The sequence below is a fragment of the Aethalodelphis obliquidens genome, unplaced genomic scaffold (assembly GCF_003676395.1).
Source record: "Aethalodelphis obliquidens isolate GAN/ISIS:26980383/991018 unplaced genomic scaffold, ASM367639v1 scaffold90, whole genome shotgun sequence".
NCBI classification, from domain to species: domain Eukaryota; kingdom Metazoa; phylum Chordata; class Mammalia; order Artiodactyla; family Delphinidae; genus Aethalodelphis; species Aethalodelphis obliquidens.
The window spans coordinates 2364865-2642958 of NW_020838034.1; the positions used below are offsets into that span (position 1 = coordinate 2364865).

At 50.4% G+C, this 278094-nt stretch overlaps 12 protein-coding genes, 1 long non-coding RNA gene and 1 pseudogene across 31 annotated transcripts; 9 read left to right on the plus strand and 5 right to left on the minus strand.

The window, feature by feature from the left end:
* The first annotated feature begins 8577 nt into the window (after positions 1-8577).
* Positions 8578-26959, plus strand: LMNA (lamin A/C). The gene is made up of 12 exons (XM_027095400.1): positions 8578-9206; positions 20647-20803; positions 22126-22251; positions 22512-22682; positions 22885-23010; positions 23566-23786; positions 23880-24102; positions 24533-24640; positions 24749-24868; positions 25298-25387; positions 26189-26458; positions 26735-26959. Exons 1-12 carry the CDS (start codon positions 8851-8853, stop codon positions 26759-26761), a joined length of 1995 nt encoding a protein of 664 aa, XP_026951201.1. The 5' UTR covers positions 8578-8850; the 3' UTR covers positions 26762-26959.
* A 12087-nt stretch (positions 26960-39046) lies between these two features.
* Positions 39047-59225, plus strand: SEMA4A (semaphorin 4A). Of its 5 annotated transcripts, none has more exons than XM_027095416.1 (15): positions 39047-39176; positions 41327-41497; positions 43672-43832; positions 45640-45702; positions 45963-46061; positions 46293-46398; positions 47209-47325; positions 47704-47828; positions 47990-48162; positions 49205-49355; positions 54709-54889; positions 56766-56884; positions 56994-57151; positions 57417-57517; positions 57910-59225. In XM_027095416.1, the coding sequence occupies exons 2-15, from the start codon at positions 41356-41358 to the stop codon at positions 58500-58502; spliced, it is 2289 nt and encodes a 762-aa protein (XP_026951217.1). In that variant the 5' UTR covers positions 39047-39176; positions 41327-41355; the 3' UTR covers positions 58503-59225. The 5 variants fall into 5 exon arrangements, with proteins under 5 accessions (XP_026951217.1, XP_026951221.1, XP_026951218.1 ...); XM_027095420.1 differs by having other exon boundaries at positions 39056-39414; XM_027095417.1 differs by lacking the exon at positions 39047-39176 and adding an exon at positions 39986-40536.
* Positions 59226-60577: 1352 nt separating this feature from the next.
* Positions 60578-61877, plus strand: LOC113614105 (60S ribosomal protein L23a pseudogene; annotated as a pseudogene).
* A 7600-nt stretch (positions 61878-69477) lies between these two features.
* On the plus strand, positions 69478-88021 carry SLC25A44 (solute carrier family 25 member 44). Its single transcript, XM_027095343.1, has 4 exons — positions 69478-69616; positions 74959-75596; positions 81752-81879; positions 85394-88021. The coding sequence occupies exons 2-4, from the start codon at positions 74972-74974 to the stop codon at positions 85583-85585; spliced, it is 945 nt and encodes a 314-aa protein (XP_026951144.1). The 5' UTR covers positions 69478-69616; positions 74959-74971; the 3' UTR covers positions 85586-88021.
* Positions 88022-88150: 129 nt separating this feature from the next.
* Positions 88151-111821, plus strand: PMF1 (polyamine modulated factor 1). Of its 3 annotated transcripts, XM_027095345.1 has the most exons (7): positions 88151-88412; positions 94986-95003; positions 101749-101837; positions 104435-104439; positions 108275-108375; positions 109586-109781; positions 111305-111815. In XM_027095345.1, exons 1-7 carry the CDS (start codon positions 88252-88254, stop codon positions 111356-111358), a joined length of 624 nt encoding a protein of 207 aa, XP_026951146.1. In that variant the 5' UTR covers positions 88151-88251; the 3' UTR covers positions 111359-111815. The 3 variants fall into 3 exon arrangements, with proteins under 3 accessions (XP_026951146.1, XP_026951145.1, XP_026951147.1); XM_027095344.1 differs by lacking the exons at positions 94986-95003; positions 101749-101837; positions 104435-104439 and adding an exon at positions 107417-107522 and having other exon boundaries at positions 111305-111821; XM_027095346.1 differs by lacking the exons at positions 94986-95003; positions 101749-101837; positions 104435-104439 and adding an exon at positions 107417-107522 and having other exon boundaries at positions 109647-109781; positions 111305-111344.
* A 1647-nt stretch (positions 111822-113468) lies between these two features.
* On the plus strand, positions 113469-114574 carry BGLAP (bone gamma-carboxyglutamate protein). Its single transcript, XM_027095347.1, is given in 5 exon segments — positions 113469-113585; positions 113819-113857; positions 114062-114131; positions 114285-114402; positions 114404-114574. Coding segments are annotated over 5 exon segments (447 nt in total). The 5' UTR covers positions 113469-113521; the 3' UTR covers positions 114560-114574.
* Positions 114575-114654: 80 nt separating this feature from the next.
* Positions 114655-120589, minus strand: PAQR6 (progestin and adipoQ receptor family member 6). Of its 3 annotated transcripts, none has more exons than XM_027095341.1 (8): positions 119547-120589; positions 118022-118097; positions 117448-117575; positions 117110-117315; positions 116858-116984; positions 116367-116463; positions 116010-116160; positions 114655-115673 (listed from the first exon to the last, which is right to left on the minus strand). In XM_027095341.1, exons 2-8 carry the CDS (start codon positions 118070-118072, stop codon positions 115399-115401), a joined length of 1035 nt encoding a protein of 344 aa, XP_026951142.1. In that variant the 5' UTR covers positions 118073-118097; positions 119547-120589; the 3' UTR covers positions 114655-115398. The 3 variants fall into 3 exon arrangements, with proteins under 3 accessions (XP_026951142.1, XP_026951141.1, XP_026951143.1); XM_027095340.1 differs by lacking the exon at positions 119547-120589 and adding an exon at positions 118479-119530 and having other exon boundaries at positions 114681-115673; XM_027095342.1 differs by lacking the exons at positions 116858-116984; positions 117110-117315; positions 119547-120589 and adding an exon at positions 118479-119531 and having other exon boundaries at positions 114686-115673.
* A 115-nt stretch (positions 120590-120704) lies between these two features.
* Positions 120705-150306, minus strand: SMG5 (SMG5 nonsense mediated mRNA decay factor). Of its 4 annotated transcripts, none has more exons than XM_027095334.1 (22): positions 150182-150306; positions 144318-144416; positions 143670-143793; positions 143147-143303; positions 141173-141262; positions 140130-140219; positions 139341-139419; positions 135684-135809; positions 135510-135578; positions 134840-135048; positions 134002-134139; positions 133237-133836; positions 131338-131513; positions 130117-130192; positions 129235-129410; positions 128075-128233; positions 124904-124963; positions 124343-124502; positions 123830-123920; positions 122910-122984; positions 122340-122478; positions 120705-122158 (listed from the first exon to the last, which is right to left on the minus strand). In XM_027095334.1, exons 3-22 carry the CDS (start codon positions 143766-143768, stop codon positions 122075-122077), a joined length of 2853 nt encoding a protein of 950 aa, XP_026951135.1. In that variant the 5' UTR covers positions 143769-143793; positions 144318-144416; positions 150182-150306; the 3' UTR covers positions 120705-122074. The 4 variants fall into 4 exon arrangements, with proteins under 4 accessions (XP_026951135.1, XP_026951134.1, XP_026951133.1 ...); XM_027095333.1 differs by lacking the exon at positions 150182-150306 and adding an exon at positions 148486-148586; XM_027095332.1 differs by lacking the exon at positions 150182-150306 and adding an exon at positions 148363-148580.
* A 6-nt stretch (positions 150307-150312) lies between these two features.
* TMEM79 (transmembrane protein 79) lies at positions 150313-156010 on the plus strand. Its single transcript, XM_027095336.1, has 4 exons — positions 150313-150424; positions 151218-152020; positions 152301-152514; positions 154944-156010. Exons 2-4 carry the CDS (start codon positions 151261-151263, stop codon positions 155155-155157), a joined length of 1188 nt encoding a protein of 395 aa, XP_026951137.1. The 5' UTR covers positions 150313-150424; positions 151218-151260; the 3' UTR covers positions 155158-156010.
* Positions 156011-156263: 253 nt separating this feature from the next.
* On the minus strand, positions 156264-159263 carry GLMP (glycosylated lysosomal membrane protein). Of its 2 annotated transcripts, none has more exons than XM_027095339.1 (6): positions 159130-159263; positions 158359-158616; positions 157957-158157; positions 157614-157832; positions 156884-157140; positions 156264-156492 (listed from the first exon to the last, which is right to left on the minus strand). In XM_027095339.1, coding segments are annotated over exons 1-6 (1014 nt in total). In that variant the 5' UTR covers positions 159208-159263; the 3' UTR covers positions 156264-156491. The 2 variants fall into 2 exon arrangements, with proteins under 2 accessions (XP_026951140.1, XP_026951139.1); XM_027095338.1 differs by having other exon boundaries at positions 156264-156769.
* Positions 159264-166521: 7258 nt separating this feature from the next.
* On the minus strand, positions 166522-181543 carry CCT3 (chaperonin containing TCP1 subunit 3). The gene is made up of 14 exons (XM_027095193.1): positions 181303-181543; positions 179370-179431; positions 178602-178652; positions 178450-178512; positions 177660-177756; positions 175255-175372; positions 172887-173073; positions 171829-171978; positions 170930-171062; positions 170684-170765; positions 169006-169186; positions 167994-168239; positions 167588-167719; positions 166522-166852 (listed from the first exon to the last, which is right to left on the minus strand). Exons 1-14 carry the CDS (start codon positions 181331-181333, stop codon positions 166748-166750), a joined length of 1638 nt encoding a protein of 545 aa, XP_026950994.1. The 5' UTR covers positions 181334-181543; the 3' UTR covers positions 166522-166747.
* A 249-nt stretch (positions 181544-181792) lies between these two features.
* On the plus strand, positions 181793-205657 carry TSACC (TSSK6 activating cochaperone). Of its 5 annotated transcripts, none has more exons than XR_003430425.1 (8): positions 181793-182035; positions 186264-186386; positions 187324-187365; positions 192017-192068; positions 193874-193970; positions 199324-199504; positions 200530-200562; positions 204320-205657. XR_003430425.1 is itself a non-coding variant. In XM_027095197.1 (5 exons), exons 1-5 carry the CDS (start codon positions 182568-182570, stop codon positions 193956-193958), a joined length of 387 nt encoding a protein of 128 aa, XP_026950998.1. In that variant the 5' UTR covers positions 182043-182567; the 3' UTR covers positions 193959-196790. The 5 variants fall into 5 exon arrangements, 1 of the variants encoding a protein (XP_026950998.1); XR_003430424.1 differs by lacking the exon at positions 200530-200562 and adding an exon at positions 204037-204213; XR_003430423.1 differs by lacking the exon at positions 200530-200562 and adding an exon at positions 202049-202098 and having other exon boundaries at positions 181806-182035.
* An 827-nt stretch (positions 205658-206484) lies between these two features.
* RHBG (Rh family B glycoprotein) lies at positions 206485-230221 on the plus strand. Of its 3 annotated transcripts, XM_027095196.1 has the most exons (10): positions 209074-209343; positions 214370-214556; positions 215054-215204; positions 215327-215474; positions 217537-217703; positions 218006-218143; positions 218227-218360; positions 218921-219042; positions 220047-220120; positions 220306-220706. In XM_027095196.1, the coding sequence occupies exons 1-10, from the start codon at positions 209157-209159 to the stop codon at positions 220372-220374; spliced, it is 1377 nt and encodes a 458-aa protein (XP_026950997.1). In that variant the 5' UTR covers positions 209074-209156; the 3' UTR covers positions 220375-220706. The 3 variants fall into 3 exon arrangements, with proteins under 3 accessions (XP_026950995.1, XP_026950996.1, XP_026950997.1); XM_027095194.1 differs by lacking the exons at positions 220047-220120; positions 220306-220706 and adding an exon at positions 225548-230221 and having other exon boundaries at positions 206485-209343; positions 215003-215204; XM_027095195.1 differs by lacking the exons at positions 220047-220120; positions 220306-220706 and adding an exon at positions 225548-230221 and having other exon boundaries at positions 206487-209343.
* Positions 230222-236305: 6084 nt separating this feature from the next.
* LOC113613990 (uncharacterized) lies at positions 236306-237668 on the minus strand. The gene is made up of 2 exons (XR_003430426.1): positions 237366-237668; positions 236306-236633 (listed from the first exon to the last, which is right to left on the minus strand). It is a non-coding gene; the product is annotated as an uncharacterized LOC113613990 (long non-coding RNA).
* Between the last annotated feature and the right edge of the window lie 40426 nt (positions 237669-278094).

Genomic DNA, 278094 nt, shown 5'->3' on the forward strand with positions numbered 1-278094 from the left:
CCTGGGCTCCAAGAACCTCCTCTCTGCTGTGGCAGCTTCCTCTTTGTGTCATTCCCTCCCATTTCTGCACCCCGATTTCCAGAGGGCCTGTGGCCGAGGGTGAGAACCCACTGACCCCCAGGGAGAAGCTCTGCAGAGCAAAGACCTCACCCTGAGGAGGTGGGTAAAGAAGAGAACCCCTCTTGTGTGCTGGGCCCTGGGCACATCTTCTGCCCTGGGAAGGGGTGTCAGGATGTCCATTTTGCATATGGAAACCGAGGCTCAGCCAGGGAAATGGATGGGAACCTTAAGGGAACCAAGGAAATGGATGGTGGGGAGGTCATCTCAATCCCTTCTTGCAGGCCCGGAGCCCTTTTGCCCTCCCCCAAAGCTCCCATCCGCTGCTTCAGGGGTCCTGGCCTAGCTGTCCGTCTCCCCTGCCCCTCCCAGCTTCTGACTAATACTTCCTGGCGGCAGTTGTATGTCCTGCCCCCACTGTGCCCATGCCAGCGACAGCCCATGTCACATGGGCCACATCTGGCTCCATTTGAGTACACCCTCCCCTCCTTTGTCCCTCCCCCTCCTCTGCCCAGGCACCAGATCAGGAAGGACCCCTGAGAACCTCTCTTCTCTGGATCCATTAGCCCTCCTTGCCTGCCCTTTCACAGCCTCTAAGGGAATCACTCCTTCCCCTCCTTTCAGCCTCCTCATCCTCTCTTCCAGCCTCCACCCCCTGGACATCTTGACTCCATCCTTCAGCATCCCCTCCCTCACTGTATCCTGACTGCTTGGACCACCTCCTTCTCCAGCCCCCATGGAACAATAGATTGGGAAGGGGAATTTTGCAAGGTTCGAGCCCCCAGAGCTGTCCTAGGGCGAGGGGAAGGCGGGCAGCCCAGGGATTAAGTTGCCCTTTGTCCTGTTACCAGCGTAGGGCTGGGGCGGGGGGGGACATTGGTAGAGGTGACTCCAACATATGTGTGCATGGAGGGATATAGCCGAGCCTGCGTGGAATGGGTGGAGGGCTGAGGGGAACTGTATGGCTCACCCTCTCTAAGTTGTCTTTTGTGAGGGACGGGAGGAGCCTGGAAGGCCCTCTAGCTACTGGCTTCCCTCCTCCTTCCTCCCTGCTTAGCAACTGTTGCTGGGTAAATATTTGCCCCACCAGGATCTGTGGCTGGAGAGCTGGCGTCAGCCTGGGCAGCTGCCCCTCTCCTCAGTTCCTGGGCCTCCCCTCTGCCCAGCTCTCCATTCCTCCTGGGCCCCCTGACCTGGACTCCAGATGTGATCTCCCCCACACCTCAAAGCTCAGTTCTCCCTCCCTCACGGTAGACTTCTTCCCCAACCTTCTTCCTCTGCCCACTCTTATCTCTCCCCCATCCCCACTTACCCTCTGTGCTCAGATCTCTCTGGTCCATCCTCCACTGCTGGTCCACTAAAGTGAGGCCCCACCTCTGAGCCAGACAAGTCCCTTGCCTCTACCCCACCACACTGGCTATCGCATCTGGTACATCGCTGGTGTTCACTGAGCCCCAGAACCTAACCTCCTCTGCTCTAACAAAAAATATGCCCCCACCCCTAAACCTTATCTGAGCTCCCCGAAGCTCCAGGCAGAGGGAGGAGAGGGAATGCGGGATGTTTTGATGGACACCCTGTCCGTCCTCCATTCCCAGGCCAGGCAGCTCCGCTTCAGGAAGCTAGCGCCATTTTCACCTCCTCTGGGGGTGGCATGGAGGGAATCCTGGCCAAGAGGAAACAGATGCCCCCTTGGCCCCTCCCTGGGCAGCCTGAGAGCACACCAGCCTCAGCCCATGCATCCTGTCCCTACCAGCCAGTCCCCTGCTGCCCATCCCTGCTGCAGTGGTTTCCCCATCACCTATCACTGTGATGAAGAGCCCCTCAGGGGTCGATGGCCAAAGTGAGGTGGGCTCTCAGGGTGCCCTGTGAGCTTTGGATTTACTGGACAAAGAGGGCAAATGGGGTGCTACTCTGGGGCAGACCTGTGGGTGGCTTAGGGTTAGTGGGAAGGGGGAATCTGGGAAGTTGGACCAAAGCAGGTCTAGAAATGAGGGGGGTTGGTCTGCATGATGTCCTAACTCCTCCCAGCTCTGAAGTTCTGGCTTCTAGGCAATGAATGATGAAGCACTGGCCCAAGGCAGTCCCTCTCCATCCCATGGGCCTCCCTCCAGGAGCTCCTGATCTTGGCAGAGATGCTGCCCATCCACCTGCCCCACCTGGCAGTCCCAGCCACTTCTCCAGGAAGCGCCCTTTGCTCCGTCCGCCCATCAGGAAATCCCTTGCAGATTAACCACCATTCTCCTTTTGAGAGTTCACTTTCCCAGTTGACCCCCCGGCGTGGACCCTCAGTTGCAGGCCAGGGAGCCTCCCCGGCCTTTCCGGGACCCTCAGAGGAGTCTGCCCATGTTTGCACGTGGTCATATTTCTGTGTAAAATCTGTAAAAGATATTCTCATATTTTAAAAATAAAGCCTCCTCACAAAAATTGGATAAACACTTAGGGAGACCGATTGTCTGGTTTGCCAGGAATTGTCCCGGTTTGAGCACCGCAAGTCCCTTGTCCCTTGTCTTAGGAAACTCCTCAGTGCTCTGCAAACAGGGCGGGTGGCCACTCCAGTTTCAGGCCCCACATTTGTTAACGTTTGGTCCCTACGTGGATGAGGGGAGGGGGACGGGGAATCCTTTTCTACCTCACTTTCTGCAAGTGTACAGGGCTTGCGGACCCTTTTCTCCAGCCCCAGTCCTGGAGTTGTGGAGCTTCTGTTTGTCTCCTTGGCAACAGGGAGAGGAAACCCCCATTTAGGAGACCCGGGAGGCCCCAGCAACCATACACACACACACAGAGACACACAGACTCACAGGCAGCCGCCCACACGCAGTCGCCTGCGTCAGCACTAGCCGTCAGCACTGCCCGCCTCCAGGCCGGGGCGGGGCGGGGAGGGAAGAACAACCCAGTCGGAGCCCGAGTCACACTACCGCCCCAACTGATCTGCCGCACCACATGGCTCCACCCATGTCTCCGGTGCCCCGCCCCTTCTCACTCCAACCTCCCCTCCCCCACCCTCACCAGGTGGGGAGGGGCCATAGCTGGGGGATGGAGAGGAGAGAGGAGGATATCACTGCAGAATTCCTCTTTGCGCCCTAATCTGGTGTGTACTGTGGCAGTATTGTGTACTGTGGTGTGTACTGTGACAGTTCCGGAAACCTGAGGCTCACAAGGTGGGGCGGCTCTCTTGGCCCAGTTGGGAGGGGGATGGGGTTTGGAATGTTGGGCAGGACCTCTCCAGCAGACTCTCCGGATTTTGCTGTTGGATTGGTCTCCTCGGGGCCTGGGCTGAAGAGAGGTGGGATGTAGTCAACCTGGAGGCAGACACCTGAGGTTTGGGGCCTGCTTCTGACACCTGTCTGCTGTGTGGCCTTGAGCAAATCAGTTAACCTGCCCAAGCCTCAACCTTGGGGGTAATGGTGTTTGCTTTCTGCATCTCTAAGAGGTTGGCGAGGGTTAGTGTTACGGTAGTAATCTTAATTGTGAAAGGATCACACCTGGGAGACCTGCCCAGCCAGGTATGAGGTGTAAAGGGTTAGTTCTCTGTCCATTATCCTGCAGCCCCTTCTGGCCAGGCCGGAACCCTGAAGGAAAAGAACCGCGCTCTGGCTCAGCAGCCAGCACCCCTACGTCACAGTGATGTTCATGCTGGTCTCTTGAGGTGGATTAGCCCCTCAGATAGGTCCGGGGTGCGGTCCTGTCTCCTGTGATAGCATGCGTTGGGGTCAGAGTGCTATTTCGGGGGTTCTGAGTGACCTTGGGCACATCTTTCCTCCTCTGGCCTTAGAAGCCACTTGTAAAGAGAGGGGCTTATTCCCCAGAGCCCCGGGGACCTCTTGGGAGAGGCGCAAGGGATCATCAGGCAGGAGTCCCCAAATCTCCCTACTAGAGAGGCTCTGCCTCTGTCATTTAGTATCTTGGGCTTTTGGGGTGAGATTTCATTCGAATGAGGGGTTCTCTGTCTTTCCAAACGGCTGTCAAACACATGCTCCCCTTCTAAGGGCCTTCCTGGCTGAACTAAGCTAAGCTAATTGCCCTGAACCTGCATCATTCCATCTAGCTGAGTCTGGGTAGGAAGAAGGCAGTCTAGTCAGCTGGGCTACCTTAGGTCAATTAGTCAACCTCTCGGAGCTTTGGGGTTTTGGTATATATTGATAAAATGCAGATAATAATACCTCCCTCATAAGGCTAAGGTGAAGATTAAGTGGGATCACCCACACACAGCCCCTAGCCCAGTGCCTGGTGCATGGCAGCCACTTAAAGAACAGGCAAGTCCTTCCACTCTCAAGGTTATAATAATCACCTGTGCACAAGTGGCTCAGCAGTTCAACAGGTGTTTAGTACCAGAGCCTGTGATCAAAGAATGAATAAGACAGGGACCCTCCCTCAAGAACTCACTATAAAGGGATCCTCAAACCATGGCCTTGACTCTCCAAATCAGCCCCCACTCCCTAGACCCTCCTCCAAAGGGTTACCTCTTCCCTCCCCTATGGGGGAATATAACTGTCTCCCCAGTGGCCTAGGACCCATCTGAATCCTCCTCTCTCTCACTCCTACCTGTCCAGGATTATAACCTGGTGGGTAAGTGCTTGGCTTTCAGAGTCAGGTCCACCTGTATTACAATCCCAGTTCTGCTACTTACCATATGACCTTAGATAAGTGGTTCTCAACTGGAGGTGATTTTGCCCCACAAGGGACATCGGCACTATCTGAAGACTTAAAAAAAAAAAATTATTTATTTATTTGGCTGTGCCGGGTCGTAGTTGCGGCACGCGGGCTCTTTTAGTTGCGGCATGCAGGACCTAGTTCCTTGATCAGGGATCGAACCTGGGCCACCTGCATTGGAAGTGTGGAGTCTTAACCACTGTACCTCCAGGGAAGTCCCCCTCTCTCCTTCTTGACCCCAGGCTTATCAAGCAGCAAAAATCCTCTCTCGCAGGCCCCATCCCTGAACCAGGCGGCTGCCTCCATCTCCCCCTTCTCTGGTCCTGGTCCTGACTTTCCTCCCACACTTTCCTGCCTCACCTCTAGTGTCTCCCTGCTCAGCTCAGCTGTGCACCCTCCTCAGCTCTTTCCCGCTTCAGCACCTCTACACAGACTTCCTCCCTGCACCAGTCCACCCCTACTCCTCCCACAGTCCTGCCAAAGTGGCATAAGATAGTGAAGTCCTAGACCTGGCTGCCTCATCCAAGTTCTGAGCTCGGCCTATTACTGTTTAGTTTTGGGAAAGTCAGCCTCAGCTGTGAAACAGGGAAATAATCTCCAGCCCATAAGGTGGTTTTGTGGAACAAAATTGAGAATGTATGTGAAAACACGCAACTATAAAGAGCGTCAAAGTGTAAGTTACCCAGTGTGTTGAGCATTATCCCACTTTATATTTTATTTTCATAGCACTTAACCACCTTCTAACAAACTATAATTTTGTCTTTTATTTATGGACCATCTCCCCCCACTAGGATGTCAGCTCCATGAGGGTAGGGATTTTTGTCTGTTTTATTCACCGCTGTCTCCCAGTGTCTAGCTCAGTGCCTGGCACACAGTAGGTGTTCAATAAATGTTTGTTGGATGAGTGAATTCACTATCTATGTATAAGGCACTTCTGTAAAGCCCGAAATCTACCTCCTCCAAGGAGCCTCCCTTTAAATGCATGTTACTTAATCATTGCAGCATCCCCATGCTGCAATGGGGAAACTGAGGCTGAAAGAAAAGAAATAACTTGCCCAAAGTCAGTCACCTGAAAAAGTGGCAGGACCAGATGCATTTATTCATTTAAGAAACACTGAACACCTCCTGTATGCCAGGCTCTGGGCCAAATGTTAGGGACACAGATGGCCAAGATTTGGTCCCTCCTGTCCCTCACAGCACTTTTGGGAGGCAGGGTCAGAGGAAGGCCCAGGATGCTATGGGACCAGAGGAGGGTCCCCCTCCAAGGCCATGGGTCTTCAAGACAAGTGCCCCTCCACTGCCCAAACCACCCCTTGGACTCAACAACCACATTCTGATATCACTTATTAACGTTCCAGCTCCCAGCTTCTGGGATCCATTTGGAATTCGTTATCCAGTTGAGGGTTCTATGCTGCTCTTTAACCACTTGTGCTTGGTTTTGCCTTTCCCTCTGTTTTCCCTACAAGTGGGCAACTCCCTTGAGAGCAAACGTAGTAGCTCAACCCCCATGTCTCTGGTAGCCACACTACCCATGTTACAGGTGAGGGAACCGAGGCCCAGAGAATTCAGTAGCAGACCTGTCATCACATAGCAAGTGGGAGATAAGATTGGAACCTGGTCTCCACCCAGTCACAACTCCCCCCAGCCCTCACCCCCAGCAGGCTCCGCTCCTCTGGACCCGGCCTTCCCTGCTTTCTCCTGCTTCTTCTGGGACTGGTGGTCTACACCTGGCAGCAAGAGAGCAGATGATGACATTTGGGATTCAGAGTTAGGAATGAATATTCAAGATAAAGTCCCTTCGAAGTTCACGTTTAGGATTGAGGCCATTGTGGTGGTGGTAAGGTGGGGGGACCCTTTGGAAAGGACCTAGAGTGAAATTTAGGGTTAGTTCCCCCCCTTCTTTCTCCTGCCTCTTTTCTCCAAAGATGGGGAGGTCTGGGCTAGGAAGGGTTAAGTGTGGTTTTGCTTCCCCAGCCAGGAGGGGAAGCCAGGCCAGGCAGGGACTGGGGGTGGGGGGTGGGGCGGGGGGACGCTCAGTGGAGTGGGGGCTAAGGCAGTGGGAACAGCCAGTGTCCCGCACGTTTCATTGGCACACCCACCCCGCCTCTGCTTTTGGTTTGGAGAGTACAAGAGGGAGAAACAGAACAAGGCTTTTTGTTTTGTCTGGGAAGCTGAAGGTGAGTGCCATGCCCTGGGGGAGAGGGCTGCAAGGAGGGGAAGCCATGTCCTGAGTCCCCCAACTGGGTGCATCCTGGATACTCGCCACACTGCCAGTCACCCGCCTAGAGATGGGAACCTAAGCATCCCCTTCCCGGTTCCTCTCCCTGAATACTCTAGAGTCCCTGCCTTAATCCAGCCCCTTGTCCCTCTGAAGCCAGCTCCAGAACCCAGAACAGAGGACCTGTCCAGCTCTGCTTCTCTTGTGCATCCTGATATCCTGGAGCTGTAGGAGTCAGCAACATAATTTAATTTCCCCCGTTGCTCATCAGAGAATAAGCTGTGGAGGCCACAGGGGCAGGGCAGGAAAGCACATGGGTTCTGGAGCTTCAGCCACCGCCACCTCTTAGGATGAGATGGTTGGTGGGGCCAGGGCCAGGATAAGGGGAGGGGAGTAGAAGGCTGATTAAAGGGGTCTTTGGGGAGTCCTGGGGAATGGAAGTCCCAGAGCCTGGGGTGGGGAAGCCTGGGGACTTGGGTGATCCTGTTTTGTGAGAAGGCCTGGCCCCTCCCCAGAGCCAGTGGCAAAGCAGACCTGGCCAGAGAGGAGTGTAGAGATAAGTGCAGTGCTGGCCCTGCAGCCAGCAAGGTTGTGGGAGTCTTTGCTGTCCCTACCTCCCACCACCCCTTCTCTGGCTGAAACCGGGATAGAGACCCAACATTGGCTGTCCAGCCCCCAGCCCTGCTCCCCCTTTCAGGCCCCTCTGGGAACCACAAAAATCTGGGACCTGGTGTCCTGGCAATGTGATGAATGCATGCACAGCTCTGGTATCTGTTTTAAATTATCCATTAAAATAAGTACAGTCCTGGAAAAAAAAATAAGTACAGTCCTGGAGTTGGTGGGGTAGGGTGAGGAGTAGAAAGGGACTGAAGGGGGAGGAACCCAAGGCAGGCTTTTTTTCCAATTGCTTGAATCCAAAGGAAAGGGGCAGGAGATGGGCAGTGCCTGGGTCCAATTCTTGGCCTTCTCTGGGGCCTGTGGCTTGTTCCTTGGGTCTAAGACCCAATGGTTGGTTTTGAAGGCAGATTAAATTGGGGCAGAAGATAGGAAAAGAGCGACTCCAAACTCCTGGTCCCCACCCCAAGTTTGAGGGTGTAAAAGGCACTCAGGATCCAGAACTTTGCTGCAGCCCTCCCTCCAACCACGCCAGGGAACCCAGGCATTCTTCCCCACCTCACCCTGGCATCCTGAGATGCAACTTTGAATGGACTGCCCACATGTAGGGGGGCGGGCGGGGTAGGGGTGACTCACTATCACTATGGGGAGGAAAGGGGGAGCCAGTGGTGGAAGAAGAGTGAGTCACCCTGATGGGCACCAGCCTTAGCCCTCCCCCTACTTTATCTGCCTGCCTGGCACCCTCCCTTGCTTTACACCCACTTTCCCTCTGTCCCCCGCCCTTTGCCCACCCACCCTCACCCCTTGGCTCTGCCCTCTACCCCCGAAGGCCTGAGGCAGTGGTGGCAAGCTTGCAGCTTGGAGCGCTGAGCAGGCAGGGACCTAGACGCGAGCTTCAGCTAAGCCTCGGGCACGCAGGGGGTGCGCGAGAGAGGGTGGAGCCCTACTCCGCCACCACCGCCGGGTGGTCCTCTCCCCTCCTCACCCCTCCCGCCCCCTCAACCCCCCGTGGGTATGCGACGGCCCCTTTAAGAGCAGTGGCCCCTCCTCCAATTCCCTAGACCTATTAGAGCCTTTGCTCGGGCGCCGGTGACTCAGAGTGTTCGCGGGAGCGCCGCATCCATACCGGCCAACCCAGATCCCGAGGTCCGACAGCGCCCGGCCCAGATCCCCACGCCTGCCAGGAGCCAGACGAGAGCCAGCCAGCCGGCCGGCGAGCTCCCACCCCGAGCAGTCTCTGTCCTTCGGCCCGAGCCGCTTGCCCTTACCGGGACGTCTGCCCCGCGGGCAGCGTTGCCACCCTGCCGGCCATGGAGACCCCGTCCCAGCGGCGCGCCACCCGCGGTGGGGCGCAGGGCAGCTCCACCCCGCTGTCGCCCACCCGCATCACCCGGCTGCAGGAGAAGGAGGACCTGCAGGAGCTCAATGACCGCTTGGCGGTCTACATCGACCGTGTGCGCTCGCTGGAGACGGAGAACGCAGGTCTGCGCCTTCGCATCACCGAGTCCGAGGAGGTGGTCAGCCGCGAGGTGTCCGGCATCAAGGCCGCCTACGAGGCAGAGCTCGGGGATGCCCGCAAGACCCTCGACTCGGTGGCCAAGGAGCGCGCCCGCCTGCAGCTGGAGCTGAGCAAAGTGCGCGAGGAGTTCAAGGACCTCAAGGCACGGTGAGTGCGCCCAGGTGGCGGCGTGGGGCCGGGAGAGGCGCAGAGAGGGCGAGCGGACTGTCGCCCTTGCCGAGCTCCAGACGGCTGATAACTTTGCGTTATAGTCTCCTCCCTCACCGGAACCGCCCCCAGCGGGTGACTGGCAGTGCCAAGGGAAATTGTCAAGACAGGACAGAGAAGGGAGGGGTCTCTGGGAGAGGGTGGAATATATAAGGTAACGGCGCGGGCAGCAGGGCCAAGTAGGGGCTGGTGGCAGGTCCACATTCTGTCAGGGTGGGATTTGCCAGTCATTTGGGGCCTGGGGGAGAGTCTTGGGCAAAGCGGAACTGGCTCCGCCAGGTTTAAGAAATCTGGGCACCCAGGACACTTTGGAGTGGGTGAAAGGCTCCTGTTAGAACTTTCTTGGCAGGCTTGGCACTGTGCCAACTTTGCCCAGCCTGGCTCTGAACACATGACACCCACTAAGACAGGGTTCCCAAGCTGGCAGATGTCCAGTGGTGCTGGAGAGAGGCCACCAAAGCAGGGTGACCCCCTTTTTCCCCTGCAGGGGCATGGTGATGGCCCCCTCAGCACGACCCTTACCCGGGTTCTCTCTAAGAGTTGGGAAGCTCTCCTTCACTCCCTACCTGTCTGAGACCTTCCCTGGACTCTGACAGGCCCACCAAAGAGCTCCAGGAGAGCGGCTTCCCCACAGCTTTCACAGCCCTTGGCCTGCTTGGCCCAGGAATGCAAGGGAGGGAGGGAGACAGAGGGCAGAGGCTCCCAGCTCAGGAAGTTGTGCTATGCCCAGGTCTGCCTCCCCCCTTCCCCACCTTCCCCCATCCCACCCTCACCCTCTGCCTGTAGTCTTCGAGGGTTGGGGGCTTGTCGCTCCCTGCCTCCCTCCTTGGGGTGAGCCGCTTTCATTTTCCCAGCCAAGCTGAGCAGCCTTTGCTCTGGCCCAGTCCTCTCAGCCGCTGACTTTTTGTTGTTGTTCTTTGCCTTGTTCAACTACCAGAATATAGTGACATTTTTGAAATTCAGCCGTTGGAAGCTTCAGGCCACTCCTACCTTACCCATCCCTGCCCCATTCTACCGCACCCTACTTGGCTCCTCCCTCTTTTCTAAAAAGGCCTTTGGAGCTGGGAAGTTTAGGCCATCTTCAGCTCCCCAAGAATTTGTTTTCTACGAAGACCTCAGCCAAAGAGCACTAAAGGTGCTTGGAGGTCCCTGGTTGGGGTGGGGTATGGTTTGACTTTCCTTCTTTCCCTTGGCATCATCTTCTCCAGACTCACGCTCTTCTCAGAACCTCTGTGTATTCTGTGCTCTTTATACCCCTTCGTGAGCCCCTAGCCCCAGGCATGGTGGGTGTGGCAGAGCCATCATCCCCTTCTGAAGATTAGATGGAAATTGAAATTGTGTGGAGAGGCAGGGTGACTTGCCTGCCGCCCCCCACTCTGGCTGTGGCTTGTGGGGATCTCAGTTCTCCGGCCAGACCAGGGATCGAACCCGGGCCATGGCAGTGAAAGCCCAGAATCCTAACCACAAGGCCACCAGGGAACTCAGGGTGACTTTATTTCTGTTGAAAGGGATCACTCCTGTCACTGTCCACTAGCGATAGGAGTAACTTAGTTAGCAGGACAGACAGGAGGCAAGCTAAGGGGAGTCCCAGAGAATTAGTGTTCTAAACTAGTCCACGCAACTACCAAACTACTACCTTGCAGATCCCTGTGAAGGGCATTGTTAGCAGATCTTTTTCTGGGGAAGGCATTGATCAGGGAACAGAACAAGTGGAGTCTATGGTCTCTCGCTAACCCAGCCACGCCAGTCTGCCTCCTCTGCCTCCTGGTGCAGCTGTCGGGCCTGGGACACCAGGCGGGTGTGCGCGCATGTGGGGCAGGGCCGGGGGTGGTGTGTGTGCCTGTCATATTTAGCCACCTGCCTCTCCTCTCCCCCACTCATCCTGGCTGGGGAGGCTGGACTTCCGGAAAAGGGGGGGCGGGTTTGCACACCTGGATCCTAGGCTGATGAGAGGCAGGGTGGAGACAAAGAGGGCTCAGGTTGGGGTTTCTGTCCTGTTCTATGTCCCCCGTGGGAGGAGCAACGATTTGTTGCTCCCTTTTGCGTCTGCCGTGCTCAGGGTGAGGTGTGGAGTAGAATGAAGAATTTGGGAGAGGAAGAAAGGCATTGTCCTAACTCCTCCCACTAAAGCCTAGGGAGAAGGTGTTGCCTGGTTTAATGTTTAGTTAGAGCTCAGAGTTCAGGGCCAGGCTTTGGGTTGGGATGCAGAGCTGTCTGTAAGATCTCGTGGGGATTCCTGGCCCAGCCTGGGTACCTTGACCACACCCAGGGGTTTGGGGCACCCTCTCATCAGGCTGGGTTACAGGCTGCAAGCAGAAACACTACCCCCACCCACAAACACATACACACATCCTCTCAATTCTGGAGCCCCAGGGATTTGGACACCTAAGTGCGGGAAGAATGAGGAGGTTAAAAGATCAGGAAAGGCCTGCCTGGGGTCCAGGCTTGGAACTAGGCCCCACCCCAAGCAGGACAGCTGGGTGGATGACTCAGATGCTGCCCCCCTCTCTCCCACCCTTGTGGCTTTACAAAAGGCAGCAAGAGACAGGGTGGAGACAGCAGATGTCTTAAAGGGAGGGATGGGGGCCCGAATGTCTGCATCTTCTGCTCCCCGCTCCCCACTGCATCCTGGGATCCTTTTCTACCTCCTTCCTAAGGTTCTGGTGGTGATCTGAAACCGGGACTCCTGACAGGCAGTATGCACAAGTAGTTCTAGAGTTGAGGTCTAGAGTTATGGGCTTGGGCTGCGGGATGGTGCCAGGGTCTGTGTCTTCCCGTGCGGAACTGGTGGAGGAAGGCTGAGTCAGAAGTGGGGAGATCCCAGCCCCACAAAGCAGAAGCGTCTCTTCCTCCCCAGACAAGGCCTGGGTGCTCAACGACTTCCTGAATTGCCCACCTTTTGTGGCCCTGGTTGGGATAGGCAGGGACCTGCCAGGCCCAGGTTCATCCAAGCTCTCATCAGGATAAGAAAAGCAAAAGCCAGAGAGGTGTAGAGGCTTGTGCCATGTCACACAGCAGGGGAGTGACAGGTCAGGACTTGAGCACAGGCCTTCTGCTTCTTAGTTATGTGCTCGTACCATTAAACCGTACTTCTCTAGCTTAGGGGACAGGCTGGAGGATCTGGAAGGCGGGTTGGAATGACTGAGGTGCACTCCTGCAGTCTGGAGATTCTGCTCTGGGACCAGTGTTGTCTTCATGTTCTGCTGTTCCGCAGGGCCTGTTAACACTTGATCAATAGCCTTTGCCACATCCCATACCTGGAAAGACCCAGGACCCTGCCAGGCCATGGATCATGGGACAGAGCTCAGGGAGGCTGGTGATTCCTGTCTTGAGACTGTCTTGGGACTTGTCATGGGAATTGTCTGTCTACCTGGATCTGCAGGAGGCCGTGCCCTTTGGCAGATACATAAGGATAACAGGGATGGAGGCCTTTCGAGGGTACCTGGGCCCCAGTCCTCACCTGAGGGAGCTCCTGGTGTCATCTCTTCCCCCACCCCACACCCTGAAGTCCACATTCTTATTCAAACGGAAAGAAGAAGGTACAGCTAACCCTGGGGGCTGAGCAGTAAGTACTTAAGGAGCCCAAGAGAAACAAGAAAGACAGTAATTCCTGCCAGGGCCCCTGATTGCCTTCCCACGATTGATGCCCCCCGGCCGGCACATCCCCTGGCCTCCAGGAATCTGAGACTTACTCTTGCATGGGATGTGCCCATTGTCCCCACTCCCAGTCCCACCCCCAGTGATTCAGTAGCTCAGTGTCAGGGCTGAAGGCAGGGACAGCTGTGGGGACAACTGGTAGGAGATGCCTTTACCTACCAACTGTGCCCTCTGCTCCCCTCCCTTGCCTCCCTCCTCCTCAGCCCCTGACTACCTCTAGCAGCTGCAGCAGGCAAGACCAGGTCTGGCTCAGAGGCCCAGGGCAGTTCATTCCATTCTCACCTCCCTGAGCCCCACCCTGTGTACAGAAGATGACACAGGCCAAGCTCGAATATTCTTGGAGACAGCAGGAAAGAGGTTCTTTGGGGAAGGTTGCAGCATCTCCTACTGCTTAACAAGAGGCAAGGTGGTCCACCAACAAAATGACAGGTAGCAGGAGGTAGCGGAAACAGCCCTGGCCCTTGGTGTCCTTAGTTCTAGGCTTGGCCCTGCTGCTAAATTGCTGTGTGACCTTGAGCAAATCACCCCCCATCTCTGGATTTCCCTAGCTATAAAAGAAAGGGGTTAGGGCAGAAGGTCTCCAGAGATCCCTCTGGTTCCAGAGTCGTACAATGACCCACAAAGTGAGAAAACAGTCCTCTAAAATACCACGCTATAAGTATGAAAATCGAATATAATTAATAACCAATGCTATTCACAATAGAAATATTTCCCACAAGCTTGGAATTAAAAGTACTAACACCCTCCTCTCTTTCTCAGAGAAAGTTTGTGAGAAACGGTTAACTGTTATGGCATCATATCCTTGGCTTATGCTTTGTTTTTACTGCTAGTAGGAAAGGACACTACGTTTTTAATGCGTCTCCCTTCAGGACATGTCATGTAGGCTGTATCATGCAGGAGAGGGAGAGTCCCATGGATCTGTGTTGGGGAAGAAGGGAGGCTCTGGGGCAGGCAGGACTGTTACCTTAGTGCTGGCCAGGATTAGACAGCATGAACCCGGAATAAGAGGGAGGTGCAGGGGTGACCTTGAACTGCCCCCCTTCTCTCCTTCCTGCACCCGCAACCTGAGGCTGGGCTGTGAGGAGGTCTTGGCCCTTAACAATCTCTCAAGGAAGGGGACAGTTTGGGAAGGAGGCGGGGCAGGGTGGGGGGACAGGAGCTCCCCCTGCCCGTTTGTGGGAGAGGAAGCTTGAATCCTGCCTGTCGAAACCAGGAATAATTCTGGCTGGAATCCCAGGCCCAGCAGACGAGCTGAGTCACGGTAGAGGGCAGAGTAGAGAGTGGACGGGAGACCCTGAACTTGTCCAGTCAGAGAAGAAAAGGCAGAGGGATGGCCTTTTATTGAAAACTACGATGGGTGTTCTTGTTGAGTGGCAGCAAGAGGGATGAGGGCCTGAATCACATGAGGGACAGATGGAGGGGAGCAGAACACAGGAGTCCCTTTAGGGACTGGCTCAGGGGAGTTAGAGACCCTTAATTTCAAGGGTCTCAGACCTGGGCAGTTGAGAGGGGGCTGTTTGGGATTGCCAAGGCACCCCCTTCCTTCTCCTGAAGCTCCAACGCTGCCACCCTCTGCTGGCTGGGAGAGAGCATTGCATCTTCCCAGGCTGGAGTTGGAATGCAGTGGTACCAGAACTCCTCGGCCCTCCTCCCACTACCTCTCTCCATCTTGGGGTGCGGCTCCCACCCCCTTCCCGCTGTTGTCAGGGTTAATAACCATGAGCCACCAGTCGGAGGGTTAATACGTCCTAAGAAGGGACAGCTAAGTCACCTTCTTGCAGGGATCCCCTAAATGTCCCACCTTACGGCCAGTGGCCTCCCTCCCTCCCACCCCCAGGACATCCTACCTCTTCCCAGGCCTTCCGTCTCCCTTCCATGCCCCCACTTCTTTTGGTCTGTTCCCAGGCCTCAGCCCTGCATTTTTATGACAACACAGGAATAATTTCTGGAGAAACAGGCCAGGAAGAAGGAAAGTGGAGTTTGGCATGGGACCTGGAGGGAGCAGTTGGTCAGGAAGCCCGCTGCCTGTTGTCCAGGACCCCAGCACCCTGGCCTCTGGCCGCAGGCCTCTCCTGCCTCTGCACAATGCCACGTTGATACACCCAGCAGCTGTGACTCAGGCCTGGCCCCCTGCCAGTCCCAGCGCCTCTGCTGGAGTTGCGTCTGAACGTGTCAACAGGCCTCCTGTCCCCCTCTCAGCACCAGTTCCCCCATCCCAACCCTCCCTCTGCTTGGAATTAGACCTGTCTTTGTCTGGGGCGAAGACAGCTGGGAGCCTGGTGGCTCTGGAAGGGGATCTGAGGACCCTCAGACCCCGAGCATATGTGGCAGGTGTCACGCCCAAGGGAGGCGTGTGGAAGCAGAGCCGTGCCTGCTGTGGGTGCATGTGCCTGTGTGGGGAGGCCCATGCACCCACATACTGGGGGTCGACCTCTACCATGTGCTTTCCAGGTGCAAGACATTCAGAACTTCACAGGGTGGCGTTTGGGGGAGGCTCAAGGGGCTTCTAAGTCCCTGGAACACCTGCCCCTCTCAGTTCCTCTCTTCAAGGTCTCCTTTCCAGAAAGGGCTGGTACCTTGAATGCCAGAGTGGGGAACCAGATGTCCCAGCCTATCCACGTCCTACCCATACCTGAAAGTGATGGCAGACCCACAGACCAGCCAAGAACCCAAGCAGTGGTTACTTTTGGGGGTGGGGGACCGTCAAACTTCATGGCTCCACACACAGCTGTGGGAGTAGCTGATGTTTGAGGGCTGTTTCACTAAGTCTCTGTATCATCACTCTCAGACTGGGGTGGCTCCCAGCAATTGAGCAGAAGTCGAAGTGTCTTCCAGGCTCTCTCCCTGGGTGTCTCTGTCTACTTTCTGCGCCCTCTGTGTGTGTCATGCCATTTTCTGTGTCTGTCTCCATCTGTTGTGAGTGTCCTCAGGTGACTGGGTGGGCAGGGTTTTAGGGTCTGAGGCTGCTCTTCTCCAGGCCTCGGTTTCCCCATCTGTAAAAGGGCAGGAGTTGGTCCAGGAAGAGGTTCCCCTAGAAGCCTTGAGCTCCTCCTAGTCTCAGGGCATTTGGGGACATACAGAAAAAGCCCGGAGACACACTTATTACTGGAAAGAGAATAAACCAGCAGATAAAACAACAGCTGAACGCACTTGGAAGAGGAGAGAGGGCTGGGACTGGATCTGGAGGCGCTGGGCTGAGGCGGGGCTCAAACAGAGGTGGGGGCGTGGATTTGGATAGGTGGAGGGAGGGAAGGATACATTTCAGTGGGGGGAGTTGCTGGAACAAAAGGAGGAACGTGCGGCCGGCTTGGGGTGGCCGTTGGAGACGCCCCATCACCTGGCAGGGAGTCAGCCTGGGCAGAGGTCTAGACCCCTGGGAAGAGAGGGGAGAACTCTCGCCAAGCCAGGAGGGCTGGGACTCACTGCTCTGCCCCCAGCCCTGCTCTGCCCCCAGCCCTGCTCTGCCCTGCCCAGCCACAGGGGTCTCCCTTTCCTGTGAGGCAGGAGACGCTCGGGGGCTCAGGGCCCTTTGTGCGCCTGCCTCCCCTCCCCCTCCTCCCGTCTCTGACCCGCGGCGATGGGGAACACGGAGGGCCGGTGAGGCTGGGGCGGGGCCAGTGAGTGGACAGGGGCGGGTCTGAGGGAGCCCGGCTGGGCTGGTCCGGCTCCTCCACCGCCCCCTTGGCCACCTGCCCCTCCCACTTCTTATTTTTAGCCCCAGTCCGTTGTCGTTGCTCCCCTTGTCTCTTCCTCAGCTCAGCGGAGGAAATGGGGGCCTCTCCCTCGGGGCCTAGCAAGTTGCTCCCGGCAAGCGGGCCCAAACAGGCCTGCGGCCGGCCCTGGCTTCCATATCTGGCATCTGAGCTGGGCTGAGGAGGGTGACTCAGCGGGCGGGTCAGCGCCTGGCCCAGTGCCCACCTCAGCCCCTTTCCCGTGCTGCGTGCCTTTCTTCCCCTCCCCCGCCCCCCCAGGCAGCCCCCAGAGTCCTGGCCTGCAGTGGCCCTGGAGCCTGGCTTCCCTATCCCACCAGCCAGCCTCAGCGTAACAGAGCCCCAGCCTGGGGCCACACGCGCCAGCTCCCAGGTCTCATTTCTACCTTATTCTTTTCCTCTCTGCTCCCCTGCCCTCCCCCACCCCACTCGTCCCTCCTTCTGCGATCAGATATGCCAGACGTGGGAAGAGTTAGAAACAGGATGCCCAGCCCTTCTTGCCTCATGAATGCCCGCTGGGATGGAGCCACTCCTGTGTGGGAGGAGCCTGGCGGATGGGAGGGAGAAGCCGGCAACCCACTGGCATGGCACCGGGCCTGGGGCAGGACGTGGGTAAAGCCAGGGTCTCCCCTGTGAGCACCAGAGGATTTCCCGACCCCTGCCAGAGTATTGTGTGCTTGAGGATGAGTCACCTGTGGAGCCCCTGGTTCCCACCCTTCCAGCTCCCCTTGCCTGCCTCACCCTGTCCTCCCTGCCAGCCCAGTCGTCCCTGCCCTAGCTGTGGGGCAGCAGTCAGCATGTGCCCGGCTTTCCCACCGCCAACCCCCAGTGGACTCAGGCACGGGCAGCAGCACCACTCTGGGGCTGAACGCCTGGCCAGTGTCTGCTTGGGGTCCCTGCTAGGGCTGAAGACCCCAGCTAGGGAAGAAATGGCATTTGGACCTGGTGGTCAGGCAAGACTGGGGAGGAGGTTGGAGAGGCACTGGTTTCCGTACTGCCACCCGCAGCGGTCTCTTGGGGAGTGCTTGTGGCTCCCTGGCCACAGAGCTCCTGAGGTCTGAGTCATGAGCCCATGGGTGACAGCGGCTGCTTCCCCACAGAGGGGAGCTCCCCAAACACGGCTGAGAAAACCACAAAGGCTCTTCCTTGCTTGCCTCTCTTTGCTTGGGGTTTCCCTCACCTGCAGGGTGTGCCTTAGTCCTTTCATCGCATGTCTTTTAAGCGCTAATCAAAGCCTCCAGGAGGGGAAGGAAAATCGCCCCCTTAATTTCTCTGGAGGCCATTAGAGCACGGGAGGTGGAGCAGTACATCAGTGATTTCCAGCTCTGCTCCCGACTTGCTGTAGGACCCTGGAGGGACCCTGGACGTAGCTCTCTGTGCCTGTTTCCTCACTCACGCAGTATTAGCACCTATCTCAGTAGGGAAGCTGTGGAGATTAAGTGAGTTAATATTATAATATTTAGAGCAGTGTCTTGTATGCAATTAGGTGTGTTTGCTGTCATTATATGATTATTAGTATTAGTCTGAGTATCAGTATTAATATTAGTATTACTACTACCCCACCTTTGGGAGCAGAAGGAACTGAAGAGGTTATACTGAAGGACAAAATCCTGCAGTTGTCAGGCTGTGTGAGCCCCCGAGGACAGGGACCGTGCAGCTCCGTTGTTTTCCTCTGTCAGTGCTGCGTTGCACTGCCACAGGAAAGGTATTTCCAAGGAGAACTTCTGCAGTTCCTCTCCTGGTGTCTGAGGAGGCCAGGGAGGCGGGACTAGGGAAGAGACACCCTTGAGATGCCTTCCGAAAGCATCACGGTGCTCCTTCCTGCTTCTCCCAGCTCGGGCTGGCTGGATCTGGGAGCCCTCTTTCTCCTGCTGGCTTCTCTGCTCTCTCTAGACCTGTGGCTTAGGGGGAGGGGGACGGGGAGGGGAGGGGGAGGAGGGAGGGGAGGGGGAGGAGGGAGGAGTCCTGATCAGCAGCCAGAATTGACTGTGACCGCCCGCCCCCCCAGCCCAGTCCCTATAGCTGCTTGCCGTGCTTGACACTGGGTCACTCACCTTCCTCCTCTGTGCCTCAGTTTCCTCATCTGTACAAGGAGGGGGTTAAGCTGAACGTATGCTCAGCTCCTTCTAGTTCTCTAAATTCTGAGAGCCTCCCAGGATGGCCAGCTGCAGCCGTTAGCCTGCAGGGTAGAGAGGCCTCTTGGCTGGGAAGTCCCTGCCAACCTTGGAGTCAGCCCAAGGGGATCGGAATCTATGTCTGCTGCGTCGCTTCGCTTTACCAGCGGTTTTTCTTCTTTTTCCCTCCTCGCCCTGCAGCTGCCTCAGCTTCGGAAAAGTTCTGAAGTCATGGAAAGTTGGGGCTATGCTCCCAGCCAGGGGCTGGGCCGGATGGCAGCCAAAACCTGAGCTGGGTTTTGACTTTATTTTTAGCTTTTCTGGCTGAGACGGAGGAGGGGAGACATCCTCCAGATCTGGAAGGGCCTCTTTTCACAGGAGACAGACACTGTTGCATTAAACAGCTTGTTCTGAGATGTGGCCAGAGGCCTGGACAGAGCAAGCGTGCAGGCTGGGGGTGCTTCCCCCAGGTCTTCGGGTCCTTCCCTTGCCTGTCTGGGTGTTGCTCTGTCCCCCCTCCCAGTGGAGCCCAGTTGGAGGGGAGGTGGCTCCTGTTTGAAATCTAAGCTGGTGGCAGGAGAACACCGTCTCAGTCTCGGGCCCTCCCTCCAGAGCTGCCTCCAGTCTAGGCTTCTCCATCCTGCTTCACAGTGAATTGTTGGGTCTGCTGGAGCTGAGGGCTTTGGTGGCAGGAGAAAAATGTTGGCAGGGCCACTTTTCTCCTTTCCAGGATAGAATTTTTTTCCCCCTGCCCACGTTTGGTTTTCCTTTTTTCCATCTGCCATGGTGGGTTCATGCTTGAAGTCTGATGAGTTGCAGATGGCAACTGGGCCCTGGCCCCTTGTCTCTTCCCTTCCACTCCCTGGGTCTAGTGGTTTCTCTCACCACGCATTGCTGAAGGGATCATTACAACTGAAAAGTTCTTGGGTTCCCCAGAGGTCTTTAAGAAAATAGGATCCCTCTATTTCTCTAGGTCACTCTCCAGCAAAAGTCATCCGCGGCCCAGAAAGGGAAGGGAGGTGGCAGAGGCAACCCCTGTTTGGTTGGTTCTAGCTAAAGCTTTACCCAGTTTGAGGAGTGGGGAGGTTCAAGGCTGGAACCCAGGTGGACCTGGAGGCCTGGGGGTCACATCTGGAGCCAGATGCTGAGGCCTGTGGTCGATGTGTCGGGCTCAGCATTCTCAGGCTCTGATGAGGCCCAGAGGGTGGGAGGCTGGAACCCCTGTGCTCTGCCCAGATCAGGGGACCCAGACTGGGTCCGAGAAAGGGAAGGGTCAGTACCATGCCTGGCTGTCCTCGTCCCAGGTCTCCCTGAGCTTTAACCAGGCTTTCCCTCCCAGCAGTTCCCGGTGTGTAAAAGGGACTAGGGGAGGTGACAGACACCTTTAGGTCTCAAACTGATAAGTGTTAGGGACGCACAGACCCGAGGCCTAGGAGCCTGGCTGTCTGGGTACCCGCAGGGAAGGAGGCTTGGCTGAATGGAAGGTGGGTGGAGTCGGGGGAGAAGGTTAAGGCCCTCTGTGGGAAGGGGCAGGAGACAAAGGTGGCTCTGTCTCTTTGGGAAGGAATGGGAGGGGAGAGAGGGAAAAGCATTCATCTCACGGGATCGAGCTTTGCCCTTGGCCCCAGGCACGTTCCTGAGTACTGAGTCATGGGAAGGGTGGAGAAGCAGGAAGGGGGTTTTGGGGACCTTGGGGGAAGTGGGAGTCCAGCCCCAGAGGCAGGCAGATGCAAACGAGCCAAAGTCAAGGATGCCCTCCCCTGGCAGTCTGAGGGATAGCAGAGCCAGGCCCCACAGCTGACCTCCCAGAACCTGACTTCTCTCTCTCCCTGGGGGACCTGGCTCTCTCTAGGAACACAGACTCCTCCTCTTAAACCCACTCTTCCCTGGCTTCTTTAGCAATACCAAGAAGGAGGGAGACTTGATGGCTGCCCAGGCCCGGCTCAAGGACCTGGAGGCTCTGCTCAACTCCAAGGAGGCCGCACTGAGCACTGCTCTCAGTGAGAAACGCACGCTGGAGGGAGAGCTGCATGACCTGCGGGGGCAAGTGGCCAAGGTGAGGCCCGCCCGTGATGCCGCCTGACACCTCTCCCCCTTCCCCTGCCAAATGCACACTCACTCTTCCACCCCAGGCCCCCTCAGGAGGTGCCCAGTCTGACCTGTCACGTGGCATCAGAGCCATTCCTGTGTCCTACCCTCGTTGCACCCATCCAGACCATATTGCATCCTCCTTTGCTGCCCATGGTGTCTAGCACGGTGAATTTAAAAGAATCCACAAGCCATTTCCATTTAACTTTGCAATGAATTGTGCCTGGCCCTGGATCCCTCCCGGTGTGACCCTGCTAGAGAGAGCCATGACCTCTCTGGGAGGCAGGAGAGGATGTAGCCTGTCCGCAGAGCCCTGATCGGGAGCTGATGGTCGATCACGTATGGATGCATTTCTCAGTGCTCAGCATGTATACGATGGTCTTTACTTTCAAAACACTTTGCTATGTATTCTAGCCTCTAATCTCTCATGTTACAAGCTAAGGAACAGAATCAAAGAAGCTGGCTTGTTCCCAATCTCACAGCCACATCTGCTCAGAGCAGGACCAGGACTAGAGACAGTCACCAAGCTTCTGTCCTGGGCTGTCTTCCCTCCCAGGCCCTGCCGCCACGGTACACCGTGGAGAGACCAGGAGAAGCCAGCATGTTGACAAAAAAACCAAGGCTGGGCCATTCTCCTCCCAGGTCCTGCCCCCAGCCCTTCCCAGCTTCACTTCCCAGCTTGGGCTTTCTAAGATGAAGATCTAAGACAGGTGCACCCCTACTTGAGCTTCAGAGGATTGTTTCGTGGCAGATAAGGGCGCGTCTCTCCATGATCAAACCCCTGCCTTCCAGTCTGGCCGCCTCTGCTGTCACTCTACCCGCTGAGCCCTGTCCTTCAGGCTTCAGCAGTACTGACTGGAGATCCTGAAGTGAAGATCCTTCTTCCCTCTGTGCCTTTGCACTTGGTTCCTGTCTGCCCCACTCACCTGTCCTTCAGATCTCAGCCTCTTGGAGGCCTTCCCGGAAGCCCCCTCTACCACCCCAGGCACACTTCGGTTCCTTCCCTCATATTCCTTCTGTATTCTGGACATACTTCCTTTATAGCAATTGCTATGTTGTGCCAGAGAAAGGAGGCACTGTCTTTTTTTTTCTTAGCACAGTACCTACCCAGAGTCATTACTGTGAGGGAATAAATATATTATTACCAATATGGGTATCCAAGGCTCTCACTCCCCTAGACCTGTTTCTGCACATATAAAGGGATGTGCTGGATGCAGCCCACTTCTCAGCTTCCTTCCAGCTCTGATGTCCTATGATCCCTCTCCCTGACCTCTGCCCCCTTCCTCTCAGCTCGAGGCAGCCCTGAGTGAGGCCAAGAAGCAACTTCAGGATGAGATGCTGCGGCGGGTCGATGCTGAGAACAGGCTGCAGACCCTGAAGGAGGAGCTGGACTTCCAGAAGAACATCTACAGCGAGGTGGGAACTGTGCCCTGCAGACCGGAGGACCAGGGCTGGGTGGTGACAGACGTCAGAGCTGGGGCTGGGGGATCAGCTGTGTGCAGAGCTCCCTGCCTGATTCCCTTGTACTAGTGGATGGGGAGTTGGGGGTTGGCCAGCCCCCAGGTTAAAGTGGGGCTTTACAGTGACTCCATTCAGGGTTAGGGCTGGGCCGGGAACTTGGGTTTCATCCTTGAAGGACTAGTTCTGATTTTGGTTTCTGGGTCCAACCCTTCCAGGAGCTTCGTGAGACCAAGCGCCGCCATGAGACGCGACTGGTGGAGATTGATAATGGGAAGCAGCGTGAGTTTGAGAGCCGGCTGGCGGATGCCCTGCAGGAGCTGCGGGCCCAGCACGAGGACCAGGTGGAACAGTACAAGAAGGAACTGGAGAAGACCTATTCTGCCAAGGTGCTCATTATCCCGTGGCTCCCTTGCTGCCTCTGCCCCCAGCAGCCCTCCACCCGCCCACCCTGAGATGTCCTGTGGGAGATCGGGAGGACGGTGTCAGGAGCTCAGGGTACCCGGCCCCTGACGCTGCAGCAGTGATGCCCTTCTCAGGTCCCTCCTGCCTTTGGTCGCTGCAGCCCTAACCCTGTGTCCTCCCCTCCAGCTGGATAATGCCAGGCAGTCAGCCGAGAGAAACAGCAACCTGATGGGGGCTGCCCACGAGGAGCTGCAGCAGTCCCGCGTCCGCATCGACAGCCTCTCCGCCCAGCTCAGCCAGCTCCAGAAGCAGGTGATGCCCCCACCCCGCCCCTCCCCCATCAGCCAATAGTCTGGGCAGGATGTCAGGATGTCAAGTGGAAGTCCTGAGGAGGGGAGGGTAGTGGACAGAACATGCCCCCAGGACCACAGGCTGAGTAAGAAGCCTAGGATTTGGAGTCAGATGACCAGTTTGCTGTTCCAGGACTACCTCTTATCTCGCCTGTAAGACCTTGCTTCTCAGAGCCTTGGTTTTCCCATTTGAATATGGAGATCATTCTTATCCTCCCTAACTCATAGATCTGCCAGGAGACCCAGTGTGAGGTGTTAAAAGCATCAATATTCTTCTAGCTGGCTGTGCCACTTGTGGCAGAGGAAATAGGTTCTAGCCTCAGATTAAGAGATTTCAGTTGGATATTGAGAAGGCCTCCCCAGTCGGCACCAGCCAGCCGAGGCCACATTAGAGCCATAAAAGGCTCTGATGGGAGCCTGGAGATCCTGGGGAGGATAACTGGGTGTCCCCTGCCCCTTGCATCTCCATACTTGGGGCCCTTGGGAGCTCATCAGACCCCTGCCCCCCGTCACCCAGCTGGCAGCCAAGGAAGCAAAGCTGAGGGACCTGGAGGACTCGCTGGCCCGTGAGCGGGACACCAGCCGGCGGCTGCTGGCAGACAAGGAGCGGGAGATGGCGGAAATGCGGGCAAGGATGCAACAGCAGCTGGACGAGTACCAGGAGCTGCTGGACATCAAGCTGGCCCTGGACATGGAGATCCACGCCTACCGCAAGCTCCTGGAGGGCGAGGAGGAGAGGTGGGCTGTGCGGGAGTTGGGGAGGTGCTAGCGGCCGCCTCCGGCCTGCCACCGGCCTTGACTAGGCCCCCCACCCTGTCTCCCCCTCCGCAGGCTACGCCTGTCCCCCAGCCCCACCTCGCAGCGCAGCCGCGGCCGGGCCTCCTCCCACTCGTCCCAGACACAGAGTGGGGGCAGCATCACCAAAAAGCGCAAGCTGGAGTCCACGGAGAGCCGCAGCAGCTTCTCCCAGCACGCTCGCACCAGCGGGCGCGTGGCCGTGGAGGAGGTGGATGAGGAGGGCAAGTTCGTACGCCTGCGCAACAAGTCAAATGAGGTAGTCCCCCAGGTTGGGTCTAAGAGAATGCATCCGGGTTAGGGAGAAAACCTGGAAAGTGAAGGGATGGAGTTTGTGGGGAGGGCTGTTCCTCCCATCAGAGGCAGACCAGGGCAGTGTGGATATCTCCTCCACACTCTGGTTCCAGTCCTGGCTCCGGGACTCATCGGTGGCAGTGAGACCTTCGGCAATTTATTTAACCTCTCAGAGCATCGGTTTCCTCATCTGTAAAATGGGCATAATAATAGTCCCTAACCCTTTGAATTCTTGGGAAAATGAAAGTACTGAGTGTGTTTGGCACAGCATAAGAGCCCATAGATGTGGCTATTATTTATCCTTGAGGGGGAAGGCAGCGAGGGGCAGAATAGAGTGAGATAGACCCAAGAGCCTGAACGAGCCTCCCCCAACCTTCCCCTTCTCTCCCCGGCAGGACCAGTCCATGGGCAACTGGCAGATCAAGCGCCAGAATGGAGATGATCCCCTACTGACCTACCGCTTCCCGCCAAAGTTCACTCTGAAGGCTGGTCAGGTGGTGACGGTGAGTGGCAGGGTGTTTGGGACTCTGGGGTGGCCTCGGGTGGGGATGGGTTGGCCTGAGGATGGGAGTGCTGGAGTGAGCACCCTTCTCTAATTCTCCCTCCCCCAGATCTGGGCTGCAGGAGCTGGGGCCACCCATAGCCCCCCTACCGACTTGGTGTGGAAGGCACAGAACACCTGGGGCTGTGGAAACAGCCTGCGTACGGCTCTCATCAACTCCACTGGGGAAGTGAGTATGCCGCAGGCTGGCCTCTTACTGGACAAAGTTCCCCTGACGGCCAAAGTAGGAGCCAGCTGCCCCCAACCCAAAGGGGCCAATTCAGGGCCACTTCCTCCCAGCTCTCCTGTGCAGTCCCAGGCCCCAAACTCTCTAACCAGTGTACAGACCCAAAGCTGCCTCCCCCAGCAGCAGGAGGGGTGGAGGTTAGACAGTGAGGATTGTTAAGGCAGACCATGCTCCTACCCAGAGAGTTTGACAGTGTCACCCTGGGGTAGAAACAATTTCCTTAGCTCCAGTACCACAGAGGACAGAGTAAGCAGCAGGTTGGACAAAGGGCAGGCCACTCGAAGGTTCTTAGGTGGTCACTGGGTTGGGTATGCTGCACACTCCTCCCCTGGCCCTGAGCCCTGACCCCTGGGGCTCTCGTATCCCCGGCAGGAGGTGGCCATGCGCAAGCTGGTGCGCTCAGTGACTATGGTTGAGGATGACGAGGATGAGGATGGAGATGACCTGCTCCATCACCACCACGTGAGTGGCAGCCGCCGCTGAGGCCAAGCCCACGCTGGGGCACCCAGCCAGGCCTAGGGACAGCCTCTCCCTGGCCTTCCCGTGCCCCAAAAATCTTTTCATTAAAGAATGTTTTGGAACTTCACTTGCTGCCCTGGCTTTTCTTCTCTCTCCTCCCTATACCTTGAACAGGGAACCCAGGTGTCTGGGTTCCCTACTCTGGTAAGGAAGGGAGTGGAACTTTCTGATGCCATGGAGTCTTCCCATGGGAGCAGTGGACAAGGGTCTGGATTTGTCTCCTGGGACAGGGATGGGAGGACAGATGTGGGGCACCCAGCCCTGCCTCTCTCCCCCAATTTCTGTTGCATGCATCTCCTTTCTTGTCTCCTCCCCATTCCTGTCACCTGCATGGCCTCTCATCTCCCCCATTTTTCCTGGGAGAACGGTCTCTCTCACCCACGCCGCTTCCCAATTAATTTTGCATGCCTGCTGCTCTACAAGCTTGCTCACTCTCTCTCCTTTCCCTCTTAAGCTCAGAGTAGCTAGGACAGAGTCAAAGCCACAACTCCCATTCCCTGTCTTCTGTCCCCAAGTCTTCATGACCCTGCCCCCTTTCGTGTCCTCCCTTCCCAGCCCCGGCCCCCTAAGCCCTATCGCTCGCCCACCGTTAGGTTAGGTTAGGTTAGGTTAGGTTACTTGAGCGCAGAACCCCACCTTCCCACCTGGTAACTGGGAACCTGCAGGAGCGCGGAGCCTGGGTGTTGGGCCTGAGCAGTCAGTCTCAGACTCGCCGTCAGGCCTGAGCCTTGTCTCCCTCCTCAGGGCTCCCACGGCAGCAGCTCGGGGGACCCCGCCGAGTACAACCTGCGCTCGCGCACCGTGCTGTGCGGGACGTGCGGGCAGCCTGCAGACAAGGCGTCTGCCAGCAGCTCAGGAGCCCAGGTGGGCGGATCCATCTCCTCTGGCTCCTCCGCCTCCAGTGTCACAGTCACTCGCAGCTACCGCGGTGTGGGGGGCAGTGGGGGTGGCAGCTTCGGGGACAGCCTGGTCACCCGCTCCTACCTCCTGGGCAACTCCAGACTCCGAACCCAGGTGAGTTGTCCCTCTGCCTCTACACCCCCACAGGCAGCGGGGCCCTGGTCCCTGAGGGTTAGGGTGGCCCTGTGGGGGGAGAGCCTTCTCTTCCGCAGCCCGGGGGAGTGGGAGCCTCCTCCCCGAAGCCCAAGATCCTAGATGGTCGCTCCCGCATCCTGCCCCTCCTGTCTGAGCCCCAGATTGGAGGGCAGGGGTGGGGCGGGGGGTAAGGGGAGGGAGGGTATGGGCCAGGTGCTGCGGCTCACACGTCTCCCCTTCTTTCTTCTCTCTTAGAGCCCCCAGAACTGCAGCATCATGTAATCTGGGACCTGCCAGGCAGGGATGGGGGCGGAGGCCTCCTGCTTCCTCCTCACCTCGTGCCCACCCCTGCCCTGCCCCTCCTGGGAAGGGGCTTGAAGCCAAAGAAAAATACCCCTTTGTTTTTTCTTCTATGTTTTTGTTTTTTTCTAAGAGAAGTTATTTTCTACAGTGGTTTTATACTGAAGGAAAAACATAAGCCCCCCCAAAAAGCGCATCTATCTCAATCCCCCCCTTTTTTCCCCTGCTTCTGGGGAACTCCATATCTGCCTTAAAACCAAAGAGGGAGCCAAGGGAAAGGGATGCTTTTTACAGAGCCTAGTTTCTGCTTTTCTGCCCTGCCTTCTGCCCCCATCCTGGGGACCCTGTGACATGGTGCCTGAGAGGCAGGTGTGGAGTCTTCTCCGCCAGGCCCCTGGGCCATCCCCCATCGTTCCACTACACCTGGCTGAGGCTCCTCCGCCTGCCCCGCCCCCAGTTCCCCCCTGTCCCCAGCCCCGGGATGACTTGATTCTCCCAGGTACCAGCTGCGCTTGCTTTTTCTGTATGTTATTTAGACAAGAGATGGGAATGAGGTGGGAGGTAGAAGGAGGGTGAAGAAAGGTTAGAATGAGCCTGCCGTCACCCAGCTTCAGAGCCAGGGGTGGGCTGTGCCCAGTCACTGGAGATCGAGGTCAGGTGGGTGTAGGGGAGGAGGGAGAGGGAGGCTGACTAGAATGGGGGAGAGCCTGCTGGGGCCCCACCACAGAGGAGGAAGATGAGGAAGGGTGGAGGGTGTGTGGCAGTGGATTTTGGCAAACACTAAGGAGCCCCTTGCCTCCCATTTCCCATCTGCACCCCTTCTCTCCTCCCCAAATCAATACACGAGTTGTTTCTACCCCTGGCTGCTGTGGTGTCTGTCTTTGTTGGTGGGTGTCACTGTGTGTTCTGAGGGGCAGACAGACAGACAGACAGACACACACACACAAATGTCGCTCAGTCACCGCATCCTCACGCCTCCCAGCCTTGCCCCTGCTCTAAGGGAGATGCGACAAGGCCCTCAGAGCTTCAGATGCACATCTGGGCACCCAGCGGTGGCTGATGGGGAGAGGCTCTGACCTGAGCATTGCCCACCCAGTGCAGGGCTCTCTCTCCATAAGTCCCTCAGAGAAGCAGAGCCTGAAGGAGAGCATTTCCTTCCAAGCTTTCTTCAAGCAGCCAGCACTTAGCGAGCACCTTCTTCGTGCTGCACCCTGAACTCAGCGTGAATACTGAGACATGATGATATGGACCCAGTCTGAGGGTGGTGACATCTCAGGACCTGGGGCAAGGACAGATGGGGAGGAGGGAATAGAAGCCAGTGAGAGCAGCAGGAAAGGGGCAGGACTGACTTTGCAAACAAGCAGTTAATGTCCCTCTGCGCCACACTCCATGCTCAGCTCAGGGACAGGGAAATGGACAAGACAGTGTGTTCAGTGTCCTCAGGGACCTTACATTCCACTGGGAGCCAGAAAACGTGGACTGCTGTGGACAAAGGGACGTGTCAGGCGGAGTAGGAGCCTCAGAGAGGGAGCCTATCATCTGGGGGAATGAGGAGCCCAGACTGAGGGAAAGGGCCCCAACCAGGGAAAATGAGTTATAGGAACCAAACTTTCTCTGGCCCTTTATAAATTCCAAAGCATCTCTGCGCTATTTCATTGGACCCTCATACTGTCTTGACAGGTGGATATTGTCCCCTTTGCCCCTGGAAATGGGGACTCAGAGTTAACTCGACAAGACCACACAGCTAGTAGATGGCAGAGAACCCAGGGTCCTGGCTGTAGACCCCTACTTCTGTGACACTATGCTCCCCCTCTGAAAAGAAAATAGTGATGATAAAATATAAGTTTGTATTCCCTGGGACAGAGGAGTTGAGCCTGCAGTCAAAAGTCAGTGAGAAGGGGCTTCCCTGGTGGCGCAGTGGTTGAGAATCTGCCTGCCAATGTAGGAGACACGGGTTCAAGCCCTGGTCTGGGACGATCCCACATGCTGCGGAGCAATGAAGCCCATGCGCCACAACTACTGAGCTTGCACTCTAGAGCCCGTGTGCCACAACTACTGAAGCCCACGCGCCTAGAGCCCGTGCTCCACAGCAAGAGAAGCCACCGCAATGAGAAGCCCATGCACCGCAAGGAAGAGTAGCCCCTTCCCCGCTCGATGCAACTAAAGAAAGCCCGTGTGCAGCAACAAAGACCCAACGCAGCCAAAAAAAAAAAGTCAGTGAGAAAAAGAGCATGTCTGGGTTTGTGGGAAAACGAATTGGAGAAAGCAAAATGAATGAGAGGAGAAAAGCCTCTTAAGTCCGCTGGAAAGTTCTGGTTCCCCATGGGCTGAAACCAGGTGTCTCTGGGAAAGGGATGCTGAGAGGATGGGGCGTGGGCTTGAGGAAGTGGTCCCTTTCTGAGGTGGGCAGCTTCGAAGAAGGAAACCCTTTCTCAGTCCCAGGCGAAAGCCTCAGGGGTCCCAAGTGGGTATGGGGTCTTGGGCATCATTGGAGTCCTGTGTCTGTTCTTTTTTATTTATTTATTTATTTATTTTTGCGGTACGCGGGCCTCTCACTGCTGTGGCCTCTCCCGTTGCGGAGCACAGGCTCCGGACGCGCAGGCTCAGCGGCCATGGCTCACGGGCCCAGCCGCTCCGCGTTATGTGGGATCTTCCCGGACCGGGGCACGAACCTGCAGAACCTTCCCGGACCGGGGAACCTGTTCCCTGCATCGGCAGGCAGACTCTCAACCACTGCGCCACCACGGAAGCCCCTGTGTCTCTAATAAATGAGGACTTCCTGGGATGGACACGTGGGGGCGCCAGAGCCCCACCCACGCCGTTGGTTCCCCCCCAGCCCAGCAGGACCCCGATGGATGGCGCGGGCTCTGAACATAGAAGGCTACGTGCGCACTGTGGGCTGGGAAGCACCAGGACCAGCCGGCAAGGTCCCGGCTCTTGAGGAGGGCAGAGCGATAAGGCAAGTCCGGAAAAGCTGCGGCAAGCCGACCATGCAGTCGAATTGGTAGCTACGACTCAGCCCAGCGGGTGCGTCGCACACGTGGTTACTTCACATGACACTCAGCGGACCACAAATGACTATTAAGAATTTTGTTGCTGTTAATAACATGTAACACATACTCTGTAGTAAAACGGAAAACACGGGTAATTACAAAGAAGAAAAAAGAAGTCATCCCTTTCAATCACCCAGAGGCAACCCCGGGTGGATTTCCTTCGAGATTTTTTTTTCCTGAACATATATTTATTGATAGTTTACATAGTTAAGGTCTCACCGTGGTTTAAACTTTGATTCTGCTATTCTCAGTTAACATGCATAAGCACTTTCCAAAGTTATTTCAAAATAACATTGACTTGGGACTTCCCTGGTGGCGCAATGGTTAAGAATCCGCCTGCCAATGCAGGACACATGGGTTCAAGCCCTGGTCGGGGAAGATCCCGCATGCCGCGGAGCAACTAAACCCATGCCCCACAGCTACTGAGCCTGCGCTTTAGAGCCCAAGAGCCACAACTACTGAGCCCTCGTGCCACAACTACTGAAGCCCGCACACCTAGAGCCCATGCTCTGCAGCAAGAGAAGCCACTGCGAGAAGCCACTGCAAGGAGAAGCCTGTGCACTGCAACGAAGAGTAGCCCCTGCTCGCCATAGCTAGAGAAAGCCTGCATGCAGCAACGAAGACCCAACACAGCCAAAAATAAATAAATAAGTAAATTTGTTAAAAATAATAATAATAACATTGACTCTTTTCCTATCATGTAAGTAATACTTGGCCATTACAGAGAGGGTAGAACAAGAGAAAGAAAAATATTATAATCATCTGTGCTGCCACTACTCAGGGGTAAACACTATGAACACTATGGGGGAAGGCCTTCAAGCATTTTGTTTTCAATTTTCAAATATATACATATATTTACAATTTTCTCCTGGCTCTTGTAAATAATGTGTCCTGGAACAGACATCTTTGCACACATCTCTGGGCATTTCCAAGAAGTAAATTCCAAGAAGGGGACTAGCTGAGACAAAGGTATATACATATTATAAAGGCCGTTGATAATATTGTCAAGTGTCATCCAGAGAAACTGGGTCATTACCATTCTCACCTGCAGCAGAGCCCACTTTTTCCCAAACTCTTCCCAACACCAGGATTTTTGTCAGTTTTAATCTTGTTAGGAAAACAATTATAGTTCATTAGTGTTTCAAATTGCATTTCTTTGAAGAGAAGTTGAAACCTCTTTTCCATCCACATATATTGGTTTTTTGCATTTCTTCTGGTGTGAATAACATGTTTCTATCCCTTTTGCTCATCTTTCTATTGGCAAGATTATCTTTTTCATATTGGTTCTTAAGATAAGGGAGAAATGGGGCTTCTCTGGTGGCGTAGTGGTTGAGAGTCCGCCTGCCGATGCAGGGGACACGGGTTCGTGCCTCGGTCCGGGAAGATCCCACGTGCTGCGGAGCGGCTGGGCACGTGAGCCACGTGAGCCACGGCCGCTGAGCCTGCGCATCCGGAGCCTGTGCTCCGCAACAGGAGGGGCCACAACAGTGAAAGGCCCACGTACTGCAAAAAAAAAAAAAAAAGGGAGAAAGCATTTCCTCTCAATTTTATCTATCTATAGCTATTAAGTCATATGTTTTGCAAATATATTGTGTTTTGCAGCCATTTTTAATGCTGAATGAATATACAACACTTCATTTAACCACCCTCTCTGGACATTTAGATTAATTCTCAATTTTATGATTGTAAATAATGCTGCAGTGAATGTCTTGTCTTTAAAGATTTCAGGTAGTTTCTTCGGATGGAATTCTGATGACTCCCCTGCTGACTGGTCTTTAAATTCATGACCACGCACCCCTGGGACTCCCTCCCCTGCTACTCCTGTCCCTAGCCCACTCATCCCTTTTCTCCAGATGGCTATTTCATACCTGTCCTTTCTCTTCAGACTTCCCCTCTTCACTCTCAGCTGCTGATCTGCTTCCTCCTTCATTCCCAAAAGACTGCTTTTGCAAGGTCCCCATGACCTGCACATTGCTAACCCAGCTGCCACTTCTCAGTCTTCATCTCCCTTGACGTTGTTTGTCACTGCAGCTGACATTGCTGAATCTTCCTCTTCTCCCCGACCTCTGATGGATGGAGTGACCCAGGGCTCAATTCTTCTCTCCTCTGTCTACACTTAGGCCCTGAGAGACTTCCTCCAGGTGCATGGCTTTAAATACCATCCATATATTGGTGACTCTCAAGTTTATACCTTTAGCTCATTCCTTTGCCCTGAACTCCAGACCTGAATACCCACTTGACAGTCTAATGGCTCTCAAAGTTAACATGTCCAGAACCGATATGCTGATTTCTACACCTCCACTCCACTCTAATCTGCTCTGTCTATAATCTTCTCCACTTCAGCCAATGACCACTCTTCTTTCCGGTTGCTCAGGCCAAACACCCTGGAGTTTGTCTTTAACTCCTCTTGTCCTCTCATACCCCACATTCAGTCCATTAGTAAATCTTGCCAACTCCATCTTTAAGATATATCTGGAATCCAGTTCATTCTCACCACCACTACCATCTCTTGTCTGGGTTATGGCATTAGTTTCCTGCCCTTGCTCCATACACTTTATTCTCCACAGAGCAGCGGAGTGGTCCTTTAATTGTTGGGTCACTCCTCTGCTCAGAACCCTCCAGAGCCTTCCCAAAGCACTCAGTGTAAAAGCCAAAGTCCTCTAAATGGCATGCAAAGCCAGGCATGACGACCCTTCCAGCTCGTCTCTCAAGGCTCTCCCTCGTGCTTACTCTACTTAAGCTGCAGTGACTGCCCATGTAATTCCTAGAACACACCAAGCACACGACTGCCTCAGGACATTTGCACTAGTGGTTCCCTCTGCCTGGACCCCTTTTCCCATCAAATATCTGCTTGCTTGTTCCCTCACTTTCTTCAGGTCTCTATTCAAATGTCACCACCTAATAAAGCCTTCCCGGACCAAATTTAATAAAATAGCATCCTCCTCCTCATTCTGAGCCACCTTCCCTGGTTTGTTTTTCTCCAGAGCACTTATCGTCACTGGACATATTTTGTTTGTATATTTGTTCATTTTCTGTCTTCCATATTGGAATACATACACCTGAGAATAGGTGTTTTTGTCTTTTTGAATCCCCAGTACATGGTGCAGTGTCTGACAATATAGTAGGTGATTTATAAGTATTTGTAAATGCATAGACTCAGAAATAGACTCAGTGGGAGCACGTTTGCAGAACCTGAGACCTTTAGCCAAATTACTTCCAAAACAATAGGGGGCAGACTGTTAGTATTCCCGTTTTAAGTGAGGCAGCTGAGACCCAGAGAGAAGAGAGGTTTACCTGAAGTCACCCAGCTCACTCCAGGACTCCTGATTCCCAGAAAACACTGTGGCAACTCAGAATAGTGTGGGAGGACCCAGGAGGGCTTTACAGAGGAAGGGGTCCTTTTGTGGGGAGGGCATGGAACATTTCTACCAGGTAGAAATGAGGAGAAATACCATCCCAGGTAGGGCATAGAGTCTAAACTGAAAGTTGAGGAAAGGCAGGGTCCAAGTGGACTGGGCGGAGCCTTCCCAGGCTGAAGGGATGAGAGGAGGTCTAGAACACCAGTCAGGGAGTTTGAAATTAATTCCACAGGCACTGGGGAGCCAGGGGGGATTTTTGAGCAGAGCAGTGATGTGAGAACTGAGATTTTCTGCTGGCTCACTGCTGTCTTTCAGTTTCCACTTCTCTTTCCCTCTACTTATATGTCTCTCTCAGCTGCCCCCTGCCCCTCCAGGGCCAGAGGTAACTGGTTAAGTCATTTTCCTTTTCTATGTCACCACCCTGACGGCTGATCAGGGAGTAGGAGGGGGAGGGGCTGAGCCAGGACCCTTTGTCTCTTAGCCTCCCCAGCACCTCAGTGACCCCTACCCAGGGAGGGGCGGAGGAAACAAGACTTAGAAGGTAGTTGAGAGGGGAAGGTGCCTCCTGCCCTCCCCCACCCTAAATTGACTCTGAGGTGCTGGCCTCCCCTCCCCCTCTGGGGCCAGGCCTCGGTCCCTTACAATCCTTGGGCTGATTCTCCGTGCTTAGTACCAGTCAGTGCCAGCTGGCAGCTCTCACCGGAGACTGAGGTGGCACGAATATGGGGAAGGGGGGAGGAAGTGGGCAAGGGCCCAAGGGGAATAGGGGCCAGGATTCGAAGAGGTGGTAGTCATAAGCTGGGTGGCCAAAATGGGGGTCGTATGGGAGGAAGAAAGGGCTAGACTGAGGAGTCTGGGGGTTTCCAGGGGAATAGAGGATGTGTCAGGCCCCTTACTCTGGCCCTCCTGTCCCTGGCAAACCTAATCCTCTCCCCACCACCTACTTTCCTCTACATCTACCCCCTTAAGCTGCCCCTAGCTAATTCTCCTTGGTCCCTTTAAGAGCTGCCTGGGAACTGGGGCACTGGAGGGGGCTGGCAGGGCCCCCACCCCTCCCCCTGCCCTGCCTGCCTCTGCTCCGCCCCCTGCCCGGTACAGACTCTGCTGGAAGTCTTGGACGCCTGGGTTAGGGTCTCCACTGCTGGGCTGGGGGTAAGGCTTCAAAGTGGTGGGGAAGGGGGACCGTGGTCCCTGGGGTGGGATGGGGTGGCGTGGGATGTCAGTTTCCTAGCCCTATGGACACGGAATATCTGTGTGCCAACTTCAATGGATAATGTAGGGGGCCCTCTGAGTGGTCCTCCGGCCTCGGACTGGGGGAAGGGTAGCCCCAGGTATCTTGAGGGACAGAGCCTAGGGGGCAGGATGCCTGGGTATCCTCACCCTTCACTCCCCCATCTTATTTTCCTGGGACCCTCATTTGCTAACCTCCATCCAGCCATTTCCTGCTCTTCCTGAAATTAAAGACATAGGGCCCTGACGCCGCCTTCCCACAGATGGGGAAACTGAGGCTAAGCAAACCAGAGTAAATGGAATTATGTGTGCCTCAGCAGGAGAAATGGAGATTAGGCTGTAGAAAGGTTCTCCTTTCTCTACCCGAGTGAACTAGACACAGGGGACTTGGGAGTCCAGCGTACCCCAGCAAACTTCTAACTACAGCCACAGTCCCCACCGGAGACTAAGCCCTGCTCCCTCGTCAAGACAACTTAGCTCCTGCCTGCAAGTTTTGATTTCCATATGTCAAAGCCGGGAGAGGTTCCCCGAAGCCCAGCTGTGTAACCTGGAACGAAGTGGAGCTGGGGGCGGGGGCTGTAGGCCCCCCCTACTTTACTCCCTTTTCAGAAATGGAAATGTAGTCCCTTCCAGTTCTGCCACAGAGACTGTGAGCAATTCCCCTAAAAGGGAAAGAGATGGGGGCCAAGGACACCGCCGGGTGTAAAGTCGTTCTGCAGTCCAACCTGCCCTAGCCCAGTTTCCTCTAATCCCTGCCACCTTGATTCCAAATCATTTCTTCCCCTCCTGCCGTGTGTCCCAGTCCTGGGGAAGAAGAGCCTGTAGGCCCCCTCTGAGTTCCCAAGGGCCTCGGGCTGAGGGCACACAGGATGGCACGTCAGGAAGTGGGGGAAAGTGGTAGCAGCTCTGCTCAGTCCACTTCTGCTTTCACCACAGACGCTTCTTGCCCTGCCCCGGACAGATATGCTCACCCATCACCCCAACCCAGACCTAATCTAAAGGGGAACCAGGTTTGGCCTGTGAAACTCTCTGCCCTGGGCCGGCACCAGCACACTCACTTCCTTCTTCCTAAAAATACTCAGTCTAGAGATAAGCCAAGCTGCTTCCAGGTAGGCTGGAAAGCCATCCTTTTACCTATGTGAATCAGAGAGGGCAAGTGCCCTGCCTATGATCACACAGCAAGTTATAGGTATGCAGGCCTGGGATCCAGGGCTCTATTTTTGTTTTAATTTTTAAAAATTTTATTTATTTATTTATGCGGTACACGGGCCTCTCACTGTTGTGGCCTCTCCCGTTGCGGAGCACAGGCTCCGGAAGCGCAGGTTCAGAGGCCATGGCTCATGGGCCCAGCCGCTCCGTGGCAGGTGGGATCTTCCCGGACCGGGCACGAACCCACGTCCCCTGCATCGGCAGGCGGACTCTCAACCACTGCGCCACCAGGGAAGCCCCGGATTCAGGGCTCTTGCTCCCCAGTCCCATGGTACCTTTTCTCACAGTCTTCCCACAGGCGGAGAGAGGCCAACCTGGAAGAGGCTTTTTGTTTTCCATTTCTTTTTTCCTTTTTGTTTTTTTTTGGCCACAGGGCATGTGGGATCTTAGTTCCCCTGCCAGGGATCGAGTCCACACCCCCTGCAGTGGAAGCATGGAGTCTTAACCACTAGACCACCAGGGAAGTCCCCTGGAAGGGGCTTTTTCAACTCCTCATTTTACCAGTGAAGAAGTTGAGGCCAAGGGGGAACAGGAGGGAACTCTGGTAAACAGTGGCTCAGGATCAGGCCTGGAAAAGGACACCAGGCCCAGCTCCCAAAGCTTCCACCCAGACCCCTGCTTGCCTCACGGATGGGAAAGGATCCAGCTCAGGCTTGTCTCTTTTTAGCCCTATCTCATCTGGACCTCTGGAAAGTCCTTTCTGAAGTCTTCCCTCAATCCCTCCTCTTATAGCACAAACTTTCTCCTAATAGGTCTCAGGGGGTTAGCCAAAGAAGACTTCTGGCATCTTCTTGGTAAAGTGGCTTAGTAAGAAATGGCAGAACCTGAACCTGGCAATGGAGCCCTTGCCATGCAAGCCAGGATAATATTAATAGAAGAGGGCTTCTTGGGCTTCTTGACAGAGACCCTGTCTCTTGGCTTCTTTGCATAGATATTTGTGGGTTCATTTGCATCCTCATTGGCAAACTCAAAAATTTGCCTGGGGTCAGGCAGACCAGCATCCAGGTGTGACCCCCTTACTTATATACAGTTCCCGAGAGAATGGGGAAAACACAGAGAAACCGACCATAAAGGAGAAATGGCCCCACCTGACCCCCTGAACCCAGCTGGGGAACATCTGCACTGGGGTGCCTGCCTGACGGTGGGCAAGGGAGCTGAGCAAGGACCCCCAGGGGTTAGTGTGCCCCCTCCTGCCTCCCCCCACATCCGGAGCCCTGCCTCCTCCACACATGTGGATCCAGGAGCCGCAGAAGGTGGGGCGCAGGGGGACACTGGGAAGGAGGAGGAAGAATATGGGGAGATTCTAGTCCCTCCCACTTAGAGATGCAGTTGCCATGGTGACTGAGGACGAGTGAGGCGGGATGGGATTGGGGATGGGGGGTGGGGGTGTGGCAGGGCCGAAGGCACTGGGAGACAGGAAGCCTGGCATTCCAGGGGGAGGGAAACACGGAGGCCGCTCCAAGCTCCAGGTAAGGGAGCGGGAGAGCTGACAGTTCAGAAAGGAGGGGGCGGGCCATTGTCTGGCGCTCGCTCTGCCCTGAGGAGGGGACAGAGAGAGGGGGTCGGGCCATTGTGTTCAGGACTCAGCTCAGTCTTCCAGCACTAGTCAGACGGAAGGAGGAAACCTAGCAGGCACTGGGTAAGGGGTTAGGGGGGACTGGGCTGGGTGGGCGGCAAGAAGGCTGGGAGACTGGGGATGGGAAGAGGTGGGGGGGATGCTGGGGGAGTAGAGGTTTGACGATATCGCTAGTGCCTTAGACACAGTAGGCACTTAATAATTATAAGTTGATTTGACTTGCTTGTGATTGTAACAAGAGGGTAACGAAGGGCAGGGCAGGTGGGGCTAAGAAGGAGAGCCAGGAAGCTGATGTTCCCTAGGACTGTGCCCTTCTGGGGCTGTCCCTGAAGCCAGAAGGGAGAGGTGGGGGGGGGGGAAACTGGACCAGCTGGGTCATTGGCAAAGCCAGGAGTGGCTTCTCTCCTGGCTTCAGGAGCCCCTCCCTCAGTGAGGTATCCATGCTCGCTCAGGGTGCAGAAGAGACGGAGTCCCTGGGGTGAGCATGGGGTAAGTGTGGGAGTGACATCCCCATCTCCCTTCCCACCTCCATCCCCACATCTACATCTCTATCCTGGGCTGAAAGCTGGCCAGAAAGGGGCTACTATTTGATGTGGTCTAGGGGCCGTGGGGGAGGAGTCCCCACTGGGGGGGTCAGGGTTGAACTCAGCATTGTTGTCATGGGGGTCCCCAGGCTGGGCCCCAGGGCTGGGAGAGAAAGGAGTTGGGAAGCTCCCACAGTGGAGCTATGAAATGGCACGGCCCCTACAGCCTGGTCCTTGAACTTCTGACCCCTTCCTACCACCACCCCACCTGAACTGCTGCCTGACTCCAACCTCAGCCAGGACACTTCGCCTCCCTGGCCTTGGTTTCCTGGTTTGTACAGTGAGGGGGTGGGACCCTGTCAGCTCTGAGCATTCTTGATATTTTGGGCAGGACCTGCTACATCATTTGCAGGGCCCAGTGCGAAATGAAAGTGTGGAGCTCCTGGAACAAGATCAAGACTTTCAAGACGGCAGCAGCTGGGCATTAGACCGAGCGTGGGGACCTGTGTGACTGCGCAGGTCACATGCCCAGGAAGCCAGCCCTGGCTGTGGGCTCTGCAGGCTGCAGCAAGGGAGATGGCAGTGTAACTTGGGATCTGACTCCTGAGGCTCTGGTGCAAGACAAGCAGTGGTAGCGGCAGGGTGCCCTTCCTCCCCACCAGGCTCCTCCAGGGAGCTAGACCAGAAAGCCCTTGTGGAGACAGGGGGTGGGACCTGTACCTGATGGCCTTTCTTCAGAGAGGTTTCTGTTTCCTCTTGAGTCAGGAATCACCCTAGAGGCACTGTTTCTTAGCCCATAGGAGCTAGAACTTGCCACCCCCCACCCTACACACTTGCCTTCTCCATGCAAGTGGCTCAGAGCTGAGTTTCCCCGACTAGGGCAGGAGTAGGACTCCTGAGAGACAGTGTAGCTAAGGGAGTCACTCTGGTATGAGGCAGATATGAGTTTAACTTGGCTTCTGGCTGTGTAACCTCCTTTGCCTCACTTTCTGTCATCTTTAAAATGGGATTATGGTGGTACCTAGCTAAAATTGTTGGGTAGACCAAAGCCTGATAATGCAGACTTCATATTCACTGGAGAGGCTGGCGAAAGGGAGACTTGTTGCCAGAAGGAGAATTCCTGGGTCTCTGGAGAAGGAGGAACTCGGCTCAGGGCATTGAATCTAACACTTCCAGAGAGGTGGGAATAGGGCAAGGACTGGGAGGGTGGGGCTGGAACCTCCTTCCCCAAGCCCCACCCACCCTATCAGAGCTCCTCCCAGAGACCCAGAAAAGACGATCTGTTCAAGCAGAGAGGTCCCAGAGCAGGTTAGGCTCTGAGGTGGGGTCTGGGTGGGAGTTTCCCTTGATTCTGAGAGTCTACAAAATGTTCTCTGGGTGGCTTAGACCATGGCTTCTCCCAAGGATCTGGCAACAAGACTCCATGAGAGTCTGGGGAAGTCTTAGGTAAGTCTTGATAGAAACAGTTGTCAGGAGGGGTTGGGCTGAGGCCAGCCCTCAGGGAAATGGAGGGAAAATGGGAGCAGAGGGAAAGGAAAGAAGGCTGAGCAGACTGATAAGGAATTCTTCTAAGGAGGAGCCTAGGCTGTCCCATCACCCTGTAGGCTTTGCTGTGGCAAGAGGGACGGAAGTTACCCTACAGGAAGGACTTCCTGACCATGAGGAATGTGCATTTAAGGAGGAGGTGGGTTATTTATCGGAGTCGGATTAGCCCTGGGGTGTCTGTGCTCTTTAACCAGCAGTCAGCGGGGCTCAGGCGGAGTGGGCAGGAAACTACCCACTTTATAGGTCGTGAAGCCCTTGGTGCTAGATGCCTCATTAACCCTGGATTATGAGGTTCCCCCTGGAGCCTTCAGGGAGGGGGTGAGCAGCCATCATCAGGCGTTCGGGTGCCCCAGAAGTATGTTCAAGCTCAGATGGGAAATTTTCTGGGTTTCCCGCTGGCCTGATGCTGCCATGAGAGTGTTGGAGATAAGACTACAGAAGGAATTTCCACAGCAAAGCCATGGATAAGAGCTTAATGCAATGGTTTTATTTATTTATTAGATTTTTTAAAGCCATTTTAAAAAATTGAAGTATAGTTCATTTACAGTGTTGTATTAGTTTCAAGTGTACAGCAAAGTGATAGTTGTACATATATATATTCTTTTTCAGATTCTTTTCCATTATAGGTTATTACAAGATAATGAGTATAGTTCCCTATGCTATACAGTAGGTCCCTGTTGTTTGCAATTGTTTTATTTTTTAAAGACTATGGCCCAGTTGGAAGTGGGAGGTTTGAAAGTTTAGATCACTGCAGGGACTTCCCAGTAGGTAAGAGTAGAGAGACCGCACCTTGTGGGTAAGTGGAAAGAGGAATATGAAAGACTGTGTCATGTCTCCTAGCTGGGAAGTCTTGAGCAAGAGGAGAAACCACTGCTAGTCTGGTTAGACTGGATGTGATGAGATAGAGGGACAGGGGAATGGCTGAAATGACCCAGAAACTTTCTGGCCGTTTAAACTTTCTGGATAGATGAGGTGAAAGACAGAGGTGTGCCTCCTTTTAGTCCCCTCCCAATCCACCAACTTCCGCCCAAGCCAGGGATCTGTCACAACTCGAGGTGGAAATTCTGGTTTCCCTTGCCCAGAGCTCCCAGTGCTGGCTTTGCCGCTATGGGTACCTGGAGCACCACACGCCTGGCCCAGCCAGGCTGAGCCTCCCGTCCCCTGCCTCTGGGGCCTGGGAACCCCCCTTCTTTCTTCTCTTGGATGGCACCCACGCCCAAGAGTCTGGACATCTAGGTTCTGCACTGTGTCTGGCTCAAGGGTGAGATGAGATGGGTGGCTGGGGGTTGGCAGTCCCAGGGGAGGATTATGCAGAGGCCCAGGGAGATAGACAGCAGCAGCACAAGGACCAGGGAGAGAGGGGGCAGCTGCAGAGGCTGGGAGACAGCCAGCCAGTCCCTGCCCGAGGCCACTTTCCGCACGATGCTGGTAGCCAGCCCTCCAGGCTGGACTCCCATCTCCTCCCTGCAAGAAGAGGCTTGTAGGCCTGAGAGTCAGCGACCTAAGCCCAGTTGGGGAGAGATCAGAACAGGCTGATTCAGACCTGGTCTGCTTGTTTGGGTCATCAGAGGGTAGGGCTGTGTACGAGGCCCTGGGTATCAACAGATCTGAAAGTGCCAGGAGAGTCACGTCTGAAGAATCTATACTGTGAGTGCAGGAATCTGCTCCCCAGAAAGTTCCCTGCCCAGGACCAGGCATTGGTTTGGGCTCTGGGCTATAGGAGGAGGGAAGGCAAAGAGGAAACAGCAAGAAAGACTTCCCTGAGAGTAAGGTGAGAAAAGGCAAAGTGGCGTTATTGGTGCAAAGAGATCAGAAGGGCGGGATGGGGAACAGCTGGCCTCCTACCCAGAGGGGAGAGTGAGGCGGGATAAGGCCTGTGGGATGATGGAAGTGAGACTCTCTAAGGGCACTCTGGAGAGGAAACTGGCCCGTCTCTCTAGCATCCCCCCCCACAATACACACTTCTGCTGCCTGGGGCTATCTGATTGGTTCCCAGGGAGGATGTGGTAACGACTGCTCACCCAGAGAGTGGCGGGTGCCTGTTTCCCCAGAGCCGTCTGGTGACAGCCTCTGGCTGAGCATGGCCCTTCCAGCCCTGGGCCTGGACTCCTGGAGCCTCCTGGGCCTTTTCCTGTTCCAGCTGCTTCTGCTGCTCCTGCCACCACCGACGACTGCACGGGGTGACGGGCAGGGGCCCACACCCAGGGTCCAATACTACGCAGGTAAGTGTCTGATGATCAGGAAGTGTGGGGATGGCAACACCGGGCTGACTGAGACAGAAGTGAATGATGAAACTCACCTGGGGCAGAGACTGAGGAAAGGGAAGTGAGGGGACCGGGGGGCCAGGGGGCCAGGGGCGTTGTGCCTTCTTGTTCTCCAGAGTTGGCGACTTTTCTTTCCCTCCTTAAATGTCACTGGTATCGAACTGGTCACCTCAAACCCGTAACTGCTTTCATGCCCTCAAGTGCCCCAAAGCCAAGGCCCCTGCCAGAAGAGCATCTGTGGGCCTGGTGACCCAGGACACACCAGGACACACAACTGCACAGATGATGCTGGACCACGTCAGGCCCAGTACTGTGGACACCAAGAATACAAGAACTCAGTGTGGCCTGACTGGGATACGGACCCTGGGACCCTTTAGGCACAGCTTGGCTGGTTTCTTACTGAGGCTGTGGTGACTGCTGGTCTTGCACCTCCAGGGAAAAGATTCAGGAAGGAACACGGGCTCTGGAGGAGTTGTAGGGGCAGACTCCTGGGCACAGCTGTGTCTTTAGCGTCTTTCTGGGGCAACGCGGTAAAGGAAATGCATGTTGCCCGTTGATGGAGGGACCTCTGTGTTGGGCGCTGGGATTACAACATAAACAGGGCTCAGCCCCTGCCCTCAAAGTGCTGATGGTCCCAAGGGGGAGGCAGATGAACCGACAACCACACTTTGGGGCAGTCAGTTCAGTAACAGAGGGGTGTATACAGTTCTGGGGAGGCCTGCCTCTCCAGCACCTTGCCACACGTTTCCCCAGCTCCTCCTCTTGGTTGGTCCTAACAGTCTCTGAGCCTCCGAAGGTAACAGTTAGCTAGTCAGTCCTCTAACTAATGCAAAAGTACAAATGTGCTCATGAGAGAGGATTTCAGAAGCTCCTCCCCGCTTGCTGATACGCCAGGGGACCAGGCACACACGCCCCACCTCTGCCACACCACGGTGATGGGGAGACCTCAGGGAACTTCCCACAGCCAGCTGGAATCCCATGCCCAGGTGACATCTAGGCGCTTGCAGGAAACTTTGGAGAAAAACATTTCCTTTCTGTTCAGCCTATGGCAGTGATTCTTGTGGTGGAAATTTCCTGCAATAGAGGCGGGGAGGAAAGTGGGGCTGGTGAGTGGGTCCCCTACAACCCACAGCTACTTTGACACATAGTCTTATCTACATCTAGCTTTCCTGTCTGTGGCCGCCAACACCTTCCTGTCGTCTCTCTGCCTTCTGCTCTCCCCACGGGTGAGGACCAACGTGTCCTCCCCCACCGCAGCCCCCAGGCCTGGAAGAGCATCCACTGTGCCTCACTTTATTTCCTGTCCCTTTGTCTGTCTCTTGGGTACGGGCCACCCTCCCCCAGCTCCAGTCTGTCATTACCCTGTCTCTGGCTGCCTTTCCTCTCTACTATGAGCTCAACACACAAAGCTCCTATGGCTGCCAGCAGGGTGGGACGAAGCGGGGAGCTGCTGATGAAGAGTGGGTCCAGTTGCCAAGGTCTGGGGAACACACTCTGCCAGCCCTTTTCTTCCCCTGATTTTATTTCAGAAATCAGCTGCTTGCCCACTGACTTATTTTTTTTTAACTTTTTTTTTTTCTTTTTTTTTTTTGCGGTACGCAGGCCTCTCACTGTTGTGGCCTCTCCTGTTGCGGAGCACATGCTCCGGATGCGCAGGCTCAGCGGCCATGGCTCACGGGCCCAGCCGCTCCGCGGCATGTGGGATCTTCCCGGACCAGGGCATGAACCCGTGTCCCCTGCATCGGCAGGCGGACTCTCAACCACTGCATCACCAGAGAAGCCCTAAACATTTTTTTAAAATTAATTAATTAATTAATTTTTTGGCTGTGTTGGGTCTTCGTCTCTGTGCGAGGGCTTTCTCTAGTTGCGGCAAGCGGGGGCCACTCTTCATCGCGGTGCGTGGGCCTCTCACTATCGCGGCCTCTCTTGTTGTGGAGCACAGGCTCCAGATGCGCAGGCTCAGTAGTTGTGGCTCACGGGCCTAGTTGCTCCGTGGCATGTGGGATCTTCCCAGACCAGGGCTCAAACCCGTGTCCCCTGCATTGGCAGGCAGATTCTCAACCACTGCGCCACCAGGGAAGCCCTGACCACTGACTTCTCATCACTGTCTCCTTCTCCCCACCTCTCAACAGGGGATGGACGCAGAGCTCTTAGCTTCTTCCACCAGAAGGGCCTCCAGGATTTTGACGCTCTGCTCCTGAGTGGTGATGGAGACACTCTCTATGTGGGGGCTCGAGAGGCCATTCTGGCTTTGAATATCCAGGATCCAGGGGTACCAAGGCTGAAGAACATGGTGAGAGGCCAGGGGAAGGGCGTGGGCTGGGAGTGAGGAGGGGACCGACAGCTGCCCTGCGCTTGGGCTGCTTACGCATGAATAACCACCCGATTTGCTGTTACCTATAATCAGCAACAATCAGCAATTCTTTTTTTTGTTAATATTTATTTATTTTATTCTTTGGCTGCATTGGGTCTTTGTTACAGCGTGCGGGCTTCTCTCTAGTTGTGGCCCGCGGGCTCCAGAGCGCGTGGGCTCTGTAGTTGCAGCACGCAGGCTCTCTGGTTGTGGCTCGCGTGCTTAGTAGTTGTGGTGTGCAGGCTTAGTTGCCCTGCGGCATGTGGGATCTTAGTTCCCTGACCAGGGATTGAACCTGAGTCCCTGCATTGGAAGGCGGATTCTTAACCACTGGACCACCAGGAAAGTCCCCAACAATCAGCAATTCTTCGTCTAAACATATATATATGATTGGTATAACAGACAAGAAACACTATAGTGGCCTCACTATTCATTGGTACCATGAATACTGGTTGAATACTATTAATTACTAAAATGGCTGATATGGAAATCATTGACATATGAGAGAAACATTGACTCAAACTGTATCAATAATATGATATCCACCCACCGGTAGAAATCACTGAAGCTTCTGTGTTAAATTACAGCCACCCTACTCATGGGAACAACGTGAGGGAGAAAGGGAGAGGGAAGGATAAAAGGGAGGGAGGGAGCTAGCAATTACTGAGCATCTCCACAGTTTGTTTTTCTCAATGTGTGGTCTGTGGGCCACCTGCACATATGGGATGCCAATTAAAAATACAGATCCTTGGGCTTCCCTGGTGGCGCAGTGGTTGAGGGTCCACCTGCCGATGCAGGGGACACAGGTTCATGCCCAGGTCCGGGAAGATCCCACATGCCGCGGAGCGGCTAGGCCCATGAGCCATGGCCGCTGAGCTTGCGCGTCCGGAGCCTGTGCTCTGCAACGGGAGAGGCCACAACTGAGAGAGGCCCGCGTACCACCAAAAACAAAAACAAAACAAAACAAAACAAATACAGATTCTGGGCTTCCCTTGTGGCACAGTGGTTAAGAATCTGCCTGCCAATGCAGGAGACACGGGTTTGAGCCCTGGTCCGGGAAGATCCCACATGCCGCGGAGCAACTAAGCCTGTGCGCCACAACTACTGAGCCTGCGGTCTAGAGCCTGCGAGCCACAACTACTGAAGCCCGTGCGCCTAGAGCCCGTGCTCCGCAACGAGAGAAGCCACCGCAATGAGAAGCCTGTGCACCGCAAGGAAGAGTAGCCCCCACTCACCACAACTAGAAAAAGCCCGCATGCAGCAACGAAGACCCAACACAGCCAAAAATAATAAATAAATATAATTTTTTAAAAATACAGATTCTCTGAGGTGTGAGGAACTGACATTTTTAACAATTTCCTCAGGAAATGTGGTGGTTTTTTTTGCCAACCTTTGCTTTTATACCATGCATGGCATTAGGCGCTTTACATATGCTACGTAGTTGTGCCCTCCAGAAGCCTGTGCAGTTGACCAAGATCACTCAACCAGTAAGTGGCTGAGTCTAGATTCAGACTCAGGTCTGATTCCATAGGCCATGCTCTACCATGGAGCTGTGTCCTAATGAATAACAGTATCATCAGAGTAATAGCCAGGGTCAGAAAGTGAGGTTATTATAGCCCACTAGCGTGTAACTAACCACTATGCCTGTTGTTGATTTCACATCAGAGCCAAGGGGGGGATGGTAGGTCAGAGCTAGAGCTGAAGACCTCATTCCCTTTATCTCCTCTTTCCCAATGCCCCACTTCAGATACCCTGGCCAGCCAGTGACCGAAAAAAGAGTGAATGTGCCTTTAAGAAGAAGAGCAATGAGGTAAGTAGAGGTGGAGATACTGGGGCTCTGGTAGAGAACCCTGGTGTCCCTAGACCATCACTGGATGATCTCAGGTTGGGCAGGCAGCAGAGGATGCTTGTTTGCATGATAATTGCCTGCATCATGTTCTATAAAGACAGATGGGGACTGCCTCAGCATTGCCCAGCCCTTCTCCCTGCTAGAGAGTGAAGGAGCAGCCTCTGGGGGCCCAGGAGTTTGGGGCAAGTGCCCTGGAGGCCTGAATTCTCTATCTCCCCCAGACACAGTGTTTCAACTTTATTCGTGTCCTGGTCTCCTTCAATGCCACCCATCTCTACGCCTGTGGCACCTTCGCCTTCAGCCCTGCTTGTACCTTCATTGTGAGTTATCTGGCACCAGCTCTCAGGCCCCAAGCATCCCTCCTCACGTCTACTCCCAGCTCATCCTCTGCAGCTCTGGAAAACTCTGGTTTTCCAGACGCAGGACCCTTGTGAGCTTCCTGGCCCCACACCAATTTTCCTCTACATCCCCTCCCCTCCCTCCCTCACGCCCCTCCTTTCCCAGACATGAGACTCTGGCGTTCTGGCCCCCCAGCCACTCCCCCTCTCTAGGAACTCCAAGATTCCAACCTGTTGCCCATCTCGGAGGACAAGGTTGTAGAGGGGAAAGGCCAAAGCCCCTTCGACCCCGCCCATAAGCACACGGCTGTCCTGGCAGGTGAGTATGAGGTTCCCTGGTCCATCCCAGCAACTGCTTTCCCTGGTCACTCTGTGACATATGGAATCTGACAATTTCCTGAAAAGCAGGGGACAGAGGGAGGAGAAGCCAGGAGCCTCAGAACACAAAATCAGAGGGAGAATCAGGTACCCCAAACATCAGCTCCTGCTGAAACTGCCACAAAGGAGGTGGAGCGAAATGGATATGGAGAGAGGCACAGAGGTGGGAGGGTCCAGGAAGGGTCGCAGGCAGGGAAGAGGTCTGAGATTCAGTCATTTGTTCAACAAGTATGCTCTGTATGAATGCCCCCTCTGGTGTGCCAGGCATTGTGCTAGGAACTGTAGGGATTACAAAGAAGAAATCATGGTGCTGTGCCCTCCCAGACACAAACCATTACAGACTTCCCACCCTGGCTTCCTGAAGGCGGTGGACTTTGACTGAGTGGGACCTTGAAAGATAGGTAGATGGGCAGGGAAGGTGTTCCATGAAGAAAAGGGTAGGACTTAAGGTACGGAAACAAAACGAAGCCGTCTTCGGGCAACAATGAGTGATTCTAACTGGCAAGTGGTTTAGCTGGGCATGGGAGGGAGGAGCCAGGGAAAAGTGCCAAAACACTGAAGGCCATAAGGTTGGCCATTCCCTGTGGGCAGAAGGACCTAAGAATGGTGCTCAGTGTGGGGCTGTGAGCTGGGCTTTGGGATTCCATAGGAAGGTGTAGAACACATGAAGGAGGCCAGAGACTGATGTGAATGCTGACAGGTCTGAGGAGGGCAGGGGCACCCTCCAACTGATGAGGTCTCCCCACACTAGATGGGATGCTCTATTCCGGCACCATGAACAACTTCCTGGGCAGTGAGCCCATCCTGATGCGCACACTGGGATCCCAGCCTGTCCTCAAGACGGACAATTTCCTCCGCTGGCTGCAACGTAAGGACCTGAGCCCCACCCAGCACAGGTTTGGCCCCCTTCCCCAAGTCCCGGAGACCTGGCACTGTGAACTGCTGTTAATTCACTCAACTCTCGTTTGTTGAGGTATAACAGTGTGCAAGGCAGTACTGTTAGGCATTGGCGGTACTGCAGGGAAGAAGACAAAACTCCCGTCCTCTTGAAACTTTCATCTTACATAAATAATTAAAGAAGTACCAGTCGCTCCCCGCCCCCACCCCCCACCCATGGCTACGTCTCGACCAGCTGTGGGACCCGAGAGGTCATGTCTCCTGTCCTCCAGAGCCAAGAGTTTTCACAAAGGGGAAGCAAGGGCATCCAGGTGCTCCATCTCTTAGCCCATTTGCCCCGCCCCTGCAGCGGACGCCTCCTTCGTGGCAGCCATCCCTTCGACCCACGTTGTCTACTTCTTCTTCGAGGAGACAGCCAGCGAGTTTGAGTTCTTCGAGAAGCTCCACACATCCCGGGTGGCCAGAGTCTGCAAGGTCTGCAACCTGGGCGGGAGGCGGGGCTGGCTGTGGAGAAGCCAATGGGGAGATGGCAGAGGCGGGGCTGAGCACGTAGTGACCAATGGGAGTGAGGGGCGGGGAAGAGGGTGAGGTCACGTGGGGCAGGGGTCGTCCCCTGACTCCTCTGGTGCCCCTAGAACGACGTGGGCGGCGAAAAGCTGCTGCAGAAGAAGTGGACCACCTTCTTGAAGGCCCAGCTACTCTGCGCCCAGCCGGGGCAGCTGCCCTTCAACATCATCCGTCACGCTGTCCTGCTGGCAGACAATTCCTCCACCGATCCCTATGTCTACGCTGTCTTCACCTCTCAGTGGTGAGCAGCCAGGCGGGAACGTGGCGGCTGGAAGCGGGATTACGGGTCAGCACCCTTGTTGCCCTGGCCCGCCAGGGAGGGTAGGAACCGATGTGAGTCGAGCACATACTCCACACTTCACATACGAAGGCATTTGATCGTCACCATCTCCCAGGAATTTGACTCATGCCCTTAATGTAGATGGGAAAAATAAAGCTCAGAAAGGTTCTTATTAGTTTATATCCTGCCTGGTTCCAAAAAGGATAGGAGGCAGCTTACAAAAGGCAAACATTAAAATAAAATAAAATCCATGAGGAAATGGAAATAAAAGGAGAATAAGAGAACCCAGGGATCCAGTCAGCACATTACACATGTGCTTTACAAATGTGCAGTCCTGGGATGTCGGCACAAATTTAGCTCTGAGCTTCCTAATGGTCAGAGCAAAGAGTGAAACACCACCAGCGACATAAGATAAAAATACAGTCATTGCTTGGAGGCTGAGAAAGTTTAACTTACTTGCTGTGGTCTGGGATCTGCTGACTATATGTCAGGTATCAAAGATATCTGTTGTAAGCAGGGTCTGGTATCTATGGCATCCAGAACTGAGAATATGGTGTATGTCACAGGTTAAAGAGAACAGGAGAGACCTTTTGTCTCCACAGACCAAGGCTGAAGGAATAAAAACAGTTGTAGTTAGGCTCTGGTTGGTTATCTGAGGACCAGGAATACATGGGATCCCCAAGGAGGAACACTTCATCTGGAGCCTGTTGGGCAGCTGGTTATACTGCTCCTCCCATAGGGGCCCAGTCTGGGCAGGCCAGGCAGGAGACACCCCAGGGCATGAGCCCCATTTAATTCCCATTAAAGATAATCACACCTCAGATCCTAAGATGGGCTAGAGTCTGGGGCTCTCCTAGCCCTTATCACCACAGCTGGGGGCTGACCCAGCCCTTCATCCTCCTGCCCTTCTGGGGTTTCTCACCAAGGTGGGCCAGGGTTGGAAGGGGAGCTTCCTGGTATAGCAGAGGAGGTTACAGACAATGTCCTCTCTGGCTTTCTCCAGGCAGGTTGGTGGGACCAGGAGCTCTGCTGTCTGTGCTTTCTCACTCAAGGACATCAAGCATGTCTTTGAGGGGAAGTATAAGGAATTGAACAAAGAGACTTCACGTTGGACTACTTACGGGTTCTCTGATATCAGTCCTCGGCCAGGCAGCGTGAGTACTACCCATCCCACTGAGCAAACCCTGCCTCCCCAGATACATAATATGCATGTCAAAGTACCTATCACGGCATAATAAATGCCCAATAAATGCTAGTGTTCCCCGCACCCCCAGGTCCTGTCTGCTCAGATAGTCACCCATTCTGGCTGCCCACATTCCACATGTGTCCAACCCCATCCTAAACACAGAGCAGCACCTCTTCACCCCAGCTGAGTGCACCCCAAATACCTGGGTGTATCACTAAGGAAACAAGGGAGCACGGGCTGTGCCAAGGACTGTCTTGGGCATCTTCACCTGCATTTCTTATTTAACTTTTGTTTTTTGATCAGAGTGTATATGTACAGCATTTAAACAATCACATAGATTTACATGGTTAGTTACAAAAAACAGCCCTGTTTCCTATCCTCAGCACTTTTTCCTCTCTAGAGACAACCACCTTCAACTCTTTTAGCTGATTCTTTTGATATTTATCTCTAAATCTGGAAATACTTTTCTTGCTTCTTTTTGATGTTTCAGTGTCAGGCAGTGTCTATTGAATTCCCATTCTGGATGGTGAGGATTTAACCATGTCCCCCACCCGCACTCAGCGATGTGCTAGAACTGGCTTGCAGCAACTAGCAAGAAGCCTTTGTGCATCTCTTTACAAATCCGAGTTCAGTGACAATACATTGATAGCTTGAAATCAGCCATGGGGGGAATAATACATCATGGAAATCAGCAAACACTTCAAATCAGAGGTCCCCCCACTCGTCGTTCCCCAGAGCTGCCTTATCAACACACCACTACACCCACCCATCATCTCCCAACATTGTTTTATAGTAATTTTGGTTAAATCAATATTTGTATTATGATTCATTATTCACAACTGAGCCAGGTAGTAAGACATGATTATTTTTCCTTTTTATATAATTTAAAATTTTTCCCTGGGGTTAGTAATTATCTTGATTATTATTATTTTTTTTTTGCTTTGTTTTCTAAGCTCTTATCTTTAATTCAACCCCAAACTATTCCTCAGTTATCTGAATCTCTTTTAAAAACAGATCCAAAAAAAAAAAAAAAAAAAGATCCATTATGTATTCTAAGAGTTTCATCTTCCTGGAGATCCTTCCTATCTGCTGTAGTCTGTACTACATCTACATCTTAACTACATCCGGGACACAGCTGCCATCCTGGAATCTCCCTTCCTCATCATTCTGGGCATTCCCTTTGCCTCTTCCTTGTGACAATCTGGTGTTTCTTGCATCCCACAACTTCCTCTCTTTTCTTTTTTTTCACTATCTCATTTTAGTGGAGATTCCCGGAAAGGGATACATGACAGGTAAATTTTTTGAGACCTTGAATGTCTGAATATGTCTTTATTCTACATTCACGTTTGATAGTTTGCCTAGGTGTATCTAATTCGAGACTAGAAATGATTTTCCTTCCAAACTTTGAAGGCTTCTTCTATTATCTTCTAGCTTCCAATGCTGCTGTTGAGAAGTCTAAAGCTATTCTGATCCCCAACTCTTTGAATGTCACCTGTTTTTCTTTTTCTCACTAGAATCTTGTAGTACCTTTTTTGTGTCGCTGGTTGTTTTGAAATTTCATGATTGTGCCTTGATGATATCTGTTTATTCATTGTCTGGACATTCAATTTGCCCCTTAAGCCTGGAATTTTAGTTCCTTCAGTTCTAAGAAGTTTTCTTGAACTATTTCCTCCTGTTCCCTTTTCATTCAACAAATATTTTTTGAGGCCACCTGGCACTGTTCTAGGCACTGGGGATATAGCAGTGAACAAAATAGACAAAAGTCTCTTTCCTCATGGAGCTGACATTCTAATGTCAGAACGTTTTTTCACTTCTTTCTGGACCTCCTGGACTAGTCCTCTACCTTTTAAAATCCTTTAAAAGATTTTTTCCATGTCTTTGGTTTTGTTCTACTGTCTGAGAGAGTATCTCAATTTTATCTTCTGGTCCTTCTATCAGATTTTTAATTTCTGCTATCAGATATTTAATTTACTAGATTTTTTGAGCTTTGAATATGTCTTTTATAAACATGTTCCATTATAGAGAATTTTAAATATATAAAAAGTGAACAGAATAGTGTAATGGACCTCCGTACACCCATCAGCCAGCTTCAACTCATAGCCAATCAAACTGTTTCATCTATACCCCACCCACTTCTCCTCTTATTATTTTGAAGCAAATTCTGGTCATTGTATCATTTCATCTGTATTAGTTTCCTATGGCTGCCATAACAAATTACCACAAACATGGTGGTGTGAAACAACAGAAGTTTATTCTTTCACAGTTCTGAAGGCCAGGTGTTTGAAATCAAAGTGTCGTCAGGGTTGGTTCCTTCTGGAGGCTCTGAGGGAGAATCTATTCTATGCCTCGCTCTGAGCTCTGATTGGCTGCTGGAAACCTTTGGTGTTCCTTGGCTTGTAGGCACATCACTCCAATCTCTGCCTCTGTCATCACTTTGCCTTATCTCTGTATGCCTTATCTCTCCACTTCTCTTATACAGACACTTGTCATTGGATTTAGAGCCCATTGTAATCCAGAATGAGTCATCTTTTTTAAAAAAATATTTTATTTATTTATTTGGCTGCGTTGGGTCTTAGTTGCTGCATGCAGGATCTTTCATCGCGTTGCAAGGGCTTCTCTCTAGTTGTGGCATGCGGGTTTTCTCTTCTCTAGTTGTAGTGCACAGGCCCCAGGGTGTGTGGGCTCTGTAGTTGTGGCACGTGGGCTTAGCTGCCCCGCGGCATGTGGGAACCTAGTTCCCTGACCAGGGATCAAAGCCACGTCCCTTGCATTAGAAGGCGGATTCTTTACCACTGGACCACTAGGAAAGTCCCCAGAATGAGTCATCTTGAGATTTTTAATTATGTATACAAAGACCCTTTCTGCAAATAAAGTCACACTCACAGGTTTTAGATGGACATGGCTTTTGGGGGGCTACCATTCATCCCATTACCTCATCCATAAATATTTTAGTATGTATCTTCAAAGGATAAGGGCTTTGAAAACAACAACAACATAGCCGTAGTACCATTATCACACCAAAATATTAATAATAGTTCCTTAATCTAATATGCATTTAGTGTTCAAATTTCTAATAGTCTCACAGATATCATAAGGGTTTTTAAAAACTATGGTTTCTTTATTGGAATCAAAATCCAAATAAGAACTGTAAATTTGGATTGGTTGTTCTTTTCAGTCTCTTTTAGTCTGTATGTTCCCTTTCCAACTTCTTTTTTTCTCTTGCAATTTATTTGTTATGTAGAATTTTCTACATAACAAATAACAGTCTGGATCTTGATTTTGCATCTTGTGATGGAGTTTAAGTATTTTCTGTAAATTGGTTGGTGTTTGGATCTAGAGATGTAATCAGATTAAAGTTTGATTTTCGGGAACAAAACTACCTCATAGTGGTAGTGTGGTCTTCTTTCAGGAAGTATGTAACCTCTGGCCACACTCTTTGAAATAACAACTCCTCTTTTGTAGCATTATGTTCTTGTTTCATGGGTATACTATCTTCATACTTCTCTCTCTTAAGATAGTAATGATATTTTGCTCTGGTTTTCTTTTCTCTGAACCATTTCTGTTTCTTCTTAGGTTTTTGTTTGTTCATTTTTTCCATTTCCTTGTTTTGATCTCTTTCATGTTCATGGTTTCACTCACATATCTGGTAATCCTTGGCTATCTACTCATATTTAAGAGGGAGGGGACCATGAAGCTGTTTGGAAACTCTGCACCCTGGGCATGACTTGGCAACTTGAGCTCCGTGATAGCTCCACTGAGGATGGTCTGGCTGGACTGCTTTGTTGGGGACCTTCAATGTCAATATCTTTAAGTCTTTCCTCTTGGACCTCTAGTCAGTTTTCCTGGAGTAGATTCTTCCAGTCTTCTGCCTGGAGGGAAATGGTCTGGCTCCTGGTGTCTGGGAGCCATGGGGAAAGAGGGCTGGGTGTGGGGGAAGAGTCTCAGCAGGTACTGTGTCTACTTGGATTTAATCCCCTGCTTTCATGGGGGTGTCACCCATCTCTGCTGTACTCCATTCAGAGTCCCTCTGTCTTACCCTCTCCAGAGAATAAACCTCCAGTTTGGGGCTAGGGTATGGAAGGGTCAGTCACTCAGTGGCATGGAGCTGGGAGGAAATCTGCCTACTTCTTAAAGAGACTTTCAAATAATCTTCTTTATTCAGCCCCTCCTTTGCCCCATTTCCAGAGGTGACTGGGGCCACTAATCCATGAATTTCAGGAATTCTGCCTTATAAATCAGATAGTTTGGGGTTATCCCTGGGCTGGCTTAAGAAGATTCTTTTATCCTGCTAAATCTTTTCCTATTTGTTCATTTGCTTTCCAACTTCCAAAATGTGGCTGCCTTTGCCTCCTCTCCTGTTCTCCCCATCCCTGTAGGTTTGTGTCTTTAAAAAAAAAAAAATCCCTTTCGGAGGAAGTGAGAGTAAGTGCCTATGCTCATTCTGGCATCAAAATGAAATACAAATGTTATTACATCACTTTACAGATGAGGAAGTTGCAACTCATAGAGGTGGGGTAACTTGTCTGAGGACATATCTTGTAGGTGACAGAGCTGGGGCTGGTGTTAAGACAGTGCTCTTGGAAACGGAGGACAAGAATCGTGACCAAAGATCAGGACACAGGTGTCCCAAAGCCACAGTATGCTGGTGTTGGCAGGGCCTTTCGAGAACAGCTGGTCCAACCCCCTCATTTTATGAGTAAGAAAAAGAAGGCCCAGAATGGAGAAGGGATTCTCCCAGAGTCACGCATCAAATTCATGCCACACCATGATGAGAAACACTCCCTGTTCACCACCCCTTTCTGTGACATCATTCATTCAATTACTGACTCAGCGAACATTTATTGGGCACCAACTGTGTGCCAGGTCCCGTGTTAAGCCTGGACTTAACAGACATGAGTTCAAGGTGGTCCTTGTCTGCAAGGGACCCTCACTCTACTTCCTGCTGGTGGCCAGGCATCCTTGGTGAAGGTGATGATGGAGGAAAATAATGACAGCTAATGTTTATGAAATACTTACTTTATGCCAACCACTGTTCTAATTACTTTTCATGTGTTGGTGCATTGCATCCTCACAGCAAGCCTGTGATGTATTGGTAATAGGCCCATTACACTGTTAAGAAACCTCAGACACACTCAGTTCAGAGGCTGGAATTCAAAGCCAGGCAGTTCCCGAGTCCAGCTTTAATCCCCATCCTGAAATGAGGACTGCCAAGAGGAAAGGAGGCAAAGGATATTAGCCAAGGGGGGAGGGAGGGAGGGAAGAGGCAATGGGTGAGTTGAAGGAAGAAGAAAGCTGACCTGATCTGCCTCCTTCCCCTTCAGTGCTTGGAGGGCCCCTCCTCTGATAAAGCCTTGACCTTCATGAAGGACCATTTCCTGATGGATGAGCCGGTGGTGGGGACACCCCTGCTGGTGAAGTCTGGTGTGGAGTACACACGGCTTGCAGTGGAGACAGCCCAGGGCATCGATGGGAATAGCCATCTGGTCATGTACCTGGGCACCAGTGAGTAAAGGGCTGAAGGCCCTCAGGGGACCAGAGCAGGGACTGCAACTCGGGCTGAGGAGGGAAACCTTTGAGTTCATTGACTCAGGCATTCATTCAACAAATGTTTTCTGAGCACCTACTTTGTGCCTGGCACCCTGCTAGGCTCTGAAAATACAGTGGGAGAACAAAACAGTCCTGTCCCTACCTTCTCTGAGCTTTCAGTCTGGTGGGGGAGAGAAACGTGGAGGGCTTTGGTGGCCTTAGCAAGAACTGTTTATCTTATGGGGAAGACATGCTAGAGAGGTGAAGAGTGAGGGAGGATAGAGGGGGAGCTGGAAACAGCGAGAGTAGAGATCACAGATCATGCTTCAGGAAGCTTGGCTGTGAAGGGGAAGAGGGGAAGGGGAGGTAACTGGAGGAGGGCGTGGGATCCAGCCAGCAATCTTTTTAAAGATGGGAAAGATCGTCAGGATCCGGTAGAGAGGGAGATGGCGAAGAGATGGGCAGGTGAGGGGCTAAATGGCAGGTTAAGTTGCAGAGGCAGCAGGAAGCCTGGTTCTAGAACCAGGGGGAGGGACTGGTCGTGAGTAGGGGAGGTACAGACTCTGCTGGGATGGGAGTGAAGGAGTAGAAGGGGGGATAAAACAGGAAGGGGGAATGTATAGACTTGTGGGGGAAATGGGCAAGACATAGAGGGAGCTCTTTTGTGAAGGCTTTTGTGTTTTCTACGAAGTAGGAGGACACAGGGTCATGAGGGAGGGGCGGGGTGGGGGGAGATTGAGGGGTAGAAAAGGTGGGAGGTTTGAGGAGAGAGGAAAAGATTCAAATATTCATCGTAGAAAGAAGGAGAGTGACTTCACTAGTGGCACAGTGGTTAACAATCCGCCTGCCAATGCAGGGGACACGGGTTCGATCCCTGGTCCGGGAAGATCCCACGTGCCACGGAGCACCTAAGCCCGTGCACCACAGCTACTGAGCTTGCACTCTAGAGCCTGTGAGCCACAACTACTGAGCCCGTGCTCCTAGAGCCCGCGCTCTGCAACAAGAGAAGCCACCACAATGAGAAGCCCGCACACCACAATGAAGAGTAGCCCCTGCTCGCTGCAACTAGAGAAAGCCTGCGCGCAGCAATGAAGACCCAACGCAGCCAAAAATAAATAAATTTATTTAAAAAAAAGAGAGAGAGAAAAAAGGAGAGACAGTCTGCGGGGGAGATGGGGAAGATTGCCAAGCATATATTATATTGAGGGCCTGGCTGAGGTGGATGACCTTGAGCTTTAGTGGAAGAAACCCATCAGGTTCATTCATTCTTTTAGGACATCAGCTGTGCCTATATTGGGTATACAATAGAGAACAAAACAGACAAAAATCTAGCTCCTTTTTGGAGTGCGTGGGGACAGACAATAAACATACTGAAGAGTCAATTACTGGGTACATTATGAGATTAGAAAATAAATGGAGCAGTGTGTGGTCAGGAATGCCAGTTGGGGTAGTAGTAATTTTTAAAAGGGTGTTCAGGGTAGAACTCACTGAAGTGCCTTTGAGTAGAGACACTTGATGGCGGTGAGGGAGGCTGGTGATGTGATTTTCTACAGAAGTGCTCAGCAGTCCATTTCCCCACGTCCATGGAGAAAGGGGACGGTTGGGTTCCTCCAGGCATGGAGTTTTATCAGGCAGTTGCAAAGGAAGGGCCGAGAGGCAAGGGATTTCCAGCCATTTACAAGCAAGCTCATCTCCGTGGCATAGAGGGAAACGGTCTGACAGATCTGTGTCCAGTGCACACTTCAGAAGGAACTTTCTGACAGCTGGGGAAGCCATCTGGAGTCAGAGAGGGAGCACGAGAGGGGTGTGTAGATGGGGTCAGACAATTTCAGCTCTCTCTGTCTCTTCACAGGCACAGGGTCCCTCCACAAGGCTGTGGTGAGTGGGGACAACAACGCTTATCTGGTGGAGGAGATCCAGCTGTTCCCTGACCCTGAGCCTGTTCGCAACCTGCAGCTGGCCCCCACCCAGGTGGGAAGGGGCCTGACCCTCAGATGGCCTTCTAGTGGGGCAGACCTTGGGTGCTGGGTTCTTCCTAGGTGTGGCGAGGACACCCTGACACTCTCCATCTTTCTTCCAGGGCGCAGTGTTTGCAGGCTTCTCAGGAGGCATCTGGAGGGTTCCCCGAGCCAACTGTAGTGTCTACGACAGCTGTGTGGACTGTGTCCTTGCCCGGGACCCTCACTGTGCTTGGGACCCAGAGTCCCAAATCTGCGGCCTCCTGCCCACCCCCATCCCGTGAGTGCCAGTTACCCAGCTTATGGTCTTCCTCTTTCCAGGTGCTACTAACACATTCCCTGCAAGATTCCCCCGGCCTGTGGGGGGCTCCTTCAGGGATGGAGTTGCATCAGGCAGTCCACTCTGGGCTTCTCTTCCCCTCCTCTCTGTTCTACCTAGTTTCCCAGACCCACCTTCTTCCCCCCTGCACTTCGCTCTCTTGCTCCCTCCTCCTCCCACTCTTGGCTGTTTCAAGGGATAATTTTTGCTTTCCCTGCCTTCTCAGGAAGTCCTGGAAGCAGGACATGGAGCGTGGGAACCCAGAGTGGGCATGTGCCAATGGCCCCATGGGCAGGAGCGGAAGGCCTCGGAGCCGCCCCCAAATCAGTGAGTGTGGGACCAGGGGAGGCACAAAGGCTCGGGAGGACTTCTGGGAGGGGATGGGCATTTCTGCCTCAGTTTCTCCCCCAGCACCTGCCTGGCTTGAGACCTGAATACCCAGAGTTGGAATGGATTGGGATGTAGGCTGTAGGGAGGAGGGATAGGAATTCTAAGCTGGGATTCAGGGTTGGGGTCGAAGTTGCTTCTGGTGTCAGAGTTGCAGTCAGATGGACTGGGGAGGTTAGTATGGGGCCCAGACTGGAGATAGGAAAGGGGTCAGAGTTGAGTTTAGGAGTTGAAATAGAAGTTGGAGGTGGGAGTTGGGGCCCACATGTCGAGTAGAGACTCCCTCCTGCCTGCTCTCTCCTTAACCTTTGGCCCCTTTCCCTTACCTACAGTTAAAGAAGTCCTGGCTGTCCCCAACTCTATCCTGGAGCTCCCCTGCCCCCACCTCTCAGCTCTGGCCTCTTACCACTGGAGTCACGGCACAGCAGCGATCCCGGACATCTCTTCCACAGTCTACCATGGCTCCCTCTTGCTGCTACTGCGAGATGGGGTGGGGGGTCTCTATCAGTGCTGGGCCACTGAGAATGACTTCTCATACCCTGTGGTCTCCTACTGGGTGGACAGTCAGGACCAACCCCTGGCCCTGGATCCTGAACTGGCGGGCATTCCCCGGGAACGCATGGAGGCCTCGCTGACCACAGTCGGTGGTGGGGCTGCCCTGGCTGCCCCGCGGTCCTACTGGCCCCACTTCCTCACCGTCACTGTACTCCTTGCCTTAGTGCTTTCAGGAGCCCTCATCCTCCTCCTCGCCTCCCCTTTGGGGGCACTCCGAGCCCGGGGCAAGGTCCAAGGCTGTGGGACCCTGCCCCTTGGGGAGAAGGCCCCATTGAGCAGGGAGCAGTGCCTCCAATCCCCCAAGGAATTCAGGACCTCTGCCAGTGATGTGGACGCTGACAGCAACCTCCAGGGCACTGAGGTGGCTTAAACTCTGGGTACAAGCTGGAGCTGTCGGGTAGGGCAGGGCGCCTGGCCGTGCTGGCTGGGGGTACCGGGAGCAGTGCAGCCCTGACTAGGGTGGGAGTAGCACAAAAGACCACCTTCCTCCCACAAGAGGACCTTCTCTGCCATTCTGTGCCACCGATAGCACTCAGTGTGGCTGGGCATAGCGGTCTGACTCCCCTATGGGACTCCCTTCTGCCAAGCACGTGGCCTCTCTAATGGGGGCTGCCCCAGACCTGGACCGAGGCTATGATAGGAGGACCTAGAGAGGATCCTTCAGTTCTGGCCATTCCGGGATTTTCCAGAAACATACTGCTACAGGAGACCCTAAAACACCAAACACCTAAGCAACTGTAAGATGGCACACCACACCTGGAGACTCCACTCTAAAAGCAGCTGTCACCTTGGACACCAACACTCCCCTCTCCCAAGGCTCTCCAGGACTCTGCAGGGAGCTGCTCCCTTCCTGCTCCCCTTATCAACTCAAACAGGGAGGCCTTTCCTGAAGTCTCACCTCCTTCCGTCTTGCTTCAGTTGGGGCAGATTTAACCCCTTCTGGCCTGGCTAGAGCACAGGGGTAATCTGAGCCTTGTTCACTCCTTTTCCCTGTCTGACCCCTGGACCCCTTTCCTTTCCCCTCTCCTTTGTTTTGGGATTCGAAAACGACTTGTCACAGACAGTTTATTTTTTATTAAAAAGACAAAGCTTATGACTGGTGCTGTTTTTGTCGGAGCAGAGCGCTCCAGCCGAGGACCGCGGGAGGTAAGGGGAGCAAGCAGTCCGAGGACATTAGTAGGTTTGTAGGGTGATTGTTCTCTCCAGCTCCAAACGACCTTTTTTGCCCTGCCAGCTGCTTCCCAGCCCCCAGCCAGCCCCACAGCCCTTTCTTCCACTCCAGGCACTGCTAGAGAGTGCCTGCAACTCTGCCTTTGGGGCCAACACACGTCTGTGTGTCTGCCGGCCAGGCAGCACCTCATCCATCACGGACTCCGTGCTGCAGTCCCACAGTTGCTGTCCCCAGCTGTCCCACACTTCTCTTGACTCCTCCTCAGCCCCCCTTTCCCACTGCAAGCTGTTGGTTTCAACTCTTGGTGGATTGAATTTATAGCAAGACTGTGCAGTCACCCCCATCCTGGCCACATCCTTCCCAATATCTGACAAACACTCTGTCCACGCCCCCTTATCACCTTCCCCCTCTCCCTCCTGTCACGAAGGCACATGTCCCTCCTCCAACGAAGGCTAACAAGTGCATTTGCCCCTTCCGCTGTGCCAAGACCCCCTGCATCGCCCTCCCCACTTTATTACTCCCTCATCATTAACCTCCCTTCTTCCACCCACAAGTGTGCTCTCTGTACCGAAAAAGAAAACAAAGCAATAATCCTTCCCACAGCTCCACCCTTCCAGTCTAGCCCCTCCACCCTCACTAACTCTTGCCTGTTACCACCAATCACCAGGCAGGGTCCATTCTTGCTGCCCCCCACCCCACCCCACCCCCAGTGTCGCCCTCACCCTCTTTAATGCCCTGTGGTCTGTCTGGCTTTTCCCCCACCTCTCTGCTCAGATGACTCTCCACGATTTCCCAGAAGCCCCCCCACTGGCCTTGACCTCTGTGCAGTCTTTACACCTTGGCCACACTATTCTTCTTACAACTCTCTTCTACTATGGCTTTTTCTTCAAAAAAAAAAAATTTTTTTTTAAATTTTCAATTGTGGTAAAAAGCACAAGGTGATATAACATTTGTCTCCTTAACCGTACAGTTTAAGCATACAGTTCAGTATGTTAACGATATTCACATCGCTGTATAACAGATCTCTAGAACTTTTTCATCTTGCGAACCTGAAAGTTGATGTCCATCAAACACCATTCCTCCTCCTCCCAACCCCTGGCAACCTTCTGTCTATTAGTCTGACTACTTTAGGTGCCTCATATAATCATATAGTATTTGGCCTTTTGTGACTGGCTCATTTCACTCACCATACTGTCCTCAAGGTTCATCCATGTTGCTGTATATGACAGGATTTTCTTCCTTTTTTGAGGCTGATTAATATTCCATTGTATCTATAGACTACAATTTCTTTATCCATTTGTCTGCTGATGGACATATGGGTGGTTTTCACTTCTTCACCATTGTGAATAATGCTGCAATGAACATGGGCGTGCAAATATCTCAAGATCCTGTCTGCTAGGTCTCCTTTACTGGCGTTATTTGGCTTCTCTTGGTATTTCTCCCCTTCTGGTTCCTTTTCGTCCTCCCATTACCCAATGCACTTTTACCCTGAGGCCTGGCTTTCACTGTTCCAAGCACCCTTTCCAGACCTTCTCTCTTGTGGCTCCCCATGACCTCTAGGCCAACGGCTGTGGGGTAGTGGAAAGGGAATGAGGCCAGGGTTGAGCTCCTGGGGCCTTCGTCTGCTGTTAATAGACTTGGACAGCTCTTCCTGTCTGCACCTCAATTTCTTCACCTCTCAGGGGGAAAGGATGCACAGGAAACTTCCTGCTTTAAGCATTATGGATCCCTCACTGTCAAATACATAGCTCCAGAGCTGAACTTTCTCCTGTCCTCCAGCCAGTTCAAGGACAAGCCTGCTGGACATCTTTATCCAGGTGACCCAAAGGCTCCCAGAACACCTTTTCTCTGTTTCCCTTCTCAGCCTCCCACCAGCATCACTCTGGAATGTACTCTTTCCTCATCTCCCTCTAAGGTATAATTTAGAGGTTATTTCCTCCATGCCATCTTCCCAGCCTGCCCCAGTCCTGGCTGATTAGTCTTCTCTAAGATTTCCCCAGCACTCACTGTCTACACCATTCATGAGGTACTTAGACCCAACCATAAGAATGTAAAACACAGCTTTTCACGAAGATGGTGCTGAAGGCGAAGAAGGAAGCCCCTGCCCCTCCCAAAGCCGAAGCCAAAGCAAAGTCTTTAAAGGCCAAGAAAGCAGTGTTGAAAGGCGTCCACAGCCACAAAAAAAGAATGTCTGACGTAATCTACCTTCCAACGGCCCAAAACACTGAGGCTCCGGAGGCATTCCAAATACCCTCGGAAGAGCGCATTTCAGAGAAACAAGCTTGACCATTACGCCATCGTCAAGCACCTAGTCAGCCATGAAGAAGAGTGAAGACAACAACACATTGGTGTTCAATACGGATGCCAAAGCCAACAAATACCAGATTAAACAGGCTGTGAAGAAGCTCTATGACATTGACGTGACCAAGGTCAACACCCTGATCAGGCCTGATGGCGAGAAAGAGGCATATGCTCGACTGGCTCCTGACTATGATGCTTTGGATGTTGCCAACAAAATTGGGATCATCTAAGCTGAGTCCAGCTGGCTAATTCTAAATATAAAAGTTGTCAGTATATATAAAAGAAAGAATATAAAACACAGAAGGGGATGACACATGCAGCTACCCCTGCTGGACTCTCAACACCCCGGGGGCAGGAGGTATCTCAACCCCATCTCCACAGCCTAAAGCGTGAGGTACTATGCTCTAGTGAGAGGAGGCACCTGGGAAATGCTTACTGTTTATGAGAGCAAAACCTTTTCAGTCTCATCCTACCTGACTTCTCTGCAGCCTTTGACCCTGGTGACAATTCCTTCTTGTAACACTTATGCTTTGGTCTCTGGCTGCAGTGCTCTTGCTTACCTTCCTAGCTCTCTAACCACTGCTCCTCAGGTCTTTTAAGCACTTCTCTTTTCTTATTTCCCTTGAAAATTCCCCTTGGACAATATCTTCTGTGCCTATTGCTTCCACTCTCACCTCTCAACCAAGGATGCCCATTTATTCATTCAGCAAACATGCACAAAGTACTTGCTATGGTTCAGAATCTGGCCTAGGGACTTCCCCGGCAGTCCAGTGCTTCCACTGCACGGGGCTCAGGTTTGATCCCTGGTCAGAGAACTAAGATCCTGCTTGCCAGCGCAGCATGCCCACCCCCGCCCCGACCAAAAATAAAAAAGAATCTGGCCTAGACAGCTGGGGAGAAACCTGAATCAGACCTGCTTCCTACCCTCACAATCTGGCAGTAGGGACAGACTAGCAACAGTCAGAGCCCAGGGTGGGGTGGGGAAGAGCTATCGTGGGGGACAGAGTACTGCAAGCTCAGGCTTCCTGTCTCCCCCTCTAGCGACTGGTTACAGCCACCTGGATACACCACAAACATCTCTGATGCAACGTGTCCCCATCTGAATTTATCAACCCTTTCAAACCTACTTGCCCTCCCTTGTTCCCCATGCTAGTTAACCTCACTGCGATGGAGAAGCTTGGGACCTCTTCTCTCTCACCCCTCCACATTTAGTGGGCCACCAGTCTCATCTCCTCTTCCTCCTCTCTCTCCCTGGAATTCCTCAGCACCTCTCCATTCCCACAGGCCCAGATCACTGACCATGACGACCAGAGCTGACCCCTGACCAGCCTCTACCACCTTCTCCTGCTCCCATCCTGCATTCCACTCTCTGATAAAGGGTAGTTTACTTAAAAAAAAAAAAAAAAGGGTTTCCCTAGTGGCGCAGTGGTTGAGTCCACCTGCCGATGCAGGGGACACGGGTTCGTGCCCCGGTCTGGGAGGATCCCACATTCCGCGGAGCGGCTGGGCCCATGAGCCATGGCCACTGGGCCTGCGCGTCCGGAGCCTGTGCTCCTCGGCGGGAGAGGCCATAGCGGTGAGAGGCCCGCGTACAGCCAAAAAAAAAAAAGAAAGAAAGAAAACCTGCCTAAAACTCTAAATGGCTTTTCATTAAATCTAGAATTAAAAAAATGAAAACCCCTTGGTATGGCATGGCTTGCCTCCAGCTCCTCCATCCACATCTAGGCACTACTTGTAAATCCTGAGGCCCTCTATACAGCTTTCTGGAAAGCTTTATTGAGTGCCTAGCACTATTCCAGGCCTTGGTGACACAGAGATGAATAGACATGCTGCGTAGAGGAACCAACAGTGAGGTTCTTTGGGCATGCTGTGTCTCCCTTCTAGAACAGCATCTTATCTGTGTGTTCTTCTCTACCCTCCCATGCAGAGTTAGTGACCTACGCACACTTCATTATAACCGTTTTCATACAGTGCTGCTTTTTCGTTGTGTTTCTGTGAGCCTGACATATGGTAAACACTCTCTCAGTGCTGAAATCCATTCATGTATTCAACAAATATTTACTGAACACCTACTATGTGACAGGCACTGTTGGGTGCTGAGGGCAGATCAGTGAACAAAACAGACACTATTCTTGCCATCACGGAGCCTACATTCTAGTGTAGGAGAGAGATAAATAAGTAAAATAAATAGGGTACTTTATAAACAACTTTTTTTTTGTTTTTTTTGCTGTGCGGCTTGCAGGATCTTCCCCAACTGGGCCACAGCTGTGAAAGCCCAGAATCCTAACCACTAGGCCACCAGGGAACTTCTGATAGGGTACTTTATTTTATTTTTTTTTAATATTTATTTATTTGGCTGCATCGGATCTTAGTTGCAGCATGTGGGATCTTTGTGGTGGCATGTGGGCTCTTCATTGCAGCACACAGTCTCTCCAGTTGTGGCACAGCTGGCTCAGTAGTTGCAGCATGTGGGCTTAGTTGCCCCACGGCATGTGGGATCTTAGTTTTCCGACCAGGGATCGAACCCACGTCCCCTGCATTGGAAGGTGGATTCTTAACCATTGGACCACCAGGGAAGTCCCCCGATAGAGTACTTTAAATGGAGATGTGCTATGGAGAAAAAAATTTGAGTTGGAGAAAGAAGGTTGAGAGTGGAAGGAGTGTCTACAAGTTTAAATAGGGGATTCAGAGTAGGTCTCATTGATAAGATGATGTTTGAACAATGAAACAATGAAGTAAGTGAAAGTAGGAGCTATGTGGATGCCTGCAGAAAGAGCTTCTAGGCAGGAGCAACAGCCAATGCAAAGGCCTTGAGGCAGGAATGAGATGAAATGAGAAAGATGCTGTGTGTGCATGGGGGAAGATTGTAGGGCCCTGTAGGCCACTGTAGAGACTTTGGCTTTTACTGTGACTAAATGGGGGAACCACTGGAGGATTTTGAACAGAGGAGGGACATGATCTGACTTAAAGCTTAAAAGTATCACTCTGGCTGCTTTATTGTGATTGGTACATAGCAGAAGCAAGGGTGGAAGCAAAGAAACCAGTGAGGAAGCTACTGGAATAATCCAGGTGACAGATGATGGGGGCTCTGATTAGGGTGTTAGTATGTTGGTGATGGGAAGTGGTCAAGCTCTGAACATTTAAAAAAATTTTTTTAATTGAAGTATAGTTGATTTACAATGTGTTAATTTCTACTGTACAGCAAAGTGATTCAGTTACACATATACATACATTCTTTTTCATAGTCTTTTCCATTATGGTTTATCACAAGATGTTGAATATAGTTCCCTGTGCTATACAGTAGGACCTTGTTGTTTATCCATTCTATATACAATAGTTTGCATCTACTAATCCCAAACTCCCACTCCATCCTCTCCCCACCCCACCCCCAGCAACCACAAGGCTGTTCTCTATGTCTGTGAGTCTGTTTCTTTTTTGTAGATACATTCATTTGTGACATATTTTAGATTCCACATATAAGTAATATCATGTGGTATTTGTCTTTCTCTGTCTGCCTTGGTTCACTTAGTATGATAATCTCTAGCTGCATCTATGTTGCTGCAAATGGCATTATTTTGTTCGTTTTTTATGGCTGAGTAATATTCCATTGTATATATGTACCACTTCTTCTTTATCCATTCATCTGTCTATGGACATTTAGGTTGGCTAATTATAAATAGTGCAATGAACATTGGGGTGAATGTATCTTTTCGAATTATAGTTTCCTCCAGATATATGCCCAGAAATAGGATTACAGGATCATATGTCAACTTTATTTTTAGTTTTTTGAGGAACGTCCATACTGTTTCCTATAGTGGCTGCACCAATTTACATTCCCACCAGCAGTGTAGCAGGGCTCCCTTTTCTCCACACCCTCTCCAGCATTTGTTATTTGTGGACTTTTTAATGATAGCCATTCTGAATGGTGTGAGGTGGTACCTCACTGTAGTTTTGATTTGCATTTCTCTAGTAATTAGTGATGTTGAGCATCTTTTCATATGCCTATTGGCCATCTGTATGTCTTTTTTTGTAGAAATGTCTATTTAGGTCTTCTGCCCATTTTTTGACTGGATATTTTTTTAAATTAATTAATTAATTTTGGCTGCATTGGGTCTTCGTTGCCGCACGTAGGCTTTCTCTAGTTGTGGCAAGCGGGGGCTACTCTTCGCTGCAGTGCGCGGGCTTCTCATTGTGGTGGCTTCTCTTGTTGCAGAGCACGGGCTCTAGGTGCGCAGACTTCAGTAGTTGTGGCTCGCGGGCTGTAGAGCACAGGCTCAGTAGCTGTGGTGCATGGGCTTAGTTACTCCATGGCATGTGGGATGTTCCCAGACTGGATAGAACCCATGTCCCCTGCATTGGCAGGCGGATTCTTAACCACTGCGCCACCAGGGAAGTCCAGGTTGTTTGTTTTTTTGTTATTGAGTTGTGTGAGCTGTTTGTATATTTTAGAAGGTAAGTCCTTGTCGGTTGCATCGTTTTCAAATATTTTCTCCCAGTCTGTAAGTTTGGACATATTTTTAAGATAAAGCCAATGGTATTTGATGATGGATTGCATGTGATATACGAGAAAAAGAGAACCTTTAAGGATGGCTCCAGGAACTATACTCAATATCTTGTAACAACCTATAATGGAAAAGAATCTGAAAAAGAATATATGTATATATAGTTATCTGAATCACTTTGCTGTACACCTGAAACTAACACAACATTGTAAATTAACGATACTTCAACTTAAAAAATTGGTTAAAATTTTTTTTAAATAAATAAAATAAATAAAAAAGAAAAGGATGGCTCCAAGATTTTCAGTCTGGGCAGCCAAAAGGATGGCGTTGCCAATGAATTGAGATGAATAAGAGAGCAGGTAGGTCAGATTTCAGGGACAAACAAGAGTTCCATTTCTGACATGCTAAGTATCAGTCAGGATTCTTCAGAGAAGAGAAACAGAACCATTAGGATATATATATATATAAAAAATATATATTATTTATATATATAATGTATATTTTTCATGGCTGAGTAATATTCCATTGTATGTATGTACCACATCTTCTTTATCCATTCTTCTGTTGATGGATATTTAGGTTGCTTCCATGTCTTGGCTATTGTAAATAGTGCTGTTATGAATATTGGCGTTGATGCTGCCGTCTTTATTTATTTATTTATTTTTGTCTTCATTGGGTCTTCTTTGCTGCACGCAGGCTTTCTCTAGTTGTGGCGAGTGGGGGCTACTCTTGGTTACACCGCACAGGCTTCTCATTGCGGTGGCTTCTCTCGCTGTGGAGCACGGGTTCTAGGCGTGCGGGCTTCAGTAGTTGTGGCACGTGGGCTCAGTAGTTGTGGCTCGGAGGCTCTAGAGCGTAGACTCAGTAGTTGTGGCGCACGGGCTTAGTTGCTCCGCGGCATGTGAGATTTTCTCAGGCTAGGGCTCAAACCCGTGTCCCCTGCATTGGCAGGCGGATTCTTAACCACTGCGCCACCAGGGAAGCCCTTTTTATTATTTTTTACCATTTAAAAATTGAAGTATAGTTACTTTACAATGTTGTGTTAGTTTCAGGCGTACAGCAAAGTGATTCATATATATATATATATTCTTTTTCAGATTCTTTTCCATTGTAGGTTATTATAGGATAATTGAATATAGTTCCCTGTGCTATTCAGTAGGTCCTTGTTGTTTATCTATTTTCTACATAGCAGTGTTAATCCCAAACTCCTAATTTATCTCTCCCCCCACCCTGGCCATGCTGAAGTCTTTTTTTTTTAATTAATTAATTTATTTATTTACTGGCTGTGTTGTGTCTTCGTTGCTGCAAGACGGCTTTCTCTAGTTGTGGTGAGCAGGGGCTACTCTTCGTTGCGGTGCGCAGGCTTCTCATTGTCGTGGCTTCTCTTGTTGCAGAGCAGGGGCTCTAGGCACGCAGGCTTCAGTAGTTGTGGCATGTGGGCTCAGTAGTTGAGGCTTATGGGCTCTAGAGTGCAGACTCAGTAGTTGTGGCGCACGGGCTTAGTTGCTCTGCAGCATGTGGGATGTTCCCAGACCAGGGTTCGAACACGTGTCTCCTGCATTGGCAGGCGGATTCTTAACCACTGCGCCACCAGGGAAGCCCCATGCTGAGGTCTTGATGCAGAATTTCTTCCCAGAGAAACCTTAGTGTTGCTCCAAAGGCCTTTCAACTAACTGGATGAGGCCCACCCACATTATCAAGGTAATCTTTACCTAAAGTCAGCTGATTGTGGATGTTAACCACACCTACAAAATACCTTCACAGCAACACCTATTAGTGAATAACTAGTTACTTACTATAGCCCTAGCTAGATTGACATAAAACTAACTTTCACACTAAGCTTGAAATGTCCATTAGATATTTTGAGGCAATTGTCAGTACAAATCTGTTGTTCAGGAGGGACCTTTCCTAGAGGTATCAAATTCTTTAATTGTAGTAAAATCACATAACATAAAATTTACTATTAGTGATATTTAGCCATTCACAGTGCTGTACAATCATCACCACTATCTAGGTCCAGAACACTTTCATCACTCCAAACGGACACTCTGTACTAATTAAGCAGTCACTCCCCACTCTTCCTCCCCCCAGTCCTTGGCAACCACTAATCCACTTACCTGCTTTTTGTCTGTATAGATTTGTCTGTTCTGCATATTTCATCTAAATGGAATTACACAATATGTGACTGTTGTGTTTGGCTTATTTCACTTAGCATAATGGTTTCAAAATTTATCCACATCATAGTATGTATCCATATTTCATTCCTTTTTTTGTTTTTTTTAATTCACTGTGTAATATCCCATTGTATGGGTATACCACCATTTGTTTCTATGTTTTGGCTATAGTGAAGAGGACTGCTGCTGTGAACATTTGTGTACAAGTTTTCGTTTGAACACTTGTTTTCAACTCTTTTGGGTATATATTCAGAGCGAAACTGCTTGGTCATATAGTAATTTTGCTTAACATATTGAGGAACAACCAAACTGTTCCCACAGCAGCTGCACCATTGTACATTCCCACCAGCAATGTCTGAGGGTTCCAATTTTTCCACATCCTTGCTAACACTTGTTACTTTCTAGGTTCTTGTTTGCTTGCTTGCTTGCTTTAATTTTAGCCATCCTCGTGGGTGTGAAGTGGGATCTCATGGTTTTGATTTGTTTTTCCCTAATGATATTGAACATCTTTTCATGTGCTTTTTGGTCATTTTTTTGAAGGAACATCTATTCAAGTCCTTTGCCCATTTAAAAAAATTGGATTGTTTGTCTTTTTGTTGTTGAGTTGTAGAAATATCTATTTTGAAATGAATCTCCACCCCCAGCCTCCCAGTCCCTTATTTAAAAGGCTCTGCCTCTTCTTTTAAATCCATGCATAAGCAAATAGTTTTAGAGCTGGAAGAGACCACTCCACCTCCAGGATGTTCCCTATTCCTGCAGTTTTTTGAGTTCCCAAACCTTAAAATTGGTTGTCTAAACTTAGTCCTTCCTGCTGCACACTGGCCTCTGTTTTGGCTCTGTAGATGAGAAAAATTACACAAAAATTTACAGATTAGATTTGAATTTAAGGATTCCAATAGATCGGAAACACAAGGTGACCCATTTAGAACAAGATCTTCAAGAAGCGCCGGGTGACTTTAAATTTCCAAGAATTAGAAAGACAACGCATGCGCTGTAGAGCTAAGGGCATGTCGAAGCCAATGAAGGCGTGGCCTCTGCCCGCATTCAAGATGGTTCCCAGGACCTTCCACCCTTGCTGCGGGGGCGGGGCGAGAGGCTAAAGACTCAGAACGCCATTGGTGGAGTTGCACACCGTTCATCCCCGCCCCCCGCAGGGGGCGGAGTGACAAAGTCCCAATTTCCGGTTCCGTCAGTACCGGGAGCCCGGTCGAGATGGAGGAAGATGCGACCGGAGGCCATCAGTCGCCCGAAACAGAGGATAGAGTGGGAGCTGCGGCCTAGAGATCCGCGCTTGGAGTTCACCTCAGACGGGGCGGAACCGCCCTGATGTGAGAAAGTAAGAAACCACCGGCTTGGGGTGCCTGAGGACTAAGGTCTCCGAGGACCTGGACCTGTCAGGGAGGCAGCGGGTGCCTGCAGTGGCCGGCTGCAATTCAGTGGGAGCCCACCACGCAGTTTGGGGAATGAGGGGCGACTCTAACGAGTCATCTTTTCCTGTCGGAGGAGCATGAGTTTCGCTGACAGCGAAAGAAGCATGGCGAGAGGCACCTCGGAGGCCAGGACAGAAGCAGCTTAAAGGGGGTGTCATGTGGAGTAGGTGAAGAGGACTGTCATGTGGTGTCTGTCATGAGGGATCACGTGGGCACCTATGGAAGACCGAAGGAAGGCTGGATGGAAATCGCTTCATGCCCCAGAGGGGAGGTTGTCTTGAAGGGAGAGGTTGGAGGCATGCCAGGGAACTTCCCTAAGGAAATGCATGTTCATTAGGACAGGTGGGCAAGCATGTAAATATATTCACATTCATGTGGTAGATAGCTCCCAGGATGCAAAGCCTTGATGCAGTTGCAGTAAGAAGTACAGAGGAACAGAAGGAGGAAGCAAAGATGTTTCCAGCACAGAAGTGGGGACCAAACCCCACGGATGTCTTGTTAGGAGTTGTAGGTGGCTATTTGACTTGGGGGGGGTTGTTGACTGAAAAGATTTGAATAAGTCTAGAAGTCATCACTGAGCCCAGTCCTGGTGACAAGTCAGGATGGAGTCAGAGGGCTCCTAACCTAGTCATAATGGTCTGGACTCCTAGAGTAGTTGTTATCATTGTTATAATACTGACAATCCTTAATATTTAAGGCAATACTTTCCAAACTCTGATATATGTATTAACCACCCAGAGATCTTGTGAACATGTTGGTTCTTATTCAGCAGGCCTATGGAGCATCCTGAAATTTTGTATTTCTAACAAGCTCCCAGATTATGCCCATGCTGCTGGTCTGAGTAGCAAAGATTTAGAGCAGCACTGTCCAGTAGAGCTTTCTGAAATGGTAGAAGTGCTTTGCTGTTAACAAAGTGCTTTCACACATTAGCTCATGTGAGTTGCACCACAGTGACATAGCTATGGCAGGCTTTACTAGCCCCATTTCACAGATGAGGAAACTGAATTTCAAAGAAGTGACTTGGTTCCAATCCTACTAGTAGGTAATGGAAATGGAACTCAGACTTGGATCTCCTGACTACTAGTGTTCTTTTCATCAAATGACCTTGCATTCCAGGTGACACTGCCTTGTCCTGAACCAGAATCTTATCTCAGAACCTAGTGAACAGTCTGGTGTGGTTTTTCTGGTACAGGGAGAGGGGAAGTGGAGAAGGAGGTATACCTACTTGGGCCAGTTTGTCCCTTTCCTCTGATGGGCTCAGCAGTGGGGGTTCTGCCTCTGACATCTCATTTGATGATTTCAGGACATCCTGGGTCATCTGTTGGGTCTCCATATGAAGCACTTTAACCTTTGTGTCTAAGCTGTGTTAAAAGATGGGGGAAAATTCAGAATTGGAGCCATGAACACAAATAAGGATCTGGGAAAGAGCCATAAAGAAGCTGGGCTGATTGAATTGGAAGAAAGGAAGGCTGAAGGAAGTGAGCATACAGGTATCTGCATGGAGGATTTTCCAGAGGGTGAAACGCAAGGAACTGGTTTTGATATTTCAGCGGGAAGTTTGGAGGTTAAATAACAAGGAGCAGGTTGAGATCCCAACTTTTAGGAGCAACCCACCTTTCAAAGGGATAGAGGGGGTGGGTGCAGTGCCTTCCCCTTCAACTGTAGAGGCTCAGCCCTCTGTGGCATGACCCTTAGTGGCTTCTTCTGTCACCATGGTAATGATAGAAATTACCTGCTTTGGCCGTGGAGAGTCCTCCCTTCTTTCTGGGAATTTAAAATAGACTGGCACATGTGAGAGATGGAGGAAAGTGGGGAAATGGGGCGCTGGGTGCTGCTGTAGGATTTCTCATCAGGAGTTGTTGGCACTCTGTCATTCAGTTTGATAAGCTGAGACGGTGCCCACAAAACCAGGTCCTAGAACAGAGTCCTTCGTGGCTCTGGCTCTCTGCCCTGCTCAGCACACAGTATCCATGAGCTGGGCAGGAGTCCTTGCTTGAGCCCTGCCGTATTTGTCCTGTGATGACAACAGGCCTGCCCAGCCACTCAGCTCAGTCACTCCACAAGCACGCTGGGAAAGCAGAGGCAGCTCTTGGTTTCAGTGGAACAAAGCGGAGAGAAATCCCTGGGCATCTGCTGCCGGGAGCTTATGCTTAACCCTTGGGTGACTGGCAGTCATGAGGGCATTAATTCTGCCTCCCAAGGGTGGGAATGACCTGGCTTTATACCGAACAGAGTGATTTGTGCTGGAACTCCTCAACTCCCGTGGAGTAGAGGGCATGATGGAGTAGAGGAGCAACTTGGCTCATATCCTGCCTCCGCTAACCAGCTGTATGACCTTGGGCTTGTTCCTTTTAACCTATTTGTTGTACCTCAATTTCCTCATTTAGCAGAAGTGTCTTAACTGTGTAGAGGTTAAGTTGTAAGGATTACTTGAGGTAATAGGTGTTCAGTAAATCCTAGTGTCTCTCTCTCTTCTCCTCCTCTCTTAGTGGAAATGGACACATAACCTTGGGACCCTGGATGCCAAACACCCTGTTTGTCAGTGATACAGTGATCCCCTTCTCTTGAAGGACCTTAAAGGAGAAGTTTGCCACACTAGACTTGATGGGTGTCCTGGGCTGAGGCTGGAGGAAGGGCCACTTTTGCCCACAGCAACTGGCACATCAGTGTTCCAGGGGTTCTCCTCCTAGAACCCCATCTCTAGCTCATTTCCCATGGCCTAGATTCTCTGTTCTGGTCAACCCAGTTGTTTCAAGCCATTGTTTTCTCCCTTTCACTGTCCACATGTATTCCTCCATTCAAGCTGCTTTGTCCTCCTCCAGGAAGCCTGTCTTGGTTACATGTGCCTCACCCATGCCTCACCTTGAAGCTGAGGTTTTCCCTCAGCTCACATGTACTCAGTTTGCACTGCAGGTATCTTATACTTTAATGAAAGTGATGCAGTCCAGCTCAGGAAATTCCAAAAAGCTAACCTTGCTTCCCCACTGACTTATATGGTAAACCAAGAAGCTACTTAGGCTGGTTGGGACCTTTGGTTGGGGAAGGTGGTTGAGGATGAACTCTGGTTATACACTTGACATGAGATTTGTCAAGGTTTTGGTGCTGGGACTGCCTGTGTAGAACACTTCACCTCTCTAGAGTTGTCCTTTTGATGTGGCCACCTCCTTTCCCATCCCTTAAGGATTTCTCTCAGAGCTTAGGGAGGCCCTGATTTCCTGCTTCCTGGACTTTAACTTCTCACTTTCCCCTTCTGGCTGAAAATGTCCAGTATCCTACACAGGAGCACATTACATTGTCACTATGTGTATGTCCAATATATGATGTCCTCGCATTTGACATTTCTTTTTTTTTTTAATTATTTATTCATTTATTTAATTTTTGGCTGCATTGGGTCTTCACTGCTGCACGCCGGTTTTCTCTACTTGCTGAGAGTGGGGGCTACTCTTTGTTGCGGTGCGCGGGCTTCTCATTGTGGTGGCTTCTCTTGTTGCAGAGCACAGGCTCTAGGCACATGGGCTTCAGTAGTTGTGGCACACGGGCTTCAGTAGTTGTGGCTCAAGGTTTGTAGAGCACAGGCTCAGTAGTTGTGGCGCACGGGCTTAGTTACTCTGTGGCATGTGGGATCTTCCCGGACCAGGGCTCGAACCCAGGTCCCCTGCATTGGCAGGCGGATTCTATCTTTCTTCTTTTTTTTAAATTAAGTTAATTTATTTTATTTATTTTTGGCTATGTTGGGTCTTCGTTGCTGCATGCGGGCTTTCTCTAGTTGCGGCGAGTGGGGGGCTACACTTCATTGTGGTGCACGGGCTTCTTATTGTGGTGGCTTCTCTTGTTGTAGAGCACAGGCTCTAGGCACGCAGGCTTCAGTAGTTGCGGCATGTGGGCTCAGTAGTTGTGGTGCACAGGCTTGGTAGTTGTGGCACACAGGCTTAGCTGCTCTGTGGCATGTGGGATCTTCCTGGACCAGAGCTCAAACCCATGTCCCCTGAATTGGCAGGCAGATTCTTAACCACTGCGACACCAGGGAAGCCCCTCATTTGACATTCCTTAAGTTGAAATCTCCTGATTTTATACAGTTATTACAGTTGTAACCTTATTAGTTTTGTTTGAAACTTTAGTCAGTGGATACACTTAACATGAGGGCCACATGTACATTAATTTGCCCTGGTTTCTTTATCTCTGTGTCTTATATCCGTTCCCCAGAGGGATACTGTGTCCCCTTGAAGAGACTGAGTTTCTCAAAGGCAGAGTCTCTATATCTTTTCTGTCACTTGAATCTCCCTTCACTACCTAGGGGCTGAGGTTATTATTTATATGCTTGGGGATGAAAGAGGCCAAGCATGTTCTCTACCCTGTAGTTAAGACTCTTCAGGGAAACTGCTTAGCTCTCAGGTGGTTCTCTTCTTTCTCTAGAGTGAGTTATCTAATAACCAAAGAGGACTCTGACCTTTGGCTTGTTCCTAAATTTCTAACTCCTTTCATTAGAAGGAAGGGAGGTGTGGGGGGGGTTCCTGTGGAGTGAAAGCCCCACTTGCCTTCTTCCTTGCACTTTCTTCTAATGCAGACTGGAGAAGGTGTAAGTGTAGTGAATGTGGGTCAAGAGGAGCTCAGAGGGGCCAGCACGGGAAACCAGAAATAAAGTGAGGTGAGTCAGCTGGTAAATGGTGGTAAAAGAGGCACCCTGCTGAGGCTCAAAGGCCCAAGGCCAAAGGCCATGGCTCCTCAGTAGGCCCAGGAGTGTCAGAAATGGAGCACTTCCCTTTAGCCTTTAGGAACCTCCAGAATGTCACTTAGTGACATCCCATTAGCCCACTTAAAGGCCAGGTGGTTGGTTTGCCCACAGCATCCTGAGCTGTCTGGGTGAGCTAGAGAAGGAAAAGGAGAATGGGCCATGACACCAGGGCCTGGGCAGAGGCAGAGAGACCAGAATAGCTGATCTGATAAGCTGGGGGTAGGGAGCTGAGGTGGGAGTGGGCCCACGGGAGTCACTGAGGTGAGAAACAATTTTCAGAAGAGGGGTCCTGAATTGGGACAGACTGGTAAAGGAGAGAGAAGAGGGCACTATCCCGATCCATGAAGGAAGAATCAGGCAGGGGTTGGCAGAGCCAGACTGGGTGAAGTCTAAACTTTGGAGAAGTGAGTACCCCAGGAGCTGAAGCCTGAGAATGGGGTTTCAGAGCCCATCCAGGAGGGGAAAGTGCAAATTCTGATCTCCTTCACATTCCCTCCACCCTGCTCAAATCCCCAGGTCTCCAGACACAATGGAGGACAAACGTAACATCCAGATCATCGAGTGGGAACACCTGGACAAGAAGAAGTTCTACGTGTTTGGTGTGGCAATGACGATGATGATCCGTGTCAGTGTCTACCCATTCACCCTCATCCGCACTCGCTTGCAGGTTCAGAAAGGCAAGAGCCTCTACCATGGGACCTTTGATGCCTTCATCAAGATCCTACGGGCAGATGGTGTGACTGGCCTCTACCGGGGGTTCCTGGTCAACACCTTCACCCTCATATCTGGCCAGTGCTATGTTACTACTTATGAGCTCACCCGGAAGTTTGTAGCTGACTACAGCCAGAGCAACACAGTCAAATCACTGGTGGCCGGTGGCTCGGCCTCTCTCGTGGCTCAGAGCATCACAGTGCCCATTGATGTGGTCTCCCAGCACCTGATGATGCAGCGCAAGGGTGAGAAAATGGGCCGCTTCCAAGTGCGAGGGAATCCAGAGGGACAAGGGGTAGTTGCCTTTGGCCAAACCAAGGACATCATCAGGCAGATCCTGCGGGCTGATGGACTTCGTGGCTTCTACCGGGGCTATGTGGCTTCGCTGCTTACTTACATCCCAAACAGTGCTGTCTGGTGGCCCTTCTACCACTTCTATGCAGGTAAGCAGGGACCAGGAGGGTGGGGGTGGAGGATGGTTACTAATGGACAGAGATGCTTTTGCTCTGTGCATGTTGGAATGAGTGATTTAATGGGAGACTGGACCATTCATACAGCAAACATTTGAATCCAGGAGGATTCAGAGATGAGTAAGACATGGTTCTTCCCTTCAAGGAGCTAATATTATAGTGGAGGGAATCAGACAAGTAAAGTATATGACTGTAGGACATAGCGTATGTTCTCGATGAATCAGGATCAACTAAGTTTAGTGGAATATTGGCAGAGAATCATAAGGTGGGGAGGGACAAAATCCATAGGATTTAAAGATGAAAGCAATGGAGCAATGGGTAATAGCTTTTGAGTTGGATGCCTTTCCTTACTATTTTTTTTTTTACATTTTTTTCTTTTTTTAAAAAAATTATTTATTTTACTTATTTATTTTTGGCTGCGTTGGGTCTTCGTTGCTGCGCACGGGCTTTCTCTAGTTGCGGCAAGCGGGGGCTACTCTTTACTGCGGTGTGTGGGCTTTTCATTGCCCTGTGGCATGTGGGATCTTAGTTCCCTGACCAGGGATCGAACCTGTGTCCCCTGCATTGTAAGGTGGATTCTTTACCACTGGACCACCAGGAAAGTCCCTCTCCTATTTTTCTAATTGTACTTTTTTTTTTTTTTTTTGGTAGCTCTGTCTCTTCTTCTGTTTAACACAGTCTTTCATCTGGAGTATTTGGTAAAATTCAGATACATGGACTCCACCTCGACCCTTTGTATCAGATTCTTTGGGAATGGATGCTGGCAATCGTAATGTTAGAGAACCTTCCTAGGAAACGTGAGCATTTTCTCTGGAGTCTGTCCTCACCCCTCTCTCCTCATTTGATTTCATTTACAATTAGAGTTGTCCTTTTCTAGTATGTCCAAAATTTCTATTTCTGTTCCCAAACTTACGTGTCCAGAGCTCTGGACAGACATCCTGGCTGTTGGACCTTTTGACCTGGAGGCATGCACTTACATCTGAAATTTGTTTCAATTAACCATTTTTCATCCCAAGCTGGCTTTCTCTTCTGACTTACTTTCATGTGTCAGTGGCCATGTTATTCTCCAAATCACTGAAACTGAGGCCTTGGGCATAGTGCTTGGCCCCTTGTCCTTGTCCCCACATCTAGTCCTAGTGACCCTAGAATGTCTTGTCCAACTTTCTCTCCATTCCCACTGCCTTTCCTGAAAACCATTCTCTGTACCTACCCTCTTGGACCATTGCATCAGCCTTCTAGCTGTTCCAAGTCTCTTCCTTCCTATCTACACACAAGTCCCTAATGGATTAACTTTATTTATTTATTTTTTAAATTTTATTAATTTATTTATTTTTGGCTGCTTTGGGTCTTCGTTGCTCCGCGTGGGCTCTCTCTTGTTGTGGTGAGCGGGGGCTATTCTTCATTGCGGTGTGCGGGCTTCTCATTTTGGTGGCTTCTCTTGTTTCAGGGCACGGGCTCTAGGCGCGAGGGCTTCAGTAGTTGTGGCTCGTGGGCTCTATTACACAGGCTTAGTAGTTGTGGCGCACGGGCTTAAGTCGCTCCACGGCATGTGGGATCTTACCGGACCAGGGCTTGAACCCGTGTCCCCTGCATTGGCAGGTGTATTCTTAACCACTGTGCCACCAGAGAAGTCCCCCTAATGGATTAACTTTAAACTCTGGTTGTGATGTTCAGGGGCTCCCACTGCTTACTCAGTAAAATCCAAACTCTTCAGCCTGGCTTCACCTTCCCTTTTCAGTGAAACATCCTGCTGTTTCCCTATGTATAGTCTATGCTGCAGCCAGGCCAGTTCACACACAGTTCCTCCACCGTGCATCATCTCTCCCACCTCTGCTGTATTCATATCCCTCTGCTAGATGCCTTCCAGGTCCACTTACCCTGGTGAAATCATGACTCATTGCCTCCTCTCCCATCCTCTCCATGTATCTCTCAACTCAGAAATGATCTTTCCCTCCTTCCAACTCTCATGACATTGCTTCAGTCTTTCTTAAGGCAGTTAGAACATTTGCCTTGATGTTATTTGTATGTGCCTATCTCTTCTATTATTTGCACAGGTTCTTCTTTTTTCTTAATACTTTTTTCCCCCCAGCTTTATTTTGATATAATTGACTGGAAAGTTTCTTGGAAGGGGGTGGAAACTAACATTTACTGAATACACACTGTGTACCACACTCTGTGACACTGTGTGTCTCAGGGCCTGGTGAATTGTAAGTGCTCAGTAAATATTTGTTGAGAGAGTAGACTGGTTTTTGTCACTCCATTTTGCTTAAAATCTACCAATGCTGCCCTATGGGTATTTACAATAAAATCTAATGCCTCTCGCGGTCAATACAGGTCTATGTGATCTGGTCCCTGTCTGCTTCTCCAGCCCCATCTTGTGCTCCTCTGCCCTTACTCACTCTGGTCCATTCTCTCTGCCCTTCTCTCAGTTCCTGAGACACACCAAGCTCTGTTCTCACCTCAAGGCCTTTGCAGATACTGTTCTTTTCTGCCTGGAATAGCCTTTCCCCTGTTGTTTGTGTGTCTGGGTCCTTCTCATGCTTCAAGCCTCAGCGTACATGCCATCTTTGCAAAGAAGACTTCTTTTTAAAAAAAATAATTAATTAATTAATTTGTAAATTTTTGGCTGTGTTGGGTCTTTGTTGCTACGTGCGGGCTTTCTCTAGTTGTGGTGAGAGGGGGCTACTCTTCGTTGCAGTGTGTGGGCTTGTCATTGCGGTGGCTTATCATGTTGTGGAGCATGGGCTCTAGGTGCGCAGGCTTCAGTAGTTGTGGCACACAGGCTTCAGTAGTTGTGGCACACAGGCTTCAGTAGTTGTGGCTCGCAGACACTAGAGCACAGGCTCAGTAGCTGTGGCGCACGGGCTTCGTTGCTCTGTGACATGTGGGATCTTCCCAGACCAGGGATTGAACCCCTGTCCCTGCATTGGCAGGTGGATTCTTAACCACTGTGCCACCAGGGAAGTCCCAAGAAGACTTCTTTACCCAGTTGGAAAGAGGGCTCTTTCTGTTTTCTTTTTTTTAATTGATTTATTTTTAAATTTTATTTATTTATTTATTTTGGCTGTGTTGGGTCTTCATTGCTGCGTGCAGGCTTTTCTCTGGTTGCGGCGAGTGGGGGCTACTCTTGTGGTGTGTGGGCTTCTCATTGCATTGGCTTCTCTGGTTGTGGAGCACAGGCTCTAGGCGCGTGGGCTCAGTAGTTGTGGCTCATGGGCTCTAGAGCGCAGGCTTAGTAGTTGTGGCGCACAGGCTTAGTTGCTCCGTGGCGTGTGGGATCTTCCCAGACCAGGGCTTGAACCCGTGTCCCCTGCACTGGTAGGTGGATTTTTAACCACTGCGCCACCAGGGAAGCCCTGTTTTCTTTTGTAGCACCTTGTTTTCCAGATGCTGCCTTCCAGTGGTTGTGAAATGTTTTCTTCTCAGGAGCAACAAGACACCCTTGAGGCAGAGCCACCAGTTCACTTTGTTTCTTTCTGTATGCTGACTCTGGGGAAGAAAGTGATTAGAAATCCAGGGGAGAGGTGGTTCTGGTAAGGCTTAAGGAATTCTGTCATGCCTTCGGACTTGGAAGCCCTCGCTTCTGTCCTGCCAACCTCCACCATCCTACTTGTTTCCTAATCTTTAGTTGCCTGGCGGTAAATTACCAAAACTAGGAGCATAAGAAAAAAAATATATATATATATATTTTTAAATCGAAGTATAGTTGATGTATAATAGTTTATAAATTACAGGTGTACAATATAGTGATTCACAATTTTTAAACGTTATACTCCATTTATAGTTATTACAAAATATTTGCTATATTCCCTGTGTTGTATAGTATATCCTTGTAGCTTGTTTGTACCTCTTTTTTTTTTTTTTGAGGTATGCAGGCCTCTTACTGTTGTGGCCTCTCGCGTTGCGGAGCACAGGTTCCGGACCCGCAGGCTTAGCAGCCATGGCTCACAGGCCCAGCCGCTCCGCGGCATGTAGGATCTTCCCAGACCAGGGCATGAACCCGTGTTCCCTGCATCGGCAGGCGAACTCTCAACCACTGCGCCACCAGGGAAGCCCTTGTTTGTTCCTCTTAATACCCTACCCCTATATTGCTCCTCCCCGCAAGAAGAAATTCTTAAGGGTATTATGGTGACTGAATTGTACAGAGAAAACTGAGAGGGAACCTTGGAGATGATAAATCTATTTTACATCCAGTCTCACTCAGAGTAAAAGCCAAAGTCCATGCAATGGCTTCAGGGCCCTACCTCTTAGACTTCATCTACTGTTCTTTCCCTCATTCATTCGGCTGCAGGCATACTGGCCTTGGTGCCAAAGACCTCAGGCATGCTCATGCCTCAGGGCCTTTGCATAGGATGTTACCTCTGCTTGGAAAGTTCTCACCACAGATCTATAAGGCTTATACTATCCTTTAGGGCTTTGCTTAGACTTCACCTTCTACCCTTTCTGCCCTTGGCATTCCTTATCTCCTTTTTCTGCTCTATTTTTTTCTATAATTAGCACACAACATGTCTGACATAGTTGTATATTTTGCTCTTTATTTATTTATTGTCTGTTTTCCCCCACTAGAATGTAAGTTTCATAAGGACAGGGATTTGAGGCTACTTTATTCACTGTTATATCTTTAGAACCCAAAGTGACTGGCTCGTGGTAATCACTCAATAAATCTTTGTTGAATAAATGAACGAACTCTTGTCTCTCACCTCCAGAGAGGGAAAAGCAAAATAATTCAATTGCAGGTGAACTTCCTAGTGACACTGGGATTGGGTGAATCTGGGTATTATTCCATCTTCTTCATCAGCATTTTGAAAAATGAATTTTCCTTTCTTTTTTTTTTAAATTAATTAATTTATTTATTTTTGGCTGTGTTGGGTCTTTGTTGCTGTGCATGGGCTTTCTCTATTTGGGGCGAGCGGGGGCTACTCTTCCTTGTGGTGCGCCGGCTTCTCATTGCGGTGGCTTCCCTTGTTGCGGAGCACAGGCTTTAGGCGCGTGGGCTTCAGCAGAGTTGTGGCACGCAGGCTCAGTAGTTGTGGTTTGTGGACTCTAGAGCTCAGGCTCAGTAGTTGTGGCGCACGGGCTTATTTGCTCCACCGCGTGTGGGATCTTCCCTGTCCAGGGCTCGAACCCATGTCCCTTGTATTGGCAGGCGGATTCTTAACCACTGCGCCACCAGGGAAATCCAATTTTCCTTTCTTGATATAGGCTGAAGAAAAGTTCTCACTGTAGGATATGATTTTCTCTTTTAATTGTAATTGTTTTTATTTTTTAAACATTCATATGGTTCAAAATTCAAAAGGTAAGAAAGGGTATGCAGTGAAAACACTCCTCACCTACCACAGTCACCCAGCTTCCTTCCTTAAAGACAATTAGTGTTACCAATTTTTAATGTATCTTACCAGTTATCCAGTGCATGTATAAGAAAATATGTGGTGTGTGCTTTTCTAGCCAGTGAGTTGTGAAAAGTAGAGCATAAGCATAAGAGTTTTACATCAGGAGTGATTTCTGAAAGGAGTCAGCAAGCAAAGAGGTTTTGAAATCCCCTTCTCCAGAGGAATTTTGTCCTATGCAAAATGACTTCTGGAAGGGGCCTGAGATTTAAAAATTTTTGTTGGTTCAGGGCTTCCCTGGTGGCGCAGTGGTTAAGAATCCGCCTGCCAATGCAGGGCACACCGGTTCGAGCCCTGGTCCAGGAAGATCCCACATGCTGCGGAGCAACTAAGCCCGTGCACCACAACTACTGAGCCTGCGTTCTAGAGCCCGCGAGCCACAACTACTGAGTCCACGTGCCACAATTACTGAAGCCTGCATGCCTAGAGCCCGTGCTCCGCAACGAGAAGCCACCGCAATGATAAGCCCGCACACTGCAACGAAGAGTAGCCCCGACTCGCCACAACTAGAGAAGGCCTGCGTGCAGCAACGAAGACCCAGTGCAGCCAAAAATAGATAAATAAATTTATTTAAAAAATTTTTTTGTTGTTGGTTTAGATGGAAGCAAAGATGGGAGTTATAGGGTCTAAGGTGGCTAAGGATGGAGGGTTTGTCATCGTTGGGCCAACTGGTAGAAAAGGTTTGGGGCCGTGTGGAGTGGAACCTCATGTCTTGAGGCATTATCTTTCCCTTGATTCCAGAGCAGCTCTCGTCCCTCTGCCCTAAGGAGTGCCCTCACATCGTCTTTCAAGCCATCTCGGGGCCTCTGGCTGCAGCCACTGCTTCCATCCTCACCAATCCCATGGATGTCATCCGAACCCGAGTACAGGTAAGACCAGTCTTCTCCCCTACCCTCCTCCCAGATAAACCATTAGAAGTGTGATCTTCAGGCCCTCCAATATTTCCTGACCTCTTTGTGTCATGGCCCTCTAGTCTAGACAGCCTTCTCCTGGTCATCCAAGCCTCTTCCTTGTGGTTATGCTTACCATCTACAGAAACCAGCTGAGCACTTTGAATCACCTAGAATGTTTCTGTCATCCTGTCTGCTACCTTGCATGCCTCTACTCCTTTCCTTGCCCATGCCTCTAGGAATTCTTACTGCTTTCTTCTAGGCTTTCATCATAATAGCATAGCCTATCAACCACCTTTTCCTTACCTTGTAGCTTTGTGGTTATTAGAAATATGATTTTAGTTAATTTCGTAAGTCTATCTAGCTTCTCCACTTGGCTATGTGCTCTCTACAGTGAAAATGACTGTCCTTGAACAGGTTTCACAGATTGTTCTGTGTGGACTCAGCACAAACACAGACAAAGCCCTGGGTGGTGTTGTCCAGAAGTTATAGTCCCTGTCTTTAGTCAGCTTAATGACAATTTCACAGCCCTGAGTCCAAGGAAATAGAATCTGAATGATAATGTATAATATACACATGGTAGGTTTTGCTATATAAAGCTTTAGGTGGAGGGACTTCCCTGGTGGTCCAGTGGGTAAGACTCTGCGTTTCCAATGCCAGGGGCCTGGGTTCGATCCTTGGTCAGGGAATTAGATCCCGCATGCATGCTGCAACTAAGAAGCCCGCATGCCACAACTAAGAAGCCCACATGCTGCAACTAAGACCCAGTGCAGCCAAAATAAAAAAATAAATAATAATAAAATTTAAAAATAAATAATAATAAAAGAAAATAAATAAATAATCATAAAATAAATAAATATTTTTTAAAAAGCTTTAGGTGGAGAGAATGCGGGAATTTTAATATCTGATTTGGGTAACTTAACAGGACAGCTGTCCAGGAGAGTGTGGTCATTGAGTTACAGTGAGAAGGAGAGGGAAGGAAAATAACCTTAGCAGATGGAGGTGAAGCCAGCTTCCCTGATACCAGGATGTTGGGATGGAGGTGGCTGGTAAATCTAGGTACAGTTGACTCTTGAACAACATGGAGTTTAGGAGCACTGACACTCCGCATAGTTGAAAATTTGAGTATAACTTGGCCCTCTGAATCTGTGGTTCGCCATCCACAGATCGCATAGTACTGTAGTGTTTTGGGTTTTTTTAAGTATAAATAAAAATGAATTTTTACTTAAATCATTTTGGTATAGATTATAGTCAAAGATATTTAAACACATTGTGGGTAATATAAGCAGGCAGTTCAATTTTAAATTCAATTTTTTATGTAGTAACTCTGCTACCTATGTACAATTTTTTTTTTTTTTTTTTTGCGGTACGCGGGCCTCTCACTGTTGTGGCCTCTCCCGTTGTGGAGCACAGGCTCCGGACGCGCAGGCTCAGCGGCCATGGCTCATGGGCCCAGCCGCTCCGCGGCATGTGGGATCTTCCCGGACCGGGGCACGAACCCGTGTCCCCTGCATCGGCAGGTGGACTCTCAACCACTGCGCCACCAGGGAAGCCCCCTATGTACAATTTTTATTTATTTCCAGAGAAGTAAAATAATCTCTTTAAATTTAATGTTAGCGTAAGCATGGAATTCTTAAATTAACCAAGTGTGTACTTTAGAGAAACAGGAATATATCTTGACATGTTTAGAGAGATATGCAATCCATAAAGGTTAAATAGCAACGGTAAAGTCTTCCCAGTTATTATATTTATTTATTTTTAAAATTTTTATTAGTACTGTAGTGTTACTCGTTACTGCTGGAAAAAAACATACTGCATATAAGTGGACCCATGCAGCTCAAACCCATGTTGTTCGAGGGTCAGCTGTGTATTGGTCCCTAGGAAAGTATGCACCCCCTCCACGACCCACATGTTTGAAAATGAGTGGCATCTGATTGGTTTGCAAATAATAAAGTGTATAGGTTCCATCCTTATTCTCTCCTGAGCCTTGTTCTGGGTGTTCCATGAGGAGATTCAAGGAAAAGGACAGGTCCTTACTTTGAGGAGTTCCCAGGCTGGAAGAGACAGCACATATGAGGACCAGGGCCATAGCTAAAAAAGCCCTTGACGTAGCTGTGGATAAGTGGAGGATTAGGGGAGCACAGGTGGTCAGAGGAAGAAGGGAAAGGGGGAATGTGGAGGAGGGCGCTAAAGGAGGCAGAGAGGAATGGGGAGACGTTCTTAGTCAGAGATGGGACCACCTTGTGAATAGAGGGAAGTATAACAAGGAGTGTGTCTGTCCTGCATTGGCTGAAGGTCTGAAGGGGGTGATCTCTAAAAGTATAATTTGGTGGCAGGTATGGGGGTGGGGGGGAAGAAGAGGGCAAGACTATTAAGAAAAAAGAGAGAAAAGATTCCAGTATGATAGGGAAGACAGGTCACAGGGTGTGTGGGAGATGACAGGGTTGGAGGGGGAGGACTCTAGCCATGGGGCTTCAGAGGGATTGAGATGATCAGAATCAAAATCACTGGTAGAGAGAGCTGAGACAGGCTGGGACCTGGGCCCCTTTGCTGCAGTGCTGCAGGGCTTGCACATGCACACACCTCTCCTTGAGCAACGGAATATAAAGAAACTATATGGGACTAAAAACAACTGTGTGCATGCCCAGTTGGGGCAAATTCTGGACCCAAAACATACAAAGAAACCAAAAAACCCAACTGCCACTTTTGAAGTGCCGGGAGCAAAAGCAGGGTACTGTGCATGCTCCCTGCACACACCACCACCTAAGGGGCGGCGAAATACCTAAGCCACCCCTCTGGCCGGACTCCTGGACACACCCCTACCCTCACCCCATATAAGAAACAAGCTTACCTCCCTTCGGGGAGTGAGCAAGCAAAGGAAGCTCTTGTTTGTTCTTGCTCCCCTCTTGTGCAGCAAGGGCCCCAGTAAAGCCTTGCCTGAATTTCTTGTCTGGCCTCTAGTCGATTTCTATTGCTTCGGGAAGGCCAAGAACCCTGGCCCGTAACAGAGCTGCAGAGGCCCTTAGAGGTGATTTAATCCAGCCTCCCTGAGACCAGAGAGAAGCACTTGGTCCAAAGACTCATCACTATGTAGTTTATCTAATGATATTAATTATAACTACCATTTATTGAATACTTACTGTCTGCCAGGCACTGTTCTCAGCATTTACAAGTATTCTTTTGTTTACTTCGTAGAACAACCACACAGGGTAGGTATTATCATTACTATTTTATATTTGAGGAAACTGGGGTGCAAAGTGTTAAGTAAAGTACCTGAGATTATGCTGTTAGTAAATTGTGGAGCAGAATTCATACCAGGCAGTCTGGCACCAGAGCCCATACTCAGTCACTGTGCTGAACTGTCCCGCAGAAGCAGAGTCCAGCCCTCTGACTCCCAAGTCTAATTCTTTCCACTTTAGCCTAAGGCAGAGGGAGATTGGGTAGAGGGGCTTTGACTGCAGACCGTCGTCCTCCAATGCGTTGACTTTTCCAGGTTGAGGGCAAGAACTCCATCATCCTGACCTTCCGACAGCTGATGGCAGAAGAGGGGCCTTGGGGCCTCATGAAAGGCCTCTCCGCCAGAATCATCTCAGCCACGCCCTCAACCATTGTCATTGTGGTGGGCTACGAGAGCCTCAAGAAACTCAGCCTCCGACCTGAGCTGGTGGACTCAAGACACTGGTAACCAGTGATGGGGAGAGAAGCCTGCTGTTTCCCACACTACTCTGAGTCAGGGGCAGAGAGGAGAGGCTAGCACCCTCTTCAGGTGCCCCACCAGATACCGAGTCCGGCCCTGGGTCAGGGACAGAGACTTTGAACTGCTCTTGCTGAAGAGGCTCCACGCCTGGATCCCCTGCTCTCATTTTTAAATTTTCTTGCCAAACTGGGCTCACTCATTCAGTACAGGTACTGTCCTGCCCTAAGGAAATCCACTCTCCCTGCCAATCCCACTCCATCCATCCCCTGCCAACCCTTCTCTGCCTTCCCCCTCCATCTGTGTCCCTGAGATCCTGAGAAGAGCTGCACATAGAACTTGCTTACTACCACTGGTTCTTCCTCTTGGGCTTTCAGCCCAGATTCCAAGCAGTTGCCATCAGCCCTTTCCTGCTTCATCTCTTAGGCTTGCTTATTTTTATTTTGGGACTGAGCTGCCCACCAGACTACTCTGCTTTTCCCTGCCACTGGGGGCAAGGTGCCAGGCACTTTTGCACAGGGAGTGGGAGCAGCAAAAACCTCTGGTTCTCCAGAGCACTCATCCTCTGTTTGGAGAGTTATTAGGTTGGGGAGAAATGTTGATACTTTATTTTGTGTGTGTATTTTTCTGTGAACCAGGCTACTGTCTTAGTCCTGCTAAAGCACCAATCCTGCAGTCAGAGCCCACCCCTTCCTCAGACAGGTGGAAAAATATCATGTAGCTTTTCCCTCAATCCCAGTTATCTATCCCTCCCAGTCCCTTCAATCCCAGCAGCCTCAGGATATATAAGCTGTTTCTTTCCTCCTGGCCCAGATGACTACAGTGGTGGGCACAGCTCTAAATAGATCAGACTGTCTGGGACACACTGGACTTGGAACACTACCCTGAAAAGTCTGGTTTAGAGAGTAGTTGGTTTGGAAAGTGACAGGAGTATATGTGTACCCTAGTGCATCTCCCTCGACCAGCTGAGCCAAACCTAGGAGAGGGCAGTGGAGGTTCTCAGCCCCAGGCAGTCATGACACACATATATACCCCAATCACTTGGACTCACAGAAACAGATGTTGTCTCACAATGGGAGTCTCTGAGATGTGGAACTGTTTGTGTTTTTCTTGTCTCCGATCTGAGGAGTCATCCCGGTCATGGTACCCTCTGGAGGGATGCTTGGAGGCGGATAAAGGGCGGGTCAGGAACTCACCCAATACCAGGACCACTGCATTTACCAGCCTGATACTGCCGAGATGATCTGTTGAAGCTCTCAGGAGCTAGATGATGAGTGCTCCTTCCCTGCCTCATCCTTCCCCCACAACACACACCTCCTCTACCAAGCTTGTGTTGCAGGTGAGGAGAGGTGCAGTAAATGGAATGACAAGAAGGCATATCAAACCCTGCACTTTTACTTGAGACATTTGGCTTGGATGACCCTTCAAACTTTCTTATTGGTCCCACCCCCTGGGAGAAGCCATGGTGCCAATTTGAAAGGTGCTAGCTACCTGAAGCCTTGATATTTCTTATGGCTGCCCCACATTCTATCCCCCAGGCAAGATCAGAATCTGAATTCTCTACCTTCACCACCACCACTGCCCATCTTGGGCTCTATCTTTGAGGGTTATATTCTCTTTCACCTATTTTTATTTTTGTCTGTCCCTTCTTGCGCTTTGTCAAGAGTCCTCCAATTTCTATTCACAAACGGTCATTCAAAGGGTTGGGCCCACAGATCATGAATCTTCCTGCCTCTCAGTCACTCCTTTACCCTAAGAACCACCAACATAATAGAAGCCAGGGGTCCCTCCTTTCTCTTTAAACTCATCCTAGTGAGACCTTTGGAGGTTGGTTTTCTCAGCTCCACACCTTCCCCTCCCTACAGTCTTGTCTTCAGTCCTTCCCCACCATTGCAAAGTGGGTAAAGTATCAGGGACAGGAGGTAGTCTCCTGCTTCTCATGTCTTAGGTTGTTTCCATCCCAGACTCCTCCAGACTCTTTCTTCTGTTTTATTTTATTGTACAGTATATCAGCCTTTCACCTGTTTCCTCTGTCTGTCTCTCTCTGTCACACACACAGTTTTAAAGGACGATGGGCATTTACTAAAAGGGACCCCTGGCCCCTACTTTCCCATCTAATATTTTAGGGACTGGGATTGGGTTTGGTTAAAATGCCTGGGTGGGGGTGGGATAGTGGGCTTCCATTTTCCCAGGACCATGGATCTGGACCAATTGGAATTTTTGATACATTGGTCTGTAGCCAAAATTGGAAGAAACTTTCGGGGGACTGGGCAAGACGGGAAACCTGATGGGAGTATTTAAGGACAGGGGAATAAAGTGCAGATGCAGTTAACATTTGATAAAATGGACTCGTGAATATTAACAGCGAACATTCACCGTTGCACTGTATGAAGTCTCCGAAGTGTAATTAAACGTTTTTATTGAGTCCTTGAGCTCTGCGCTTATTTTGCCCGCTTGCCGAGAAAGTATGTTACGTAAGTGTATCGTTCTTGTATTAATACGTGTGTAACCCTCCGCCTCGGCAGTTTCCCCGGTGTTTGCTCGGTGATAGACATTCGCTGCTTCCAATCGGAGGCGCGCAGTGCCGGGAGTGGCCAATCGGGGGCTTCGGTGGGCGGAGCGGCCGGGCCAGTTAGCTTTGGCGGTTTTATTTCAACATGGCCGAAGCGAGCGGCGTCAACTTAGGCAGCGGCTGTGAGGAAAAAGGGCCTGAGGAATTAGCTCAGGAATCTGCGCGACCCGGCACTACCATCTCGAGGGTGAAGCTTTTTGACACCATGGTGGACACTTTCATCCAGAAGTTGGTCGCTGCTGGGAGGTAAGGTGGAGGAAGTGAGGCTGAGTGCCAATCTCGCAGTAGGTTGAGGTGGGCAAGAGGCAAAAAGAGGGTTTGTCCCGCCAGAGTCTAAACCCCGCGAGACCAGGACGGCCCCAGGGAAGCCAGCCCAGTCACGTGGGTCTGGGGGGGGCTGGGTTATTTATTGGCAGTCATATTCTACCCTCAATTCCTAAGCCTCCGGAAGTCACGTGATGTTTACTAATACATAATTAGGTAATGTGGAGCACATTTAGGAAAAGTAGCTACTCCTTCCAGTAAACCTAGTTTTTGTTTTTTTTTTTTTGTAAATAATGGATGCACTTATAAATTTATTTATTTTATTTATTTTGGGCAGCGTTGGGTCTTAGTTGCTGCCTGCGTGCTTTCTCTAGTTGCCACGAGTCCGGGCTGCTCTTCATTGTGGTGCGCAGGCTTCTCATTGTGGTGGCTCCTCTTGTTGCGGAGCAGGGGCTTCAGGCGCACGGGCTTCAGTAGTTGCAGCATGTAGGCTCAGTAGTTGTGGCTTGCGGGCTCTAGAGCGCAGGCCCAGTAGTAGTGGCGCAGGGCTTAGTTGCTCCATGGCATGTGGGATCTTCCTGGACCAGGGCTTGAACCCGTACAGTTTCTTAACCACTGCACCATCAGTGAAGTCCCCAGTAAGCCTAGTTTTGATTATAGGTGGTTGAGAGGAAACACACTGGCTTTGGAGTTAGATTTAGGGTTCAAGTCATGGCTCAACTTAAAGTGAGCGAGACTTAACTGCTCTGTGCCTGCGTTCCTCATAAATAAAATGGGAACAATAGTACTTTTCTCATAGAGTCGGTCTTTCTGAGGTTTAAATGAGTAAAAACTCGGAAGGCTCTTAGAACAGTGCCGGCTACGTAGAAAGCATTAGACTTCTAGCTGTTGTTATGGAAATAGTAATAACCTTCACTGGGTGGTTGTGAGGACTAAATGTATTGCCATAGAAAGAAACACTTCCTCTCTTGATTTCTACTTTATATGAGCAATATTCTAACAATGCTGTTGACCTGAATTGTTGGACACTTTAATCAATAGAAATTGATATGGGCTTCCCTGGTGGCGCAGTGGTTGAGAATCTGCCTGCCAATGCAGGGGACGTGGGTTCGAGCCCTGGTCCGGGAGGATCCCACATGCCGCGGAGCAACTGGGCCCGTGCTCCACAGCTGCTGAGCATTCTCAAGCCACAACTGCTGAGGCCCGCATGCCTGGAGCCCGTGCTCCGAGGTGGGAGAGACCACCGCAGTGAGAGGCCTGCCCGCTGCAGCGAGGGGAGGACCCCGCTCTCTGCAACTAGAGAAAGCCCATGTGTAGCAACAAAGACCCAACGCGGCCAAAAATAAATAAAATAAATTAACCCCTCAAAAAAAATGAATAAAAGAAAAAATATTTTTAAAAAAAATAGAAATTGATAAGAGGCCAGAGGAGAAATTCAGGCAAGGCTTTATTGAGACTCATGCTGCTGCATGAGGGAGTGAAAACAAGTTACAGGTGTCCTTGCTCATTTTTCTGAGGGGGAGTGAGCTGGTCCCTTAAATGGGGTGAGGGTAGGGGTGGATCCATTGGTCCGCTGGAAAGGTGGCTTAGGTGGTCTGCCCACCCCCTCAGTGGTGCTGTGTGCAGGGATCATGGGCAGTACCCTGCTTTTGCTCCTGACACCTCAAAAGTGACAGTTGGCTTTTTGGTCTTTTTGCATCTTGATCAGAATTTGCACCAACTGTGCATGTATGTAGTTGTTTTTAGTCCCTTATAGTTACTTTGTATTGTTTGAGGAGACATTTGCCTAGGTGCAAGCACTGCAGGAAAGCATCCCAGGTCCCAGCCTGTCACAACAGTATTGGACACTTTAAAGGAAGAGTTTTGTCCATGGTCCCATACCCCAGAACATTAATGCTGAAACACTATTATCAGAACTTTAAGGGGTCTGACCACAGCCTGTTTTCCATCCACCCTCTATGTCCCCACTACCCCTGTTCTTTAACATCATCAAGACTCTCATCTGCTCCCTATTTCCTTCCCTCCTGGTTTTAGGACTTTACCTTTCCTACAAAAACCTTATGATACATCTCTTCACTCACTGATTCACTCAGCAAATATTTGAATGACTATTCTGTACCAGGCGCTGTGTCAGGTGCTGGGGATATGATAAAGCAGACAAGGCCCGTCTTATATTCAGTGGGTAGAGACATGAAGTAAACAAAATAATCATAGAGTTTGGTAAGGTAATGAACGAGCAACTTGAGGGAAAGGAAAACACTAGATAGGATAGTTAGGGGATTCCACTCTGAGGAAGTGACATTGATATGAAAAAAGAATAGGAGGGCACCAGCTTTTCAAAGAACTAGAGAAAAAGCTTATAGGAGGGAAGGACAGCTTGTGCAAAGGTCCTGAAATGGTCAGGGCGTTCTAGGAGCTGGCAGAGTGAGAGGAAATCAGAGGAGGCCGCACAGGCAGGTGACAGCCTTATCAAGCAGGGCCTAGTTTCCATAGTAATAAATGTGATAAAATAATTTGTAATCATTTTTATGGCCCATTCATGACACACCATCATTTTATGTCCAGGCAAGATTTCTCCATTGATTGATTGATTGGCTTTCCCTTACTCATTCTTACCCTCCTCTCTCCTCCCCACAGGCCCTGCTTTCTGTTGGCTATATGTCCTCCATTTATTCATGTATTCATGTACAAATGTTTTTTGGACATCTCCAGTGTCTCAGGCTCTGTTTTAGGAGCTGGAGATACAGCAGTGATCAAGATAGGAAGGTCCTTGCTCTTGTGGAATAGACTTTCTTGTGCCACAAAGAAAAATAAATCAGCGTGAAGGAACAGAGAGCAATGGGGAAGTGGTCTGGGTTAGTGTGAGTGCAGGGAGGTGACATTTGAATAAGTCTGCATCCTTGTAAAGTGTGTTGTTTTGTCTGTGTATTTTTTTTTAATTTGTTTATTTATTTTTGACTGCGTTGGGTCTTCGTTGCTGCATGAGGGCTTTCTGTAGTTGAGGTGAGCAGGGGGCTACTCTTCCTTGTGGTGCGTGGGCTTCTCATTGTTGCAGAGCACGGACTCTAGCTGTGCAGGCTTCAGTAGTTGTGGCCCATGGGCTCTAGAGTGCAGGCTCAGTAGTTCTGGCGCACGGCTTAGTTGCTCCGCGGCATGTGGGATCTTCCCAGACCAGGGCTCCAACCCATGTCCCCTGCATTGGCAGGCGGATTCTTAACCACTGCGCCACCAGGGAAGTACCCTGTGTATGTTTTAAATTTATATGAATGATAGTTGTGCTGCATATGTCTTTTTTCACTTAATAGATTTTTTTTTTAAATATCTAACCATATACTATAAATGCATATGGTTCAGAGCTCTCAGTGCTGCTTGTCATTTCATGATATGCATCCAGCACTTACCCGTTCCCTATCATGGCACCTGGTTGCTTCCAGCTCCCTCCTCCACAAATTATGTCAGGGTACATCCCCTCACAGACTAGTGCTAGAATTTCTCTGAGGTATATAATGGATTGGAATCACGGGATCCAAGGGTTTATATCTACCTATGTTTTGTCAGATTGCTTTCCAGAAAAGCTGTTCCTTTCTCCTGTGTCCTCACCATCACTGGGTATCTACCATTCTAATATTTGCTATTCTGAAGGTATGAAAGGGGTATTTCATTATTATTTTAATTTGCACATTTCTAATTCCTCATAGGTGTGGGCAGTTCCTTATATACCTCATTAGTCATTTGGCTTCCTTTTCTGTGAACTGCCTACTTATTTTCTGTAGTGTTTTTTTTTTTTGGACCTTTTTTTTTTTAAATTGGGTTTTTTATCTTTGTGACCTGGGCATTGGTATAGCCTCTGTAAACAAGACCTCAAAAGCACAAGCCATAAAATGAAAAACATGAATTACATGAAAATTAAGGGTTTTAAAATACAAATTGATTAGGCAATACTTAGCAATTTATTATGACTGTTCGAAGGATGCGAAGTTAGTGCAAAGGCTGAGAAGAGTCATGAGTATCCATACTGCTTGGGAGAAGGTCCCTTGGGATGACTACATTTCTCTTTCTGCTTCATCTTCCTGGGGTAAAGTGTAAGCAACTAAAATCTGTGTAATTTTTTATTTAATTAAGGATTTCTGTTACTCAAAGGACATCATAGACAAAGTTAACATCTAATAGAGACAGCTATTTCCTCTTCAGTCTGAAACAGACAAAGGATTGATATCTAGGTTTTTTAAAGAATCAGCCTTTTTTTTTCTTTAATTTCTGTGTTTTGAGGTTACTATTGGTCTCTTTGTCTTTGTATCTATCCTTATTTTTTTTAATTTATTTAGATTTATTTTATTAGTCTCTTCACAAATTCTTTCTTTCTTTCTTTCTTTCTTTTTTTCTTGGCGGCGCCATGCAGGTTGCAGGATCTCAGTTCTCAAACCAGGGATTGAACCCAGGCCACGGCAGTGAAAGCCTGGAATCCTAACCACTAGGACACCAGGGAACAGCTCCAAAATTCTTGAGTTGAACATTTAACTCTTCTTTTTCAATCGTTTTTGTTTTCTGAAAAATGTGTTTAAAACCATAAATTTTCATATAATTACTGCTTTTGCTGGTTTCTACAAATTCTTATATCTAATATTTTCATAGTCATTTATGTTTTTAAATTGAGATTTAATTCATAAAACATAAAATTCACCTTTTAATGAGTGAAATTAGTATATTCAAAAAGTTGTGGAACCGTCACCATTATCTAATTCCAGAACATTCTTTTCACTCCAGAAACGTTGTACAGTATTCATTAGCAGTCACTTCCCATTTCTCATCCCAGTCTCCCAGCTCCTGGTACAGGCCTCTCATTGTTGTGGCCTCTCCCGCTGCCGAGCACAGGCTCCGGAAGCGCAGGCTCAGCGGCCATGGCTCACGGGCCCAGCCGCTCCGCGGCATGTGGGATCTTCCCGGACCGGGGCACGAACCCATGTCCCCTGCATCGGCAGGCGGACTCTGAACCACTGCGCCACCAGGGAAGCCCTGGATTTGCTTTCTCTGGACATTTTATATAAATGGAACCATATAACATGTGGTCTTATGTGTCTGGCTTCTTACACTTAGCTTAATGATTTCAGGGTTCATCCGTGTTATAGTATATATGAATCCTTCACTCCTTTTTATGACTGAGTAATAATTCCATTGTATGGATATACCATATTTCATTTATCCATTCATCAGTTGATAGACATTTAGAGTTGTTTTTAATTTTTTTTGTCTATTATGAGTAATGCTGTTATGAACATCTGTGAACAGGTGTTTTCAGTTCTCTTGGGGATATACATAGAAGTGAAAATGCTGGAGTGTATAGTAATTCTATGTTTAACTTTTTCAGGAATTGCCAAACTATTGTCCAAAGCAAGTGTACCAATTTACATTTACACCAGCAGTTTCTGAGGGTTCTGATTTCTCCACATCCTCACCAATACTTGTTAGGTCTATCTTTTTAATTACAGCCAATAGTCATCCTAGTGGGTGTAAATTGGTATCACATAGCATCTTGGATTTGCCTTTTCCTAATGATTAATGATGCTGAGCATATTGCATGTGCTTATTGACCATTTGTGTATCGTCTTTGGAGAAATGTCTATTCAAATTCATTGCTCATTTTAAAAAAATTATTTATTTATTTTTATTTAGTTGTGCCAGCTCTTGCAGCAGGCAGGCTCCTTAGTTGCAGCAGGCAGTCTCCTTAGTTGTGGCTCACTGGCTTCTTAGTTGTGGCACATGGGCTGCTTAGTTGTGGCAGGCATGTGGGATCTAGTTCCCTGACCAGGGATCGAACCCAGGGCCCCTGCATTGGGAGTGTGGAGTCTTAACCACCGTGCCACCAGGGAAGTTCCTCATTGCTCATTTTCTAATTGGGTTACTTGTTGTTTTATTGTTAGCTTGTAAGAATTCTAATTTTGAGAAGTCCAATTTAGATTACTTATTAATTTTATTTATTTAGGTTAAAATTGAGAAGAGTTTTTTCTTTGGTTGCTTGAGCTTTTAGTGTCATATTTAAGAAAACATTGTGTAATGCAAGATCACAAAGATTTACACCTATATTTTCTTCTATATAGTTTTAGCTCTTACATTTAGGTCTTTGATCCATTTTGAGCTAGTTTTTGTATGATATGAGAAAGAGGTCCAATTTCATATTTTTACATATGGGCATTGTCATTTAATTTTATGTACTTTGTAATTTTCCTTACCATTTCCTCTTTAACCCAATGATTATTTAGTAGTATGTCATTTGGTTTCCAGACATGTAATTTTTAAAAGTTTTCCTTTTGTTGCAATTTCTAATTTTATAGCATTATGGTGAAATAGCAGTTTGTGGGATGCTGATTTTTTGGGAATTTTTGACACTGGCTCTATATGGCTAAGTCTATGGGCAGTTTTTGTCAGTGTTCCGTGTACACTTGAAAAGAGTGCAGTTTCTGTTTCTTGGGTATAAAATTCTATACTTATTTATTAGTTTGAGCTTTAAAATTTTATTATTAAAACATTTTGGGAATTCCCTGGCAGTCCAGTGGTTAGGACTCCATGCTTCCACTGCAGGGGGCATGGGTTTGATCCCTGGTCCAGAAATTAAGATCCCGCATGCCACGAGGTGTGGCCAAAAAAAAAATATATATATATATATATATATATATATACATATATATATATATATATTTTTTTTATATGCTCATTTTAAAAATCTTCTTGATTGAGCCATTCATTTCTTTTTAAAATCTTCTATCACAGTTATTTATATCTATTTTTCCCCATAATCTATCTTTGTTGCATTATATAGAGAGGTTATTATTTTTACTAGGTGCAAGGGAGTTTATTATTCTAAGAGAAATGGAAAGCCATTGATATTTTTTAAGTCGTGACTGATCTTTTTTTTTTTTTCCGTGTGTGGGAGATGGCTCTCCACTGGCTTAAAAATCTATTTATTTGAAATGCTCTGAATACAGTGACTGATCTTTAAAAGGTACTCTGACTGCTGTGCAGATGATCGATTGTTGGTAGGATTCTTTTAAGGTCTTTCTAGGCTTCTAGACTCTGATTTTTTTGAGACCCCAGCCCACATCATGACAAATTTATTTATTTAAATTTATTTATTTACTTATTTATTTTTGGCTGTGTTGGGTCTTCGTTGTTGCTTGTGGGCTTTCTCTAATTGTGGCGAGCAGGGGTACTCTTCATTGTGGTGCACGGGCTTCTCGTTGGGGTGGCTTCTCGTTGTGGAGCACAGGCTCTAGGGCACGCAGGCTTCAGTAGTTGTGGCATGCAGGCTCAGTATTTGTGGCTCACAGGCTCTAGAGCAGAGGCTCAGTAGTTGTGCATGGGCCTAGTTGCTCCACAGCGTGTGGGATCTTCCTGGACCAAGGATCAAACCTGTGTCCCCTGCATTGGCAGGTGGATTCTTAACTGCTGGACCACCAGGGAAGTCCGACAAATATATTTAAAAAGCATCTAGTATCTTGACTGAGGTGGTGGTTACACATGTGATAAAGATACACAGGGGCTTCCCTGTTGGTGCAGTGGATAAGAATCCACCTGCCAATGCAGGGGACACAGGTTCGGTCCCTGGTCCGGGAAGATCTCACATGCTGCAGAGCAGCTAAGCCCGTTGCCACAACTACTGAACTTGCGCTCTAGAGCCCGTGAGCCACAACTACTGAAGCCCGTGTGCCTAGAGCCCGTGCTCCACAACAAGAGAAGCCACCGCGATGAGAAGCCCGTGCACCGCAATGGAGAGTAGCTCCTGCTCGCCGCAACTAGAGAAAGCCTGGGCGCAGCAACGAAGACCCAATGCAGCCAAAAATAAATTAAAAAAAAAAAAAAAAAAAGATGTACACACACAAACAAATGTATGTGTAACTGTTGAAATCTGAATGAGATCTTTGGATTGCACCAATGTCAGCTTCTTGGTTTTGATATTGTTTTATAGTTGTGTAAGATGTTAATAACATCGGGGAGGATACATTTCTTTGCAGCTTCGTACAAATCTATAATTATTTCAAAAAAGTTTACATACAAAAAATATTCATGGTAGCTCCATGTTCAGTGGAAAATAGTTGAAAACCACCAAAAATGTCTAATATTTGAAGAATGTGGTTATGTAAATATAATAACTATCTAATAAAATACTACGGGGACTTCCCTGGTGGTGCATTGGTTAAAAATCCGCCTGCCAATCGAGGGGACACGGGTTTGATCCCTGGTCTGGGAAGATCCCACATGCCACGGAGCAACTAAGCCTGTGTGCCACAACTGCTGAGCCTGTGCTCTAGAGATCACTAGCCACAACTATTGAGCCCACGCGCCCTGGAGCCCATGCTCCGCAACAAGAGAAGCCACCGCAATGAGAAGCCTGCGCGCCGCAAGGAAGAGTAGCCCCCAATCGCTGCACCTAGAGAAAGCCCATGCGAAGCGAAGACCCAACACAGCCAAAAATAAATATAAATAAATACATTTTTTTAAAAAAGGTTAAAAAAAAAAGAGTGGTTTGGAGGGGAAGATGAGGGAAAGGGGAACTCCAAGAGGATGCTGACTCTTCATGATAGTGGTTTAGTGGAGGGTTTTACCATCTACTGAGATGGGCAAGAAACACTCCCTGCTGAGAGCTGCGGGAGAGAAATGGGTCTGGGGTTGGAAATCAAGACGTCTGTTTGGATAGGTTCAGTTGGAGATGCAAGGCAGCCACACTTCTGTTTCACAGCTCTTTTGCTCCCTCATCCTTCCAGCCCACCGACTGTCAAACCGAACTTCAGTATCCTGTCTGCACTCCTCTGCCCCTACACTCAGCCTCCGCGCAGCACTGTAGAGTCTCACCCATGGTGGAAAACGGTGCCTCCACAAAGTCATGTTCTTGGAATTCATGTGGACCCTCAGTGAGCCTATGATCCTCGTGTCTCCAACCAGTTCTCTTGCCCTTCTCCACAGTAGCTATTTAAAATCTTCATCATGTCCCTCAGGCCCTTCCTCTGCTCTGCTCCCTGTACCCTCTCAGTGAAAATGACCCCAACACCTGGTTCATAGAGAGAATTGAGACCACCAGGCAGGAGTTTATACATTTACAAATTTGGCTGAGAGATGCCCAATCCTGCATCCTCCTAGCGACCTCCCCATCAATTTCCTTCCCTTTACCTCCCAGGTTGTGGCTTTGGGTCTTTGCATTCCCAGGTTCTAGTTCTCCATCTCCAGTTTTTTCCTCAGCTTAGGGCAATTTGCCACCATTCCCCTAAAACCTTCCTTTCAAGGTCACTAATAACTCTTTGTTGCTAAATATTTTGGATATTTTTTCATCTTTAACCTACTTGCTTTCCTTGCAGCATTTGACTGTTAACCACTTCTCTGTCCTTGATATTTCTCTCTTGGCTTGCAACACCATTCTCTGTCCCTTTACCTCACTAGTTGCTCCTTCTTGGGCTCTTCTTTCTCCACTTGTCCCTTAAATGTGTGAGTATTGCCCTTTCCTTACTTCACCTACACATGTTCATGATCACATCCCATTTGATATCTTGCTGCTGCTGAAAGTCCTTTGTGACTGTTCATTGCTCCTTACCGTGGCTTCCAAGGCCCCACATGTTCTAGCCCCTGCCTACTTCTTGTTCCCCTCTCTAACTATACTTGGTTATACTAACCTCATTTCCTAGAATGTCAAGAGCTTTCTCACCTCAGGGCACTTTGCACTTGTTGTTTGCTCTGCCAGCAATGGTTTTCCTCCATCTCTTCCCTGACCTTCTCTAAAGCCACCTTTCTCCCCTGGTTATTCTTTATCATGGCACCGTATTTTATTCCTTCATAGCACTTATCACAGTATATAGTTCTACTGTCTGCCTGTTTGTTTGTGGTCTATCTTCCCCACATAAAACGTAAGGTCTTTGAGGACAGGATCTTATCTGTCTTGTTCACCACTCTCTACTCATTGCTTATTATGGTGCCTGGCACATAGTAGATATTCAATAAATAGTTTTGGAATAAATGAGGGTTCCCAAGCCACATCTTCCTCCTGAGCTTCAGACCTCTATCTCTAACAGTCTACTACTAGAAATCTCCACTTGGTGTCCCTCAGAACCATTAAGTTCAGCAAAACAGGATTTCTCCTCCCTCTGTGGTCCCAAACTTGGTTGAAGATACCACCATCTACTCATTCTCTAGGCCAGAGATTTGGGAGTCCTCATTGACCCCTTACTTACAGTCAACCACCAAGCCCTGTTGGTTCCAGCCTGTCTCCTCAGTGTCCTCTCCATCCTTTGCAAATGTTTTAGTTCAGCCCCTCACTATCTCTCATACGATTGTTGCACCAGCTTCCAAAATGGCCCTCCAGCTTCAGTCCTGCCCCCTCCAGTCTACAGCTCAGATTTGAGCGTGTCTTTCTCCTGCTTAATTGGCTCAGGGTTGCTTCCAGAATCAAATGTCAGCTCCTTAGCTTAGTGTAAAAGGCCATTAACTCCTTGGCCCCTCCTGTCTCTCTAGCCATGGTCAGGGCCATGGGTATGCAGCATATGCACACTTGCATGCAGGTGCAAACATACACGCACATAAGCTCTTCTGCATTGAGTGCTGCACTGTCCCCCCACCCTTGCCACCTGCTCTTTCCACTTACTGCTTCTCGCTAGAACAGCCTTCCCCTCATTTTGTTAAGTAGGAACTTATGGCTGGTTTCCACATAGAAAGGGCTCAGTAAAATGTCGTATGAATACAGACTTTTAAAATGTATCCAAATGCTTGACCCTCTCCCAAGTCATTAGAAGTCCTCAGTCCCAAAGACCAAGTATTTATAGCGAGGACAGGAATCTTTACATAGTAAAAGCTAGTTTATTCACATGTCATTTATCCAAACGGATATTTTAAACCGCAGGTTGGTTTTCCCTACAGCTCAGCATATTTTTCACATTCATGTTAGCTTAACTAGGGGGGCAAATTATATGATGCACTCCACAGTGACTGGAAGATTATTGGCCTCGCTGGGCTATCAGATCTCACAGACCCACAACCCTATCTTCAGTTAGGGTGTCTTCATTTCATTGGACTGGCTGACGCAAAGACGCCTGAATCTGTCCTTTCTCAGGCTTCAGAACATAGAAACGTGGCCATGTTGGAACTTACCATTTGCGACCTCTCCCTTGTCCTCTGAAAATGAAGGATTCTTTTCTGTCCTTACAGCCTCCTGGACCTTCTGAGAAACAGCTATTCTCTTAAAGCAAGCAGATGAGGCTTGCTATGTTTTGTTATAAATCAGGACCCGCCAAGAGAGGCAGTTGATTAGAGTTGGTGTTGGTGGGGCCCCAGTTGAAGTTAGCACTGTTTGGGGTACCCGTGGCACCTGGCAGCTGTGCCACATGTGTTGTCAGTGCTGGGGGGGCTGAAGGGAGTGAGAGGTGATTGACAGTTCCTAAGTTCTTAGATGCCAGACTGGTCCAGTGCCTTCCTGGTCCAGTCTTGCAGCCTGAGATGTGCTGCAGAGTGTGATTTGTGTAAACTGACTTAAAGCCTACGTCTGACAGTGACCAAGGAAGGAGAGCTGATTGCACTTGTACATGAACTGGTAGAGTTTTAAACTAGTGGCAGAGACTGTTGGTGTTCATAGGAAACAGTTTTTCACAGGAAAGAGTGGTTTGATATATAAAATGTTCCGATTAAATAAGTGTTTCAGAAATGTCTCACCATCTTTGAATGTGCAGATGATGCGTGCTACTGTCAGTGATTAGTTTCTGAAGTGTGGTATGACTCACCAGACTGTGGTGTGCGGCTTCAGCCCCATCATGCTGATTCTCTCTTCTTTGTGTGTTTCCAGGCCATCTACCTCACTCTATCCCCACTGTGTCTGCCTTGCTCAAGTCGGCAATCACCTCAGCTGTGCCTCCTGAGTCTGCCCTCACACAGCAGCCGGAGGGAGCTTCTAACATACAAATATGATCTTGTCCCACCCCTGCTTAAAACCCTTTTCTAGCTCTTCCCATCATGATATGGTCTAGACTCTATGTGTCTGGCCTACCGGCCTGCAGACTGTGTGTCTTGGAGGCCAAGGCACCTGATCCAGAGCAGATGGTTCCACATGTCCCAACTCTGTGACCTTCGATAAGCTTCTCTCTGCGTCAGCATTCTCATCTGAAAAATGGGCATGGTGATAATAGACCCTACTTCATAGAGTTATCGTGAGGACTAAATGAGTTACTTCACGTAGAGTGCTTAGAACAGTGCCTGGTTCTAGTCAGTGCTCAGTACACATTTCTTGTTATTACATCTTTATACACAGGCATGTCTGTGCACTCTTCAGCTGTGCTGCCAGGGCCTTTTGTCCTCTGACCGACTCCTGCTACTCTCATAGGTCTCAGACGTTGCTTCCTCCAGGAAGCCCTTGTTGGTTGCATCACTTGCAAATATTTTCTCCCAGTTCGTAGGTTGTCTTTTCATTTGGTTTATGGTTTCCTTTGCTGTGCAAAAGCTTGTAAGTTTGATTAGGTCCCATTCGTTTATTTTTGCTTTGATTTCTATTGCCTTGGGAGGCTGGCCTAAGAAAACATTGGTACAATTTATGTCAGAGAATGTTTTGCCTGTGTTTTCTTCTAGGAGTTTTACGGTGTCAGGTTTTATATTTTAAGTCTTTAAGACATTTTGAGTTTATTTTTGTGTATGGTGTGAGGGAATGTTCTAACTTAATTGATTTACATGTGGCTGACTGATCTCTTATTTTCATCAAGGAACACTTCTGCTTTCTTTTCCCCTCTTGCTTTCTCAGTCCTGGGGCTGAGAAAGGGGGGAGGGGGAAAGACCAAACAGAGAAACCCCTTCCCTCCCCTCCCCTCCCCTCCCTTCCCTTCTCTTTTCTCTGCTTTCATTTTTTAAATAAATAAATAAATTTATTTATTTATTTTTGGCTGTGTTGGATCTTTGTTGCTGTGCATGGGCTCTCTCTAGTTGCGGCAAGTGAGGGCTACTCTTCTTTGCGGTGCGTGGGCTTCTCATTGCAGTGGCTTCTCTTGTTGCAGAACACGGGCTCTAGGGTGCTCAGGCTTCAATAGTTGTGGCTCGCAGGCTCTAGAGCGCAGGCTCAGTAGTTGTGGCGCAGCATATGGGATCTTCCCTGACCAGGGCTCAAACGCATGTCACCTGCATTAGCAGGCGGATTCTTAACCCCTGCTCCACCAGGGAAGTCCGAAAAACATTTCTTAATGAAACAGGGCAGCTGTACAGGTGGTGGTTGGAGGGTGGAGAGCATGAATTTCTGTCACTGCGCTCCCCAGCTTCTATCCCCAGCTTCTATCCGTCTTGGTCTGTCTTTGGCCTCCACTCCTTTACTGGTCGGAAACGCCAGTTCTCACCCGCCCTCTGGCGGACAGTCTGTGGAACATGCGTTCAGTCGGGCAGCAAGCCGGTTACCATGGAGAAGCCAGGGCTTCCTTTGCACTAGTACATGTGTTTACTTGTCTGTGCCTCTGTCTTTCCATTCTTACACAATTTATATGCGTATATAAACTGACAGATTGACTAGCCACCAGAGTTTGATTCTGGCCTTAAGTACTTTAAGTTAAACTTGTGTGATAATTCAGTTTACAATGAGTTTTTAGTGCAGTAAAAGACATGCTTTATCAGTGAGTTCAAAAACAGTGATGGGGCTTCACTGGTGGCGCAGTGGTTGAGAGTCTGCCTGCTGATGCAGGGGACACGGGTTCGTGCCCCGGTCTGGGAAGATCCCACATGCTGCGGTGTGGCTAGGCCCGTGAGCTATGGCCGCTGAGCCTGCACGTCCGGAGCCTGTACTCCACAACGGGAGAGGCCACAACAGTGAGAGGCCCGCGTACCGCAAAAACAAACAAACAAACAAAAAAAGTGACGGTATCTCAGATATTGCACAAGAAGTATTTAAGAGAAAAAAATAGGTTAAAATCAGTTAATGTAGTCATCTCTGTTTTGAAGCAGTAAATGCAGCTTTTAAAAGTTACTTTCGGGAGGGAGACGCAAGAGGGAAGAGATATGGGAACATATGTATATGTATAACTGATTCACTTTGTTATAAAGCAGAAACTAACACACCATTGTAAAGCAATTATACTCCAATAAAGATGTAAAAAAAAAAGTTACTTTCATTGATGACAAATGTGGTCCTTTTTGTGGGACCACAGTGTAGCCTTTTCTTTGTAGTGGGGGCCAATGGGTTCTTCCTGCATATGCAGTTGCAACCAAAATGCTTTTACTAAGCCCCTGCTTCTGCAGACTTCTCAACCCTGGGAAGCCAAGTTACTGACTGTGTTCTACACTTCTCAGGGGGTGGTGAGGACTGTTCCTTTGAGAATAGTAATAATAATTGTAGCTAACATGGAGCATTTCCGGGTGTGCTCTGCACTGTACTAAGTATTTATATATGTAACCTCATTTCATCCTCACAGTAATTTTGTGACTTATGGATAGTTATTATCTCCATTTGACAAAGGAGGAAACTGATGCTTATAAAGGTAAAGAAGTTGTCCAGGATCACTCAGCTGATGAGGGGTAGAGGTAGGATTTGAACGTACGCAAAAGGACAGGCAGTCTTTAGAGCCGTACACTTACCCAGCACAAAGCTGGATGGCCCCTTGTGTACCCTTGGAAGGCCGAGGCCAGGAGACCGTTCCAGCAGAGGGCAAAGGGGGGCTTGGCAGAGGGACCATTGGGGATGCTCTGTGAAGAGGACTGCTCTGTCCAAGTAGCCCAGGCCCTGGTACCCTGGAGTCCAGGGTAGGGGAGGTGGCTGGGAATGGACCAAGCCTGAGGCCAGGCAGCCCAGGTCTCAGCTCAGCCCCAGTCGCCTGGTCTACAACATGTCTTGAGTATGCTATGTATCTAACACTGTTCTGGGTACCCTGGAAATCCCAGCACCATTGCAGATGGTGTCCCTATCCACAAAGACATTAGAGTTTACATGAGAATATAAAAGTTGACATTTGGAGGGGGTGGCAATGAATGTTTTCTAAAATGCATCACTTTTCCTGTTTCTCTGTGAATGTATGTTTTCAGGAAATTCACAAGGGCATTCACAGCATTCCCAGGTCTGCATTGTCTCCCAAGAAAGGAATCCCTGGGGGCTGGGGGGAGAGGGAATTGCATGAAGTTGATCAAAAGATACAAACTTCCAGTTATAAGATAAATAAGTACTAGGGATGTAACGTACAACTTGATGACTACAGTTAACACTGCTGTATGGTATATGTGAAAGCTGTTAAGAAAGTAGATCCAGTCTTCCCTGGTGGCGCAGTGGTTGAGAGTCCGCCTGCCAATGCAGGGGACATGGGTTCATGCCCCGGTCCGGGAGGATCCCACATGCCGCGGAGCCGCTGGGCCCGTGAGCCATGGCCGCTGAGCCTGCGCGTCCGGAGCCTGTGCTCCGCAACGGGAGAGGCCACAACAGTGAGAGGCCCGCGTACCGCAAAAAAAAAAAAAAAGTAGATCCTACGAGTTCTCATAACAAGAAAAATCCTTTTTTTTCTTTTGTTTCTTCTTTTTTGTTTCTATTTGAGATGATGGATATTAACCACACTTATTGTGGTAATCATTTACCAATATATCTAAGTCAAATCATTATGCTATATACCTTAAACTTACAGGGTGCTGTATGTCAATTATGTCTCAACGAAACTAGAAGAAAAGAAAAGAAACCTAAATGTCCATCGATAGATGAATGGATAAAGAAGATGTAAATATATACAGTGGAATATTACATAAAATATATACAGTGGAATATATATATAAATATATATACAAATAAATATATACATATAAATATATTCAGTGGAATATTATATAAAAAGAAATGAAATTCGGTCATTTGTAGAGATGTGTATGGACGTAGAGTCTGTCATATAGAGTGAAGTAAGTCAGAAAGAAAAACTAATACCATATATTAATGCATATATGTGGAATCTAGAAAAATGGTACAGATGAATATATTTGCAGGGCAGGAATAGAAACGCAGACGTACAGAACGGACCTGTGGACACAGTGGGGGACAGGGAGGGTAGGATGAATTGGGAGATTAGGTTTGACATAAATACTCTACCATGTGTAAAATAGACAGCTAGTGGGAACCTGCTGTATAGCACAGGGAGCTCAACTCAGTGCTCTGTGATGACCTAGATGGGTGGGATGGGGGGGAGGGAGGTCCAAGAGGGATGGGATATATGTATACATATAGCTGATTCACTTCACTGTACAGCAGAAACTAACACAACATTGTAAAGCAATTATATTCCAATAAAAAAAGAAAAGAAAAGAAATCACTTTCCTCCTGGCCTCCAACCTGGCTGTTCTCCCTCCATGTCCTTGGAGCATATGTTTCCCATCTTGCGTGTTTGTAACAGTGTACATGTTTCTGGGTCCTTCACTTTCACTGAAGTCTCAGAAGGGTTGACGGCAGCACGGGTGGGCAGAATTATCCTCACCCCTGCCCTGGGCCCTGTCTGCTGCCAGCCGCCTGAACTGGGTAGAGATGCACCCAGCTCAGATGTGCCTGGCGAGTGGGCTGGGAGGAGGAACAGGATCTCCCGTGTTTGAGCCAAACCCATTTCAAGCCACAATTACCCGGTTTCAATTCCAGCTGTGCTTTGTCAGGTGTCATGTATCCCTCCACATTCCTCCATGTAGCCACATGGCTGCGTGGCTCGTGGGGTCAGTGGCAAAACAACAAGATGTCTGGGGCTCTGCTGCAGGTTGAAATGATGCCTGTCATCTTTGTATTGTCCTTTTGGTACCTAGGTTTAGCCTCCAAGGGGTACTGATGTCTAATGTGTACCCTCAGAAGGATGAGAGACTGTCACCCTTACCCAGAGGTGTGCTGGTAGGTGCATACAGCCAGCTCTCCTGAAATAAAGCCCTGGCTTGCAGTGTTTGCCAGTTTCTGAGGTGTAAATACTCCTAAGCTTACCAGCGTAGCATCACTACACACAGTAGAGAAGAGATGGGCAGCAGCACACCTGTTTCCACAGATCGAGACCATAGATGGAAACAGCTTCCAGAGCAGAGTAAAATGTGTAGAATGATTAGGAAGTCATATGTTTTGAGCAGTTAGTATCTTTTTTTTTTTAATAAATTTATTTATTTAATTTATTTATTTTTGGCTGCGTTGGGTCTTCGTTGCTGTGTGCGGGCTTTCTCTAGTTGTGGCTAGCGGGGGCTACTCTTCGTTGCGGTGTGTGGGCTTCTCATTGCGGTGGCTTCTCTTGTTGCGGAGCACAGGCTCTAGGTGTGCGGGCTTCAGTAGTTGTGGCACGTGGGCTCAGTAGTTGTGGCTCGCGGGCTTAGTTGCTCCGCGGCATGTGGGATCTTCCTGGACCAGGGCTCGAACCCGTGTCCCCTGTATTGGCAGGCGGATTCTTAACTGCTGCCCCACCAGGGACGTCCCGGTACCTTTGTTTTTAATATAATTGATTGTAACTTTGTATAATTTAATTTTCAGTAATGGCTGTGTTTAACAACTGGCTCACAGATTTCCTGGAAATTGAACGGTTATCTCTTACAAGCCACAGTGAGCTGGCCTTGGCACACCACTGCTCTCACACTGCACCTGTTTCAGAAGACATTGTTTTGGGGGTAGGAATTAGGCCAGGAGGCCCAAAGAGCCATGAGAAAGGGAGGACCCAGTAGTGACTCCCTGGGTGTGGTGGGGGCTATGCATGGGGTTCCAGGTACCTAACCCACTGTTTGTCCAGAGCCCAGCAGCCTGGCTCACATGGCTGAGGGGTATCTGGGCCCATAGCGAAGCGTCAGGGTGGGTTTTTTGTGTTCCAGGACTCCTCCTCAGACACTTTTCGCAGGTCCCTTGAACATTGCTTCATCAGAGAGGGCTTCACCGACCACCTCCCCACTTAGAGGTGATGCCCATGGTACACCCTCTCAGCCCCATGACCCTGGTTCTTTTCCTTCCAGGCACTCTCCACAAGTAATCTCCTCCACATTCACATGTGAGTTTCTATGTTTGCTGCCATCTCTTCCTCTACTGGAAGCTCTAGGAGGGCCGTGCCAGTCTCACTGACCCGGAGCACCCAGCACATAGCAGGTGCTCAGTGAACACTTGTGGAGGGGAAGGGCCTGAGAGAGCAGGCTGAGAGACACGCACAAAAACGAGGAGGGAGAGGAGACAGCCATTTACCTTATTTGAGTTTCTTTTTCCAAGAAGAACAAGCTGTTGGCAGTGTACTGGGTACCCTTTGACCTTTCCAGCTACAAGGGGTGTATCTGCTGCCAAGTGACAGAGACCTGATTTTAAATGGTGTGAACAATAAGAGAAATCCATTAGCTCACTAACAAGAAGCCCCAAGGTAGGGTTGCTCCAGGTGGGTGTTTTCAGCAGCTCGACGATGTTCTCAGAGACCCGGCTTCTTTCCCTCTTTCTGCTCTGCCTCCTTAGGGTAGAAACTTTGCTCTCAGACCAGGCCCTCCATGGTTGCCGGGAGCTAGAGGCATCACCTGGATATAGTCATGCCCTACAGACATCAGTTCCTTCCGGTGTGGCTCTTTTTAGGAGTAAGGAAACCTCTCCCAGAGACCACATGTCCTGTCCTAACGCAGCCCTGCAAGGGGACTAGGATGACCAGAGATTCTCAAAGTGGAGTGCCCAGACCAGCAGCACCAGCAGCACCTTGGAGCTTGTTCAAAACTGAGGAGGTGGGGCCCAGCGATCTGAGTTTTAACAAGCTCTCCTGGTGATTTGGTGCTTGGTAAGGTCAAGTTTAAGAACCACGGCTGGCCCAATTGTGACCCACCCTTCAGAGGGTGAACTCAACTGGGGCTCTGCTGAGAGGAAGTGGGGAGACTGGTGGGGCTGAGCCATCCTCAGAGACTGGAGCTGCAGATGAGACACTTTGCATCTACTGCCTTTAACCAGCACCATGAAGGAGACAAGACTCAGAGTCCTGTGATGAGGGGCAGGGCTGCCCAGGCAAGAAGAGCCTATGACTCTGAACCCCCCAACCTTTGCCTTCTCTCCTTACCCCCAGCTACCAGAGATTCACTGACTGTTACAAGTGCTTCTACCAGTTGCAGCCTGAGATGACACGGCGCATCTATGACAAGTTTGTAACTCAGTTGCAGACATCTATCCAGGTGAGTGGCAAGAAGCCCAGCAGGTACTATTGGCTCGGGTCCTGCCTCCAGATCGTCAGCCCCCTGAAGGCAGGGACCCTGCCGTCAGCCCCTCTCTACCCTCAGTCCCCGAAACTGTCCTCTGTGCCCCCAGGCTGCAGTGGCCATCATCCGTTCCCTCCAAATGACAGGGGTGTCTTGAATGCCTCTTGTCTCATTGCCCTGTGTTGTAATTGAGTTTATAGTTGTTGTCCCACCTGACCTTGTGAGCTCAGCGAGGGCACGCCTGGGTCCACTCCTCTGTGTTTCTCCAGCACCTGGTGCAGAGCCTGGCACAGAGGAGGCATTTAGCAAATTGTTGAATTCATTGGAACTGCATACCGGAGGGGATACAGAAAAGGACAGGGTTCCATTCCTGTCTTTAAGTGATCCCTCTTGGGAGTTTAACTTCCATGCTGTCACACTCCAGAATGGGCTTCGTTAGGCATCAGAATGTATGTGTGCTGTCCGCAAAGGGTGCGCAGCTGTGGGGACAACAGCAGGGATGCAGCCTTCAGAGATGATGTGCAGGAGGAGAGGCTTGCTGCAGGCTCTTTTTAAATGTATTCTATTTTATACTTTATTTTCTTAATTATAGAAGTCACATGTAGAAAAGTTGGAATGTTTGTATAGAGACAGAACTTAAATTAGCTAAAATTTTACTAAGTGCCGTTAGTAGTTCAGCGTATGGAGTTGTCTGGTATTACTATAGCTCTTTCCTCTTTTCTCTTCAGGAGGAAATCTCTGAAATCAAAGCGGAGGGAAACCTGGAAGCTGTCCTGAATGCGCTGGATGCGATTGTGGAAGGAAGCAAGGACTGCGAGGAGCCGGCTTGGTGAGAAGGGTGATGCCTGCCCCCCGGCATGGACAGGTGGAGAGGACCAACACCAAACAGTGACCCAGAACAGAGAGACAAATGCATAGCCCCTCTGGGGCAGGAGAGCTGGGGGCAAGCGCATGTAGTCCAGGGGGTTGAGGTGACTGGGATGAGAGAAATCTTCCCAGGGAGCTCATTTCAGGACCCATCTGGCCTGCAAGAGAGAGGGTAGAGGGAGTGGGATGAGGCATAATAGTGAGGTTTGGAGTCTTATGTCGATTAGTCTGGCCCAGGCATCTGGTTTTTATTCATTTGTTCATTCAACAAACACTTAGAAGCACTTACTATACGCCTAATACTGTTGTAGATGCCAGAGATTCAGCAGTGACTAAGACACGAAAGACCTTCTCTCCCGGGGCTGTCATTCCAGTGGGCAGGCCTGCTGCCAGGTTGTTCTGGGCAGGATGGAGAAGGAGGCCCTGGGGACGGGAGTGGAGAGTTGAGGCCACCGAGATGGCAAGTGGCCTGAGCTCCTGCCTCCATTCCCTGCCTGAGTAGAATCCTAGGTCAGGAGGAGTAAAAACCTTTTTTGTGCTTTTCAATTTGCTAATGCTTTGTGACATTCATAACTTAAGAGAATTAACTTTTATAACTGAGAAAGAATTTTTAAAGAACCTACAGTGGCTTCTACCCCACTGCCCATCAGAACTGGCCTATCTCCTCACTCTGGGCACTCAGCACCCCCTAAACTCTTGCCTCCTCAGACCTGTCTTTCCTTTATCTTCTCACATTAGCCAGCCAGGGCCTCTTGGGGTCTGGGCCTGCTCTCAGGCCGCCACCTTCCCCATCTCTGCAGCTCACAGTCCCATGGTGTGGATGCACCAGCAAGGCACATGGTCACAAGGACTGAGGAAATCATCTCCAGCCCTGGAGGTTTACAGCTGGAGGGAGTGTCTGTGGATGAGGAGGAGGGCTAAGGTGTGGGTTGGTGAGAAGAGGAGAGATGGGTTCCTGGGAGCTGAAGCTAAGGGACAAGGGGTTAGCGTCCCCTCAGGAGCAGGAGCCATGCGGTTGGATCTTGGGAGTGAGAGGGACTACAGGAGAGTCCTGGAGAGCCAGCCAGCTGGAGGCTGAAGGTGGGAATGCCACTGGCTGGGTTTGGAAGGAGAAGCCTTACCCCACACGACGACTCTCTGTCCCCACCCCTGCGCCCCCTGCGGCCCTGCAGGCGCCCTAGTGGGATCCCAGAGAAGGACCTGTGCAGTGCTGTGGTGCCCTACTTTCTGCAGCAGCGGGACGCCCTGCAGCGCCGTGTGCAGAAACAGGAGGCCGAGAACAGGCAGCTGGCAGATGCCGTCGTGGCCGGGCGCAGGCAGGTGGAGGAGCTGCAGCTGCAGGGCCAGGCCCGGCAGCAGGCCTGGCAGGTGAGTGTCCCGGCCCTGCCCTCAGGCACGTGCTCCCCTGCTGCAGCCGAGGAGAAAACGGGCCCAGGGAGGGCAACTGACTTGCCCAGGGATGGCTCCTCCATGTCAGGATCAGGGTTAATCCTCTGTAGCCATGGTGGTTCTACTCCATGTGATCACTGCCCAGTACTTTTAAAATGTGTACAGAGAATGACTTCTAGAGCCGTCAACATACCTAAGATATATCCTCCATGCAACAAATACGTGTCCTTTGAGGGTGAACTCAATTTCTGAAAGTGGCCCACAGTCACTTGGGGCCAAGTTGTTGAATAAGGGGGAAGAGAGTAATCAGGCTGGGTGACGCAGATAGCACGTGTGGCTACAGAGTGATGAGATGGACTTTCTCGCCGGCTCAAAATGTAGTTCCAAAAGAGGGTTTCTAGTGGGGCTGGAATGGTGGCCCATTATTGGGTTCTCCTCATCATTTAGATGTCCAACTTATGTTTACCTGTGGCCACTCGACAGCTCCCTTCCTGGGGCAGACCCTCCTATTCCCAAGGGGGATAAGTCCCCAGATCCATGGCTCTCAGGTCCCCTGGTCTTCTTCCCAAGACCAGTCAGGGGCAATCTGAAGGCCCTGCCCCAGCCTCAGCAAGGCCCCAAGCCTCAGGGAGGCGGCAGCAGGAGAAAGGCTGGTGCCTTGCTCTGCTTCCTCTTATCTTCACCCCCTCAGCCTCCTCCTGTAACACACTGGCCCTGGGGGTGTGTAGTGTAGTGTAGTGTAGTGCAGTGGCCCAGGCTCTACACAGCAGACACCCAGGTGGTATAACCGAGGCCTCAGCCTAGTGCCGTCTCCTGGGACAGGTTCCACAGTTGAGAGTTGTGTCTCGGGTACTCTCGGGGCTGCCTTGCTGAGTCCTCCGGCTGCTCTGCCATTGGCGCTTCATCACCATGAGGCCAAGGGTCACTCCCCTGTCTAGGCTTTGGCTTCCAAATTGGCCAAGTAGTGATCCCCAACGCCCTGCCAGCTCTGACATTCAGTGCTTCTATTTTAAGAGGAAGAAGGAAGCCCCCTGCTCTTATAGCCACACCTCTCCCATTACAGCTACAGATGCTAACCATTGTTTGAAGTGGGTCAGCTGGATTGAGTGTTGAGTGCTGAGCCCTGTGTGGGCTCAAAGAGCCCTTTTTCACTACAATTCCCATGTCTGTAGCCCAGCTGCAAGTCCACTTAATTTAAGAAAGTTTCTCTGCTAGAAATCTCCAGTGAGGTCAGAGGATCGGGGGACACTTAAGGGGCCCTTTTTGAAAATCGGCTCTTCTCTGGGGAGGCCCAGCCTAGGTGGCCATGGCACCCAGCCTGCCATAAACAACTGCTGAGTGGGGCGGATTTCCTAATATGCCCTGCTGGGCCTGTGATACGAGTTTCAGACCCCTTCCTTATCATCCTGGGGGAAACCCAGGCCTGGAGTCAAGGACAGTGGAGGGAAAGCATTTGGATTTTCTCATCTCCCAGTCTGTCTGTTCTCTCTCATTGGTGTCAGGCTCTACACAGAGAACAGAAGGAGCTGGTGGCCGTGCTGAGGGAGCCTGAGTGAGGAGGAGAGGGCCCGGCCCAGGAGCAGAGGGCAGTCAAAGTCAAGGGCCTGTGGTCCAGGATGCTGAGCCTGAGTGAGCTGCCTCCGAGAACAGTCCCTAAGCAGTGATGAAATTTGCCGGAGAAGGAGGCCTCAGCTGTCTCCACTGCCGTTGTGCCTCTGGGGCTCCTTTGGGGTCAAACACACACACTACCTTCAGATTCCTCCCTGTTTTCTTCTAACTTTAGGATTCTTAGCCAGCTCCCGCCCTGGGAATTAGGCACCATGCTGCCTCTCCTTTAGGTTCAGGCCAACCCCTCACCCTACCCCCATCATACATATTGCCTATTCCTGAGCCCTCCCTAGGACCTGGCTTGGGGAATCTGTATTCAGTTTCCACTGATTGCCCCCTTGCTGGCCAGCCCAAGGGCCCCTGCCATGTTCTCCCCACATCCGCAAATAAACTTCCTTCACTACACTGTAATCTGTGAGGATGCTCCCTCTGCCTGGGCCTCTCCCAGGACTCTCCTAGGCCAAGATCCCACCCTGGACTCCAGAGTCCTGGCTCCAATCGAGGCCCCAGTTGCAGGGCTCTGAGAGCCTCCAGGCTGGGGAGGGTTGGTGGGGGGTGTATCTGACCATCTGTATGGAAGGGCAGTGAAGCCCCTTGTCACAGAAACCAGGAGCCTTGGGTTCCCTGAGGCCAGGACAAGCTGCCGGGGGGGTGTCACTGTCCATGCGCCTGCCCTTCTCTTTGCCTTGGGTTGATTCTGAGAGGCTCTATGGTGGGCCTCCCTAGGTGTTTGTTTGCGCCTGGTGAGTGCTCGAACATGGAGCAAGTGGGCCCTCCAAATGGCTGGGGCTTTGTCCTCTGGCTTCTCACAACCCCCTCTTCCCCAGCCAGGGCCACAGGGCATCAGGAGTGACTTAGCCAAAGGCAGGGTGGGTGTTTCCTCCAGACTGGAGGGTGAAAGGAGTGGGTGTGGGTGGGGGCAGAACTTTCTTCCCTGGCGAGGGCTTCACCCTAACTCTGTAGAGAGAGGCCTGGTTGGGTCTGTCTAGGAGCAGCGGGGACACTCGGGAAGATGGCAGGGTGGTCCCTGATCATCAACCCCACCCCCCCCAAGTTGAGCCTAGTGGCTCCTCTCTCCTCCTGGACACGCCTAAACATCCAGCCACCGGCCGTGGGGTGGAGGCAGCAGTGCTTCGTCTGGCAGGTCTCCACCTGGTGAGTGGGTGGTGGGGGAGGACACCCTCCCTCTTCTCCAGGCTGAGCTGAGGCAGAAGTGGCTTTCAGGTCTGGGGTGGCACTTTTCAGGCTGGATGTTCTGCCCCTCGGAGGACAGGTCCCCAGGGTTGTTGGCAGTGGGGAGGCTGTGAGGGCAGGAAAAGGATCGGGGTGGGGCGGTCAGGAGCTCAGAGGTGCGAGGGGCATGGGGAAGGGGGTTCCCACCTCAGTGCCCACCTGGCCAGTCGCAGACAGAAGGGCTGTCCTTACCTCACACCTGGCCACACCTGTGTTGGCTTTTGGCTCTTGGCCCTATGCTGCCCCAACCCCTTCCCCCGTCCCAAGGCTCAGGGCCTGAGCAGAGTCGAGCCGCCCCCATGCCAGGCCTGCTGTTGAGGTCTCTCTGGGGCAGAGGCCCTCGGGGTGAATGAGGGCATTGGCCCTCCCTCACTGAGTTTGGCTCCTGCCCACAGGGCTGACAGTGGAAATCAGCCTGTGGGAGGCTGTAGCCCAGCACTGTGCAAATCTATTTTGGACCTCTGGGCCCCCCTTCCTCTCTAGGCTCCCCCTCCTACCCCTCCCCGTCTGCCCCGCTGGTGCTCAAACTGAGGCTGGGGCTCCGAGGGAGAGTGAGTAGGGGCTGGGAGACCTGGGGCAACCCCCTTGAGGAGGGGCTGGGGACCTTGTCTGGAGGCTGGCAGTCTTGGACTGAAGCCCACCTTCCTCCATCACTCCCAGAGGCCTGCCCAGGCAGCCGCAGCTCCAACCACAACATCCTTTGGGGTTTGGCCTAGGCAGTTGACCCCCAAATAGCCCTGGTAGATTCCCCCAAGACCCGCCCGCACCCTTGCCTCTGGGGCACAGCCCAGAGAGTATAAAACAGTGCTGGAGGCTGGGAGGGGCAGACCAGCTGAGTCCTGAGCAGCAGCCCTAGCACAGCCGCTGACAGACACACCATGAGACCCCTCATGTTCCTCGCCCTACTGGCCCTGGCCACACTCTGCCTCGCTGGCTGGTCAGGTGAGTGCCCCTACCCCTGCCCCAGCCCGCGGGAGCTGCGAGGGGAAAGCACCATGGCCTCACCTCTCCTCACCCCTTCCACTGGCAGTCCCTATTGGCAGTCTAACCACCTTTCTGTGGGCTCAGTCCATTTGCCCCCACTGCTGTCCTTGTGGAGGGAGAGGAGAGGAGAGGGGAGGAGAGGGAGAGCCCTAGGGATGAGCAGGGGTGAACTGGGCTCCTTTTTCTTGCAGATGCAAAGCCCAGAGATGATGAGTCTGGCAAAGGTGCAGGTATGAGGCAGGGCCTGATGGGAAGCTGTGCCCTGTATCACTCAATGGTGCTGCCCACTCCCAGCACCCCTGTCTCACCCTGGTCCCCTCAGTCCCATTCTCCCCTCCTGCCCCCTCCCATCTGGCTCTCAGGAAGGCCAGCCTACTCCCCACCTTGTCCACCCAAACTCGGAATCACCTGACCCCTGACCCTCTGCTCCACAGCCTTTGTGTCCAAGCAGGAGGGCAGCGAGGTGGTGAAGAGACTCAGGCGCTACCTGGATCATGGGCTGGGGTGAGAGAAAAGGAGGTGCTGGGCCAGGGCCCTGCATCTCCAGGATGGGCTGGGAGGAGCGGCCACTGTGGGAGGACTCTGGAGCCCCAAGTGCAGTGGGAGGAGGGGCGGGCATTTTGCATGGAGGCTGACGCCAGTGTGTTGGGCTCTCAGAGCCCCAGCCCCCTACCCAGATCCGCTGGAGCCCAGGAGGGAGGTGTGTGAGCTCAACCCCGCCTGTGACGAGCTGGCTGACCACATTGGCTTCCAGGAGGCCTATCGGCGCTTCTACGGCACAGCCTAGAGCTCTCAGCCCTGCCGGCCTGGCTGGCAGCCCCCAGCTCTGGCTCCTCTCCGGGACCCCTCCCCCTCCCCTCTCCCTGACCTCCCTGCCCGGCAAGTGTGAGATCCCAGCAGCTGGGAGCATCATCCCAGCTGCTCCAGAATAAACTCCGGAAGAGGAACTGGTGGGGCTGTGATTCTTTGTCCATCTATGGAGTGTGAGGAGGAGGTATTGGGAGGATGGGGAGTGGAGAGGTTTTATCTTTTTCAGTCCCAGAAAGTGCTTCCCAAAATCTGTTGTTGAGTTATTTATTTATCCCTGCCTCAGTCCAGAAGCATTGAAGGTGGCTTCCTAAAGTCTAAATAGGGTTCTCCTCTCTAGCCCAGCACCCTCCCCCACCTCAACCCACTGCCCCATCCGTGACACACCCAAATAGACCAGATCCCAAAGGCCTGGACGCCTGGAGTACACGGCTGTGACCAGGACAGACAGCCTCATCGCCATAGGCAAAGAGCTTCCGGTAGATGGTACTGCCTGGTTTGGGGGTGGGGGCAGTAGCGGGCCTCCTGGCCTGGTTAATAAGCATTCAGGATGGGCCTGGGTTAGTCATGTTAGTTCTTGCCTGGGCTGAGCAGAAACTCCAGGAGCACCAGAGATGGGACCAGATGAAAGGGCCCAACACCTCCCCATCCCAGCCTTCAATGGCAGGTGGGGCAGCTCCAGCCTGGACACACGCACCTCCCCTCTCAGACCCTCAGCACTTCCCCCAGCCCCATCAAGAGCACCCTCCCTGACCCTCCTACTCTCTACCAGCCTCCCAGCCCCTCTCCTCTCCTCTGCCTTCTGATCTCCGCACTCTCTCCTCAGCCACTCCTCTTGGTTCCAGGCTCAGAAGTGCCCCTGTCTTATCAGGCCTGGGTCTGGGCTCCTCCCCAGCACGGGGGCGGGGGCGGGGGGGGGCACCTGGCCTCTGCTTCCCTCCAGGGCAGGCTCAGAGCTGGGGCCTCACTGTAGTTTGGCCTTTGTATTCCTCTCCAGCGGGCCACCCTGCAACAGGGGGCACGTACTGGGAGCCTGAAATAGGGAAGCTGTGAAAGCAGCAATGATGAGCAGGTTCCCAGCCACTGCCAAGCCCAGTGTGGCCACTGTGCCCACCAGGCCCAGCGGCGGTTCCTGCATGGCCAGCCAGGCTCGGCGAGATCCCATATCAGCCAGCACCGCCTCCAGCTGGAAGTGTGTGCCCAGCACTGCACAGATGTGGAATAGCTGGTGGCTGTGGCCTGTGGGGAGGATGGGCGTGTGAGGGCACATACCCCATCCCCAGGGCTGCCCCAACTCATCCTGTGACCCATGGTGAGCACCACATCCTCTGGGCCTGCTACTCCCCTAAAACTGGGAATAAGAAACCCAATTCCCAGAGTTATTGGCAAGAGTGAGTGAGCTGCTGTGCACAGAGCCCCTGGCCTACAGGCTGCTGGTTTTGTTGTTATCTGAGGACTGGGGCTGGGCCTGGACCCTGAGGGCCCTGCCAGGAATACTCTCTTTACTCAGTTCACTCTGTGCTCTGGGGAGCTGTCTCCCCATCCCCTCCTGGGCCAGGCCAGGTCTGCTCTCACCGATGTAATCAAAGCGTCCTGGTGCCAGCCGCTCAGGCAGGTGGGAGGCAAAGAGGAAGCCAGTGAGCAACGCGCAGAAGAGGTGGTAGCCGTGGCTGGTGCTCAGTGCCTCCTGCCCACAGCTGTGGCCCCTGCCCCAGCACAGTCCGAGCTGGCAAAGGAAAAGCAGGGTTGACGGGGAGGGGCTTTGGGGGTGGACATCATGTGTCTGGGATCTGGTGAGGATGAGGAGGGGGAGGGCACAGCTGGACTGGGTGCTGGGCTAGGAGGGTGGGCAGCAGGGCTGAGTCAGGGATCGAGGGGGCAGGGCTGGGAGTGGGCACTGTGAGGGTCAGGACAGGAAAGCAGGAGCCTTACCCGATAGAAGAGCGGGAGGTTGTCGAACAGAAAGGGATAGGTGAAGGCAGCCGTGCGGAGGATCTTACTGAGCGCAGGGCTTTCTAGCTCTGGGAACCTGGGAGGCGGGAGTGAAAGGCTGGTCACCATCCTTATGCTGGGGTGGGGGTCAGAGGAGGGCAGGGGACCTTTGGCCAAGATGGAATGTCAGTGTAGCTTAGTGGCTATGAAAGCCCTTAGGCCACATGACTCCTCTGTGAGTGACAACAGCTGTTAGACGGGGATAGACACCTGCCTCTTAGGTGGCTTGTGAGAGTTAGAGACAGCGCAGGGATGGTGCTGGTGCACAGGGTCTGGGCACAGTAAGTCCTCAATAAACGGTCCCATTGTTACCAATGTTGTTCAAGAGCAGTGAAACGCAGGCACACCCCAGTGGTCCTGGGTGTCCAGGTGTTTGTGGGTGCTCTGTCGTGTCCCTCCGCCTTCCCCTTCACCACTGGCCGAGAACCCACCGGGAGTAGCAGGAGAGGCCGGTGCACAGGAAAGAATTGAGTGCGGCGGCGGGCACAAATAGCTGGTGCAGGCGGCTGTGCAGCCAGGAGGCCGGCATGGAGTAGGCGGCATAGGGGAAGGCGCAGCCTGGCGGGGGGGAGAGGGGGAGGGGAGCTGAGGCCCCGCCCCGGGGACCCCGCGCCACACCCCCGCCCCGCCCCGGAACGCCCCGCCCCCCTGCCCACCGCCCCAGCCTCCGCCGCGGGGCTCACCCAGGCTGTAGAGGCTGAGCGCGCCGTAGTCCAGGAAGTAGCAGATGTGACGCGCGCGGGGTGACATGGAGCTGAAGGTGTGCGCGCAGCACGACGCAAACGGGTAGAGGCAGGCGGGCAGCAGGAAGACGAGCAGCGGCCAGTGGTAGGGCTCCGACCGGAAGCCCTGGCCTCCCGCCAGCGCCAGGAGGCGCCACAGGAAGTACCTGCGGCAGGCACGTGCTCAGGCCACCGGACCCCCAGCGACTCCCAGTGCAGCCCGCGGGCCCGGACGGTCCCGGTCCGCCTGAGTACCCCCTTGAGCTCGAGGCCCAAGCCTGGGACAGAGCCTCCCTCACCAAGTGGGCAGGAAGTGAGTCCAGATGTTGACGGTCTCGTTGGTCATCTGGAAGGAGCTGAGGACACAGTCCAAGGCCGAGCTGGTGGGGCGGCGGTAGCCAGACATGATACCATCTTCCCAGAACACCTGGGGTTGTGGGGGGCAAGGGAGGAGAGGAGTCACTGTGTCCCACCCTTTTTCTCCAAGGGACTCCACTGTGTCCCACCCTTTCTCTGGAAGCAGGGTGGAAGGGAATGGGCTGGAGATCACAATGGCCCCAAAGTCAAACTAAATCCAACCCCATCTCACCACAGTTTCCAGTACCCAGAGAGCAGGTGAGAAACAGAAGAGGCAGAGTAAGGGGACAAGATAGGATGGACACAGGGTGCTCTGAGGAAGCCGACTCTGGATAAAAGAGTGTTCTGGGCTCTAGGGAGCAGGTCACAAGCCTGTTCCTTAGAGAGCAGAAGAGTCCCACACTGAAATGGCAGGGATAAGAGTTAGCCTAGAGCAGGGACTTCTGCACTTGCAAAAAGAGAAGAAACTTTGCCCCAGCCAGTCCCCTGAGAAGTAGGAGTTGGTGACTCCCTCACCCTGGGGACCTGGTGGACGCGAAGGAGTTGGGGCAGCTTGAGACTGAGCATGGTGGCCCGGCACCTCCACGTTGACCTAGAGACAAAGGGCGGGGGGGGGGGGAATTAGGTATCTGCCCCCATCCACAGGTCCCTTTTCGCCCAGGTCCAGGCTGAACCTGGTCACTGAGTCCCAGGGTAGGCTGTGTACCCGGGCATGCATGCGGGTGGTAGCTGGCCACCAAGCTGCTTCCTTCAGGCCAGGGGAGGCTGGCCCAGCTTCCCCAGTGGTCATAACCCCAACCCCTCCCCAGCCTAGCCTGGGGGCTATTTAGTTCCCGCATTGAGAGGGGCTGGTCAGCCTCGACTCAGCAAGGAGTGGAGGGTCCTCCTCAGCCAGAAGGCTGCCTCAGTAACCCTGGACCCTGGAGCCAGGTCCCCAACCCCCAGTTTTTGTCTCAGAAGAACCCTGACTTACGGAGGCCAGCACAGACAGCGCCTAAGCACACACCACCACCGCCATCGCCAGCACCAGAAAGCTCCTTGGCTCACAGTGCCTGGGCTGAGCACAGAAAACTTAGGGTGCTCAGGGAGAATTCTTGGAGAGGCCAGATGCCTACCGGTGGGACAAGGAATTAGGGGGATGCCTGGCTCTTCTCTGAAGACTACACGTGTGCCCCGGGGGGGGCATTTGGGGTCCCTGCCCCACCTGAGCCCCGGCCCCTCAGCCTCAGACCTGTGTGCTGCCTCCGGGTGGCCGCAGCTTTGCTGCCCCGCCCGCCCGCCTCCCAGGCTGCCTCTCCCAGGCACATTCCTTGGCACAAGTGGATGGGCTGGGCCACCAGGGCGGGTGGAGCTGCCCCAGGAGGAGGGAGAACAGGACACTCCTCCCACCTCTCCAGGCCAAAACTTTCCAGCCCCGCCCCGTGCCTCTTCCTGTCATCGCTTTGCCTACTCTCTGTGTGCATGTTTGCTCCGCACACACTCTGGGCCCTCACACCGCCAGCCTGAACCCCAAGCCTCTGTTCCTGTCTTTCAACATTTTGGGGGCCCTCTGCCCTTGAGCTGGGTGCTGGGGACCCCGCTGGGCACAAGGCCGACCTGGTCCCTAGTCCCTGCACCCTGGCTGAGATTTGATAGATGACCCCGGGAATTCCCTGGCGGTCCAGTGGTTAGGACTCTGTGCTTTCACTGCCGAGGGTCTGGGTTTGATCCCGGGTCGGGGAGCTAAGATCCCACTACCACAAGCCTCGGGGCGCAGCCAAAAAACAAAAAGAAACTAAGATAGATGACCCCTCCCGGAAGTGGGATGGGGGTATTCTGACCTATCCTGAGTGCGGCGGCCCAAGCTGCCTGGGGGAGGGGTGGACCAGGAAGATGCTGGCGTCTAGCTCCCCTCAGGGTCCCTTCCCTCAGCACTGGGGTTCAGAGGTCTCTGAAGTAGTTTGTGCTGGAGCCATGGAAATGGGGGAGGGGCCGGCCGGAGCAGGCGAGTGGCCTCTAGTTCCCCAGAACGGGCGTCTTGGCCCCAGGTGAGCTTCCTTACCCAGAGTTTGATGGGCGCTCCTAAGCCGGTGGGTCGGCAGGCCCCGGGCTCCACGGGTGGAGTCCCTGGCTCTTGCCAGCCGGGCCAATGGGAGGGAGAAGAGAGTGGCGGGCAGGCGGGCCAGGCCTGGGCGGGGAGTGGGAGACAAAGGGGAGCCAGAGAACAATCCCAGCCTTGTCCAGCCTCCAGAGAGCCGTGCGGGGTGGCCCAGCCCCATTAGCAGGCAGCTCACTCGGGCTCCAGCGCACAGCCAGCCCCTTCAGCTTGACCCCACCCCACTGAGAGCAGACTGGCCGGAAGAGGCCAGGGCCCTAGCCAGGATGCAGCCAGGGTGGTGCAGAGCGCCCCCCTCAGACCAGGCTGCCCCACGGCTCCAGGGTTCCAGGCTCTCCCAGGAGCTGAGAGTGGCTCTGCCTCAAGCTGGGCAGAGGAATCCAAACCCTGAATATGAATTCTCCAAAACCTCTTCTCACTGTGCTTCGCTGCCTCTCAGCGCCTGGTGCTGGGCAGAATCCAGAGCAAATGCATTTGGTAAATGTTGGTTCAACCTCGAGGGGTTCACCAAGCTTCTCCACTCCCCAGACACACTTGAGGTGTCAGTGCTTGCGGAGGGATGGGGTTGAACACTCAGAGGCTGGTTTCAAGGTTCACCCTCACCTCTCCACTGAGGAAGTTTCTCCCTGATTCAGAGGACCCAGCTGAAAACCGCAAACCACCCCCAGGGAGCAACGTAGCCTTCAAAATAGTTGACCCTTGAACATAGGTTTGAACTGCGTTTATATGCAGCTTTCTTTCACTAAATATGTACTCAGTACTACACGGTCCCCAGTGGGTTGAATCATGGATGTGGAACTGCAGATACAGAGGGCGGACTGTAAAATCAAGTGCAGATTTGTGCTTGCATAGGGGTCAGCGCCCTAAAACCGCATATTCTTCAGGATCATCTGTATATTGTTTTCACCTATCACCCTTGTGAAGGCAGCAGCTCAGTTCAATGAACTTCACATCTATCAAAACCGTCTCTGGAGTTTGTGCTCCAGCTGCTGGTTACTTGCTTCAACTGGGCCACCTCAAAGAAACCTTTCCAAACTGCCATTTCAGTATGTAATCTCCAATGTCCCAATAAAACTGTACAGAAAGGCACCAGGAGACAAGGAGTGGGCTTCTGGGGGTCTTTATTAAGTGATGCTTTAGTCTCAGCCTCTGCCAGGGACTGGAAGTGGGGGTGATCCCACTCCCCCCAGGTTGTCCCAGACTTGCTGTCTTAGAGGAAGGAGGCAGGCAGCCAGTTCTCCTCCGAGAACAGTCTGGGAAGCTAGGCTAGTGCTCTGGGGTGGGGAACAGCAGAGCTGAGATCCCCGACCCTCAACCCCCAGCCCGAGCTGTATGTGCAGCCCGAGCGGGAGGGGCCGAGGCAATCCTGGCCAAAGCCTCCCACACTCAGCCCCACTCTTGCTGCTCCACTCACTGCCCTGAGCTATTCGTGATCTCTGCTCTCACATTCACCTCAACACTCCAGAAGCTAGCCCCATGCTCAGCTCCTCCAGGCCTTTAGTCCCGGGGAAGGACAAAAGCAGGGAAGCCCATCAGGGCAGAGGGTCCCTGGCCGGGCAGCTTCAAGAGCCTCTCCTTTCTGCTGTCCATCCGAACACAGGCCCCTCCCTAGATAGTAAGGGGGGTTGTGGCCTCAAACTTCACCCCTCTCTCCTCTTACTGGCATCCCACTCTGTCCCAGCACAGCAGCCCAGAGCACAAAGCGCAGTGACCATGGGGCTGGCGGGCACAGAAGCCCTCATTGGCATATAGGCCAGACTGCCTGCAGCCGTCGTGGGCCTGCTCCCTGCCCTGGAAGCTAGACGAAGGGAGACAGAAAACAGAAGTGGGGCAATGGGTGTGCATCCCCTGCAGCAGGAGGAGGGGATCTAAGCCCTGCCCTGCTACTGGCGCAGGCAGCTCCAGGCCCCTCTTCCTTAAGAGTCCCCAAGGCTCCAGAGCTGCCCAGCCCCTGCAAAGGGAGATGAGAGGGGGATGGGTGGTCCTCAAGGAGAGGAAGGGTCTGCAGAGAACCACCCAGACACCTGGTGTTACCCAACTCTACCCCCAGGCCCAGAGGGCCCAAACTCCTGGCACCAACCACCCTGCGTCTTGGGTGAGGAAGAAGGGCCCCTTCTGCTGTCCCTTCCCCTCAGAGGTCCAGGAACCACTCCAACGAAACGCAGACACCCGTGCCTGCCACCTGCCCCTGGGGAAAGCAGGGGGGCTGAGGCAGGAAGGCTGGCTAGGGGCCAACAGGCCTCTCCTGCTCCAAGCACTTTCCTTGCTTTCCTGACGTCGTCTTGGCAACAGGGGGACCCCGCCCTCCCAGCTGGCTCCTGGGCCCTCCCTGCAGCCTGTGTGCAGCTGGGCTTCCTTCCTGTGTGCGTGCGTGAGTCTGCGTGTGGTGGGGTGACTACAGGTGGTGGTCCTGGCTGCCAGGGAGGGCAGGAGAGATCTGGAGTCAGCCCCGCTGCAGGGCCTGGGAGTCGGTCTCAACCAATCTCCTTCCACTGCTTGTAGAAGTCCAGAACATTCTTGATGTCCACACTGGCATGTGCAGCGGCCTGCAAGGCTGCCTGTAGAATTGGGGGGAGGACAAATGGAGGAGGGTCTGACCTCCCAAACTCTGGGACAAGTCGTTGAGGGGCTGGGGAAGGGGTGATGGAAGAGGAAAAGGGCAGCTGTCTGGTCTGAGGGAGTCGACACCGGTACCTCCTCCCCATTCCACACTCTGCCAAACATCACCCCATGACCCACCTGCATAGGGCCTGAGAGCGTGCTGGGGTTGTCCAGCGGAAGGCCTGTGATGATGGTCACCATGCCACTCGGGTCCTCCTCACCTGCCCCCTGGGCCAGAGTCAGCTGTTTGCAGCTGTCCAGGATCTTATAGAGCGTCCTGGTGGGAGCAGGGGGAAGGCGGGCCAAGCCCCAGCATTAGCACAGCCTGAACACCAGATCTCCAGGGCACAGGGGAAGCTGGGGGTGGGGAGGGCACCAGGAGAGAGCGAGAGAAACCAGGCAGCCCAGAGGAGAGGGTCCTGGAAGCTGGCCCCAGAGGACATGCTACAGGGACTGGGCAAAGGTTCAATGAGTGAGGAAGCTGAGCCCAAGGATCTCAGGGCCACGGGGGCTCAGATGCTGGAGCAACTTCTCACTCCATCTAAGGTGAGACCTGCAGGAGGCCTCCGGCAGAATAAGCCTGGCCCCGCGCTGGTCCTGCTGCCTGTTACGGAATTCTCCAGCCCCGTCCCTCTGTCCTGGGGAGTGCCCAGAGGAGCAAGGTAGGCAGCCTATCTGAGGTTCTAGGGGTGGGGGCTGAAATTTTACCAGGCATCTGCATCCTGCCTCTTCAGCTTATGCCGCTCAAAGCTCTTCCCCACCTCTTTCTGGCAGCGAATGTACCTGCAAAGGAGACGAGAGAGTGAAGGTTGGGGGCAGGGGAGAGGGAGGGCACCTCATACAAAGCAGGCCATTGTGGCGCAGGGGACCCAGTTTTATCGGGGGGGGCACGTCTCCCACATCACAGGTCTGTTTGGAGTCATTCTGAAGTGGCTTCCTAGCTGCTGAGCCCAGCTTGCTTTTCCTCCTGATAACATCAATTCTTTGGTTCCTCCCTGGGGAGGAGCTGGGAGGGGAGAAGCAGCAGGTGCTTTTCAAGTCAGTGCTTCTGGAGACAAGGTCCAAACAAGCAGGCTTTGTGCAGCTTTCTGACCAGGCAAGGGCAAATGCAGAGGAGGGGTGGGCCAGCCAGCAGAGAGCAGGGAGCTTTCTCCCTCTTCCCTACACCCAGTGTCTAGTCCTTTTCTGGCCCCAAAGGCCAGAAGGAAGGGCCTGTGCTGGGCTGAGCACCTATACACTGCCATCTGTCCCCTCAGCCCCATGGGAAGCCCCTGGGCAGCCCCGATGAAGGCACTCCCACCTTGGTCAACCTGATCACCTAAAGCAGGAGAACCTCCTGCAAAGGAGTCCATAGGTTGGAGGTGGGGGCTTGTTCCCCTCTCCCCGGTCACAGTGATCTCATGTTTGCCCCAGAGGTAGATGGACAGCAGGTCACTGTTCCCCAACAGGGCTCCTAGCTCCTCCAATCGCTGTCTATTTCAGCACCTAAGACCCTGACTTCTAATTATGTCTTCGGCTTCCCTCCCCAGGCAGTGAGCCAACTGTGACCAGGGGCCACGTGTCTTACACGAGGAACACACGCATTTGTTGTCTGTGCTCAGCAGAGGTCCAGCCAGGCCTGCACTCACCTGTTCCCTTTTTTAAACTCTGCCTCCAGGTATCGGATCCCATCCCGGGCCCCGGGGTGTTCCTTCTTCAGCAAATCCAGGCCATCGATCACTGGCGGGCAAGATGGGGGGTGGGGGAACGACAAAACAGATGAGCTCAGGCTGTCGTGACATGGGGCTCTGCAGAAGCATCTGCACTCACTCCAGGACACACTGCAGGAAAAGGGGCCGTAGCTCCTACAGGAATCCTGAAGTTCTTTCAAAGACTGACCTTCTGCCAACAATGTATGTTGGCAACTTACCAACTGCTTTCACTTAGATTTTCTCATCTGTTTCTCCCAACCATCTTGTGAGTCAGGGTTTAACAGGGGTTGTCATGCCCACTTCGCAGATGAAATGACTGAAGTTCAGAGAGGCGGCAGGACTTGACCAAGGCCACTGTGTGTAAACTGGGCCCCAAGTAAGGGTCTCTCAATCCCAAGCCAGATTCTCTTTTAGCCACACTCTCTGCTCCCACCTCTCCAATATACTCACCTGTCCTTGGGATGATGACAATGAAGCGGCCACTGGTGGCCAGCTGGCGGATGACAGGGAGGTGGTGGCAAAGGGCTTGGGTGTCGGGGACGAGGTAGGGAGACATTGCTGACTGGGCCTTGGGCTGCTGCAGGCTCCCTTCCAGCTGAGAGACCTCGAGCTGTTGAGAGAAGGCAGAGTGGGTGGAGCTGCGTGCAGCCTGGGCAGGGGAAGAATGGTACTCAAGGTGGCTCTTATGGGGCTCCTCCTGCTGCCAATGGGAACAAGGGACCCCTTCGACGAATGGCCTCATAGGAAAAGTAGACAGAAACAAGTGGTAAAGGAAAGAGGAAGAGAAAGAGAAGGAAAAGAGACAGAAGTGAAGGCAGAAGGGACTACAAAAGCTCAGTGACAAGTCAGCAGTTGGAAGGCAGTCTAGGAGGCTGGGAGGGTAGCCAGGGCAAGGTAGAGAGCCACAGCGGGCAGAACAGGGGCTGAAGCTGGAGGGCTGAGGACGTGCCAGGGGGCTTCAGGCAATAACCAGATCAAGACCAGAAGGAGCGCGGGGCCCCAACTTCTTACCTGAAGTCGTAGCTGGGCCATGTCTCTCATTAGCCTGTTCCGCCGAGCTTCCTCCTGTGCCTACAAGGGGAAAATACCAGGTGCTAAGCTTGGGACAAGAAGCTGGGGGAATGAATATTCCTTTCTCCAGTGATCAAGAAGACCAAAAGGGATTCCTGGGGTCTGAAATAGGTACGGCCTCATATAAAGTCAGCTCTCTATCACTCCTGATAAGTGAGGGGAAGGGAGGTGTGGGAGAAAAAATATCCCTCCTGTGTAATCTGAACACACTTCATTAGCAGCCCACAGAAGCTCACGCCTCCCAGGGAGAGAGGGAGGGGATGGCACCTGTCTGTGTCTCAGGGTTCCACCTCTGCTCCTCTCAATCTGTCCTCCCTCCCAGGGGATACCATCCATGCACCCCTTCACTTTCTATCATCATCCACTTGCCAACTTCTTCCAAAAGCTGCAGCTTCAGCCCAGACCTGACCACTCCTGAGTTCCAGACGTACATACCCAAATGCCTACTTGACAGCCCAACCTGTTTCTCAGAACCTGCTTCTCATCCTCTAGTGTACCCCAGCTTGCTAAGTAAACCACCATCTGCCAAGCCAGAAAGCTTAGCTAGCTTTGACTTTTCCCTCTCTTTCAGCCCCAGAAGCTATCAGCCTCCCAGTCCTGTCAACTGTACCTCCTAAAAAATCATTCACATCCCTCTGCATCCCTCCATCTTCAACATGCAACCCCGGTCTAAGCCAGTACCTCCCACCTTGACTATTATAACCACCTTCTTTTTGGTCTCTGCCTCCAGCCCAACTCATTTTCTCTGCCTGCAACCAAGGCAATCTTTCAAAAACCATCTGCTGTCCACCATGGCCCTGACTAGAAGTCCTGTGATGGTTTTCCTTTGTCTTCTAGATGAAGTCCAAATTCCTTAGTACGGTCTAAAGATGGGGACTTATTCTGAAAGACATGGGGAGCCACTGAAGGCTCTTTGGCAAACTGGCATCATCAGAGTGATGCTTTAAAATATTAATCTGGAATGTATAATCTCATCCTCATCCTAAGAAGACACCAGACAAAGCCAAGTGAGGGACATTCTACAAAACAACTGAACAATACTCCTTAGAACTGTCAAGATTATAAAAGACAAGGAAAGGGACTTCCCCGGTGACGTGGTGGTTAAGACTCTGGGCTCCCAATGCAGGGGGCATGGGTTCGATCCCTGGTCAGGGAACTAGATCCCACACGCATCCCACAACTAAGGAGCTCGCCTGACTCAACTAAGATTCAGTGCAACCAAATAAATAAATAAATATTAAAAAAAAAAAAAAGGACATGGAAAGACTGAGGAGACATTAAAACAATCAAATGTAATGTGGAATTCTGGAAAAGAAAATAGACATTTACAGGAAAACTAGAGAAATCTGAATAAAGTCTGTAGTTAACAGGATTGTACCAATCCTAAATTCTTAGTTTTGATAATTATACTATGGTTATGAAGTGTCCACCTCTTACCCGCCTGTGGAGTGTCCCCTTCGAGAAACTCTGGTAGAGAAAGCAAAGAAGGGAGGCAGAAGACCAGACCCATCGGAAAAGAGGGGTCCCTAAACCAGGCAGACACTAGAGCCCAGAGAGTAGGAGCAGCGCCCCGCCTGGCTTGCAGAGAAGCTAAGCTCCCACAGCAGCTTAGAACAAGGACAAGAGCCTGGTCTTTCCAATTCCAGAGCCCTGGCTCTGCCACTGATACCTCCTCCTTTGTCATTCTGAGCCTCCTTGTCTATAAAATGAGGCTGCAAGCACCCACCTCACAGGGCTGTTACAGAGTTAAATGAGATGTCACATGCAAAGCAGCTTTGCACATGGAAAACTCTCGGTAAATGATGGGAGAAGGCAATATGACAAGGACCACGCTGCTGCTGCCAGGGGATAAACCCCTTGGGGTGGAAACGTGACTCAGGCAGAGCAGGAGGCAGTCCCAGCAGGCAGTGTGGCCTGAGTCCACCGTGGCCTGTGGTGTCTAGCACCACACCAGAGGGGCTTTCAAGTATTCCGTGCCCCCAGGAGGAGTCTTCGGGAGGTTTAGGCCAGAGGAAATGCCTGCAAACACTCTAACATTTTTTGAAGCTGTGTGACTTCCCCGTAATTATTTTTGTAACCCCCTGTGTTTCCCCCTATGCAACAGCAATGAAAGCCTTAACACAAAAGGTTAGTTTTTAACAAAACGTGCTTGCTTTTAAGGCAGCAAGGAGGGGGGTTTCTGGGAAGACTGTGCCCCTTCCCATCCGCAGGAAGGGGGTGCTCATAGGTCGGGGAGCCTGCGGCTGGGGAAAGGAAGAACATGGGGGAGGAGACTGGCTTGAGATGAAGAAGAACCCCTGGGCTTGCCAAGACACGTGGGCCGTGCTTCCCGTGCCAGACACCACCCCCCCAAATGTACTGGTGCCACTTAGCTTGGGGAGGACAACACGCCCAGGGTTGTGCAGGCCCCAGTAAAGAACCCACAGTGTTGCTCACGAAGTATTAGCCTCACAAGAGAAAGGCCTGTCTTGTTTGCTGCTGTAACCCTCATGCCTAGGATACTGACGGGTCTGGCATAGAGCAGATTCTCAGTAAATATCTGTGGAATGAATGACTGACTGGAAAAGAGGTAACACAGGCCACCTCCTACTCTTTGAGGCTTCTGTGGGATGGAAGGGTTCCTGCATGGTGTCTGATGCCAGGATCCCTCCATTCCTCAGTCTTCATCCCTCGAAAAGGAAAGGGAAAGGAGCATTTTGCTGAGCACACGTATTCCACAGCACACACTCCATAATGCAAAGTGCAAAGTGCCTGCCATTCTCTATCATTGCACAGTCACAGCAACCCCATAAACCTGATTCAACTATTCCTGTGTAACCGATGAGGAAACAGACTTAGCAAGGTTAAGTGACTTGCTCAATTCAGACTAGGAGGTGACAGAGATGGCCCTCAATCCCCAGTCAGTCTACATACAGGCCGGTGCCAGGCTGCCCCTGCTCAAAGCAACTCTCACTCCCTATCAGCCCTCAGTTCCCTCCCCAGGCTCAGTCTCCCCGGCCCCAATGACCAGGTTCTTCAGTCGAGGGCCACCAGTGTGTCTAAGCCTCTGACCCTGGGTTTCTCAGTGAGCCCATGGGAGCAGAGCAGACAGGGAGGGGAGGCCTGACTCACCATGCGGAACTGGGCCTGGGCCTGCTGCAGCAGGCTCTCCTGCTCAGACTGGGCGATGCTGACGAAGATGCCAACCTCTGGATTGAACTGCAGGATGCTGCCTTGCAGGCGGGCAACGAAGTGGCCAAAGCTGCGGATGCAGCAGATGCGCACGACCGTCTGTGAGGAGACATGGGAGGCGGCCCGGCTGAGCAGGGCCCTCCAGGCCCGCTGGCCCCCGCTCCTCCCCTCCACCGTCCCTGCCAGTCCAACCAACTCAGCAACACGGGCTCCCTCGTAAGGCCTGTGGTCTATGGGGTGGAAAAGAGGAGCGCCGAGGCCCAGGGCCTCTAGCTAATGGAAAAGGAGTGGGCAAGTAGGGCGAGGAGACTCTCAGAAGGACTAGAGAAGCAGGACTCAGGGCTGAGAAGAAAGAGACAAGGGCATGGGCTGGGAGTGATGAGACCTGGGTTCTTATGCCATCTTTCTCTGGGTCTCAGATCCTAACGTGTAAAATGAAAGGACAAACTAGATCACCATTTCCAACTTATGTTTTTGGCCAGCAAAACCCTTCTTTCCCCATCAAACAAAAATCTTATCTAGAATGCTAAAATATAAAACAGACTATCAAGCCAAGCTGGAGAAGGAGGAACCAACGAGGGGGTGGGGGTGGTGTGTGTGTGTGTTGGGGACGGGGGCTGGGACGCCTGTCCACTTGGCTTCCCTTTGCTGCCCCAAGACGGCCCATGTGGTGACACAGATTCAAGGGTGAAAATCACTGGACTAAATGGGTAGCACATTCCCTTCCAGCTCCAACTTTCTGTTTGCTGGTCAGCTTAGAGGAGGCTGGGCTCAGAAAAGAAAAGAGACCAACAGAGATTTCAAAGCCCTAATAATTTACTTGTTTTTGTCCTCTCCAAAAAGCGGAGAAAGGGGAAGGAGGCTTGTTCTACAAAGGGAGACACTACCAACAGCAAACCTGTGGAAGGACATCCTGCCAAGGAGGAAAGGAAGTCCAAATGGTTCACCGAGTGAAAAAGGACTCACAGCTGCAGCCCCAGGGACATGCTCCCTGTCTGGATGGAAGGGGTGCCTGCCCGTCCCCTCCAGCCCTGAATCCCTGCTTTGCTACTGAGTCTGATGAACAACAGAGCTTGTGGCGTGAGAAATGATATCCCCACCTCCTCTGAGGTGCTGAGCAAGAGCCGATCCGTGTCGAAGTTAAAGCGTCTGTGGGCAGCCCGGAGGGGAGGCAGGTTGCGAAGTGCCATGTCCTCTGGGAGCAGCAAGCTAGACGGGAGGTCAGGCAGTTCACAACCTTCAAGAAGATCCTGGACCTCAGGACACAGGACCAGGCCTGGGGAGAAAGAGGACACATGAGGCCACCTGCTCTATGGGAGCCCCCAGTAAGAGGGACACAGTCCTTCCTCAGAGGCTGTGAGACAGGACATACTCCTCGGACACAAAGTGGGGAGAGGTGGCGGGGAGGAAAGGAGAGATGGGTACACAGGGCCATCAGGCAGAGCTTTAGGAGACCAGAGCTGGGAGGGTTAGAGGACCGCTCAGACTGGGATGGCCCCCTGACAGAGGGACAATTACACTAGGATGGATGTGAGAGGAGGAGCTCTGGAAGAAGGAATGGACTGCCCTCGGGTGAGTCCAGAGGTAGGAGAAGGCGATTTCTAGCTGGAAGGTGGCAGGAGGGGATGACCCAGACAGATGGGCTCTGAAGGTCAAGGTCAATTCTCAATGAGGAAGGCAGCGGTGCCACACCAGTGACTGGGGCTGGCTCACAGGCTCCCCTCACTCTGCTCTTGCCACTCCACTGCCTTCCCCAGGGAGCACACTCCCTGGTGGACCAGGCCACCTGCCCACAGTGGGGCAGTGTTGGGGCAGGAAACCAGAGAGGCCCAGACCACAATGACTGCTGTGTGTTAGGGAGGATAGGCAGTGAATCCCATTAACCTCCTTACCCTAAGGACCAGGTTACCAGGAAGGGGGAGGCGGGCTTTGTGGGGCCAGTGAGGGAGAGAGAGGGAGGACAGTGCCAGGGACTCACTCACCAGACTCTTGGAGTTCGCCAGCAGCTGGCAACAGATTAAGCAACACAGAGAGGCGGTTCCACAGACTTTGAGAGCTCTTGAGGGAGAGAGAGAAGAGGAAGCCTTCAGCTGGGGCAGTGCTGGAGGCTGGCAGTGAACAAGAAAAGCACTATATCTGAGGGGTCTGGGGCTATGGTCACAGGCCTAGAAGCGTTTGAGAGAAAAATTAACAAAAGACGCCAAGGCGGGGCTCACGGAGGACTTGGAAAACAGGGAGGAATGAAGAAGGGGACCATGAAGCCTCACTGAACTTCATCAACCGCTGAAGGCTTGAAACCACAGGAGAAACTCTCTGGATCTTGGTAGTGGAAAAAGCTAGAGCGCTGGAGGAAGCTTCTCCCTGTCTAGCACCAACTTTTCCTTTCAGCCCTCCACGTGTCCACACTGGGCCACCTCTCTGGGGATATGATCATCTTCACCACACCGCCCTCGATGACTAACAATGACTAACTAGCTGTCATCAGGCACAAGCACATGCCCAAGGCTGTGCCTGGCCCTGACCTAAACTCCCTCATCTAGGGAAGAGGGCGACCTGCAGAGAAAAGGGTCTTCCACAGCAGGCAGGTGTGCTACTGGAATAAAGGAACACTGAAGAAAAGCCTCAGGGCACTGGAGGCTCAAGATTAAGACTCTGAACCTGAGAAAGGAAGGAAAAGGTCACAATCACGCCAGCCAGTCTTCATGGCAGCCCGCTTCTGACACCACTCACTCCAGCTACAGGACTCTCTTTAAGCCGTTTCCCTGCTCACAACACCTGCACCTTGTCTGAACATCCTGTCACTTCCCAGTCTCATCTCTCTTGTCACAACTCAGTGCTCTCTCCTTTCTCTGGACTCCGGTGTTTACCTATCAAGGTTAGCCCTTGAACACATACTGTCACAGACGTTACTCATAATGGCAGGCATTATGCCTAGCGTTGGGGACACAAAGCAGAATAAGCAGTGCTATTTTCCCAGTCCACAAAATTTGTATCCCAGCCCAGGCCACAGACTCTTTGAGGGCAAAGGTCATGCCTAATCCTTGCCCTGTAAAAAGCATAAGGAGCCAGCACAGAGCAGGCGCTTGACAATAACTTTTGTCTTGACCAGCCCACCTGAGGGGATTCCCACACCCCATCCTGGCTGGCACCCTCCCCTTACACCTTGGGACCTGACGGAGAGCAGTGGGAGTGGAGTGACGCACCTGCGCACACACTATGATGAGGTCGGGGTTAGTCCGTAGCCAGTCCAGGAAGACTTTCACAGCAGGAAGCAGGCCTTCCGCCATCAGGACTTGCAGCTTCTCCTGGATGCTGCGCTCATTCCGACAGGAGCGCCCACTAGACTCACTTCCCTCCGACTCAGAGCCCTCTTCAGAGGCTGGGGATGGGTGACAGAGAACCAGGATGAGCGACTAGTAGGCACATGGCAACAGGCTTCAGCTCTGTGTGGGGAGCATGCCCCAACCTGCTTGGACTCTTCTGAAGAATTCTGATGTGAGAAGAGAGGACTCAGGCTCCTGCCTAACTTTTCTAGGCTCACTAACTAGTTGCTATTTTTTTTTTTTTTTTTTTTTTTACTAGTTGCTTTTAAGCCAAGAGCCTGGTGCCTTTTAAAATACGAGCTAAGAAGCTTCCCTGGTGGTGCAGTGGTTAAGAATCTGCCTGCCAATGCAGGGTACATGGGTTAGAGCCCTAGTCCAGGAAGATTCACATGCCGTGGAGCAACTAAGCCCGTGCACCACAACTACTGAGCCTGCGCTCTAGAGCCCACGTGCCCCAACTACTGAAGCCCGCGTGCCCTAGAGCCCATGCTCTGCAGCAAGAGAAGCCACTGTGATAAGAAGCCCACGCAATACAACGAAAGAGTAGCCCCTGCTTGCCGCAACTAGAGAAAGCCCGTGCACAGCAACGAAGACCCAACGCAGCCAAAAATAAATAAATTTAATAAATAAATTTAAAAAAAAAAACACGAGCTAATTTGTGAGGTCTACAGCTACTCACTCAACTGATATTTATGATGTGCCTATACTGTGCAAAAGGCAGGGCAGACAGTCAGAAGTGAGCTACAGGTGGGGAGAAAAGGGGTACAGAATTAAAAGAACTACTTCCAACTCCTAGCTCTTCAAGTCTGCAGGTTAGAACACTAAGTAGTTCACACTCCAACTCTGAGCATCAGCTTCCTCATTTCTTTTATTCATTCAAAGTCCCAACCATGTGCCAAGCACTGTGTTAGGTAATGAGGATACAGCGATAGACAAAACATGGACTGCCCTGCCCTCAAGAGGCTCATGGTATTGCGGGGGAGGGACAGACAAGTCAACGGACAATGTCACTCAAGTGGGAAAAGGCTGGAAGTTGCCAAGGTGCAGAGTCTACAGGAGCCCACAGGAAGCCTACCCTTGGAGGAATCCCAGACCAAGTGACTTTTAAGCTAAAATCCAAAGTGAGAATTAGGCAAGCAACTGGCTAATTGAGAGGCTCGGGGCAAGGGAGGAAAAGTATATTCCAGACCAAAGCAGCACCGTGCACAGAAGCTTGGAGGTAAAGAACAGAATTTAGAATAGGGATGATAACTCTTCCACCACAAGACTGCAGTGAAAATTAGATAAGACCCCCAAAAAATCCAACCTAGTGCTTGGCATAGAGTAGATGCCGCAAATGCTCACTGCTGCTGCTGACCAGGTGCCCCCTTTGCACCTCAGGGGAAGACCCTCAGGGAAACAGTCTCATTCTAATCCACCTGCCCTGGTGGGTGTGGTTTTTCTAGCTTCCAGGAGCCCTGGTAGGACCTGGGATGGCACGGGAGGGAGTTACAGCTGCAGTGCTGTGTAGGGAGAAAAGCCCCAAACCCACGGGGCAAGGTGGGAGTGGGAGGAGAATAAGACCATGAAATCAGTTGGGAGCTGAGAATAAGGAAGTGAGCAGCAGAGGGGATTCCCAGGAAAAAACTCCAGGCCACACTACAGGCAGAAGCCGAAAGCCAGGCAGTGAGGGTGGGGATGAGAGGTACTCAAACAGAGAAAAAAGTGGCCTCTCTCAGAGAAGTGCCGATGGTATAGAGGTGAGGACCAGAGCAAGATGATGAAGAGAGGCCCAAGTACCTGGCTCTGAGGGCTTGTCCACATCCCCATTGACACAGGGCCTGCGGCTGGCCAAGGTGGGAGCTTCGGTGGTGGGCTGGAGGAGCAGGTTGCTGAAGGTGGGGGCCAGTCGGAAGCAGCGTTTAGTCTGGAACATCTGGGTGGACATGGCTTGTAGATTGCTGGCAATGCTGGCCTCACTGGGGCCCAGTGGGCCATTGAGGGATTCAGGAGCCTCTGACCTGGCCCGAGGTGGCTCCAGGGCTGGGGACCGTGTCCCTTCCTCGTCCTCCATATCTTCCAGGTCTGATCGGGACTCTTGGCTGTTCATTTCTGAATCTGTCTCGGCATCAAAGGCTGTTCCCCCACCTTCAAGGCTCTTGTCGGAGCCACTGTCTGAGCCCTCACTGGCCCGGGCTGAGTCATGGCTCGAGTCTGAGTCAAAGCCTTCACTCAGGTCACTGTCATCACCAGCTTTGGGTGGGTGGCGCCGGCGGCGGAGGCAGGAGAGGCGGGAGAACTTCCGGCTCTTTCTGACCTCGCCATCTTGAGATGCTGCAGGAGGAGGCTCAGGACCCGGCTCCTCCACCTTCTCCAAGGGTTCCTTGGACTCTGCTTCATCTGTGGAAAGAGGATGGTCAGGTGGGGCCTTGGGGACAAACCGGAACGAGGACACTGGCAGGTGCTCTTCGACAGCACCTCCCCTGCCACAACTGTGTTCCCCTCCCACGATCCCCACACCCCATGCTAACCTTTCCACAGTCACAACCTCCCCCGTGCCTGCACCTGTGCCATCACTCTGGAATGCCGGGACGGGATTCTCGCCCTCTTCCAGCTCAGCTTGCAGCCGTATGTTGACATGATTGACAAGGTGGGAGAAGAGGGCCAGGGTGAAGGCAATGGCTGCACTGTACTGCTTGGATCCTAAAACCAAGAAAGCCAGCATTAGGGGCCCAGGGCCCTGAAAAGGAGTAGGCTCCACTAATTTCAACCTCATCTCACCTGTTCTCAACCCTTCCAAGGATCCAACTACCTCTGAAAACTTCCTCTAAGGTAAAAAAAGACTTCTCAGGTCTCTTCACTCGCATCCTGTAATGTGGAATGTGCCAGCTCATCCTGCTTCAGGTAAGCTCATGGATGCTCTTGTCCCATCTCATCCTCCCTGGCTTTGATGCCTTCACGCAAGCGTCTCCCCATATGCCCCAAGCATCTTTGCACCCAGCCCTGCCTCCCCCTCCCTTCCATCCAACTTTGCTCTACATACACCTCCGGCAGACAGGTTTCCAGAACTGCCTAACTGCCCCCACCCCCAGCAAGTCTGAATTCCATCTGGATCATCAGCTAAGCATCTCAACCACTGTGTCTGCCTGGGTCCTGGCCAAGGGTACGTGTGTTTGTGGGTGTAGGAGGGCGGAGGGGGTGGGAATATGCTGTCGCCTTTGTTCATTCACTAGGAGCTTCTTTAGGGCAGGGTTCCTTGCCCCTATCTCCCACAGCCAGGCAGCGACACAGGTAGTGAAGGGACTGCTTGTGGAAGCAAGTTCATGGATAAGGAGCTGCAGAAAATGGTAGTGAGGATCCCAGAAGCCAGTCGGGGAGAAATGAGGGACAGAGGGAGAGTTACCTGCTCTCTTCAAGCTGTGCACACCCATAAGGCAGATGATGACCATCTGAAAGATGAGAAGGTCCGGGAGGAAAGCATATCCACTCTCATACTCCTCCTCATCCTCACTGGCCAGGCTGAGGTTGGGTGAGGAGGGCAGGTAGAAGAGACAGAGGTTGAAGTCCTCCAGGACTGACTGGCAAAGTGATGTCAGCTCTGAGTCCACAGAGCTATGGAAGGGCAGGATAACAGGGGAGGTCAGTGATGGGGGCTGGGGCAGGCAAAACGAGCTGGGAATACAGGATTCAGAGAAAAGACCACAGGATCCTTAGCAGAGACTTCAGAAAGAGGAGCAGGGGGAATCAGTGCTTGCTGGTCTCCAAAGCAGACAGAATAACACGGGAAGGGCAGACACGCAGTGGAAGAGATGTGGGTAGGCTTCCCATTCGGCCACTCCTTCAACATCTAGTAAGCACCCACTGTGCCAGAGGGTAAGCCACCCAGAGAATGGGCACAGAACCTAGGGTGAGACAGTGAGGGATGCCAAGAAAGGACTAACCAGCTAAATAATTTCCAATCAAAAGGCAGAATTCACCAGCCCACTCCCTCCTCTTCAAGTCCCCTGCCAGAAAGAAGCCATCGTGATGGGGCTCACAGGACACAGTTCTTGCTCACACTCTCTTCCACTCACCTGCTTTTGGGCTGCAGGAGGCTTTGCAGATACATAAAGTTCACCAGCAACCTCTTAATGTCTTTACATCTGAAATGAGAGGAGCCCAAGGTAAATGGTGAACAGCTCCAGGGTCCCTATGGTCCTACTGCACCAATTGCAGAAAGACCCCCTCTTCCCACAGGCCCCACTCACCGCTTCTTGCTGGGAGAGAGCTTCCGAGTCTCGCACTTCTTCAGCTGGTGGTACATTTTGGCTGCCTTGTCATACAGCCGCTTGAGGTTCCCATAGGCCCCCTCAAAGGACACTTCCGACTGGATGCTGAAGGAGACAGAGGTGAGCTACTGAGTCTTGGCAGAGGCAGAGGGGGAGAGGGGAAATGTCAGTCTTCCAGGGATTTAGGGAGCACTGTTTCTAGTCAATACAGGCTGCTCCCAGCCTCCCCTTCCATGTATGTACTCAGGGTGAAAGCTATCTTTCCTAATAAAATACACACATACAACTTCCAGATTAATCAGAGTAATGATGACATCTGCATCTCCTCTGTATCTAGAAATGGGACAATTAATCTCACTGAATGTTACAAACTTAACTTAGTTACCATCCCTGAAATACACTATCCTTCATCTTAAAGCACAGGCACTTAATAGGTAGCATTTAACAAGCATTTACTATGCGCAAGGATATTTACATACACTACTTCAGTTAATCCTCATGATATTCATTCAAATGCAAATATGTACTGAGCACCCAACTCTGTGCCAGGCACTGTACCCTACTATTGTCCACATTTACAGATGAGGAAGTAAAGCCTGAGAGAGCAAGTATAATGCAAAGGTCACATAACAGACTTCCCTGGTGGCGCAGTGGTTAAGAATCTGCCTGCCAATGCAGGGGACATGGGTTCGAGCCCTGGTCTGGGAAGATACCATATGCCGCGGAGCAACTAAGCCCATGCGCTACAACTACTGAGCCTGAGCTCTAGAGCCCACAAGCCACAACTACTGAAGCCCGGTGCCTAGAGTCTGTGCTCCCCAACAAGAGAAGCCACCGCAACGAGAAGCCCGCGCACCGCAACAAAGAGTAGCCCCTGCTCGCCACAACTAGAGAAAAGCCCACGCGGGGCAACGAAGACCCAACGCGGCAATCAATCAATCAATCAAACAAAGGTCACATAGCTAAAACATAGTAGAGCTGAGTCTCCAACCCAAGTCTGTCTTACCACAAAGGCTATGACCTTAAGAGCATGCTATACTTTTTAAAAAATGTCTTGTTTTTCGAAACATCTTTTAATTACAAAAAGCAGTGATAGAAAAGAAATACACGCCAGTGGTGAATTAAATATAGCTACAGGGCTTCCCTGGTGGCACAGTGGTTGAGAGTCCGCCTGCCGATGCAGGGGACACGGGTTCGTGCCCCGGTCTGGGAAGATCCCACATGCCGCGGAGCGGCTGGGCCCGTGAGCCATGGCCGCTGAGCCTGCGAGTCCAGAGCCTGTGCTCCGCAACAGGAGAGGCCACAACAGTGAGAGGCCCGCGTACCGCAAAAAAATAAATAAATAAATAAATTTTTTGGTACTCCTTCCACTGAGAAGTGGGCTCTGTGTCACCTCCCCTTAAATCTTGGCAGGGGATGAGGGTGGGAGACAACGACTATGCAACTGCTTTGACCAAGAGAATACTGCAGGAGTGACTCCACCAGTTTCCAGGCCCAGGCCTTAAGGGATTGGCAGGCTCTACTTCCAAGTTTCTTGGGTCATTATCTGCTGTTGGAGCCCTGAGCCACTATGTAAGAAGTCCATCTGCCCTGAGGAAGATACCACATGGAGAGGCCCTGAGACTACAGGGAGAGGGAGAGGGGTCCAGATGAACCAACCCTCCAGACATATCAGACCCCCAAATCAGCCAAATACCACTGCCTGACCCTAGACAATGCCACCAGGAGGAGAACTGCCAAACTGAGCCCTAGCCAAATGCCTAACCCACAAACCATGAGATATAATTGTTTAAGCATAGTAGAAGAGGACCTTATTTGGCACCTCCCAAACCTGGATGTGCTTGGCTCTCTTTGAAAGTGATTCACCCTAAATCATGATTATGAATGTGATGAGGGATCCAGGACAAGTAAGGGGGGCATTCCCTGGAAGGCATGCAAGGAATGGGAAAGATGCAATGGGAGGTTATAATATAAAACCTGGTAATCATATTCAAGAATGAATACACAAATAACAAAGGCTGGACAGGGTGTGGAGAAAAGGGAACCCTCCTACACTATTGGTGGGAATATAAATTGGTGCAACCGCTATGGAAAACAGTATGGAGGTTCCTCAAAAAACTAAAAATAGAGTTGCCATATGATCCAGCAATCCCACTCCTAGGCATATACCCAGACAAAACTATAATTCAAAAAGATACATGCACCTCTATGTTCATAGCAGCACTATTTATAATAGCCAAGACATGAAAACAACCTAAATGTCCATTTACAGATGAATGGATGAAGATGTGATACATATATATATATATATACACACACACACACACAATGGAATATCACTCAGCCATAAAAAAAGAATGAAATAATGCCGTCTGCAGCAACATGGATGGAACTAGAGATTATCATACTAAGTGAAGTAAGTCAGACAGAGAAAGACAAATACCATATCATATCACCTATATGTGGAATCCAAAATATGACACAAATGAGCTTATCTACAAAACAGAAACAGTCTCACAGACATAGAAAACAGACTGTGATTGCCAAGGGAGAAGTGGGGGTGGAGGAGAGATGGAGTGGGAGTTTGGGGTTAGCAGATGCCAACTATTATATGTATATAGAATGGATAAACAACAAGGTCCTACTGTATAGCACAGGGAACTATATTCAGTATCCTGTGATAAACCACAATGGAAAAGAATATAAAGGAGAATGTATGTATATGTATAACTGAATCACTTGGCTGTACAGCAGAAATTAACACAACATTGTAAATCAACTATATTTCAATTAAAAAAAAAAATGAATACAGTGGATGGGAGGCCAGTCTGTAGCAATCTAGTAACGGAACAGGGTAAATATTTGTTGATACAGGAAACAGGTTTCCTTGGCCAGGAAGGCAGAATTAGGTTATTTTACTTTACACCTTAGTAGCTGACCATTTAAGCTATGAAGACCACCCTTATTCCCTTTAGGCTTTGAAGCCCAATTCACTATATAACTTCTTCTGAGATAGATTTGGCTTCTCAAGTGGACTCTGGCCCTGAATAGGTGGCAACAGTGAGCTTCCTGGCAGTTTATGTCTCACTAAGACTTAACCAACGGCATTCTCATTTACCTGTCACTCTCATGTGCATTTGGTTATGGTGACTTAGTAACCTAAGCCTAATCAACTTTGGGTGCCCTGAAAAAATTGTTTTTTCATTCTAAGAGCTAAGTGTGAGATCCAGGGAAGCAGTGATCCACCCTGTTAAACTTGTCCCCCCGTGCTGTCATCTCTGTCACCTCAAGACACTGAAGCTCTATAGTTCTGAAGTTCTTGTCAGAGGCTACTTTGGTACCATTTTATCAACTATATCAAATTTATTTCCTTCTTCATGAAGGCGGCAATCCTGTTATTTTTCATGACAGCAGACAGCTACTTCAGCTGCCCAAGTATCTACAAGTCCAGGTGGCTATGTGAAAAGCAGCAGGGCTGTGTCAGGATGCCCCTGAGAGAAGGGACACCCTCAATCTTAGCATTCTTCTATCTATCTCACTCAGGAGCTAGAGAAGGGAGAAAGGGAAGAGAGAAAACAAAGGAGGAATTGTGCAGACATGAAAGTAGGGCTGGGGAAAGAGCTGGCAAATACTCACCAGCGCAGGTAGCAATACATGGCTTCCACATTATAGTACTTGCTGCCGGCAAGTGTGCCCAGCTGGTTGAAGGGCATTCCTGGAGAGGAAGAAAAGTCACACAGTCTGTAGCCATAATACTCACTGAAAGCTGCAAGGCCCAACCCACGTTAAGCATCAGAGAACTCATGGGGAGAACAGTGGGTCTGCAGGCGACACTGGTGTCTCAGGTGATCAGCAGTTTAATCTTGCTCCTCCAGGGCGTTATCTATTCTAGACTCACTTCCTATCAGTCTAAGCCCACCTGGACCACCAGGGATTTCAGCACTGACAGCTGCCATTCCTTCAGCAGCAGCTGTGCCTCTTCCAATGCTGACTGAACTCCATGGAGCCCTCTCCTCTATCCCAGCTCAGTCTCTCACCTGAGTTCTCCTTCCTACATGCTAATCCCCATCTTTCCCTGTAATGGAGCCTGATCCGTTCCCTCACTGTGCCTCCATGGGGGCAGCTGAAGTATGGTCCCCTCTTTCTACAGAAACCTCAGGGACAGGGAAGCCATCTTGTCTCTCCCTCTTCTTCTGCCTCCTTCCTTCTTAGCTCAAGACTTTCCCATTTCTCTTCTCCTTCCACCATCTTCTGAGTGTGTGTTACAAGGGTCAGAATGTAGAACCAAGGTGAAGTATGAAAGAATTGAGAGTGGGTGGGAAGGACCCAGGGGGAAGTGAGTATGGCCTGCCTGCCATCTCAACATTGTCTTCCTCTTGGAAAATGCTGCTGGGTTGGGAGGCCCCAGTGGAGGGGTCCACTTACCAATCTGGGGAGCCACTGACAGGGCTTGGTAGTAAAATCTCTCAGCTAGCAGCTCAGTGTCTACGCCAGCTAATTCATTCTGATATCGTGCTGCAGGAGGGAGAGGAGGAAAAGAAATACAATGATTCCGTGTTTCAGAAAAACCTCCCCTCATCTGGGAGTCTACTCTGGAGAACTGTAATAAGAGCCCGGGAGGAAGATACCTGAGCTAGAAGGCAGGCTGCTTGGGTCTCTGGCACAGTCTTAAGTCTGCATGACTATGGGCAAACTGTTCAACTCTCTCTTCCTTGCTGGTAGGTCCAAAATGTAAAGAATATTTAGTGTTTGTAAAGTAAAGAGGCTCTTCTTGATTATCTCTTCCCAATGAAGGGGCTGCAGCATATATAAATGCTTGAAAAGACTTCTGATATTTGGTTCTGGAATTCAACTGCTCAGTTCTAGAGAGAAGACATTACTAATGACACTTGGTCAATCTACTGTGAAACAGCTGATTCTCTCTGTGCCCCTTGCCTATAAAGGGTCCAGGAGTGGGATGGGGGCAGGGAGACGAGCCTCAGATCAATAAAGGATAATGCATCTGACAGCCACACACCGGCAGCCTAATGACAGAACCATTGTCTATCAGGACTAGAGACCGGGGGCCATAAAGCAAGAGTACTTTTCCATTCTGAGAAACATATTTCAGGCAGGTAAGTCCTCCCTGAGGTCTAACTGCAATTCCTCTAGGAATCCACGAAGAGAAAACCCCAAAGGAGAAAGACATCAAATTAAAATCTTCCTAACCCACCGCTGAAACCAGGTTATCACCCTGACTTTCTTAAAGAGCAAAGACATTTTCCTTCTTCTTGTATTCACCATCCTTTTCGACTCATGCACGAACAGTGAAAAGAAGGAAACACTGTAAACAGACTGGAGGAGAAAAGTTATCAGAGGCCACACTGCGCCTCCTGCTCTCCAATCACGTAAAGGGTGGTACCAACAAGAGCAGTTGGAGCCTGTCCTGTAGCCCAAAACAGAGAAAAATGAAAGGTTTGGATTCTTACACAAATCCCCCAGGTACACTAGACATCGGTGGCATGCCATCTGTGCCCAATCCATCTCCTTCCCTGAGGCAGACACTGGCTTCTTGCATCCTGAGAAAGAGAGAGAGAGAAAGAGAGAGAGAGATATGTTTATAAGCCCATTCCTCTGTCCCTACCTTTGGGGAAACACCTTTCCTAGGTGGAGAAAGGAGATAAAGAATCCAGGGCTAGTTTTAGAACACGGCCTTATGGGGCAGAGAAGACACCCATCCAGGACACAGATAGAGACACAGGCTCACAGGTAGACAGAAGTAGAGACACAGAAACTCATAGGCAGGGGTCATTCATAGGACAGAAAGGAACTAGAACAGATGGGCTATGGTCCTCAACCTAGGACAGCTCCCTGGGGGAAGGTCATGTGAAAGGTCATCATAGGAAGGCTTCTAGAAAGTAGAGGTGAGGCTCAAGTGTCAGTACAGTTGTGGGTGCCTTGGGTAGCAGCTCCCCACCTAAAGGTAAAAGGTTTGGGTAAAGATGGGAAACTTGCCCAGGAAGAATGGCATTTGAATGAGGCCAAGGTAAATGCTCCTGGCTTCTGCTTGGTGGGAGGTCCACAGAGAAGGCAGCCTATGGAGAGTCTATTCATGAGGGAAACGAGGTCATCTTGCCTGACCTGAGGACTGGTGGTGGCCAGAGCCAAACATGCATGGGCTCTCTCCTCTCCCTTCACCCAGGCAGCCTTGTAACTTCAGAGAGCTCCGGCTACTTGGCAGGCAGTTTTCCCATGTGCCAGGTACTGTTCTAAGTGTATTAAAATATCAACTTAAGTAATGCTCAAAGCAATCGCATGAGGTAGTTACTCTTGTTACTTCCATTTTACAGTTAAAGAAATCAAAGTTGCACAGCAGGTAAGTTGCACAGCATCCTCCTATCCATTCCACTTTGCAGCCACACTCCTGGGTGTGGAGCTCCCATTCTGAGCAGCCTTTCCTAATATTCTTTATAGAGACATCGCTGAGTTGGCTGAATGAGAAATATCAATAAGGAGAAAAACTAAAATGATTTGGGGAACTGACCCTTTGAAATAAGGGTTCTTAATCTTTGTTTAAGCTATGGACCCCTCTGGCGATCTGGTTTAACACCTGTAAATGTTGCCTTGGATTGACGTTGTTTTGTTTTGTTTTGTTTTGTTTTTGGCTGCGCCACACATCTTGCAGGATTTTAGTTCCCCAACGAGGGATTGAACCCGGGGTCCCAGCAGTGAGAGTGCCAAGTCCTAACCACTGGACCGCCAGGGAATTCCCCATTGTTTTGTTTTTAAATGTTTTTAAATGTACAAAGTACAGTGCTCTGCTTCTGACCAGAGAATGCTGCCACATAGGGGTGCAGACACAACCTCCATCTCTGACCCAGAATGTCTTTGTCCTGGTGAGGGAAGGGGCATGGGGATGGGGGAGGGTAGGGGGTATAAAGAGCAAGGGGAGTTGGAGGAAGAGGGAAGGAGCTCTAAAGGATAGCTGAACTGAAGAGAAAACCACCACAGCTGCCAGTACCTCAGAAGGCCAAAAAGAGATTTGCACTATCTTGAAAGAATGTCCATGATTTCCCCAATGTTTCTAAAAACTTTAATACTTTCATCAAATACTAGGAAACAATCTCTAAAGTTAAAACAAATGCCAGCCAAATTCAACTGGAAGAAAAAAATGCTATTAATAACATCTTTCAGACCTACTCTAGATCATTCCATTCCCTCCCCGACTCCCCATCGGTCTACAATCCCAGACTGAAGAGGTCTCTCTCTCTCCTTCCTTAAGATCTTTACCCCAAGTCATACGGTTGTTTGGGTAAATCCAAATTTCATGAAGCATTTGTAGGTCTTCTAGAATGCTCTCTGCCTGGCTGGGTCACAAGGTACATGGATCCTGAGGGATAAGAAGGCTAGAAGTAGAAGCATATGAACTTGCTCCTCGAGCCCACCTTTCAGGTTTCACTGACCTATGAGGGGGTCGGTGACATGGGTCCAGTCGATGCAGCACTGCAGTTCTAGCTGGTAGTGGGACTGGATATAAAGAAGGAGATGCTGGTAGAAGCCGATACCAGCGACCAGGTGTGTCCTGTAGGCACATTCCAAGGTGCTCCGGCTGTGGATATGCTAGAGATTGGGAAAGGGAAGGGGCTAGTTAAGCAACAAGATCAGAGTTCTGCTCCCCCATCCCTAATCATATTCATCTCCCTGAAGAAATAAACTTATCTTCTTGGCTCTGGAACTTTATCCACATCTCCTCTCACTCACAAGTTACCCCTATACCCTTAGACCTACTGCTCTGGTCTCCCCATCTGGGATCAGGCTCCCCTCCTTCCCTGATCCTAATTCCATATGACTCCCTCCCTTTCTGCTATCTCTTCCTTGGTTTCCCTATCTACAACCATACTCTGGCCCACTTGCCTCGCTGTCCTTTTCTTCCTTAGCTTCCCCTCTTTAGACAAACATCTTCCCAAGATCTTGACCTCCCCTTACCTTTTTGTTAGTCTTGATAAGCTGGATAACTTCGTAGTACACCTTTCTCCACAGCAGCTCCTCTGCCTTCCTCCCATAGTCCACCGGGTGCAGGAACATAAGCTTGACGCAGAGCTCACGCAGCCTGGGAAGGTGTAGAGGAGAGCATGAGAGGGACTGCCCATCCCTTGGTGAGGGACACAAGAACTGAGGACAAGAAGGCATTTGCCAACACCCCGACTGACAAATCTCTGTGCCTCGCAATAGACATCCAGGGTCAGTCAGTAGGACCCAAGACAACAGCAGTCCTGGAAGGCAGTGGGAGCCCCAAAAGACAGAGGCAGGAGCAATAAGAATTTTAATAATCTTCATTTCTTTCCCTGCACCTTTCTCTCCTTTTTACTCTGCCTCTGTATCTCCTCCTTCCTTCCTTCATTATGCAGTATGGCCAACTCCTCCAACTCAAACACCATTCTAATGGTGTTAGATGTAGAAGCTGCAGAGAGTGAGGGATCCCCTCTCCCTCTTAGGAAGGCCAGAGACGTCATACCCCATTATTGTACCATGAGGTCAGGAGATAAAAGAGAACATGTGTCTATATGTGACAGGGTTTCAGGTGGAAAGGAATAAAGAAACTGTAAGAATGTGTAGTTTAGAGTCTCAGCTTACTTGTTCCTCAAGCTAATGTTCTCTGGTTTGAACACTTCTTGATAAGCAGTTTTGTTGCAAAGGATGAGGTCAAGTCGATGCACAGCCTCCACCACGGCCCTGCAGGGAAATATAGGCAAACAGCCTCTGAGCCATGTGTATCGTCCACCTATGATGCTGGAACACTGATCCTAGAGGAAAAGCTAAAGAATTTGGGGTGGGGAAACTAAACGGCTGCAGACTGAGCTCGGTAGAAAACAAGATGAACACAGTCTCCATCCTGACACAGCAGTCCCCTCAGGAGACATCTGGCAATGCTGAAGACATTTTTGATTGTCACTACCTGGGGGAGGGGAAGAAGAGGCATGCTATGGGCATTTACTGTGTGCTGCTAGACACCCCACAATACATGGGAAAGTCTACCACCATAACTATCCTGCCCCAACTGTCAACAGTGTCAAGGTAGAGAAACTCTGTGATATGGAAGGTAGACTCTCTCGATGGAAAGAGCATAGGCTGTGATGCCAGGCAAAACATCTAGGGTTTGAACCTGGCTGTGTCTTACTAACTCTCTAACTTTGGGCAAAATTACCTACCTCTTTAAGCCTTAGTTACCACATGCATAAAAGTGGAAATAATAGCAGTTACCTCAAAGGGCTGTTGTGAGGATTAAATGAAATAATTTATATACAGCACTGGTATACAGTAGGCATTCAATAAATATTGGTGGAATGAATAAATTATTATTATGCAAAGGCTTATTATCTCTGACATAAAGGAAAGGCATTCCTAATATAAAATTCTGCTTTGGAATAATGGGGTAAGAGAAAGGGGGAGGGTGTCCCTAAACTGCTTAGTTATAAGGTCTCCTGGATCCTGCTGAAGGAACTGTTTCTTTAATATAAAGTGTAGGGTCTGGAACCAGACAGTCTGGGTTCAAATCCTAGCTCTACTTCTTACAAGCTATGTGGTCCTGGGTAAAAAATCTAACTTCCGGGACTTCCCTGGTGGTCCAGTGGTAAAGAATCTGCCGTCCAATGCAGGGGACATGGGTTCAATCCCTGGTCGGGGAACTAAGATCCCACATGCCGTGGGGCAACTAAGTCTGCGTGCCTCAACTAGAGAGCCCATGTGCTGCAAACTACAGAGCCCACGCACCCTGGAGCTTGCACACCACAACTAGAGAGAAAAAACCCACACGCCACAACTAGAGAGAATCCTGCACGCCGCAAAGATGCCGCATGCCTCAACGAAGATCCCGTGTGCCACAGCTAAGACCCAACGCAGCCAAAAAAAAAAAACCCTTAAAAAGAAAAATCTAACTTCCTTATGTGTCAGTTCTCTCATCTATAAAATGGGATTAATATCATCATCTACTTTGTGGGGGTTAAATTAGCTAATATATAAAGCACTTGTAACAGTGCCTTGTACACAGTAAGTACTCAAAAAATATTAGTCTTCATCCTGAGGAAGATATTCCAGACCCTAAGAGAAAAGTTCAAGGAAACTCTACAATGGATGGCCAAGAGGTGCCTGGGTAAGTATCATCTCTGGAAGGGTAAAACCCAAAGGACAGACAGCAGCTGTGAGAACAGGTGAATCAGGCACAGCTCTGGACACAAAACAACCAAAAAATAGGGAGTGATGATTCATAAAACAGTCCAAAATTGTTTCAGAACACTGAAACATGCTCCTGGGCTGGGGAAAGTGGGCCACAGCAGGCTAGCATCTTGTGATGGCTCAGGTGGTACACCACTAAAAGCTGTCCTGTACAGGGCGAAGTGACCGCCAACACCCAGCTGAGTGGGTGGGATGGTAATCAAGGCCTTCTCACAGGCAATCTTAAGAGCCCAGCATTTCTCCAAACACCTCCTGGTCTGCCTAGAGATGGAAGCCAAACCCTTTCAGCCATCCTGGCCCTCCATGCCAAGGGCAGCACCAGGCAGCCGTCAGTGATATGCCAGCTTAGTCCCCAGGAAAGGGCTTTTAACTTCAGTGCCATGCACAGATGTGAGGAGGCTGTGTGTGTATGTATTTTTATGGACAGGCCCCAGAGCTTTCCTTAGAGTCTCAATTCAAAAAGGTTAGTAACCACTACTCAAGGAAGTTCTAATTGCAAACTCTTAAACCTGAGAGGTCTCCGCACTTTCTTCCACATTTCCCATCAGACCCTAAGCTCCTCCACTATATTGTAATCTCTAGAACAAAAACTACAAAAAAAAGTCTTGTGTCTCATTCGCTATTGTAATCCTAGGCCTAGCAGTGTTAAAAAAAAATGTTTTTAAAAAAACAGTTAAAATTGGCCTAATTAACTGGTGCTTGTGTCCCTTCCAGCATCCCTTTTCCAGCTGCCTTTTCTGAGGGGCTTAAAACATTTCAGAATTTCATTTCTGTAAACAGACTGTGGGAATTTCCCAAATTTACTGAAGGTCGGATGACAGTTACATAGTCTAACAACATATTTACCTTGGGCCAAGAAATCAGACCTTCCTCCCCCAGTTCTTCCCACCAATCAACACTGCTATAATAAATAATAAAAAGAGATCCGCTGCCTCAAATTTCCATCCTGCCCAAAGCCAACAACACACAATTACCAGCAGAGATACCCACGTGCACGCATGTAAACCACACATGCAAACATATCCGCTTAAGTCAGTCAGTTCTGTGAGGGCAGTGGCTTGAGAAAAAACAAGATTTGTGAATGATTAGAAGGATGACCAGAGCCATTTCCAAAAGCTGGAGACAAGTAAGGAATCTTGCAAGCACTGCCCACTCTCTGTCTGACAGGCAGCACTGACAATCGGCTGCATGACAAGGCACACGTGCCATCCCAGCCAACTGCTCACCCACCTGGAGACTGCTTGGGGCAGCCCACAGTGAGAGCCCTGGGGCTGATAGATTGGATCACTTTTCTATTTTTGCATCAGCCTATACTCCCCTCTGCCTTCTGGCTTAGGAAGCCAAAGCAGGCAGGATGCCTACTCAAGGGAGGAAAAGACAACATGTTCTTGACTCTTTCACTGTCAAGATGAGGCCCATGGCTCTGAAGCTGGTCTTCTCATGCAAACACCTCTGGTTCTATAGAGCCTGAGCCGAATGAAAACCCCAAACCCTACTCCCTATTAGAAAGCAGAAAACTCAATTTGGTCTCTATGCTTCAACCTACTTTGATCCAGTTCAAGAGCCCATGTTTCAGCTGCCCCACACAGAAAATCCTCGACTCGGGGCAGGAGGAGCTCACTCAGGATGGGAAGAGCTCATACTGGCCTGTTCCCAACAGAGGGCTGAAAGGCTGAAGATGTGAGTGGCACAGTGGCACTGTGGAAATCAGAAACCAGGAATGGAAGTTGCCTGGCAAGAGACTGTAGTCATGAGGCTGGAAGGAAGGCAGAACTCAGGAGTCCCCAGGTGCCCTGAAATGGGTTCCTATGACCTAAGAACATTCTGGACTCAAAGTCCTTCACCGCTCTTCCAGTCCAACACAAATAGTCTTCCAGCCTCTTTCTTTTCATTCCGATTCCCAAAACTTAGAGTCATAAGGGACCTCAAAGCCTATCAAATCCAAACCTCTCCTTTTAAGGGTGAGAAAACTGAGGCCCAAGGTTAAACTGTGAGAGAATGGCAAAGCAAGGAGCTGAACCTGGCTCTCTTGATTTCAGTCCAGGGCTCTTCCCTGTAAGTCCTTACAGGGTTCTAAGCACCATTCCCTTCCGGGTTTTTCTCCTATCTGTGACCCCACCCTCACCTTCCCAACCCCTGCAATCCCCAATTCCCACCTTCTTACCCCAAATCCGCAAAGCTCGGTGCCAGCCCCAAGCTCACTGCGGGAGGTATCCCTCCACGTGCTTCCCTCCCAACCTCCCACCCACCCAATTCCTTCTTTCTGCTCAATCCAGCGTTACGGGGCCCCGAGCCCTCTGCTCCCTCCAAAATTGCACCCCCCCTCCCTCGCCCGCACCCCAGCCCGGCACCAGAGCCCGCCCGCCCGGGGGGCCCCCCCCCCCCCCGCCCCCCCCCCCCCCGCCACTTCCCTTGGCGGCTGCACTCACACCCCGGCCCCTCTCACCGGTAAAGCCGCTTAGTGTGGAGGACCTTTGCTTCGGGCTCGCTGCTCTCCCCTGTGGGGGGGCCTTGGCTCATGGTGCCCGGGCCCGGGGGCGGATCCCGGTCACAGACCCCCGCCACCTACCGCTACCGCCACCACTGCCGTCTCCGACCGTAGCCGCAGCCACCACCGCCGCCGGCCCTGCTCGGCCGCCATAGCTGCGAGGCAGCTACCCGCGACAGCTCCTCCTCCGCCTGCCAAATATCGCGATACCAGCTGGACGTTGCGGGCCATTGGCCTGCCACTACCAAATCTCGCGAAACTCGTTTTCCCTCCCGGGAAGTTGCCAGAACTAACTGTGGGCAGCATGGCATCTTTCTGGCTTCTGCAAGCCCTTGCGAAAAACTTTATTGACAAAGCTGCCAGAGAAGGAACAGTGAACTCTGCGGGGGAGCTGAGGCTAAGCTGGATCCGGGCAGATGGACTCACAGCTAGGAGTATGACTTTGCTTTGTCCGACGGTGGTCATTTGGTCCATCCTTCTGCCCGCACCCCGCACCCCCGCCACATTTGAGCCGAGCCCCTTTCAGATTACTAGTTAGGGTGATTCCACTTCTCCCTTTTCCCCCATTATTTAAACAAACAAAAAACGTGTATGTGAAAATTTTCTTGGAAAGAGTCAAGCATAGCGTAAGAGTAAGGCCCTCCAATACAGGACTCTTGTAGAGGCACCTCGGCCCTTCAGCTCCCGCACCCCAACCCAAAGATTTCCACTTGCATGTTCATCTCTCACCAGTCCAGCAAACATTTATTGAACACCTGCTGTCTTCCAGTCACGATGCTGGGTTCTGGAGACACAGAGATGAGCAATCCAGACACTGTCCCTGCCCTCACAAAGTTCAAATAACTTCAGGGGAAAAGATCCACAGGACTGAGAAGGTACAGCCTTAAGCGTTTCTGCCCCCGGAAAGATCACCTTGGATTCCAATTGCTTTCTCAAACCTTAAACCTAACCTAAAAGGCAAGGTGTTCAGGGGACCTGTGTACCACTGTAATGGGAACATAAATTCCTTTTCCAGACACCGACCTTCTTTCTGTTCCTGAAACAACCTGTCTTTCCCACTTATTGGCCTTTCACCTGCTGTTTCTCTGCCTGGAACACTCGTTCTCCTGATTTCCCATCAAGTCTCAGCTCAAATATCATTCTGGCAAAGAGGTTTTCCCTACTGAAATTGTCATATTGGTTTAGTTGCTAGGCTTCTTTATTATCTGTTATCCCAAAAGAACAAGCTCTTTAAGCGCAGAGGCTTTTTTTTTTTGGCCGCGTGGGGTCTTTGTTGCTGCACGTGGGCTTTCTGGCTTTCTCTGGTTGCAGGGAGCGGGGCTGCTCTTCCAGGGGCTACTCTTCGTTGTGGTGCGCGGCCTTCTTATTGCGGTGGCTTCTCTTGTTGTGAAGCTCAGGCTCTAGGCGCGCAGGCTCTAGAGCACAGACTCAGTAGTTGTGGCACACGAGCTTAGTTGCTCCGTGGCATCTGGGCTCTTCCCAGACCAGAGATAGAACCCGTGCACGCTGCATTGGCAGGCGGATTCTTAACCACTGCACCACCAGGGAAGTCCCAAGCACAGACACTTTGCCTGTCATCTTGCTCTTTCCTGTGTCTGTGCCTAGCTAATAATAGGTGCTCAATAAATATTGAATGAATAAGTGTAGAAATTCAACCTCTTTTGGGGTATCCCAATCTACTCCAAGCACCCTCTGATGCCCAAACCCACTTCTTCCTCCTTTGCTTTCCTGTGCTGAGGGTTCCTACGCATCCCATGTTGCTAGGACACACACTTACCTCTATGATCAGCTGCACCCCCACTTTCAGAAAGGATGACGTCCTCCTTTAATGCTTTTTCTGTCGGCAGATTCAGCAGGGCGGGGCCTGCCCCTTTAAACTGGGCCGCACCTGCTCTGGTCAGACTGGTTTGGAGACACAGGTAAAGGGAGGGAGACTGAGAGGAATACTCGCAGAGCCAGCAGGGAGCTGGGCAGCTCCTTCCCGGACACTGGGGACCCTCTACCTCTCTCCAGATGGAAAGTAAGTGGGTGTCATGGGTCCAGACACTAAGGGTTAGGAGGTCCTTGAGGAGATGGAGAGAGGGGAATCAGCCCCATCCAGAAGCAGTGAGATGGAAGGCGGCAGGGAGGGAAGAAAGACCAGAGAGGAGGCACGGGAAACAGTCTTGATTAGACTTAGAGATCAGAACGAACAGACTCAGGCCCTCCGGAGACGTTGTGGGTGGGTTACTGAGAAGTTTGGAAACTGACCAGGTATCCAGATTGGTGACAAAAGAACAGGATGCACTGCTGTTGCCAGTTCCTTGGGACAGATCTCTTGGCAAATCATTGGTATCAGTTGCCAGGAGAGTTCCAGTTGGGGATCTGCAGGGGAATGGGAGGTGTGGAGGTGAAGGGGCAGCTTCTCTGTCCCACAAGAATATCCTTAGCGGGAATAAAATCCTTGGCGAAATTCTAGACCTCTCCTTTTCCTCCCATTCCTGCATTAGGGTGGCCATGACCCCAGGGGTTTTGGTGGAGGGGGTAGAAGGCATGGGTGGAGGCTGGCTGAGGCCACAGCTGCCAGCACCTGTGCCCCCTGACTCACCCTCTCCTGCTGAATAGCACTTGATGTCGAAAGGGTGCCTCCATTTCGGCTCTCACTTCCCTCCTGCCTCCCTCTGTTTCAACACCTTCCTCCGGACCATGTTCTCCCTAAGGTCCCAGAAAGGACTAAAGTCCATGAGGCCGGCTGCCCTGGAGACTTCCTGTTCTGTCAGCCCTTCCTGAGGGCCAGAGGATGGCAGCTTCTGAAAGAACTTTACTCCCTCCAGGGTGACATGACCTTGCGGTAGACCCCAGAAGTGAAGCCCCAGGATGACAGAACCCGAGACCCTGGCCCTGCTGGAAGTGAAGGGGCCGGAGGCCCTGGAGAAGAGCCCACCCCAGGCTTTGGTCCCCAATGGCCGGAAGCTGGAAGGGGAAGATGGGGTTGAGTCCCCTGGAGCTGAGTCCTCCAGAGCGGGATCTTCAGCTGGGTCTCCCACAGCCGGAGAGGGGACGGAGGATGGTCTAGACAGCACAGTAAGTGAGGCTGCCACCTTGCCCTGGGGGACTGGCCCCCAGCCCAGTGCCCCGTTCTCAGATCCCCCTGGCTGGAGGAACATTGAGCCTGAGCCCCTTAAGTCAGAGCCACCCACCAAGCTAGAGGAGTTGCCCGAAGATGACGCCAGCCTGCTGCCCGAGAAGGTGGCCCGGGCCTTCGTGCCCATCGACCTACAGTGCATTGAGCGGCGGCCCCAGGAAGACCTCATTGTGTGCTGTGAGGCCAGCGAGGGTGAGCGCCGCCAGACCTTCCTGCCCACCCGGGCCACCCACCCTGAGCCCCCAGAGCGCAAGTGGGCCGAGGCAGTGGTGAGGCCGCCTGGGTACTCCTGTGGGTGCTGCAGGGGACGTGGAGGCCACGAGGGGCTGAGGGCCATGGCCTCGGTGGGAGCCGCCCTCATCCTCTTCCCCTGCCTGCTCTATGGGGCATATGCCTTCCTGCCCTTCGATGCCCCGCGCCTGCCGACCATGAGTTCCCGCCTCATCTACACGCTGCGCTGCGGGGTCTTTGCCACCTTCCCCATCGTACTGGGTGAGCCTGGGCCCTGCAAGAAGGGAGGGGGCATGTGGGAGCTCGGCTGGAGGGCAGGGCCTGCCTGGCTTGGGGAGCAGGGGAGTTTCCCTTCACTAGACCTGGACCCTCAGGGCCTCCCACACCCTGTCACCCCCGTGTGCCCACCTCCTCCCAGGACCACCTCAGCCCCACCCACGGTGCAGAGCCCATGCCCATGAGCTCTCTGCTACAAACCCTGCCTCCAGCTTCCTGCCTGCCGCTCCTCTCCTGACCCCATGTGTCCTCCAACCCTACCCAGGGATCCTGGTGTACGGGCTGAGCCTGTTGTGCTTTTCTGCCCTGCGGCCCTTTGGGGAGCCACGACGGGAGGTGGAGATCCACCGGCGATACGTGGCCCAGTCAGTCCAGCTCTTCATCCTCTACTTCTTCAACCTGGCCGTGCTTTCCACCTACCTGCCCCAAGACACCCTCAAACTGCTCCCTCTGCTCACTGGTCTCTTCGCCATCTCCCGGTGAGCTGGGGCTGGGGGTGGGGCAGAGGGAGGTGCTGGTGCTCAAGAGGCCCAGGCATCTGAATGTCTGGAGAGCCAGGGAGCTTTCTGGATTCTGCAGCAGCCCAAATGTGCACCCCGGAAAGTTGAGTCACTTTCTTCCTTGTACTTTACCTCACCTGGTAGCAGGTGATCAGCTCATATGTCTTTCATAAGAGACATGTATCAACCTAGAACTGGAAAGGCTTTCAGGTGTCACCTAGACCAACCTCCCACCCCTTGCGGCCACTCCTCTGTGGCACTCTGGTCAGGTGGCCACTGGCTGAACACTGGTTGAACAGCCCCTGTGACCAAGTGCTTAGTTCTTTGTAAGGCAGTCTTGTTTCATTTTTCAGAAGTCCTAATTATTAGAAAGTCCTTTTTTATATTGTGCTAAAAACTGCCGCCCTGACTCTGACCTCTGTAATTGCCTAGACAAATTCAGATCTTTGAAAACAGCTCTCAATTCCCCCACTCCAACACTCTGCTTCCCCAGTGTTTACTTTGCTAAATGGCCCTGGTCCCTTCACTATCCTGTGTCCTTCCCTCTAGGCAGGAAATTCTCCTGTCAAATGGGAGGGATGGGGGCTGGTCACGGGTATTGTCCTGTTCATACAAGCCAAGGCCACATAGGTCTCATGGCAGCCTCATTACTCTGCTTTCATTTAGAATTTGTAGGCACCTGAAATCCTTAGGGGTGTTTTCACGTGAACTACTGTTAACCCAGAAGGCACCTTGGAATTTCTGAAGCCAAATGCAGGCTTTCCATTTTGTCCCCTAATACATTTCCTTTTGTTATTTTCCACAGAGCATTCCAGGTAGCTTTAACTGCTAAAGCATTCTTCCTATTTAGCTTAAATCTGTCTTCCTGTCACTTCTGACTGTAGTCTAGTGGTCATTTGTCCCACCAGCCTCCTGACCATCATTCAGCCCTGCAAGTTCTCCCAGTAGATGTTTCCCAAGATAAATATGTTCCTGCTCATGTAACTCAACCTCCCATCTCTCTCTCGGGGAATGCTGGTCTCAGACAGAAGTTGGTTTAAGCACCAAGAATCATCAGGGAGCTAAAGGACCAGCAATCGTCTGGTCCATCTCACCCATTTTACAGAGAGAAAGTGACTACAGATTGGGGGAGAAGACTCGCATAGGTCAGTCAGCAGCAGAGGCAGGACTAGAACCCAGGTCCCTTCCTTCTCTCATCCAGGGTCCTTCTTCCCTACCATGGGCAAGTTACTTAAGTATTTTGTGCCTCAGTTTCATCATCTGTAAAATGGAGTTATTGTGAAGATTAAGTGAGTTAATTCATGTAGAGTGCTTGCAACAGTCTAGTACTTGGTAAGTGTTCACTAAATGTGAACTTTCATATTATTATTATGCTATGCTGCCTCCTGGTGCCGTAGAAAAGCAGCAGTTACTCTTTCCTCCGTTTCCCAGGTAAAAAAAAATAGAGACATCACAATTTTGTAATAAGTGATCCTTCATATATTAAGAGGAAGCTGCTGCCCTCCCGCCACTGAGGAGTGTGTATTTTGAATGGATCTTCCAAGAGGGGAAATTTGGTTGTGCCTAGTCCATCCCTCTGGGCTTCAAGCTCTCTTGAAGCTGGTTTCCTTACTCTCTCCCTTCCCTGAGGGGCAGGAGACGGGGTGATGAACAGGCATGGGTTCAAACCATGGTTTTACTATTTCCCCAATGTGTGACTTTGGACCAGTCTTACTTAACCCTTTTGGAATCCTAGTTTCTTCATCTGCAAAAGGGGAAGTAAATACAATGGAATGTACTGCAGCTGTGAAATAATGAAGCTGTTTATATACTAATATAACACAATCTCCAAGATACATTAAATGAGGGGAAAAAATCAATGTGCAGAACAATCTCATATTTAGTATGCTACCAAACTTCCAAAAAAAAAGAGAAAAGGAAAACATAAATCTTTTCACTCATATAAACATCACGATGTACAAGAAACCATAATACTGGATGTCTGGGGTGGGAGTGGAACAGAGGTGAGAAGGTGAAGGACGAGAATAGGGTATCTGGGAATCAGTAAAGGAAGACATTTTACTATACTCACTGGTACCTTTGAATTTTGAACCATGTAAACTAAACGTATACTGCCTACTCAAAATTTTTTAATTAAAATTTGAAAAGTACACAAAGAGGGAGGTGAACAATATTCACACTTCATAGAGATGCGGGGGTCTAAATTAAATTAAACATTGCCCCTAAAGTAATTGGTACCATGCCTGGCACATGGTTAGTACATAAACACTGGCTGTCTTTAGAGGTATCAGTTGTGCTGACCAACACCCAGCTACTGCCTTCACTTTGTATTCTCCCCATCATCAGCCTGTTGCCAGTTAGCTCATGTACTCCCCTCAAGGAAAGCCCGATCTTTTCTTGCCTCCCAGGCTGATATACTGGCTGACCTTTGCCGTGGGCCGCTCCTTCCGAGGCTTTGGCTACGGCCTGACATTCCTGCCCCTGCTGTCCATGCTGGTGTGGAACCTCTACTATATGTTCGTGGTGGAGCCCGAACGCATGCTCACTGCCTCCGAGAGCCGCCTGGACTACCCTGACCACGCCCGCTCAGCCTCAGACTACAGGCCTCGCTCCTGGGGCTAAGCCGCCCCACCCCCTTGCTCCCAGCCCTGGTACCTGGGTGGGATGAACCCACCTACTGCCCCGGCAGGGGTCCCATCCAATCAGAGCCTGGACTGTCCCCTGCTCTCCGAGCTGGGGCACTCCCCTTCACCTTTGGAGCCTGGGACAATTAGGCGGGAGGGACTCAGACATTCTTTCAGGGAAAGAGGTGGACAGCCATATTCCTTAAGGATGCTGAGGACACAGGACCAGGAGCAGAGGCATGGTTCCTTCCTGAGCAGCCTCCCACCACTGCCGCTAGGGCCCACAATGGCTGGACTCTGCTCCACTCTCCAGCCTCCTGTAAGGCAGCCAGCAGAGCCACAGCCAAAACTCTGACCATTTCTGTGCTGGGTGTCCAAGCAGAGGGCCTCAAAGAGACTAGAAACCTTGCCCATGCCTAAAGGTAATGGCTGGCCATCAGATCAAATAGGACGTTCATGTCTGGTGAAAACCTTCTTGGGGACCTGTATTCAGGACCCTCCATGACTGGCCATATAGGCCCTTGAGCCTCAGTCAAGTCAATTACAGCTGTCCCAATCCAGTGTGGCTGCCTCCTCCCTTCCAACCCTTTAGGTCCCTGTAACCTTGCACCTCCATACTGCCCAGAAGTCATACCTCTCTCATGGGAAGAGGAGCAGACAGGGAAACCTGCCTCCCAGGAGGCGTGTGTGTGTGTGTGTGTGTGTGTGTGTGTGTGTGTGTGTGTGCGCGCGTGCGTGAGTGCGTGCGCGCACACACCCACACCTGTGGTGGCTGGGAGTGGTGGGAAGACATAGTGGTTGATGTTAACCCCATGTGAATGTGTGTGTAACAATAAACAACTACCACTGTCTTCCTTGGCTCTTCCTTCGTGTTTGCGCCCTCGTCTCAAGTGTCCCTTCCTTGTTTGATTCAGACTGCACCAGGGACCTCCCAGCTGCACATGTTGAAGAGTGGCCGGCAGGAGCCTGGTCCCATGGCAAGGGAGAGAACTGGGCCTGGGGAAGAAACGGCGCTACAAACAAGAAATTGCCTTCCATGCCCACCTCCAGCCCTCTCATTCCCTGGAACCAGACCCAGCAACACTCACACACTGGGAGACAAGCCCTGGGGAAAAACTTAGTCTATTTCATGCCCTCCAGTGTAGCAGACAAGTCAGAAGGCCTCTCATTTAGGCCTGTGAGTCCCATTCAAGGGAAATGGGGGGGTGGAGGGGCGGGGAGGCAACGAGGAGGGGACCCTCCCTCTAGCAATCACTCTGTCCCTGGTCCCTCCTCAAAGTTTGAAGGAAGCCCCACCTGGGTCCGCAGGAAGTTGAGGCTGGTCTCTGAGGTTCTGCAGAAAAGCAAGATGCGAAAAGGGAGCAGCTGGCTAGGAATACTGACCCTCAAACCTGCAGACCAGCAAGGCAGTTCCAGTAATGTCCTTCCCTCTAGAGAGCAGGCCTCAGTTTATAGGCTGATATTCTGAGTACCGCTTGTGGCCCAGCAGCAGAAACACGCCTCCTGCCAGCAGCACGAGCGCTGGAGCACCCAGGGCCACTGCCATGATGCCTAGGACTAGCGAGGACAAGGCATCTACTGGAGGGGTGCCCACACCCAGGAGCATGGACCTAGAGCGAGCAGAGTGAGAAAGAGAGGTGAGCAGGCTTAGCGGGGAAGGCCGAGAGGCCCAACCCTCCTCCACTTCGACCTCCCAAACCCTTGGCCCAGGCCCTGACTCTCACCAGCTGAGGTAGTGTTTGTCCCAGTAGCCAGGGCCTGTGGAAGTCCCAAATGTCAGATTGAAGGCACAGAAGTTGTTCTGGGACCCAAAGAAGGCTCGGACAATGGGTGACTGGGGGAGAAGGTATGCCAAGGTGGGGTAAAGAGGGGAAGCTTGGCAGGGCATGGCTGATTCCCGGCCCCCCTGCTTCTGAGAGAAAGCCACTGGTCGCCACTGCATGAAGCCTGATGGGAGGGAGCCCCATAGCAGCTGGTCCAACTGGGGAGAAAGGCAAACAGGCAGGATGAGGAGGACCAGAAAGATGCCCGACCTTTCTGTTCCCCCACCCTTTCCCAGCCTCTGTCTGTCACGAGTTGTCCTGAATCCTAGGCCTGGTTCTAGAACTCACAGGCTGTTTGCATCGATCTCTCCTCTGTAGAAAGGGGAGCTGGAGTGGATGGCACTGGGTCCTTTTCCAGCCTCAACACTCAGCAAGCCTGCACTCAGCTCCCTCCTTTGGGCCCCCGAGCCCTTGCAAATCCCATCTGTCAGAGCACTAGTCACACTGTACTGCCTTCCCTCTGGCTCCTCCACTGAGAGCAGAGACTGGGCTAATTCATTAGCACAGTGCCCAGCACTTACAGGAGCTGAGTGAAGTGTTGCTAAATGGTAAATGGTTGAATGATTCTCTGAGGTCCTAATGGGGTCCCCCTTCACCCCACACCCATCTGCTTCTCTGCTGGAAGCCTGACCTGGAAGACGGCAGGTGCATATTCATCATCGATGGAGTGCTGCTCCTGCACTGAGGGGCAGTCAGGGCCATGGCCCAACGTGGCTACTTCCAGCCCAAACAAGGAGTGGTTTCCCCGGGGAGAGGCCCCAACCAGGTCCACCTCTAGCTGGCAGGTGTCCGCTGTGTGCAGGAGGCGAGGGGGTTGGGCTGGTCGGCCAGATCCGGAGAAGGCCTGAACCTAGGATGGAAGAGGCATGGGAGGTGTGGGAAGCAGGTGGATGCCTGTGTTTGAAGGCAACCCCCATCATTAACTCCCACCCTCGTAAACCAGCCTTTTGAGTTCTGATTCCCCATACCCTTACCCTGAAGGCCAGGCTGCCACTGGCAAAAGCCCCAGTGGGGTCGTGAATGGGGTGGCCTCGAAATGTGGCGCTCAGGGTGGCAGGATCCAGTGAGTCAGTGATGTTGTCCCAGGAGAAATCGGCCAAGGAGTATGGAGGATATGATTTTCCTGGAGGCTTTGCGGCTGCATCGGCTGTGTCGGTGCTGTCAAACTCAAACAGCTGGCGGGTGGGGGTGGGGAGGGACTAGGCTTGCCTGAGTCCAGCTTTCTCCTGAATCACCACCACCACCCGTTCACTGGCCCCACCCCAGGCTCTCATACCTGACTCGACTTCACCTACCCCCAGTCTTGTTTCTCCCTCTAACTCGAATGAACCCTCACCTCTGCACTCTTCCCCTTGGTTCTCCCCCAACCTCCTCACCCTGGTAAAGACGACGGCAGAAGAAAATTGAATGCTCTCCTTGGGGAGCACCATGAGACCCCCGTCAGGCTCAGAGGAAATCAGGAGGCTCCAGTTGACACTCAGGGTGCTGTTGGGGGTGTTGGTGGCCACCAGCAGCACGGCTGGGGGTCCCAGGCTGCTCCACACATAGTGCAGGGTGGAAGTGGCACCCACTGCCCAGATATGAAGCAGGTTCTGGGAAGGGTCCAGCCAGTCAGAGATGACCTTCAGAGACACCTGGAACATGGAGCAGTGGAGGGTCAAGCAAACAGGATCAGGGAGAGACACAGAGCAAAGAAGTTTGGGGATAAGGAGAGGGGCCTTGGAAAATGATGAGGAAAGGGTGGGACCTTGGGGGCCTAGGCAAGAGGAATGCTTGTGGGAGCTAACAGAACCTTCTTGTAAAGGGCAGAGGTTGGGTGGAGGAGAGGTGGGTAGAGCCAGAACTGCCTTGACCCTGGTGGAGAGATCAGGGCACAAGGTTGAGAGGAAGAAAGAAATCCAACACTTGTTTGGACCTGGCTCACTCAGGGCTAAGTCAAGGTCCAGGTTTCACCAGAAGACAGGAAGCTCTCACATCCACCCTACTCCACAATCCTGTCCCATGACCCATGGCTGCTCCAACCCCCAGTTTGAAAAACTCTTTTGTCAATGCAAGCACACTCCCCCCCCCCACCAATTGTTTGCCCTAGATTCCAACCACCCTTCAAGGTAGCATATCCTGAAACACCTACTGCTCTAGCCCCTCACCTGGCGGGTCTCCTCCCCCATAAGGCCAAACGGAGCTGCTGTCAGAAGTAGGCTCAGGAGGAGCACGGCGCTCCTCATAGCTTCTCACGCAGTCCCAACTTCAGAAGGCGGAAGAGACGCTGAAATCATGTGACTCACAGATTCAGCTGATCTCTTTAAAGGGCGGGACCATCACAACGGTTCTTAAAGAGACCGCCTCCCTTAACCCAGATTTGTGAGTGAGAATAGAATCAGAAAGGTTAGGAGTTCGTCATCCCCAAATGACCTGGCAAGCAAGCCATCCCAGGCTAGATCTGCAGACATACTCCCAACCTCTCCTACCCAACTGGTCCCGCTAAAGTTACCTATAAGCAGGCATGATGTCTGGATTCAACATCCAAATGTAATCTATAGAATGACTCTGTGGCAGGGAAGGTACTGAGAAGAATTTGAAGGAATTCGATGGGAGAGATAGCACACCTCAGAGGGTTCTTTTTGTCAGTTTTTAATATTTATTGAGCCCCCAGCTATGCAGGTTCTTGTCCTGGAAGAGCTCACAGTTTTATTGTGGAGAAAAGAAACCTCAGAAAACAGGACATGAAAGTGATACATAATTGTCATAGGAGGGAGTTCATGTCTGGCTGAATGAATGCACTTTTTATTTTTCTTGTTTTTTTCTTTAATTTTTAAATTTTATGTATATTTTGGCTGCGTTGGGTCTTTGCTGCTGCGCGCGGGCTTTCTCTAGTTGCGGCAAGTGGGGGCTAATCTTCGTTGCGATGCACGGGCTTCTCATTGTGGTGGCTTCTCTTGTTGCGGAGCACAGGCTCTAGGTGCATGGGCTTCACTGCGACGCGTGAGCCCTAGAGCGCACAGGCTTCAGTAGTTGCAGCACATGGGCTCAGTAGTTGTAGCGCACAGGCTTAGTTGTTCTGCAGCATGTGGGATCTTCCCGGACCAGGGATCAAACCTGTGTGCCCTGTATTGGCAGGCGGATTCCTAATCATTGCGCCACCTGGGAAGTCCTTTCTTGTTTTTTTGTTTTTGGTTTGTTTGTTTGTTTTGCCTAATCCTAAAATTATTTTGGCTAATAAAAAATGCATACAGTACAATATTCATAAGGTACCAAAGGGTACCACCCCTATTCCCCAGCAACCTGGGTCCTTCCTTGAGACAACCACTATTATCAGTTTCTCATGTGTCCTTCATAAAATATTCTATGCATGCTCAAGTGTATGTTTTGTTGGGGTTTTTTGGCCGCGCCATGTGGCATCTGGGATCTTAGTTCCCTGACCAGGGATCGAACCCGTGCCCCCTGCAGTGGAAGTGCAGTCTTAACCACTGGACTGCCAGGGAACTCCCTCAAGTGTGTGTGTTTGTGCGCACTTGATAATACATATATACATATACATATATACACATATATATATGTATAATAAGATACAATGGAATCCACTGTTCTGCAGTTTGTTTTCTCATTTATATATTGAGGAATGTTCTGTATCAATGCACTTGGAGTTGTCTCATTCTCCAGTCTTTCATTGCAGGGCGGACGTTCCATGGGTATATTTAGCCAGAACCTTGATAGTATCCAACATTTTGCTACGGCAAACAACACTGAAAGGAATATCCCTGTATGAAATGCATTTCATACATATTTGTAACCAAATCTATAGGATAAACACCCAGGAGTAGAATTGCCCAGTCAAGTTGCCCTCTATGAGGTTCATCAATTGACACTCACACCATGTCTGAGAGCCCATTTCCCCCACACCCTGGCAAGTGCTTACCAAACTTAATTTGCATTTCCTTATGAATAAGGTTAAACATCTCTTCATGCTTTATTAGTCATTTATTTTTTGCTTCTCTGGAGCTATTTATACACTTTGCCTATTTTTCTGAGGCCCTATCTTCTTTTTTTTTTTTTTTTTTTTTTTTTTTTTGCGGTAAGCGGGCTTCTCACTGTTGTGGCCTCTCCCGTTGTGGAGCACAGGCTCAGCGGCCATGGCTCACGGGCCTAGCCGCTACACGGCATGTGGGATCTTCCCGAACCGGGGCACGAACCCGTGTCCCCTGCATCGGCAGGCGGACTCTCAACCACTGCGCCACCAGGGAAGCCCGGCCCTATCTGCTTAATGGCCAAGTTCTAAAAGTTCAAGGAAATCAACTCTTGTACTGTTGCAAACATCATCCTCCCTCTCCCATTTGTTCTTTTTTTGCCATGCAAATATTCTATGTAGTTACATTTTTATTATTTTTCCCCACTCTGATAAGTATTTATTTATTTACTTACTTACTTACTTACTTACAGCCACACTGTGCAACTTGCAGGATCTTAGTTCCCTGACCAGGGATGGAACCCGCGCCCTTGGTAGTGAAAGCGCAGAGTCCTAACCACTGGATTGCCAGGGAATTCCCCTGGTAAGTATGTTTTTAAATCTCGTGTCTTCTTCTAGTACTCTTATATTTAAATCTTTCAGTCGCCTGGAATTAATTTTGCTGTAATAAATGAAGAAAGGATCCAATTTAATTTTTTCCACAAATGGCTACTCTAGGATAAACTAAAGTTTCCTTAAAAACTTTCATTTTTCTGGCCTTACTACCCAAAGCAATCTACAGATTTAATGCGATCCCTATCAAATTACCCATGACATTTTTCACAGAACTAGAACAAATAATCCTAAAATGTATATGGAAGCATAAAAGACCCAGAATTGCCAAAGCAATCCTTAGGAAAAAGAACAAAGTAGGAAGCATTGCCTTCCCAGACTTCAGACAATACTACAAAGCTATGGTAATCAAAACAGTGTGGTATTGGACTTCCCTGGTGGTCCAGTGGTTAAGACTCCATGCTTCCACTGCAGGGGGCGAGGGTTCAGTCCCTGGTTAGGGAACTAAGATCCCACAATCTGTGCAGTATGGCCAAAAAATTAAAAAAAAAAAAAAGATACCAGCGTGGTATTGGCACAAAAACAGATGGAACAGAATAGAGAGCCCAGAAATAAACCCACACACCTATAGATAATTAATCTTTGACAAAGGAGGCAAGAACATACAATGGGGAAAACACAGTATCTTCAGCAAGTGGTGTTGGAAAAGTTATACAGCCACGTGTAAATCAATGAAGTTAGAACACACCCTCACACCATACTCAAAAGAAACCTCAAAATGGCTTAAGACTTAAATATAAGACATGACACCATAAAACTCCTAGAAGAGAACATAGGCAAAACATTCTCTGACATAAATTGTACCAATGTTTTCTTAGGTCAGTCTCCCAAGGCAACAGAAATAAAAGCAAAAATAAACAAATGGGACCTAATCAAACTTACAAGCTTCTGTACAAAGGAAACCATAAACAAAACGAAAAGACAACCTATGTACTGGGGGAAAATATCTGCAAATGATGCAACCAACAAGGGATTAATTTCCAAAATATACAAACAGCTCATACAACTCCATAACAAAAAACCAAACAACCCAATTGAAAAATGGGCAGAAGACCTAAATAGACATTTCTCCAAAGAAGACATACAGATGGCCAATAGGCATATGAAAAGATGCTCATCATTGCTAATTATTAAAGAAATGCAAATCAAAACTACAGTAAATCAACCATACTGCAATAAAAATTAATTATACATAAAGAAAAACATACAATGAGGTACCACCTCACACCAGTCAGAATGGCCATCATTAAAAAGTTTACAAGGGCACTTTCCTGATGGTCCAGTGGTTAAGACTCCGTGCTTCCACTGCAGGCAGCACAGGTTCGATCCCTGGTTGGGAAACTAAGATCCCACATATCGCACAGTGCGGCTAGAAAAAAGAAAAAGAAAAAAAGTCTACAAATAATAAATTTTGGAGAGAGGGTGGAAAAAAGAGAACCCTCTTACACTGTTGGTGGGAACAGAAATTGGTGCAGCCACTATGGGAAACAGTATGAAGGTTCCTCAAAAAACTAAAAATAGAGTTGCCATGTGATCCAGCAATCCCACTACTGGACATACACCCAAACAAAACTATAATTTAAAAAGATACATGCACCCCCTATAGCAGCACTATTTACAATTGCCAAGACACACAATGGAATATTATCCATAAAAAAGAATGAAATAGTGCCACTTGCAGCAACATAGATGCACCTAGAGATTACCGTACTAAGCGAAGTAACTTAGAAAAAGACAAGGACCATATGATATCACTTACATGTGGAATCTAAAATACAACACAGGACTTCCCTGGCGGTCCAGTGGTTAAGAATCTGTGCTTCCACTGCAGGGGGCACGGGTTCGATCCCTGGTGAGGGAAATAAGATCCCACATGCTGTGTGGTGTGGCCAAAAAAGAAAGAAAAAAAAAAAAACCACAAATGAACATATCTACGGAACAGAAACAGACTCACAGACGTAGAGAACAGACTTGTGGTTGTTAGTAAGGGGTGGGGGTCGGGGAGGGAAGGATTGGGAGTTTGGGATTAGCATATGCATACTATCACATACAGAATGGATAAACAAGGTCCTACTGTATATAGCACAAGGAACTACATTCATTATCCTGTGATAAACCAGAATGGAAAAGAATACGAAAAAGATGTCACTTTGCTGTACAACAGAAGCAGCCACATGGCACAGGCAGATCAGCTTGGTGCTTTGTGACCGCCTAGAGGGGTGGGACAGGGAGTGTGGGAGGGAGATGCAAAAGGGAGGAGATATGGGGATATATGTATATGTATAGCTGATTCACTTTGTTATAAAGCAGAAACTAACACACCATTGTAAAGCAATTGTATTTCAATAAAGATGTTAAAAAAAATTTAGAGAAGTTATAATGCCATGAGAAAATGCCTCTGACCCCAATGCTAAGTGAAACTAACAGATGAGAAAAATGTTCTATATGTGTTGAGCTTTTTCTGTTCCTATTTGTTTTGTTTTTCTTTTTCAATAAATAAAGTTTTGCACAGAAATAAGACTGGAAGTAAAAATAACAAAATACTAACAGTGGTTGGATTCAGATAAAGGGGCTTTGGATTCTTTAGAAAATCATTTCTATTTTTCTGTATTTAATATTCTTTTGGAACTTTAAAACAATCTTAAATCAACTATACTTCAATAAAACTTAAAAAAAATCTTTTCACTTTTCTTGAGAAAAAAAGTACTTGTATCCTCTGAGGTTATCAACTCTGGACTTGACAAGCAAGGATATAAGCAAGAGTCTTGGCTGAGTTCAAAGGGTTTCGGTAAATAATTCAAGCCTCCCCACCACCCCCAATACACCACTTTTGGGGGGCGGGGTGTGGAATAGGACTTACTTGAATCCAGGAATTTGCCAGGGAAGAACCATGACAAAGTCAAGGTGGCAGCAAAGTTGTGTTCATGGAATCATTTAGAGTTCACGCAGGCAACAAAGTGGCTTGGATAGCCTTTAATCACTTTTAAATTTAGCCTTTGAACAGCACAGAGGGGCTCTGAAAGCTAGACTGAAGAGTACAGATTGATCTAACATGCCAGGAGGAATTTTCATAGGTTCAGGAGACTTTGTAAGTCTTAAAAGAATAAAGAGGCACTGATGACAGGAGGGAAGACTACTATGTACAATTATCCAAGTGCTTAACCATTACAGCTGAAACCAGAATGGACCCAGAAAGGTGTTAAGGAACAAATGGGAGGCAATTCCTCCCTCCACAACTTCCAAGCACTACTTCTTCAAGATATTTTTATCTACTTGAGAATTAACTCATCTTTCTTTAAGGTCTTAAAGCTCTGAGGGAATTAACACTGCAAGTAAAGACGCAGGGATTTCAGCAAAAGATAGGTAGGCTTATTTCAGAGCCTCTCATTGAAGAGAAAAAGCTGAAGACTTCATTTTTTTTTTTTTAATTTTATTTTTGGCCGCGTTGGGTCTTCGTTACTGTGAGGGCTTCCTCTAGTTGCAGCGAGCACAGGCTTCCCACTGCAGTGGCTTCTCTTATTGTGGAACACGGGTTCTAGGCACATGGGCTTCAGTGGTGTGGCACACGGGCTCAGGAGTTGTGGCTTGTGGCTCTAGAGCGCAGGCTCAGTAGTTGTGGCGCATGACCAGTGTCCCCTACACTGGCAGGTGGACTCCCAACCACTGTGCCACCAGGTAAGTCCCAAGCTGAAGACTTTAGACTGGGTTAAGCAGGAAGCTGAATACTAGGCATGAACAGAGTCTCCAGAAGCCCTTTTCCACAGCACGCCTCTGTTCAGGCAGCACAGCCGGCTGTGAATGCACTTATAGAGGCAGACTGCCTACACAGGAATTCTAGGTCTGCCATTTATCAGCTTTGGGACCCTTGGACAAGCTACTTTATGCTTTGGATTCCCCATCACAAAATGGGGTTATTACCTACCTTATAGGGTCCTTTTGAGGATATGCAAAGTGAACAGAACGTATCTATTATACAATAGGCAATGTGTGCTAGCTATTATTATTCTACCTAGTATTCAACTTAGTAACACTAAGTCCTGTGGTCAGGGAGGAGACACAGTCTGATTGCATGAGTCATGAGGACAAAGGGGACAGTGGAAGGCCCAGAGGAAGGACTCCAAAGAAATCAAAGGCTAGCCCCACCTAGCTTCCAGCATCTCAGGGCCACTACATTTTTTTTTTGTCTTGATAAAAACAAAGCACAAAATGGGACTTACATCTTTTGTTTCTGCTTACAGGGAAAGCAGAGGTCCTACTGTGACACAAGCATGCCAGGAAAATAAGCCAGCAAGCCAAAATAGACTGGAATCAAGAACACCACTGGGGGCTTCCCTGGTGGCGCAGTGGTTGAGAGTCCACCTGCCAATGCAGGGGGCGCGCGCTTGCGCCCTGGTCCGGGAAGATCCCGCATGCTGCGGAGCGGCTGGACCCGTGAGCCATGGCCGCTGAGCCTGCGCGTCCGAAGCCTGTGCTCCGCAACGGGAGAGGCCACAACGGTGAGAGGCCCGCGTACCGCAAAAAAACCCCAAAAAACAACAACACTGGGAGAGGGCAGAGAAAAAGAATTCTAGGTATGATAGGAAGGATTCTGAAAAGTTACAGGATACAGTACAGAAACAGATGCTCTATGTCCTTTAGGATAAATGCCTGAGCCCTAGCATGTACTGGGTGTTGCTCTACGTACAACCACATACAAGGAACACCCGTGGTTTGGACAGGTTCTTCCTGTTCTTTGAGTGGTGAATGCAAGCTGGTACGTTTTTAAGCTTTACAATATCATGCTTTGAACTCCAAGAGCCTTCGCAACCAGCATCTACTGAGAAGTCTGAAGAATACCCTCTCAAGGAGGCAAAGATACTGAATGACCTCATTCCCATCTCTTCCCAGTAAGGTTTTTGGCCTCTTCCCTCCTTGCCAGGAGGCAGAGATATGACCCAAGGTTGAAAAACAAATAACCACCATCTCAAATGACTTAGATTTAATCATCGGAAGCAAACTAAATGGAAAGCTTACAATAGAGAAGAATTACATGTCAGTGCCTTTTGCAAACTGAGCTGGGACAGAAAGGGACTGGGGCTGCCCCTCAACCCAATCTCTTCCAAACAAAGACATCCACAGTGTCCCTGGCAGTCTGGCTCAGGGAAGGGGGAGACTGTTGGCTCTGTGCGTTGAGGTTGCCTTGCCACCGCTCACTCCTGGCCAGCATCAGGAGCCCCGCCTTGCTGGCTCTGGTCATCACCCTTTTTTTTGTGGCCTGATACGATGTCATCAATCCGCAGCAGTAGAACTGCCGTCTAGGAGAAAAACCACAGCCCCAAAGAGGTTAGCAAAGAAGGGAAGGACACTTGTTTTCTTTTAGACGTATCACCTAGCTCCTCCTATATAATTACCATTTTATCTGAAATCTACCCTTTCAGAGTCTTGAATGTAAAATGCAGTTCTCGGTCAGCAAGGGATGCAGCCTGTGCTACGTTACCTTGCCTTTTTTTTTTTCCTTCTTTTTTTTTCTTTTGGCCATGCTACACAGCTTGTGGGATTTTAGTTCCCCAACCAGAGATTAAACCCGGGCCCTCAGCAGTGACAGAACGGAATCCTAACCAATGGACTGCCAGGGAATTCCCTTTTTTTTTTCCTAATTAAAAAAATTTATTTTTGGCTGCACCGGGTCTTAGTTGTGGCATGCAGGACCCTCTTAGTTGTGGCATGTGGACTTCTTAGTTGCAGCATGCAAACTTCTTAGTTGTAGCATGCGAACTCTTAGTTGCGGCATGCATGCGGGATCTAGTTTCCCGACCAGGGATCAAACCCGAGCCCCCTGCGTTGACAGCACGGAGTCTTACCCACTGGACCAGGGAAGTCCCCCTACCTTGCTTTTTAAATGAGCTAAATATAAGTAGGGGGATGGAATTCCTTGGGAGATCTTTTGGGGAATACTCTGCCTTCTATCCCCCCCTCCTCAAGACTGGACCAAACACAGTTTTCTGGTTATCTGGAAATTAACAGCACAGCATGTCTTAAGAGTGCCTCACCTCCACTGCTGTCTTATACGTTTGCAGCTTTACAGCCAATGGTTCCCAGATGCCCAGTTCTTTCATGTCCACCAAAGTACCTGTCTCACCATTTACGCCCCAGGTCTCACAATTCTCCTGGGTGTGCTTGGCCTATAGTTGGAACAAGTATAAATAATTAAAGGGGAAAATACTAGGGACAAGTAAGCTGACAGAGACCATTACATAAAAATCAAATACACTGCACTGATAAGGTAGGGTAAGAGGAAATGGCAATGACAACAAACAAATCAAAAATTAAGAAAGAGAAGAGATTTTAAAGGAACAAGCTACCAGGAGAACCTGGAAAGACAGACATGAACTACCCTCTTAGGCCAAACACAGCTTTTCCTACCCCATCAAGAGAAGACCATGGAAAGGAACTCACCCGAAGGGAGGTAAGTAGACGGATGGTGCTGGCCCCACAGTTTTGAATAAGGGTACGAGGGATGACCTCTAGGGCTTGGGCAACAGCCCGATATGGCCATTGTTCCACACCAGTCATGGCCTTGGATTTTTCTGTCAAGGCATGAGCCACAGCCATCTCAGAAGCCCCACCCCCAGGCACCAGCTGAGGGTCCAGGAGAACATTGCGGCACACCTGCATGGCATCCTGGAGGTTGCGTTCTACTTCCTTGGGAAAGCAAACAAAGAGTATAAAGCCAGAGCTTGATGACTCAAGGACAAATCAGAAGCACCAAAGGACTTGCTGACTGCCAAATTCGGTAAACCACCAAGGAGGGCAAACTAAGAAAGGTCCTTCAAACCTTTTGGGCAGGGCAGATGCTACTAACTCTGGAAAAACACATTAACTACAACTGCAACAAGGCCAGGGGGAATGTGGTATCACTCTGGGATGTTAGGCTTTTGTCCATTGTGCTTGACAGACCTATAACCTTACTCTGTCCTGTCTAGCTGTGTACTCTAGGAGGCTGCACAGTGTAGTGGAAACTCTCTGCTTACTAGCTATATGCCTTTGGTAAAATACTTAACCTCACTAAGGAAAAAAAAAGTAATATTTATAATTTCAACTTAAAAAACAAGGAAACAGTGGTTGCTAGTGGATGGGGAAACGATGAGCCATTGTTCAATGGGTATAGTGTCTCAATTTTTTGAGATAAAAAAAGTTCTGAAGATCTGTTGCATGTGAATATGAATACACTTAAAACTGCTGTAACTGTACACTTAAAAATTATTCAGATGATAAATTTTACATTAAAAAAATTTTAAACCATGATTAAAAATAAAAATATTTAAAAAATAAGAAGAGAGAGATTTGTGGCTTCAGATGGCAATTAAATAACTATAAATGCGCAACAGGATAATTTTAGGCTCTCTGGGAAACTCTCAAGAAATGGAATGACCTGGATCATTCAGTCACACTTCCAAGGCTGACTTACCGAGAGAATCTCTTTGCTGGCCCCCCGTAGGAGAATGGTGCAGGCCTTGGGGTCTCTGCACTCAGTGATGAATGTAAAGTACTCATCTCCAATTTTCTTGATTTCCAACAGGCCTGCCCCTGTGCCAACATCTTCTTCTCTCAGTTCCTCTGGTCGGCTGACTATTCGGCCCCCACAGGCTCTATTGATTAGATGGGGAGAAGGGGGACAGGGAGAAGACCAGATGATGTCAAATACTTTTACTCATCTTCCTGGTCCTTAGGGTCTGTGGTGGGGTGTAAGGGTTAAGGGCCAAAGTGGACTGCTAGCAACACTTCTACCTAACTCGAGAGGTCTTGGTTGCCTGGTGAAATAGATTTCCAAATATATAGGTGAAGTTTCCTTAAACTAATATGGCTTTATAAGTGAAAGTGTGCATACCTAAGGCAACTGCTGTAACGAGATACAAGTTAATTCAAAGTATACTTAGTGGACCCTAAAATTGGGACAAATGAATTCTTATGCATATCTGACCAAGTGTATAACACATAATGGTCATTTCTAGATAGAACTCATCCTATAATGCCCAGTTAGATCTCAAGGCCAATAACAGGACTGTACTAAAGACAATGTAAAGCTCAAGCAAGAAATAAGGTGATTAGGTACATAAGTATATGTCTCACCCAGTTTTAATAAATATAGGGCTAATTTTTTTTTTTCTTTCGTGGTACGCGAGCCTCTCACTGTTGTGGCCTCTCCCGTTGCAGAGCACAGGCTCCGGATGCGCAGGCCCAGCGGCCATGGCTCACAGGCCCAGCCGCTCTGCGGCATGTGGGATCCTCCCGGACCGGGGCACGAACCCGTGTCCCCTGCATCGGCAGGCGGAATCTCAACCACTGCGCCACCAGGGAAGCCCATGTGGGGCCAATTTTTTATTTGTCACTTTTTCCCCACGCATGGGCATGTAGAGTCAACTATGTATATGTATGTATGCCGAGCCATTTCAGAGAAAGCGTTTTAAGTATAAAATTGGATTTGGATCTGTGGCATATTATGTGATGTTAGGATAGACTTACCTTTAAAAAAAAAAAATTACTCTTAAAAATAGATGGTATCTGAGCCTAGATATTTGTGCTGAAGTAGTAGTGCAATCTAAGGTTGCATTAACAGCAGCTGAGGATCCAATCAAGGTAATTGCTGGATCTGCTATATTCTGAGCTAGTTAAAACAGACTAATCTGAAATGGATCCCTACACCAAGGTAGTGATCATAGATGTCTAAGCATAAGCTGTTCACTACTGGTTAGGAGCAGCAGAGTCTCATGTAGCAGATAACTGTTACTCTAGATAGAGGACTTCTTCTTCTTCAAATACTTATTTACTTACTTGGCTGCACTGGATCTCAGTTGCAGCATGCAGGAACTTTAGTTGTGGCACATGGGATCTAGTTCCCTGACCAGGGATCGAACCCAGGCCCCCTGCATTGGGAGTATGGAGTCCTAGCCACTAGACCACAGGAAGTCCCTAGACAGAGGGCTTTTGAAGAGGGCAGATGGCTAAACCCAGGTTATTTCCATCTGTAAATAATTTGGCTGGCTTTATCCTATGCTAAACTTTTTCAGATAAAGATGACTATATTATGAAGCTACAAAATAAAAACACATGGGAAGGAGAATCTTATTTTTACCTGGCCTACTCACCTAGCAATGCGATTATTGTCTGTCTTCCGGACTCTGCGGATGGCTGTGATATTGGCCCGCATGAGGTAGTGCTGAGCTAAATCTGCAAGGATAGAGGTGTCAAGCTGGGTTCTGAGCAGGTTTTATCCTCCACGTACCCTAACCATCACATGTTAATTATGTTCAGTGTATGACAACATGCGAGGAAAAAAATCACCGACCCTCTTCTACCACAACAATAGTCTGGAAAAATGAATGTAGTCCTACCCGAGATGCCCTTTTCTGTGATGACCACGTCTGGCTTCAGATGGATAATGTCCTCACAGAGCTGCTGAATGTACTCTTCTTCCATTTGGAGGATTCGGGTGAAGTCTTCCTCTCGTGTGATCTCAATGTCAGTCTATGTGGTGAAGAAAAGTCACTCTGAATTAAAAATTTTGGATTGGTGAAGCTCTTTAGGGTCATCCCACCTACCATACTCCCTCCATCCAGCACTCTCATGTATCCCAGAAAGCATGAGTTAGAATAAGCCACGACCCAACACCTCATAAGCCACTTTAGCTCCAGCAGTCATCTAGTTTAACCCCATTTAATTATAAAGCAACTGGAATGCTAAGTCACAATGTAATTAGTGGAGTTTGGCTAAGGTCTCTAGCCACTTAGTTCAATGTTTCCTCTGACCTGTCAGTGTGCATGGTAACTCAGCGTCTTAATTCTTCCCACTAATAAATCGATTCTTGTTGCCAACCACTGTTTGATAAGCTTCAATTACTTTGTTTTATCCAAGGGTGATGGAGCCTTGTAAGCTTCCTGCCCTCTGGAAATTCTTTGGCACTTCAAAGCTCAATTAACTCCTACTCTATGTTCTACTGATGCATTATGAAAGGTGGCATGATAGTGTGAAATTGAAGCCGAACAGAGCTGGGTTCAAATTCTGATTTGGCCAATACCAGCTGTGTTCCTCAAGCAATTAACCTAACTTCTCTGAGGTGTAGATCCCTCATCTGTAAAATGGAAGTCAGTATCACCTGCTGTAAAGGGTAGTTGTAAGAATCAGAGATTACTTGTAAAGGTCACAGAGTAAGCATGTAACGAACTTTTTAATTCCCTTGCCCATATTAACAGATTCTTACATCAAATTTAAGCAATAGGGCCAGGGACATTACCTGGCTTTCTCCTTTCTTGTATTCCAGAGAAGAATCCAGCAGCACGATGCGAGGGTTCTTAATATAGCGCCGCATCCGCGGATGGGTCACATCCTTGTTAATCATGACTCCACGTAACACACACGAGTCTTCAATGATGCCGCCAGGTATCTGAGCAAAAGAACCACTTCAATCCACAACGAGGAGACAATTTCTCAACTCCCTGCCCAGACATTCATCTTTCCCAAATAACCACCATTTCAGATTTTTAAAGTATCTTTTTTCCATGAACCTCTAAAACAACTACAGTTGCAATCATATTTCTTTCTCTCTAGGAAGCACATCAATCTTAGCACATGATACACAATTTGAAGGTTGGCTGAGACAGAAATTCAGTGATTGACAGATTTAAAGGGGCACAAGGACTTCCCTGGTGGTCCAGTGGGTAAGACTCTGCACTCCCAATGCAGGGGGCCTGGGTTTGATCCCTGGTCAGGGAACTAGGTCCCGCATGCGGCAACTAAAAGATCCTTCATGCTGCAATGAGGATCCCGCGTGCCGCAACTAACACCTGGCGCAGCCGAATAGATGGAGAATCACGCAATACTTCTTAAAAAGAAAAAAAAGGGTGCAGATCTCTACTTCCTGAAAGATATTTCCATGAATTTTAGACATAGGGCTCCATCTACTGGCCACAAGATATTAATGCTACTTTTAAATCTTAAATTATAATAAAGATGGAGAAAGCATTCTGGGGCTTATTAGCGCTATGCTGTAGAGCTCTTGTTTATTTCCTGACCCAGTGGCTGTTATGTACACAAATGCACAAATACAGACACAAAAATAAGCCTTTCTCTTGCCCCTGTAGACCCTGTGTAGGGACAGCAGTGAAGCTAACAGAATTATTTCAGATACCTCTTTGGCACCCTCTTTTTCAAGTTTTTTTTTCCAGGTAGCAAATACTCTTCTTCCTGGTTCTAATAATAAAAATATCTTGCTCTGATTTAAACTTATTTCCTCCACAAGTGTCTCATTCTAGGAAATAATTTGTCTCCAAAGTACACACTCAAAGAGTTTACCTTTTCTACCCTTGCATATTTCTTGATGTCAATCTCCTTCCGACCGTTCTCCTCAAACTGTACAGTTTTGACAGCATCCAGGGCAATGTTGCAAGCCAAAGAAGACCACCGACTGATTACTTTGGTAGTAATGGAGCTGTTGATGATGTTCAGCATCGCATCTCGGTTACTGGTGTCAACAGGGGTACTGGAGAAAAGAAAAACGAATAATATGCTCAGTGGGATCTTGGATGTTTATGGAAGTCCTCATCTGTATCTTGATGACTATAATAGTGGGCCAACAGGCAGAACAAGGGGAATCTGTTCCTTTGTAGGAAACTAAGTGTTATCAAGAAGTAACTTTGTCCACCCTCTGCCTTTTAGCAAGATTATAATTAACCCATCCCTGAAAGGTGTCTCAAATCCCTGAGTAATCTGTTCTCATGTCTGACAACTCTCCACACTTAGAGTTTACAGTAAAATAATTTCTTTACCTTCTGCTCCAACCAAATAAACTCTATTACTTTCACAACTTGGGTCAAGACACATTTTATCTTTGAAACCTCATCCTGTAACTAGCAAATTCTGAGAGCTCCTCTTGAGAATCACCATCGGTCTGTGCTATCCATTTGGACAACTGATTCTATTTTACCTAGCATCATAATACATGGTGCGCCACAGTGTTTTTATGTGTTTAGTCTCCTCCGACGAGACTATAAATTTGTACATGGCAAGACTATCTAGTAAGAGACCTTGGATACCATCTTGTCCAAATTTTCACATACTGTTGAAATCCCTTTTATTAACACAGTAAGACACACAATAAGCAATCATTAAATAGTTGCTGAATTATGTATTTTAGGGAAAAAGCAATAGCTCCAAAAATATTATCTAAGATATACAAGCAGTTATTGCTTGATAAAAAAAAAACAAAACATTAATGATTCAGCTCCAAATATTCAATAAGTCCTTTGTGTACTCTACATTCTTACAAAGTTTACTTCATAAAAATGTTTGTTTTTTTTTTTTTTTTTGTAGTACGCGGGCCTCTCACTGTTGTGGCCTCTCCCGTTGTGGAGCACAGGCTCAGCGGCCATGGCTCACGGGCCTAGCCGCCCCGCGGCATGTGGGATCTTCCCAGACCGGGGTACGAATGCATGTCCCCTGCATCGGCAGGCGGACTCTCGACCACTGCGCCACCAGGGAAGCCCCATAAAAATGTTTTAAATCAAACACCTCCTTCTGTTAAGAGTGCTAGACAGATATTATCATATACTTTGTTTCTTAACAGCAGGAAGTACAATACAAAGCTCACCAAATTGCTAGGTGCTTGTGTACCCGACAACCTAAGGATATGAGTAGAAAATGATAGGTTTTAATTAATTAATTAAAAATGAATTTATTTAATTAATTGACTTATTTTTGGCTGTGTTGGGTCTTCGTTGCTGCGTGTGGGCTTCCTCTACTCGTGGTGCACGGGCTTCTCATTGTGGTAGCTTCTCTTGCTGCGGAGCACAGGCTCTAGGCGCACAGGCTTCTGTAGCTGTGGCTCGCGGGCTCTAGAGCGCAGGCTCAGTAGTTGTGGCTCATGGGCTTAGTTGCTCCACGGCATGTGGGACCTTCCCGGACCAGGGCTCGAACCTGTAACCCCTGCACTGGCAGGCGGATTCTTAACCACTGGGCCACCAGGTAAGTCCCAGGTTTTATTTTTTAAACAACCTTTTTAATCAGAAAAATTTTGCATTCTGTATCATGTTCTTACTTAACTGACATTTCCTCAAGTAAAAGTCACAGATTCCTATATTCCTTTTATTACCTTATAGCACTCAGCAAACATAGACTAACAGCAAGCTCTGTGATAACCAGAGAGGATTCAAATAGCATTTTCAGTACCAGTCCTTTTGATTTTAATGAAAACCCCTGGCTACCATCCTCCACAGTACTTTAGAGAGAGTACTGACTGAATTAGTTATAATCATACACGATGGTAGGGTATTTTAAGCCCTGAATAATTATCTAACTCCTTAACTTATTTCTCCCACTAGAATCTAAAACTGCAGAATAGCTTTATTTTACTTACTACACATTTCCCATAGCAGTGCCTAACACGGAAACTAGCAGACTGCATATAACCAAAATATATTTTGAAGAATTAAACCTAGCTTCTTTTATTTGTCTGCTTTGCATCCTTTGCCATTTTCTAAAAACTTTTATTTCTCTTATCCTTCCCTTCATTTTGCTCCCCTCTTTGTTTCTCCTTCTCACAAAATAATACCAGGGTATAAACTACTGGTGATGTGCTCGGTCTTCCTTTACCATCTAAGAACAGATTAGTCTTCCAGGCCTCCCATAGTTGACACTACCCATTTCTGGTCCCCACCTCCAATACCTTATTTTCTTAAGGGTGCTGATCATATCATCCAAAGCCCTGCGGTAAGCACTGATCACCACTGTTGGGTGCATCTGCTGCTCTAGGAAGTGCTCAGCCACAGATAACATCTCCCCTGCTGAAAAAAGATACATACACCATAACATTTTGAAAAGTACCTGGATATCAAGGCAACTTCATTATGCTTCTAAAAATACCTGCTCTTTTTTCTAAAGTAGGTTTCCCCAAAAGTATGCAAATACTATTCCAAATTTTATACTTTGTACAAGCAAATTCAGAAAAAAAAATTCTCATCAGATATATTTTAAATGATCAAAGATTGATCCCAGGGTTGACTTATTCTTGTGATCTTACTAAATATTTGTTCCCAGTTTCCTAAACAAATGGTAAACATTTTCCCGAAGACTCTAAAGTTGAAAGAAAAATAAAGGAAAATTGACTTGCTTATTATTTCAATACCTAGCATGTAGTCAAACTGCTGGAACTGAAAACAAACAAAACCCACAAAACTTTGTATCTGCAAGAATACCCATAAAAATTTACAAAATTTACCCTCTGGAAGAGGGATTATTGGTAAAATGTCCCTTCCTTTTAAAAACTGTCCTTACTTTCTAATTCTAATTGACACACACACACACACACACACACACAAAAGCTTCTTTCTAAAAAAAGTTTTAAAGAGGAAAAACGATTATTTTGGTCAAAAAAGGACCTTCTGCACAAAGGGCTTGTACTACCAGGTCCACTGACACTAATTTTTAAAATGTACACAAATGTGTAAAAGTTCACATGTATACTCTTTGGCATGTGCTCAAATGTTTGATTTCAATACTTTAGAATTCCTAAGTGACCATCATGTATATTAATAGAAAGATAATCAAATATTTTGAAACATGCTCTAATAAGTTAACTTAGAAAAGACTATACCCTGTTAAAGAAGAATCAGAACAGTATCACGAAGAAAGATATCTTCAGAAATGGCAGTTTTGGTTTTTTAAAAGCTACCTAAGTCTAAGAAACCTAGACTCATGGATACTTACTTAATATCTCCACGAGATTTAACTAAGATTACCAGCTAAAAAATTCTGCCTGATACCTAAAGCTCATCTTCTACCCAAATAAGTGAAAAAGCATATGGAGTCTCACCTACTTCTTTCATCCTCCAAGTTTCTCTTCAAAGTACAGAACTAGCCATATGTAATTAATTCTCAATCCACAAAAGAACTGGATCTAAAGATGTGATTAGTTGGTGGTGACTCAAGCAAATTTCCACCCAACTCACCATTCTCAAAATGCAATACAAAGGCATTTAGAAATTAATTTTTAAAAAGTTCATATAATAATAATTTTGTTAAGGATTCTATTTTTAGGCCTGTGGACCAACACTATAAACTGGCATATCCTAATTAGAAAATAGTTTTTTTCTCAATTCCTAAAAACATATTGCTACAGATTTTCATTTTCTTAAATTAATTAATTTTTTAATTTTTATTTTTGGCTGTGCCACACGGCTTGTGGGATCTTAGTTCCCAGACCAGGGATCAAACCCACCCCCTTGGCAGTGAAAGCGTGGAGTTCTAACCACTGGACCACCGGGGAATTCCCATGTAACACATGTAAACAAGTGTCCTTTACGTGGTATATTTAGTGGCACATTTTCCACATTTTTTGAGCATTTTCTTGTTGATTTCACTGTTTAAAATGGCCTAAGTATCGTCCTAAAGTACTATCTAGTTTTCCTACGTGCAACAAAGCTGTAATGTGCCCTGTACAGACAATAACTTACAACATAAGATTTGTTCAGGCATAAGTTATAGTGCTACTGGGCATGAGTCCAGTGTTAATGAATCAACAATATATATTAAATAAGGTATCTTTAAAACAAACAAAACATAAAACGTATATATTTATGCACTGATAAATATGTGACTGGAGGCTTGAGGAACCTAACCCCATACTCCCCCCGGAGTGATGGTTTAGTATTCACTAATTCAGTGTTTGTGGTGACTTTATAAAATATAACTTATTGTGAGTAATGACAATGGACTGTATTTTATTCAACCAGATTTGCAAAGCTCATCCTATACCACGATGAACATTTTATGCTCAGCTGGAGAGAATACACAGAAAATTAGCAAAAGGTTCTTTAAACATTTATAATTAGTGGATTGGTAAAAATGTTCTTCTTAAAATATGACTCAGGGAACTTCTTTGGCAGTCTAGTGGTTAAGACTCCATGCTTCCACTGCAGGGGGTGTGGTGGATTCCATCTCTAGTCAGGGCACTAAGATCCCACATGCCGCGCGTTGCGGCCGAAACAAAACAAAAATATCTGACGTTATTTCTGGCAAAAATCTTAATGTTTCAATCTAATTTTCCTTATCAACCTTCCATTCTTTTCTTACCAAGAATAATTACAGATGTGGTCCCATCTCCAACCTCTTCATCCTGTGTCCGGCTAATTTCAATCATGGACTTGGCTGCTGGATGCTGTACTTGAATCTGAAAGAAAGACCTCTTAACCCATTCTGCTTGGTCCTAACTCTTGAGCTTCTTGCTTCCACACTGACTCCCTTTTATTGTTTTACCACAGCTTTAAAGATTAAAAGTGGCCCCTAAGAGATCTAAGTAAAACACCTTTCCAAGTCTTTCTTTTTGGGGAAAAATGCATTAGGACAACTTAACTACTGAAGTTTCTTGAGAACAGAACAGTATCTTTTAGCTTATTTATTGCGAACACCATTGTTGTGGTTGAATTGTGTCCTCTGAAAGAACATGTTGATGTCTCATCCCCTGAAAACTGTATTTGGAAATAGGGTCTTTGCAGATGTAACCAAGTTAAAATGAGGTCACAGGGGTAACCAGGGTACGTTCTAAACCCAACCACTGGTGCCCTTATGAGACACACAAGAAAATGCCATATGACAGAAGGGGAGTTTATAAGCCAAGGAATGTGGTCAAGCATCAGAAGCTATAAGAGGAAGGATTCTTCCCTAGAGCCTTCAGAAGGAGCATGGCACTGCTGACACCCTAAGTTTGGACCGCCAGCCTCCAGTCCATGTGAATAAATTTCTGTTGTTTCAAGTCACAGTCTGTGGTAACTTGCTACAGCAGCCCAAAAAAGCTAATCATTATTTACATTATCTCTTTATGTATCCTTTATAAAATGTTAGAAAGCAAAACGAAAAGTCAAACCTCTCGAAGAATAGCATTGCCATCATTGGTCATCACGATGCCTCCCATTGGGTCCAAAAGCATCTAGGACAAAAGCAAAAGTTATATTTAAGTGTCCCAGAAAACAGAAAGGGAAAATCTGTAGTCAAAGTTTCAGTATGAGATAAGCCTACCTTCATCATAGACTTGGGTCCCAAACATGTTCGGATGATATCTGCAATAGTCTATGGAAAGAAAATACAAAACATGTAAGCACAAATCAGAAGATGGTGAGTGTGTTAGGGGAAGAGGCATGAGTAACCCACAGAGCCAGTATTTTAACAAGGACACTTCCAAAGTAGGGTTGGCGACCACTTTAAATACAGCACGCCACATGGCTAGATTCTGTTCTTTGCTTTTTCCACTTTGGGAATGTTTTCTGGATGCAGAATAAATAACTTTTCACAAGGAAAAAAAGAGACATGCCTTCCAGAGCTTCAGTTTCCCAGCAGTCCAGATAACTGAAGGTCCGTGTATTTGTATTTCTTTCCATGATAGTAGCCTCCACCCCACGCTAATTAGAGCTATGACTTTTTCATTCTTTCATTCAAAAGATATTTACTGAATACCTACCTATCCAGGATCTACAATGAGTACTAGGAATACAAAAGGGAATTAATACAGTTCTTCCCTTCAACTAACTCAGTCTAATATGGGAGACAAACACAAATAGAATATTATGAGACAACGTACAGCAATAGAATATGCACAAGTTAATATGAGAAGACCATTAGGCCTAGCTCAGAGAGGGAAGGCTTCCTTCTCCTTATCACCGAGAGGGAAATATCCTGAAGGAACGGAAGTCAACTTTTCCTCTGCCAAATTGCAAACAAATACAGAAATACTAGGGAAGGCAGCTACAGGCAAACTATTATAAACAACTTAAAAGATGTGCTACCTACCTTGGCAGCATTGATGTTTCCAGATTGAACTTTTCTTCCAGATTCACGCTTTGTGTTCTGGCCTAAAATATATAAAAACAAAAGGCAACAGCTCAGGACTGCCACACTGCATATAAGCTATTTATTCCCCGATCTTTGAAAATAAAAACACCCAGGTTTCATCATGTATATATGAATTAAAGCTTATCAACTTGTACTCTTTAAATATGTGCAGCTTATTGTATGTCAACTATACCTCGACAAATTGTTAAAAAGTAAACGTACATACTTATGGCTACTTACTTCTTTATTTACTTCAACCCCTGGTATATGAAGAAACAATCCATAAAGCTTCAACTTTGGAATCCTGGTCATCACTTTCCCTCTAGCCAAACATTCATGTATTTACAGCAAGAATTCATAACCTGAGATCTGCGATCCGTGAGATTCTCAAAGGGCTGGTGTCTCTAAAAGCATCAATCTCTCCTTTACGTAAAAAGGGAGTTTGGGGGTTCATATTCTCCTACTTGGATATGGGGAATCATACTGACAGTCCTAGCATAATTACTGATAGTGCCCCCCACTGTGCTGTGGAATGAGAACACACACTCAAGTGTCTGGGTCTGCCAAGATAGTCACTTCATGCTTGGACATAACAAGAATGCCTCAGTTACCCATTTACCATTAGGAAGAGCTGACTACGTATTTTATAAGGAGCCTAACTGGATACAGCCACTAATGCCAGAGATTAACGTGGACCTCCAAAGGGCTGCACAATGCACCACTCAGTCACCCCAGGGCCCTCTCAATGGGAGACAAGCCAAAGACTATAACTGAACCTAAGTAACGTCTCACTCCTCTCTCCAAATTATATTTTCCCTACAATTTGCTGTAAAATTTTCGATCCAGTCCCATCAAAACTAAACACAATTCTCAGGACTTCGATTCCTATTTCAGACAGTGATAACTAAAATCCTGCATGGACCTTTCTGATGGATTCATCAGAAAAAACAGGGTTTTTTTCTGGGTTAAGTGAATTCTTGTCTGAAAACAGTTATTTTCCAGGTATAGACAAAATAGATAAAATCTTGGAATAGCATTCCTCTACAAAGAAGATGGTGAGGGAGGGAAAATGGCTAGTCAGGCAGCTCAAATGCTCTTGCAAATAGGATACAAAAGTTACACAGGTTGGAATCATACCAAGGGAAGACAAGGGAAATGGGACTCGTAAGTAAGGAAAGAAATCTGGGATGTTCCCTAAGGGTAAAGAGAACCAATCGAGGAATCTGGGAAAACTCAGCTGGTAAGTGGGAAAGATTACAACGGAGGGGACACTTGAGGGAATAATTACATCTAAGCCAGACCAGTGAGGGAAGCAGGGTTACTTCGTGAAAAGGGGTTGACTAACAGAAATTCAAGAGGATGGCTACCGAAGAGGAAGTGGCCAAGGATACCACTCACTGTTTTGACAGACCCTCTTTTAAACAGCTGTATCTCCTTATCTCATTTAAGCCTCACAATCCTATGAGGAAATACTGTTAACCCTAATAACAAAGATGGAGCCATTCTCAATCAAGCAGTTTGGCCGAGGCCACACCGTTACGAAGGGATGGGCCAAGATTATAAAGCTAGGCCAAACTAAAAAATCTTTATTCATTCAGCTACACACTGAAAATCGCTCAAGGAAGAGTGCAAGGGCGGGGGTTGGGGGTGAAGAACGGAACGCCGTTTCGTTCAACAGGCTCGGCTACAGGAAGGTCAGTTTGCATTTGCCAAGACAGGGGAATGGGTTAAGAGAAGAGAGGAAAACGGGAGAAGGGGCTTCCAAAATTAACGACTGTAAGGCTCAGTGGCCGGACCTGAGCGGGACTGGGCTGAGGCAAGGCTGTAAAGTGCGGAAAAAGAAGGGTGGTGAAGAGGGAGGGGTCCCTTCCCCGGCTTTCCCACAACTCACTAAGCACGAGTACCGGACGATGGCCCATCATGGCGGCGCGATGCAGAGCCGGGTACCCCGAGCTGGGGGAACCAGCAGAACCTTCTGGAGAGAGAGAACCAGCGAAGCCCAGAAAACGCTGCCTCCACAGGGCTCACACGCAAACCCGCTACTCTCCGGGTCGCCACCAATCACCGCACCCACCTCACTGACCGGCACGCACACAGACCAATTGACATTCTTAGACCCGCCCCCTACGTAAGAACGCAGGGAAAGCTAGATAGAGAGAGCACGATGATGGCAGTGAGAGGGCACAGGCGCTTGCGCAATAGGGTGGCCGCTCCCGGCCGCGTGCAGCGCGAACCTCCGCGCAAGCGCCAAGGCTGGGGCAGTTGGCCGACATGCCACTGCGCATGTGTACCAACTACAAGGGTTGGTGCTGGGGTTGAGGCTTTCGATTAACACCGCAGGTGAGGTCCTTAAACTCTTGCGTCTCAGCCCCTCTCGGGTTCCGAAGGTCAAGAAAAGCGTAACAGTTTCCACGCTTTAGTTCCAGCCTTAGCAACCGGGAGGGATGGAGGGGCGGGGCTTAAACCGGTGGTTGAGGGAAGACCCGGCCCGTGTGATGCGGGGTGAAATGGGAGTTGTAGTCCGATCGGACTGGGCTGGGCGGTTAACTATTCTTCCGGGCACGCTGGGAATTGTGGTTTATTGTCTCTGACTCGTTGCTGTGCGTGGACCTTCACCTTCTTAGGTAAATGTGTTCTGCTGAGGCTGTGAACGGTACCGGAGGGTGATGGCTTACTTTTTCCCCGAGTTATCCTATCTAAAACACTTTTTCAAGTGTTCCCTGTAGTGCTCTAAGATTTTTTTTCTCCACGCCCATTCCCTCCTCTGCCCTCCTCATCTCCTCAGCTACCGGTGCGTTAGAGATGTTGGGAAGCCAGAGTTTTTAAATTACCTTACAAGACAGGAAAAGGACCGATATTACAGAAATTAAAACGAGGAGAGAACACAGAATATTTGCCCGTTCATAGGAGATTCTTAAGGTTTGGGCATGGTTACAGTACTATTTTGTCCGGGAAAAAAGGCTGCAGTGCTACTAGAAGCAGCTGTTTTCCAAACTAATGAAGGGGCTGTGAGACCAAGATCAATTCAAGAACAATTACTTATATTTGGCCATGAGATAGAACAGTACACCCTTTCACATTTTTTCCTCCCCAAATTGGAACAGCCTGAGCTCTGCTGGGGAGAACTTATGAAGTTGTTAATAGTAAAATAATAGCATGGGTTGTCAGTGGTCATATGATTCTTTCCCAGGCACCACACTTCAGATGGAGCAGCATTCTAGTCATCCTACTAACAGAAGAGGTGTGTCAGAGGCCCTGCTTCCTCTCCCTTAAAACCAGATCTCCTTGGGCTTCCCTGGTGGCGAAGTGGTTGAGAGTCCGCCTGCTGATGCAGGGGACACGGGTTCGTGCCGCGGTCCGGGAGGATCCCACATGCCGCGGAGCGGCTGGGCCCATGAGCCATGGCTGCTGAGCCTGCGCGTCCGGAGCACAGGCTCCGCAACGGGAGAGGCCACAACAGTGAGAGGCCTGCGTACCACAAAAAAAACAAAAAATAAAACAAAAAAAACCAGACCTCCTTAATTGCTCAGCTTGTGGGAAAATGAAGCTAGTTGTATGTATGTTTTTTCCTATTACTTATTTAATTGGAAAGTATTTGTATTTGTTCTGCATTTCCCACTAAATGGAAACATTCCTGTATTCCCAGTGGCTAGAACTGGATCTGTTAAATAATAGATGCTCAATAATTTTTTAATATATTTTAATAAATTTTTAAATTTATTTTTGGCTACTTTGGGTTTTAATTGCTGTGGACAGGCTTTCTCTAGTTGGTGGTGAGCGGCGGCTGCTCTTCGTTGCCCTGTGTGGTCTTCTCATTGCGGTGGCTTCTCTTGTTGCAGAGCATGGCCTCTAGGCGTGCGGGCTTCAGTAGTTGTGGCTCACGGGCTCTAGAGCACAGGCTCAGTAGTTGTGGCGCACAGGCTTAGCTGCTCTGCAGCATGTGGGATCTTCCCAGACCAGGGCTTGAACCTGTGTCCCCTGCATTGGCAGGCAGATTCTTAACCACTGTGCCAACAGGAAAGTCCCAGATGCTCAATAATTGTATGTTGAATGAATATATTAATTATTCCTTTGTATCTCCTCTTAATACTTAGAACAGAAGACATATTGTTGGCTAGAGTGAACAGATACTCAGACTGAGTGGGACAGTCCCACTTGGTGGCCAGGGAAGTGCCTGAGACCATCTGACTCCAGAGCCTATTCATTTAACTGTTAGGTGGGGTAGATTACTCTATCTGAGAGGCTTGCTCTCTCATAACTTGAACATAAATGAACTAGCTCTTCTCACAGATTATATTGTGCAGTGGTAAGGAGCATGACTGGAGTCTCTAGGCCTGGATTTGATTCCGCCATTGGCACATACTCATTGTGGAATCTTGAGCAAATTTCCTAACTTAAGTTTTCTCAAAAAAAATGCAGATAAAGCTACCTACTTCATAGGGCCATTATGAGAAATGTATAAGATAATGTATGTAAATCACTTTTTATTATTTTCTCTGTTCTGCTTCCTTTTGCTGCTCCCCAACCTCATCCTCTGTTATACATTGTCCAGTCAGAAATATGGTTCCTTTAGTATGGACTGTGTGTAACATACTCATCAAACCTTAGAATTCAGTAGAAAATGCATCCTCATACACCTAGGAAGGGCCCAAATTAGAAGTGCATTTGCATGGAAGTTCACAAATTTTTCAAATGGTGAGAAGAATCTTGAGGCCTGAGTTTCACCTTCTAGCTCCTTACCATGCTGAATGAGCCATCAAATGTGGTGATGACTCTAGAGCAGGAGTGAGGAGAAGATGGAAGACCTACGGTAGGGCTCAGAAAAATCCACAAACCCAGGGCAAAAACATGGATTTCCCTCACCAAGAGTAACTGATGGTGCTTGATCACTTAATGACTGTCTAAACGGCAATACTGTCAGTTCCATGAGAATAGCAACCATGTCTGTTTAGCTCACTGTGGTATCTTCAGTGGCTGATACATTGCAAGCACTTAACTGTCTCTTACATGTATGAGTGAATGAATTCAATTTTTTAATCCTTTTTTGATGTCATTATGATAGTGAATAATGGATTCCCCACTGTCTCAACCCTTTTAATTCTTTCATAGAACCAGCTGTTCTGCCTTTCCATCCATTGCTCCTCTGTCTACTTTGCCACTTCCTTTTCATCTTCCGAACTCCCGAGGAGCAGTTCCCCAAAGGTCCAGTTTTCTCTCACAGTCTTTGACCTTGGAGAGCTAATGTATTTTTGCAGTTCCTTCATCACCTCTTTGTGACTGGCCTGGCAGTTTGACCTTTCACCTGAGCTCAGTGCCTTCTCTCTGGCAGTTTTTCTAGGCATTTCTATTTGGACTGTCTTGTCTCACCTCAGATCCAATATGTCCAAAATGTGATTTATGTTAATATGACATTACCCCAACTCAGATTCCCTTGAGTGAGAAAGGAAATTCAGAGGCTTGTGCAGTTGGGAGGTTGCTGAGGTAGTCAGTAGGAAGAAGAGCTACCAGTACCACAGGGACTGGAACTGGGGATTCAGTGCCTGTAGCTATCTGCCCATCTTTCCATCTTTCTCCTGCACTCTCTCTTCTCTCTAGTCTCTTGCTTGTATCTGCTTCTCATAGCATGCTAGCCAAATTCAGTAGCTTTCATTGACCCCAAATACATCTTCCCAGCATAGCAAATCAGAGGAAAGCAAGCTTTGACACAGAATCTATATATCAATGCCAAGGAATGATTGGTCCAGTTTGCCTCATGTGCTTACCCCTTCAATCAGTCACACTTGCCAAGGGGGATAGGATACCATGGTTGCCCTGTATTGGGTCACATGCCTATTCCCGTTGGAATATGGAGAGGGGTCTGATGTATGTATGACCTGGAATCTGGGGAAAGAGTAGTTTCCCAGAGCAAGGGTTGCCCAGTAGACAGAAATGACATATGTCTCCTATAGGACTCATGATTTTCTCCCTACAAATCAAATATTCCTTCTAACGTAACTATTTTTGCCAAAGGTAATCTGTTTTCCCCTTTGAGAACTTCCATGTCCAACCCATTTTAATCCCAGTGGATTAATTAAAGTAGAAATTTTATCATATTTTCTAATCCTAAAAGGCTCAGTGACTCTGAGAAAGTCTCAGATTTGCTATTGGAAAGGGTCTTCCATGACCCATCCTGCTTTCCCACTCTCCACCCTCTAATTCTGGCCACTTTCTTAGGGCTCCTCATCCTTCTGGCCATATTCTTGCTTCCTTGCCTTTGCTCACGCCATCTTTTTTTTTCTCCCACTTGAAATATCTTTTCCACTTATCCAAAGCTTCCTGTTTTCAAGGTCCAATAAATATCCTCCACCTGCCTGGAGTCTTCTCTGACTGTTGTACTCATATTAATATCTTACCCCATTTCAAAAACATTCATTTTTACATTTAATCACATCTTAGTGTAACTAAAAGATAAAAGGACTTACTTTCACCCAAGACTGTCAGACTCATTGTTTATGTCCTGTGTTTTTATATCACCATTTCACCAGTGTCTGATTCGTCTCCCTAAGTAGGTATTAAACACCTAAGAAACCATGTCTTAGATGTCTTATGTATGCCCTAACATTTAGCACAGTAGTCAGCATGTAGCACAGATCAATAAGAACTTGCAGAATATAAGCAAATTAGATTTTAGCTTATCCCAACCCTGCTTGGTTTTCCTCAGTCCCACTATGGTTTCTCTTTTGTCTTATATAACTTTCTTTGAAGGTATTCAGGCCAAGGTCTCAGCACCTGAATTCATAGACCAGGCACAGGGATCTAATTAGGCTGTCCCTTGTCGGAATGAACTCTGACTTGCCTCTGATTTTGTTCCAGCCGAAGAGGAAGGTAATGCTGTGCCTCTTTGTCGAGCCAAACCCACCCCCAGCTTTATTAACCTTCAAGCAAGTTCCCCACCAGCCACTTGCCTGAAAATCCCGGCAACAAAGCTGTCCTCAGGTAAGGAAAGATGCAGGGTGGATTTCCCAAATGGACTCAGCAGGGGGAAAGGTTGTATGGAGGAGGTGGCTGGAGCTGGCTGAAAATTTTATTGCTTGCTAGTAATGTTAGTTGAAAAGTGGCCAGGGAAGGAAATAGTAACAGTTAGCTCAGTTTCTTTGCATTTCAGTTATTCATCCTCCCATGGCGACATCAGTGGATATTTAGCATACCTGTGGGAAGCCACACAGCACACTAGACAGTCATGACTCCTGTTTCTGAGGACCTCAGAGTTTAGCAAAGAAGTCAAGACCAATAAATACACAAACAATGGATAAATAACTACCAAGGTTAACTAAGAGCTGGATGTGTATAATGTAGTTGAAAACATTAGAAAAAGAATTGATTTCAGCAAGACTGGTGAAAGTTAGACAACAGGAAGAACTTCGGGTCACTGCTGATGACCTTACTATGTCAGGTAAGAAGAATGCTGAGGCATCCCCTGAGCTCTTGAAAGGGAAGTTAGGCCTCACTCTCAGACCATTTCATTCACTCATCAAATATTTGTTGAACACTTATGCGCCAGGTACTTACTCTTCTAGGTGCTGGGGACACAATAGTGAACAAATCAGACAAAAATCTGTGCCTTCCTGGAGCCTACATTCTAGAAGAGGGAATTAGCCAACAATTATGTAACTAATTATAAAATATGCCAAATAATCATAAGTACTAAGGGAAAAATAAAGCAAGAGAGTGGGTAAAAAGTTCCAGTGGATTGGTTTCAAATAGGGTAACCAGATAGGCTTCATGGAGAAGGTGACAGCTGAGCACAGCTGCATCTGGGTTGAGTTGTGCCCAGAAAGATTAGAGCAGTCATCTTATTAGAGCCCTTCCCACCTCAGTACAATTATAAAACCTCTCTTTTGTCTCCTTTGCACCTCCATTGCTCTTCCTTCAGGAATTGACCACAAGCCCAAGGAATGCCTAGGACTCCTAGAATGTATGTATGCCAGTCTCCAGCTTGAGACCCAGCTTGCCCAACAACGGATGGCTATTTTTGAAAATTTACAAGCATCCATGACACAACTGGCTCCTGGGAGAGAAAGCCAGAACTCTTCTCTCCCAACCTTATCTTGCAATCTGTTGTTAAATCACCTGCCCCAATTCAGTAAATGAATTGTGGAACAAAGTTATCGTGTGTGTTTTCCCTACTCTCTTCCCAGTAAACCCTTGGTGGAATCTGGGCATATATATTCTACAAGTGGTTGGTTAGTTCACAAGTTCATAGTAGGTGCTCATTGAGTGCAAAGCACTATACAAGGCACTTGGGGATACATATTACAGAAGAGAGAGTTTTGGGGGATTTACTATCTAACAAGGCAGATAAGAAAAAGAATTCATTGTAAAATTTAGTGGTACTCTGAGGGGGAATGGAAGTTCAGAGATAGAGGTTAGTAGGATACTGGACCAATCGTGGAATCTTGCTGGAGGAAGTGGTGCCACTTGATGAAGGAGCTGCATTGGATGGCATGGACGGATGAAGTAAGGTAGTTCCATGTCAGTTGGGAAGCTTGGACAAAGACCTAGAGGTAGGAGAATAAGTCATCAAAAGTTAGGATAAGAGGGTTTTTTATGCCCAGAATATAGGATATGAGGCAGAATGTAGAGCAGCTGAGAACAGACAGAGCAGCTTTCCCTGGGGAATTATTCTGGTAACAACTGTTAGAAAACTGTCTGATTTTCATTCTTTTCTTTTTAAATTAATTTTATTTATTTATTTATTTTTGGCTGTGTTGGGTCTTTGTTGCTGCACGCGGGCTTTCTCTAGTTGCGGCGAACAGGGGCTACTCTTCGTTGTGGTGCACGGTCTTCTCATTGCAGTGGCTTCTCTTGTTGCGGAGCACGGGCTCTAGGCCTGCGGACTTTAATAGTTGTGGCACGTGGGCTCAGTAGTTGTGGCTTGCGGGCTCTAGAGTGCAGGCTCAGTAGCTGTTGCACACGGGCTTAAGTGCTCAGCGGCATGTGGGATCTTCCTGGACCAGGGCTCAAACCCGTCTCCCCTGCATTGGCAGGCAGATTCTTAACCACTGCGCCACTAGGAAAGTCCCAGCTCTGATTTTATTTGAAGCACTAGAGAGCAATTGGAGGCTTTCAAGTAGCAGCAAGGCATATATAATGGGCAAAACATTTTGGGGTGAAGGGAGAATGGAAGTGGAGAGGCCTGCACTAATTAATAATAGCAATCTGATACAATACTACCAGGGTCTGGATACAGGGTTTAGAAATAAAGACAGGCAATGGGTAAATCTGAGCTAAATTACAGAGAAGGACTAGTCTTGAGCTTGAAACACCAAGAGACTGCATCCTGAAATTTCTAAGTTGGGAAGTCAGTTTAGCTTTAATGAGGGTTCAAGTCCAGCCATAAGTTTTCAGTGTTTGAGAAGGGGACACCTGAGTTTGGCTTAGCCATTTGAGCTAAGGTTGAGGAATTGGGGTTGGGCATTGAAAAAATTCTGATTAAGCTATTATCCATGGAGAAAGAGAAAGAAATAATTTAAATAATTTTACAAAGATATTTGTGGATAAGTTTGGACCAGATTGTGGTGCATGGGCTTCTCATTGCAGTGGCTTCTCTTGTTGCGGAGCACAGGCTCTAGGCGCATGGGCTTCAGTAGTTGCAGCACGTGGACTCAGTAGTTGCAGCACATGGGGTCTAGGGCACGCAGGCTTCAGTAGTTGTGGCATGCAGGCTTAGTAGCTGTGGCTCACAGACCCTAGAGCACAGGCTCGTAGTCGTGGTGCATGGGCTTAGTTGTTCCGTGGCATGTGGGATCTTCCTGGACCAGGGCTCGAACCTGTGTCCCCTGCATTGGCAGGCAGATTCTTAACCACTGCGCCACCAGGGGAGTCCCCAAAATGCAATTTTTGAATAAAGTCTGAATGGGTCCCCTCTTCCCTTAGCCAGTGATCTCTCCATTCACACTTAAAATTTAAGAGTCATGCTGCCACTAGAATGGCTGTCATCAAGAAGACAAAAGACAACAGTTGCTGGTGAGGATGTGGTGACAAGGGAACCCTTATACCCTGTTGGTGGGAATGTAAATTGGTCCAGCCACTATGGAAAACAATATGGAGATTCCACAAAACATTAAAAATATATCTGCCCTGTGATCCAGCATTCTACTACTGGGTATATACCCAAAAGAAATGAAAACAGTATTTCGAAGAGATAAATGCACTTCCATGTTTATTGCAGTATTTGCAATAGCCAAGGTATGGAAACAACCTAAATGCAAAAAAAAAAAAAAAAAAAAAAAAACGATGTGGTATGTATACACAATGCAATATTTATTCAGCCATGAGAAAAGAGGATATCCTGCCATTTGTGACAAAATGGATAGACCTTGAGCACATTATGCTAAGTGAGATAAGTCAGATAGAGAAAGACAAGTACTGTATGATATCACTTATATGTGGAATCTAAAAAAGTCAAACAAAAAATAAAGTAAAGTAAAATGGTAGTTTTCAGGGGATGGGTGTGGGGGGATAAAAAAGTGATGTTGTCTAAGGGTACAAACTTGCAACAAATAGTAAATAAGCCATAGTGATCTTAATGCACCATATAATGAATTTAGACAATATTGTACTATAATTGTGTAATGTGGTAAGTATCACTACAACAGCAATCATATTACAAAATATAAATATATCAAAATAACACATTGTACACCTTAAATATACACAATGTGATTTGTCAAATATATTCAATAAAAAAAAGTTATAGTCACGCTTAATGAAAACAAATTTCATGTTCATGGATAGGAAGACTGAACCTTTTTTTTTTTTTTTTTGGCTGCACTGCCCAGCATGTGGGATCTTCATTCCCTGACCAGGGATGGAACCCACGCGCCCTGCAGTGGAAGCATGGATTCTTTAACCACTGGACCGCCAGGGAAGTCCCAAGGGAAGACTCCATCTTGTTAAGATGTCAGTTCTTCCTGCCACTGCAATGAGAAGCCCGCGCACCGCAATGAAGAGTAGCTCCCTCTCGCTGCAACTAGAGAAAGCCCATGCACAGCAACAAAGACCCAACACAGCCAAAAAGAAAAAGAAAAAAAGACAAATTGTACTGCCAGGGATAAAGAGGGACATTTCATAATGGTAGATAGGTTAGGATAAAATGTTATATTCAAGCAATGGAGTGCTACTTAGCAATAAAAAGGAACAAACTACTGATACATTCAACAACATGAATGAATCTCAAAAACATTACATTAAGTGATGGACATCTTGCAGAAAAGAGCACACATTGTACCATTCCATTTATTTGAAGCTCTAGAACATACAATATTAATATATGATGGAAAAAAACCTAAAAACAACAGTTGCCTCGGGGGATGGAGTGGGAATGAGAATTGACTGGGAACGGGCAGAGGGAACTTTCTGGTTGATGGCTTTATATTTTGATATAGGGTTTGGGTTACACAGATGTATGCATTTGTCAAAACTCATCAAACGGTACACTTAAGATTTGTGCATTTCATCAGATATAAATTTTACCTTAAGAAGAACAAATATTGACCTCTAGTTAATGATATGCATACAGAAGGTTTAGGAGTGAAGTATACTGATGTCTGCAACTCACTCTGAAATGCATCAAAAAAAAATAAATAAATAGGGGCTTCCCTGGTGACACAGTGGTTGAGAGTCCGCCTGCCGATGCAGGGGACGCAGGTTCGTGCCCTGGTCCGGGAAGATCCCACATGCCGTGGAGCGGCTGGGCCCGTGAGCCATGGCCGCTGAGCCTGCGTGTCCAGAGCCTGTGCTCCGCAACGGGAGAGGCCACAACAGTGAGAGGCCTGTGTACCACAAAAAAAAAAAAAAAAAAATAGATGGAAGGATGGATAAATAGTTATGCAACAAATAGAATAAAATGTTATGGTTGAGTTTAGGTATTGGTAGTCCATGAGTTTTCACTGGAAAAAATTCAACTATTATGTATGTTTGAATATTTTCATAATAAAATGTTGAAAATAAGGGTCCTTATGTTTAGAGATACATACAGAAACATATACAGATGATGTCTGTGGTTTGCCTCAAAAGAACCTTGGTAGAGGGGCCTGGGTTGGGGTGTGGATGAAATAAAATTGATCATAGGTGGTTAATTGTCTTATCTGGGTGATAGGTACTTGAGACTCCAGGATAAATTCATCAATGGAATTGTTTTAAAAATGAGGTGTTTTACAGCATCGCTGCATTCTTCGTGATGAGATAATCCTAAAAATGATAACATTTGTTGTTCCTTTTTTCTTCATTTCTTCATTCATTCATTCACTGGGTGCCTCTCATGTGGCAGGCACTGATCTTGGAGCTGGGGTTAGAGCAGTGGACAGAACAAAGTCTCCATCTCGTGGAGTTTTCATTTTAGTGCAGGGAGACTGACAGTAAGAAAACAAGTAAATACATAGTTATGTTGGATGACAGTAAGAACTATTAAAATATAGTGTAGTACATAGTTCTGCAAATGGGGCCAGGGACTCCTGAGTGTTCCTAAAACCCTTTTAGGGGATCCTTGAGGTCAAGACAATTTTTGTAGGAAGTAATACTAAGACATTATTTGCCTTCATTCTCATTCTCTCATGCGTATACAGTGGGGTTTTCCAGAGGCTACATGGATGTGATATCACAACAGATTGGATACAGGTATGAGAATCCAGTTATTTTTCTAGTAAGCCAGACATTAAAGAGATTTGTAAAAATGTAAATAGTGCTCTCGCTAATTTTGTTTTGGATAATATAGTTATTTTTATTAAAAATATTTGTTAACATGAGGTTGCTAATGTTTTTAAATGAATACATGAATATTTTAAAATGTTCTAATTTCTAACAAAGTAAATATAGAGAGATATAACCCATATAAACAAAAGCTGTTTGGGGTCCTCAATTTTTAAGAGTGTAAAGGGGTCCTGAAACCAAAATTGTGAAAACCCTTGGTATAGTGTAATGGAGGGAAGGGGGAGATTGTGGGAGGTAAGGGAATCCTTACTGATAAAGTAGCATTTGAACAGAGACCTGAAGGTAGAGAGGGAATGAGCCATATAGGAGTAGAACATTCCAAGCCAAGGGAACAGAAAGTGCAAAGGCCATGAGGCGTGCCTGGAATTCTGGAATAACAGACAGATATTTGCAATGGCATGACTGCAAGGAAGAGTTGGAAGGAGGTGAGATCAGAGAGGTGATGAGAATCCCAGATGATGTGTAGGGCATTGCAGGATATTTTAAGGACTTTGGCTTTTTTTATTTTTATTTTTATTTATTTATTTTTGGCTGTGTTGGGTCTTCGTTGATGCGCGCAGGCTTTCTCTAGTTGCAGCGAGCGGGGACTACTTTTCGTTGCGGTGCGCGGCCTTCTCATTGCGGTGGCTTCTCGTTGTGGAACACAGGCTCTAGGCGCTCGGGCTTCAGTAGTTGTGGCACAAGGGCTTCAGTAGTTGTGGCACGTGGGCTCTAGACCGCAGGCTTAGTAGTTGTGGCGCATGGGCTTAGTTGCTCCACGGCATGTGGGATCTTCCCAGACCAGGAAGATGAACCTGTGTCCCCTGCATTGGCAGGCAGATTCTTATCTACTGCGCCACCAGGGAAGCCCAGGACTTTGGCTTTTACTCTGAGTGAAATGGGAAACCATTGGAGGATTGTGAAGAGTCATGTGATCAGAAATACATTTATTTTGACAGGATGACTCTAGCACCTGTGTTGAGAATAGATTGTGTAGAGGCAAGGGAGGAGGAGGGGGTTATTTTAATAATCCGAGCAAGAGGTGAAGGCAGCTTGGACCAGGGTCGTAGCTATGGAGGTGGTGAAAAACGTTTAGAGTCTGAAGGTATAGGTCTCAGGATTTGGTGATGGATGGATATGATGTATGAGAGAAAGAGAAGTCAAGGATGACGCTAGATTTTTGACCTGAACAGCTGGAATGATAGAGTTGTCATTTATGAGATGGAGAAGCCTGGGGGAGGAATAGGAAGGGGTGGATGCAGAAGCAAGGTTCTGACTGTGTTAGATTTGTGATGCTTGTTATGTATTTAAGCGGAAATGTCCACCAGGCAGTTAGATACATGACTTAAATTCAGGGGGGGAGGCTTGGGAGGAGATAAAAATTCCATAGACATCAGTATATTAATGATATTGAAAGCCACAAAACTGGAGGAGATCACCTAGAGAATGAAGAGGCAGAGAATAGAGCTCTGGGCACCACAAGGCTAAGAGTTCCATGAGAGGAAGAGCTACTCTCAGGCTCTGCTGTCCTTAGCTTTGACTGGAAAGGCTAAGGTAGTGTTAGATGAAAACATCTTCAAGAATGAAAGAACCAAATTACCCTTCTTTCACTGTTAGGAACGTAATTTGATTACTAGAATCAAAAGTTACTTTAATTATTTTCCCAAATTTTCCACCAATATTTTCTTTCCCATACTTCCTTGTCTCTGATTTTCCAATCTTTCTCCTTCCAGGCCCCTGATCAACCAAGCCATTCACCACTACCGTCCAGAACTCCATGTATACTCGACCTCAGGCCACTTCTGCCATACAAAGTAAACGACTGATTAGGTGTGATGCTCAAGGCTCTGGTCCGGGAAGGATCTCCCTCCATGGTGTCCTTTAGGGCCACCCCTGAGTAAGGCTGTGATACAGCAGCAGCCCATTTACAGCTAACCCCAGTGTATCATGTTGACCCATCTCTGGACAAGACTGGGTTTTTGTTTTTAACTTTGATTTACAGAGAATTTAGAACATACACATAAGTAAATAGAATAGTATATGAACTCCCATCTATCCCTAACTCAGGCTTAACCATGGCCATTTCTGTCCCATTCATCTCCCCTCTCATGATATTTTAAACAAGTTGCACACACTACATAATTTCACTGTAAATATTTTAGTATGTATCACTAAAAGATAAATGCTTTTGAAAAATGACATTATTATTACACTTGAAAATAGCAATAATACCTTAATATCAAATATATAGGAAGTGTTCAAAATCAGACCTGAGTTTTTGTTCCTCTGGCAGTTGGTCTTGGAAAGTTTCCCATGAGGCCATAGATATAAGTTGAGGGAAAAGCACTGGAGCAAAGGACATAGACAGTCTGGACCACCAGTTGATGTAATTAGCATGGGTCTTTTGGATCTGCTCAGGCCTAATCCCAAATATGCCATTTTCCCATTGTACAATGGATTGCTGCTGTGCCCCCCCAATCTTATGACTCAGTGGATCTGATAATACCCAGTCAAGATGAGTAGCTCTGGATGAATAGTCACTCGATGTCCCATAGTCAGTGCTGGGTCTGTGCTCAAGCCCTATAGCCCATTTTTCAAATGATAACATTCTCTTTCACAGTAGGCAGAGTTTGGCTCCAGAACCCTGAGTCTGTGTTACAGCCCTCCTATTGGGGCTTTTTAGAGACTCTCTACAACGTTCTAATCCACTGTAGAGGCCTTTGGATTCATTGTGTTTTTTGTGTGTCATGTGGCTTTAGTGGCAGGACAGCTTCAATCATAGCCTGGACATGCCATAGAGCTCTCTCTTGCTTTGAACCCCACTCAAAACTGATAGCCCTTCAGGTCACCTAATAAATGGTTTGGAGCAATATTCCCATGTGTGGGATATGTTGCCTCCAAAATCTAAAGAGTTCTGCCAGTTACCATTCTTCTTAGTGGCAGGGGACACAAAATGCAACTCTTTGTCCTTCACTTTAGGGGAGATGTTCTGGCATACCTCAGATTATTGGATCCCTAAAAATTTCTTCAATGTTGCAGTGTTGGAGGACAGAGGGAATGAAAAGCACCCACCAAACTGAGAAGGCATCTTGAGATGGAAAAACGAGGCAGCTCCGTATAATCAGTGGATCAGTGGGTGGGATTGGGATCGAGCTGCTTTCCATACCACAGAGGGGCCATTGGGATAATTTTATAGTTAACCTAGGGTATGGGGGTATGTGCTTGGAAACACATTGTGAATGGGTAACTAGTCTTGTGGGCACTGGGAATATGTCAGGGAAGGTTTTTCATCATTGTTTGGGGACTAACAGAGCATAGAGGCTACCTAGTCCGAATGATTATTAGGAAATATCTATTAACTACAAAGCCCTTGATGACAGAGAAGTGATTCACTGCACACTACAGTCCTGGGTAGGGTCAGCGAAAGGTCAGGAGAAACTCTAAGTGCCCAAGATGGCGTCAGTCACACTAACAGCCATACAGTCAGGAGCCTGAACCTTCTAGTCTTAAACTACTTACCACTTCATGATCATCAAGTCCAATTAGTAAATCATCAATATAGTGGACAGGCATATGTTGGGCAGTGCGTCAAGACAATGGATTTCCCTTCAGACTCTATTGGTTAGAGAACAGGAGAGTTAGCATGATCTTATGGCGAGACAGTGATTGTGTACTGCTGTCCTCATATAAAGGCAAATTGCTTTAAACCATCCTTACCAAGGAGGATAGAGAACACACTTGCCAGACCAATAGTCACATCTCAATGCTACAAGCTGGCCAGTAAATATACCACATTCAGTATGGCAGCTATGATTGGGGCTACCATGTGGTTAAATTTATATAACCCATTATCATCCACTCTGTTTGGCTTCTGCAGGAGCCAGACAGATGAATTGAATAGTATATGAACCCTTATGTATCCACCACTTTATCCCAACAAAACTACCATCCCTGTATCCTTTAAGTATTTGATGGTGGTGCTGATCGCTGCAAGGGGAGAGGGTAGCTTCTGCTGACCTGGAGTGTTCAGATGAAGCTGGAGGTTCAGAATTCTCAGGTTCATGCGCACAGATGTCTCATTCCAGGTCTTTGAGTCTTACTCTTTTCCTATCAGGGTCCTGACTTTGATATAGGAGACCTGTTGGTGCTGTGCATTCAGTCTCCTTTGCTGTTCTGCTACCCTCAGTTAGATCCCGTATCTGATTTTCTCACTGTCTGCCCTGCAACTTAGATGAGAGTCTCCTTAGACATTGCCAAAGAGGCTCTCTGACTTTCGTGGTATGCCTTGAGTTGTTAGTTAGTTGACCTGAGCCTATAATTTTCTTTTTTCTGAAGGCTTCCAAAGCAGTTAAAAGCCAGCCAATCCTTATAAATTACCGTTGCCCCCATGCCATTAAAGGGTCATAGCTATCACAAATGCCAACACTTCACCTTTTACCACATCCCAGTCCACCACGGGTGAGAGTCTTAGTTATTTGATGCTGTCATACACCAGGAATTACCAGCAGTGGAATCCTTTTTGCCATCTGACTAAAAAGTGATCCAGCTCCAAAATCCCATCCTGATAGTCTTCATTCTAGTCTGGAACCAGTTGTTTTAGCCAGTTTCTCCCCAAGCAAAGCCTGAATCAAGTGTTTTTCATGCACGTAGTTTATTTGGGAATGAGATCCAGAGAGAAGGTATGCAGAACGAGTGGAGTGGACAGGGAAGAAGGGAAAGATGATATAAAGATGCATCATTCAATTGGCCACCACTACAGGTGACTCATGCTCAATCCCACAGGACCTTTTGAGGAGCCTCATGAAATGGATCTCAGAACCATTTCTGAGAAATGAAATGAAATGAAAAGAGGTAATGAAAAGGGGAAATGTATCTATTGGCTCCTGACCCCTGCTGATCAAGAGTGCCCCACTCTTGTTAACTCCCTGTCTTAATCAGTCTAGGATGCTATAACAAAGTACCATAGTGGTGATCATTTTGTAATGTATAAAGATACCGAGGGAATTCCCTGGCAGTCCAGTGGTTAGGACTCCATGCTCTCAGTGCCGAGGGCCTGGGTTCCATCCGTGGTCAGGGAACTAAGATCCCGCAAGTCACACAGCATGGTCAAAAAATCAAAACAAGGGGCTTCCCTGGTGGCGCACTGGTTGAGAGTCCGCCTGCCGATGCAGGGGACACGGGTTCGTGCCCCGGTCCGGGAAGATCCCACATGCCGCGGAGTGGCTGGGTCCGTGAGCCATGGCCACTGAGCCTGCGCGTCCGGAGCCTGTGCTCCGCAACGGAGGCCACAACAGTGAGAGGCCCGCGTACCACAAAAAAAAAAAAAAAAAAAAAAAAAAAAAATCAAAACAAGACAAAATAAAATAAAATACAAATCGAATCACTATGTTGTACACCTGAAACTAATATAATATTGTAAGTCAGTTATACTTCAATAAACAAACAAAAAACAGAAAAAGTACCGTATAGTGAGTGGCTTATAAAAAACAAATTTAATCTCATAGTTCTGGAGGCTGGAAGTCTAAGATCAGGGTGTCAGCCTGGTCGAGTTCTGGTGAGGGTCCTCTTCCAACTTCTTGTATCCTCACATGGTGAAAAGAGGGTGAGAGAGCTCTCTGGGGGTCCCTTTTTTTTTTTTTTTTTGCGGTACGCAAGCCTCTCACGGTTGTGGCCTCTCCCGTTGCGGAGCACAGGCTCCGGACGCGCTCCGCGACATGTGGGATCTTCTCGGACTGGCATGTGGGATCTTCTCAGAGCAGGGCACGAACCCGTGTCCGCTGCATCGGCAGGCGGACTCCCACTCCCAACCACTGCGCCACCAGGGAAGCCCTCGGGGAAGCCCTCTGGGGTCCCTTTTTAAGAGAACTAATCCCGTTCACGGCGGCTCCACCCTCATGACCTAATCAACTCCCAATGTACCACCTCCTAATACCATCACATTGAGGGGGTAGAGTTTAGAGTTTCAGTTTCAACTTAGAGTTTCAGTTTCAGTTTAGAATTTTGGGAGGCTACATTCAGTCCCTAGCACCCCCATGCTTCCAGTTTACACATGCATAAGTCTTTGTAGGTTCTTGCAAAGAAGCCCCAGGGCAATAAATGGGAGGGGTGGCACAGATTCCAAGGAGAGACACTGACAGGTTGTACCTGCACTTAGCTGGTTGAAGCTTGTATGAAACTGTCACCGCAGCATTAGCTGGAGCAAGAGGTAGGGTCCAGAGAATTTACAGAATAGTTGCCTGTTATAACACGTGATAGTGCCTTTGGGACATCCTCATGACCGTGTCTCAGAGGGAATTGCAGGGAGGGGTATGGGAGAAGGAAGATGGCTGGTGTGCCTGAGCGGCATTCCCCCAGTGTCCTTCTCCTCCTGGCTTTCCCCTCAATGGGGCTGAGATTTCACTAACTACTGTTCTTCTTCCTTCTTACCTGACTGTGTATCCTAGAGATACTAGATTTTGCCATTACTTCCTCTCCAGGGCTTGATTCCTTTTTGGGTTCTGGGGCCTTTCTAATTGCTCTGAGGCCAAGAGAAAGGCCCGGAGAAAAATCTCTGAGGGGAGCCTGGGTCCCTCCTTCTCTTCTACACTGGGGCAGAGGGGGTGGGATGGAAACCCTGGGATCCTCACAGCCTTCTAGTCTCATCCAGAACCTCCAGCGCAGAGTGCTAAACTACCTCCCTGCAAATAAGCCCTCTGCTGTGGGCTTCCTCTGACACAGGGTTTTGGTTTTCCCTTCCCTTTACCACTGACACATTGGCATTTTTCCACTGAATGAACAGTGGTGCCTGGACTGACATCTTCTGCTCAAGCCTGCTTTGCCACCACTTTCTTCTCTGGGTGAGCTGGGCCAACTCTTGCCTGGCAGGTCCTTCCCTCTGTGTACCGACACTGACTCCTGGGGATGGGATGAAAGCCAAGTGGATGGCAGGGTCCCATAAGTGAAGACCTCATAAAGCAGGCAGTAGGGTCCTAAGGACTCAAGTAGTTGATTTTCTGAGACAGGAGGTGATGGGTGCATGTGATTCGAGGACTACTGTTTGCTGCCAAGCTGAACACTTACTGAAAAAGTCTGAATATGGGTAGTTTTTGTTTTGGATTTTTCAGGAAGTGAGACACTAACAAAGAAGTGAAACGATTCTGTGATCTCAGGTTTGACTGGTTTGACTGGTTTGCTCTCTAAGCAGGTTAAACCATGAACGCACATCCTTGGTGAAGAGGGTAAGCCATTATCGACCTTTGTTTCCCTGAGGTTCTGAGACTCTTAGAGCTAGAAAAGGCCTGAAAAGTTCGTCGTTGTGCATCAGAATCACCCAGAGGGCTTGTTCCATGCAGACTGCTGGCCCCGCTTCTGGAGTTTCTGATTCGGTAGGTCTGGGGCAGATCCTGAGAGCTCTCCTTTCTTTCTTTCATTTATTTATTTATTTAATTTTGGCTGCATTGGGTCTTTGTTGCCGTGCGCGGGCTTCCTCTAGTTGCAGCGAGCAGGGGCTACTCCTCGTTGTGGTCCACGGGCTTATCACTGTGGTGGCTTCTCTTGCTGTGGAGCATGGCCTCTAGGCGCCCGGGCTTCAGTAGTCGTGGCACATGGGCTCAGTAGTTGTGGCGCACGGGCTTAGCTGCTCCGCGGCATGTGGGATCTTCCTGGACCAGGGATCAAACCCGTGTCCCCTGCATTGGCAGGCAGTTTCTTAACCCCTGCGCCACCAGGGAATTCCCAGCCTCTCCCTTCTAACGAGCTCCCCGGTGGCAGGGGGCTGATGTGCTGGTCTAGATCAGTGATCCTCACCTCTGGCTACTCATTGAAAGTGTCTGGAGAGCTTTAAAAGAAAAATACTGGTGCTGAGACTCCACCCAAACCTATTAAATCAAAGTCTCTGGGGGTGGGGGCAAGCACTGGTATTTTTTCAGAGTTTCTTCCCCAACCCAAATGATTCAGAGGGACACTGATCCAGTGTCTCCACCAGGCCAGCATGGTTCACTTGAGGGAGTGGGTGCTGCCATACGGGGTCTCTCACAATCATCTGCTGAGCCTTTTCAGCTTTCCCGCAGTGGCTCTGGTGAGTGTGCTTTAGGCCCCCTACCCCTCTGTGTCTATGATTCTCCTGCCAGGAATTACCCAGCTACCTGCCCAGCTGCAGGAAGCCCAGTCTCCTCCCAGGGCAGCAGGTCTGGGTGCTAGAAGGCTCTTGTACCTAAACCTGGGTCTGACTCCTACAGCTTTCTCCAAGCACTTAGTAAGCCAATTCCATGGTGAAGACAGGAACCAATAGTGCCATCCCCAGCCCCTGCAATCTCAGACCTCCATTGCCCAGATAAAGCAGCCCCAGTTCCTGTAACATCCTCCTGTGGTTTTCATCTGAACCTGCTTCTCTGTTTATTGCTCATCTCAGATGTGGCAGTTCTAACTGAATCCAGAACTTCAGGTGTGTCCAGAGCTTGGAAAAATGAAGATCGGAAGGGGAGATTCAGAACCCTGGAGGAGTTCTCTGGGAGCATTTCCCCAAGACACTCCTCCACCCCACTGGCCCAGCTTCTCCCTTCCTGAACCCAGGATCTTCTGGGTTTTTTCATCTGATATTTGCAAACCACTTGGCAGGAGTTTGATGCCGTCAGACCACCAGTTTCAAGGAGTGACACATTTTATTATTATTATTATTCTTTGGCCACGTGGCGTGGCTTTCGGGATCTTAGTTTCCCAACCTGGGATTGAACCGGGCCACGGCAGTGAAAGCACTGAGTCCTAACCGCTGGACCACCAGGGAACTCCCAGTAGTGACACATTTTAAAACAATACAGTTAAAAAGAACTTTAGTAAGTTTCACATTCGTGAAGAATCAGGAGTTTTTTGTTCCTGTTCTTGACAGCTTTTCCCGTTGCTGTGTGACCAACGCATAGAATAGTGCCCGGCACATAGCTGGCTCTCAGTAGCCATTTGCTGCATATTTAAATGGCTAATAAAATGAAATACTTAAATAGATAAATATTTATTGAATGAGTAAGTGGGAAGGATAATATTGTTTACAAACTGATCTGGCTAAGAAGATAGGACAGTGAAGGGCACACTGAGAGCCAGCCAGGGAGCCTAGCCCAGCCAACAGGGCGGGGCCCCCCTCTTTCCTGTCCACCATCGCTGCCCACGCCCGCGGAGATGGAGGGGTGTGGCCTGCCCCCTCCATGGGAGCTAACCTGCTACTGGCTTGAGCTGTGAGTGCTGGAGCTGCAAGCCTAGGGTGAAGGTGTTGTTGGCAGAGAAAGGTGGGGACTGGTGTGATGACTTAGCTCCATTGCCAGCTGACCAGCTGTCTCAGGGTGGAGGGCCTGGCAGAGGAAGCAGTAGGAAAGGGCGGGCCCTCGAGGATGGAGATCTGGAAAGGACTCCCAGCGGCGGGAAAGGACTCACCCTGGTGGAGTCAAAGTCCTGTCTCCTTTCAGCCCAACATTTCAGTCAGCAATTGGGTGTGGGGACCATGCCATGCCCAGTAGAGGGGTTGCCCTCAAGGTGGCCCAGTCCAGAGAAGGGGTGGAGGTATAAATCCCAATGGGGCATCCAGCACTCTAATTTGGGGAGCACACAACAAGGAGCCCAAAGGCAGGGAATCATACTTGAGGTGGGCCTCAAAGGTGAAGTCCTGTTTTAGTTGAAGAAGGGGCACGCGGGTAAGAGCCTGAACTAACTACCCGCCAGAACTAAAGTGCAGAGTCTGGAAAGTGAATCTCTCAGCCTGGAGGGAGAAACAGGCTGCATTTGGGAGGGGTCTTCTCGGTTCCCTGCTGGAGATGGGCCCGCCACCAGTGGCTCAGGTCAAAAACCTGGGTACCATCCTTGACTCATACATTAGTCAGCTCAGGTTGCCATAACAAAACACCATAGACTGGGAGTTTCAACAACAGAGCTTTATTTTCTTACAGTTCTGGAAGCTGGAAGTCTGAGATCAGGGTGCCAGCATGATCTGTTTCTGGTGAGAGCTCTCTTCCTGACTTGCAATCAGCCACCTTCTTTCTGTTGACCTCACTTGGCAGAGAGGGCGAGAGTGAAAGCGAGAGCAAAAGAGGTGGGGGGAGCTCTCTGGTGTCTCTTCTTATAAGGGCACTGATCCCATCATGAGGGGGCCACTCTCATGACCTCATCTAAACCGAATTATCTTCCAAAGACCCCATCTCCAAATACAGTCACCCTGGGGGTTAGCACTTTGACGTATGACTTTAAGGGCACACAATTCGGTCCATAGCAACTCCTTTCTCTCTCACCTCATATCCAGTCCTTCGGTAAACCTTGTCAGTTCTACCTTCCAAATATTGGGCTGACCAAAAAGTTCGTTCGGGTTTTTCGTAAGACGTCAAGGAAAAACCCGAACGAACTTCTTTTGGGCCAACCCAGTACGTCCAGAATCTGACTGCTTTCTGCACTGTTACTGCTACCGTCGGCTCTTGCCTGGGTTGCAGCAGTGGCGTCTGGACTGGTTACTTGCTCCCCAGACAGCCAGAGGGATCCTTTAAAATAATACATCAGGTCATATTATTTCTCTGCTCTTGACCCTTCAAATTGCTCCCCGTTATCCTTACGGTAAGGTCCAAACTCCTCACCAGGGCCTCGAGCCGTCCGTGTGCTGGCCCCCGCTACCCCTCCTGCACTGCCCCATGGCTCACTGAGCTCTTGCCACACTCCTTGCTGTTCCACCTCAGGGGCAGTGCATTTGCTGTTCCCTTGGCCTATCAGTCTGTAAGATCCCCTCTCACTTCCTTCCATCCCTCCTGAGGCCTTCCCTAGCAATCCAGTCTAGCAGCACCCCCGTCACTCTATCCTCTAGCCCAGCTTTGTTTTCTTCAACAAACCTCTCGTGACATCTTATGTATCTATTTGTGTGTGTTTATTGTGCGTCTCCCCCACTAGAACAGCAGCTCCATGAGGGCAAGGACGATGCCTGTTTGTTCACTGCCAGGTCCTCAGGGTTGAAAGCAGGGCCTGCTTGGCCTTGCAACGCATGGCTCAATAAATAGCTACGAAATGAACGGCTGAATGGTCATGACCTTGCTTAACAGCATTAAGAGACTCAGATCCCACATTCTCCTCTGTGTCTCAGGAGCTTGGTACGCTGGTGGGCCTGCAGGAGGGAGATCAGAGCAGACAGCCCACGTCCCTAGATGTGCCCCAGGGAGGCTGAGTCTGATCACAGCCCAGTCTGATCGCTCTTCTGCAGCTCCTGTCAAACCTTATGGAACCATCTTACCACCTCCATCCCGGCTGCTTCAGGCCCGGGGCAGAGAAGATGTGCTTCCAACCTTTACAATTGTCCTGTCCTGGGTTGTATGTAAAGAATATTTCTATCCAACTGCTCCCTTTCCAGAGAAGAGAGGTGTTCATCACAAAGTGTCACTCACTTTTGGGGAGGGGAGGATGGGACTGGCCTAGGAGAGCAAGGGTCCAACACCAGGATGCCTGAACAACAGCTGCTGGCAGAGGGAGACGTAGTAGGGCCTGAGCCGGCTTTCCTGGCTTGTCCAGGGCGGAGTGTGGTTTTGGTTGGTTTGGTGGCGGCAGCAGAATCCTTAGGAGAACTGAGGAAGGGAAGCTGGGGTGGGGATGTGGCTTCTCATCTCCCCGCTCCCTTTAACTGCTGTCGCCTCCGCCTGACCCATTTCTAGATGCAATTCCACTGCACCCTAGATTCCCTCCCAGCTTTTCTCTCTCTCTCTCTCTTTTTTTTTTTTTTTTTTGCCTGTGCCACATGGATTGTGGGATCTTAGTTCCCCGACCAGGGATGGAACCCTGGCCCTCGCAGTGAGGGCTGAGTCCTAATCACTGGACAGCCAGGGAGGTCCCCCCTGGCTCTTCTCTTAAGTGGCTCCAGTCAGGCACTTGAGAGTTAACCGAACACAATTATATTTTTAAAACTAAGGACTGAGGGACTTCCCTGGCTGTGAGTGCTGACCAACAGTCACAACCATGGCTGTACTATTGAAGACGTACTACATGTCACGTGATTTGTGGACCTTAATCCTCACAACAACCCCTGTGGGGTTATTACTATTCTTATCTCCATGTAACAGATGAGGAAACTGAGGTTCAAGGCATGGTAAGCAACTTCTCCAAAATCTCTTTTGGACAGAGCTGGGACTCTGACCTCTGTCCCTCTCATTCTGAGGCCACACTCTCACCTTCTGCTCTTTGCTGTCTTTCAGAATTTTACTGTTCAGGAATTGATCACAGACCCCCAACAGGATCGCAAGAATTGCACCACTGAAGCAGAGCTGCTGTCAGGCCTTGGGAACTGAGACTACATCTCATCCATCTTGGCATCCTGAGAACAGAGCACGATTCTGCTCTGTTTGATGGTGATGGAACGTGGAGGATATTCCTCCAGAACCTAGCACGTAGCGTAGCACCTGGCACATAGCAGGAATGCAAACAAAATGTATTACATGAGTGGAAAACGTTTTAATTTGATATCACTGCCTTCTGACAAACTTTTTCCCCAAGGTACTGTCATTTTCATTTTACAGATGAAGAAACCTTAACAAACACAAGTAATCTGATTTTGGCAATCTTTTACATGGAAGTTGTTTTGGTGAGCCTCTGGGGACAGAAAGCCATATTTGATTTTACCATTGGCTGTATGTAAACACAACAGTATTTTGTATGGTGCCACTGTGGCTGTGGTTTTGGGGAAAAAATGAGGTCTGGGATTTTCCACCCCCAGAAAATGGGTGCTGAGGAGTTCTCTAGTATAGTTTCTTTTTCTAGTTTCATACCAGACTGTTAGACAGAAAGGAATCCCCCTGTTCCACCTTACCTGTGAAATTAGGCCAGATCTCATGGTAAGCCTCACTTCCTCTGGGAAGCCTTCGCTGATCACCCCCAGCATGGGTTGGATCCCCATAGGACCTGTCTCCCCCACTATCACCTTGGCAATGCGATTGCCTGCTGATTCACTTGCATCCCCCCCAGATAGACCTCCCACCCCCACCCAGGGATATATCTCGTTCCACTGTATCTCCAGCCCCTAGCACCGTGTCTGGCACACAGTAGGTGCTCAATATATGTTTGTTGAATGAATGAAGGCTCTGCCTTCTCCCAAATCTCCTCTATTCAAGAGTTGTTGTGTCACAGGGGCTGCTGGTCTGATGGCCCTTTCTGAATATGCTTGTCCTAGGCCCCAGACTCTGCTGGTCACTGCCTCCAGCCGATGACAGGAAAACACATCAAGTCTGTGTCTGCCCCCTCCATCCTTTCCTGTCCCCAGAGGCGCATGTGCCCATAGTATGTTGGAGTCAGCAACCCATTTGCCCTCTCTGCTCAGCCAATCAGAACAATAATAACCATATCTGTTGACTGCTTATGAAAATGCCAATGCTCTACATCAATTATTTGTAATCTTCGTAACACTTCCACAAAGGGAATATTATTACTCCTATAGATAAGGAAACTGAGACTCAAAGAGAGCTCAACAATTTGCTGAGGTCACACAGCAAAGATGTATTGAATGAAGGAAGGAATGAACAAACAAGTGTCTTACTGATTCTGGTGCTTTGCTGTTTTTCTCTTTTGTTCCTCATAAACACTGGGGATAGCTTGATGGAGCAAAAGGACCCAATTGGCTTTGGGGATTCCTGAGCCAAGAGAGCAGGGAATAGGGAGGAGGTGACCCCAGTAGAGAACAGCTCCAAGCAACCCCGAGTTACTCAGTAACCCAAACCCTGGTCCCCGTGGACAGCCTGGCCAGGCTGGGCCAGGGCAAGCAGCAGACACCAGTTCCCCTTGGCCACCCTCAAGTGCCCAGCTGGTCACAGCTGGAAACTGGAGATGGAAGGTCAAAGATTGGGCAGACCCCAGGCCGGGCAGGATGGGAGCTGGTGACAAAGTTTGGGCCCTGAGAGGAGGTCAGCGGTGGAGGAAGGGGTGAGAGGTGAAGCCCCCCCATTCCATCAGAGTTTTCAGAGCCAGAGAAGGCAGGAGGAAGGGCCAGGGGCCCTGACAGCACTTGGCAATCCGAAAGAAAACCATGGACTGAGATTCTCCATAGTGGGTGGTGGGCCAGGGGAGCCCTCACAGGTGTAGGCCTGCCAGGAGAGCCCTCAGAAGGGGCGGGTGGGCCAGGGGGACCCTCAAAAGGGGAGGACTGTCAGGGTTTTGCTCTCTGTTGGACCAGGGGTGATACCAGATGGTACCCATTAGTTGTTAAAATACCAAGATCCAGGGCTTCCCTGGTGGCGCAGTGGTTGAGAGTCCGCCTGCTGATGCAGGGGACACGGGTTCGCGCCCCGGTCCGGGAGGATCCCACATGCCGCGGAGCGGCTGGGCCCGTGAGCCATGGCCGCTGAGCCTGCGCATCCGGAGCCTGTGCTCCGCAACGGGAGAGGCCACAACACTGAGAGGCCCGCGTACCGCAAAAAAACAAAACAAAACAAGATCTTCCTATAAAGATGGTATTTAGCAGTTCCCCAAAGGTCTCCAAGTATGCCCTCAAGAGGTTGGCCCAGCTATCCTGGCCCTTCCAGGAGGCTCCCTCTAGACCTCCCACAATCCAACAAATAAAGGGTTGACACCTGCCAGGTCTGGAGGCATCCAGGACCCAACCATGTTACACGTGTGGCTAGAACCTCAGGTCACAGCCCCAGGACCTGGCTTAGGGTTGACGCTAAGTGAATATTCGTTGAATGAATGAATGAGCAACAGAGGAGAGGGAAAATCAAAGATTCAGAGGAATTCAGAGAGACTAAGAGAGACAACAGGTGAATAGAGATGGAGGAGGCTGGCATCAGGGTGGAGGCTCCCAGAAGATGCTGGGAAGGCCCAGCTCACTCCTTCTTTCTCTCTCGCATTCTGCTGCTTTTGAAGACTCTTCCCCTTAAGGGCCTGTCCAGTCCCTGCCTGTGCAACCCAGGGCAACCCCTGCTCCCAAACAGGGCTCAGGAAGCAGGCTGAACTTTTGGGGCAGAAGGCTGGACCTGGGAGGATACCCCAGATGCTGAATTATCTGAGAATCATTATCCAAAGGCTGCTGACCAGACATCTTCTCCTCCCCCCCGCCCCACGCCACCACCTGCAGAGGAGCTAGAAAACAGCCATCTTGCTGACCAAGAAGTGAGAGAGAGTCTCGGGGCCAGGGGCCACCGAAGGCCAGAGAGGCTGCTCAGCCTGGTAGAGCAGTGCTCAGAGGCAGCTACCACCCTCCCATGCCTGCCTGGCTGGGCACCTAGAATCCAACTGTACCCCAGAGCCCATGCTGGGCCAGAGGATCAGGACCCTGAGGGGAGGTAGGGAGGAGGTGAACTGGGGAGAGGGCAAAAGGGGAAGCAAGGAGGAGGGTCAGGGACCCCTGTCACTCCTGTCCCTTCCAATTCTTGAGAAGGGGCAACCCCCATTCCTAGGAGGAGCCCTACCCTCCATCAGTTCTGGGCAGTGGCTGGTTCCTATGGGCCTAGGCCACATCCCCTAAGAATGGCAGCTCTTCCTTCAGGCCGAGGTCTGAGACATCTTTGCAAATACCCACAAGTCCCTCCCACACAACAACCCCTTCAGACAGCTGGGGTTAGGCTACGGGCAGTGTAGACAGAGGGCCTTCCCCACCACCAGCCCCACTGGCCTTCACGTTTTCCTCTGTGAAGCCCCTTGTGGCCTCTGGGAGTCAGAACCAATAATGTGAGGGTCCTCCATCTGCTTAGAGGTCTCCAGGGGCCCGGCACCCACTGGGTAGAGGCCACGTACCTCTGCCTGCTGATACCCACCCCTGGCCTCAGTTCCTGAGCACCCTGAACGTGTGCACGGTTTCTGCTTATGTGGGTCCGCTTCTTGAAACATATCCTCTTCTTTCTTTCTTCACTTACTCAGTTTCTAGGTTGGCCTTCCAGGCTGCCTTCAGACACCACCTCCCGGGAGGCAATTCTCCATCTTTGTCCCCTCCCTCATCCCCACTCCTGTGGGTTCTGCAGCCTCTCCTCTAGGCCCCCAGAGCCTCTGTGATTCCCAGGGTCACACATTTACCCCTGTGGTAATTCAGTTCTCTCCTAAGTGTCTCTTTCCCAACTGGACAGTGGCTCCTGGAGGGAGGGGTCATCTGGTTCATCTCTGAAGCCTGGTTCACAGTAAGTGCTCAATTAACAGCTGCCTCCTCGCTGTCTATCTACCAGGACCCCAGCGGATGCAAACCTTGCTTGTGTAACAAGGGTCTCTTGACTCTTAACTGAGAAGACCCTCCTGCCATCTAGCTTCCCTTCTTTCCAGCTGCTGGGGCAGCCCAGACCCTCTCATATCCACACTGGACGTGCAGGGAACCCAAGTGTCAGTTGGCCCCTGCCCAGCCTGCTCGCAGGTCCAGCCTTCTGACCTACAAGTGTGGTGGGATGCAGACGCGGGTGAGGAGGCTGAGGCTTGGGAGTGGGGTAAGGAACGCAACTGTTGAGGCTCAGACCTCCCCGGCCAGGTTAATCATCAATGCCTAGAGAGCCGGCTGTTCTTTATCTCCGTTCCCTATCGCCTTTTCAGTTGGGCAAAAGATTGAGTAATCCCTCTCCTCTCTCTTGTATTAACCCTGGAGGGGCTCGGCCAGGGAAGTCTGAGCCTATAAGGCCGCTTATTCTTTGGGAAACACTCTCTAACAGTATGCTTGAGGGGGCGGGTGCCCTCCCTTCTTCCTCCCCCCCACCGCCCCCTGCGGTCCCGCAGCTGCGCCCCAGCAGGCAGAACATAGGGCGCCTCTCTAGGGTCATTTCCAAGGACCTGTCCCAACCGGAACGGCGCCAGGGTCAGCTGGCCCAAAGGAAAGAGGACTTGGGGGTACAAACGCCCCATCGCCTTCCACTCCTTGCCCCACCTCAGGCCTGGGACGTCGCCCACCCTTCCCCACCTCCCGGGCTGGAGCCGGGAACTGCGGGCAGGTAAGCCACCTTGTGGGCGGGGCCTGGCTCCAGTGGGCGGGGCCTGGCTCTAGTGAAACCTGCCCGGCCCGCCCGGTGAGTGTCTCCCAGAGCCGCGCGCCAGGAGCTCTAGCCGGAGACGGAGACTCGCAGCCTCTATCCCATGGCCGGGTCTCCCCGCCGCACCGCGGGCCGGCGACTGCAGCTGCCCCTGCTGTGCCTCCTCCTCCAGGGCGCCACCGCCATCCTCTTTGCGGTCTTTGTCCGCTACAACCATGAAACCGACGCTGCCCTCTGGCACTGGCACAACCACAGTAACGCGGACAATGAATTTTACTTTCGCTACCCAAGTGAGTGCGGGTGAGGGCACGGGGAGAGCTAAGGCCCTAAGCTCCCCCGATGTCTTGGGAGGGAGCACTTGGATGCCCAGATCTAAGGTGCCCCAGATTTATTATAATAACACCCTTTCACTAGCGTCTGCCACGTTCCAGGTATTATGCTGAGGGCAGCACATGCATTTTTTCTCCTTTAGTCTATGAAGTAGGCAAAGATGGGGAAACTGAGGCTCAGAGAGGTTAGGTGGCTGGTTCAGGGTCTTGCTGTCAGAATTGAGGGAGCTGGGATTCGAACCCAGATCTGAAGCCCCAGCTTTACCTACTCTCTTGTTGGCCTAGTTGGGCTTTGCTGGGCTGTTCAGAGACTTTGCCTTTCCTGCCTTTGCCTTTACCCTGACCACAGGGAAAAAATCATCTGGGCAGGGGAGGTAGGGAGTGGGGCGCAGGGGGCAGTGATGGTATTAGCTGTGAAGGCAGCCAAGACTAGTGGACTGAGACATTTCTTCCCCAGTCCCCCAAAGCTGGTCCTTCCAGAGCCAGAGAGAAAATGATGTAACTATCCACCAGCCAATCACAGAGTAGCAGCCCCCCAGCCCTGCGAAGGAGGGAAGGCAGGGTCATTAGCCCATTTCACCCAGGAGGAAGCTGAGGCTCAAAGGGGTTGTGATTTGTTCATGATCACCTACCATGTGAGTGACAGAGCTGGAACTAGGACTCAGCCATCCTCAGGTCCTAGCACCACAGCTCACCTGCCTGCTGACAAGGCCCAGGAAGGAGAAGGTTAAGCCCCTGCCCCCTGTTGTGGACAGAGCCTCTCCCTCAAGATTGGGGACCCAACCTTGTGACTCAGGCCCTGGGCAGCTGGGACCAGATCTCCCAGACTTCATCACAAATGTTTGACCAGGTCTCTAAGCCTCAGTTTTCCCCATCTGAGCAATGGGGAGAAAGATGCCTCCATTTGAAGGATATCCATTCAAATGAGGCCCAGAATGTGAGAATCTCCTGTAAAAATCCCAGGCTGTTATTACCCTACTTTCTGTATGCAGAGCTGGTGGCAGTGTGTCCCCACCTGACACTCTCCCAGCCCCAACCCCAAGAAAATGAAGCTCACAATGCTGAGGATAGAGAGGGTGAGGTGGAGGCTTGGACCTGGGCATAAAGTGCCAGAATACCGGCCATCCTAGGCCGAGGGAGGGCTACAGCTCCTCCCGCCCCACATTTCATCCCAGTTCTGGCTGCATGAGGTGAGCCATGGATGCTGGAATCAAAGCCAGAGCCACAGAGCTGGGGTGGCAGACTCTTGGGGTCATACATTTGCCCACAGAGATGGGAAGTTGGGCAGGGACAGTCCACAGGCTGAGAGAAGTAAGCTCTTGTCCTAGGGTCTGACCTGGCTGCCTGCCATGAACCCCCATTTGCTTCTCCCATGGGCCTCAAGGCCTCCAAGCCCTACTTGCTTCACAGTCCTCCCTGAAACCCCCAACCTCTCATCCCTCTGCTGCAATGGTAGGCTCTCCTGGATGCAGTTTTCTGTCCCTGGATTGCAATAAGAGGAATAGCAGTGGGAATCCTACCTCTTTTTCTGCACTAGGTTTCTATCCCTGTGGACTTGGGACCCTGGTGCAGGGATGGGTTGGGGAGGAGGGAGGTGTGAGGTCCCTGGAGCGTGGGGCTTTGATGAGCCAAGTCTTCACCTATCCCTGTGTCCTGGAGAAGTGGTCAGGGCCAGAGGGTGGTGTAGCCACTGCCCTTTGATTTGGGAGATGAAAGAGAGTTTTGCCGCTGTTGTTTAGCTGTGGGACTAGCCAATGCCAAATGCGTGGCTGCTCTGAGCATCTGTCTGTTACCTCTATAGGAAGGGCCTTTAGAGCTCATCTGATCCACTCCTCTCAGATGTGGAGAGAGAGCCAGAGAGGTCATGTGACTGCCCAAGATCACACAGCAAGTTAGCCAGCCTAGAACCGGGTCTCTTGACTCCCCATCTGCAGACTTTCCCCCACATTACAAACTTCTATCCTATGAGGCAAGTAATGGAAAATAAGAAAGGGGGAAAACTAATACAACATGTAAAGCAACTATACTCCAATAAAAAAAAAAAAGAGAGAGAGAGAGAAAGAAAGAAGGGGAGAAACTAGGGGAAAAGACTAGGCATACAGGGGACACAGAAGCAAAGATGAGAAAGGGTTCTAAGAAAAAATACGGACAGGTTCTTTTTTATATATCTCTGAGACCTGACTTGCAAGGAGAGGGATTTAGGACAAATGGAATCAGGATTTTCTTGAGGTGGGGGCAGGGGGAAGTGACTGGGACCAGAGTGGTTTGTGACTTTTCTAGGAGAATACAGCCCTATCTGCCCTCTTAAAGGCATGTGGGGGTGGAGTGGTGGGGGGAGATGGCCTCCCCAGCTTACCACTCCCTTTTTCCTGCTTCTCACATTTTATATCCCCACTTTACAGATGAGGAAACTGAGGCTTAGAGAGGTTAAGTGGCTTGTCCAAGATCACATGGTGAGAAGTGGAGGGGGGAGGTGCTGGAATTTAAATCCAGCTCTGTTAGATGCTAAAGCCCCAGCTTTAACTGTCCCCTTGTCCCACAGTCTGACCTTGTTCAGGAGTCATCTGGTGCGGTTGGGGAGGGGCAATAAGGGAAGGAGGGAGGGTGATAGGTGGCCCTGGAGGGCTTTTATCTTCTCTCCAACCAAAGGTGCATGGGTTTGGTGGGGGTGGGGATGTGATGGAAAACAGGCTCCATCCTGCCCAACCCAGGGATCCCCTGAAGGGAATGTTGAGGGGTCATCTCATCTATGCCCCTGCCTCCAGCTGGAATAGCCCCTTACCCACCACAGTCCATGGAGAATGTCTGTGTGGAATGTTCCACAGAGTGGAATGAGTAAAGGAGATTTCTTGATGTTTAGACTCCAGGTGAAAGACCAAGGGATTGAGTTTTGATTCCAAACAAACCCGGGGTGGGAGATGTAAATATTATTGCCTTTTAAGACAAGTTCTAGAGCGGTTTCGGCATGAAATGGGCATGACCCAGCCCCTTTTGTTGCTTTGTTATCCTTGGGCAAAAGGACAGACCTGGCACCCCCTTTACCGTTTGCACAAGGAGAAAACAAGTCAGGCCGTGAGGCTAAAAGAACTAAGGCTTCGGGCTGAGTTCTAAAAGATACCTCTCCTTTTCTGTTGGGTTTTAAGATCTGAGAGGGAAGAGAGATCTGGGTGATTTGGGGAGTGAGCTGGGCTGGAGAAGTGGCACAGTGGTGAAGACATTTAGTGAGGCCAGCGGACCTCCAGACCCTCACCCACTTGGCCACTGGGGCTGGCAGCTGAGCTGTAGACCTCCAGTTCCAACATGCACCCCACCCTCTGCCAAGGGCTTGCAAACTCATTTCCTATCAGCCCATACACAGCACACACACACACACACACACACACACACACACACAAGCAGAAAAATTTGCTTCTCTCAAAGCTGTTGATTACATTCTAAAGTTCAGTAATAAATTTTTGGCTTGTTGGTCCTTCACCTTTAAACAAAAAAGGTGATTGTGATTTTCTTTCTTTGTGATCTGCCTCTTTCTACAAGACACGCGGTCATTTACAACAAAAACGTGAATAAGAAAAGTATAGAAGCAGTACACAAATAAGGAACACTGTGAAGGCCTACAGTTGTTATAGTTGAAATTCCTGTAGCTCTGAGCTTCCAGGCAGCTAGGAAAAAGGGGTAATATGGTCAGTTATGTGTTCTCATCAGAACCAAGGAAGCCTCACATATGTGATTCTTTGATCCTTTGATGGCTGTCCTCCACCGACAGCTCTACATTCGCAGAGCCTGGTGCATGACTGCTTAGTAAACATCTATCACATGAATGAGGGAAAGCAAACCAGCTCCTGGTTCCTCAGGGGAAATGACATTTCCTAGTACTAAGTTCCAGGAGAAATTTCTCACATGGAGCTATGAAAGGAGAGTTTATGGTCGTGGTTGACCCTGTTTCTCAGTAAGTTATTTACAACAAATGCAATAATGCACTCAAGTGTTTCTCTAGTATTTCTCAATTAAAGCCAAAGATAGCATAGCATTATGGATACATAGACCCAAGACGAAGGAAACAGGACTAGATGCACTGGCTGAACATCACAGTAGGTTGTGTTTCAAACCCTATTTACAAGTAGATGGGGGGAGGGGTACAGAACAAACTAATACAAAAGCAAATTGTTGTATATATCTCATTTTCACTATTACTGTTTATTATTTTAGATCTTTTTACACAGAATAGAAAGCAAACAGAAAAGACCCCAAATCTCCCTGCCCAGAAACCCCACCGACACTTAAAAAAATTCAAGTGATTCATCTATAAAATTAAAACATTCAAAGTATAGAAAGAAACAAACTATAGGGTAAAATCCTCCTTCCCGGAGTGGCCATATTGCACACCTCCAGGGGGCATTATTTGCTCCAGAGTTGTACAGCTCAGCAGCCCTGCCCCCTCCCTTTAATTTCTTTTCTCTGAGATAATCTCTGTTAACAATTTAAAGTTATTTTTGTAAATTAATTTATAAAATTTAAAATCCTGAAAATGGAGAGGTATAGATTCTGAAGTATGAGGAATGGAGGGTAGACATCAAGAAGGACTTCCGACAGAAAGGGAAAATTTAAGAAAACCCGGCAGGGGAAGAGAATTTCCAGCACAGAGGGCAGGGACTGTGCCAGGAAAGAACACAGGAAATGTTGGACTTTTCACTGGTTGTAAGCAACCCAGGGATAGGGCAAATGAGTGGGGCAGAGAAGAGAGCGGAAGGCTCTACTCTCTTGCTCTGACCTGGCGACAGCAGGGATGGTCTGGGTCCCACTGCTCCAAGCTGGCCAGCTCTGCATGGGGGATCCGGGCTGGGAGGCCGGCCATGTCCAGGGAGTTTTATAGGCTCGGCTCCAGCCTCAGGGCGGCCCTGGCTTGTGAGAGCTGGGGGCGCTGGCAGGATGGCTGATTGGTGGATGGGTGGCAGCCTGAGCAGCCCTGAATGCCCCCTCCACCCTGCAGGCTTCCAGGATGTACACACCATGATCTTCGTGGGCTTCGGCTTCCTCATGGTCTTCCTGCAGCGCTACGGCTTCAGCAGCGTGGGCTTCACCTTCCTCTCGGCCGCCTTTGCCCTGCAGTGGTCCACACTCGTCCAGGGGTTCTTCCACTCCTTCCACCATGGCCACATCTATGTAGGCGTAGAGAGGTGGGCAGTGGCGGCCACCCTGGCTCCCCTGAGGTCTACCTGGGAGGCCCCTGTCCAAGGGACCCAGCTCAAACCCAGTCCCTCAAGTCTGCTCCCTGACCCAGGTTTTTGACCCATCCGTTGATTTCTTTTAGGTGCCCTGCCTATTCTGTTGCTTGATATCTTCTCCCATCCTCGAGCCCCACCTCCCCATTTCTTTAGGCCCCTTATTACCCAAGAGATGTTGGGAGGATAGATAGTGTCATGGAAAAGGGCAGGGTTCAGAGGAGCTCTTGATTCAAGATCTGGTTCTTCCACCTGTTGTGGGCTTTGTTTGCTAAGGCCCAGAACCTCCCTGAGACTCTGTTTCCGCATCCACAAAAAAGGCGAGGTGATACCTTCCTGCCTACCAGGGAAGAGCTTAGGTGGATAGGCTCATTGCCTCCTCCCCTCCCCCCACCCCCCAGGGCTGCCCTCGCTTCCAGCCCCCTCTCACCCTCCCCATCCCAACCCCCCAGCATGATCAATGCTGACTTCTGCGCTGGGGCTGTGCTCATCTCCTTTGGTGCCATACTGGGCAAGACTGGGCCGGCTCAGCTTCTGCTCATGGCCCTGCTGGAGGTGGTGCTGTTTGGCCTCAACGAGTTTGTGCTCCTTAGTCTCCTCAGGGTGAGTCTGGATGGGGATGGGGTGAGGAGTGGGAGTGGCCAGGGCCAGGCCCTGAGCAGGGAGGGCGTGGGGTAGGGGCAGGGGCGAGGGGCTGCCCCTCCACCTCAGCTCCACCTCCCCAGGTGAAGGATGCAGGAGGCTCCATGACTATTCACGCTTTTGGCGCCTACTTCGGGCTGGTCCTCTCCAGGGTCCTCTATAGGCCCCAGCTGGAGAAGAGCAAGCATCGCCAGGGTTCCGTCTACCATTCGGACCTCTTTGCCATGATTGGTGAGGCCTGCTGAGGTGTGGTGGGTACGGGGCCGGTTCATCTCCAGGCCTGGTCTTGGGGTGCCACCTAGAATCCTTGGGGCTCTGGCTGGGAACTCCCTTCCAACTCGGATTCTTTCACCAGAGCCCCGGGAATCCGTGCTCACCATTCTCAGTAGTTTTATGACAGGTTCTTAGAACTCAGCACTGGGGTATGCACATGCCCTGAGATCCATCCTAGGGGCCTTTCTCAATCGAAGTCTGAGGGCACCAGTCTCTGTTGAAGACCTCCAGGGTCCCCACTACCGACAGTTAGATACCAGACTCCTCAGCCTGGTGCACCCACCCCTGCAGGATCTTGGCTACTCCTCCCCCCCTTGCCCCCTCCCCACTCACTCTCCCCACGCTCTCTCTCCAGCCAGACTCAGCTTCTCCCCATCTCTAACCTCCAGGCTTTTGTCCCTGGGGCTGCGTCCCCCCTCCTGAGGTCACGTCCTCTCAGGGGATTTCCTGGAAGCCCCTGCACTCTCAAGGGGGAGGAGGAGAGGTCGTAGGTCACGCCGGCGAGCAGTAGGGTCTGACCTGCAAGCCCCATCATCACCACCTGTTTCTCCTAAGTGCATACCTCTGCCTTGGCCTCTGCTCCTCTCTCTTTATTCACTAATGAGTCAGGAAAGGAAATCCATATTTTATGGGGGTTTTTTTTGCGGTACGCGGGCCTCTCCCGTTGTGGAGCACAGGCACCAGACGCGCAGGCCCAGCGGCCATGGCTCACGGGCCCAGCCGCTCCGCGGCATGTGGGATCTTCCCGGACCGGGGCACGAACCCGTGTCCCCTGCATCGGCAGGCGGACTCTCAACCACTGCGCCACCAGGGAAGCCTTATTTTATGTTTTTGAGGGTAGTATTGAGTAGTGACCGAAGTGCCCGTTCTTACATTAAAAAGAGACTGGTTTTGTATTTCTTGCTCACCTCTGGGTTTGTTGTGAAATAGAGCATGTGGAATCCTAGGTCAGCTGAGGCCTCCTTGCCCTTTGAGACTCAGATAAGTTTAGCTTGAAGTCCAAAGGCTTCCCCAAGATGTCTGTGCTTTCCTGCGAGGCTTACATTCTCAGATCTCCTCTGCCTCCCAGCTTCTTCCAGACAGGAAAACTGGCCTCTTCCTCGATTCCTCCCAAAACTCTTCTCAGAAGATGCATGTGTATGTGTGGTAGATTTTAATCAGACTGTGGAGGTGCAGAAGTTACATCGCAACCCAAGGACCACTCAGGACTAAGGGGCAGTCTCTCAAGCCTCTTTGCTCTGCTGACCCTACCCTACCGGGTCCCCAGCTCCCCTTCACCTGCCCTTGGCCCCTCCCCCTCTCCCTCCAGGACTGACCTGGGACCCGCAGGCAGGGCATATGTCCTTACCCCAGATGCGCAGGCCCAGCCCATCGGTGCTCATGGCAGGGCCCACCCTCTCCAGGGGGCAGTTGAGGTTATAAAACAAGTGATTTTCCTCTTATGTATATCAAGTACCAGATTAGTGCCTGACATGTGGTGCCCTTTGCCTTTTTTTTCTTTCCTTTTCTGATACTTAAAAAATCTCGGGCTTCCCTGGTGGCGCAGTGGTTGAGAGTCCGCCTGCCGATGCAGGGGACACGGGTTCGTGCCCTGGTCCGGGAAGATCCCACATGCCGCGGAGCAGCTGGGCCCGTGAGCCATGGCCGCTGAGCCTGCACTTCCGGAGCCTGTGCTCCGCAACGGGAGAGGCCACGGCAGTGAGAGGCCCGCGTACCACAAAAAAAAAAAAAAAAATCTCAACCCCCTGTGGTTTTCAATCAAGGAGCTCCCTTCTGTGCCAGTACCCTGCGATAGCTACCATTTGTTGAACATTTAGTACTGGCTAGGCCATGCGCTATGCACTTGGGATGTATCACCTCATTTAGTCCTCACTTTATAAAGTGGGTATCACTATCCCCACTTCACAGATGAGAAAACTGAGGCTGCTGAGGGTAGGTGACTTGAGTGCAGTTACACAGCTTGTGCCTTGTGGGGGAGTCACCTCCTTCCTCGCATTCTGCCTGCCTGCCCACCATTTAGGGACCATCTTCCTATGGATCTTCTGGCCTAGTTTCAACTCTGCACCCACTGCGCTGGGGGATGGGCAGCATCGGTCGGCTCTCAACACGTACTACTCCTTGACTGCCAGCACCCTCAGCACCTTCGCCTTGTCAGCCCTTGTCGGGAGGGATGGGCGGCTGGACATGGTATGGGGGAGAGGCTTGGGAGAGGCAGAGGGAGGGACCGGGAGGCGGGGGAGAGATCGGAGACCCTGCAAGGAGGATTCTCCAGGGGAACAGGTAACGGCACAGGCATAGGGGGCTCCATCTGCACTGGAGGCGTTGGGTCAGAGCATGAGGTGATGACAGGATAGCAGGAGAGTTAGAGGGTTAGATGGTGGGGGGACTTCAGAAGCAGTAGGTGCCACTGTGGTGGGCGGGGTTGGGTTGGGTGTGGGTGTGACGATCTGAAAGGGCCTCCAACGCCTTGTTCTTCTGTGCTCCCTTAGGTCCACATCCAGAATGCCGCACTGGCCGGAGGGGTTGTGGTGGGGACATCGGCTGAAATGATGCTGACACCCTTTGGGGCTCTGGTAGCTGGCTTCCTGGCTGGGACCGTCTCCACACTGGGGTACAAGTTCTTCACGGTACAGATGCCTCTTGGGCCCTGGGCAGAAGAGGGGGTCTTCGGAGTGCACACGAGACTCATTATTGTTGTCCTGTTCTCCAGCCCACCCTTGAGTCAAAACTCAAAGTCCAAGACACGTGCGGTGTCCACAACCTCCACGGGATGCCTGGGGTCCTGGGAGCGCTCTTGGGGGTCCTTGTGGCTGGGCTGGCCACCCATGAAGCTTACGGAGATGGGTGAGTTCTCCCCACCCTCACCCCCCATCCCCAGTGGAATCGTTATCCCCCTTGAACTAAGTCCCTCACTCTCTTCCTCCTATTGTGGACCAACAAGAAAAAGCTGTCTATTTTCTTTCATTCATTCATTCATTGCTCTACCTCCTGGGAGCTGAAGAAACTGGAGTGAACAAGACTGGGGACTGCCTTCTTGGTCCTCACTCAAGTGCAGCAGAAGGTTATTGAACAAATGATTTCAATAGTGTTATTACTAAAGGGTCAGGTAAGAGATACTGACCCTTAGGATAGATTTTTGCACATCAGGGCTCAGAAAAGAGGGCAGGCAAAAGTGACCCTCAAAGTGAGCCTTGAAAGGTGTGAGGGTGTTGCTGGCACAGGGGAGGTGGGAGGGTGTTCCAGGCTATGGGCCTGACTGGAGCAAAGGCCCGGAGGTGACTCAGCCTGGCAGCTCCCTTGAGGCCCTTTTGGCCGCTGCAGGAAGCGGTGCAGTGCACTGATGCACTGACCAGCCCTGGCTCCATGCTCCATCCCTGTCTCCCCCCACTCTCCCCTCCCTGCAGCCTAGAGAGCGTGTTTCCACTCCTAGCCAAGGGCCAGCGCAGCGCGACGTCTCAGGCCATGCACCAGCTCTTCGGACTGTTTGTCACACTGATATTTGCCTCTGTGGGTGGGAGCCTCGGAGGTGAGTGACCTTGGCCTGGTGGGAGGGGGGGAGGGGCGTTGTGAGGAGCTCCAGGGAGGGCAGAAGACAGAGGAGGGGGTTTCTCTGGAGGAAGGGCCATTTCATCCCATTCCCCTGCCATTCATTTACTCACAGGTATCTGTTGAGCGCCTACTTTGTGCCAGGTGCAGGGTGGGGTTGTACATTTAAGGGGTAACTTCCTCCAGATAAGTAGGACAAAGTGGGTACTTGCTCCCTTCCGATGCCAAGGGAAGATGGGAAGCCTGCTAGAGGCTGACAGATCCCTCTCCTCTGTGGCTTCCCTGTGCTGCTCCCTCTTCCCACTAGAGGGCAGCCCAACCTCAGGCTGAGGCCCTGAAGCGAGTAGGGCTAGGGGCAGGGAGGGAAGAGCCCTGCCTGTCTCATCACTAGACTGGAGCACAAAAACCTTCCACAGAGGCAGCCTGCCCACTGACGCCAGGTCAGGCAGTCCTTCCTGATATCTGGCCTTAGTCCTTTTGGCCTTCAGAAGAAAACGTCTGATTGAGTATCCCCACCCTCCTGCTCCCACCCTGAGATTTTCATTCTCAAACAAGGTTCAGCTCATTCATTCATTTAATTACTTACTTACTCAATAAACACTTCCTGCACCCCTCCTGGATAGGCGGCCACAGAAGGCTTATGAGCTGTGGTTCATGACAGACTCACTGTTTGGTCCGTTCCCAACTGTGCCAACTTGAATAAGTTATTTAACTTCTGTAAGCCTTGGCCCCCTTCTCTGTAACAGAGGGATCATATTCACCTTGCAGGGTTGCTGTGGTTGCTTAAGGAGGGCAATGCACCTCAAGCACTTTGCATAGGGCCTAGCAAAAGTCGGTGCTCGATAAATACCACTGTGATATGCCTGTGCTGGGCATCGCGTTGACCTCATGCCTCCTGGCTCCTCTGTGCCCGGTGGTATTGAGTGGCAGTCTCCCCCATGGGGTTGGCAAAAAGCCTCACACATGATCCCCTACTGCCACCAGGGCTCCTGCTGCGGCTGCCCTTCTTGGACTCCCCGCCAGACTCCCAGTGCTACGAGGACCAGGTTTACTGGGAGGTGAGATGTGGTTGCAGCCCCTCAGGCCCATGGGGCTCTCTCACCCTCCAACCTTCCCTTCCCTGCCGCACCTCCTCTGATCCAACGTGCCTCTTTCCTTCCTCGCTTGTCTCTTCTCCTCTGGGGTCCCTCCCTGAGCTGTGGTCTCCAGCCCCTTTACCTGCTCCTCCATCCTTGCCCTTCAGGTGCCTGGGGAGCATGAGGATTTAGCCCAGGGACCTCTGAGGGCAGAGGAACTGGAGACTCGGGCCTAACTTGCTTCCAGGACTTGAAAGGACGGTCTCCTTTTAGAATATGATGGCTGGCTACCGTTGGGAAGCTTTTCTTTTCTAGTTCCCATCACTTCTGCTGCAAGAAAGAAGACAGGAGCCGGAAGGAGCCTCCTTACCATAGGCAGCATTGGGGAAGGGGCTGTAACTAGTGTGGTGAGGGGAGAGCCTCACACAGCCCCACCCCACCGCCCCACGCCCTGCAAGTGAGGCACCCAAGTGACTGCTGATCCACTGGACCAGCATCACTCTGTTACAGTGAAGCCTGAGCCAGGGCCTGGCTCTCTGAGGGTGATAAATACCACGGTCACCGAGGACTCTCACTCCTTTTTTTGTGCACTTGGAATTTGGGGGGCTCCTCCTACCATCTAACTCACAGTTTTGGAACCTCGGGTGAGAAAGGACCTTAGTGGTGACAATATCCTGCCTCCCTGGGTCCATGGAACTCGCCCTAGGATGCCGTGTTCTGCTAGGTGGATGCCCAGACTGGGCTTACCTGCCTCCAGAGACAGGAAGCTCATTCTCCTGCAGCAAGTGTGTGTTTGTTATAGGACAGACAGCTCAGGCTCCTGGAGAGCTCTTCCTATTCCAGAACGGCTGCCACTCTGACCCTCAACTTGGGTGGCCGCTGAACAGAGTAGGAAGAGGGCCCCTGCTGGGACTAAGAGGGGCATAAGGAGTTCTTTGCCACTAACTCCTCAGAAGCTGGAAGCAGCCAGCCCCCAGGCACCAACTTATGTCCCTGTCCCGAGTCTGAGGAGTGGGGACTAGGAAGGGCAAATGAGTTGCTGCAGAGAATGGGGCTTCCGTCAGCCCGAAGCCATCTGATCACCAGAGGGCGCTCCAGACCCAGCAGAGGAAGATGCGGCCTTTCTTGCCCCTCCATCCTCTACCAAGAATGGGAAGTCCTTCCTACAGCCTAACGGCATCCCTGTCTGCTTCAGCTCTGGTCCTCACTATTCATGCCACAAGACTTTTCTGAGCTCCCAGTCCCCACCACATGTCATTCCAGATCTCTCATTCAACAGAGAATCCATCCTGCCAGTAGACCAGAGCTCCTTTCCCAGCCCTGAAGTACTGGGACCCCCCTCTGCCCTCTCCTGCTCTTCCCTTCTGGCAGGAGTGAGCATGACTAGAGACCTCTTTCTCAAAACCAAAACCCATGCACACGTAGGAACCCAAGGAGGGATTGCTGAGGCCTAGTTCTGGGACAGGGGCAAAAGGTGCCCCCACAAGGCTCCATCCTCACTGTAGCTGAAGGGACTGAGTCTGGCTGGGGAAAGAGGTCAAGCACAGAGTTGAAGAAAAGCTGAGGAACAAGGAGGGAGGTTGAGAGAGAAGTGCCCCATGGGGACCACGCCTGCCCATGTGGCCCAAATATATTTGGTATATCCCTCCCCTTGAGCTCCCCTCCTTCCTCCACAGCCTCCCCTGACCATTGCTGGCTGGGGTAGGTATGTTGGAGGGAGATCCTTGTGCTGAGGCAGGATGACTGCTGAGATTGCAAAAAGGTACCCTGTCCTGTCAGCCCCTGCTGGGAGGGAGTCTGGGCAAGCAGAGGCCCATCCCCCATTTCACCCTGCAGAGCCATGGCTCTGCCTCTGCATGGATCCAGGTACAGCCAGCTGACCTGTTCTGCCCCTGAGCTCTCTGAGCAGTCCTCAAACAGAGATCTGAAAGACTTCTAGGAAGGAGAGACTTAAGGATAAGACCCTCCCTGCCCTTGCTCATCCTGGGTGGGAAAGGCTACGAGTATTCATTTACTACGCATACCACCAACATTTTCCCACTTGATCCTTTCCTTCTACTCTGGTTCTTTCTTGACCACAACCAACTCTCCTCCAGGCTTGACAGAAAGGGGCTGCTCTAGCCTAGGCTGGTCATTGCTACCATCTCAATCCAGGGAGGCTTCCTGGAGAAGTGACAACTGAACCCTCCCTGGGAGAGGGCAATTACCCAGCCAGCTTCTAAGGGAGGAAAGGCTACAGTTCCTAGGGTGGCCCACCAAGAGGTCCCTGAGAAAGGGTGATGGCTGCCTGACAGGAGATGGCCCTGAATATCCCCTAACCAGATAGTTCAGGCTCCATCACCCCCATAAAGCCTCCCATGGCCTGGGAGACGCTCCTGAGCTCTACTGCAAGATACGGCACCCTGGCTTCATGGCTCAGCGGACTCTGTCCTGGACTGAACTCTCCTAAACCAGGCCCTTGGTTTTTCCCTCTGCGTTTCCTCCTCTCCCTCCCCCAGCTTTTCCTGCAATGCCTAGCACCCTGGCGGGCAGTCCATAGATTGTTCGGTCCAAATGATGGACTGAGCCATCATTACTGGTTCGGGTCTGGGGGGTGATCGTCCCATTACTGCTTTCAGGCAGGGAGCTCAGAGGGCAGGGAAGGCAGGTATCCTTGGAGCCTCTCTGCTTCACCAAGGCTAAGCCCCTCCCCCATCTTTCCTGTAGCCCCTGGCTCAGCACCATTGGTTCCCCACACGGTGGCCCATCCATTCAGGCTGGGTTGACAGGGTGACAATGAACAGGTCAAGGAGATGGCGGGGACAGGGGCAAAGGGAGCTCCTTCCTCACCCCTTCAGGACAATGAGGCCTCTGCCCCTCAGGGACAGCCCCTCTGATCACCGCCATTATCACTCTCAATGCAGGACAATCAGACACTTGCCCACTCATGAACTCCGTCTGTCCAGCCCCAGTGCCTGAGCTCGGGGGACAATGATGGACGAGGACACTTGGCCCCTGCTCGCCTCCCAGGGCCCCACTGATGGGGAAGGTTGGCTGCGCTGGGGTCAGTGTCAAGCCAGCAGAGCCAGAGGCATTAGGAAAGGGTTTCTGGAGGTGGAGCTGTACGGGCTTGGCACAAGTATGTGTGGGCGACAACAGAGCTTCCTGCCCAGACATCTGGCTGGGAGGTCCAAGGTTCCCCACGCGCCTCAGGGTGCTTCTGTGCCTGTGTGGCCAGAGCCCCCTGGGCCGGGCCGGGAGCTAGAGCTGCTCCTCTGACCTCTGGAGGACCTGGCGCCCTGAACCTGCATAGCCTGGGGAAGGCCTGAGATGCCCCGTTATTGGGATTCAAATCACGGCGCATGGTGGCCCCAGCTCAGGGAGGAATTAGACACGGCGTGGGTGTCCGAAGTGGGGGTCGGTGGCGGTCCCGGGACAGACTAACTCGGCAGCCGCGTCCCCCGCCCCACCTCACCCCAATATTTCTCTCCCACCGTCACGATCTCCCCCGCCCGGCTCTGCGCGCCCCGTCTCCTTTGTCTGGTCCTCCCGCCCGCTCCCAGCCGGGTCCTCCGCGCCGCCCCGCGCGCCCCGGCCCGTGCGCCCGCCGGCGCTGCCGCCGCCGCCCGGGAACAATGCGGGCCAATGTCTCCGGGCGGGCGAGCGGGCTATGCAAATGTCCAACGGCCTGTGAGAATCCCCCTCTGCCGCCGCCCCGGCTTCCACCGCCTGAAAGGGGCTGGCGGCCAGGCCCGGGTGGGGGAGGCCGTCCCTGCATAGGGATGAGCTGTCTTCCCGGAGCGCCCGCCCGGGACAGAGCGCTATTGTCTCCGTGCCGCCGTCTGATCGCCGATCGGAGTTCGCCAGCCCGGGGAGGAAGGAAGAAGGCGACCCAAACCACGCCTTGGGGCCAGGCAGGGGTGGTCACCTGTTCCCTCCATACCTACTCCTCTCCCCAAAGAGCCTTGACTTTGGGGTCAGACCTTGGTGGGCCCCCAACTTGGCACCCCACTCACACAAATCAGTTCATTTCTGAGCCTCGTCTCTTGGAGGTTAAACCTAGCCTATAGGTGATGCTCTTCCCATCCTCCTTACCTGTTAACTGCCCTCTCCATCTCCATCCATTTTTTCACATTACATTGACCAGAGGTGTCTCTGGAGCCAGTTCCCTTCCAGAACCTTGAGGGAAATACTCATAGTTTCCCCAAAGCAGGTTACTGGACAGAGATGCCCCCGAGGGATCCTCTGTGACTCGTGAGCCCCAGGCCCAGTCCAGGCCTCCTTCCTGCTTCCTTCTGCTGCCACCACCAGTTAAGAAGGCCCACCGTTTACTGGGAGAAGCCCTAGCCATGCAGGACTGAAAGAAACTTCTCCAGTGATGTAGAGGTGCGGGGGAGTGGTTTGCCACAGAAAGTCCCCTCCCACAAGTGAAAGGTGCATCCCTCTACCCCCAGCCCAGGAGCTTGTGCCCATCTAACAGGTGGTATTGGCCCAACACTGGATAGTAGGCAAGGGACCCTATGCGGGAAGCAGAGTCCATTCTAGCTGGGAACTTGGCCTCTGCTCTTGGGTGCTTACAGGCTGAGCTCCAGTAACTGGGCTTTCGACTCTGCAAGGTGCAGGACCCGATTCCACCTTTTCTAAACTCCCCCACAGGCTCATGAGCAAGGGCTGATGCCACTCAGGTGGGAGCTATTTCAGAGATGGTGCCTGGGCCCTTGAAACAGTGATGCTTCTGAGGCTCATAAGGTTTTCGGGGCAAAATCAATCGGGGCAACATCAAAATGAGAACTGTCCCAGGAAGTCCAGGTTTTCAGTTCCAGTAAGGCAGGAGAGGGTTGAATGGGGAGAGGAGGGAGGAGACGCTGGTAGGGCAGGCAGTCTTCCGGGAAGCAGGGCTTCTAGTGCTGCCTCAGAGGCCTGCTCATTTCTGGTTTGGCCCAGGCTTTCACTAAGACGGAGCACTTCCTTCTGTCCTCCTGGCCTCTGTGACGAGATCCAGGTACAACATGCGTGGCAACTCCATTCTGGGGAGGTGGAGGTGCAGTGCGGGCAGTGGAGCCTGGCCTCCTGGGATAGCATTTGGGAGACAGATAAGAGGAAAGTTGGGGTCAGGGGATGTGGGCTGGGAGCTGAGGCATTTTATGGTGCCAGGGAAGTAGCCAGAGTCCTGTCCACCCCCACTCCCCACCTTTGGAAGTGGGCCCCCCTCCAACTCCTCACTGCGTCTCTGCTCCAACCTGGAACCCTCCAAAACATTCTGACCTGGGGCTGCCCAGCCTCATGGAAACTCCTCCGGGGACCCCAAAAGCCACATCTGAAAGAAGCCAAACCCAGGTCCCTGCACGTCTCCACACATGGCTAGAGGCTCCACCCGCCTGAGCCCCAGAACACATCCTTCCTCCCATGACCCTCCCTCTTCTCTTCCAGGACATTTGCAGGTTGTCCCCAGAAGAGGTTGGACCAGAGATGCCTGCTCTGAAGGGGGCCCTCTCTCTCTCTCTGGCCTGGATTTCTGGAGCTCTCTGGGCCTGCTCTGGATGGTCTTTGGAAGGTCCCTGGGCAGGACCCAAGCAGACCCATCCTGGCTCTGAGGCTGAGAGAGGAAGTGGGCTTTGTTGTGCTGGGGCATCGGCTGGATTCTTAAGTTCGCTTTTCCCACCCTGCTCGTCTTGGCAGGGGAGCCCTCAGCTGGAGAAGATGCCCCCCCCACCCTAGTGTCCCCTCCTCCCCAGCTCAGCACCATCCATCTCCGTCTCCCCAGAGTGAGGAATGTGGCTCCGGGACACTGCGGGGCTTGTTCCCAATCCCCTTCTAGCTCATTTCACTTGGGCTTTTACAGGCGCGCCTTCATCCCACAGGCTGCTGTCTGGGTTCTGGCTCTGACGGCGCAGACAGAGATCTCCCCTCCTCCCTGCAATTCCTCACGCTTCATTTTGTCCCAACACCATCTGAGGAGGCTACGCCGTGGGGGGTCAAGGAGCCCTGGTGTGGGAGCCGGTGGGGGCAGTGTCCCCCTTCTTCCCAGCCCTCCAGCCACTCAGCTGGCCTCTGCTGGACCCTACAGCTGCACGGTATCTGCAAGCTATGCACAGGGTCTGCAAGCCATCCATCCCCTCACTAGCATTCCTGTCCGCGCCCCGCAAGCCTCGATTATTGGTGGAATTAGTACCGGGCTTCTTGTTGGCAGTTGCTAATTAAGACCATTTTTAAACGTGGTTATTAATGCTGCAGAGGGCTGTAGCCGCCGGCATCTATCACCCGCACCACTGGCGAGGTGCTGGCTCAGGATGGCTCCCGCCTGCCTCCATGTTGCCCCACCAGGCTTCAGGTCTTCGAGGCAAGGGTTGGTGGGTACAGAAGTTCAGAGGGGGTTTAACTGAGGCTTCCAGAGAAATGGAGGGGCCGCCTTCACTCCAGGGTGCCCCCAAACTGGAACCGTGAGTGTGTGTGTTGGTTGGGGGGGGCACTGTGTGAGCCACGTGCTGCCAGTATCTTTCTTCCCCAGAATGTTCGGGGCTGTGTCAGGATGGAGCTCATGAAGACTCTAGGGAGAGCTTGGGCCATCCCCTAACGTGCCCCTCTGCTCTCCAGCAACCCAAATACCGGCTCTGCCTTGAGCCAGGTGAGGGGGACCATTTCAGTGAGACCCTCCATATAAAAGGGGGTGATGCATCTGAGTGGAGCACTTACCTCACAGTTTGTGGGTACCTACCAGGTGCCAGGCCTTAGGGATCCTCTCATAAATAAATCACCCTTCCAGGGCACTGTCCCAAATCCCTCCAGACTGGCTGAGGTCTGCCTCCTCTGTAGACCCCCTCACCCCCTTTCACGCTTCAGCCAGCCTCGCAGTGTGTTGTAACGAGCTATTCATTTTTACCTGCTCACCCCCACTGGACCACGCCTTGCTCAAGGACAGCGGCTGCATGTTGCTTACTGCAAACAGTAAAAGTCTTTGTTGATTCAGCCTTCTGGCCCCGCTCCCTCCTCTCTGACCTCCAGCCTTGGCCTTCCAGAGCAGGATGTGTGGCACGGAGCCTCTGGCCCATTTTGCCTCGGTTGGACCCAGTCAGCCAGGACTCGGAGGAGGTGTATGTGGCCTGGCGTGCAGGGCTGGGCCTCTCAGGGGCCTTCCGAGGGAGCCGGTCCGCTCTCAGCAGGCCTGTCTGGGCTTCCCCTCCGGCCCAGCCTGGCCGCTGCACCCCTCCCTCTCCACCCATGTCTGGAGAGGCGGCCCAAGGCGGCTCAGGAGAGCTTGGGAAGGCACCCTCCCCCATACACCTGCTCTTCCCCATTCTTCTCCATGCGGATTTTACTGTCTTGACCCTTTCCTGCAGCTTTTGAAGGAAGGATCCACCAAGACTCTAGTGTCCCCCAATCCAGGAAAAGAGAAGAGGAAAAAGAAGTCCTGGAAACAAAACCCCTCCAACAACCTTAAAGTAGGAGAGATTGGTTGGAAGCCTTTTAATCCCTTAATCCCTCTCAGATGGGCCTTGAGACGTTAATGATTTTCCTAATTATTCCCTCCCATTTTCCCATCGCTCTGTAAGGACTTTCGAGAGGAGTGAAATTCCGAGTGAGCGGGTGTGGGATGAATGGTGGGCCCACCCCCCCCCCCCCGAGATCGAGCCCAGAGTCCAGGCGGCTGGGGAGGTGGGGGAAGTCGAGGAGCGCTCCAGCTGGGGGCTAGGGCTTCCCTGCCACTGACACCCGTGTGCAAGGCGGGCCTGGGACAATGGGGCTGTCGGGGGCTGCCTGAGAGGGCCAGGTGTGGGGCTGGGGTCCCCTCAGTGTGAATGGCCCATTATCCTGCCTAGAGGATGGGAGTGGAGGGTCTCTTTGTGTCCCCCAGGAAAGGCCCCTCTGGGTGATAATCACCCTGGGAGGGAGGTGGATGTGGTGATAAGGGTCTTTAGAGGGGGTCAAGCCTCCTCAGAGAACAGTTGGCCATTCAGGCCTTTGGCCCTTCTCTTGTTTCCAGCAGCCTGGGATCCTGTGGCCCATCCATGGGGGTGGGGGTGAGGGGGAGGCCAGCAGACATGGCCTGGCTCTGAGCTCAAGCCCCCTCCCCATCACCGTAGTCTGCTACACTAAGTTTGGGGGTAACCTTCTGCAGGAAACCACCCCCAGACCCCCTTCCCAACCCCTACCTAGTCTTGGGTACCCTGGGGCCTTGCCTCACCTCCACCAAGACACTGAGTTTCTGAGAGTAGACCTTGATCCTGGCGTGTTGCTCTACTGTATAAAACACTCGCAGAGATTCTCATTCCACCTCTACAAACTCCCTGCAGGGTGAGGGCATCAGCCTCATTTCACAGATGACAAAACTGAGTTTCGGAGCAGTGAAGGGACTCATGTGAGCTTACACAGCCAGTAGAGGCAAAACTGAGATTAGAGCCTGATCTTCCCATCCTAGGCACAGGGCTTTTGCACCTGCTCCCTCTGCCTGGAATGCTCACCTCCCTAATGACCACGTGGCTGGCTTCCTCATCTCCTTTGGTCTTTGCTCAAATCACATCCTCCATGAAAGGAGAAGTCTGGAGTTTCCTGAAAAGTGACACGGGAGGTGGGGGAGAGTAGGTGGAGGTGCAGATGGAACGACCGGCCGTTGTTGAAGCTGGATGAGGGGTAGATGGGGGTTCGTTAGATTAGTCTATTTTTGCATCTATTTAACATCTTCCACAAGAAAAGTTTGGACAAAACCTGGCCTTCCGGAAGCACCTTATTTTAAGTTGAATTCACCACCCCAACTCCAGCCCTTATGTCCCCTTTCCCTTCCTATTTTTCTTCAGATCACTCATCAGCATCTCTACCTATTTTGAGTATTTGCTTGGATTCATGTTGGTCTCCCACAGTAGCCTCGCACGGCCTGAGGTCCTGGGGTCTGTTGGTGCGGGCTGGTGCCCTGGCACACAGAGCGGCACCTGGCACTTAGGGGCGCTTTGTCCATTATTAGCGAAGGCCCGGGTGACCTGGGTTTGCGGCTGAAGGCTCTTGGCCAAGCCGCCTTGAAGCAAAGAAAGGGCGGCCCATCGGCTTGGGTTTCCGGCCTGTGGGGTCCTTCAGCACCTGGAGCCACAGCCGGAGGGTCCTTCCCAGCGCCCCCCAGCCTGGGCTAAGCCCCTAAGTGTCCCATTATGTACCATTCACTTCTCACTTTGTCGGGCCCGTCCGCAGCCGCTGCGTCCTTTTGTCAGAGGGGCCTGGGAGTGCGAGGGGCTATTACCACAAGGCCTCATTATTCCCAGCCAGAGCAATAATGATGAGTCCCTTCCCCAGGCTAGCACATTTTGCAGGGTCCCTCCCATTTAATAACTATAATAACAGCCACCATTTATGAGCCCCCACTTCGTGCCCCGCCGCGCCAAGCACTTTACATACATTATCTCATTTAATCCCCCCAACAGCTCTGGCAAATAGCTGTTTGTATCCCCATTTTTCAGATAAGAATGCTAAGACTGGGTGCCCAGAGCTCCTTTATCCTCAGCTCAGCCATACAGGGGGAGGAAGGGCAGGGATACACCCATGCCCCAGATGGGACAAGGAGGCGCAGAGACAGGAGGTGGCCTGGGAGAGAGCACACAGGAGATAACAGGGCCCATGGCTGGGGCTGGGCAGCAAGTCTCCCTCGGGCATGTACAGAGGAGGGCGGGCAGCCGCCCTCAGACCTCTGCAGGGGAGAGCAGCCAGGCCGTCACTGTGTGTTCACAGGGGCAGCTGCTGGCTTGGGGAGCTTCAGTGACTTGCCCTGTGCAGGGCTAGTGAGAATCCAGGGGCTCTGCCCGCAATGCCCACCCAATAGGGAGGGGGCGCTTCTGCTCCCTGGGCCAACACTGAAATGCTCTTAGAGGACCTGGCGGAGTGTGGGGCACAGGGACCAGGCCCTGGGAGGAGGCAGGAGCAGGGTGAGAGAAGGGGAAGGTGGAGGGAAGGAACTGAAATTGCACTGTTTCCTCCCCAGTGAGGAGTCTCAGGGGTTCTCTTATGCTCTGGCCTTTGGGGTTAAACACTGTCCTTCCCAAGCTTTCAAAAAAGATGCAGTAATTATTATTTTAAATTAGATTTATTTCTGAATAATAATTTCTTCACTTTTTAAAATATTAATTTTATTTATTTATTTATTTGAGGCTTCCCTGGTGGCACAGTGGTTGAGAGTCCGCCTGCCAATGCAGGGCACATGGGTTCGTGCCCCGGTCTGGGAAGATCCCACATGCCGCGGAGTGGCTGGGCCCGTGAGCCATGGCCGCTGAGCCTGTGCATCCGGAGCCTGTGCTCCGCAACGGGAGGGGCCACAAGAGTGAGAGGCCCGCGTACCGCAAAAAAAACCAAACCAAACAAAACAAACAACAACAACAAAAATGTTAATTATATTTATTTATTTGAGGCTTCCCTGGTGGCACAGTGGTTAAGAATACGCCTGCCAACGCAGGGGACATGGGTTTGAGCCCTGCTCCAGGAAGATCCCACATGCCGCGGGGCAACTAAGCCTGTGCACCACAGCTACTGAGCCTGTGCTCTAGAGCCTGTGCTCTGCAACAGGAGAAGCCACCGCCATGAGAAGCCCGCGCACCGCAACGAAGAGTAGCACCCCCCTTGCGGCAAACAGAGAAAGCTCGCTCAGCAAAGACCCAACGCAGCCAAAAAAATAATAATAACTTATTTGGCCATGTGGCATATGGGATTTAAGTTCCCTGACCAGGGATCGAAGCCATGCCCCCTGCAGCAGAAGCGAGGAGTCTTAACCACAGACCACCAGGGAGGTCCCCAGGAATTTCTTCACTTTAAGGGCATAAAACTTTAGAGGCCCAAAAGGGTGTACCACACAGTAAAGTTTCCCTCCTGCATCCGGGTCTCCACCACCCAGTTCCCATCCCAGAGGCAACTAATGTTTCTGGTCTCCCCTGTATCCTCCCAGAGCTGCTCAGACATTTAGTTATAAAAGTAAACACCGGCCCCTCACCAGGCCATTCATCTGTTTCCTAAATGCGTGGTAAGCACCTTCTCAGCCAGGCTCCAGGCAGCCAGAGAGAACCCTTACCCCTTAGGGGATCTAGGGGTTGCAGGGGAGAGGAAGATCTCTCAGAAGGGCAGAAACGGAGCAGAAGGGATGGCCTTCCAAGGAGAGGGAACAGCATATGCAAAGGCTTAGCGGTGTGACACCTGATGTGTGTCCAGTTCCCTAGTGTGCCTTCTGCATGCGAGGCAGGAGGGGGTCTGCACCACCTCGGTCAGGCTGGACTCCCAGAGTCCGGGGTCTTTGGGCTACAATCGGCATGCTCTTGCCCCTCAGCCTGAGGTCTCTCAGAGTCTACAGAGGGTTTGTTCATCCGTCCCTTCCTAGAAAGGAGCCACCCCTGGCCAGTGGGACCCCTGGCGTCTGCTTAGCCAGGGGGCTGGGCCCAGCCCTAGTCCCGAGGGGGAGACCTACTTTACCATGGTTGTGAGGGTGAAATCAGTTTATAGAGTGTTTTGTACAATGCTCGACACAGAGTACGTTTGCAGTTCGTGTTGGCGTTGTAACTGTTCCCAGGACACCCTAACCATCCCCGTCTCAATGTCCTCTCTCTGTGGGAACGTAAGTATCCTCCTTGCTCACTCCTGGCCCCCCAGATTCTTCTCCAGGCTCCCAGAACTCCACTGAACTGCAGCCTTCCCCTTGGTTTCTCAGGGAGGGCAGTAGGGGGAGCCTCGCCGGGGCACAGGACCCTGTGAGCTGAGGTGTTCACAGTGGAAAGACTGCCCCTCCTGGCCCCTCAACTCCGCCTCTTCTCACCCACCCTTCTTTAAAAGGAACCCACCCCCACTCATTACCGAGCCCCAGCAGCCAGGCCCTGGCGAAAGCCCTGGCTAAAGGCAGCAATTAGATCGTTAGCACCAGCCCCAACCCACCTGCTTGGAGTCCCTCAAACGCATTTTAATTATAATCCCTTAATCTCCCTCAGATGGCGAGGCTGGCTCTAGGGCTTTTGCCCCAAATAGCCCCTTCCCTCACTCTCTTCCCCCAATTAAGGGGTCCTCTCAGCAGAGAGCCCCTCTCCCAGCTAAAGGCCTCTCCGCCTGGGAGCGGCCGCCTCACGGGCTCTGTCGCCCTCTCTACGGGAAGTGGCCCCAGATGGCCGGCTACTCCGCCTGACGTCCCCATGTGTGTGGCTGCGCCCCCTCGGATTATGTGCCTCCTGCCTGGGCACGAGCTGAGATGCCTGGGACCACTCGTCTCTGCCTTGGTCTCCTCTTGTCCTGGTTTCTTTGTGTCCTCCGGGTAGCATCTCCCCCCCGACCCTTTCACAATGACTTCTATTTTCCTGTCAACCCATCCATGCCACCCTGTCCGGGCCAGCTGTCTCCTTGGCAATTCCATCCAGGAGCAGCCAGGTTCTGTCACAGGTGGAACTGAGGCCAGGGCCCTGACGGGACGTCTCCTGGTGGCAGCGCTATAGTGACCTCCAGCTGACCTCAGCAGAGTGCAGCCTTGCCCTCCCGCCCCTCGTTGCCCATCAGGGCTCTGAGACCCTCCGCCACGTAGGGACTGGCAGAACATTGGGCGGCCTCTGTCCCTGAGCTCTGAGCAGGGCAGAGGCAGGGGGAGGGACAAGATGACCCAGCATGTGGCCCTGTCTGAAGCTGAGCCTGGATGAAGCTCTTTCCTGGGAAAGTTCTGTCACTAATTGACTTGCAAATGCCTTGTTTGTCCCCAGATTCATAATTAGTGCTAAGGATTTCTAGGGCCCCATCCCGGAGGGGGCTTTTTTTGGGGCAGCCTGTTCCTCTCCCCTCTCTGAGGTCGGCCGGGCTGGGGGTGGGCAGAGCCGGGCACCGGTGCCCAGCTGCCGTCCAGCGTTCCCACGGCTCTGGTGCCAGCGTGTGAAAGGCGAGGTGCGGGGGACGCGGGGGCTGGGGCTCCCCGCCATCCTTCAGCCGGGACCAGGGCCAAAGCCCTGAGGCTCCAGGAAACGCCAGAGCTGGGGAGCGGAGCGGGCAGTGGCAGTGGGTGGGGGCCGGCTGGCACCCCCAGGAAGGAGAGCCCAGCCGGTGCCTGGGCTGGCATTGGCCGAGCCTCCAGCAAAATGAATGGGCCAACAAGGGGCCTCTCTTCCCCACGGCTTCCCCACAAAGGCCTTGGCTACACCATGGGATGTGGGGGACCAGGGGCCACCGAAGGAAGAGGAGAGGCTATTCTCCAAGACGCCCCGACTCCCAGCCTCTGCATTCCCAGAAAGGGGCCCTGGGCTGGGGCCGCAGTGCCTTGGGTTCAGGCCCAGCTTGGACCTGGATCTGCTGAGTGAGGAGGGCAATCCTCCCAATCCCTGTGGGCCTCAGTTTCCCCCACCGTATTATCCCTGGCGTCCTTCCCAGCCCTGATGTCCCCCTCCCGGCTTCTGCCCACTCAGCTACCCTCACAGCCACACCCTACCTTCCACCGCCAGTTCCCAGCCCTCGGCAGGCCCTCTCTGGGCCTGAGACCCAGCCAGACCTCCCCTCAGCGGGCAGCAGCACTCCTCACTCAGGCACAGCCTCCCAACCCCTAAGGCCCTTCAGTTCCCCTCAGGTTAGGAGGAGCGGCTTACCAGAAGGGAGGAGTAAGGAGATCCTAAGCCGTGGCTGCCTGCCATGGAGTCAGACAGCCCAGGGCCCTGCCATTTGCAAACTGCGTGACCTGGACCTGTCAGTCTGTCTGGGCCTCATCTGTGAAAGGCCTCACAGGGTTATCACCGGGAATAGTGAGACAGTGGAAGACACTCCATGTGGGACCTGGCACAAAGTGCATACTCAATCGAAATTCTTTTTTTTCCTGCCTCCCTTTCAAAGCTTTCTGCAGTCTGCCTGCGTTTCTGGGTGACTGAGATGTTCTTTCACAGTCCACCCCCATCTTTTTTGCCTGGCTCTCTCAGCAGCCCCTCTATATCCCTCATTTCCTCTACAGTTCATTTCACAGGACTGGCCATTTTCCTTTGGTAAGTTCTTCCCAAAGTCTAACCTTCTATTGCAGGTTGCTCCTCCCCAGGCCTGGCCTCTTCGCAGGCTGCCCTGCACCTGGGGCCCTGAGGGAAGGGGGTAGGGATGGGCTCTATGGTAACCCTGAGAAGAGAATGCCCTCTTCCCTCATCTGCATACAGACGGTCTCATTTGCATACAGACAGACCTCATCTGCATATGCTCAGTGGGACTCTGAGAGCAGATTCTTAAGTGTCTGCCTGGACACTCCCAGCCCAGTCCTGGCATCCCTGTCGAGGGAGGGGTCCCTCCCCACCCCTTCTGCCCCTGTCTGGGTCTGGGCCTTTCTGTTTCCAAAAGGCAGCCCACCCTCTGTGGCTCCTCTCCCACCTGCTGTCACTAGTGTCCGGCTTTCTTTTCCTGTGCTCAGATAAGTCCTTCCTCCCACCTCCTCGTGCCGCCCCAGCTCCTTCACCAGGAGCCTCCCTTCCAAGCCAGGAGGCCAGGCCGCTAATGGAGGCAGAGGGCTGCTTTTCCCCGCCCAGGCCCCCCAAAACGCAGAGGGTAAGGAAGCCATCGAAGGTTGATGCTGAGGCTCCAGGGTCCAAACAAAAGCAGGGGGAGGGGGAGGGCAGACCTGGGCAACTTCCTTCTTGCTGAACCCAGGCCAGACCCGGTCTCCATTCACCCCCTCCTCCTCCTCCGGGGGCTGACCCCAGGGCTGCAATGGGTCCTTGCAAGGCTGCGCAGTTGGAAGCATCCTGAAAGTAGGTCTGGGAACTTCAGAAGCACTTGCCTGACCTGGTGAGCCCAGGCTCCGCCCCTTAAATATGCCAGATTGTGATACAAATGGAACTGCCTTTTCCTGGGCGCATCCTTGGCCTCAATCAGCCCTCCTAGACCCTGTCCTTGTGGGGGGTCCTGGGGCTCCTTGGAATGTAGGTTAGGGGAGCTTGGAATTCTCCTCATGGGCCTCCACCATGCTGAGGACCCGGGACACAGCCCTTCCCCTCTCTGGCCTCAGTTTCCTCTGTAAAATGAGGAGCTGGGCTAGAACAGGTGGCTCTTACCGCGTTCCTTCTTCCTGGAAATCATGCCCAGGTGCCTAGCCAGCATTCTGTATGCAATTTCAGCAGATGCAAGGATCCCCCTGTGGTTCATCTTGACCTGAGGCTAGGAGCCCTGGTCTAGAGGAGCTAAAACTGCTGTGGTCAGTGTTTAAACGGAAGGGGAGGGGTGTGTAGACATACGTACTTGGATGCGCAGAGTATCTCAGGGAGGACATAGGCACCAGTGGTTGCCTCTTGGGAGAGGAGGTGGGTGGCTGGGAACAGGGGAGGGTAAGAGGCATACTTTCCCTCTTGTGCTGTTGGAATTGAACCATGTGTATTATCTTAAGCCATTTTATTTAGAAAAATCCCAGGATTCCAGCTATAGTTCCATGGAGGGATTGTTGTTAGATGGGAGGAAGGACTTTTTAGGGAGTGGTAGAAGGCTTAAAAGGAGCTGGCACTCTGGACTCTGCTAACACTTTCCAGCAGGAACTCTCTAGAGACTGGAGGGGGGGGGGCGCTATCTTTTGGGGGAGCATGTTTTATGCAGGTGTGTTATGGGGCAAATGAGGCCAAGAGCACAGTTCCTTCTTGCTGTGGTTCCCCTGCTCCCTCAGGTTCCCTCCCAGGTATTGTTGGGAAGTCCTACCTGCTGTGTAACCTGAATCCCTTTTGTTAAGCATATTCATCCCCTTCTGCCTCTACTGAGGGTGGACAGAGAGGAAGCAGGAGTGGGTGGCCCCGTGAAGCAGGGATGCTCTTTATCTCTGGTCTGTTCAAACCCTGGAGGACATTTCTAAGGATGTGTCCCTTGGTGGCTGAGACAGAGGGCCATCCAGTGACCTCCCACACAGGCACTCTGGGGGAGCAACCCCACCCTCTCCCATCCTCTTGGTCCTTGGGGTGGTACCTAGGGGCCTCCTTGGCTGGGAGCGTCAGCCCACTGCTTTGAGTTGGGACTGACCAGATCATGGATGGTGTTCCCAGGGGCCTTGGGATGGCTCAGAGAGGTGGGAGGAGCCAAGGAGATCTTTCCTCCCCAACCCATCCCCCACAGATGGGAGTTCTGTCTTAGTGAGGCTTCCCCCTTTTGTTGCAATGGTGGCTTTTATAGCATTGGTCTCTTAGAGGGAGCCCGGTACTGCCCTCCTCTCATTCAGCCCCTCCCCTGCCCAGGTACATCCACTACCACTAGTACTGTTGGTCAGTATTCAAGAGTCTTTATTAGACAGGAGATGGGACTTCCATCTCAGAGGAATCTCAGCTCAGACAACACAGGAGAAACCAGGACGGGTGGGATGGACAGCTTGTAGACCTGGGAGCAATGGTGAAGCAAAGTGTTATCCCAGGTGGCTCCAGGTACAGTGGGCTGCCCAGGCTGGAGGCTAGGGCCTCCCCACTTCTCTCTGGTTCAAAGGCTTCTTGAAAGAGCTCTTCAACTTGCTAGAGTTTAGCCTTATCTTTCAGTCAATCAGGACGGCTTCTCAGAGGGAACCCAAGCCAGCTGGGTGAAGTAGGTTCTTCTTTTTGGTCTGAAGAGAAAAAAAATGTCAAGATTCAAAAAGGTTCTCTTTGGATGGAGACCTTAGCAGGAGGCAGAGGGCAAGTGTCCAGTGGCCAGGAAACGCGAGAGACCAGGGAGGGCTCCATGTAAGAGGGGGCCACCATGACAATGGATGAATCTAGGAGCGTCTTCTAGGTGCTCTACGCAGGGCCATGGCAGGGGTTGTGTGTGTGGAGGCGGAGGCAGAGAGGGCATGCCCAGGGCAGGAGCTCAGATCCCAAACAGGAGAGAGGCTAGGCAGTGGCCCAGGGCACTTGCTTCAGGAAGACAGAAAGCATATTTCCTTGGCTCGGGACAAACCCGGGAAGATTTTGTTGACTTCTACAGCTCCCGTGGCCTCTTCCCCAGTCCTCTCTTTAACCTGCAAGGACTGTTTCAGCATTCCTCAGACTTCACTCCTGCACCTGAGAAGGAGCGCCCCTTCCTCCCCTGAGAACACGCAGAGAAGGCCTCCCCCCCATCTGGCCGTCTCTCCTCTCAGTCCCTCCGACTGTGTTTGGAACACGTTCTGCAGGAAGTCAGCACAGGGGAGGGAGACAGCATATGCTGTGGGTGCCACCGAGTCCCATTTGAAGCCCAGCCCAACTTACTAGTCCTGTGACTTGGGGCTCTGATTATGCCTTGGTAAAGTGGGGACAGTATCACCAGTTTTCAGGACCGTTGGAAGATTAACTGAGACAATGGCTAGGAAAGGGCTTACACAAGCAAGCGGGTGCCAGATCAAGGTCAGTCCCTTCCTTCCTGGGGTGGAGGGAAGCTGTGCCTAGGAAAGAATAAAACCAATAGGGGCTGCACAGAAAGCAGGTGTCAGAGGCACAGCTGTGGGCACAGCATTCCTTTCCTGCCCCACCCGGAGTGGGGAGCCCCCAGAGTTCTCCTCACCCGACTTCTCCAACAGCTTTAAAATCTGAGAAGATGGGCTTCCCTGGTGGCGCAGTGGTTGAGAGTCCGCCTGCGAATGCAGGGGACGCGGGTTCCTGCCCCGGTCTGGGAAGATCCCACATGCCGCGGAGCGGCTGGGCCCGTGAGCCATGGCCACTGAGCCTGCGCGTCCGGACCCTGTGCTCCGCGGCGGGGGAGGCGCGACAGTGAGAGGCCCGCGTACCGCAAAAAAAAAAAAAAAAAAAAAAAAAAAAAAAATCTGAGAAGAGAATTTCAGAAAGAAATTCTTTCTGAAATTCTAGGCCACACCGCTGTGCTGCCCATCTCTGCTCAGATCAGTGTCACCTTCCTCCTACCTAGACTCTCAGACTTTCCAGACTTGCCTCCTTCCTCCCTGTCCCACCTCCTCCTTCCCTGCCCTGCCCCCAACCCCACCTTTGCCAGTCCCTAACCTTGACCTTGACCATACTATGGAGGGGTGGGGATGGGAGGTCTGCCTCACCCCATCAAACTGGAAGCTCCCCAAAGGTAGGGACTCAGTCTCCCTCAAACCTGGGCTCCTTGAGGCCTGTGTCCCTGACGCCCTCTGGCCCTATTCCCAGCCTGGGCTGGCTCCCAGAGGCCCGGAGGTGAGCCAGCTGCCCCTCAGTGCCCGCTAAGTCTGTTAGCATCTCCCTCCACAGCTCTCTTTCCCCTCCTTGCTCCAGATCCTCAGCCTGTCTGGGAACCCTGCTAGCCCCAGGCTGGCTGGATTTAGGGGAACAGCAGAGGAAACTGGTGTCTGTCAGGGCCTGGGCAGGGGTGGTAGATGAAGCCCAGCGCAGGGCCCTCCTCTGGGTGGGGGAGGAGGAGTCCAGATGGAACAGTCTCCGCCTGTTACACCCTCCCAGCTCCAGACAGAGGGAGCATCTCCTAGCAACCGTACAGTAGCAGGGGGCTGGGAAGAGGGTGGGGGCTGGGAAAGCGGGGCGGAGAACAGTGATATCGTAAATTATCCCTAGCCCCTCCCTGCCAGCCCACCCTTCCTCAGTTGAGAATGGCCTTCTTTCTCTCTCCACCTGCTCCTCATTCAGGATTCCCTTGCAAAGCTGGCCCCTGCTCAGTGCCCCTTATAGGTGCCCCTCTAGCTCAAGGTGACAATTCTCAGCCTTCTGCTTGAGCTACAGAAGGAGGGAATTCTTACCCTCCCAGGATCTCTCAGGGACCCTGCTGGAACGTCCCCAGTGGCTGGAGGGGGAGACTGCCTTCCACCCCCACTGCACCCGAGCTAGAAGACTATCACTTGCCAATGGTCTCTGGCTCCTGCCTCTCTCTTTGGGTGGGGATGGGGGCAAGGAAGGGAAATTTCAAAGCATTTGTGACACTGACTCCACTTCTCTAAACAAAAGGTTTTAGACTTGGGACCTCCAAGTCTTTAAGGGGCACTTGGGCCCCTCACCAATCTGGCCAAGTCTCAGTTTCCCTATCCCAACAGCTGGAGTCCGGGAAGCTCAATAAAGTGATTAAAGCTGGGTGGCAGTTCCTTCCTTACCTCTCCAATTAGCCATGTCAAGCCAAGGGTCAAAGAACTTCAGCAGTACAGATCTTGGTTAGACACTGGAAAGGACTTCCCAAGACAGCACTAAGCAAGATCATGGAATTTCCTGGTTGGAGAGAGGAAAAGTCTGTCAAAGAAACAGGAAACTGAGTGGGAACCCCTTAAATTTTGTCTCATTAATGCTTTCTTAGCCATGTTAAATAACATATTAGAGAGTATTTAGCAGAGCCTGACATATAGTAAGCCTTCGTTTTGGCTATTTTAAAAAATCATATATTAATATGATTTTTTATTGGGTGGCTATCAAGAGGAGAGATAAATCCCCTGGAGACCTATCTCCCATCCTCCAGGAGCCCCATGGGAAAATCCAGATATGAGATAGTGCCCCAAGTACAAGATGGCAGCCAATTGCCATGGTAACAGCAGAAGAAGGAGTCTGGTTGGTTGCGGGGGCAGTGCCGGGAAGCCAGCTGGTGCCAGATGGACAAACCCAGCAGAAGGTAGCCCCAGCTGGGTGAAGCTCATGACCCTGTGCCCAGGGCTCTCCCTCCATATGCCAGCCTCAGCCTGTCCCTTCCCTCCAGGCCTAAAGGCTCCATTGCTATCTGTGGGGATTCCTCCTCGAGACTCTTGCTTGTACAACAAGGGATGACTGCTCAGAGACAAAAGACCCTCCTGCTCAAAGTCTCCCTGGCCCACCAGCCGAGAGGTCTAAACTGGTCTGAATTTAGCTCACTCCTGACAGTGCTGAGGAACCTTAAAATCAGGGACTTGGGAGGGTCCTAAGTGGCAAGGCTTGGAGGTACCATTTTGTCCTCATTCAGTGGAGGGTCACAATGTCTGGCTAAGGTTCCCTCTGGAGAGCATTGAGACGAGGGAGCAGAGTGGGTTAGGACAATGAAGGGAAATCGAGCTTCACTCCACCCCTCCTCTCTTCCCGGAATGGCTGGACAGTATTCACACAGGGCCAGTGGGAAGATCTTCCTGAGAAGGACGAAAGAAGCCGTGGTCATGGAGTCCATTTCACCACATAGCTGTTAAAAACAAGTGCCTCCCAAACGTGTCTCAGCAAGATGCTCACCTGCCTGAGACCAGAGAGCTCCAGCCAGTCCACGGAGCCCAGCCACGCTTCCCAGACAGGGCTTCATCACGTTCTGCACCCAGAGTCCCTTCACTCTCCTCCCCAGCAACCCACTCCCTCATTTCCAGACTCTGGAAGCCTTCCTGGATTGTCCCCATCTGCCTATCGTGGCCCCTCTAACTCTGTGTCCCTCAGCATTTAGAATGGGCACTGGACATCTGCACACAGCCTTTCATCCACACCGACATATTTGATCCTCAGGATAACCGTGGAAGGAAGTTAGGATCCAAAGACGTTAAGTGACTTGCCTAAGGCCACCCAGCTAGTAAGGGAGGGAAGATAGAATTTGTATCTTGACCAGCCTGCCCTATTCCAGGGTCGAAAACCAAAACCTCCTTCTTTTGTTGTTCTTCCTATGGCCGGAGCCCCTCTATCAAATCTGTGAGCAACCTGCCAGCTGAGGTGTGTCCACTGTCATTCTACCGCTTCCAGTGCCCCAAATCCAAACTTTTATTAGCAGGGACCAACCTATAACGGAGGGTTAGAGGTAGGGGAGAAGGTCTACCCACACTGCCAATTAGCATAAGTGACACTGAGGCCAGGCAAGGAGAGAAACCTCCCCTGGGTGTGGAGACCGAGGGGACCTTGGACTCCTTTTTGGGCTCTGGTCAGTCTTGATCCCAACATAGCCCTCCCTGGACAGGGAGCCCTGTGCAGAGCTGGAGGGGACTCTTATGCTGGAAGAAGAGAGAGGCTCCGGGCGGGGCCAGCTGCAGAGGTACTATGGGAGGGCGTGTACAGTTGGGGAAGGGAGGCTAGACAGGCCTGGCAGGATCGGAGATACACCTGGAAAGACATGGGGAGGGAGCAGGGGCAGAGCCTTGGTGCTGGAGAGGAGCCTGTCCTGGGAACGGCTCTACCATGGATGGCCTCACTGTGAGACCTGGCCAAATCTCAGCTTCTGTTTCCTGCCAGGACCTGGCTAAAGCTTGAGGCCACCCCTCACCCTCCCCTCCTCCAACCCCATGCCAGCCCACTCCCAGTGGGCCCTGGGAGCTAAGCCCCCGCACCTGACATGGCCACTTCCACAGCTACTCACAGAGAGGTCTTTGTGCAGAGGCTGCGCCTGGGGGAGGGGCGGTAGGCGGCACACCCACTTACATTCCACCCTAGTGGCCGGCAGTGGCATCGTCATCTCCTCAGCTGTCTCTCCAGCCTCTCACCCCTTCTCTAGGAAGAATCTCCTCAGAGCCTTGGCCCACCCCTGGACCCTCCCTTACCCCTTCTCCCACTCCCTCCTCCAGGAAGTTTCCAGGACTGAACTTCTCTGTTCTTCACTCCAGTCCCCAGAGGTCCATCTCCTGTCCTGACCTCAGGGCACTCACTGTGCTGGGGACCAACCTTGGCTTCTCCACGTCTCTTCCCAGGGAGCTCCCCTGAGCCTGCCCGACCGTGCAGGTGTGTGTGGCCGAGAGGAGTGAGGGTGATTCTAGAGGGGGAGAGGCAGAGACCCTTCTTCAGGTGGCTCCCACTCCTTTCACATTCCTCTCTTTGTTCAGAACCAGCCAAGAGCCAGTTAAGTTTCTGGTTGGTGCTGGGCTCAGTGGGCAGCTAGATTCGGGTTTCCTTTCATCCTGGGGGTGGTTATGTGCTGTCCCCGAGCCATACTCTGCACTCAGCACCTCTGAGGCTGTCAGCTAACTGCCCAGTACCCCCATCAAATCCAGTCTCCCTGGTGAAGCACATGAGCCTCCTAATAACCGAACTTCTGCCTCCATTTCCCATCTCCTCCCAGTCAGACTCCCTCCGAGGGACACGCTAGTCGCCTGACACAACACGCTCTTCCCTACCTCCTTGCCTTCACATACGCTGTCCACTCTCCACCACGCACTTCGTCAGCCGCCTTAGACTGTTAGCCCCTGCTTAACTTTGATCACTTTTATCCCCTTTATTTTATCACTTATCTTTTGGCTCCCTCCGGGAAGCCTTCCTTAACTCACCTAAGGTGTCCCAGGGCTCCGGCCCCCATGCGGCCACAGCACCTTGTATAGGTCTTCAGGACAGCAGCCTTTACACTGTCTTGTAATTATTCGTGTCTGCCTCCCCCACCAGGCTGCTAGGCCCTCAAAGCAGCTTTCACCTTCCTCTTCAACATAGCATCTGGCACACAGGAGGCACCCAATAAATGCCTGTTCAGTGAATGAGCTGACATGGAGATATGCGTAAGGGAAAGGAAGGCATGGATGTGAGAAGCGCTACTGAGGACGAAGTGATGGGCTCTGATGTGACTGATCTGGATGAAGGGGAAAGGAAGAAGGCAAATCCAGGATAATGCTCAGGATTTGCACCTGAGGACCTAGAAGTTTACGGATGCTATTGATAGAGGTGGGGAAGCAGGAATGTAGCTCAAGACTTAAAGCACAATGCTGATTGAGTAAGCATCTGAATGCCCTCCCTATGTTTGGGGAATGGCCATCTCATGAGTCTTGGAGGGAGGTTGTACTTATAAGCCACTACAGAAGCCAAAAGCACAGGTACTTTCCCTGGTTTCCTTGCAGCTAGGGCCTGGTCATGCGGTCCAGGCTTAGCCAATCAGATGCACCACTCCAGTCTGATCTGGGAGCTAATGACAGGACCACAGTAGTTAGGGTGCAAATCTGGAGTTTAGAGAAATGAGTGAGCATTTATAATTCCAAATGATGGTTGAAATGATAAAAGTGAAAGAGCATGAGTGGAAAGGAAAAAAAAAAAAAAAAAGAGCTGATAGCAGAACTTTGGGAAACAATTCTGACTGGAGAACTGATCTACCCAGAGGACTGAATGACTAGAACCCAGAATGAATAATCAGGGATATAACAGAAGAACCAAAGGTCACAGGAGAAGACATCAGTATGAAATGGATATCAGTAGGAAATGTTCCACAGAGGTCACCAGGCTTGAGCAAGGGCCATTTGGTCCAGTTGAAGAGTCTGTGTGAGAAGCTGGAGAGGGCACAGGTTTCACCAGTTATGAAGGTGGAAGCCAGACTGATGGGCTGAGGAGAGAAGACTTGGGACTTCACCTCAAGTACATAGCGAGGAGTCCTTCAGAGACCCCAGAGAAACCCTCAAACTGACAGATAATCCTGCCTGCCCACACCTTACCCTCTCCCCCTCCTTTTCCTGCTGATACTCCCAGTTCTGATTCTTCCTGTATTTTTTTTTTACACTCTTCACAGTCCTCCAATTTCTCTAACCACTGGCACCCATGAGGGGTCTGGAACTAAACTCAACACAGAGGCCTCTCTACCACCTCTGATCGTATGTGAGGTTCATGTCTCTTCTGGGGCTGCCATCCCTCATCTCTCCCTCCTTCCTTCTCTCCCCATCCTCTTCTCACAATTCCACTAGTAGGAAGATTCAACAATGTTCCTGGTCAGCCAGAAAGTCCTTCTTATGGTCTCACCTCCCTCCTTGTCCACCAACCAAGGCTGGCTCTCAGCCCACACCTGTCAGAGGCGGCCATTTTATAGGCGCCAGCTACCTAAGATGGTGGCCTCCCTCTCTCCCTCTGCTTCCGTTCCCACAGCTTGCCTCCTACCCTTGCCCCTTTCTTTCTGAAGCCTGAGCCCAACAAGGTGGGGGGCCAGGCTAGGGAGCCAAGGCCGGAGGAAGCAAGACAAAAAAGGACAGAAAAGCCGGCCCCTTGGCATCTCTCTTTGGCATTTGAGTCTAGCATAGGGAGGGAGGGCAGAAGGGAAGAAAGAAAGTAGTGTGAGTTTTTATTTCTGTCTTCTTCCTGCCACCTCCCCCTCCAACACATACACTTTGATGAAAACAAAATCTCTCCCCTTTTCTCTCTTCTCCAACCCCCCTCCCCATTTTTCCTGGCTCCTACCAAGAGCCTCCTGGAATGCAAATGAGTTGTATTATGCAAATGTATGCAAATCAGGCTTAACAAGCGGAAGGAGGGGGCAGAATGCCTAATGAGTAATGGCGGAGGGTACAGATGGAGGGTGGCAGGAATGACCCCATCTTCTCTGTTCCCACAGCCTGGGGGCTTGCTGGGGGTAGTGAGGTGTCCTTCACTTCTGGGAAAGAGTAGGGGAAGGCACCGTTGCTTCAGCTGAGAAGGCCTAGGATGGCCTTGGTTATAGGTGAGGGACAGGAGAGCTTGGGAGGAGACAGGGTTAAGTACAAGGGACTCACTTATACAACCTTGCCCAGAGACTCTGGATGTACCAGCCTCCCTGCCTGTATGGTCTGCCGATGGCTGAACCTTCAGCTGAAAAGAGGGTGATGCTTATGCATGCCATGGCTTGTGCATCAGAAAGGAGGATTCCCAAGGGAAGATTCCCAACCAGACCCAGGTTCTTCCTGGGTGGGGGGTGGGGGGGTGCAAGCTGTCTCTCTTTGTGCTTTGGAAGGTGGGGGTTGGGGTGGTTGCCATGGCAACATAGCATGGAACACCCACCTCCCCAACATCCAGCCCCAGAGGACCTAGAGAGTTGGGAGGGATAATGGATTGACACCCCCTGATGCCCCCACCACCTGGCACTGCCAGCCGGAGATGGCGGCATCAAATCCTAGAAAGAATGGTCCCTTTGTTTCCAGGCTTGCGGTGTTGGGGGAGCAGGACTGGGCACACAGAAGGGCCTTTCCCAGGCCCCATTCCAGTTTGCGTGACTCTTGCCGGCCTCTGGAGACTCCTTGTGGCCATCCACTGGCCTCTTTGCCCTGACAGGTTGTTGCCCCCTTGCCTCGTCTCCCATGGGCTTACCAGCTACTGCTAGGTATGCCTTCCCCTGTGCTTCTCTCTGAGGCCTCCCTTCCCAGCCTTCTCAGACAGAGAGAGCAGTCAGTTCCATTTCTTCCTGGCTTGTGTGGACACACCTCACATGTCTGGACATGAATCCTGTCTTTTGTATGGGGGCAACCTGTGAACTCTACCTACCTGCAATAGGGCTGCTCTACCCAACTTAGGCAGGGAGACTCCTTAAGGAGGTATCAGACACAACAAGAGGGCCAGGCTGGAAACCGGGAGCCTGGATCTTGGCCTTTCCACTAACCAGCTGAGTGACCTTGGTCATACCTCTTGCACTCTCTTGGGAATCTGTAAAATGAGGGCTATAGAGCTGATGCTATCTAAGGCTCTGCCTGACCCATACACTCTGTACCTTACGTGAGCTTAGGTTAAATTCTTCCTGAAATTTAACCCTCAACCTCCCTACTGCTGGAGTCCTCTCATTCAGACTCCCCAAAGTGGACAAACCCAGTTTCCTGGAGACAGAATGGCAACTGCCCTCAGCCTTTTCCTCTCCCTGAGACTCAACAGCTGCCTGCAAACAACTCCCCCAAATTAAAAATTCTAAAGTCTTTGCTATATAACCGTGCAGACAGGATCCCCTCCTAACCCTCCCGAAGGGGGTCAGCACAGCCACCGCACTCACCGCCTGGGAGCTGTCCGTGGTGCTGGATACGGCTCTCGTGCCCTTGTGGAGGAAAGAGGACGGGAGGGTGGTGGAGATCCCACCCACCCACCCCAGACGAGAAGCTAAAGGGAAGAGAAGAAGCAGAAACATTTGGAAACAGCAAGGAAAGGGGCAGATGTATTTCTGAAGACAGTTTCTCCTCCCTGAAGATCTCCATATAGCCAATACTACTTTGGGGGAGGAAGAGATCAAGAGTCAATGAAACTCTGAAACTCACACTCCTCCATCCCTAATGATTTAAGTGTCCCGGATTAGATCAGTCCTCATCTGGATCCTACTTGGAAATCTACATGGAGATGGAGTCATAGTTTCTGCCCTTGGGGTAGAGCTCAGGCTGAAGTAGTGGACAGGTTACAGACTTCGAAATTCCATCCTAAATTCTAAGACTCCTACGAGGAATCTAGTAATAAAGATGAGGAAGATACACAATCTGCCTGATAGTATTATGGCTCTTAGGAGCTTGTGGGGGGGGGGTAATAGAAAGGTAGGGAAAGTAGGAAAGGGTGTGTGTGTGCCTGCTTGCATGTGCACAGGTGTGTGTGTGTGTGTGTGTGTGTGTGTTTGCGTGTTTCCCAGGCAGAGAGATGAACCTATATCAGTGGTTCTTAACCTTAAATGCACATTTAGAAACACCAACGGGCCTTTTAAATGGTACTGATGCCTAGGCCTCATTCTCAGGCACTCTGGGATACGCTGGACCCAAATATCGGTATTTTTTAAAAAGTTTCCTAGGTGATTTTACTGCATAACCAAGTTGAGAATCCCTGGTCTGGAAGAAAGCAAATAAGAAAAATTTCAGGGGTTAAGCCTGAGCAGCTGGAGGAAGGGGCAATGCCAGGCCCCCTGGAGAAGGGAATGAAGAGGGAGGAGAAGGACAAACATATAACATCCCCTCTCCTGGGAGTTCCCAATGGCCCCAAGCCTGGCCTGGAGACCGACTCAGGTGTTGGGCCTGTCTCTTCTGTGCTGTGGGAGCTCAAACCATTCCAAGGCAATGAGATGAACTTTCCCCCCACCCCAGTCCCTTGTGCAGAGACAGGGAATGGGTGCAATGACCCTGAGGGCGTGCTGTTCTCCTTCACCCAGAAGGTCCCCAGGGAGGCAGTTGTGGAAGGTAAACAGCAACAATGGTCTCTTTCAGTGTCCAGATTCCAACCCTTCAGTCCAATTAGCAGACACAGCAAACAGCAATTCAGCTGCCTTCAGCCGCTGTCATAACAAACTCAGAGCAGCCTTAATGGGGGGATTAGGGCAAGAGGAGGGGGGGTGTCATTCTGAGCCCTGGGAGCGCCTGGGTGGCAAGGAAGGGTTCCCCTTTTTCTCTTACCTCTCTCCTATCTAAATATGCCCTGGCCCACACTTACCTTCCACAGCCCTGTTCCTCATTCTCCTCAAAGTTCTGAGAATGTTTCTATGGTTTCGTCTACTCTTTCCCTCCAATGATTTTAAAGCATTAACCTAAACTCATTTAACAGCTAAGGAAGTTGGTACACCCTGCCTCCGAATGAGACAGTGTTCTAACCACTCAAGATCTCTGAGGTCTCAATAGCAAAGGAAGGAAGATGGAAAGGTCAAAGGTCCCCAGAACATCACTGTGGAAAGGAGGTGAAGAAATAAATATCAGTATTCCAACTCCCAAACCTTGGGAAGTACAGGCCTCAGAAGGACTTCCAGATGTGGAAGAATGCAGAGGGGCCTGTGCTCTCTGGTGAGTTATCACCCTTGGGAATCAAGAGTCAGCAGTTGGGGGACTTCCCTGGTGGCACAGTGGCTAAGGCTCCACACTCCCAATGCAGGGGGCCCGGGTTCGATCCCTGGCCAGGGAACTAGATCCCACATGCATGCCGCAACTAACGGTTCTTATGCCACAACTAAGGAGCCCACGTGCAGCAACTAAGACCCGGAATAACCAAATAAATAAGTAAATATTTAAAAAAAAAAAAAGAGTCAGTGGTTGGGAAGGTGGGGGGTTGGGAGACAAGAAGACAGAAAACACCCCCTCCCCCTTTTTCTTTTCTGGCTGCACTACGCAGCATGTGGGATCTTAATTCCCAGATCAAGGATTGAATCTGCACCCCCTGCATTGGAAGCACGGAGTCTTAACCACTGGACCGCCAGGGAAGTCCCCGAAAACACCCCTTCTTAAAGTCTTTCAACGATGAAGAAAAGTCTGCATACTGATAGACAGAACTCTCTTTGGTTCGTTAATTGTACCCACTACCTAACTGGTCCTTTAATTTAATAAACTCTTTTTAGTAACTCCAGAAGCTTAATGGAATAAATTTGGAATTATCATTTACACAGCCATAGCTCTTTATCTACATAAGTCAGTTTACCAATCTTAAGTACTCTTACCAATACATGGTAAGATCCATTAAGGAGAAAAAAATACAATGGTCATTCTGCCACGTGGACTCCAGCCACTTCCCTTAACAGGCTTCCCGGGGTCTGTTCCTCCTCTCCCCAGGCTTCAGACACTGCTTCCTCAGGTCCCAAGAGTCCCTCCTCAACTCCAAAGCTGAAAAGGAGGAGGAATTTTCTCAAGTTTAAGTGTTTTGAGATCCTCAGTCGAGAATGTGCCAAAAAGCTGTCCTTTGGCACTCTGAGATCAATCACATGCTTTCCAACAGTCATTTCAAACTGTAGTCTTTAGCTACTCTGCAATCTAAGAATTCCTCTTTACCTGTGGGTATCATAACATATAAGATCTTTTATATAGAATTCTTCATTTGCTCCATGTAACAACCCTGAGGATATAAATGCTTACCCCCACTGTACAAATATCTGATCTGAGGCTGGTTAATAATGGCACCTAAACATAGACCTTGGTTCAGTTACATTTGCTCATTCTCTTTCATTCCCTAGCCTTTCTGATTGTGTTGATTCCTGTTATTGTAAGGACCTTTCAACAAAATCTTTTTTGATGCCCGGATTGGGAAAATTTTGGCCCCGGGTGAGGGTGTGAGTGAAAATGTAAAACTTGAGACAAATATTTAGAAGAAAATTTCCTTTGAACTCCTGGACTCATAATTCAATAGGGGAAGGTATTGGGATAAAGGGATGAGGAGAGAAATAGGTAAACAACCTAGCTTAAAATTTGTTTTCCAGTAGGAATAGGTGGACGTAGCAAGATCCGAAGAACAGAACTAAAAATTCTTGGACGCAGAAACGTGATGATACAAAAGAGAAATTGGTAAGGCCCTTCTGTGCCCCTTTCAACCCAGCCTCCACGCATCCCCATTCCATCGGTTCTCCTATTGGGTTTAGCTGGAGGAAATGCTATCTGGTATAAAGGCTGGGGGAGGCAGAAGGCAGGACTCAGTGGTGTCACTGTGAGGTCTGCATTTGGTAAAGCCCCCCAGATCCCAGAGTGTCTCTTCCTCTAGTGGCTTTATAGCTATATGTAGCCAGGAATCCCTAATCCCACATCTGAGCTTCCTACCCACCATGGATCACGCACATCCAATCTCATACCAGGTCACACATCACTCAGTTTCTCACCCTCATAAGCAGACATACACGGCCCACAAACACTGTCACCCATCATTCTCCTGACAGCCCTATCCACACACCCACACACCATATGTACGCATGAGGCAGACAAAAACCCTCACTCCCACATCGCTCCTGCCTTCTATTCCCCCTTTCCATTGAGGTGCTTGTTTTGTAGGATGTAAACCCTCAACCCGCCAGTGCCCTCAGGCCCTCTATTCTCCTGTGGAGATCCTGTGGTCAAACGCATTAATGGGATACAACAATAATAACATAAAGCCAAATGGTGTGGCTAATAATATACGTTTGAAGTCTCCTGCGGATGAGCAGATCAGCAGATCTGCTCAGCAGATCCCAAATACACATTTCCAGCTAACTACATGAAAAGTTAAAAAAAAAAAAGTCAGCCCGTGCTCACAACCAGGCCTTGCATCTCACAGTGGGGTTTCCCTCTCCGCTGATGCACAGATTCCCTCCCTTCTTAGCTCATTCCCATCTCAGTCTACCTACTTCACCCTCTCTAGTCCTTCCCTCAGGCAAGCATGGTAGAGTAGAGAAGTAGAGAAAGTATTGGATTTGAAACCACTGAGTGACATTAGCAACTCATTTGAATGCGTAGCTCCTGTTTGTAAAATGCGGTTAATAACAGCGACCTCACAGTGTTGGAGGATCAAAGGAAGGCACCTAGGCAGAGTGCTGTCACTGGGAAATACGGTGTGGTGTTAGGGATTAATAGTGCCTGCCCCAAACCCACTCCCTTTCTTCCTAATCCTGTCTCCAGCTGCACACCCCCACTCCAAAAAACCAGATTTCAAACAGCTGAAAAAAGCAAAAAGGCCGTTAATCTCTCTTTCCTCCAAACCAGGAAGAAGACATAGGCACTCTGGACTCTCTGAAGCCCAATTGTTTTAGTTTGAATTCCCAAATATTTCTCCCACGTAATATATAATTGAATCATAATCTTGTAGCTATAAAATCAGCTCCTGGGAGGAAATTTTAAATTTACACAGGCAAAGGGATTCAGTACGAGGTCATTTGTCCAATTGTCCTGCCCTGTGTTCTGGAATGCGTGGTGGGGTGGGGTGGGGGGATGGGGGGAGTTGTCGGGCTGGGGAGAAGTAATAAGTGCAGAGGGGCCCACTTCTAGTTTTGCCACAGTTACATTTATTCTACCAAGTGACTAGACCATCCTCCACTCAACTGTACCTAAACACCCTTTTGCTTAAAATATTTAGGTCAGGCCAGATAAATGGATTCTTTTAGGAAAGGCCCTGATTAATCTCTCTAATTCTTTGCTTTCTCTGGGCAGCATAAATACCAAGCGACAAATTCCTTTGTGTTGGAGCTCCTTGAAGCCATTTGCTCTTGGAGATGATTTCCAAGACAGTGAGGATGGAGTGGGGAGGTAGGGTGTCCTGAAAGACCCCAACTCAACCCCTTTAGTCAGTGAAGACAAAGCTGGCATGAGAAGCTTTTCAAGACATCAGATTCGGGTCCTGAGTAGGAAGGAGGAAAGAATATGAAAACAAGGAGGCCGAGAAATACTCTGCACTCTGTCGCCCCGGACCCAGGCTGGGCAAAGAGGTTCCCCAGCCACCCTGTCCTCTTTTTGAGCGACCCCGCCCCCCCCCCCCCTACTTCCAGTCTACCTCCACTTATCTCCACCTTGCCATTCTCGGCTCCCGATCTAGCTGGATAGACTTACGTGGCTTCAGGGAGCCCATCAAAGCAAAGGCTAGCCTTCTCAGGTGACCTCCCCCAAACTCTCCCGCCCCAGCAATAGCTGTGAATAGCCTGCGGGAAGCTGTTCACCAGCGCCCACGGGAGAGGCCCGGCCCAGGAACCCCCGGCACCGTCCGGAATAACCCTGCAACAAGATTGCAACAGATCTCTCCCTTGGAGCAGCTTCCCCGGCAGTGACCCAATCCGCAGACTGCCAGAAAAGGCCCCATCCCGAGAAGTAACCACAACGCCCTTTCTTGCTACCCTCCACTCCCCGACTCGGCGGGGGAAGGTACTGCCTTGAGCCTGGCTATGGGGCCGCGACTCCTACCTGCGCGGACCGAAGTTGGAGGGTGGAAAGTCGCCCCGACTGTCGCGGTCTTGAGGCCCGAGGGCCGCCGGGTCCTCTTCTCGCCTACCATGGCCCGTGGGTCCTCGCAGCTCTAGCCCCTCGCTTAGGCCTCCCCCGCCCGCCCGTGCCGCCAGCTTTCCCGGGGCCCCTCCGCGCAGTGTATGGGGTTATTTTTACTTTCGGTTATCTAGCTTTATGAAGACTCCACACCACTCATACAGCTAGATAACCAAAGATAACAACCAACCCCGCCTCCTGGCTGCCGTCGCCGCCTCTTCCACGCAGCCTCTCGGCTGCCGCTGCGGACGCCTGTATCGCCGAAGCATCCTGGTCGCCCGCCGATGGGGGTTGGGGAAAGGGTACACTGGTAGAGGTGGGGGACGGGGAGAGAAACAGAGTCCAGGACGGAAAAAGACTCAGAGACACAGGGACACAGACATGACAGAGACCGAAAAAGGCGTGGAAAAAGACGCGACGGCCGACGGTGTCGAAGTCCGGGAATCGCCCCCGGATCCCCAAAGCTTGCGACGCCTCGTTTCCCGCTCCCCATTCGAGCCAGAAGCGACAGAGTTCCGCTGGTCCCTGGGAGGAGGGACTCTCGGGCTTTTCGTGCCACACGGGAAGACTGCAGGGACCGAGACAGAGGCCTCCCAAACCTCACGGGGTCTACATTGCCCTCCTTTGGGAGATCCAGGCGCATCCGATAGACCGAACCTTAGCTTCCAGCGGAGCCCAAGCCTCCGTGTGGGGTCGTAGGGGGAAGGCGCGGAGCCGGCCCCACCACAGCTTCCACCTCGCGAGGGCGGTGGAAGCGAAGCGGAGCTCATGCAGGGGAAAGGGCTGGATCCAAGCCTCCGACTAAGAGGGGGAGCGGGTAGCGAAATCCTGGGGGTAAAACCCCGGAGGTGTCCCAGAAGGAAACAGGGAAATCCTAGCAACCCAAAGGGGGTGGGAGGAGGCGACCCAGGGACTACCAAGCGAGTCTCTCTAGGAGAGAAGGAAAAGGCAGAGACACACCCAAGAAGGGATCCGAGAGAGCACCCATGAGATGGGGAAGAGGGAAGAAAGCGGAGGGCGGGCCGGGAAGGTGAGCCGAGTCCCGGGCCCCGCAGGACCCCCCAGAGAAATGGCTTTGTACAAAGAGGTCCAGAATCACCCAGGGCTGTGAAAATGGCCGGGGGTCCGAAGCGAGAGGCGCCCTAGGGGTTGGTGGGAGTTCCAATCAGGAACGGGAATCGTCTAGGAGGTCCCGGGAGCCCTGAGGAGGGTGTGGGGCTCGGCCAGCCCCCCTAGTGGTGGAGGCGCCGGCACGCAGGATTCCGAGGCTCTAGCCCACCTCGTGTCCCGAGCCAGCCAGGCCACTTACATCGAGCCTAGTGTGCCCATCCGTGCTCTCCCGCGCGGTCCTCCCTGCAGATTCCCGCCCACGGAATGCCATTGCCCTGGGTCCGAGATGCCAGGGCTCAGCGGGCGCCGGGGTGGAGGCGCCCGCCGGGATCTCAGCCTCCGCCGAGCCAAGGCGAGCAGGGCAGAGCGGGCCTCACCTCCCTAGCTCCTTCCGTAGCTTCTGCCGCTGCTCTGACCCGGGCGCGCTCCGGCTCCGGACTTTTCATTCATCCTTTCACGCTCCCTCCCCAGGCGAGCCTGTGATTGGTTCCCCCGAGCCTGACGTCACCACCTCGTTCCCCCGCCGGCTCCGCCCCTCCCCCTTCCCAGGTTGAGCCGGAGTGCGCAACTGGGGCGCCCTCCCCCCGGGAGAATGGTGAGTGGGGGAGGAACTACTATGTCTGTGTGCTGATTCCCAGCCTTTCGCTGCATCCCCGAGACCTGCCGGCCATCTCCAATGCATTGCCATTTGTGCTTTTGCACTCCAACCTCACTCTTTTTGTAGGTTCTACATTTTCCATTTTGGCCCTAGGTGTATTGCACCAGGTCCAGGGCTCAATGATGGGAAAAGAGATCGGGTGACATCTCCTCAAAAAGAACCAGATGACTGGAGATTCCACCTCTACCTGCCTTCTCTCATCAGGGTATTCTTTGTGCCTCCCAGACTGTGATCTTAATCTTTTAGGGTGGACGGGAACCTCCCTTGTTGGTTTTCAATCCAAAACAGTGAGGGAAAGATCCTGGAAGTTTGGGACTCCTGTTGGGAGATGCAGGGTCTGAGCGAGGCTGGGCCTCCTTCTTCGCCGTGCAGAAATGAGAATAGCTCTTGAACTTGTTCTCAGCACCAAAGTTCCAGGTAGGGGAGGCTGGGGATCCCAGCTGGCATTAGTCTGGGCAACACCTGCAGATTTGACCTAGCCCTGGAGGCCCTCGCTAGAGCTTTCTCTCCCTTCCCCCACCCCGTGCGCCTTGAACCGCGAACCCTGCACCCCCAACCCGGGTTCCATCTCCGGGTGTCTGGAGAGCCGGGGTCACAGGGAGAAAAATCATTCTCCAAGCAAGGTTTCAGGTTGCGGGCTTTCCCGACCCCGTTCCCCATGTGGCCGGGAGAATCAGAAGCGAATAATGCCGTGTCCCAACTCCCGGTGGCACATGCTGGTCCGCAGGCGGGATCCGGATTCTCCAAGGCTGGCGGAGCCCGCTGAGATCGAGCTGCGGACCCCCATTTGAGCCGCTGTGACTGACAGGGAGCAGTTCTATTTCCTGGTGCCGAGTTACCCCATCCCTCCACCCACTCTCCTCTGGGCCCCTTTTCTAAAAAATCCTATGACTTGGACATCGGGAGCCGGTCCCTCTGCCTAATATGGGTTGGGTCCTATCACCAGGGATCCTACAGCAACAGGGGTGCACTGGGTTTGGCCCAGTGTTTGGCCATCAGACCCAGCCAGGTGGTTTTATCTGCCCCAGGGTCCTGCCTCTGCATAGTCTAAGACAAAGCCCAGCCTGAATGCTATTTGCCTTGGTTAGATGCAAGCCCTGCCAGTGGGTTTCATCTGGTGCTCCCCTCAAAAACTGGAAAATGTATGAATAATTGCTGCATGATTGTGAGGTGGGGGACACTTTGAAATAGGATAAAGCCCAGGGCCCTGCGTTTCCCCACCACAGTGACAGGAGGGAGCTGAAGCAGATGCCCTGATTTCCCCAGGTCTCAGGGCAGTGCTTGACACACCTTTCCCCCCTCTGTCAGCCTCCATAGGGTCTCAAGGCCCCTACCCAAGGGAAAGGCTCTCTAGAAACTTCCACAGTGTCAATTCTTCACCCTCCCAGAACTCACAGCACACCAGCCAATGGTGGGGTATAGCTGCAGAAAAGCAGAGCCCTCCCCACTCTCACAGGTAGACATACCCTGCTGGTGTGCTGCTAGATGCATTCCCTACATACATCCCCCATGCCAGGCCCCAGAGAAACTATACGCCTCTTCATGCCTACAGACCTCCTCAAATATTTCTCAGTGTACCACCTGATACCCCTTTATAGGATACCCAATATCCTCTAGACATTCCAGCAATCCTAAATAGGGCCTACACTTCTCCGAACATACCACCAACTTCCCCTACAAGTATTTCTCCATTTGCCCTTCCACGAGATCCCTTAAAAGCACCCTAAACAAACCTTTCTGCCCCTCCACCCTACCCTCACCCAGCTCCTGGAGGCTGGGGCCAGCATGTGGGAAAGAGGCTGTCTTGCTAGCTAGCACACTCCCCTTTCTCCTCTGTAATAATTTCCAACCAAGTTCCCTGCCCTCTGTGGGGCCCAAGCTTATCTCCACAATTCCTTGCCCTGGCCTGGGCCATCCAGACAGCTTAGCAAGAAGCAGGAACCTCCCTTCCCCTTCAGCCACTGCTGTATTTTTGTTGGGGAGGAAGGAGGACAGAAACAGTTTTTTGTCCAACAGAAACCCCTCAACCACACCCTTATTGCCCAAATTCAGACTCAACTGGAATTCCTGAAAAACCAAGGTCAGGACAGAAGTGGGTACATATCTCAATTTCCCCAAATAGTTAGACAAAGAACTAGATCCCCTTGCACCTTACTACGGCTTTGGCTCCTACAGAGGTACCTCAGTCTAAACAGAGCGTCCAAATATAAGGGGGGGGGCCCACAAAAGAAAATGGAGATTATTCTAAGTTGTCCTGGTACTATCTACTTGGAATCCCCCTCTCTGCCTAGATTCCTGATGAAGTAATTTTTTGTTTAGTTTTGTCTGGGTGGAGTTGACAACCTGATCTCCCACAGCTCCTGCTCAGGGATGACGATGAGTGGGGCACCGTCTTTATTCTAATGGAGATGGAACTGCAAGCCATGAAAGAAGCAGAAAACTCCCCACCATCATATTAACTGGAATTGGTTTGTATACCAAGCCATGTTGCTCCAGTTTCAAAAAAGCAACTAATTCAAGGGTAGCAAATGAGACAGCCCCTCAAGGGCAGAGGCGATTTCATACATTTTTGACTCTATGGTATCTAACACCATGCTTAAAACAAAGTGGGTACCCAGTAACTGATGAATTAATTTATTTTAATTTTTATTTTATATTGGAGTATAGTTGATTAACAATGTTGTATTAGTTTCAGGTGTACAGCAAAGTGATTCAGTTATACATATTCATGTATTTATTCTTTTTCAAATTCTTTTCCCATTTAGGTTATTACAGAATACTGAGCAGAGTTCCCTGTGCTATACAGTAGGTCCTTCAGTAACTGATGAATTAATAAAAGAATGTGTGTCTCTGTGAGTGTGTCTGCAAGTCTGAGTTTGTCTTCATGTGGATTGAGCCCATTGTGGATGCAGAGGGTGGGCATTGACAAAAGGTGTGTCCTGTGGGATCTGCGTATGGGGATGAGAGAGGAGTGTGGGGAGTTGTATGTTAGTGACTATTCCGCAGTTCCTTTGACCGGAAGGGACCCTTCTACTGCGGAGAATTGGATACAGCAGACCTGAGAGAAGCTAACAGCTGGAGTAAAATGGGTGCATTCGATCCCCCTTGCGCTTGGCTAACCAGCCTCAGTCTCTCTAGGAAGGCCTCAGTTGGAGCAGAGCCCTCTGCTTCCAGCACACAGCAGATTCCGCTGCAGTGTTCTTAGAGCGATGGTCTGCAGACCCCACCCAAGTCCTTCAAGGGAAATTCTGGCAGACTGTGGAGAGAGCACACCAAATCCCTGGTGCTGATCTCAGTCTGTAAGTGTCTCCGATAGCCAAGGAGCATACATTCTTTGCCAGTGCCTGTCCCCACCCCCATCCCTACAGCCCTGATGCCCACCCATTGTCTGTGTCCCTGAAGAGGTCCATGTATAAAAAAACATGGCCTGAATTACGCTCTCTGGACGCAGCTTCTGGATGGATCTTTATAATTTGGGTCCCAAAATGTATTTTGGCCTCAAGCAACTCTCTTGAAATATTTAGGTAATTAAATAAAAGGCGTATTTGTTCTTTGTTTCAATTATCAGGTTAATTTGCCTTGAAGATACAGATGAAAGCTGCATTTGGAAGAGGGTGGGTTCAGATATTTATTTCTGTCTTATAAGTGCATCATTATTGTGAACATTATCATACATTATTCTTTTGCTGTAGAATATTTGCATTTTCTATGGGATAGCAACAAATAAAGCAAGAATTTGCAGTAAAAAAAAACATGGGGAAGCTGTGAAAAAAAAAAATCTCTATATGGGCAGATAGTTTAAAGGGCGTGGAGACGTAATCTGGAAGATTTCATCCCTGGGGACGCCACCCTTCGCTCCCCACAGAGTGTTTTTCTCCCCTTGAGAGGCCGGCCTGAAAATTCCTCGGGTCTATCTCAGCACTGCCTCCCTGCCTGCTCCCAGTTCTGTCCTTGAACTCACACACCGCTCACTTGCTTGAAAGCCCTGTGGAGTTGGAAAGGTGAGAACAAGGTGACAGAGGTGGTAGAGGGTTAGCCATCGGCAAGTGGTCTCCTTGAGAGGCAAAAGCATGAGTGTGTAAGGGTGCTGTGTACGCACACGTGCACGCGCACACACACGAACCTATCAACTAAGACAAATGCAATGACATATCTACAGATATTCCCAGCAGTGCCACCTCCCAATGCTTACACACCCTGGCACACACACCCACTCACAGCTGTTTAAGCTCTGCAGGTCCCCCTTCACCACAACCCACACTCCTTTCCCTTCTCACCTCTATCACCCATGTGCAGATATCTCTGCTCCTCTGCAACCCACCACCGCCCCCTGTGTCAACTGGCCTCCATCTCTGCCCTCAGCAGCCTATGAGAGAGGGGGAAAAGAGTCTCCCGGAATCCTCAGTGCCTCTCTTCTCCCTCACGGAACTGGGTGCAGGGTGGCCTTCATTCCTAAGTCTCCATGTTCCATTCCCATTATCAATGACTATACAAGCCTTACAACAATCAGAATAGACCGAAATCGGGGGCTGAAAGCTAGAAGAGACAGGGCATGGGGTAGAGAGGTGTAGGGAACAGGAGAAAACCCAGATGATTGCAGAGCCAGCTTCTTTCTCCATCCTCACCCCCAACACCACCATCAAAAACAAACAAATAAGAAAATAAATACCCCCAAAGCCAAAGGGGGACACCTACGATGACACCAGAAACAAAGGAGGCTGCTTCTTCTCGGATGCCCAGCTCCTGTCAAGGAGGAGAATACAAAGGTTAAAGTCTTTTGAGTGGCTCCAGTCTTCTCTCACTAACACCTCTGTCTCCCTGACACTCTCTCACCAACTCCTTTTCTCCTAGCCTTATGTTTTTAGGACCTAGACAGTCTAGGTTCTCCTCTTCTGCCAGAGCTCTGGGCTGCACAGGGAGATAACTAAAAGAGAAAAGCCTAGACATGCAGGGAAGGTAGGGCCCCTGGCCTGAGCTTCTCCGGCTCCATCTTGCCTGGACGACTCTAACCCAGGCCCATCTTCACAACCTCCTTCCACCTCCCTCCAAAACCTTACCGGCCCAGGGGTTTGAACTGAGCCTGTGGAGATGTTGTGGCCCTTCTGACTTAAAACTAGAGGAGTAATTCCCTGCCCAATGGCTACGATCCCCTCACAGATTCCTGTTGCTCATGGTGTACGAGAAAGCATGCTCAAGATAGAATGAAGGATCTGGGGTCAGACATACATTTTTGTCTCTCTAGCTGTAACTACATTGTAAACTGTAAAGTGCTACGCACTTGAGATACTGTCAATCATATTGTGTCTCTAGCTTTCTTCCCCCTTCTCATCATTACCTATCTACCTATCATCTACCCATGCATATCACTAAGGATCCATAAAGACATCTCCTGTAGCTATCAATTTCTCCCTCTCTCCTTCTCCTTCTCTTTCTCACATACAAAAAAGGTGTGAATACAAAGCAGTTTTTTAAAACAATTTTAATGTTGGGTATGAAACCCAGTCTCAATATTTTATAGTCTTACTTTCCCAGTATTTGCTTCAGGCTAAATTATGATTTTGAGGAATGACATGTGTACCACAGGTAACCCAGCTCCTAAAATACTAAGAGAAGTGTATTTGTGTGTGTGTGTGTGTGTGTGTGTTGGGGTAATTTGGTGATTCCTTCTACATCAAACTCAATTCCACAACGAATTCTTCCTCTTCTTTTTTTTTTTTTTTTTAAGTCAGGAAGATAACCTACCTAAATGCAGAGGAAATCAGAAAAAAAAGGAAGGCTGGGGAGCAGAGATAAGCCTTAAATCCAAGCCTGATTTCTAGGAGGGGTGTTTTGAATGCCCCCCTCCCCACTTCTAACACCCATGAATACCCACTTAACTCCCAGCCTCAGCTCTGCCAGCCCATCCATTTCATAAAGGGGTGTCTCAGTCTGGAATTATCTTCAGACCAAAGAGGGGGCCAACTCCAACCCCCAACTTGATAGAAAATAAGCACAGGGACAGTTGGGGAGCCTAAGGCTCCTTCTCCCACCCTAATCAAAAAGCGTCATGGGGTCCCTGGAGCAGCTGTACCTCTCTTTGCTGACCTCTGCCCTGCACCCCACCCTACACCCCCACCCCCACACACAATGTCCAGGGGGACGTGGTGACAAGGACCACACCCCAGGAGGCATGGAACAGGTGTGTGCTTGTTTGGTGGCGGCAGCCTCAGCCTCTCCCACAAACCTGGCCCCTGGGGTACCAGAAATAGCCTGCCGGCCTCTAGCCTCTACTACCCCACAATGGTCCCAGCCTCTCTCCCAGAAAGCACCATGTGGGTGGGGACTGGGGATAAGAATAGTGTTTTCTTTCTGTCTCCTCTGGCCCTTCTTAAAAAACAAGACATTAAAAAAACCACCATCAGATGGGTCGCATAAGGGCTGGAGCAGGGTTCTCTCCCCTTTTGAACCTAGGCATCTGCCCCCAATACCTCACTTGCCTTTAAGCTTTCCCACCTCCCAGCTCATGAGAAAAGCAAGGAAAAAGGGGAATAAAATTAATCTAAATGCTATCGATGTTTTTTCCTAATTCTGGTCTCCACCTTTTTGGAGATGTGGCTCCTTCCCCAACCCCCAATCACCCCAGTCCCTCAGACTTTGTCCGCCCCTAAAACCTGAAGTCTTTGGGGCAGAGAGGAATAAGAGTCAGAGCGAGGGAAGAAGGTCAGGAGTCCAAATACAGAACCATTTTTCCTCTTCCCTCCCATCTCCACTACAATCTGCCTTCCTGCCTCTCCTCTGGTGCAAGCATTAAGATGTTGGCCCTGTCTGGTGGAGAGAAGGGAGGGGCGGATTAATAGGATCAGTAGCACCGTGACCCTAAAGCCCCCCTGAATCCCATTGACAAACTTAGTAAGCTGTCTCCCGGTTGGCCTGGGCTAGGGGAAGGAGGGGGACCAAGAGGCGCTCTGGGACGGCTGGGCAGGGGCCTGCCTCAGCCCACCTCGCTAGATAGATGGGGGAAGCAAGAGGTGAAATCCCACTCTGCCAACTACTGCTCACACACACGCCTCATGCCTTTTGGTCACCCCTAAATCTTTTATCACCCTTTCTTTTCTGTGATTATTGCACCCGCCTCCATTAGCCAGTGGGCAAAGTAGGAAGGTAGGGCGCCCTGACTGATTTTAGGGGATCCCTTCCCACCCCCAGCTCAGATGTCTGAGGCGCTAGGACCCTCCCGAAAGAATGGCCACTTACCCGGCTGCTGTGAGGAGGACATCCTGCTCGGGTGGCCCCTGCCGCTGGACTGCCTCTTTCTCCCGGCTCCTAGCCTCTTGTGGAGTGGAGGATGCAGCTCCGATGACGTAGCATCTGTCTATCCATTCAGGAATTTCGCTTGCCTCTCTCTTTCTTTCTCTTGCTGCGCTCCCTGGAAAGGCAGCAAAAAGGGGGTGCTGCCCCTGTCTGGAGACACCATCACCACCAGAATAACAACCCACTCTGATGAAGCCCCTCCTTCTCCCATCTAATGCCTGTCTGGGAAGGGGTCTTTGTCATCTTCACTCTTTCCCACCTCCTCCTACTGCCTTTTCTAACCTGAGGCAGGAAGAAGGGGCTAAGGAAAGCTATTGTTCCTCCAGGCCACCCTTATCCCCAAAGGAAGCAAGAGAAAGTGTGTGACAGAAATACCCTGTCCCCAGTCTCCTTCCCCTTCTAATTCACCTTCGAACTTGAGAGCGTGATTCAATGATGTGTGTCTAGGGTGGGGAGTGGAGTTGATACGGAGTGATAGAAAGAGGACACAGTTTGCCATTTGGAGGTTCAAAGTATTCCGGTCTCCCCTTCCCAAACCTCCCCCAGCTCTCTGTCCCTGTCAGCTCAACTAATCACAAATCCAGATCTTAGCTGTAAAAGAGAAAGTGACAGTCAGAAGATGAAGGCTGAGAGCTGGAGGGGTGACCAAGATTGGGGGGGCAGTGAAGGCCAGCACTTAGAAGCCTAGACAAGAGAAGAGGAGGGGTGCGACCACAGATCCAAAGTGGGAGATAAATTATCTTGTTCTTAGAGGAGGGAGAGTGAGTTGGGGGTTGGTTTCCAGGGCTGGGGTCCTGATATCTGGTGGAAGCTGGGGCCCAGAATGGTACAATGGTCGGGTCTCTTTTCTCTCCCTCACCCCCACCCTCAGCCCCTCCCTCTTCTCCCTCCCTCTCTTCCTGGTCTGCATGGGAACTCAGTCTGAGCTCGACGTGACAGACAGCAGGCCTGCATGCTAATGAAGTTTGTCTCAAGTTCATTGTCAAAGCCCCCCCTTCCCCAAGGCCCCCTCCCCTCTTCTCTCATACACAAATCTCCCTCCAACTTTTGTCCCACAGACCTGGAGGCCACTTGAGTCTCTGCTGGCTCCCCTCTCTCACCCTCCCCCACTGCTTTCAGTCTCCCCTCTCCTCACCACCTCCCTCAGCTGGGGTGGGGGGCTCTCTTCTCCCTGGTGCCTTCCCAGCCACCTTCTGGCCTGGCCATCCCTAAGCTCTGAAAGGGGGATTCTGAGGGCAAAGGTCAGAGTCTATAGACCTGGTCCTTCTTTGCCTACCCCAAAGTAGGCAGACTTTGGGGAGGTAGGAGAAGGTAACAGACTGCCCCCAGTCAAGGCTACCTGCCCCCCAATTCTCAGCCCTGTTCTGGCCCAGTCCCCCCATTCCAGCCTCAGCTTCCCCCTCCCCTCATTCCTCCCATTATGATTATTTTGCTCTCCCCTTGATTACATCTGCTTCACTAGCTCAGAAATAAAGATCCTTTGAGACTAATTTTGCACCCCCCGCCCCCAGCTCCCCACCCCTTCCCTCCTCCTTCCCTCTGGACCAGGGCTCCCTTTAGCTCCTTTCTCACCGGCTGAAGACATTGAGTTCCTTGTCTAGGGAGCTGGGGGGTTGATGGGAGGGGGTGCCAGTGGAATGGAGGGGGGTCTCTCCAACTCTGGGACGTGTCCAGCAATCCAAACCTGTCCTTCCTTTGTTCCTACAAATCTCTTCATACTGTCACCACCCTCTGGAGTCTGCCTTTCTCCCAGTAACCAAGGGATTGGGGAGGAAGGGGAGGAGGACCCTGAACTCACTCCACCCCTCAATTCCAGAGAAAGGAGGGAGGGGGAGAAAGGCAGAAAAAAATTTAATCCCCCCCTCATTAGCCAGAAAGGAAGCTAAAGGGGATAATTATAATTAAAAGCAGACAGCTGTGGATTGCGTCTTTTATGTTCCTCCAGGCTTCCTCCCCACTTCTGCCACTATCACCCAAAAATCTGCACAACTCCATGAGCATCTTCCCCTTGGTTTCCTGAGAGTGGGAGTGGGCTAAGAGAGTGAGGCATGGGGGCAGATTCGGGGAAGGGGACTGCACTTCCTCTCCCATAGACAGCACTTTCTTAAACATCTCAAAAGGCCTAGGACATGGAGATATCTCTTCCTATCCCCCAACCTGTACCCCAAAGCATGGGCCTGTAGGAGGGGGGCATTCAGGAGATTAATTCAATAATTTGGGGAAATCTTTGATTTTCCTAATAAAATAGTAATAACTTATTCATAATGATACTAATTTTAAGAATTTAAATATAACCTAGAATGTTTTCTCATTCAGGCTTCTCTTTCCTCCTCCCTTGGAGTGGCCTTAAAACATAGGAGGGGTAACTAAAAGCCGGAAGAGCTAGGATCTGTAAGGGAGTGTGTTATATCAAAGAAAGGCTCATAGATCTAGAGTACACAGAAATGCGCACAGATACATACGTATGCTCGATAATTTTCAGGGTGGTGTGGCTAGGCCTAGCTCTGCTATCCTATGTATTTATAGAACTTGATCATAGGCCAGAACAGCAGGGTAATTATAACAATATTAGCATATATGCAAATCAGGTAACCTATATACACTGAATGGAAGCAGATTATTATTTATTTCTCTCCCCCCCCACCCCCCGCTCCTTCCCTGGTATCAGCTCTGGCTTCTCAGAGCTGCACACCAGCAATTATCTGACATTATAAGAGGGGGTTGTAGCCCTGGAGGAGGGGGCTGAGGGGAGTAGGACAAGAAAAAAAAAACCTACAGGCGGGTTTTATCTCATTTTACTCAATGTTATTCTGGGAAGCCTAGGGAGGGGCTCAGTGAGAACCCTTTGAATTAACAAAGGGAGGGGGTACGGAGAGACAGAGACCTGAGAACAGAGACAGATGAAGTCAGAAAAGCTGCGAAGCAGTGACAGAAATGGAGAGAGACAGATCCGCAGTTCAAGGGAGTAAAGAAGCCAGAAACAGAGTCGAGAGGCACGAAGAATCCAGATCTGGAGAGAAAACAAGGATCTGGAGGCGGGAGGGATGAGCTTTCCAGGTTCACTCGGGATGGGCTTGGGGCAGCCCGAGGACCGAGGCCTTCCCCAGTCCTCTGCTGGCTCCAGAGCCCAACCCACATTACCAAGCCCTTTGCCCTCTTTCCACCACCTGGTAAATGGTCAAGGGACCCCCGCCGAGGCTCTTGGCGCGTCATTTATTCTAACAACCACAGGATAAGCATAAATCGCTTGAAGCAAGTCCGACTCTCCAACTTCCTTTCTCCCACCAGGGCTGGGCCGGGACCCCCTCCTCTCCTCTCAGGGGCTGTCTCACTCTCTGGTTCCCCAGCTAGATCTCCACAGGGTGCATCGGTCTCTAAGGAGTCAGCCATACCACTCCCTCCCTTTTCCTGTTCTATCCTTCTTTTACTCAGACACTATTTGTACCAGATCCAAGATTGGGAAGTGGGACCTTGACAGTTTTCATTGCTTTTCCATCATATTGTGCCCAGCGCTTGCCCTCATAAGTTGGGTACCTCTTCCTCTGCCTTGCGGGGTGGGATTCTGCTGGCCCATGGCAGCCATGGACCAGTGACTGGGATTTCAGAGCCTCGCCTATATCCTTCCCTCCACTCCACTCAGAAGAAGCCTCCAGCCCCAGGTGAATTAAGGAAGTATCTCTGTTTGGCCCCAAAACCCTTTTTATGTCCCTGGATATTCTTGTATCTCCATCATGTTTCAAATGTCTTTCTCCAGGTACCACTTGCAATATGGCAATCTAACTGTCTGTTTCAAAAAAAAAAACCTTTGCCCACCTGAAGCAAACTTCGAAGAAGGCGATATAGGGAAGGGGGGATTACCAAAACTGTGGCAGGGTCCAAGGGCCAAAATGCCTGCTCTTAAGTGATATAATGAAGAAGAGGAAGGGTCCCTGAGAGAAACGAGACAGAGACAGACACCCAAAGAGAGCGCAGCCAAAAGACTGAAAGGAAACAAAATTTCAAGGCTCTACTTAGATTTTTACACAAAAATGAAAATGTGCTGTCACAGAAATCTATATAGACCAGCAAGATGAATAGGCTTTATCACCAATGACCTCTGCGTCTACGACATGAATTTGTTTTTGTATGTGCTCTTGGACATGGCTGTGTTTCTCTGTGGCCATGTAATACAGAATAGTAAAAGAATTGAAGAGGCAGTGAGAGAAACACAGACAAACGGAGCAGAGAGAGAAACTGAGAGAGGCAGAGACCGACCCAGAGACAGCGACCTGCAAGAGTGAAAGAAAAAGGTACTAAGAGGCACCAGAAAGCCAGTTAAGGATCAGGGCAGATCCAGAGACTGACAGCCAGCCAGCCCCAAGGGCCCACGTTAGAGACATGGGACGTGGCCCTCAATTCTGCGTGTTTCTCCCCCAGGCTCAGCCCAGAAATTGGTGAGTAGATTTGCAGCTTCATCAGGCACATCCCTCTGCGTGCATCTGGAGTCGTTTGGACAATGGATCTAATCCCTCCCGGGGCTGCCCCTTAGACACCCATCTCCATGCAGCCTGGCGTTCTACGATGGGGACTCACCTGCCTGTGTTTCTCTTTTGCGCTAGGCACTTTCCTGCTGCTGTGGCTCTCCTGTTACAATAACTGAGCTCCAAAACTATAGAGCTCCCTGTGTGCACCTAAATATCTCTTATCTTCTCTCCTACAAAATTAATTTCTCTGGCAATCCAATTGGACATCTGTAACCGCACATTGCCTGGTGTGGTTCTCAGAGCTGTCCGTGTGTAGAGAGGGTTTGTGTATGGCATGAACAGGTTTATGTTTTTATCCAGCACCGTCTATGTGTACCGGCACCTACCTGCAGTCAGGCTCCACCATCGGCCAGGCATGTCTGGCCATCGCTGATGCTGCTACAGCCCAGGGCACCTTTCAAACCCGGGACTTCTGGGGTGCAATTCAGACAGTTTTTTACCCCAAAGTTGCCCCCTAAAGCTGCCAAAATCTCCCCTTCTGCTGGGTTGATAATATGTCAGATACATCTGATTCTCCCACAAACCAGTCTTTCACCAAAGAGCTCCCATGGCACCAAATAATCACGGCCGCCCTGGAAAGGAGACAGACCTTGCCACAGAGGCTTGGTCTAGCATGCCAGCTTGATAATGACACCAGTGAGCTAGAGAGAGATTTTCTACTTGACATCTCCCTAGTTGTGTATTGGTACCTATATTTGTATACATATGTTACTTTTATTCTTGGAACCATATACATCTCTTCTGCTCGTTTTCACAAAAATAATGGTCTCCATGTGGGCACCTGGCCAAACACCGGCACTGTGTGGGATACATGTGGCACGGAATACATACTGGCACACATATCGCATGCCTGCTTTATACGCTAACACAGTGCCATTTTCTTGGTGCAGTGCCCGCTTCTGTCGGCTTCACAGAGGGTTCTTTAGGTCCGATGCTCATTTCTGGGGCTCAGGCTCTGGGGTCTGGGCTGGATCCCTCAGCTAAAAATGCAGCCAGTATTCCCCACCTTCGGAGCCCCTACAGCCTTAGTCCAAGCAGAGCTACTGAACTCTGGGTGGCTGTGTATATTGGCTACGGCTGTGCCTGCTGGTGAGACCAGGCAGGTTCCCTCCCCACTGCCGGGAGCTCTCCCCAGGGTCACCACTGTGATGGGTTGAGTAGTCAGCACTGAAATCCCCCTGAGCAGCAGTGTGTGCGCAAGTAGGTTTGTGTGTCTCTGCCTCATGTCTATATGCAGTGCGCAGTCATGTGTGTGCTGGTTGGTGTATGTGTACTATGATCACATATATGTCCATATGACCATATGACACTCTGTGACTGGTGTGTGTGTGTAGTTTGGGGCTATATGTGTGACATTTGTTGATCTCGGTGTTTGTGTTTGTCGCCGTGCGCTGTGCTTGCGCAGCGCACGCCCTTCAGTTGGCTGTGAGCCTCGGTGTCTTTGTGGCTCGTGGACCATGGTCTGCGGGGCCCTGAATCCCAGTGTGTGTGGACCTGTGGCTTCTATGTGTGAACTGCGGGTGCCCGGGCGCGGCCAAAGCCAGGGAGGAGCACGCCCGTGCGGCCCCAGCCGGCGCCCCTGCCCCTTCTCCGCGCTTTCGCGGGCAGCAGCGGTTCCGGCTCCCGCTTGCGACAAAGTCCAAGCTCCGCAGCGGCACGGGGCTCGGACCCGCCGGGCGGCGCCGAGGGGGCTCCGGGTGCGAAGGGCGAGGCGTGGGGGACACTCGCTTCTTCCCCAGGGCGGGACGACCGCGGACGCCTCCGACGCGAGAGCCGCAGGGCTGCGGGCGCCCAGGAGAGGAAATGAAAGCACGAGAAGAGCCGAGGAGAGAAGTGAGCAGAAGAAAACAGAATCGGAAAGAGAGAAAAGGGAAAAACAAAATCTATTTGAAAAGAAATAACGCGTTAAAACAAACGAGATAAAATAACACTAAATGAAATGAAAAGGAAACATACCAAAGGCATTTAAAATGTTAAACTAAATTATAGAAACGGCAAAGGAACAAAATGGAGAAGAAACGACTCCCAGGCGCCCGAGGGGAAAGGGAGCCTAGACGGGGCGAGTCGGCGTTTGAGAGCTTCGGGGATCCGGGCGGCTGCGCTCGGCCCAAGCCAAGCCCCCGGGGCCTCCTCTGCTCGTCCGCCCGCTCCCCGGACCCGGGTCCGGCGAAAAGCTCCGCTGGAGGGTCTGTTAGTCCCGACTCGCCCCGCCAGCAGCGATGGCACAGAGGACCACCTCTGCCCCCCACCTCCGCTACTGAACTCACCCCCGGGGAAAATAAAACCAAGAATGATCCTCCTATCCCCGCCCCCACATCCCCCGACTGTCAGGGTCAGTTCCCCCCAGGGTTCGTGTTCTTGGCCGCGAGGCCCTTGTAGGCGCTTCTCTGGGTTCGTGGCGCCAAGCGGAGCCACGGGAAAACCGGCCTGTGGACAGCGTGGGGTTTGGGGGACGCGGCGGCGCCCACTCCCTGCCGGCAGCTCAGGGCCCCAGCCCCAGCCAGGAAGTCCCGGACTGTGGTGCGGGGCCAGGGGGGTGAATAATTAACAGCCAGGAGCAGCTAGGGTGTCAGGGGAGCCTGGCAAGATGAGGAGAAGGAAGATGAGAGAGACAGAGGAGAAAAGACGGGGCCAAGAACGGGGCGGATAAGAGAGGAAGAAATGCTGGAGAAAAGGAAACAGAGATAAAGGGGAAAAGGGAGACGGAGAAAGGTGGTGGAAGGGCAGCCGAGACCCTCGAGGAGTTTGGCCGGAGGCGCTGATATCCTCTCTCCCTGAAGCACCGCTGGGGGCCCTTGACCTTATCTTCCAAAGCTGCTGAATTCTGCCCCGAGACCCTGGGCTTCCAGTAGCGGATGGGGAGACCATAACATGGTAGCCTGCAACAGGCTTCCGAGAATTAGGAACGTGCAGACTCCGCTGAACATGTCTGTGGCTCTCAGAAGCAGAGAAAGGTGATAGAGAGAGTGTGAGGTGATGGGGAAGCTGTAACATCTTAGGGCACAGAGAAGGTGCCTAAGAGATGCACCCAGCAAGCTGAAGTTCTCCAGATAAAGGTGCAGAGTCATTTCTGGAATCACAGCCACCAAGAGACTTGGCTGAGTTCAGAGCTCACCCGTAAGCTCCAGCTGACTCAGTGGCCATTTTACTCTCAGAACACCTGAATAAATACCTACCCTAGTCTCTCTCCTGGCCCCCGTATCCGTGGACTGGTGGGGAACAGGCTGCTAGGATCAGCTATGTGGCCTTGGCCAAGTTATTCCGTCTTTATAAAAGGAGAGTCTGGGGCTAGGAGTCACCAGTCCTTCCAGTGGAAAGATGATCAGAGCCAGGAAGGAATGAGACCAACCCAGGTTTGGCGAGTCGGTCAGTCTCACCCCAGAACATTCTGAACTTCATCAGTAAACATACTGTGTATTAATTTTCAGCAGGGTGCGGGCCAACCTGAGAGAAAGGCACCAGCTGTGGGGAGCAAGAGGACTTCCCAGGAGGGTGAATAACCAGGCAGGGTGCTCTGGGCAGAGGATGACATAAGGCCAGACAGCTTGAAGGGACAGCAAGGTGTTGGGAAGAGCACAGTCTGCAATGGCAGCCCTGCCACTTAGCTGGCTGTGTGACTCTAAGCCAGTTACCTAAACTCTCTGAGCCTCTGTTCGGAACAGGTAAAATGCAGGAGAGGAAACATAGTTCCTTGGGTTGGGAACTCAGTGCGTTAATGCACCCAGTGTGTACCTGTTTGGCCCCTCATAGACACTCAAGAAATAGTACGTTTCTTCCAGTCCAGGATTGTTATGTCAACTGTTTGATTTTCAGATTTGCTGGGAGAAATTTTCATATCTGCTGGCGGGGGAGGGGGGCTTGGGAGGTGAGGAATGGCTGTAACTTGCTGCCTTCTTGTTTTAACCAGTCTACAAATCCTTGTGTCAACCTCAAATTATCTCAAATAAACAAATACACACATAACAAAATGTCACCCTTTTAAAAAATGATACTAAAATAAAATAAAACATACCTCAGTACATTGAAATAGCCTGAAACAAAATGCTGTACAAGTGGAATTCCTCCTGGAACCCTCACCAGTCAACTTAGAGTTTAATATACTCAAAAGTGTTAGAATTTTTACTTGGAACTGAATAATTTGTGCTGCCTTTCTATCTGCCCCTCCCCACCACCAACTTTCCTTATTTACATACTTATTTTCAGAGAATTGTGGAGATTCTATGTATGGAAAAGTGCATATTTGACTATTTGTGTTTTGGTTTTTAATCCCCCAAGTTAAATCTATAAATCTGATACAATCCCAAGCAGATATCTGTTCAAGAATGGTTGTAACTACAAAGTTTTGGAAATTACTTCAATACTGAAATAAATCAATAAAACGTTGTACAGTAGTTAAAATAAAAATTTAGACCTCTATATCAACACGAGTAGATCTCACAATATAATGAAAGCAAGTTTCAGTCCTAGTTCTGTTACTTACTGAAGTGGGTGACCTTAGGCTTTCCAGTGTTTCGATTTCAATTTTCCTCACTTAGTTGTGAGGAACTACAAATAACTTACACACTACACACTACAAATAACTTATATGACCCTACCTACTGCACCACACCTCACACTGAATGCGTCTCCCATACGCCTCCAGCTCAGAGGCCCAGAGTCTCCAGATGGAGGGGATCCTAAGTCTGGAGGCACTTGGGCTCTGGGGGGATTGAGGTGAGTTAAAAGGATGAAGGGTTGGGCAGAGTGGCTCATTATCACCTTACCTCCCCTTTCACATTTCTCCCCCCTCCCCAATCCCTGCCCTTTCCCCCTGTCCTGGCTCTTTCTCTGCCTGGCTTTCAAGTCTGTGGAGAGTGGAGGGAGTCCCAGTGGAGGGAGTGGGAAATGGACTGAGATTCCACTGGGAGGGTTATCGTTTGGATTCTAAGAAGAATTTTCTGACCTCCCAAGGCAGGCGACCCAATATCTTTCCCCAAAGAAGAGTTCCTGGGAATGGAAAGTGTTGGAGGCAGAGGACGTTAGTGAAGACACCCCAGCACACCCAGGAGAGGGAGGAGGGAAAGGAAGAAAAAGGAGGCTCTGAGAGGGCACTGGGAGAATTCTTATTTCTGTGCTCTCTCAAGTGGAGAGGGGCTTCCATCGCCCAGCTAACGAACTTCTTCCCAAATTCTCTGTGCAAGATTGGGCTGCTCCCGGAGGGGGGTCCTTTCTAACAAGGTGCCCCCGGGCTCTGCCCCTCCCTCCCCAGGAGCTGAAGCCGCCAAAGGTTCCTGGAATATAATGGATCATTTTCCAATTTACCAGGGTCTTAGAGATTACGCCGCTAATCCCATCAAAGACCATCTGCTTACATTGTCCCTCCTGAGCCAAAATAAATAGATCCTTTACTCTCTCCACTTCAGCTCCTCTGGGGTATTGTAGCGGGAGAAAGTTCGACAAGGCCCATCCCATTTCCCCCTCCCTCCTGCTGCGGGCTGGACAGAAAAGGAGAAAACAAACTTAGCTTGTCTGAGGTGTGAAAGGTCACTTATGCTCCTGACCTGCATTCTTCTCGGGAGCCTGCGACGATGGGAATCGGGGAGAGGGGCGGGCCCGGGGCTCTGGGGGTCTCTGAGGATCAGCCCCCTGTGGAGGTGTGGGACAGCCTGTTCTGTGCCCCACTGGCCTGCTGTCTCAGCTCTGAGGCCACCTTGCCCCAGCCCACTTTTGGTCTCTCTTTCTCTCTAGTCTCTTCAAGTTTCTCCCACCTGTGACTGTTGGGAAATAATTATTGAAATCTAACTTTCATCCCTCCCTTGGCAGAACTGTGGGGAAGAGGACACGGAAATCCGCAGAAGCACTAATTTAATTCCATCTGAAAGTCATTTCTTCTATAGGCTTTTCACATTTATTCTCTTCTTTGTTATTACTCTGTTGTCAAAAGGGGCTTCATAAATGGTGGAGGGAGAGGCTTAGAGGAGCCTCACGGGAAGTTTATTTATGGCTGAACCAGGAGGACTATGTATGTGCAAATCGGTTCCAGGATTTAGATCATGCAAGTTATTTATTAAAAGGTGATAAGTGCCATAGAAAATAAATGAAATATAAAACAGGGTAAGGGAGTGAGGGATGGGGCCTCACTGAGAAGGTGGCATTTGAACAAAGACTTGCAGAAGATGAGAGAATTATTCAAGAGGAAATCAGGAGAGAGTTCCACACACAAAGAATAGCCGGTCTCTTCCCATCGTTTCCTGTGTCTTGGCCACATCTAACCCATTCTGTCTCTCAACCATTATTTTTAGCTGTTTTCTGACCTGCTCAAGAACCTAAAGGGGCTCCCAGCAGCCTGCTTTATCATCTCCAGGACAATCTGCAGAGGCAGGTCTCCCCAGCTCGGCCAACAACCAACTGCCTGTTTGGAGCGACTGCCCCAAACACACTTGGTCTCCAGAAGGGGCACATGTTTTATTTTAGAAAAGCAGCATAGTGACAGAAATAACACAGACATTGGAGTCAGGACGATCTCAGCTTGAATCATTCCAGCTCTGCTGCTTACTAGCTAGGTGATCTTGGGTCTGGATCCTCAACTCTCTGACTCTCCATTTTCCTCATTTGTAAAACAGAGATAATGCCAACCTCACAGGACTGCTGTGAAAAATCAATGAGGTGATACACAGTTCCTGGCGGGTGTTCTATACAAAACACTGTGCAAGACAGAGCAGGGACTGTGCCCCAACACCACAGAGAAGTTTGAAAGCCTTTGCTCAAGAAATTTAACAGCAGTGTGTAAAGCATTTGCACACTTAGGGACACAATGCTGACTTCCCAGTTATGAGATTTGTTCATTTGACAAACGTGGCTGGATACTTCTATCTAAGAGACACAAAAGGGAATGAGGCGTATGCCCTGGTTAAAGAGTGAAGACAAGGACACAGATTACTGATGTACATAGCAGGACATGATATGTGCTCAGAAAAGGAGATAGAAATTCTAAGGGGAGAGCAAGAGGTCCTTTTTCAAAATTTATTTTATTTATTTATTTTTGGCTGTGTTGGGTCTACGTTGTTGCATGCGGGCTTTCTCTAGTTGCAGCGAGCGGGGGCTACTCTTCCTTGCAGTGCGCGCACGGGGTTCCCATTGCAGTGGCTTCTCTTGTTGCGGAGCACGGGCTCTAGGCATGCGGGCTTCAGTAGTTGTGGCGCATGGGCTCAGTAGTTGTGGCTCGTGGGCTCTAGAGTGCAGGCTCAGTAGCTGTGGTGCATGGGCTTAGTTGCTCCGTGGCATGTGGGATCTTCCCGGACCAGGGCTCGAACCCGTGTCCCCTGCATTGGCAGGCGGATTCTTAACCACTGTGCCACAAGCGAAGCCCAAGAGAGAATATTCAGTTGGCATAATGTGGAATCAGGAAGATTTCGTTAAGGGGGTGGCATGAGCTGGGTGGGCCTTGAAGGATGAATAGGACCTGAACATGCAGAATGTAGGGAAAGGAGAGAATGGGAGAGACCATGCTTCATGATGATGCCTATCAATAAGACTTGAACATTTAGGTAATCGTAAGCTCATTATGAACCGATACCATCATGTAACTGGTAAAGGCTAACGTGGTCTTTGGCTTTATGAGGGGAAGAATCCCATCCAGATCAAGAAAGATGAAGAATGTTACTGCTCTTTGAACTGGCTTCATCTGAAGTGAGATACTAACATGTAAGATAGCACTGAGAAGAGGATTAGCTAAAAACAGGGGGCTCTGTGATATATAAGAGGTATGACCGTGGGCGGGTTACTTCACCTGTCTTGTCTTCAGTTTCCTTATTAGTAAGTAAGGTGAGAATGACATTGGCTGCACAGTAAGTGAGGATTAAATGAGATCATATGAAAACACCCACTAAAGTGACTGGCACATGGAAAACACAAGACATGATATCTGTTTTTAACTTTAACTCTCAATGGGCCATCATGTAGAAGAGGGGCAGACTAGGGATCGACATATATACACTAATATGTATAACTAATAAGAACCCGCTGTATAGCACAGGGAACTCCACTTCGCTATACAAAACATTGTAAAACAACTGTACCCCAATTAAAAAAAAAGAAAAGAAAGAAAAGGGACACACTAATAGTGCAGGAGAAAAACAAATACCACATGCTAACGCACATATATGGAATCTAAAAAAATGGTACTGATGGACCTAGTGGCAGGGCAGGAATAAAGACGCAGACATGTGCAATGTACTTGAGGACACGATGTGTGTGTGGGGGAAGGGGAAGCTGGGGCGAAGTGAGAGAGTAGCACTGACATATATACACTACCAAATGTAAAATGGATGGCTAGTGGGAAGCTGCTGCATAGCACAGGGAGCAGCTGGGTGCTTTGTGATGACCTAGAGGGGTGGGATAGGGAGGGTGGGAGGGAGGCTCAAGAGGGAGGGGATATGGGGATATATGTATACGTATAGCTGATTCACTTTGTTGTACAGCAGAAACTAAACAACATTGTAAAGCAATTATACTCCAATAAAGATATTAAAAAAAATAGTGTAGGAGAAGAATCGGTGAATGGAAATAAGGAAACAGATTAGGGTTGGCATGAAGAAAGATGTATAAATGGCCAGAAAAGACCAAATATAGAGAATGTTTTGTTAATAATGGCCACCCATCAAAGACATAGAGGAAGGAATTTCTGATTTGGGTAAGGGATAGAACTAGCTGTTTCAAACATTCCTTCCAATGCCAAGATTCTGACACAAAGCAGTGGATGTGTCAGCTTAAATTGAAAACTATAAGCTTCCTTGAAAGTTCCATGAAGGCAGGAATCATGCCCGTTTGGTTCATTTCTCTATCAAGTGCCCAGAAGAGTATAACAGGCATTTGATAAATAATTTGTTGAATGAATGAATAACTGAGTGTTCTGTTTCAAGTGCTTTATATGCGTTATTACAAAGACAGTAAATGTTACAGTTCGAAGGAAAAGCATGGGAAGAAGTGAGGTCTGGAAGAAACAGGGGGAATCAAGGAGTCATAGCCCAGAGACAGAGAAAACAGGATAAGATGGTGGTATTTGTTGTACTGTGCTAAAGGAAATTTGGGGCACCACTGGGCTGCACATCCACGGATGGCTGCTAAAATAGGATGTTGGACCGAGCAACAGGAGAAATGGAAATAATATAGAAAGGGGAATTTTGTCTTAGAGTTACAAAACCAAGCAGAGTGAAACTAAGGAGAAGGCAACATATTTCACTGGGGTGATGTTCACGACACAGAAGACTTGCGTTATGGTGGCAAAGATGGCATGATCAACTCCCTGCTTTGTACCACAGTAGCTTTTCAGGATTTCATGGCTGAGATGGAGGTTTACTCGATGGCCCCCGGCTTTTGGCAGAGCCTTCTTTCCTGTAGCAAAGAACCAATACTTGATGGGAGGATAAAATGAAGAGTTTCCGTTAACTACACTCCTGATTTCTGCTTTGCTTTTGCTTTGCTGAGAAATGCTATGGGCTTTCTATCTATGGAGAAATTGGAGGAGACATGTCCTTGGTGTCCTGAGGCAGGAATGGGTGAGGCACTCACTTCCTCAGAGTACCATTATTTGATTTAAAAAAAAGAAAAAAAAAAGATTCCTGCCACAGTTCTTTTCCCAATCAGTCTAGATTGGGAGTCCTATCTGAATGCCTCCTTACCCTGATCCAGATTTCTCATGCAGTGTTCTGAATTTTCCTTTTTCTTTTTATGCCCTTTTGAAAGCTGGAACACTCCAACCCCAGGGGCTATTTGAAAACGACCCTAGGAAATATGCATTTGGTTCCCCTCAGATTTTCTCTTCCCTGTCTGCATCTTTACCATTAGAGAGTGTCATCCTTTGAAAGAATGTAGGTAGAGAAAGGGAAAAGGTGCTTGAAGTCAGAGGAATACAGATGAGGTGCTCCGTCTCATCTCTTGGTTTCTTGCCTTGTGCTGCCACCTAGTGTCCCAAAACCTTAAATACCTTACCGTAGGGAGGGACCACAGTTCATTCATTCGTGCAGATTCATTTATACATTCATTCTCTCTTTGTTTGTTTTCGGGTTGTTGTTGTTGTTGTTTGTTTTTGGCTGCACCCCGCGTCTTGCGGGATCCTAATTCCCCAACCAGGGATAGAACCTGGGACCCCAGCAGCTGGAAGCACAGAGTCCTAACCTCTGGACCGCCAGGGAAGTCCCAATACATTCATTCTTTTTTTTTTTAACTTTAAAATTTTATTTATTTATGTTTGGCTGCATTGGGTCTTCGTTGCTGCGTGCGGGCTTTCTCTAGTTGCGGAGATCAGGGGCTACTCTTTGTTGCGGTGCGCGGGCTTCTCATTGTGGTGGCTTCTCTTGTTGCGGAGCACGGGCTCTAGGCACGCGGGCTTCAGTAGTTGTGGCACGTGGGCTCAGTAGCTGTGGCTCGCGGGCTCTAGATCACAGGCTCAGTAGTTGTGCACGGGCTTAGTTGCTCCGCAGCACGTGGGATCTTCCCGGACCAGGGCTTGAACCCGTGTCCCCTGCATTGGCAGATGGATTCTTAACCACTGCGCCACCAGGGAAGTCCTACATTCATTCTTTTATTCACTGATGCCCTTAACCTTTTAGCAAAAATACGCTAAACCTTCCCTCTGGCCAATTATGGAGCAAGTCACCCCATCCCTCTGTTTGTTTCTAGGTATCCCTGCTTTCATGCTGCTCTAGACAGTTCCCTCTCTGCCCTTTTCTCCCTGTCAAAAAAAGAGGCTCCAGCCTTTCAACCTCTTGCTATGGTTGAAACTCATTCCTTTTTGTTAGCAGAGGTAGAGAAGCTGTGCTCTGTATTCCCTTCCTGACCATGAGTTTCCAACTTGAGGCACAGGGTTGATGGGAATGAAGAGCATAGACTGCAAAGACAGTGGAAGGGAGCAATGACACTGTATGAGATTAGACAAAGGTATAACCTTTGTGGCATGTTATAGTTAATAAATAGTGTCAACATATGTCAGGATATTTAAGATTTATAGCAACCTAGTGAGGCTCACAGGGCAGGTATTAGTATCATTATTTCACAGGTGAGGAAACGGATGCTAAAGAAAGTCAAGCAGTTAGCTAATCAGTGGCGAAGCTGGGTAAGTCACAGGTCTCCTGGCTCTCATCCAGGGTTCATTCCTTTAGAGCAGGCTGTCTGAAAGAAGAGAATGGAAATGTAGAACTAGAGAGCCCCATGTATGCCTGGAGGAGGAGGGGACAGGGAGATGGAAGTGGTGGCATCGCAAAATAGCACACTACCGAGCAACATGCCCTAGAGGGGAGCGTATGTGGCCAGGAGACTCGAGCTGACTTTTTCCTACGGGAGAGTTGGAACTCCTCCTTTGGCACAAATGCTCCTCCTGGTGGCCATGCAAGGCTATGGCAATATCCTCCTCCACACAGGAGGAGAGTGAGGAGAGAGGAAGGAGAGGGGCTAGAAGGGCTGACCTGGGCTGGGAAGAGAAGCTGGGAAGTAGAGTCATTTAATCTACACTGATGTAGATTTCCAGAAAGGCAGGCACATTCATACTAAAGTATAAATAGATAAAACCCATTTTGGGGCTTCCCTGGTGGCGCAGTGGTTGAGAGTCCGCCTGCCGACACAGGGGACATGGGTTCGTGCCCCGGTCCGGGAAGATCCCACATGCCGCGGAGCGGCTGGGCCCGGGAGCCGTGGCCGCGGAGCCTGCGCGTCTGGAGCCTGTGCTCCGCAACGGGAGAGGCCACAACAGTGAGAGGCCCGCGTACCAAAAAAAAAACAACAAAAAAACCCCAACCCATTTTGAATGTATTTTATAATTTCTACTGTTACTATAACATCTAAAATTTATTAAACACTTAATCTTTGCTAGGCACTGTTCTAAGTGCTTTACTTGCGTTATATTGACTCCTCACAACCCTACGAGGTAAGTACTCACAGAGAGTCCAAGAGGTTAAGCAATATGTTCTGAGTCATACTAGTAAGTGGTGGGACCTGGGCTGACTCCAAAGCCTGGAACACTGCTTCCCTCTACCTAACACTTGGAATAGAACTGACTGTGTAAAAGTAGGCAAAATTTATTTATGTAGGAATCCAATGGGAGAAAATAATCTCTCTTCCTAGGGGTATCTCTGATCTATTCCAGTTTCCAGGAATGACTCCCTCCTACAAGGCCACTCAGTCTAGAAACACAGCACAACAGCTCACCTGACAGAGCCTGAAATGTGGAAGTTGAAGGATTAACAAGAATGGACCAAATGTTTATTTGATTGGTTCAAATCAGCCAAACTAAAATTTAACACACAGCACATGACTGCTTTGAACACTGCCTAGTGGGGGGCGGGGGGAGGGGTGCGCGGGGGCGGGGTTAAGGTGAGAGGAGCAAAGATAGCTAAGAAACAGTCCATATCCTTTGAGAATATAAGAGACTAGTTGGGAAGACAAACATTTACAAAAATATCTCTGAGACAAGGAAAAATATGACAAAGAAAAGCAAAAAATACTAAGAGTGGGGGTTGGAAGAGGTAGAACTGAAATGTCCCTTAGAGGATTTGAAGGGGTTTTAGGTAGGAGGTGGCATCTGAATTGGGCTTTAAGTGTGGGTAGGATTTCAACAGACACATATTGGTGGGGGGGAGGGTTAGATAAGGAAGAAAAGGAATTAAAGAGGGAAACAATAGCAAGAACAAACACTGGGTTAGGAGTGCGGGGCATGTTGAAGGCTCATGTTTTGGCTAGGTGGAATATAAGTCCACAAAGGGCACTTGCAGGATGAAAGGCTGGCATTAGAGGGTGGAGAGCCTTGGAGGCCAAGCTAAAGGGTTAGAACTTCATTCAGCACCAAGAGCAATTTCGGATTTTTAACCTACAAGGAGTGATATGTTTAAAACTATGCTTTAGAATGAAATCTGTCAGTGATCGTTGAAGAGGGTTTGCTAATTTCTAGGCAAAAAGAACAAAGGCTGACTGAAGGAGGTGGTGGGCAGATAAAGAAGGGGCAGATGTACAGTGAACATGCAGAGATTCAGGGGACCTGGAAACTGGCTGGATATGGTAGAGGAGCAGGAAGAAATTATGTGGTGAAATACCACACAGAGGCTTTACCACTAACTAGACTTGTGAATACCACCGCTTTCTAGTAGTTTCCTCATCTATAACAATGGGAATAGTAAATCAACTTTACACAATTATTGTAAGAGGATTGGATTTGACAGTGTATGGAAAGAACCTGGCATATAGCAGGTACTCAATACCTGGTAACTATTAGATTATGGTTGTTTTT

Bases quoted from the DNA above. Each gene is read 5' to 3' on its own strand.
- LMNA (XM_027095400.1), top strand. From the start codon at position 8,851: ATGGAGACCCCGTCCCAGCGGCGCGCCACCCGCGGTGGGGCGCAGGGC. The intron at 22,252-22,511 runs GTGGGAACTGTG...CAACCCTTCCAG, and splicing joins AGAAGAACATCTACAGCGAG to GAGCTTCGTGAGACCAAGCG. The intron at 24,869-25,297 runs GTGAGTATGCCG...TATCCCCGGCAG, and splicing joins TCATCAACTCCACTGGGGAA to GAGGTGGCCATGCGCAAGCT.
- SEMA4A (XM_027095416.1), top strand. From the start codon at position 41,356: ATGGCCCTTCCAGCCCTGGGCCTGGACTCCTGGAGCCTCCTGGGCCTT. The intron at 46,399-47,208 runs GTGAGTATGAGG...TCCCCACACTAG, and splicing joins GCACACGGCTGTCCTGGCAG to ATGGGATGCTCTATTCCGGC. The intron at 49,356-54,708 runs GTGAGTACTACC...CTTCCCCTTCAG, and splicing joins TCAGTCCTCGGCCAGGCAGC to TGCTTGGAGGGCCCCTCCTC.
- SLC25A44 (XM_027095343.1), top strand. From the start codon at position 74,972: ATGGAGGACAAACGTAACATCCAGATCATCGAGTGGGAACACCTGGAC. The intron at 75,597-81,751 runs GTAAGCAGGGAC...CCTTGATTCCAG, and splicing joins CTTCTACCACTTCTATGCAG to AGCAGCTCTCGTCCCTCTGC. The intron at 81,880-85,393 runs GTAAGACCAGTC...TGACTTTTCCAG, and splicing joins TCATCCGAACCCGAGTACAG to GTTGAGGGCAAGAACTCCAT.
- PMF1 (XM_027095345.1), top strand. From the start codon at position 88,252: ATGGCCGAAGCGAGCGGCGTCAACTTAGGCAGCGGCTGTGAGGAAAAA. The intron at 108,376-109,585 runs GTGAGAAGGGTG...GCGGCCCTGCAG, and splicing joins GACTGCGAGGAGCCGGCTTG to GCGCCCTAGTGGGATCCCAG. The intron at 109,782-111,304 runs GTGAGTGTCCCG...CATTGGTGTCAG, and splicing joins CCCGGCAGCAGGCCTGGCAG to GCTCTACACAGAGAACAGAA.
- PAQR6 (XM_027095341.1), bottom strand. From the start codon at position 118,072: ATGCTCAGTCTCAAGCTGCCCCAACTCCTTCGCGTCCACCAGGTCCCC. The intron at 116,464-116,857 runs GTGGGTTCTCGG...CCCGCCTCCCAG, and splicing joins GGCCTCTCCTGCTACTCCCG to GTTCCCAGAGCTAGAAAGCC. The intron at 116,161-116,366 runs GTAAGGCTCCTG...TTCCTTTGCCAG, and splicing joins ACCTCCCGCTCTTCTATCGG to CTCGGACTGTGCTGGGGCAG.
- SMG5 (XM_027095332.1), bottom strand. From the start codon at position 148,436: ATGAGCCAAGGCCCCCCCACAGGGGAGAGCAGCGAGCCCGAAGCAAAG. The intron at 143,794-144,317 runs GTAAGCTGAGAC...ACACCTTCCCAG, and splicing joins AACATTAGCTTGAGGAACAA to GCTGCGTGAGCTCTGCGTCA. The intron at 139,420-140,129 runs GTAAGTGGACCC...CTTCCTCTCCAG, and splicing joins GTCAGTGGCTCCCCAGATTG to GAATGCCCTTCAACCAGCTG.
- TMEM79 (XM_027095336.1), top strand. From the start codon at position 151,261: ATGACAGAACCCGAGACCCTGGCCCTGCTGGAAGTGAAGGGGCCGGAG. The intron at 152,021-152,300 runs GTGAGCCTGGGC...AACCCTACCCAG, and splicing joins CACCTTCCCCATCGTACTGG to GGATCCTGGTGTACGGGCTG. The intron at 152,515-154,943 runs GTGAGCTGGGGC...CTTGCCTCCCAG, and splicing joins GGTCTCTTCGCCATCTCCCG to GCTGATATACTGGCTGACCT.
- GLMP (XM_027095338.1), bottom strand. From the start codon at position 159,207: ATGAGGAGCGCCGTGCTCCTCCTGAGCCTACTTCTGACAGCAGCTCCG. The intron at 158,617-159,129 runs GTGAGGGGCTAG...TCCATGTTCCAG, and splicing joins TGGGGGAGGAGACCCGCCAG to GTGTCTCTGAAGGTCATCTC. The intron at 157,833-157,956 runs GTAAGGGTATGG...CTTCCATCCTAG, and splicing joins GTGGCAGCCTGGCCTTCAGG to GTTCAGGCCTTCTCCGGATC.
- CCT3 (XM_027095193.1), bottom strand. From the start codon at position 181,333: ATGATGGGCCATCGTCCGGTACTCGTGCTTA. The intron at 169,187-170,683 runs GTGAGTAGGCCA...TCTAATCAATAG, and splicing joins GACAATAATCGCATTGCTAG to AGCCTGTGGGGGCCGAATAG. The intron at 167,720-167,993 runs GTGAGTTCCTTT...TTCCAACTATAG, and splicing joins GTCTACTTACCTCCCTTCGG to GCCAAGCACACCCAGGAGAA.
- TSACC (XM_027095197.1), top strand. From the start codon at position 182,568: ATGGGTTGTCAGTGGTCATATGATTCTTTCCCAGGCACCACACTTCAG. The intron at 186,387-187,323 runs GTAAGGAAAGAT...CTCTTCCTTCAG, and splicing joins GGCAACAAAGCTGTCCTCAG to GAATTGACCACAAGCCCAAG. The intron at 187,366-192,016 runs GTATGTATGCCA...ATGCGTATACAG, and splicing joins ATGCCTAGGACTCCTAGAAT to TGGGGTTTTCCAGAGGCTAC.
- RHBG (XM_027095194.1), top strand. From the start codon at position 209,157: ATGGCCGGGTCTCCCCGCCGCACCGCGGGCCGGCGACTGCAGCTGCCC. The intron at 215,475-217,536 runs GTGAGGCCTGCT...CCCACCATTTAG, and splicing joins GGACCTCTTTGCCATGATTG to GGACCATCTTCCTATGGATC. The intron at 218,361-218,920 runs GTGAGTTCTCCC...CCCTCCCTGCAG, and splicing joins CATGAAGCTTACGGAGATGG to CCTAGAGAGCGTGTTTCCAC.